Below are 239,967 nucleotides of genomic sequence, written 5' to 3'. Positions count from 1 at the left end.
AAGCACCGGTGAAAAGCACCAGACAGTTTCACCAAAATACTTGGAAGTTTTGCTTAATTGCTTCTGATTTTACCCTTTCAAGTAAAATGGCTGTTATTATCAAATGCTTCTGCCTACCTCCTTCCCCTAGCCCTTTAAAGAAATCTATGGGAAAATTGCACCATGCTGGAAGAAAAAAAAAAAAGCCCTTCCCTCCACTAACCTCCTTCCCCCCCCCTCCACCCAGATGAATTCAATCTGGAGGAGAAAATAGAAAGCAGATCTCCTCACAGTCTGCTTCTTCCCACTAATGTAACCTCCCTCTCCTCCATCCCCACTCCCCTTCCCTTTTCAGGGCATATTGTAATGAAGTGACCTGCGGAGGCACCCGCACCATCCTCTTTTAATGGGAAATCACTGAGCGAGAGAAGTTTAAAATCATCAGAAAAACACAGACCTCATTGAGAAGGGAAGAAAACAAAGCCCAAAACAAAACAGGAAGTCACCTTTGCTCTCCATCATTGAAATATTTCTTTGTTTTCATCCAGCTATTTCTCACAGTTGACGCTATCCAGGGAAAATATGCCTCTCTTTTAAGCAAACAGTGGGATATCTGTTTCAGCACCCCTGGTTTGACTTGGAGACAGTAGTTGTAAAAATGTAAGAGATAAATAGGGTTTGTGGAATTTGATTTCCAAAAGGACCTTTGAAAAACTTTACAACCAGTATGATTTGTCCAAGGGAAGTTTGTTCAGTTTAGAACAAAGAACACGAGATGGTACACAGGAATCCATGTAGTGAGTATACTTAGTCTTGTATCTATACAATTATTCATTTGTCTTTTAAGAACAAAACTCATCTTGAATGAGAAGAGAGGAAGACAGAAAAGGGATTATGTTTTCATCTTTTGGATAATCTGTGTGACTGGGGCTCTCAGCAGTCCAGATTTAAGAAGAATATTTTATAATAGAGTGTTTCATGTTTCCTGCAAATGTTAATCTTTCAATCATTATAAGAAATGAGGCAACTTTTTTTATAGTTCTACTACTGTTTATAATAAAGATCACCGTTCTGTTTGCTTTCCCAGAGCGAGTTTTGCTTCTTTCATCTCTGTGTTTGCATATGCTGCCTCCTTTGTCTGATAGAGCCTTCTGTGCATCTCCTCTCCCTCAATCCATATCCTTTTTCTCCTTCAAAATGCAACTAAAAATTCACTTCTTCCAAGAAGTCTTCCAAGATGACCCCATATGACACTATTCACTGTTCTAGTCAAGTTGGTAATCCATTTATTTGCCCTTTTACATATATTTCTCCATAAGTGATCTTCAGTTACTTCTTCCATATAAATCTGTCTTCCTAACCATATTTTAATATGGTTTTGAGTTTAATATGGTTTAATATATTTTGGGAATAGAGGATAATATCTTGGGCCTGAAGACAAGACATATCTGAGTTTCAATTTGACTCCTGCCAGGTACTAGCTGTAGGAGCCTAAGTAAGTCATCTTACTTCTCTCAGTCTAAATTTCCTTATCTGTAAGATGCAGATAACATCTTTAGTACTTACTTGATCAATGCTGTTGTAAGGTAGCAAGGAAGATAATATATGGAAAGTGTTTTGTAAGCCATAAAATGCAACATATTAAATGTCAGTTATTCTTCCTGTATGTATCTTGGAGGAAGATCTACAGTATATTTCTTTTTAACCTCTCCTGCCCACCACACACAGCAGGACTCAATAATGATCTATATTTCATAGGTGATTTTTTAAAGTTTTTTTTTAAGTTTGAAAGAGAAGTATCTGCACAGATAATAGAAACAAACTCCATGAAGAAGAATCATTCAGAGTTGCAAATATACTAGGGCATCAATAACAACACAAATGACAAGATCACAACATAAGAGTCCTCTTTAATGGAAGAGATGGAGACGGTACTTGCATTTAAGTAGAGAATAAATAGTTAATCTAACCATACTTTTGGAAAAGTAAGGGAGCAGAGACTGAGAAACCAGGCAGCGGGTGAGGAAATTGGTTATGAGTAGTTTGTTTCTCTTGAAATTGAATTCAACCTACAGAACACTGATCTTTGTGTTACTGGAGTCACCTGTGCTGAGAGGCCAGCTAGCTGGCTGCTGCATGCATTTCTCCACCTCTGTTAAACAAGTTAAGGAAAGCACAGCTTGCCAGCATGCACACCAGGTGTTAGACAGTTGAATTTTTCAGTGGCTATATCTGATGAGAAATAAAATAACTTGTTTTCTAAACCTCACTCTTCTAAAATGTGTAGCAACTTTTAAGGTATTTTTTTTCCCTTCAGTGGATTTAGTATATTTCAGAAAGCTGCCAAATTGATAGCTTAACTAACATTTTTCAGTGTGTGTGTGTATGTATGTGCATGTCTTCCCCATAGGAAAGATTCATCCAGATACATTTCCCAGTATAATCTCACTAGCATTATTCAAATCTGTTTTCAGTAGACCTCTGCTTAGGAGTGAGAAGCCATCTGGAATAAATTTTGTGGTCTGGATCTCAGACCCCAGAGCTTGACATCATCACCAGCTGAACAGCGCCCTCTAGCATGCGACTAAGCAGTGGCTCCACATACTGGGTACCTTAACTAAGTGTGAAGTAAATACTAGACCAGTTGATGCCAGCATTATTTTAAGCTCATGTGTAGCACAGTGATGGCTAACCTTTTATTTCAATGAACAGCAGAGATTCCCATAACAACATCAGTTTTTTAAAAATCTGATACCCTATATAATATTTGTTACAAAATACAAAAATTGACCAACTGAAGAAAATTGATCTACCCGCCATTTTCTCAGAATAAAAAGTAATTCAAATCAATATTTTTTTGCTTCCCTGAGCTAAATGACAACTCCTTAGGTTTGTGACATTTATAAGATTATTCCCTTCTTTTGTTGCCAACAATCTTCATTCCACAGAGACTTCCATTTGGTAGAAAGGAGCTAGGGGATAACAGGTCCTGAATTGTTTCTGTGCATACTAGCTCCAACTAAATAATGACCAGACTGTTTTGCCCTGTCCCAGGTATAAATTGCAAAGTACAAGCAGTCCTGAACTAGGAAATTCTGCTCTCTCTAAAAGTTCTTTGCTTCTGACTCATCATAAGAGATAATACTCTGAAACCTGGTAATCCTTCATAAAGTTCTAATTTTCCAAGAATTCTATCCTCTGTGGCCTCTGAGCAATCCAGCATCCGCATGATATGCTGTTCTAGGGCATCAGCAAGAGACCCTGACCTTTTTTTAGACTAGTCAAAATTCCCAATAACACATCCTAGATGAAACATATTAATTATTAATTATATACTAATGAGATAGATACTAATGATAAATGACTATGGTCTCCCCACCTTTCTTAGGTTAGAAGTGCAGGGGATACTCAGGGACCCTGATTCCTCTTTGATCAGGTTTGGAGATAATCTGCTCCATTTCTAACCTGGGCTGGTTCTCCTCTTCCTAGGAAATCTGGTGGCCTATAGCTTCTGTTGAACTTTGCTGTGACACTTGATTAGCCTAGCCTGCTGAAGCATAGAATTCTTGAGTTCAAGAAATTCACCAGCATTAACCTTCCCCTTAGCATGGAGTACAGGCATGCACCACTAATACTAATTTGGAATCATTAACCAGTGATAATGAAAGCTAACATCTAGATAGAACTTTGTTTACTAGGTTCTTTATATTATCTCGTTTGATCCTCACAACAATGCCATGATAGAGGTGCCATCGTTATCTCCTCTTTCTAGATGAGAAATGAGGATGAGAAAGGTTAAGTAATTAATAAATCATATCTGAGGCAGGATTTCAACTGAGCCATTCCTCATTCCAAGTGCAACACTCCAACCATTACACCACACAGTCTCTATCTAAATATCTAAACATCAGGTAAAGCCAGATACATATGGTAAGGCATTGGACAGTGAATACAACATATTTTATCTTAGATTTAAAGCTACTCCCGAGATTTAAAAATGGAAACTTTGAAGATTTTAGGGAAACAGCATGTTACACTATAAAGCTCACTGGAATAGGAGACAGAAAATCTGAGTTCTGGTCCCAGCTCTGCTACTTCCTATATATGTGATATGTGGAAACAGTTCTGCCAGAACTTTGATTACAAGGAATTGGGGAGACTCTCTCCCCATGAGTCATCTCTCTAAGGATGTTAAAACCAGATAAGAATGTCAAAAGGTCAGTACCATACACCTTGCAACCAAGAGGCCCTCAATAAACACAAGATGTGTTGTATGGATGCATGGATATAGAGATGGATAGAAAACTGTTTGATCTACAGAGAAAAATATTTGTTTGAATTCATCTATCACAATAACCTTATAATGTTAAATGGTGTTCTCTGTGATAAACCTAAGGGCAGCGTACACATACTGCTAACCAAGGTACCAGCCTCATTGACTGTTGGTTGCTCAGCTTCCATGTTTCTCATGACCATAGACGGTGTTGAAAATGACCATTAAACATGTGTTTCTCAGTACTGTTAATGCTCAGTCTGACAAGACACACAATTGGAGAGGTGAGAGTTGGAGAACACAGAGGAGGTCAAGGTGGTATGAAAACATCTCCAGTTCACTATCGACTTAAGGCCTAAGAACTTTTTTCACACTGTCTCTCTTCGACCTTTAATTATACACCAGGAAATAGTATTAATAGCTAGCTCACATTTATGTAATTCATTCATTCTTCTCCAGGCTGTGCATCTGAATGTCTACCAGGGGTGAGGAACTTGAGGCCTTGGGGATTTGTTCTGTGAAGTTTGGATTCAGTCAAAGGGCCGCTCTTGAGGACCTACAGGGTCACATGTGGCCTCAAAGCCACAGGTTCACCACCCCTGCGTCTAGACTTTGCCACCAAGACTCAACTGCCTTTTCTTATCCTGGAACTTCTCTCAGCTCCTGGGGGCTTCTCATCCTGGAGCATCCACCTACCCCTGCAACCTTCAGCCTTGTCTTTACATCCTTCCTCCAGTCCTGCCCCTCTTCCCTCATGGCTGGATTTCTTCCAGAACCTCTATCTTGAGGACAGTCTCAAGCCAGACAGGCTTTATTTGCCTCTTGGCTGGGTTTCTAACTCTACAGACTTTGCCAGAATTCTCCTCTACCCGAAAGAATCCCTCCAAGTCACCCTCTCCACTTTTCAGTTCCCTTTTATGTATTGTTTTTCTCCATTAGAATCTAAACTCCCTAAGGGCAGGTACTATTTTCCTTTTCCCTTAGCACAGTGCCAGAACATTTAATCTTTACTTGTTGCCTTATAGAAGGCTCTCCCTTTAGGTGGTAGTAAGAATTTATCATCTCCCATTTTATAGATTAAAAAATGCACTCACAAAGATAAAGTGACTAGTCCTATACAAGCTTGACTAACCCTTTCCCTTGGAACCGGGTTGTGAAAAGTTTTAAATGCCAAACAGAGGATTTTGGGTTTTTTTATCTTAGAAATAATAAGGAGCAATTGAGTATTCTTGAACACCATCATAAGAAAGTCAGACTTATGCTTTAAGAAAATTATTTTTGCAACTGTGTGGAGGATGGATTAGGGAGGGAAGAAACTGGAGGCTGGGAGTATAATTAGGAGGCTATCATAACAGTCTAGATGAGAAATGTTTGAGTTGGTATAGGCTTGAGGATAGATAAACACAGATCCAGTATTTTAAGAACTTACAATGTATGACTCCAATGTGAGATCAAAAGTAGAGGACATATAAGATGAAATGAAGGTTTCATAAATATAAAAGTAGATTTCATGACATGTATACATGTCAAGAGTAGGAGACTACTTGAATTTGGTATATGTGGAAGCTGGATGTGTCCCAAGGATTAGGGAGTTAGTTACTCCATTCTCTGGAAGTTTTAGCAATATGAATACTTTCCAGACTGGGTCAATGGTCTGCAAGCAGAGATGAGCATTACAATGTTTGGTCTGAGTGGAAACTATGGTATTCCATAAGATTTAGCACCTGACCCAGCTTCTCCTCCCATGTTAAGTGACTTTTTTTGGTACGATATGCTAGTCAAACTCAAAACGAAGGTTTCTAGTCATGGTTTTGTGGCTGGATACTATTTTATTGGGGGGGTCCTAAAAACTGGATTCTGTTCTAGATTGGCAGACAGCCTGGAGAATAGAAAATTGCAGGTACTATAATTCTGGTAAGCATTCTCAAGAATTTTCTTGTTAGTATGGTAAGAAACAGAGGGCTCTTTAATGTTCCCAGTATCTTTCCAGAGCCTAGTCATCCCTTGTCCAGTATATCTGCCCATCTAGGGCTTCCTCTTAATTCTACGGCATTCCCTAAAGGACATCAATGCAATAATAGTCTTGTTAAATCTCAAGACATCACAAAAAAGTAGGAGAGGATGGGGGAGAGGCAATGTAGCATAGTAAAATGGGCACTGGAATGTAAGAATACCCACCATGCCACTGCCCAGCCATCCACTCTCCCTGCACTCTTGCCTCCCCTCACTACAGTCTATCTCTGTGATTCTGGGCTTCTGATTTGTGGACACTCCCCTTAACTTGCCTGAACCTAGTCCCATTGTACCACTTCCCTGTTATTTCCATGTCATACTGCCACACTGGTAGTTCTCATTCCTTTTCCAAATCTAGCTCAGAAAATAGTAATCAAATTAATATTACTGTTCTATGAAGAATGTATCAGTTAATTGCCCTATGACTCTGATCACCACTTCCTCTGACTTCCCTGTTGAAATCCTCTTTGACCACCACTGTGTACTGTTTTCCCTTATTAGAACATAAGCTCCTTCAGGGCAAGGACTGTCTTGCTTGCTTGTATTTGTATCTCCAATACTTAACGTGGTGCTTGGCATACAGTAAGCACCTAATAAATGCTTTTTATTCAAAATATTCCCTTTCTCTGACAATAACTGTATTGCTATGGGTAAATTATTCTATTTCTTGGAGTCTCAATATCTTGGTCTATATATAAAATGAGAATAGTATTTTTATCACCCACCTTGTAGAACTGTTATTAGGAAAGAGCTTTGTAAACCTTAAAGCCCTATACACATTTGAGTTCTTATTCCCATTTGTACTCATTCATTCCTCAAATAAATAATGAGTGGCTACCATAGTCAAAGCACAGTGGAAACCAAGGCAAATGACTAATGTGTTCTGAGATTCTTGAATTAAATGTGTTTTCTATGCCATACAGCCAAAAGAAGAGATCAAACATCAAATTAAAGAAGAGAAAAGTAAATATAAACTAGCACATTGATCATGGTCACCTGAGAAATATAACTTCAAATAAAAATGAATTTAAACCCTCCCCCCAAAATACTTCACAAACAGAATCTGGAAGTATATTGTTCCCTCAACTTTGTGAATGACTGTGATAGCTGCACATGTACAATGGGCCCACAATACACATCGATAGGGATTCCATTTTTTGGTATCTGATTGGATCCTTTTTCCAAGGAAAGTTTTACTCCAATTGTCTCAGCAAGTTTGGCACGTGCACACTCATTAGGAGTAGCCTGAGAAGTGTACGGTTCTCAGTTTGGCTCCTCTCAAATATTTCAGAACAAACTTTGGGCTGTTGCGGACTTGACCACATTCTTTTGGGGAAAACAGCCTCTCAAGGAAAATGTATAGCAGATGTATGGCCCCAGAAAACTCCCCACCTAACCTCTCACCATATATATTTTTAACAGTAGGCAGCAACCACAGCATTGTTGAGGTGGAAACGAGTGACAGAGAATTGCCTAAAGCCTGCACATGCCTAGTAATTACGGTCTTCAAAACACTTTTCTTTTTTGCCTAGAAGAGGAAATATAATTTTCTGCAAAGGCATGTCCATGAATGATGTGGGAGGAGAAGCCAAAATAAAATTGAAATATAGGTCTGTAATTTGGAGACATGAAACTTTCAATATGTCACCTGCAACCCAAATAACCATTTCAAATATACTCATTTAGGCTTTATTGGCATGAAAACCAACTCAATAAATATATACCTCCCTGAAAGTGTAAGTCAGGAAAATGTAAACAGTTTTTTCAAAAGTAGCCAATATGCACTGACAAAAATATGAAATGCTTATCATCTTCTATTCTACCACTACCCCACCCTAACCCAAAGATATTTCAAGTCATCCTTGGAAACTCTAGGACTTTGGGAATGCTTCTAGAAATTTACAGTGGGAAGTGGCCTTCTGAGGTACTCTTGTTAATCTCCTTTGATAGGTGTAGGTTTTACCCAAAATATTCTTGACAGATAAATGAAGTTCTTGACAATGCTTTCAAGAGCTTGGTAGTCTACACTGTATCACCTGGAAGTTTTTCTTTGTGTCTAGCCAAAGCCCTCCTACTTCAGCTGAGGCATATGTTTTTCACATTCTTTCCTCAATTATGTTGTCAAAGAGTTATTGGTCATCATCAATATGGGGAAATCACTTCTATTCACTAGAACAGAGGTAAGAAATGACCAGTTACTTTTCTTCAGGTGAATACTACTAATTCTTTTTACCTTTCCTTCATAGGTCCTTCTTTTAATTTTAAAAGGTTTTGTCTAAACCCTCTTCAGTTTTGTTTTATGCAGAATATTATGAGATTAGTTTGGAAAGGTAGATTAGAGTTACACTACATTGAATACCAAAATCAGATATATCAGAGTACATATTTACTGATGATATTTGAGTGGCATGATCAGAGCAAAGTATTCAAAGGATTATTTGGCTAGTAGTATGGAGCATGAGTTGGAGAGTGAATAGATTAGAAACAAAAAGACCACGTAGGAGGCTTTTATTAATAAAATAGCTAAGAATAGAAGAGGAACCTGAATAAGCGATGTTGTTGCTATTCAGTCATGTCTGACTCTTTCTGACCCATTTGGGTTTTTTTGGCAAAGATGCTAAAATGGTTTGCCATTTCCTTCTCCAGCTCATTTTACAGATGAGGAAATTGAGACAAACAGATTTAAGTGACTTACCCAGGGTCACACAGCCAGTAAGTGTCTGAGCAGCTTGATTTGAACTTAGGTCTTCCTGACTCCAGGCCTTGTGCTCTATCTATTGTGCCATCTAGCTCCTCCTAAAGGTGATTATACTATCTAGCAGTATATACCAAGCAAGAAAGTATTACCAAATGTTATTCTCAGCGCTGGTGGTCCTGATGATAGTGAAAGAAGGAACAAAAAGATCCTTGAGACATGTAATAAAACAGAACGGTTAGAAATAATCTTGTAATACTTGAAATGCTACATAGCACTTTTTTTACCATTGAATTTTTCCTTCTTCCATCTTACTATGTGACACTGATTTAACAGTATTCAAATCACTTTAATGAAACATTGCATCCTATAAATAAGAGGCAGTGTTTCACTATTATATCCCATAAAAAAGACAAGACCATCTATAGTAGTAAGTAATAAGCTCCATGGCTATAGTAAGTCATAATTTGATTAGAAAAAGAGCTGAGAAAAGACAGATTACAGAAGTCTCCTACTACTGGAATTTCAATTGTAAACTGAAATAAAAATTTGAGTTTGGCTTAAAATTTTAGCAAAATAAAATGCTTTATAAAATGAACTACTTCAAATATAAAAGGCTTTAGATGTCTAATTTATTAATTTCATCAAGTTATATGTACATTTAATAGCTATTACAGAATACTTTTGATTGACTTACAGTAAATTAATGAAAAAAACCCCAACAAGCCACCTTTCCACAAAATTTATATAGACTGAAACTAACCATTCTGTGTACTCTAGCCCTGACATTGCAATCACCCATCTGTCTGCCTCTTCTTATGTACCAAAGTACATTGAAATTCATTAAAAATTATAAAATACATATTTTAAAATCTTTATAAGCCATCATTTTGTGTCAAGACAGCAAACTGAACCACATAATAACAACAACAACAATAATGATGATGATAATTACACCTCAAAATGTATCTTGATACACTACAGGAATATCCATATTTTGCTGTAATTATTGAACTCTTTCCTAATCTTTCATGGAACAGACAGACAAATGTGAACTAGAATTCATTAATTCCATAACTAAAGAGAGAATTATTGAACCTACACTGTCAGATTTTGCAAAATCCTCAAATCTCTGAGAAAAAGTGACATTTTACACCAAGAAAAAACATTTCCCTTTTTAGCCAGTGACCTATATTTATATTTAATGTTCCTAAAGAATTAATCTGGAAATGGCCTCTTTCTTCCACCTACATAGTTGAGCCACAGAAAATGGGGAAAAACAACTACTCTGTTTATGAAGCTCACTTATTCATGGCACAGTGGACAGAGTATGTGGCTTGGAGTCACAAAGACCTGAGTTCAAATTTAGCCTCAGACACTTATCAGCTGTGTGACTTGGGGCAAATCACTTACCTCTATTTGCCTCAGATTCCTCATCTGTAAACTAGGAATAATAATAGCACCTACCTCCCAAAGTTATTGTGAGGATCAAATAAGGTGATAATTGTAAAGCGTTTAACGCCATGCCTGGCACATAGTAAGGCACTAGGTATGTAAATGTTAACTATTATTATTGTTGTGAAGACCCCACGAGATAATTTGTGAGAAAGAACATTGCTACCACAAAGCACTATACAGATATCAGCTATCATTATGATTGATTGAGATTTGTTTTAATGACTTTTCTTCTTTCTTCCTCCTGAGAACTGTATAGTAGCACTGTGGGCTAGGAAAATAGAGTTTATGTTTCTTTTTTAGTAGAATAACATGAGGCAACATGGTGGAGGGGAAAGAATTCTGGACTTGGAATTAGAAGACCTGGCTTCTAATCCCCAAGTGAATTTAGGCAAGTCTTTTAACCTCTTTGGGCCTTAGTTTTCTCATTTATAAAGCAAAGAGGTTGGACCAAATGACTTCAAAGGTCCCTACCAGCTCTAGCTCTATGATCCTATCACAATCATAATACCTAAAGAAGTTAAAATAAATCCTAAAGTTCAATTTGTACTTTCCATCAACATGAGGACATTACGAAAAAAAACCCAAATATTAACCACTTTTGATTATCCATTTACAACAATTAAGTATTTACATCTGCCTAGCCCACTCTTTACTCCATCCTCTCTTTCTTCTTATAAAATCATGTAGTTTAAAAAAACGGATCTGTAATTCCCTTGGTAAAAGGAAATCCTCATGAGGAAATTTCCTCTATAAATAAAGATTAGCACTGACTCTTCAATTGAGAGGCTTAAAAAGTTGCTTGGGTAGGGCAGCTAGATGGCACAGTGGATAGAGCACCACGCCTGAAGTCAGGAGGACCTGAGTTCAAATCCAGCCTGAGACCAAACACTTGACACTAGCTGTGTGACCCTGGGCAAATCACTTACCCCCAATTGCCAGAAAAAAAAAAAGAATTGCTTGGGGCATTGAGAAGTTATATGACTTCTGGAAGCTGGAAGGTCCCATAGTCAAGAAGTGACAGAGGAAAAATATGAACTCAGATCTTCCTGAATCTAAGACCAACCTTCTAACCAATAGTCTTCAATGTCTCTTATATATTATAATATTGTACAATGTTTATACAAAATTCTAAACACTGTATCATTATAGCGAAATTATGAAGACAAAGAAGTTTATGGTTCAAATGTACTATGGATCAGTTAATCAAAATAAACTTCCTGGGTTGGTGAATCCATGTCCTTGACCTCAATGAAGAATTTAGTTTGGATTTCATTAAACTAGAATCTGAATCATTCATTCAACAAACATTGTATGCATTCACTATGTACAAGAGATATTGTTCTAGGTGCTGGAGGAGGTATACAGATAAGTAAGACAGAGGAGATTATAATCTGATGTTTTCTCTTACAAAGAACAAAATGTAGAAATATAGATAACCAGTCCTTGAAGACTTATAGACTTTATAAAGCATATGAAAAGAAAGGCTGGTTTTTAATATGCTGAAAAGTATATACCTAAAACCAGAAGCTAGCATAAGTTGCAAGAGGGAAAATTTGAAAACTTTCCCATTAAACACAAGAGTAAAGCAAGAATGCTCCTTTCCTGGGGCAGCTAGGTGGCGCAGTGGATAGAGCACCGGCTCTGGATTCAGGAGGACCTGACTTCAAGTCCAGCCTCAGACATGTAACACTTACTAGCTGTGTGACCCTGAGCAAGTCACTCAACCCCATTGCCTAGCCAAAAAAAAAAAAAAGAACGCTCCTTTCCATTGTCAGGGTTCTAAAAATATTAGCAATAACAATAAAACAAGATAAAGAAATTAAAGAAACATCTGACACTATGTACTACAATAAACTTATGCTGGATATGCAACTTGAACATTAAAGGTCACAAAAACAAATCAGAAGTGGACAACATCAGGGCCATTTTATGAGTGTTGCTGTGTTTGGAGGAATGAGGAGAATCAAATAAGAAACAAAAGAAATACAAAAAGGTAAATAATACTTTTTTTCCAAAAGCTGAAAAACTTTTGAATTGAACAAAACCAGCACAACTAAGCTAAGAAAAGAAATTATCAATTTTAGGAGGGAAATTGCATCAGTACCTATGATAAGGATATAATATGTAAGATACATAGGGAAGTAACACAAATATGTGACCAAAAGCCAATCCAAAATAGATAAATGATCAAAAGATTTGAACAAACTGTTATCAAAAGAAGACTTGAGAACTACTTTTTAAAAATATGAAATAGTAATAGCTCCAAATCACCAATACAAGAAATGCAAATCAAAACAACTCTGACATTTCATCTCATACTTCACAAATTCATAAAGATGAAGAAGGTCAATAATGGATATCAAGTCAAGTCAACAAGCATTTTTTAAGTACCACTATGTGCCACATTATGGGAAGACAGACAAACTAGTATAATTTTGGTGGAACTATGAATTGGGGAACTATTCTGTAAAGTAATGTAGAATTTTCTAAAATGTGATCCCATTGTTAGGTATCCCCTTTGAGGTTAAAAAGAACAGAATTTCAATTGTACATTAAAATATTCACAGCAGCACTTTTCATGATAATCAAGAACTGACGAAAGATTTAGTTAATTGGAGTAGATACAGATAACTTAGGGAAGCACTGTAGATAGACAATGAGCAGTGTCCACAACTGAACAGGAGAGAGAGAGATTGCATTGTATTGCTTTTAACTGTAAGTTGTTCACCACTTTCAATGATTTCATCCTTCTCCCTGGTGCTAAAGTCTCTTTTTAATACCAACATTTTCCAATGACTCATGGAAGACTAATTTCACAAGTATCAAAATATCATCTGTCTCAAACAACAATGCCTTTAAAGATTCATTATAGGTATATGTAAGCTGTAGTGTATTGCCAAGATAGACATGTCAAAAAAAAAACTCACCAAGAAAATGCTTGACCAGAAAAAAAAATAGTTCCATCATGTAATAGATCCAGGGATAACAGATAGACTAAGTGTTATCCTAGTATCCATGAATTATGCTAAAAACCAGAACAAGTCTCCACAACATTAAAGAGACAGCTATGACAAAACTATCCCTATTTGCTGACCATATGATGGCTTATAAGAGCAGGGCTTCTTAAACTTTTTCCACTTGTGACCCCTTTTTGCCTGAGAAATTTTAAACCTATATTGCCTGATAACTCAGCAAATTCTTCTTGAACTTTTAATGGCAGATGACTGACATTTTTTAAATTTCAATTGAGTATGGTTTATGAACCCAACTTAGTTTTTTAGAATCAAAATTTGAGGGGAAGTATTTCTGAAACTGTGTCTCCAGGCACTTTAGATGATTAATTATAACTCTTACAATTAAATCTTTGGGAAGGTTATTTTCAATTATAAAATCATCTGTAACTGCAAACATTTCTAAAGAACCATTTTCTACCCTATTCTTCCATATGTTAACATTTTTAGTAAAACTTTCAATTTTATCTTTTAACATAAATGTTACAATTTTTGCCTTGAAGTGACATATTTAAATAATTGTTTTTCAAAAATATCCAACAAATAATACAATTTTGAAAGCCATAAATCATTATGAAAAACAATTAACAAAATTAGACTTCTGCTCAGACAAATATATAACAACCTCATCTTTCAATTTCAATAATCTGTTTAAATTTCGCCCTCTTGAGAAGCACCTTACCTCTGCATGTAGTTACAAGCTTTTGTAATTGGAAGCCATGTCTTTTACAAAGGTTTAAAAACAAATGACTGTTAAGGGCACAGCTTTTAATGAAGTTAATGATTTTGATACTATCAAGAAGAACAGCATCTAACTATGGTGATATTTTTTTGGCTATGAGTGTCTCCCGATGGATCATGCAGTGAGTGAAAGTGATATATTCATTGCCACCAGCTTTAACTTTCGCTACAAATTGAACATTTTCACCCATCATTGTTCTAGCACCACCTGTACAGACTCCAATGCAATTTTTCCACTGTAAACCTTCATCTGTGAAAAATTAAGTGACTTTAAAATTATATATATTTCCTTCTTATGTGCTTTTCCGAAGGGCAACAAAACGATAATTCCTCATGTATGCTTCCTTCATAAACATATCTTACATAAAGTAACAACTATGCCATGTTAGAAATACCAGTTGTTTCATCTAACTGAACTTCAAACTTTGGGCTGCCCTTAAGCCTGGTAAGAACCTGCTGGAATTGGTCTTTACTAATTTCAGAAATTCTTTTGGAAACAGTATCATTAGATAAAGGAATTTTACAAATTTCATCCTCATACTTTTTCCCATGAACTATTTCTGACATTTTAATAGCAGCAGATAACATGAGATCTTCTCCTATTGCATAGGGTTTTTTAGTTTTTGAAATTAAACAAGAAGTTTCATAAGATGCAAGTCAATACTCTTCATTGACAGTAACAATTTTCTCAAAACATTGTTTTTCTTTATTTGAAGAGTTTAAAAGTCATTCAAAATATTCCTTTGGTTTACTGCAGTATGCTGCATGCTTGGTATTGAGATGTCATTTTAGTTTGGCAGAGAGCATGAAACCAACCATGATGACTTTCTATATGTTGGCAGGGGAATAAGCCAGGTTAAGGAAGAATGAGGAAGTAATGAATAATAAGGAATAGTAGATATAGGTGACTTTTTTCAAGAACTCTGGTCGTTAAGGGGTGGGGGGGGGAATGGGACAGTGGTGTCACCCTTGTATCAGAAGTTTTCACATGACTTGAGTACATTATAAGGACTTTTCACATTTCTGGCTCTTTTGTCTCCAGATAGAAGATCTTTGAACTTCATTATATATCAACCTTGGCATGCTGCCTACGATCACTTTGCAAGTTTAGTTTATAAGCCCAAGGAAGAAAAAAAATTTTTTTTCATATGTTAAAGACAAGCAGAGACTGAGGATAATATTGATGCTCACCAATACGCAACCTTTCCCATAAGTCTGTATGGTCCCAGTCATGTATAGCCATGCACTAGATACCCAATCAGTTGAGTTCTATTTTTGTGAGTTCTTCAGCTCACTGTGCCTATTGAGGTCTGGTATAGCTTTCAGGATGTGGTATCTGTTGTCACTTTTCATGAAGCTCTCTGCAGCTCTCAGCAAATAGCCAAGCTAGTACTTTTTCTTAGAGGAAACTCCTTCTGTCTGTAGTAATCCCATTTGGATATTGGGAGATTTGTCAGAGTTTTGTTGTCCCAAGAGGAAACAGAAAATCTCCCTAAATACAGCTCAAACCTGATACCAGAACGGGATGATTCCACTCTAAAACCTCTCTCTTCTGCTACAATTTTCACAAGCCTCTGGCTGCACACAAAATAGTTCAGAACCCTGCCCCTTTCATCTCTGAGCCAATCTTTACCATATATACACTGAGTTGGGAAAGACTAATTTCACAGTCTGATATCCTCCTTAATCTTAGTGCCTTCTGAGGATAGCTCCAGTTTATTCTCTGCATGTGTATATGTGTGTGACAATACAAAGGATACTTGGTTAGCTGTTCTCCTTCCTGCTTGAAGAGGACTAAAATGACATCACTATGTTGGGATGACTGTCCAACTGTGGCTAATCAGAACAATACAAGCTCAGAAGGCTTTACCACAGGTCAGGCACAGCTAGTCCATATGAACATTTGGAGTGGCTGTGTCTATAAATTGGTGCATCTCACATTTCTTTTGAGCTGCTTTAAATATCTGGCAATTACTGGATGGTAATAGAAATGAATACTCTAAACTGTGTATGGTATTTTTGTCAAAAAAAAAAAAGAGGCCATGTGTGGGAGTATAAAATCCTGGCCAAAAAAATGTGGAAAAGTAGAAATACTAAACATATCATTTGTTGATCATGATACAATAATAAATATATTCAATAAAGGGTCCTTAAGGAAGATATTTCAAAGTAATTGGAGACTAAATAACAATTCTTTTCTAAATGGTGGAGCAAAGAAAAAATTATAGAAAAATTTAAAATATCTTCAAAGAAAATGATGATAATAAGACAACCTAGCAAAAATTTAAGGGAGGAAGCTAAAGCAGTTCTGAGGAGAAATTTGCATCTCTAAATATTTTCTTTCATTAATAGAAGAGGAAATCAATGAAGTGAACATATAATTAAAAAAACTCAAATGGCAAATTAAAAATCTCGAGCTAAATAACAAAGTAGAAATTCTCAAAATTAAAGAAGAGATTAATAAAATAAAGCAAAAAGCTAGACGTTGATAAATAAAACTAGCTCTTTTTTAATGAATAAAACAGCTATTCTGATTTTTAAAACGAGAGAGGAAAATAAAATTGTTCATATACAAAATTAAAAGATTCTCAACAATGGAAGAGGCAATAAAAGAAATTATTAGAAAATATTTTAGGGGCAACTAGGTAGTGCAGTGGAAAGAGCAGCAGCCCTGGAGTCTAGAGGACCTGAGTTTAAATCCAACCTCAGAAATATAACACTCGCTAGCTGTGTGACTCTGGGCAAGTCACTTAACCCCAACTGCCTCACCAAAAAATATATATACATAACATATATATACACATATACACATATACATGTACATATATACATACATATTGCACAATTATATGCTTTCAAAAACTTTATGACAGAAGAAATAGATGAATATTTACAAAAATATAAACTACCCAGATTTTTTAAAAAATAGACTATTTAAGTAACCCAATATCATAAAAAGTTGACAAGCCATAAGTGAATTCCCAAAGAAAAGAACTCCAGGGCCAGATGGATTCACAAGTTAATTCTATCAAACATTCAAATAACAATTAATTCCAATACTACATAAACTGTTTGCAATGATAACTAAAAGGCACCCTTCTGATCTCTTCTAGCATACAAATACAGTCTTGATAAATAAACCAGGAAGAGGCAAAGCAGAGAAAGATAAATATCACTGATGAACATTGATGGAAAAATTTTAAGTAAAATATTAGCAAGTAAGCCAAAACAACATATTAGAAAGATTATATACTATGACTAGTTTGACTCTCTACCAGAAATTAAGAGTTGGTTCCACATAAGTGAGACTGTAAATAAAACAAACCATGTTAATATAAATAATAAAAAAATATGATTACATCAACAGATGCTGAAAAGACTTTTTGACAAAATCCACTACTGAATTCTACTTTTAAAAAACCCTCTACTAATCATAAGAATAAACAGGCCTTTCCTTAATACAATAAATAGTATTTATCTAAATCTAATAGCAAACAATAAATGTAATGGAGAAAAATTAGAGGCCTTTCCAATTAGATTAGAAGTAAATTCATTATTGCCACTAATATTTAACATGATCCTAGAAATGTTAGCTATAGTAATAAAGCAAGAAAAAAAAATTGAGTGAATTAGCAAAGGCAAAGAGAAAACAAATTTATTGTTTTTTTGTAAATTATGTAATATCATACTTAAAGAACACTAGAGAATCAACTCAAACTTTAGTTCAAACAATTTAATAACTAGCAAAGTTACAAGATATAAGTCCACATAAATCACCAGCATCCCTACATATAACCAATCAAACCCAAAAAAACAAAACTAGAAGAAAAATTCTGTCTTCCAAGATTCAACCAGAGAATATATGAATCTAACTATGAAGTACTCTTGGTAGAAATGCCGAGAGACCTAAATAATTAAATAAGTATTAATTTCTCATGAGTAGATTGAACCAATATGATAAAAATGGCAATACTATCTAAGTTTATTATCTATTCAGTATTATATAAAACTACCAAAAGAACATTTTATAGAGGTAGAAAAATAATAATGAAATTCATATAGAGAAACAAAAAGTCAAGAATCTTAAAGGTAATAGTGAAAAAAAAGTGGGAAGAAAGAGGGTGTCTTGGTACCAAATCTCAAATTATACAAAGCTGTAATAATTAAAAATGATTTAGTATAGGGGCAGCTAGGTTGCACAGTGGTTAGAGCTCTGACCTTGGAGTCAAGAGGCCCTGAGTTCAAATCTGACCTCAGACACTTGACACTTACTAGCTGTGTGATCCTGGGCAAGTCACTTAACCTGAACTGCCTCACCAAAAAAAAAAAAAAGATTTAGTATTGATTAAAAAGAGAGAGATCGATCAATGGGGCAGATTAGGTAAACAAAATACAGAAGCAAACAGACACATCAGCTTAATGTATGATAAACCTAAAGACCACAGTTATTAGGAAAAGGACTCACTGTTAGGAAAACTGGAGAAACTAGGTTTAGAGTGACACTTCATTTTATATACCAAGACAAGGTCCTAATGGATAAATGACTTAGATATTTTTAAAAGTCATATCAAAAATTAAGAGGAGTAAGGATGAAATTAACTTTCTGATCTATGGATAGGAGATGAGTTCATTACTAAACATATGATAGTGAGTATCACACAAGATAAAATGAACAGTTTTGATTATATAAAATCAAAGAATTTTTGCAAAACAAATCTAATATACCAGAATATTAGAAAGGAAACATAACTGGGGAAAATCCTTTACCCCAAGTTTCTCTGATAAAAGTATCATTTTCAAGATATATATAAGAAACTAATTCAAATGTGTAAAACTACAAGCCATTCCACAATAAATGATCAAAGGATATGAACTGTCATTTTTCAAAGGAAGAAAATCCAAGCTATCCAAACAATTACATCAAAAAATGCTCTAAATAACTAACATTAGAGCAATATAAATTTAAATAACTTTGAATGACAAGAAATACAGGCAGTAATTATGATAATTATATATACTGATTAAAGACTGCTTATAACTAAGAGTTGTATTAAAGAGAGAATGACTAGAGGAAAACAACTTGGTAGGATAGCAAGTCAAATGAAAGGTTTTTTTGTTTTGTTTTGTTTTGTTTTGTTTTAAGAATAGGAGAGGCTTCCAAAGTTGCAGGCATAAGGCAAAAGCCAATAAAACAGAGAGATAGGAGATAAAGGTTGGGGATAATAATAACTAGCCAGCTAGTTACAAGGGGAAAATGGAAAAAATGGGATCAAGGTACAAGTATAGTTAATTTTGAAATGAGGAGAGCTACATCAACTGACACTGAAGCAAAGGGGAGAGTAAACATGCTGGTGAGGAAAAGGAGATATATTGAAGAGTGTCATAGAAGAAAAGAGAGTGTTCTCATAATTTGATAACCTAGATTTTCTTTGTAAAGTCAAATGTTAAATGTTAATTATATGATTTTAGGAATAGGTTAATTAATATATTTGATCTTTCCTCTTTTGAACTCATAGCATTTATTAATATGCATTAGTTGTTTGGAATTTTGTCACATATGTTGCCCTATGATGGTTCTTGTATTATTATTTTGCTTTGAACTTGTTTATATGTCTTTAGTTTTATGTCTAACAACATTATAAAATTGACTAGATTGTGATTCTTGAAGAAGGGCAATACCCCCAAAGCTTCCAGAATGGTGCTTTGTAGAGTTGGGTTGCACAAAATTTTTTTGAATGGATAATTGTTATCTAGAAGAATGAAAGAATTGTTATCTAGAAGAATGAAGACTGAGTCACAGGAACAAGTTTTTGTAGTATGAAGTAAAATATGTAATTTAATTTTAATGTTAAACTGAATGAATCTTTCTTTTTCAGAAGTCCTACATGTCTGCCTGAGTTTTGTTTTGTTTTCTTATGAGTATCCTTGAAGGAATACTGAATTTGCAGTCAGACGAATTGGGGTCAAATACCTGGCTCTGTAGTGCCTACATACATACCGTTGGACAGGTCATTTAACCTCTGTGGGTATCAGTTTTCTCATCTGCAAAATGAAGAAGTTAGATTAGATGACCATGGAGGTTTATTGCAGCTCAGATCAGTGCTTGATCTAGGATTCTGTCTTTGAGCAGGTAAGAATGCAAACCAGTCTAGACTATGAATATATACCACACTTACTTAAAATTTTCCTTGAGTCCATTCTGTTGAAAGGTAATTCAAGATCTTTTTTTTCCTAAACTCTATATAATTTCTGGTAGTTTTCAACAGCAACAATTCTAAACATCTATAAGCTTAGTAAGAACAGCTGGAAGGTGTGAACTGTTTAATTAAAACCTGTTTGCTATTTTTCCAAAAGTATTTAACCACTTTCACACTTCTTTCTTGGCTTTTATCAAGCCTTCTGTAGAAATGCTTCTTGAAAGCAAATCCCCGGAGGAAGGGGGAGAGGATAGAAGGGAGAGGAGACTTTAAAAAAGAGGAGGGGGAGGATTAAATGCCTGCCTGAAGTAGCTGCCTGGGTGCTGTATGGTAATGTAGAGCCTCAACAACAGCTAACAAGAACACCCACCTCAATGTAGCAGTACAATATCTAGGAAAATAACATCTTAAGTTATGCCAGTAGACATAATATACATTTTAAAGGCTTCTAGAGGATATTGTACCCCCTTTCTCAGAGCAATATTTTCTAGCATTCCCTGTCAAGTGAATTCTTCCCTGGATCTCTCTCTATACGCTGCACTTTGAATTTCTTTTTTTCTCTTCAGTGTTCAAGTATTCTCAATGTATAAAGTCTCCTTGAAAGTAGGGAATTCAGAGAGTTAGAAAGAAGTAGGTGATTCAGTGGCCTACACAGACAGAGGTGGGCAGCTAGGTGGTGGCAGTGGATAGAATTCTGGGCATAGAGCCAGAAAGAATCATCTTCCTGAGTTCAAATCTGACCTCAGACACTTACTAGTTGTGTGACCCTGGGCAAGTCACTTAATCGTGTTTGCCTCAGTGTCTTCATATATAAAATGAGTTGGAGAAGGAAATGGCAAACCACTCTAATATCTTGGCCAAGAAAACTTTAAATGGGGCTACGAAGAGTCAGACACAATGGAAAGTGACTGATACATATACATGAATAAACTGTAGCATATGAATATAAGGGAATGGTGTTAGAACATGAGAAATAAGGAGAGGTGCAAAGCAATATGGGAAGATACGTAAAAGGATGCAGAATGCAGAATACAAAACAAAAATAAACAAAGAAAACAACGCACTCAGTGGAGCTAAAGACAACAATAATAACAAGAAAATGTTTTTCTTGTCCAAATCTATGCCTTCACTGGTTTTGCCTACAGGCAATTGCTCTTCATTATATAGTGTGAAAGAGTTTCTTAAGCACTGGCCCTGGAGTAAGGAGGACCTGAGTTCTAATACAACTTCAGACACATAATACTCATTAGCTATGTGACTCTGGGCAAGTCACTTAATCTCAATTGCCTCATCAAAAAAAAAAAAATGGCTTTGTTGGGGCAGCTAGGTGGCGCGGTGGATAGTAGACTCCCTGAAGTCAGGATGATCTAAGTTCAAATCCGGCCTCAGACCAAACACTTGACACTTACTACCTGTGTGACCCTAGGCAAGTCATTTAACCCCGATTGCCTTAAATGAAAATAAAAGAGTTTCTTGGGTTACTGAGAGCTTACATGATACGCCCAGGGTAACACAACCAGTGTATTTCAGACAAGAAGTGAACCAGAGTGGTCATGACTCTGATGTCCTGCCCTCTATCCACTGTGCCCTTAAAAAAAAAAAAAGATTTTAAGAATCACAAAAATAAGGATGGTATAGGTGACAAAGGCAGTATACACACAGGATCATATATTTAGAACTAGAAAGGACTTTAGAGATCATCAAAGTCTAAATCTTTGGATAGGGAACCGGGCCCAACAGGTGAAGTGATTTGTTCAAAGTTACACAGGTAGCAAGTGTCAGAGTCAGGATTTGAGCATCTTTTGAATTAGATTTAATAATAAGTAAATACCAGAAATTTAGTCACATATACAGCCACTTACGGGCTCTTGGTTTTTGTTTTACCATGTTCTTTTTTCTTATTTATATATTAATGTAAATATACAATATAATTAATATTCATAATTAATAAAGAATGAATATTAATATTCCTATATTCCATGTTATCTAATGTGTTGAGGAGAATATGTGTGCATATATTTGTGTGTATGTGTATATACACACCAATACAATACAAATACACATTTACTCAAATGGATCTGTATTCTCACTGATTTATAGTTCCTTCCAAGGAGACAAATCACAATCAAATTATACTTACCCATCTCATGCAACTCTCATCCATGTCCTCCTCAAAGTTCACCATAGGACCTCTACCCAATGTGTTAAAGGTTTTCCTGGACTTCTTATAGTCATCACAAGAGTACCAATGGCTGTCTTCACCATGCTCTTGCCATGTGACCAGACCATGTTCTCTGTCTGTCATACAATTCTTTAATGACATTCTTTTCTCTTGTTCTTTGGAGATCCTCATTAGGTTATATAGCAACCTGTGCACATCAATCATGTGCCTTTCCATTGTCCTCCATGTGATATTAATTTTTAGATCTTTGGAGTAGTGGCGTTCCAGGTCTTGCTACCATATAACAATGTTGGCAAAATGTTTGTATTGAAAAGATGGCCTTTTGCTTTCATGGGAAGTTTGGGCTTAGTAAAAGAGTTTCCAGAAGGCAATCCAACCTACTCTTCCCTTTTTTATTTCAACTTTGGAGCCAGCTCATTGTTCATCTGTGATGTCTGTCCAAGATAATAATACCAATAAATAAATCCTATAGGGCATACATTCAAATGCATGTCAAAATCTAGATAACAATTCTTCATAACCTTAGTCCTTCCTATGAGGATGGACAGGCCAAATTCCTTTTGAGTGATTACAAATGTCTTTCATGAGGCTCTGCAGTGTTTTGGGCCTTGATTCAATCAACACAGTGTTATCCCAAAGCCAAAGTATATGGAGAACCTTGACATTGACAGAAAATCCTTCCTTGACTTGCACTCTATGTTCCATCTTTTCCATCACAGTGGTGAATCCTTTGGGGGAGCATCTTGTGCTTTGTCTGATGTTTATTATCTAGGTCATTGAACAGGGTCATTTCTATTGTTCCGAGGTGCCAGTCAGGGGAACTAGTGTCCTAGAAGACTCCCTATCCTAACCATGCTTGAAAGGGAATTTCCCCCCTTTGCTTTTCAATACGTGTTTCACAGTTGGTAGGAATCCAGCATGTCTTTTTTCTGCTCTACAGGAATGCCTCATGTCCTTTTAATGGAAGTAAGCTGCAGTTACAATAGCTGCTAGCTTCCACCTGAGACAGCTGCTTTTTAGAGAGAGGTGATAAATTGCTCTGGGATCCTTTTGGGTGAACAAGATATTACATAAATATCAGGTGTTACTCATGTTGAAACAGCAATAAAAATTAGGGACGGGTTAACCCAAGATGTGGATGGTTTGTCAAACAGCCTCAAACTATGTTTTAAATGTCTTGTTTAACAAAATCAAGATGCATTTTGCTGCAAGCATTTTCCTCTTAATTTTTAGGCTATGTGCTGTTTAAAATTCATATGTTTCTGATTGATTTATATTTTGTTCAATTCTTTTTTTTCTGCTTTTACAGAGTTTTTCTGACATCTTCGAAGTTGAGTTCATTTTTATAGGTCTCTTAAAAAGACTATTTTTTTCTTCTAGTAACAAGAAGTTGCCCTGTAGTAGCCCTAACAGGCTTGAGTTTGGTTTAAAACTCCAAACCTCAGAGATTTCTGTGTAGTGTGGCAAAATGAACCCTGCCAATCTTAACTGAAATAATAATTTGATGAAATGATGGCTAAGTGAAAGTCTGGCAGCACACTTAGAGAAGGAAACATGACTGGCAAGTCAGCAAACCAGGAGTCTATTTGTGGTCCTCTCTTGGACTACTCTTAGATTCCTAAGTTAGCCAAGTACTGAATGGTGCCATACTAAGTCAGGCATAAAAATATTTTTCATTTCCCTGCCTCACATGGCAGACATTGGTATTAAATTGATGGTTCTTTAGAGAGAGAGAAAAAAAAGCGACCACCTAAAAAGTTACTGCTGTGCAGTATTGTTACTGCATTAATGCACTTTCAATATGAAAGTTCACCAAAGGTGATACCACATTTGTACTATATAGGCAAAGCTAACCAAGTATCTTTGCTATCTCAAACTAAATTTTAAACGTCATATCAAAACATGGGCATTAATAGACTACCCTGAAAGAACAGCCAGCTCTCTGTTATACTATTCCTCTAGAGCTCAGGCTCTTAACATAGGACCTGTGAAGATTTTAAAAAATATTTTGATAACTGTATTTCAACAAGACTGTTTTACTTTATAATCCTATGTATTTTATTTCATGCATTTAAAAACATTATTTGACAATGGGTGCATAGACTTCTTCAGACAAGCAAAGGTGTCCACATGGCACAAAAATGTTAAATTATAGGACCCTAAGCCGTATACTATGTCTAAATATGATAAGTATAATAAAAAATTATTATGCAACATTTGCTTGTAATTTAGCTTTTAAATTGTTTGGGAAAGGAAGAAATGTCATAGAGCAGAAAAAACACTGGCTCTCAGTTCAGAGGACCAGCTAAGGTGACATAGTGGATAGAGCAGACTGGACTTAGGAAGCCCCAGGAAGAACAGTTCCCTCCAATCTTCCCCTTCCAGCCCAGTCCCCAAAGCTGTCATTCAGGGAAGCAATGTTTGTGGGAAACAGACGTGGCAATGCTGCACACCCCTTAACATCCCCTACCCTCTGCCCTTCAGCAGCCAAATCAGAAAAAGAAATTTCTCATCACCAAAGTTCTTGGCATTGTCACGTGCCCAGCATCAGAAATAGAAATGGCTATATCAGTGGAAAGGACACTAAAGATTTGTTACCATCTGCTTTGCCACTGCCCCCTGAGGAACTGAGGGCTGTTATGTGTGACTTGATGTTCCAACCTCCATTATGTGCTGTCTCCACCCCCATGCCTCTGAATGTGAGCTCCATGAGACCAAGAACTGTCCTGCTTTTTTATTTGCATAGTCCTTTGCAGAAGGTCAGCACTAAATATTAACACATTTTATTCATTCATCATTTGCTTAGGACCTGAGTTCAAATTCTGCCTCTAGATACTTACTGGTTGTGTGAATCTGGGCAAGTCATAGGTTCTTCTGTCTGCCTTTGCTTCTTTATCTATGAAATAAGGATAACAACAGTACCTACTTCCTAGGGGTTGGAGGATAAAATGATCTTTTTACAAAGCTTAAATTGCTATGTAAAAGTTATCTGCTATTATTATTTCAGGGAAGCTAGGTAGCACAGTGGATGAAGCACTAGGTCCCAAAGTCAGGAAGACCTGAGTTCAAATCCAGCCTCAGACACTTACTAGCTGTGTGACCCTGGGCAAGTTACTTTACTGTTTGCCTCAGTTTTCTCATCTGTAAAATAAACTGGAGAAAGAAATGGAAAAACTGCTCCAGTATCTTTGCCAAGAAAATCTCAAATAGGTTCATGAAGAGTTGGACATGACTGAACAAAATGAACAACAATTATTATTTCAGGACACATTGCAATGCTCTAGTCAAAGCATACCTCTATCATTTCTTACCTTCATGACCTTCAACAAATCACCCTAACTTCTCCATTCCTCAATTTTATCTTTTATGTAATGAAGGGATTGACTTAGATGCCTCTGAAGTTCCTTCTAGATCTATGATCCTGGGTTGTGTTATATCCCTTCCCACACCCATGCTTTCTCTAGTATAAAAAACACAGGAGGCTATAACTTAGATGTACATTCTCCTCACTAGAATACTAGAGCTCCAGGGCAGGATGGGAACACTGCATCAATTGGTTTTGCTTATTCCTCCGAGTTTGTTCAATGACAATGGGATTCAATGACAGGGATGGGAGTTGTAAACTCTTTCCCCACATTTTTGAATTCTGGAATAATATTATTCAAATCAATAATAACATTGACATGAGAAAGAGTATGTAGGTCAACTAACAAATACATTCTTCTCTGGACTCTCCTCTACAAGTGCTGTCTCTGTTAGAATTGTAAGCTCTTCGTGGGCAGGACTTGCCACACTTTAATATTTGCATTCTCAGTGTTTGACACCATAGTGCTTCTAAATTCATTCATTAATTATATTGAGAAATGACTGATTTTTTTTTAAAAAGGGCATCCTTAAAACTTTAAAAATAAATAAATAGAATTTGAGTAAACCTTCAAAAGGAGACAATTCTTTACCTCATTATATTATACCATTATACATTTTATGCTATGTAAAATCTATTCAAATAATAACAATACGTAGAACTATAATAACTGCTATGTTAACTCCCTCAGAGAACTAAGAAAAGTGTTTTGGTCTCCATTACTACATCGCTTTTTTTTTTCCATCTGGGGTGATTTCCTCAGTTTAATAACTAGGAAGGAAATGTGTTAAGTTTCACTAGGGAATATCACCTTGGAGATCAGTTTTCCTGATATAATAGACATTCTTTTTGAGAGCACATTTGAAAATAGAAAACTTTAAGGAAATAGATATGAAATGTTTCCTTTTCAGAAATGCAATTTAACTTGACATATGACAGAGAACTAATATATTATATAACATATGTATCTTAAATATATAGTACATATATCAGCATATCTGTAAAGCTATATATGTGATTATTTACATATACATAAACACACACATATCCCACCCATCCCCAGGACCTACAAAAAGTTGGTTTCACAAACTTGAGATCTATTCCATTTTAAAGAGTTAGACTTAAGAGTTGGAGTACATGGAATAGAAGTTTCTATATACATGGGCAGAAAGGACATTGAATACACTTATTTCTTCCCCTTCATTACTTAACGTTTGTTTACATTTGTTTTGCAGACCAGTGTATTTTTTTTTCAAGTTTGTATTCTATAAGAGATAATAAGAAAAGGATTGTTGGCATCATGAATACAGAATTGGCTTTAGTTCAGGAAGACCTGGCTTCAAATTTTGCTTCTAATACATGCAGGATGTGTGACCCTGGGAAAGTCTGTTGTAGGCTCTGTTCTCAAGCCAGCACCCTCTTAAGCTGGAATTTAATATTGGGACAAAATGTGGCAGCCATGAGTCACTGAACATTTGAACATTGGAGGAGGTTTACTTTACCCTTACAGAGAAAGGATATGCAACAAGAATATCGTGGCAGTTAGCTTCTCTGGATGTGGCCCCCTGGTCTCCTGGAAATGCGTCTGTTCATCAGTCATTAGGTAGTCATTACGGTACATTAACTCGAATGGTGTTAGACCCCCAACAACTCTAAGAGGCCCAAAGTCCACCAGTCTTGGGCTTTTTAATTGGCCCCAGGGCAGGAAGCTGCATCAGAGAACGTGAGGCCAATGAGGTGCGGGCGGGGGGTGAAGGGGTGGTAAGGGGAAGGTGAAAGGTTCATCAAGGTTGCTGCTAGGGAAGCCCAGGCACAAAGAAAGGGGAGGGGCAGGAGGGAAGAGATGGGAGGAGGGGTAGAGAAAGCTGTTTCAGGACAGGGGAACTCTATCAGGAAACTAGTGAGAGACAGAGACAGACAGACAAACAGAAAAAGAATGGGACAGAGACAGAGAGAGACAGAGCTAAGAGGAGACAGGAATATTCTTCTGGCTAGGTAAAAGATAGTAATTAATAGGAAGATGTTAACTAAAATCCCAGTCTTAATGAAAAGAAAATGAGACAAATTGGGAGGAAAACGCTATTTGTATAATAACCAATGTTTTTTAAAACTATTTTTCTATTTCCTTTTCCAGTTTTTCAAATCTCCTCTACAGCTTTTTTCTTCAAAGTGTAAAACAAAACTCATAAGAACCAACGTGTCAAGTTCTGTTTTACCTATAGGAATATCAGTAAACACAACCTTTTGACTCTTCTATATTAAATGACTGAATCCATTCACTTCCATAATATTTGTCAGGTTACATGTTACCGACAGAGCAGACTCTAGTTATTACTAAGAAGCAGCCACAGTGCTATAAATAATTCTCAAAACATGTTGTTATTCAGCAGGGCCCTTTTTTATTGATGTTTGTATTACTTACAATTTAATTTTCTTATGTTTCCTCCTAAAAAGTTAAAATGCTTCTACATGACTATTACTAAACCCATAAAACCACTGATTTACAGAGTCATAAAAAAGGGATTTATGATACATTTCCTGTTCTAGCTCAGGTCTTGTTATAACTCCCACAGGTAGAGAAAATACTGGAGACTCTTAAGTTGCTTTAATAATTACTCATGCTTGAATCTGACCAACTTAGTAGTGAATGGGAAAAGGTTTTTACAAAACCATTCAGGCTTGAAAAATTGCCACGCTTTTTCCATTAGACTGTTTGCTTTTAACTATCTTGTGCCCTACAATTGTTTGAGCATCTCAAGTTGATAATATTAAAGGTGATATTCAATCACTTAGTCTTTTCATTTCTTTTTAGGTTTCTCTTTAGAAGAGAAAATAAACCATCCTATTCATTAAAAAAAAAAAACTTGGTCTTTTTTTATATCACCATAACTTTACCTCATTATCTCCCTTCCTCATTCTCTCCCTCCCAGAGATCCATCCTTTATAACAAATAATATTTCTTGAAATCAAAAAAGAAAAATAAAAAAAATCAGCATAACTGATCAATACATTGAAAAAGTCTGCCCCAGCTTCTGGGATAAGAACCCACTCTTTGAAAAAAACTGGTGGGAAAACTGGAAAAGAGTATGGTAGAAACTAGGCATAGACCCAAATCTCATACCACATACCAAAATAAAGTCAAAATGGGTTCATGACTTAGATATAAAGGCTGATACCATAAGTAAACTGGGAGAACAAGGAATAGTTTACCTATCAGATCTATGGAGAACAGAAGAATTCATGACCAAACAGGAGATAGAGAACATTATGAAAAGCAAAATGGATAATTTTGATTACATTAAATTGAAAAGTTTTTGCACAAACAAAGCAATGCAACTAAGATTAGAAGGAAGGTAGAAAATTGGGGAAGAATTTTTACAACCAGTCTCTCTGATAAAGGCCTCATTTCTAAAATATATAGAGAATTAAGACAAATTTATAAGAACACAAGCCATTCCCCAATTGATAAATGGTCAAAGGATATGAACAGACAGTTCTCAGATGAAGAAATTAAAGCCATCTATAGTCACATGAAAAAATGCTCTAAATTATTATTGATTAGAGAAATGCAAATCAAAACAACTCTGAGGTACCACATCACACCTATCAGATTGGCCAACATGACAAAACAGGAAAATGATAAATGTTGGAGAGGATGTGGGAAAATTGGAACACTAATACATTGTTGGTGGAGTTGTGAAATGATCCAACCATTTTGGAGAACAATTTGGAACTGTGCCCAAAGGGCTATAAAAATGTACATACCCTTTGATCCAGCAATAGCACTTCTAGGGCTATAGCCCAAAGAGATCAAACAAATGGGAAAAGGACCCACATGTACAAAAATATTCATAGCAGCTCTTTTTGTGGTGGCAAAGAATTGGAAATTGAGAGGATGCCCATCAATTGGGGAATGGCTGAGCAAGTTGTGGTATATGAATGTAATGGAATACTATTGTGCTATAAGAAAGGATGAACAGGCTGACTTCAGAAAAACCTGGAAAGACTTGTATGGTCTGATGCTGAGTGAAGTGAGCAGAACCAAGAGAAACATTGTAGAGAATACCAGCCACGTTATGCAATGACTAAGATTGTTAAACTGAGCTCTTCTCAGCATCACAAGGATCTAAGACATCTCCAGAGGCCTCGGGATGGAAAATGCTGTCCACATCCAAAGAAAGAACTATGGAAGTCGAATTGCTATCACTTATTTTTACCTTCTGTTGAGTTTTGTTTCATCTTTCTGATGGTTCCTCCTATTGGTTTTAATTTGTACTTACAACTTCACTGATGTGAAAATATGTTTAATGGGTATGTAAATGTAAAGCCTATATCAGATTGTGTGCTATCTTGGGGAGGGTGGGGGGGGGAGGAAAAGGAAGAAAAATTTTCAACTCAGAAGCATATGGGAAAAATAAAAAATAAAAAATAAAATTTAAAAAAAAAAGAAAAAGTCTGAAAATATATGCAATGTACTACACTTGTAGGCTTCTAACCTCTGCAAAGGGGTGCAATGGGGCCATCTTCAGATATTTTTTCTTTAGAACCATGATTATTCTCTATAATTGTGCAACATTTACTTTTGCCTGTTGAGGGCAGTTCTTTCCATTTACAGGATTGTAGTTATGTATGTTGTTTTCTTGGCCCTGCTTATCTCACTCTGCATCAGTTTGTGTAAGTCTTTCCATGCTTCTCTGTATTTATCACATGCATCATTTCTTACAGCACAGTAATATTCCATTACATGCATATACCACAATTTGTTTAGCCATTTCCCAATCAAATGACACCTACTTTACTTCCAATTCTTTGCTGTAACAAAAAGTGCTGCTATAAATATTTGAGAGCATACAGGGTCTTTCTTCTTATTAATGACCTTGGTGTATAAATGTCCATAACCTTTAACTCTAAGATAATGGAATCTTTGAATTAAAGGTTATGGACATTTTGGTAATTTTATTTGCACAACTCTAAATTGATTTTCAGAATAGTTAGACTGCTCTACTAACAATGTACTAGTGTGCCTATTTTCCCACAACTCCCTCCAATATTGACTTGTCTGATCTTCTGTCATCTTTTTGCCAATTTACAGAATGTAAGGTGAAACTTAAAGGTTATTTTGATGTGCATTTCCCTTATTATTAGTGACCTAGAGCATTCTTTCATATGTTTTTAATGGTTTGTAATTCTTTTTTTTTTTTTTTTAGGCAAGCAGGGTTAAGTGACTTGCCCAGGGTCTAAGTGTTAAGTATCTGAAGCTGGATTTGAACTCAGGTCACTCTATTCACTGAGCCACCTAGCTGCCCCCTAATAGTTTGTAATTCTTTTGAGAACTGTTTATTCATCTCCTTTGACCACTTACCTATTGGGTACTGGCTTTTAGTAAACATATGTGTGTATATGTGTGTGTATATGCCTATATGTATATGTATGTATTTGTACATAATTATTAAGTGTCCACTATGTGCTAGGCACTGTACTAAGAGCTGCATATACAAAAAGAGGCAAAAGATAGTCCCTGTCCTCAAGGAATTTACAGTCTAATGGGGGAGACAACAAGCAAACAAATATATACAAAATGAGCTACACAGAGAGAAAATGAAACATAATTAACAAAGGGAAGGCACTAAAATTAAGAGAGGTTAGGAAAAGATTCCAGTAGAAGGCAGGATTTTAGTTGGGACTTGAAGGAAGCCAGGGAGGTCAGTAGTAGGAGCAGAGGAAAGAGAGCATTCCAGAGAGAGGAAACAGTCTAAGAGAATGACCTGAGCCAAGAGGTAGTGTCCTCTTCATGGGACAGCCTGGACGCCACTGTCACTGAATCAAAGAGTACGTGGCAGGCAGGAAAGTGTAAGAAGAGATATTCTAGAATTTTTTTTTATTTTTCCAAATGAATTTCATCATTTTATGAAATTCTGTAAAGTAATTGGTATAACATTAAAACAGTAAATTAATTTGGGGAATATTATAATTTTTATTATAGTGGCACATCCCAGACATGATCATTGAATATTCCTTCAATTTTGTAAGTTGACAAGATGGGGTAGAGAAGCATGTAAGCCAAAACTTGTAAAAGATCTAAAGTGATACTATTAAAAAACACAAGATAAACCTGCACGTCAAAGCCCACATCCATTATTCATTGCTCCATGTCTGCAATAAGAGGTGAAGTTGGCTAGAGCTTGGGAGAGAAGATATCCTGGTCTTCTGGCTTCCAGCTTCAAGGAAGGTGTGGCTTCAGACTCTTTTCATGTTGCTAAAGGGAGAGAAAGATTGAGATGCTGACTCCTCTTCACGTCAGTTTTTTCCCAAGGTCTTTCTTTACCTTCAGAGAGTGTTAAGTGCCACACTTGCCCATCCAAAGGCCTTGCTATCTGATAATGGAATAACCAGATAGTTCTTCTTTTTAGTTGCAACAAAGTCCTGACCTTTCATTCTGTAACAGAGAGGCAAAAGGCTCAATGAAAAACAACTTAGAGAGATGGCATGGGCTCAGAACATGTGGGCTCCAGGGCCAGATTTCAACCAAGTCTCTCCAGTTGGATTCTGGTTATTTTAGCACATAATTTGCTTAAACACTTCTTTGAGATCCTAGAAAGGGGGAATTGGGAATTCTGAGAAAGGAAATCATTTAGCAAGTGTTTAAACATTTGTTGAAGAAATGACTGGCAAGAAGACAGGCTCTTATGATTGCTATTTGGGGAAGGCTTTATGAAAGCAATGTAATCAAGAAATTTTTCAAGAATGAACAATGTCTAGAAAAATGTAGGAGAGTAATGTTATTTTAAACTACAGAAAAATGGGTTTGCCTTGGTAAATGATAATAACCTAATGAAAGGACCATAGATAGAAAAGAATACTAAATGCATGAGGGGTCCCAGTTGGTAAGGGATAACTAGAGGATTGGGCTATCCCAAAGATAGTCTTATGTTCTGTGTACTTTTCCAAAGAGGAGAAGAAAACTGACCACCCTTTAAAACTCCAGTTTGATTTGCCAGAGTTGTCCAGACTTGATGGATCCAGAGAAAAATGTGTGTGGGTAGCTAAATATTTCACTTATTTACAAAATGGAATTAAAGAACATAGACTCTTTTCAAATAATATACAAATTTAAGTAATGGATGTCACCTAAATTCATAGCAATAGAAATTTAGACTTGGAAAGGCCCTTAAAGGTCATGTGGTTCAACCCCATCATTTTGTAGTCAAGAAAACTGAGGCCCTAGAGAGCTTAAATGACTTGTCTAAGGTCACATAGATTCTAATAATTTCAGCACTAGAGGCAAGAAATTTTACTTCTCATTTTAGTTTTGACGCTGGATCGAAAAGTTGCCCTTGATAACTGAAATACAATAATAAAATAATAGGATCAGAGATTTAGAGTTGGAAGAGACCTCTGAGGCCACATCCAATCCCCTCATTTTATAGAAAAGGAAGTGAGGCATTGAGTGGTTAAGTGACTTTGTCAGGATTACATAGCTAGTTAATCTCTGAGGCAAAATTCAAATTTATATATTCTTGACTCTAAATCCAACTCTTTATCTACTATGCCTGTAGTGCTTTACAATTTATAAAATACCTTCTTTCCAATAACGCTCTAAGATAGACAGAGCAAATTTTATTATTCTTATTTTATGGATGAGGAAATCAAGGTTCAGAGAGGTTAACTAAGTTACTCACCACTGTACAGCTAGAAAATACCAGGATTTAAAGAGGTAATTCTGACGGAATTGCACCTATCTCTTTGAGTTCCAAGGTCAGTGCCCTTTTTTGCTCTACCTCATAATGTCTTAAAAGCACTTTCATACACATGCTATCATTTGATCCTGACAAGTTGTGCTGTTAATTTTTGTAGTTGTTCAGTCTTTTTCAGTCATGTCTGATTCTTTGTGACCCCATTTGGGATTTTCCTGGCAAAGATACTGAAGCAGTTTGCCTTTTCCTTCTCCAGATTATTTTACAGATGAGGAACTAAGGTAAACAGAGTTAAATGACTTGCCCAGGGTCACGCAGCTAGTAAGTGTCTGAGGTCAGATATGAACTTAGGAAGATAAGTCTTCCTAACTTCAGGCCCAGCACTCTTCCCACTGTGCTACTAGCTGCCCCATGTTGTTAATTATCCATGTGATTTGGGGCAAGACTCTTTACCCCTCTGCACCTCAGTTTCCTCAGCTGTAAAATGAAGGGTCTGGACTATATGATCTCTGGGGTTATTTCCTGCTATGCATCTATGATCCTATGGATACTACTCCAAAGTATATAGGACATATATTATCATCCTACTTTACAGATGAAGAAAATACGGCACAGAAAGTCAAGACTCAAGCCAGGTTATTAATAGAGCTCCCACTTCTAAAGAGTAAGTCTCTAGACAAGTAGTCTAGCATGCTCCCCACGACCTCATACTTTTAGTCACTCTTTGGGAGTTACTTCAAGACAAATGTCTTGTAGTCATTATTTAGGAATTCACTGTAATCTTTCCAGTAGTGATAGAAGAAAGAATGAAAATAAGCTTCTTGGAAGGAGGGATCTGCTTATGTTCAAAATGTTATCATGAGAGACAACAGAAAGAACTCCAGGTTGAGTCAGGAGAAGTGGGATTTAGTGATGGTTTGGCTGTTACACTGTCTAACCTTGGACAAGTTTTTTGTATCTCTTGACCTTAACCAACATTTTGAAAAAGGAGATTTTATTTTAGTTGTTTCAGTCATGTCTGACTTTTCTTGACCCCATTTGGGGTTTTCTTGGCAAAGATACTGGAGTGGTTTGCCATATCCTTCTCCAATTTATACAGATGAGGAAACTGAGGCAAACAGGGTTAAGTGACTTGCCCAGGGTCACACAGGTAGGAAGTATCTGAACTTTTGATATAAACTCCAGGTTCACTGTGACAATTAGCTGCCCCAGATTAGACCAGATTAAAGGTTTAGAGCTGAAAAGATTTTAGGTGTCAATAAGCCAAATCCCCCTCATTTTACAGATGAGAAAGCTGAGGCAGAAGGTTAAGTGAATTTTCTAGGGGCATACAGCTTGTAAGTGTCTGAGACAGGATTTGAACCCAGATTTTCCTGACTCCCTCACTCTACTTACTATGCTACATTCCAAATGACCTATGAGATTGCTACCAGCTCTTAAGTTCTACAAATCTTTAGGTATTTCTGATATTTGAAAGAAGCCAAGTATTCCCTAAGAACACACAGTGCCCACAGAATCCTAAGAAACTAAGTAAACAGGAAGTTTAAATAGAAATAGAGGCATGTGAGCCATTTTGAGTTACTAACTTATAGACTTGTCAGTTTTGCAGCTGACCTGTTCTGTACTTGCTTTGCAAATCTTTTCATCTCTTGAAATGCAAAAGTGAATCTATGAGTGCTGTGATTTTGAATGTCGCCCAAAGCAGAAGATGATTCAGGAATAAAACAGATGTTGCTGTGAAGTGCCTGAGAGCTTGTCATTATCAGCCAAGTAAGGATGTTGCTGCCTACTCTGAAAGCTATTTTAGCTTGGTTAGATAGGCGCAATCCCATCAGAATTAACTCTTTAGGCCTTGCAAATAGTTGTTGGGTTGTTTTGGGGGTTTTTTGTGGAATTTAGTTATAAATGAATATATGTGGGATAAATCAGATAATCTTCAGCAAGGAAAGATAATGAATACATCAGTTAATTAGGAATCTTATTTATACATCTATTATTAATACTAATTATTTGTTTTAATTACTGATCCAACCACTGGATCTTGTCTAAAAAAAGTTAATTGCTTAACTTTCACATGCATGAATTTCATAAATGAATCAATCAAGAAGACTGTATAGGTCAAGGTAAGCTTTATATTTCTAAGCATCCAGACATAATATTAATAATAATTTCATATGATGGCAATTATAATTGTTTATTCTTCACAACAGAATTGTGATTAATGAATACTGTGTGTTAATGTAGAATAGAATATTCTGGAGGACAGGTACTAGATTGCTTTTTAATCTTTGCATCCCCATTGCATAGTTCCTTGTGCTTAATAAACGTTTGTTGAGTTAAGAAATGTTTCCTGTACATTATACAATTTCTCATAGGCTTCCTGGGTCAGCATAAGATCTAGCAGTGAGGGACAATCGCAGTGGTGCCCTGTACACACTAATCCTTATCATGCCAGGGTATAAAATCTTTCATTTGAATAAATACGCCATTTTGACCTGAAAGAAGAAAGGCAGAGGGGGAAAAAAAACAAGTAAGATGAAGAGGTGGGTAAAAGGCTGGAGAAAAGACTATTCATACCTTCCAGGAAAGGTTATACCTAGTCTGAAGTCAGGGAAGATTAAAGTGACAAAAAGAAGATATGGTTACCCTTTGTTTACCCCAATGAAAATGGAGCTTTTAGGATGAACACAGCAGTCTAGCAAATCAATCTGTAAAAAGTAATTTAAATCTATTTAAAACTGAAAAATAAAAGAAGTTACTTGCATGCAACTTACCTGGGAAAATCCTGTCCCTTATGTCTGTCTTGCCCATACTCTTCAAAGTTCACTAGTATTTAGTCATCTGTATTTAAAGGATTCATATGAGGATGAAGTGGATAGAATCCTGGGCCTAGGACGATAGGGTTATCAATCACAGTTAGAATTCGAGATTTAGAGCTGGAAGAGACCTTAAAATCCATCTAGTCGAGCCCCTTCATTTTATAGATGAGGAAGCTGAGGCCCAGGGACATTAAATGACTTGCCCATGGACACAGTAATAACTGATGATCAGAATTTGAACTCTGGTCTTCGGATTCCAAAAGCCAAAAAGCTGCTTTCTTTATCACAGTGGTCAGGAAGAACACCTGGGACATACACTAAGTGTGCAACTATGGGTAGATTCACTTAACCTCTTAATGCTTCAGGCAACTCTCTAAGACTATAAATTACAGGTGACTGGCTGATACAAATTTGTGGAGTTGTTAACATATAAAATCACAGGTCTCAATTGTCCCCAACCGCATATCTCTTATTTGATCCACTGTAATTTCCCTTAAGTATACCGGCAAAGTGAATTGTCAGATTAGGTTTTTAACAGGTTCAGGAAAAGAGCTACTAGATGCACTCTACTAAATGGCATTTACTAACTTTTCTTGCCCTGGCCCCAAACTTTCAAAAAAGGATCAGATTTTTTTTTCTTTCAGTGATAAAGCTGTGCAATACTTTTAGCCCTGAGAACCATGCCCTTCTCATCTTCAAAGCAGGTTCACTCTCCTTTCCTCCCTCCTTTCTTCTTTCTCCTCCCTTCCACCTCCTTCCCCTCCTCCTGACACTGTACTGCTAAGACAATTTCTTCAAGCCTCCTCTCTGAGTAATTAAAAAAAGGGTTAATCTAATGAAACAAAATAAACTCCTAGACTAGACTTCAGATCAGGTGCTTTTGGCTTTCCTTTTTTTTTGTTTTGCTATTGTCTGACTTTTAATTGAATTCCAGGCACAAACAACATTAACAAATTGCATGCTTAATGTTATAAAAAGATTGGAAGTCCTGTACAATGAGTCATGACTGGAAAAAGACCAAAAAAGCCCCCCAAAAAGTTTCTGTAGTTTCGTACTTGGCTGGTTACTTTTATTTTCCTCTTTTTAAAATGTTTTATGAAAAGCTTAACACTGAACATCAATACAACCAGCAAAACTCACTTAGTAACTTTTGTTGTTGTTCAATCATTTCAATCTTGTCTGATTCTTTGTGACCCCTTTTGGGGTTTTCTTGGCAAAGACACTGGAGTGGTTTGCCATTTCCTTCTCCAGCTCATTTTACAGATGAAGAACTGAGGCAAACAGGGTTAAGTGACTTGCCCAGGGTCACACAACTAGTACAGGGTCTGAAGCTGGATTTCAACTCTTGAGGATGAGTCTTCCTGATTTCAAGCCCAGTGCTCTATCTACTGCCCCACCTGGCTGCCCTTAGTAACTATTTACATTTAAATTAATTTATTTCCACACATAAAACATAACAATTTTTCAGTTATTCCCTCAGCCCTCCTTATAGAGTGGCTGCTTTTCCAGAAGAAACAGAAAACGTCATTCAGATGGTACCCTTTTTTAGAACAACAATTTCAATGGGAACAAGTTGATTTTCAAGATTCGTCAGTGCGCAGCTGAAAGCTACTCCTGTTTTATAGTGGAGTGTGACCTTCCTTGCAGAGCAGATGCCCAAGTGTCCTTTGACTTGGACTCGGGTGTGCTTGCCCCATTCCCAGAACAGGAATAGTGTATGTGACCCATTATAAAGTTGCTCAGCTGCTTCCTCCAAATCGTCCAAGGTTTGTAGTGACCTTCTACAACAGAAGCCTTTTCCAGGGTTTTGCTGTGTCTTGCAAACCTCATAAGCCTGACTGTTCCTTAACTGTGATCAGCTGCCAAAAGGGGTGACCTTGTCTCAAGTCTTAAGAACAGCAGACTGGTGACATGGATGAGGACTAATAGTCAAGGCCTATAAATCCTCATGCTTTTTCAACATCAGAAGATCATCAGACCAGCTGGAACATGGCAGGAATGCCTGATCAGAGATAGGATTACAGTGAGTTAGATGCCTCAGGGCTTTTTTATAATGCCTAGAGAAGTTTTTGCTCATAGTTAACAGTGGGATATCAGAATCAATAGGTCCCTCACTCCTATTTCTATGCAGCATCTTGGGGGATGACTTTCTAATTCTTTTGTTATACTTTGTCACTTTAATAATATGATTTTAATTTTAACTCTTTTACTGCCCCTTATCACTTTAACAAAAATTTTAAAAAATATTTTCTGGATAAAAATATTATTATTATTTTTAAGCAGTTGGGGTTAAGTGACTTGCCCAAGGCCACACAGCTAGTGTCTGTCAAGTGTTTGGTCTGAGGTCGGATTTGAACTCAGGTCCTCCTGACTTCAGGGCCAGTGCTTTATCCACTGCGCCACCTAGCTGCCCCCTAAAAATATTATTTTCATACAACACAAAAAGTCTTTTCTGCACATTGTCAATGTTCCTACATGTGATAATGATAATAATAGCAATAATAGCTAGCATTTAAGGTTTACAAAAGGCTTTATATGTTATGTCATTTGATCCATTCATTTACCAAATTGAAAGTTCAGTGTCTCTCCTCTATCCCTGTCCTCTTCCCAAAAAGCCTAGATCTTGAACAAAATAGGAATGTAAGGAAAAGTCCTAGTAAGCATGGCTCTCTGCTCTATTTAAGTGAATGGTTATCTCCCAGCCTGCTTCACCTTATGATCTGAGGCATTGTAGTAGAGTGGAATGAGCACTAGGTCTGAAGTCAAAGGACCTGGGTCTGAATCTCTGCTCTGTCACTACCTGTGTAACCTTGGGCAAATAGCTTAACCTCTCTGGCTTTTAGTTTCTTCATATATAAAGTGCAGGTGTTAGAGTAGATGACCTCTCTAAGATCCCTTCCAACTCTAAATCTATTATCCCATGATGCATGATACCCTGGCCTAGCTCTGTTTCAACAGTTATTGTTGTTGACCATTTTTTTTGGTTATTCTTTAATATAAATTTATTTATTTTTAGTTTTCAACATTTACTTCCACAAGATTTTGAATTCCAAATTTTCACCCCATCTTGCCCCTCCCCCCCACCCCAAGATGGCATGCATTCTGAATACCCCTTCCCCTAGTCTTCCCTCCCTTCTATCTCTCCCCCCTCCCTTCTCTTATCCCCTTCCCCTTTTATTTTCCTGTAGAGCAGGATAGATTTCTGTACCTCATTTCCTGTATTTCTTATTTCCCAGTTGCATGAGGAAACATTTTTTTAAACATGTGTTTTTAAAACTTTGAGTTCCAAATTTTTACCCTTCCTCCCACCCCACCTACCCTCATTGAAAAGGCAAGCAAGTCAATATAGGCCATACATGTGCAGTTATGCAAAGCACTTCCTTAGTAGACATGTTGTGAAAAACTAACTCTATTTCCCTTAATCCTATCCTGCTCCCCCATTTATTCTATTCTTTCTTTTGACCCTGTCCCTCCTCAGAAGTACTTCCTTCTGATTACCCCTTTCCCAATCTGCCCTTCTCTCTATCATCCCCCTGCCCTCTTGCCCCCTTCTTCCCCTATTTTCCTGTAGGGTAAGACAGATTTCCATACCCAATTGAGTGTGTATGTTATTCCCTCCTTAAGCCAAATCCTATGAGAATAAGATTCCCTCATTTCCTCTCACCTTCCCCTGTTTCCCCTCCACTATTAGAACCTTTTCTTGTCTATTTTGTGCGAGATAATGTACCCCATTCCACTTCTCCCTTTCTCTTTCTCCTAGTATAATCCTCTCACCCCTTAATTTTACTCTCCAGATATCACCCCTTCATCTTCAACTCACCCTGTGCCCTCTATCTATCTATCTATCTATCTATCTATCTATCTATCTATCTATCTATCTATCTATCTATCTATTTATCTATCTATCTATCTATACATACATATAATTTCTCCCCTCCCACTACCCTAATACTGACAAAGGTCTCATGAGTTATAAATATCATCTTTCCATGCAGGAATGTAAACAGTTCAGCCTTAATAAGTCTCTTACGATTTCTCTTTCCTGTTTACCTCTTCATGTTCCACTTGAGTCTTGTATTTGAAAGTCAAATTTTCTATTCAGCTCTGGGTTGACTCTTCATTTTCAAAGAGGACCAATGACATCACAGGTGATATCTTGACCTGCACATGAATTGGATTTAAACGAGGCAGAGTTGCACAAAGTCATCAGCCTCACTCTCTCTTCCAGAGTCATCGAAGTCCAGTGGCTGGACAAGAGTCAAGACAACTGTTGATGGCCTGAGATGCAGTGGATGACCTCAATGTCTTCAACATCTAATCAAGCTCTAAGCACTCCACAGCACTTGCTTCAGCAGCCTTCATGGCTATTGGAACAAATTGTTCTCATTCTCCCATTCCACCAGGGAAAATCTTCACGGGTTTGAGGTAGACACCCCACTAACTCACCAACTAATTTGAGGCCCATCGATTACCCTCAACCTGGTTTAGTCCATCTGCTGAAATGGTTTACTAGGGTGTGGCTACTGGACATGCTGCAGCTTCTTGGAGCCACAGGTGAGAGTTCAGTGGGAGGTAGACACCAAAGGTGGATGAGAAGCCCTAAAAAGGGCTTGGCAAGCTAGTCCTCCCTGAACATCCCATACACCCCATCTCAGCAGTACTGATTGCCCCACCCTGGGGGGAATAAGAGAAATACACTAAACATATGGGCTATAGAAGCATATTAAAGAGTCCATTTTAGTTCAGCTGAAAATATTGAGAAATAAATATTTCTCTAGAATAAAGTACTTTACAGAATTACCTGAAGGAAACAAAATTTATCAGTACTTAATCAAATTTCTTATGAAATAATATCCTTTACTAATAACCTCTTCCCTTTTTCTCTTAGGCCTAACACCTTTCACTTAGGAAAGTGTGTAAAAGATCAAGAAGAAAAGACATTAAGGAAGATGACCAGATTTAGAAAGAAAATGCCTCATATCCAGTTAAAATCTTTGCTGGACCCTTTTCCCTGATAAGATTAAGGTATTGATCATAGGGATTAAGTGTTGGTTTTTTTTTTTAGGAAAATAATTTTCCTGGTATATGCCCAAAACATTAAGTGACTTTTTTATTTGATGAAGCAAAATGTGAATCCTGGTCTCTGTAAGTATATATTTTTCTCATATTGTAACATTTTCCTATGTTCAAAAATACCAGAAATAGAACTTCAAAATATTGTGAGAGATGTCTGAGTTCATAAGAGAACTCTATCAGTTTAGACATTTCACAAGTAGACCAATGTTTCAACTTAGAATAATGATAAATTGATAAAAATTATTTCTGGCAGGATTGTGCCTAAAATACAGAGTATAGTATTAACATTTTTTCCTCGAGTGTACAGCCCTCACCCACCCCACTCCCTGCTCCCAAGGCCATGACCTTTCTACTACCATTGGTGCAGATAGGTGGCTCAGTGGATAGAATCCCAGGCCTGAAATCAGAAAGACTCATCTTCCTGAGTTCAAATCTGGCTCAGACACTTACTAGCTGTGTGACCCTGTGCAAGTCACTTAACCCTGTTTCCTCAGTTCCTCATCTGTAAAATGAGCTGGAGAAGGAAATGGCAAACCTCTCCAGTATCTTTGCCAGGAAAATGGAGTCACAAAGAGTTGGACATGACTGAAATGACTGAACAACAATAACATGATGGAAGAGATGCTTGATTAGGACTCAGGAGATCTGATATCTAGTCCATGTTCTTGGAGCCTAGAAACCTAAAATATAAGTTTTTCAATTGTTGGCTATTTCTTCTCCTTCATCTCTGAGGGCAAGAGCCAGAGGAAAGGTAGGCATAATCCTTGCTTCCCCCTGATACAATCCTCTACCACTACCACTCAATTATTATTATTATTATTTAGAGCTCCATGCCACCTGCTTGTGTTACCTTCTCCCTACCTCATTATTAATAACTATCAAACTCCAGATGGTTTTATCAACTTTTTCCAACTTTTTCAATGTGTTTAATATCCGGCTCATACTCTACCCAATCCCCTGTTATTTAATCCTGGAGACTTCAATTTTCATATTGACCAATCCTCTAACAACCTGACCTTTCCATCCCCTTAAACATCTCAACTCTGTTCATTATTTCAATTTTACGTCATCTACACAACATGACTACACTTTAGATTTTAATATGTCCAAGAACTGTATAGTCTCCAAGATCCCAAAATGGGAAATTCTACTTTCTGAACACAGCCTTCTATACTTTTAGAAGTATACTATACTTTACTTTAGAAGTATACTATACTTTCTGTCTTTTTTATATTTATTGTTACCTTTGGTCCTTTGGCCCATTTTTCTAGAATCTCAGTCTGTGTCCTTTGCTCTAGCTTCACCCAGGTTTTACCCCATAGTTTGCCTTGTCTCACTGACCTGCCATTCATGACCTCTAAATTCTCACCCTTGAGCAATTTCTACTTTGTTTTCGCTGCATCTGCTTCAGAACTATTGAAGATCGCTGGAGAGAAAGTAATGAAATCCAGCAGATTCATGGTACATAAACACAGATGATGAACTATTACTAGTCTTATTTCTGTAAGAAGTTTTAGGCCCTTCTTCTCAAAAAGATTAAACTTTTCCATTTTTAAGTGTTTTTCAACAGTATTGCTCCTTCTTTTACCTTTCCTCTTGTCCAAAAAAATATCCCTACTGCTCACTAAGGTAGTGCCTGCCTGCCTGCCTGCCTGATACCATTGCCTCCCTGGCCTCCTCCAGGACTTTTCATCAGTAGTCATCCCTCAGAATGACAAAAAAAAAAAAAAGCTCAGTTAAAAGGGATCACAGGGGCCCTCCAAGTAAACTTCTACCTCAACAACAACAAAGCCTACTAAAAGGTAACATACAGATGGTCATCCAGCTTTTGCTTGAAGATTTCTAGTGAGAAGGAACCAGTCCTTTGAAGCATCCCATTCCACTTTTGAATAACTCAAATTGTTCAGAAGTTTTCCTTATTCCTCTCTCTGCTGCTTCTAGCATTGCTCCTAGTTCTATCATCTGAGTAAAACAAGGAGAACAAAGCTAATCTTCTTTGGTGTGATATCTTTTAAATACAGGAAGATAGGTATTATCCCAAGTCATATCTTCTCCAAGCTAAACACCTCCAGTTTCTTCAACAAATGTTCGTATTGAATGATCTTAAGGTCCTTCACCCTCCCATTTGCCCTCTTCTTGGTGTCCTCCAGCTTATCAGCACCCTGCATAAAATGTGGCACCCACAGCTGAACACAGCCACCACAGATGTAGTCAGGCAGAGTGGACTATCTGCTCCCTACTCCTACATACACTCTCTCTTATTGCAGCCTAAAATTTACATTAGCTTTTTGAGGCTTTAAAATTGCACTGTTGACTTGTATTGAACTTGCTAACCACTAAAACCCTCAGATCTTTTTTAGCCTTCCTCATCTTGTACTGGTGAGGTTTATTTTAAAAATAACAACAACCTCAAGTACAGGTCCTTATGTATACCTTTATTATATTTCATTTTATTAGAGTCAGCCTGTCAAGATTTTTTGGGATCCTGACTTCAACTATCTCGTTAATAAAATGTCTACAATTCTGCCAGAAACCAGAGTCAAGATTACTAATTCTTTTTTGAAAACTGGCACACAAAAAAAATTTCCTTTCTGCAATTCTACAGATGTCTGCAATCTTTTATTCTCCGTGTTCTTTCAAAGATCACTGGCAGGTGGGACCCTTGTTCAGTTCCATCGTCCTTTGGTGGAAGGGATACAGTCCCAATGTCATCATCATCATAGGGTCACAGATTTGGAGCTGGAAGGTATGTTAGGGGTCATCTAGTCCTCAAATCCCTCTACCCAAAAACAGCAAAAAGATTTATATGAGTTTATCAATATCTTGGACAGGATATAGTTCCTTTTGAACTCATCAATTATATGCTCTGTTAGTATCTCCTTACTCAACACCCCAGTAGCTATGTCTGTTCCGTATTTTCAAGTTCAAACATCATTCGCCTGAGCAGAGAAAACAGAAGGAAAATAAAAATTGAGAAGCTCTGCATCCCCTCTGTTGCTCATTGTCATTGTTCTGTTGATACTGAATAGCAAACCTAGACCTTTCAGGAGCTGTTTATTTCTCCCAATATAGTTTTTTTAATCACCCAAGCTCTTTCTGTTGTCTTCAGTTCCTACACCAAAGTTTTGCTCATTCCGAGCTTTAGCATTCCTAACATTATTCTTACACGGAAACCTTTTTGAATTCAAGGGCAAATGCCCTTGCTTCCATCTTCCGCAGTTGTCTGTTTAAAATATAAGTTGGGTGAGTTCACTGTGCACTCACACTGTTCTTTGTAGACAACTCCCCATTTTTATCCTTGCTGGAATTGTTTCTGTGTTTCTGGAATTCCATTCACTAGGGCTTATCATCGTCCTTCCTTGGTTGACTTCCCCGGAGGAATTTTAATCTTTCAATTCAAAAATATACTTATTAAAAACCTGCTACAATTAGTGCCAGGCACAACCCTAGGAATTGGGGCTATCATAATAAAACCAAAGCAAACCCTGACTTCAAGGAGTTTACATTCTCCTTTTAGGATATAACAGTTTCATAGACAAGTTAATATAAAGTAATTTCAGGAGAGACAGACAGACAAATACACAAATAGGCAGAGGGAAAAAAAATCACTGTGGGAAATCGGGAAAGGTTTCATCTGAGAGGTAGAGACTTAGCCGGGACATAAAGGAAGATAGGGCTTCTAAAAGGCAGAGACAGGAATAGTGTTCATCTCAGACAAATGGGACACAGCTTATGCGAAAGCAAGGAGGCAGAAAATGACACATCAAGTTTGGAGAACAGCTGGTCGGCCAGTTTGGCTGGAACAAAGAATACAAGACTAGTGGGGTGGCTAGGTGGTGCAGTGGATAGAGCACCGGCCCTGGAGTCAGGAGGACCTGAGTGCAAATTCAGCCTCAGACCAACCACTTGACACGTCCTAGCTGTGTGACCCTGGGCAAGTCACTTAACCCCAATTGCCTAAAATGAACCAAAAAAAAAAAGAATACAAGACTAAGAAGTCACATGTAATAATTCTGGAAAGACAGATGGGATTTGTATGGTGGGAAAATGACAGATTGAGAAGGCTTTATATTATCTTAGAGTCACTGAAAGTGTCCTGCCTCAAACACTTACTACCTGTGTGACCTTGGGCAAGTCACTTAAACTCTATAAATCTCATTTTTCTCAACTGTAAAATGAGCACCTACGTCACAGGGCTGTTGTGAAGATCAAATGAGATAATATTTGTAAAATGCTGTATAAACACATTACGTAAATAGCTGTTATGATGATTAGAGTGGAATAACATAGTTCAGACTCTTGAATAAGAATATTTATTTGGCTAACTGTGTGGAACATAAGATTAGAGAGAAGAGACCAGAAACAGAAAGATCAACCATCTATTACAATAGTCCAGGCAAGAGGTAATGAGGGCCTGAACTAGACAGAGAATTGTTCCTGTGAGTTGAATTAATGGGATGGTAATGAGAAGTGCTACAGGAAGAAAACTGACAAGACCCAATAACTGACTGACTGGAGGGTGAGGGAGAAAAGAGTCAAGCATGCCTCCAACCTTATAAACCTGAGTGGCTAAACATGATCAGATCTCCAGATTCCTGAAACTTCCCCTTGATCTTCTATTCCTTTTATTTCTATCCCTTTTCATTTATTTATCTCTTTTATTTCCTTTTGCATCTCTCCTCTTTCACTTCTAAATTTCTTAAAAGGGTTGTCTATATCCAATAGTTCCATTTTTTCACAATGCTATCTCTCCTCAATCCCTTACATGCCAGTTTCCATCCCCTCCCACTCTACTGAAACTGCCCTTCTTAAAGCCACTAACGACATTTAACAATTGCCAAATTCAATAACACCTTTTAAATCATCCTCTCTGCAATAGTTTTATATATACTGTTGACTACTTTCTTCCACTGGCTTCCCTCTTCTCTCTCTGTTCCAGTCATACTACATTCTCCTGGTCCTCCTCTGTCTATATTAATGCCTCTATTTCTTTGATTAGCCCTTCATTCTTTTTAACTTTCATTTAATGTGGGTGGGCCCTGGGAACCTGTTCCTAGATGATTTTTCCTCTCCACCTACACTTTCTATGGTGATCTAATTCAGTTTCATGGTTTCAACTACTATTGTTGTACATTAGGTTGTGACTACTTGAGGACAGGGACTATCTTTTGCCTCTTTTTTGTATTTCCAGTGCTTAGCACAGCACTTGGAACATATTAAGTGCTTAATAAATGTTTATTGACTGACTAGCATGTGGATGGTACCCAAATCTATATTGGTATTTTTTTTTCTTTTTATTCTTTTCATTTCTCTTTCTCTTCCCTATATTACCACCTGCCCATGTGGCCATCTCATCGTCACCTAAAGCTTATTATGTTCCAATTTAAACTTGTTTGCCTAAAAGAGTATTTTACATAGAACTCACCCAAGGCAAGCACTCACATGGAGATCAGAAGAAGGAATACAAGAATACTCTTAAGGTCTCTCTGAAGAACTTTGGAATTGATTGTGAGTCATGAGAGACACTGGTACAGGGTTGCCCAGCATGGAATGCCTGCATCAAAGAAGTGCTGTGCTCTATAAGCAAAGCAGAATTGTAATAACACAAAAGAAACTTGAGGTGCACAAATTTAGAGACATCTCCACTCCAAACATTCATATGGATTATTTGTGCCTGACTTGTGGAAGAGCTTTCCAAGTTCATATTGGCCTAGTCAGACCCACTCTATGTTGGCCTTGATGTGGTGATATCATTTCGGTCCTTTTCAGCATGAAAGACAACAATCAACCAATCTCTTTCATCCTTTGGGGTTAAACATCTTCTGAAGACAGTCTACAAGAGATTTTCCCTATTCTTCCTCTCCCCTCACTCTCTCAACCCCTTACAACTTCCAATCTCATCGTTCAGTTAAAACTGCTCTCACTAAAGTTATCATTCATCTCTTCATTGCCAAATCCAATGGCCTCTTCTCAATCTTCATTCTCCTTGACGTCTCAGCAGTCTTTGACACTGTTGATCACCCTGTCCTCCTTGATATTCTTTTCTCACTAGGTTTCTGGAATACCACTCTCTTCTGTTTATCTTCCTACCTATCTGACCACTCCTCAGTCTTCTTTGCTGGATCTTCATCCAGATCATGTACTCTAACCATAGATGTCCTCCAAGGTTCTGTCCTGGGCCCTTTTCTCTTCTCCCACTGTTCTACTTAGTAATCTCATCAGCTCCCATGGATTTACTTACCATTTTTATGCTAACAATTCTTGAATCTAGCTATGCTCTCTGACCTCCAATTTCACATCTCTAACTACCTTTCAGATATCTCAAACTGGATGTCTAGCAGGCATTTAAACTCAACATGTCCAAAACTGAACTCATTTTCTTTCACCCTAAATCTTCTCCTCTTTCATACTTCCTTATTATTATCAAAGGTACCAAAACCCTCCCAAATTACCCAGACTCACAATTCAAGTGTCATCCTCAACTCCTCACTATCTCTCATCCCTCTATATCCAATCTGTTGCCAAGGGCTATCAATCTCCCCTTTGAAACATCTCTTAAATATGGCCCCTTCTTTCCTCTGATACTGTCACCACCCTGGTGCTGACCCTCATTTCCTCATACATAGACTATTGCAATAGCCTGCTGGTTGGTTTGCCTGCCACAAAACTCCCTCCACTCCAGTCTATCCTCTAATCAGCCATCAAAGTGTTTTTTTTTCCTAAAGTAAGGTCTGACCTCTCTCTCTCTCTCTCTCTCTCTCTCTCTCTCTCTCTCTCTCTCTCTCTCTCTCTCTCTCACACACACACACCACACACACACACACACACACACACACACAATTTCATTCCCTATGACCTCCAGGATCAAATATAAGATACTCTGTTTATTGTTCAAAGCCCTTTATAATCTAACCTCCCCCCCCCATCTTTCTAGTCTTCACATATCTTACATTTCCTACATTCATTACACTTCTCTACATACTCATTGATTCAATGACTCTGGGCTCTTGGCTCTTCCTCAAACAAGATACTCCATCTCCCAACTCTGAGCATTTTCATTGACTATTCCCCATGTTTGGAATGCTCTGCCTTCTCATCTCTGCCTCCTGTCTTCCTTGGTTTTCTTCAAATTCCAGTTAAAATCCCACCTTCTACAGAAGGCCTCATCCAATAGTTAATTCCTGTGTCTTCCCTCTGTTGAGTATTTCCTATTTATCCTATATATGTAGTTTATTTGTACATAGTTGTTTGAATTGTCTTCCCATTTAGATTATGGTCTGTTGGAGGGCAGGGGACTGTCTTTTGCTTTTTTTTTTTTTTGGTGTCCCCAGCACTTACCACAGCACATAGTAGATGCTTAATAAATGCTTATTTCCTGACTAATGCTACCTATATTTCAGGTCTTTGTCATTCTGCCTCTAATCTTTCCCTGGGCTAATCCATCTTTTGTAGTTGTCAAAATGCTTTTCCCAATTCACAGTTTTGACCATGTTACTTGCTAAATCACAATTTGAGTGAAGAGACCTCAGAAGCCATCTATTCCAATGCATATGTGAAAGGAAGGAATCCTCATTATAACATGATCATATAGGCTCTGCTTGAAGACCCTGCTCAGAAATCTTAAATGATTCCCTGCTGGCTCCAACCCATCTTTCTACCCTTATACTGCCCCTTTGCACATTTCTATATTCTGGACAACTTGGCTAATGCTTTTCTGGATCTCTTTCTTCCTTTTCCTGACAGTAGATTTTCACAAGCCCTATCTTATGCCTGGAATACACCCCTTTCACATATCTGCTGGTTGAAATTCTCTTCCTTCAAGGTCCAACTTAGGTATTTATTGTCTCCTCCATGAATCCCCATCACCTGCCTGCTCCCTCCCTGCAACCAGAAGTGATCACTCTTTCCTCAAATTTGTCATAGTATTTTGTCTAGAAACACATACTTTGCCCCAATCACATTCTACCTCATATGATACTTATTTGTGTTTATGTCTCAGCCCTTGCCCTTCGATTTAAAGCTTTGTGAGGGCACCATGTAATTTTTAATCTTTGTCTTCCAAACATCTAATGCAGTGCCTCGCACATAACAGGGTCTAATACATGTTTGTTGAACTTCTCAAATAACTTCAGCTGAGGCCAGCTACTTGCAGCTTTTTCATCCAACCCCTGTAAACATTCCAAGGAGACAGGGTCAAATTCTCCCCTCCCTGTCCACTCCCTTGAGGGGCTTAACAGCTGGGTCTCAGCTCAGGCTGCCCACATGGCCCTGTATTGAGTTTGGCTGGAGCCAAGAATGTGACATCTAGGCCACAAACTAGAGCCAGGATATGGCCACGACCATGCCAACATGCCATTCTTACCCCACTCAGTCTCAATAAGATATCGCCACCTCTCCCCTCACATTGTTGGCTACAGATATTAAGGTTGGCTGTTTTTCTTCAGGTCAGAATACCTCTGCATACCACTGTTCATCTGCCCTCTCAACTTCTAAAAACTGAGGATGAGATAGACCAACAAGAACTTGCTGGTAAAATGAGGGAATGAGCCTCATTTACTTCTAAGAATCCTTCCAGCTCTAATTCTATAACCCTACTACTTTATTAGTAATAGTGTTCAAAAAAATACAAATGAAGTACCTTTCTGCATTGATTTAAATTAATTTTCAGGACCCTTTAAAAATAGAATGAATTTGGTGCAAATGAATTGCTATTTTGATGTTCTGTTTTTCTGCTTTGAAGACTGGAAAGTGAGTTGCCAAGCATAATTAAATTTGACATCTGTGCCCACTATTCTCACCATTCACAGTCAGTGCTATTCTTAGCTAACCTTAATGAACCTTGAGACAACCAATACCATTTAAATATCAGTTCATTCAATTATACAAATTACATAATTATTATTCAATTATACAAATATCATTTGTATTCTGATGAAGGTATTCTGCTTTTAATTCATATCATTGAACTTAGAATGGCACATGTTTTGAAATTTAATGCTTTTACCAGACATAATCATTTCAATCAATTCCTTCATTTGAGAATATGACTAAATTCCCAGAAGTCCTTTGCTTAGAGTCTTTTATATCTAGTGGTACCAATGTAGGAACTGGATTGTTCATCTGCTATTCTTCATTCTCACTGAATGACTGGCTCACTTCCTTTTCTAATCATGCATTTCCTGAATGTCCTTTACTCCTCTTTTGGTGAACAAACCATGATTTCTAATATACTTAAGATAACTTATGTGTCCACTATATCTCCACTATCACTTCAGATTCTGATTATTCAAAGATTATAATGTTCTATAATTCATAGCAATATAACATCACTGGGAGAATAATGGTGTTAAAACGATGGGTTTTTGTATTAGGGAAAAACCTGAGATTGTTGAAAGAGCTATATAATTTCCAAATACAATCCAACTTATTGTTTTCCTTCTATTTAGTTCTGGGCACAGTTTCACTGTCTATCTGCAGTACCTATCTTTAATAGATGTCTTGATGGTCTGACTCAATGAGCTATTTATCTAACTGCATGTCAGTTAGATAACAGGCATGCTTTTTTTTTCTTTCTTATATAGATTATTCGCTCAGACTCCTTTAACTGGCTATGGATCTCATTAAGAAGGCTGTACAGCACACTGCTGCTTTATTCAGTCGCCACAATGTGATCTTCAAATCTGGAAGACCTCATCATCTATAGAGAATCTGTGTACCATTTGGACACTGTGCTGGAAATCTTCCAAGACGATGTAACCATCCTACTCTTTGTTCTTTCACAAGTCTGAATCACTTAGTTTTCCAAGACTACCTAACATTAGCAATGACCCATGTGAAACCTTAGCTTTGAGTGGAGTTTAGCAAAAAGAGGACTGGATTTGAATGAAAAAGACCCAGGTTTGAATCTTGGCCCTGATGCTTACTACTTATTTGCCCTTGGACCTTAGTTTCATCTACAAAATGAGGGACTGAACCTCATGATGTCTAAATTCCCTTCTAGCTCTTAATCTATAATCTTAACCATCCTACTACCTTTGGTAAGTTTACTGGCCAAAGCTCCCATCCCACATAACTCAGGACCAGAACACCACCTAAACTCCCACTTAAGGGTGAAAATTATATCAACATCTGAGTTGGGATCTTGGGACAGATCTATTCTTGCTGGAAAAGGTGTGAGTAAATCAAACCCTTCATAAGTAGGGTTTGTAAGACACCAGACGTACACCATCCACTACCTGAACCAGCTGTTTTCCATTAGCCTTAATACCTCCCAAATTAGTCCTTTCCTCCGGGCCAGGAAACAATAAACTAAATCAACACTCAATCTGGGGCTTTGGACAAAGGAATCCTATATGATATAGTCATAGTGTTGAGAGCGTTAAAAGTTTAGAATCAGAGTTCGTTTTTTATTATAATGTTATATTAGAGGAAAAGGAGGCTCAAAGAAGGGATAGCACCTTTGCTCAGCTAGATATATTATAATGGACACCAGAGAGAAGGCAGAATTTCTTACACCCTATATTCCTTATGTTTTCTCTGATGAAGAAATTATCTTTGCGGGGGGGGGGGGAGAGAGTCAAGATGTCAGGGTAAAGGCAGGAATGTGCTTGAGCTCTCCCAAATCCCGCCCTCCACCCCAAACAACTTCAAATAATATCTCAGAACAAATTAGGGTCACCAGAAAAGATCTGTTTCCTGGGTGAGATGCACCAGCACAGGATGAGCCCCAGCAATCCAGTAGCAGACATTGGGGGCAACTGAATCAGGGGGTGGTAACAGTGGCTTCTGGAGTTCTGAGCCAATCAGACAACTTGTCAGAAAGAGATTACAGGGGTCCCTTTGCAGCCACTGGATGCAAGATTCTACTGCATTGCCCAAACAATGACCAAGGCTGCAGTTCCAGGTTGCAATCCCAGGGTGAGGAGGAGCACTAACACACCAGAGTATGTGGCCCCAGGGGAATGGGTACCCTGGTTACAATTCCAGGGAGGAAAAGAGAGCTTGTGATTGCTCACAGACCAGGGCACAAGCCAAGAGAGCAATGACCACACTTCTTCTTAGATCATAACACCTTAAAAGAACCAAAAATTTACAGGCCCCCAGAGCTAGCTCTGACAGCAGCAGCAAGAAAAGCTTGAAGCTTGGGACAGTGCCCCTTCTACTCCAGGTCAAGAAATAGGCTGTGAAAATAAGCAAACAACAACAACAAAAAGAACCTGACCGTGGAAAGTTACTGTGGTGTCAGAGAATATCAAAACACAAACTCAGAAGAAATCAACAAAGTAAAAACTGCTACATCCAAAGCCTCAAACAAAAATGAGGATTGGTCTCAAGCCCAAACATGATTTCTGGAAGAGCTCAAAAAGAATTTTAAAAATCAGAGAGGTAGAGGAAAAACTGAGAAAAGAAATGAGAACGATGAAAGAAAATAATGAAAAAAGGGTCAACAGCTTGGTAAAGGAGGCACAAAAATACTGAAGAAAATAACACCTTAAAAAACAGAATAGGCCAAATGGTAAAAGAGGTACAAAAATCCACTGAAAAGAACTCTTTAAAAAGCAGAATTGGCCAAATGGAAAAGGAGGTCGGTCCAAAAGCTCACTGAAGAAAATAATTACTTAAAAAGTAGAATTGAATAGGTGGAAGCTAATGATTCCATGAGACAACAGGAAACAATAAAACAAAATTTAAAAATGAAAAAACAGAAGAAAAAGGGAAATATCTTATTGGAAAAACCACTGATCTGGAAAACAGATTGAGGAGAGATAATTTAAGAATTATTGAACTGCCTGAAAGTAATAATCAAAAAAAGAACTTACACATCATATTTCCAGAAATTATCCAAAACAAACTGCTCTAATATTCTAGAACTAGAGGGTAAAATAGAAATAAAAAGAATCCACCAATCACCTCTTGAAAGAGATCCCAAAATGAAAACTTCCAGGAACATCATAGACAAAATCCAGAGCTTCCAGGTCAAGGAGAAAATATTGCAAACTTCTAGAATTGATTTTTGATTATTTCTTCACTGGCCCATTATTGTATCTTAGTGAAATAATCTACTGTTTCAATGATTCATTGTTTGACCTACCTATCCTTTAGGATTTTTAGATTCTAACTAATTTTTGATTATTTCTTCAGTGGCCCTTTACTTAATATAATTTTTATTGCATTGCAGTAAACAAAGGTGAAATACACAGCTGGAAGTATTTATACTCCTTTCTATTACCATTAAATAATAGCCAGAGGTCTGTCATATGGTTTTTGTTTTTTTTTGCTTTTAGGCAATTGGGGTTAAGTGACTGGCTCAGGGTCACACAGCTAGTAAGTGTCAAGTGTTTGGTCTGAGGCTGGATTTGAACTCAAGTCCTCCTGACTTCAGGGCCAGTGCTCTACCCACTGCGCCACCTAGCTGCCCCCATATCTAACTTTTCTAAAATTCTACTTAGGTCTAACTTCTTGTTTATTTTTAGTTATATTTATCTCGGACTCAGACAGGTACATTGAGGTGCTCTACTGGGTTTACTATCCATTTCTCCCTGTAACTCATTTAACTTTTCCTTTATGTATTTAGATGCTATGCCATTCAGTGCATAGTTTAGTACTGACATTAATTTTCTATAATACTCTTCAGAAAAATATAATTTGCCTGTTTGTCTTTTTAATCAAATCTATTTTTATTGTTGCCTTTTCTGAGATCAAGTTTGCTACTCCTGCCCTTTTTTTAAACTTCAGCTGAAGCATAAATGTTTTAAGCCAGACCTTTAACTGTGAATCTTTAGATTTCAAGTAAGTTTCTTTCAAGTGAATTTTGCTTTCTAATCCATTCTGCTATTCTCTTCTGTTTTATGACTGAGTTCATCCTGTTCACATTCATGGTTATGATTTTTACTTGAGTATTTTTCTCCATTCTATTCACTTATATTTTTCCTTCTATCTTTCTACTCCTTCTTTATAAAGAGGGTGGTGAGCAGAGTATGCTTGGCACCAGTATTCTAGGTTTGATGCAATTTGCTTTGGTTTCTCTGCCCCTCTTGTCTTTCACTTGCCCAGAGTTCAATCACAAGTTGTTATCCTTGTTTTCTTTCCCTTTAAAACCCTGTTGTTTAAGACTAATCCCTCCCTTTATGCACCCTTCCCCTCTATACCTATTTTCTGTTGTTTCCCTGTTGAGTGGAATGGATTTCTGAATCGACCTATAAGTGTACTTTCTTTTCTCCTTTGACCAGTTCAGATGAAAGCATGGTTCAGATGTTGCCCCTGCTACACCTACCCCTTCCTCCTTGTTTGTAGTCTCCTATTTGCATGCCTTAATTATATGAAGTAATTTTTTCTACCCTTATTTCACTTTCAGGACTCATCTATTGCATTTTTTCTTTATTTTATTTTATTTTATTTTATTAGGCAATTGGGGTTAAGTGACTTGCCCAGGGTCATACAGCTAGTAAGTGTCAAGTGTTTGGTCTGAGGCCGGATTTGAACTCAGGTCCTCCTGACTTCAGGCCCGGTGCTCTATCCTCTGTGCCACCTAGCTGTCCCTATTGTGTTTTTTCTAGATGTTCATGGAGTAGTTCTGAGGTAATAGCTGAGCTCAGCAGTAGTCTAGAAAATGTCTAACAATTTGCTCTCTGAAAAAAAAATATGCATGACACATTTTAAGTTTAATCTGAATTAACACCTTCTCCATCACTTCCTTAAGTTCAAACAACAAATCAAACCCCAATTTGTATCATTTGATGATTTCTAAGGTAGAAATTTAATAATTGGCTATTTTGAGCCAGTTTGAACTAGCTTCCACCCACACTTGGCTGAACTATATATACATTGCTTCCTTCTTCTCCATCTTGGCTGGTCTCCTGAACATCTAGAGAAGAATACAACGATTACAAAGAACTAGCATGGCTTCATCAAAAAAGGTTATGTCAGAATAACCACATTTCCTTTTTTTGACAAGGTTATTTAAACTAGTATTTTTACCTTTTAAAAGCAAAGACAATAAGCATTTATTAAGCACTTACATGCCAGCATTTACTATGTGTCTAGCACTGAGGATAGGCAGCTGGGTGGCACAGTAGATAGGGATTAAGAAGTCCTGAGTTCAAATCTGCCTTAGACACTAACTTAATCTGTTTGCCTCAGTTTCCTCATCTGTTAAATGAGGATAACAATATCACTTACCTCACAAGGCTGCTGAGGATAAACATAGGATATTTGTAAAGCATTTTGCAAATCTTAAAGGAGTATATAAATGCTAATATTACTATTATAGAAATTCAAGCAAAAAAGTTCCTTTTCTCAAGAGACTCACAGTGTAATGGGAGAGACAACATACGAACAATTATGTAATATATGTGTATATCATACACATACACACACAAGATAAATTGGGTGCAATCTCAGAGGGAAGGCACTAAGAGAAGATTAAGGAGGACCTAGGAAAAAAGGTGGCAAATTAACTAAGACCTGAAGGAAGCCTGGGAAGCTAGGAGGTGGAAATAAGGAAGCAGAGTTTCAGCATGAGGGACAGTCAGTGATAATGAATGCCAAGAGTTGGGAAATGGAGTGTCACATAAAAGTACATGGGGAGGAGTAAAGAAGACCACAACAGTAGGAGGGGGGCAGGTTATGAAGGACTTTAAAGGATAAACAGAAGGTTTTATATATGATTGTGGAAGTAATAGGGCAACACTGGTATGTGCTTCAGGAAGATCAATTTGACAGTTGAGTAGAGGATGGATTTGAATGGGGAGACATTTAAGATAAGGAGATCAACAAGCAAATTGTTGCACTGTTTAGGCATGAGATCCTAACTGACCCCTGAATGGTGGCAGTGTGAGGAGAAAGGGAGCACATATCAGAAATGTAACAAAATTAAAACTGATAGGACTTAGGAACAGACTGGATATGGGAGGCAAGGTCAGAGGGTAGAGTCAATGATTACACCTAAATTAGGAGCCTGAGTGCCTGGGAGGATGCCCTTGACAATAATAGGGAAGTTGGGAAGAAGAGGGAGTCTTGAGAAAAAAGATAAGGAGTTCAGTTTTGTACATGTTGAATTTTAAGATGTCTTCTGGACATCTAGTTCAAGATGCTTAATAGGCAGCTGGAGATGTGATAGAGATTAGGTCTAGACAACTAGATCTGAAAAACTATCTACACAGAAATGAAAACTGAAACCATGGGAGCTAATGAGATCACCAAGTGAAATAGAATAGAGGGAGAAGTGGGGCCAAGACAGAACCTCAGGGGACCACTATGGTTAGTTAGCAAGTATGAGGTGGCTTTATGGAAATGAAATATGTATAGAATGAATTTACACGTAATACACACACACACACACACACATTTATGTCTAATGGTAACCATCTCTAATGGGAAAGGGGAGAGGAGAAAAAAAGGACAAAAAGTTACACGATAACTTTATTATATATTTAAAAAGAATAACAAGTTGTACATAATTTGCCATTTCATGTACAATCATTTTTTTATTCTACTACCTTATGAAAATATTATTTCATAAACTAAAAAGAATTTATTTTTTATTTTTCAACATTCACTTCATGATGTTCCAAAATTTTCTCCCCATCTCTCCCTTCCCCCCTACCCCAAGAAGGCACGAATTCAGAATACTCCTTCCCCCAATCTGCTCTCCATTCTATCACACACCTCCCTTCTCTTCTCCCCTTCCCTTTCTATTTTCCTATAGGACAGGATAGATTTCTATACCCCACTGCCTATCTTATTTCCCAGCTGCATGTGAAAACAATTTTTAATATTTATTTTTAAAACTTTGGGTTCCAAATTCTCTCCCTTCCTCCCTCCCCTTAATGAGAAGGCAAGCAATCCAATATAGGTCATACGTGTAGCCATACAAAACACTTCCACAACAGTCATGTTAAAGACTAACTATATTTCCCTCCATCCTATGCTGCCCCATTTATTCTATTCTCTCCTTTGACCCTGTCCCTTCTCAAGTGTTTGCTTCTGATTGCTACCCCTCCCCAACATCTGCCCTCCCTTCTACCACCCCCTCCATTCCCTATTCCCACACCCAGTTGAGTGTGTGTGTTATTCCCTCCTTAAGCCAAATCTGATGAGAGCAAGATTCACTCATTCCCTCTTCACCTCTCTCCTCTTCCCCTCCACTGTAAAAGCTTTTTCTTACTTCTTTTATGTGAGATAATTTACCCCATTCTACTTCTCCCTTTCTCCTTCTTCTAGTACATTCCTCTCTCACCCCTTAAGTTTATTTTTTAGATATCATTCCTTCACTTTGAACTCACACCTGTGCACTCTGTCTATATATAGTAACTACTCTAATAATGAGAAAGGTTTTTTGAGCTACAAATATCATCTTCCCATGTAGGAGTGTGAACAATTTAAACTTATTAAGTCTCTTATTATTTTCCTTTCCTGTTTACTTTTTTATCCTTCTCTTGGGTCTTGTATTTGAAAGTCAAATTTTCTATTTAGCTCTGGCTTCTCAAGAATGTATTAAATTTCTCTATGTCATTGAATATCAATTTTTCCCCCCTCATTGATTGCACTCAGTTTTGCTGGGTAGGTGATTCTTGGTTTTAATTCTAGCTCCTTTGATCTCCAGGATATCATATTCCAAGCCCTCTGATCCTTTAATATATAAGTTGCTAAATCTTGTGTTATCCTGATTGTGTTTCCACAATACTTGAATTGTTTCTTTCTGGCTGCTTGCAATATTTTCTCCTTAACCTGGGAACTCTGGAATTTGGCTACAATATTCCTAGGAGTTTTCCTTTGGGGATCTATTTTAGTAGGTAATAGATGGATTCTTTCAATTTCTATTTTGCCCTCTGGTTCTAGAATATCAGGGCAGTTTTCCTTGATAATTTCTTGAAATATGATGTCTAGGCTCTTTTTTTTTTTTTGATCATGGCTTTCAGGTAGTCCAATAATTTTTAAATTATCTCTCCAGGACCTATTTTCCAGGTCAGTTGTTTTTCCAATGAGATATTTCACAATCTTCTATTTCTTTTTCCATTCTTTTGGTTTTTACAGTGTCTCGATTTCTCATGGAGTCATTAGCTTCCATTTGCTCCTTCTAATTTTTAAAGAATTATTTTCTTCAATGAGCTTTTGGACCTCCTTTTCATTTGGCTAATTCTGCTTTTTAAGACATTCTTCTCCTCAGTGACTTTTTGGATCTCTTTTGCCATTTGGTCTAGTCTATTTTTTAAGGTCTTATTTTCTTCAGCATTTTTTTTGGGTCTCCTTTAGCATTTTTCATGACTCATTTTTCATGATTTTCTTGCATTATTCTCATTTCTCTTTCCAATTTTTTCTCTACTTCTTTTATTTGATTTCCAAAATCCTTTTTGAGATCTTCCACGGCCTGAGTTTAATTCATATTTTTCTTGGAGGCTTTGGATATAGGAGTTTTGACTTTGTTGTGTTCTTCTGATTGTATGTTTTGATTTTCTTTGTTACCAAAGCAAGATTCTATAGTGTAAGTTTTTTTCCACTGTTCGCTCATTTTCACAGCCAATTACTTGTCTTTTTAACTCTTTGTTAAGGTAGGGCTCTGCTTCCAGTGTAGAGGGCATACTGTCCCAAGCTTCAGGGGTTTCATGCAGTTGTTTTCAGAAATCGGGACCTGTAAGTTTTCAGTTCTTCCAAGGTGATATAATCTAAGGAAAGGTGTTTACTCCTCTCTTGGCCTGTGCTCTGGTCTGTGAGTGACCACAAGCACTCTTTCCTGCCCTGGAACTGTGAGGAGGGTTTGCTCTCCAGTACTGACACAAGCTCTGCTATGCCAATAATTTTTAAAAAGAAATGACAATGCAGCTGAATTAATAGTCCTCATTCCTATACTTGTACATGGACATAGAAAGCCATTAAGGATGGGGTAGCACAAAGGACCTCCCAAAAGACAGAATGTAAACCAAGATAGAAACCTGAAATTTTAGGATTGTAATACCATCTATGCTAGAGAAACTGAAGTGTTGGGGTTTTTTTTGGGGGGGTAGAGGAGAATTGGAATTTGAGAGACTAACCACAATTTTGCCACAAGGATGGCACGTAAAAAGGATAATGCTAAATTTTCCTCAGGTGTGTAGACATTTCTTGGAATTGGCAATATGGACAAATGTGCCAATTGCACTCATTTAATTGAGGACAGGCCAGAGTGTTACATCAGTCAAAAGTTTCCACTCTTATACATACTATAAATTGTAATTCTCTGTGGAGCCTCCACTGTGGGGCCCCTAAACAGGACTAAACATGCCCTCCTCCCCCCAGGAACATTTCTTCAACTCCAACACAAATAACTACTGATTGCTTGCTCGTGGTGAATACAGCCCACGTACTGGCCTAGAGGAACCTTTGGTTTTGTTGCTTTTGGTGTTACTGCGCCATTTCCTCAGGGTAGGATGTCAGAAATCAGGCCTAAGCAGCAGCAGCACTCACAGTGCTCCTGCCAAACACATAAGGATGCTGGCAACAGAGGCCAACAGCAAATCTTCAGGTCCCCCTCCGACACACAGGATCCTTAGCTTCATCTGAGTCTCAGTTCAATTACCACTTCCCAAATGAGGCCTTTCCTGATCCCTCAGTTGTTTGTTACATTTTTTAAGAGTTATTTAAAAAAAAACAACACAGGTAATATTGATGAATCTCTGATCATTAGTATCAGGTGAGACGTAAAAAAAAAAGTAGACGTATGCTTGCCAAAGGTGTTTGCCACTGTCATGGAGGAAATCAGGCAGAGTAGAGTTGAAGAAGGACGGCCTGTGGATGGTAGGATCCACCAGATGCTCGTGTTTGTAACCAGCATAATGTCACCTGTGTTGAGCCCTGGAACACTGCAGTCTCTTGGAAGATTACACACACACACACACACACACACACACACACACACACACACACACAGAGAAATACACATGTTTAATTAGTTTAGTCTAACCATCCACACATGAAAAACCAAATGAATGAAGAATGCCTATTGATTGTTCAGATTATGTTTGGCAATTTGTAGAACTTATCCACATCAGTGTAATACATCTTGGACAATTACCATAAATGTTCAATGGCTTGGGCATAGAATTAAAGAGTGGGCCAGAAATTGCAAATCTCCTTTAATGACCCCCAAATTTTTGCAACAAAAAAATACCTAATACTACTGTCCTACCATCATTTCATGGCTATAACACTAGACACCAAAGAACTAAAAAAGAGCATCATTCAGATGGTAGTGGAGAGAAGTGAATTTAAGCAAACTGCAGCTATTAACAAATAAGACTACATGAAGAACCAAAGTAAAGGACATCGTTAACAAAATTTATGATTAAAAAAAAGAAAATGGGCTGGTCATATGATGAGAGCAAGGGATAACAACCAGTGGATATCCTGTATGATCAGTGTCCTTGATATGTCACAAGAAAGCAAGGAAGGCTCCCAGATTGTTTTATGGACCACCATGTAAACTTTTGGGAGGGCATGGACAAGAGTTGCAGATACAGGCAGTCATCTACATGGTTAGAGGGATAATTACATATAGTATTTTAATCTTTTACCTATCTTTGTACATTTTATTTTCTTCTCCCACCCCCTAAGATATAAATTCCATAACAACAAGAATAGTCTCATTTAGCACAGTGCTTGGCACATAAATGGCCCTTAACAAACACTTATTAAAGTGTTTGTTGAAGTGTTAAATTGTTTGATGGCTTGCTTCATATTGTAGATTGTTGAACAAAGTTCCCTTTGTGGTTGCATCAATTAATAAAGTCTCTTAGGATTTAAACACATGCATGGTGAGACACTCTTTAGAATAAGATCTTCCCATGCTTTCAAAATTGTATTTGTAGGATTAAACTGATTTTTTTTCTGACCACCCCCTTTTCCCCCACAAAAAAAAAGAGCAGCTGATAAATTTGGAACATGACCTGATAGTTTCATCCTTCAAAAAATAGAAGTGACAAGGGAAAGTGCTATTCTCACTGAGGAAGAAATGGTTTGATGGGAAATTCAGCAAAAAGTAAACATAATGTCACATAGTTTATGACAGATGGGCACATTATGACTTATACCTTGGATTTTAGAAGGGCTGATTTCAAAGGTTCTCATAGGATAACCAGATAATGGCTCCAGAGACAGAAGACCTAAATTCAAAATCTGAATCTGATTTTTTTTTTTTTACTATTGTGACCTTGGAAAGCCACGATCTCCATAAGGCCTAGTTCCCATTATCTGTAAAATGAGGATTATTTATAAGGATTGATTTATTGCTAGGCCCCTGTTGACATAAGTAACTCCATGTTTGATTACTGACTGTCTCACTGGTATACTGGAAAGATAATATGTACCCAGTGATTTAGTCAAGTTCATTTTCAAGGAATGAAAGACTCCTCCTGATCATAATCAGTTTAGCAAATTTCATCTAACCGAGGTTTGCAGTTAGAAAAACTTCCTTAATCACAATGTTCTTGTGATCGCTCCATGCTACTTTTAAATTGACTGCTCCTAAGGTCCACCCTACTCTGATCTCTACTTGATTCTTATGAATCCATCCAGCAACAATCATCAGATATAATAAGGGTGAAAACTAGAACTCTGTGTTTTTGATTGGGGGGCACAACCCACCATATACCTGCACTGCCACCTATGCTTACTCACAGGATTGAAAGCCTAGGAAGTGACACGCTTGTATGCCTGTGAGTAATAAAGTGCCTAACTTGTGATCCATGAGCACTTGTGTTCCTTCTTGAAACCTTACCCATGAACTCCTCACAGTAGTCATAGTCTCTTCTAGCTTCTAGATCTATGATCCAATACCATGATATTCATCAAGGGATATCAGTTCAAGAAGGACAGAAAGTTCTCAAGAATGATATTCTGATGACATAAACAAATGTTTCAAGAAGAAGGGAGGCTCCCAAAAGACACAAATATAGCTGCACAGGGAACTTAATTAAAAAATATATACGTGTAAGATGGAGAGGAAAGCACATGACTTAAGATGAAAAAAAAAGTTAGCACATTCCTTTCAAATAGTATTAGGAATGCTACAGCCCATAAAGAGCAATTGAAAGAAAAAACTGAAGATGAGGAGATAGTTTAGAGACCTGCTTTCAGTGAGTGCAAGCAGTAGGCATGGAAAAAACTAAATCTTAGGACATTGAAAATACTGGTAGATGTGATTGCTGAGCCACAGAGTTCATGACCTTTTACTGTGGAGAATGGAATGGGATGATGTCCTATATGAAAATGGGCATGTAATGGCAGGAGAGAGACTAGGCAGGAATAACTAGAGTCGAAATGTCCATATTATTCAATGAATTTTCTGTCATAGGACAGTACGACGAATATCTTAATTTGTATATAAAGGAAGGATGTAGAGTCTGAAAACTCTAAGAGAATGGGCTTTAGCTCCTGGGAAAAGTGTCTTAGACATATAAATGTAAGTTTTGTGAACACTTGAAAAGAGAAGCTGTGATCATTAAAATCCAGCATGGTTTATTTCATCAAGAAAAGGTCATGCTAGATTGTCCTCTTCTTGAGTTTTTTTTTTTTGAATGAGATAAGTGAGAAGCAGCACCTTGTGGTAGATAGAACTGGCCTTGGTGCTAGAAGATCTGGGTTCAAGTCCCTCCTATGATTCACTGACTGTTGGCTCTTTGCCTTGGCCACCTTTTGGTGTCCTGAGCAAAACACTAAGAAAAAAAATAATAAGATGCCAATATGATCCTTTACCTTCCAGTAGAGGAATTAGCTCACCTGAAGTTCCCTAACACCAATAAATATACAAGTCTGGTTAAAAAACAAAAATCAATTAGTATAATTTAGGAAACACTATAAAATATTCCATACTTAGATTTCAGAAAAGCATTTAACTAGTCTCTATTTTCTATCCTTGGGGCTACATATAATTGTAGGTTGGCTGGTAGTAAGAGGTATAGATTTTGAGGTACCAATCTGATATCAAATATTGATGTCATAATTATCTGGTGAGTGAAGGGAAATAATTTTGATTAGCACAAGATCAATTTTTCTCTAGAAATACTCTAATTTTTTTCAATCCCTTATTAGACTTATTTTGCACAAATTAAGTACTTAAAACCTGGCTTGATATTCCCTGTACAGATTAAACAACTATATATACTGAAATTTATCAAATGATAGAAAAACATCAAATATCTACTATATACTATGTGTAGTATATATATAGATAGATAGGTATACTATATATCTAATAATATATATAAATTAATACAATTAAACTCAGCTTCTACTTTAAGAAGCTTCAAATTAAAACTATGTCCCTTTTCAAAAGTAATTTGATGTGAGAGTGCTTTAGGAAATATGTTAGTGATTCAAATTGTTCATATGATTAATATTGTAATATAAACAGTAGAAACCTGTCTTCTGTCCTTACAATGCCTAGAAGTTGGGACATTTAACTTATGACACTGGAAAACCCACTCCATTATCAAACAAGCATATCATTAAAAGCTAGTGAGCATTTATAAAGCATGTTAGATTTACAAATTGTTTCATATGTTTTTTCATTTGGTCCTCACAACCCTGATAGATGCTATTACTGTCCAATTTTACAGATGCAGAAACTCATACTTAGAGAAATCAAGCAACTGGCCCAAGGTCACACTGCCAGTGTCTATCTGAGGAAGGCTTTGGACTAAAGCTCAGTACCTATTCACTGCACCATTTATACTTGCCTCCATTTAATTCCACAAATATTAACCTGACAAAAAGAAATAACAGGACAACAAAGGAGACAGCAGCTCTCATCATTTGACTGGCCAATTTTCCTAAATGGATGCACAAAATATTAACTCACTGAAAATATTAAGGCATTTTTAACTTTGAAAATAGGTATCACAGACATACTGGACCTTCATGATGAAGAATGGACAGCTATCATTCACATTAGGTGCAACAGCTTACTTAAAAATGAGACTGTTCTGGGTCTAACACAATTTAGATTAACCATGAATAAATTTGGTAATTTTTTTAACCTAGTAGTACTACAAAATACATTTTAAAATACCATGTGAACTATTTTCTGCTTTCAATATAGACTAGACAAATCATGAAATAAACAAATGTAATATTCTTGTGTTTCAACTACTGTGCTTCTTAACAAAGAGAACTATTATAACTGACGAGGATGCAGTGGGTTTTATTATATCTTACCAAATTACCAGTGTGTACATAAGCAGCATCTGAAAACAGAGACTTTAGACAATATCTAGATACAAGGCTATTGAAAAGCAGTTTTCATTACACTGATCAAAGAGGAAAACATCTGGCTGCTTTCAAGCTAAGTAAGCAGAATCTACTCTTCCTGCCACTTTAAGACCAGCTTTAATAGAGCCTTTATATTTCTCTCAAATACATTAACGACTGATATAGGAATTTTAAACAACATCCTCACTGGTTCCATGTTCATGTGTTCTCTACCCTTTTAAGAAAGTATATTTGGTTACAGGTACAACTCAGATTGATGGACACCCAAGTTTCCCTTTTAGTGTTGTATTCCTAAAGCAGTAGTATATTTTATCTGTGGAAGGCACTTAAAAATAACTTCTATAATTAGAGTAAATTACTTTAAAGGAGTGTTAAACAAAAATTGATTCGCTGATTAGTCCTGAAATTGAATAATTTTTAAAATTAACACAAATTGTTTTGGACTAGATCTGTGATTTCATCAGTACCCAGAATTCCTGGTGAAGAAGTTCCTCTTTCACAACAGGCTGGCACTTGCTCTGAAACCTAATAATCTAACAGAGCTGCCTGGGGGAATGAGGAATTGCCTGGGGAAATGAGAGGTTAAGTGATGTGCCCAGGATTACACAAACAACCAGCCTGTGTCAGACCATTGTCCACATTGCCTCTCTGAACAGTATTACCTAGTATTAAAATGTCTAAATTAATGAATGAATTTTCAGAAATTTACAAATTAAATAACCGATCATTCAAAATGTGATACAGTCTAGTGTTTATTTATGTTATGGAAGATACACTTGAATTTCAAAAATTTAAAACATATAAAAGTGGTTAAGGGCTAACATTTTATCAACATTTGATAAATGCATAAGAATGTTTATTATACAGCAGGATACAATGGTAGTGCTAATGCCGATAGGGCATCATGGATGTTAGTCTAAAAAATGTCACTATGCTTTATACAAACAACAACATTTGCTGCTGTTTAAGAATATTGGGGCTTGGTCTGCTTCTAATTATTAGCAGTCCCATAACATTTTAAATGTTATATAGTGTCATATTATTTAGTTTGGCAAATGTTTCAAAATAAAGAAAAAAGTAGAAATGTCATTACTTCACAGAAATGCACATCCAATTCTGGTTTTCAGTAAGAACAATAGGTATAGATCAGAATTCTCCCTATAGGAAATAATTTACACACAGATGAAAGCTAGAACACTATCTAAAATAATCACTTAATACATTTTTTAAGAAATAAACAAGCAAGTATGGTTTTGCATTATCAAATATCAAAAATGTATAGTTGATGTAGTGTCAAACAGAAATAATGTTCTAAAATGAAAAAGGAATAATTTCAGTGAATGGGCAACCTAAATCAACCAACTTTATATTGTAGTACAACAATATTAAGAAACCACTGATCAGAAATACAACTGTATATAAGAAAAAAAGTCCATAATCCACAAAACTGTCAGGCCATAAAATAAAATAGCTCCATAGTTTACAGGTAAAACTGAGGCAACAAAAATGCGTGCTTATCTCCAATAAGTAGATATTTATGCAGAGGATGTAACACTTTGTTTGTAGACAGCATGGTAGGCATTTCTCAGCAAGACATAAGGAAAACAAGATTCCAAAAGATCCATCGTCAGGAATGGTGATTCTTGCACAATCTGAAAAACCATCAGAAGTGCATCAGAATTAAAATTTCTCATAAAACTATACATCATTTGCTTTTACCTATGAATACGCCTTTCTGTGGTCCAATGTCATAAGAAAGCCCATGTGCTAATTATTTTAATTGAACAGAAAACTGTAATGACAAATGCTAGATACCCGGCATGTTCAAGTACAAAGCTAAACCAGGTTACTATAGTTTTCCATCAACAAGTATTTACTAAGTACCTGAAATGTACTCCACATTGTGCTAGTCATCACGCAGGGTAAAAAAGAAAAACAAAAATAAAAAGGCATAGAGCAAGGTTCACACCCTGAAGACATAAATATTTACTCAACGGAAGAATCTGGTTGGAGAAAAAAGACTAACACATGGAACTGCAGCAAATAACTAAAAGACTGAATGGTCCAGTCCAGGCTCCAAGCACTGCACAGCTTTAGAGGTCAATGAAGGCTCAAGTAATGAGGGGGAGACTCTGAAGGGGAAGGATTTGACGTTTAGTAAAGATTTGGATAAATGAAGGGGAAAAGGCAAGACATTCCAGATGAGGAGAACATCGGGAGATGCGAATGTGTACGTGAACATGTGCAACATGCTCTCTAGATAAAAGAACAAATGCTAAAAGTATAGAAAGCAAGTTTTAGAATAATGGGAAAATAAGGCTTCAAGGCTAATGTAAAAAAAAAAAACCACCATCACAAAACTCAGGCAGAAAAATCTGAACTTTCCTGCCATAAGAAGCAGTAAACCACAAATATTTCCCAATAGCTTATGTAGCATAAAATATACATATGACAAAGAATGTCCAATAGCTCTCTACTTGGCCCCAAATTTGCTTTAACCTGATATTACCATTTTGATGTCGAAACAGTAAAGACCTAATTATTGTTAGGGTACTTTCTAAAATGACAGTACAACAAAGGGTGGAATGAGAATAAAGATCAAAAGAAGCTTCTAGGCCTAAGTTTTGTGTAACTGCAAAATTATTTTTTAAAAAATTAGTGTTTTTGAAAACCACTACAGATCTAATAAGAACTTACTAAATTGTTAAAAATAATTAAAATGCGGACTTACCATGTCTAGCAGTAAATAAACAGATTCCCTATTCCTCGTTGTAGTTTTATCTGTCTCTTGACCAATTTTCAATAGACTAGATGATGCAAGCTGCAAAGACATTTTAAATTTTATTGCTTTGTGTCTATTTTCTTTTAAAAACTTTTATTAGTACCTTTTGTCTTTCTACTGTTACTCTCACTTCCAAATATATCCATATCCCTTCCATCCACCTTACTGAGTGAGCCATCATTTAAAACAATGAAAATTTAAGAAGAGGTAGAGGGGAGGAGGAGGAAAAAACTTTCAGCTAAGCTACCAACACCACAAATGGAATATAACAATATATGTAATGGTCCACTATCCATAGTTCTCCACCTCTGAAAGGAAGAGAGGTGCAAGTTTCTCTTCTCTTCTCTGGGCCAAAACTCGATCACGATGATTATGTAGCATTCAAGTTTCTTTTTGTTGCTATTCTTACTATTACATTATTTCAGTTTCTTTGTATATTGTTTTCTTTGTTCTATTTACTTTATTCTAAATTAGTTCATAAAAATTCTTAAGTCTTCCCAAGTTTCTTTGAATTTTATGATCTAGTTTCATCAGTATTGTTTATTTATCAATCTGATTATAGAAAATTGTTAATTATGCAAATAATTCCAAATAAGATGCATTTTAGGGAAATACACTCAAATATTAATTCATATATCTACACAAAATGTACATAACCAATATGTCTTTTCACACTTAGGAATTTTACAGAATATCATTATTTCTGTTTTTAGCTCCAAAAATATAGAAGACTCTTTAAGATTCAATCTTTTTAAAATTATGCAAGTGCTAAGATCTGTAAATGGACAAATTATCTTTTACTTCATTTTCAAAAATTTTATGTGGAGTACTCAAATAAGAAGAAAATTTCAGAGTAACCTATATATCCTTAAAAATAATGTTAGCATTTACTTATGTCTACTTTAGGTATCCCTCAAACACAGAAACAAGGATTCTAAGATGGAAATTATTTTTCATTGAATATGCAATGTACTGAACACCACACCATTGTCTCTGTAACCTAAAATGATCAAATATTCATATGTGTATTTTTCTTTGGGCTACAATATTTAAAATCACACTGTTAGGAGATGACTTGACATTGGTAAGAGCTATTACTAATAATAAGGAAAAACAACCATTTTAAACTAATCTAGCTATTCTTTTTAGGTCTGGGCTACATTAATCAAAAAAATTTCTTTTGGCAATGTACATTACTTTTGTTGCTACACTTCACCACCATTAATTTTCTCTTCACCCCAATAGGGGATAGGAACATGCATGAGAAAGAGAGCCTGCCTCAAGATAAGCATATTCTCTTTGCCTAAATTCAGTTATCATATCCCTTCCTTTTTCACACCCTAGGCATCCAGAGAGTAAGCAATAAAAGAATATCCAGGACAGGCCAAAGAGTAGTATGAGATGCTTGGGGTGGGGGGGAAGGTCAAGCTATCAGTTATAAATAATCTAGACTCCACAAGACAAAGTTTGGGGTTTTGAAAAAAGGGCAAATACCAAAATTTCAGATTATAGAAAAGTAAGTAATCTATTCATGTGACCTAGCATTCATATTTTCCTTTCAACAGCATTTTAAAAACTGGAAGCTAGGATCCATGAATTTTTTTTTAAATATTTTAATAATTATTTTAGTATAATTAAGTTTACTTTGTAATCCTATGTATCTTATTTTATGCATTTAAAACTAGCATTCTAAAAGCTTCATAGGTTCCATCAGACTACTAAAGAGGTCAATGATATAAAATTAAGAACCCTCTCCTTAAAATAAATATGTAAGTCATGAATTTTTGAAGTTAAATAATACATACGGCCAGAAATTCTTTAAGGCGATCTTCGATGCTTCCTTTGTGAATAGTAAACAATGCTGCAGCAATCTGGTTAATGGCTTTTGCCAGGCAATGTATGTTGTTGCAGTGTCCTAAACCAAAACACTAACAGGTTATTATGTATCCTTTATACTTAATAAAGGGAAGAAATATTTAGAAGACTGCTGCTTCAAGATTAATCTTTTATGGCCCCAAAAATATAAGGGACCATGCAATTCAATGAAAATCATGCAATGATCAAAGCCAATAGTAAAGACACTCACCACCTTGTTTGCCTACTATTACCATGAGTTATACAGCCAAAACTAGTATATGTGTATCCTAAGCTTGTGTTTAAAAGTAAAATGTTAAGCCTTATAATAATAATAATTGCTCACAACTGTATCGTACTATAAGATTTTGCAAAGTGCTCTCCTTACAATAACCCTATGAAGCAAATGATATAAGGATTAGTGTCCCCATTTTACAGATGAGGCAAACTAATGTAAAAAGTTACTTGCAAATGGTCATTGAATTAATGTTGCTGAGAGCTTAATTCAAAACCAGATCTATTGCTTCCAAGACTAATGTTCTATCCATTACATCAGTGGTATCAAATTTAAATAGAAACAAATCCCTGAAAGCAGGATATTGATTTAGAAAACCACAAATTAACATTATCTATGTTGTACTGCATTTTTATTTATTTTATTAAATATTTCTTAATTACATTTTAATCTGGTTCTGCACACGAAGGAATTTTACAGCCCATGAGTTTAACAACTTTGCACTTTACAATGCTTCTCTCTACTATAAATGTACCTATGTATTAAGAAAACCAAGTCTTTAAAAGGTTATTAGGTAAAGTAAGAAATTTAAAAAAAACATTTTTATAGAAATTTTACACAGTGTTATAATGTAGACTGTAGATACATTATAAGAAATACAATATGAATTGTTTGGAAAAAAAACCAAACAACAGCTAACACCAAATGTCATTTCTCTCCAACAGCCAAAGATTCTTATCAGAACATAAAAAGCTCTATTACCTTCAATAGCAGGGCTGTACTGAGACATAACATTACTGGCCAGTGTTGGTAAAGAAACTGCCACGAAAACCATAAGAAGGCAGGCAATTTTATATTCTTCTTCTGGACTAATGTTTTCTAGGAAAAACAATTAAGAACAAAAGCACAGGTTTTTTAACAAGGCTGGCCCATGGTAGTCATTTAAGTGAAACAGAATCCAAATGGTAATATTTTAAAACCATACCTCTTCATTAGGATCTATAAAAACAGAAAAAGTAAATCTAATTTGGCAGAAGTCACACAAGATAGGATGGAAAATTAAAGTTGATTAATTTTTTCTAAAATCATACATAGGCTCTTACATAAAATATTTTCTTACTTTTTCCAAAGATTGTAAGGCAAAAGGGGGAGAGAGGGAGAGGAGTTATGTCAAACACTAGGATTATACACATTAGAATCTCCACCAAAGGATAAGTAAGAAAAAACTCTGGAAGCAGGTGTAGAGGAGGGAAAAGGTGAAAGCTGACTAAAATTTGTGAATAACTCTTGAAGTTCAAACTATTCTGGTCCCCAATATTATAGATAATTGAAAAGATTATAGTAGATGTAAGCAAATTTATTATAATAAAAGTGTTCCAACAAGAATAAAGATAATCAGGGTCCCGCCTTAAGTCTCTTCTACTCAAATTAATCTTCCACACAGTTGCTAAAGTACTCTTCCCAAGTACAAGTCTAATCATATCACTGTTCCCCCTCACCCTAATTCAACAAACCCCATTACCTCTACAGATAAAAAATAAACTCTTCTACTGGGCATGTAAAACTCTTCACTTCTTGGTCCCAACCTACCTTTACAGTTTTTTTTTCTGGTTTTGTTTTGTTTTTAGGCAATTGGGGTTATGTGACTTGCCCAGGGTCACACAGCTAGGTACCTTTACAGTTTTATTAACATATTACTTTCCTCCACAAACACTACAATAAAATCTGACTTTCTGCTGTTCCTCACATACATTCGATAACTCCCATCATTCATGCCTTTATACTTAACTGGCTGTCCTCCATGGCTGGAATGTACTTCTTCCTCACTTCTCTTGCTCAACATCTTTCCTGTTCCCCATAGCTGCTAGCGTCACCCCTGACCCCCAATTAATCAGTACGTATTTTTATGTTTGTTGTCTCCTATAAGACTCTTGATGGCAGGCATTGTTTCATCTTTGTTCTTATAAACTCAGAACCAAACACATAATAGAGGCTTGGTACACTGTAAGTACTTAATAAATAATTGCTGATTTGATGACTGAATAATGATTAAAGAAAACTAAAATATTATAAAAAATATATCAACTTCTACATACATTAAGAGCTAGAAAAGGGACTTATTAGAAAACAAACAGCTCTTCAATTCAAAGATAATGCTTCTGAAGAAAGAAAGTGTTAAAATAACACCTAGAAGTGAAGGTAAAAATGATCATTCTAATAATGAATTCTACATTGGGAATATCCTGATTCATGAAGTAGATACCATCTATAATAACTACAGTTTCAACTAAACTTTTATAGGAACTATATTTTGTTTATAATTTACTTTAAAATGAATTTACTAAAAAGTACAAAGGATGTATTTACAAATACACTTTCAGTTTGCCATGTTTGATTTGTTACCTGATTTCTGTGAGGACAGCGCTACAACCAAGGCTGGATCAATCTCACAAGGCAATCCTGCAGCTGAGGACAACTCATAAACATTCATTGCAACCTGAGAAAATAATGATCATTACAAGGTAAGAAAAACTTAATCCCAGCAAATTTCGGTTTCATCATTTGTAAAACAAGAGGGGTGAACTGGATGTGTTCTGAGATTCCTTTTAGCTTTTGGCCCAGATCCCATGATCCTAAAATGAAATGACAACTGAGCCCAGAAGAACAGATCGACTTGAAAGAAAAAACAAAAGGGCTCAGGACAGAGGCCTGTAGAACTCTTGTATTAAATAGGCAGGAGACGGATAACGATCCAATAAAAAAGAGCTGATTAGTCATCATACGTAAAGAATTCAAAGAAAACTGTGTCACAGAAGCCAAGAGAAGATGGGTTTATCTGGAAGTGGTAGCCAACAGTGACAAAAACTACGGAGAAGTCAATTAGGATGAGGGCTGAGGAAAGACAATTGATTTAATAGTTTATATCAAATGCCCTAACCTTAATTTCTTCCAATGATTTACTCTTCTACTCTTACTTAAATGAGCTCCATACAGGGACAGTCATACTCCTAATCTAGCACTGCTGAATGTCCCTGACAGGGGTCACTAATACAACTTTGCCAATGGGCTCTGTGAAGGGAAGTAAAGTGAGATAAGGCTGGAAAGCAGTTTGCAGCCAAATTACAGAGAGCCTTTAATACTAAGCTAAAATAATTGTACTTCATCATGGAGGGTGGTCTGATCAGACTTGAGCATTAGGAAGGGTATTCTGGCAGCTATGTCAAGAACAGACTGGAAGGTAGAAAAATAGAAAGCAGAGGTCCCAGTAATACACTAGTATTACAATGTGTCCAAGGAAATGAATTCCTGAATTAGGGTGGTAGTATTGAGAAGAGAGGAGACCATGGATTTGATAAGGACTACAACAACAGAACCATCAAGACTCAGAAATTAACTGGATTTGGGAAACACAGAAGAGGAAAATAATTCTAATCAATATTTGTATAGCAAGACTAAAAAAAAATTATGAATGATGTACAGAAAGTCAAATTGTACTTGCAGAACTTTCAGATAACATAAATATAGCAGAACATCCTTGAGTTATGTTTGTCAGGTTATATAATGTGGGCCAATAGTGATATAATGACTTGTTGTAAGGCCTGGTTTACAAGTATACATAGGTACTCTCAAATTTATCTTCTTATGATTTTTTTCCATGGCCATTATGTAATACATCCTAGATCCTTTTGAATTGCTCTATCTACTAAGAATGGCCTATAATTCGATTCATTTTTAGAAGCAATGCTATTTGGTTTGCAAGCTACCAATGCTTAAGGATTTCCCCTAAACTATTTTCACCTTTTTACTCTACAAAACTATCCAGGCTACCAAATTCTTTTTTTTTTTTTTGGCTAGGCAATGGGGTGAAGTGACTTGCCCAGGGTACCACAGCTAGTAAGGGCCGGTGCTCTATCCACTGTGTCAGCTAGCCGCCTCTAGGCTACCAAATTCTAAGCCTTTCTAATCTGTTCACGTAACTCATAACCTTTCAGTGTCCTTAGTGGATAATAAGATACTTTTACATATGGATGCTGATCCATATGTAGAATTACCTTACTGTCTGCATGTTAGCTCTAATTAAGCACCTCTCAAGAGAGTCATACCTATATTCATTCAGTTCCAAAGGCCCATTGCCAAGCCCTCAAACCCAATCAAGAATGTATTACATCTGAACAGAATTTAAAATGGGCATGGAGGTCTATATGTATAGTTACAAGACTCTAAAATGGTTTTTAGCTTATGACAAATGAAAATTATCTTCAGTCAACTTTATACTACATAAAATGATTGAAGAGCATGGATAACTGGAATGCCTGTGCATCTTAGAAACAAATTTTGATTTATTTTTTCATCACTTAGGGAAACTGTCTAAAGTTAATTTCAAGGACAAACATATGACATGAATCCTCTAAAACACCAAGAACTACAACTTGGTTTGGGATTTTTCACATATTTTACACAACTTACAATATTTAATTTTTATGAACTATAAAAATGAAACTTGAAAGTAAAAAATATTACCTTCATATCAGTTTCCCTTGGAATGTGGTCCTTAAAATCTTCAATTGAGCTTACAAGGAAAGGAATGTGGTAGGATAAGACCTAGGAAGAACAATAAATATGTACTCAACCTAGATTATTTCAAAATGGGGATCTCTAAAAAACAAAAGTGCAAAATTGGAATTATTCTTTTTTTTCATGAAAGTTATTTTTATTTTATGCATTATCAAGTGGTTTTAAAGTATTTAGACATTGGAAATGGAATGCATTTAATACTGAAATGATAACTGCCAAAAGGGAAAAATGTTTTAAGTATACTTAAAGTTGAAAAATAAAAAATTGATGTGTGGTCAAAGTATAACCCATGGATTTTAAACCTGAAGTTGGAATCAGTTCCAACAACACCATACAAAATTTTAATTACAATATGTTTTTATAGGAGGCTGAATTCTAGAACTGACTTGATCCTATACATGGCTCTGGATCTGTATGAGATATAAATACAGTTTCTGGAAAAACAAGTATATGGGGCATGTTTACAGTCAATTCTTACATCTCTAAGTGCTTCTTGTGCCAATGATCGGAATGACAGGATTACACCAATTATAGTCATCCTCTTCAAAACACTGTCAACAGCTAAAAATTTTTAAAGGATGAAGAAGAAAAATAAATTAGACATAGCTCTTCAAATGTAATCATCAGATATTTTTAAAAAGTAAATTATGACTGCTATTAAAATAAGCTGAAATACTCAAAAAGATATGCATAAGATAGTTCAAAGTCAAATTATTAACCTGAAATGAACTAAACTTCTGTTAAAATCTAATACCCTAATGTGCTAATGTGATTGAATGATTTGTCTCTCTGTATTTCTCAATCATGCCCATGATAAATGGATGTCCAATAGATCAACTCAACATGTCCAAAAGAGAATACCCACCCTTCTCCTCTTTCCAATTACTCTATTACCATCAAGAATGCCACAATCCTCACAGTCACCCAAGCTTGCCACCTTGTTTTCATCTTTTGACATCTCACTCACACTCCACATATGCAGTCTGTTAGAAGCCTTGTCACTTCTACTTTCACAACCTCTCATATCCACTTACATAGGCACCATCTGGTACTGGTACAGGCCCTCATCACCTCATACCTTGACTATTATAATAAACTTCTGGTTGGTCTCCCTGCCTTAAGCCTCTCCCCATTCAAATCCAACTTCCATTTCCCTTCCATTCTTCTTACTCTATTCTCTACCATACACTCTACAATCTAGTAACATTCATCTTGTTATGCTATTCCTTGCTCATGACACTAGATCTCCTGAATATAAGTATTTTCACTGGCTGTCCTACATGACTGGAATAGTCTACACCCTCCTGTCTTCTTTTAAGCCTTAGCACAAACCCTACATTTTTTTGGGGGGGGGTGCAGTGCTCAAGCCATCATTCTTTTTTTTTTTTTTTGCTTTTTGGTGAGGCAATCAGGGTTAAGTGACTTGTCCAGAGTCACACAGCTACTAAATGTCAAGTGCCTGAGGCCGTATTTGAACTCAGGTCCTCCTGATTCCAAGGCTGGGGCTCTATCTACTGTACCACCTAGATGCTCCCAAATCCTATTTTCTTTATGACGCCTTTCCTGGTTTCCCCCAGGAAAGCATCTTCTCTGTAATATTAATATCTGTGTGCACACATGTGCACGTACATATATACGTGAATAAATACATGTCTATATGTATTTGCACACTTACCCATATGTATATGCCCTGTGTGATATGCATATAAATATACACACAAACATGTATAAATATAATGCACATATATGTGTGTATACATATATGCACATACACACACACACAATAGATACATATACACACATATATCTTGTATTTCAATAATTGCTCACAAATTGTCTCCCCCATTAGAATGTAGGCTCCTTGAGAGCAGGGTCTGTGTTTTTTGCTTTTCCTTGGATCTCAAATGTGTAACAAAGTACCTGTCAAATAGTAAAATCTTAATAAATGTTTGTTGCCTGAGCGAGTAACTAAAGACAAGAGATTTAACTCTTTTAGCTCTGTAACACGCACACTGGGCCCGCATTGTACTATGGATGAGTGCTACACACAGACTAATATTTCAAGTCCAGGTATGCTTCAGTTCACAATATTAGCCAACTTCTTTGATTGTTGACCTGCTACCCCTCCTCCTCTTCTAGTTCTGAAATTGTAAACAAATCAATACAGCCTACCTATTAGACACAGTGTAGCAATCTACTCCCCTGTGGTTCTGTTCACCATCCTTGCCGCTTTCCTAATCAAAATGGCTCTCCTGAACTACCCTGACCTTTATGGGCTGCTTCTACCACAAAAATGCAAACTCCTTATAGGTAGGAACTGCCTTACTTGTGTGTTCTATCCCCAGTTCTTAGTGCATAAGTGTTTAAAAACTTTTTTTTTCCATTCTTTATTCTATCAATCATTCATACTCTGTGACTCCTAGAAACCCTTAAGATAAAAGGGTTACAAAAGCATGCCAAACCTGAATCTCAGCAAAAGGAACACCCATTTGGGAGAACACAGCGCAGTATTTGAGACAGAAGAAATTTTTTTTAAAAATCGACTTCTTCAATTGTTTGCTTTCCAACCCCAACAATAAACCTATTCCTCTAAACTGTATAACTGTTTCATAACCATGGCTTTTGAAAGAGAGGCAACATGGCATATAGTGAAAGGAACAGTGGGACTGATGGCATGAGACTTGGATTCAACTTGTGACTCAGCCCATGTATCCTCAAGCAATTCACTTTTCCTTTCTGGGACCAAATTTCCTTACCCATAAAAAGAGAAATTGGACTACATGATTTCTAGGTTAGACAATACTTTCTGCTCTAATATTCTAGGAGTCAAACTTGAAACTATGCAGACTACAGATTTTCCATAGATTTTGTTTTTGAAAAATCCAACAGTGAAAACTGAATGCAAACTATATTATGTATATATGTGTATGTGTGTGTGTATGTGTTCAAATAATATGACTCTGAGCAAAAGCCTACCAAAATGTTCTTTCCAAAAATTGGCAAATTTTGTTTAAAATTTCGGCAAATTCAATTGTTTCCATTTCGTGGAACATTTAAGAGTACTGGTGAAGATATGGTACTCAACACTGAAATGGGATGACTGCTTCTTACAAAATGGAACATAATGCAAAAAGCTGTTAGCAGCAGAGTGTTTAAGTAAATGATAGAAAAGGGGAGAAAAGAAAAAAAAAGGAAAAGGAAAAATGGAAAAAGAGGGAACAAAGTAAAAAGAAAAAGCAATGTGGAAAAGCCATACACAGCAGGCCCATACAAGCTGCGGCACGCATTCCCCCAAAAGATTTCAAGCAGCCCATAAAAAAAGAGTAACAGAAAATATTTCTAATATACTTATTTTAAACCAATAGTGGGAATTCAATTGGCATCAATGTAATTAGAAAAATGCATTTGTATTTCTAAATCTTAAGCATTACAGTTTAGAAGATAGACAATAGACTTCTAGCAAAATGTCTCTCTAAAGCCTTTTCTTTCCCTGTTGTCAGCTTCTTTTTCATTTAAAAACACAGATGTTATAACTATGACTAAGTATCCATTGAAACGCTTTCTAAAGAAATGAGGTTAAAGTGTAAACATTAGAAACTCATGCATGTACCTTAATTCTTATCTTAAAATAATAATTTTAACTATGGTAAAACATAAGTTGCAATCCTATATACTAAAACTCTACTAATTTTAGCTAATAGTGAAGATTTTAAAATGAAATTTTAATACAGGCTTTAAGAAATGCAAGTTTTATTATTTCGAATACATAAAGTAAATTGAATTAACCCATGAAATGCTTCTAAGTCGCTGTCCTGCTGGGCCTGCTTTAATGAACAGATAAAACTCATTTGTAATTAGAAGCATCCCTTTACATACAATTACTGTCCAAAGAGTTTTTAAAGGTTTGTTCTCTAAACTAAACTGAACAGGTCCTTTCTATTCTTGTTCACAAAATTTATTTAGCAACCCCTTATAGTTCAGAAAAACCACAGGAAAACCAGCCTTACATTTAAGGCTTTATCAAAAACTGTGAATTAGCGAAGTCTAAATTGATGAGGTTTTACTGTATCAAAATAAAGTTAATATGCCCAAAGGGCTACAAAAATGTGCATACCCTTTGATCCAGCAATAGCACTTCTAGGGCTATAGCCCAAAGAGATCAAACAAATGGGAAAAGGACCCACATGTACAAAAATATTCATAGCAGCTCTTTTTTGTGGTGGCAAAGAATTGGAAATTGAGAGGATGCCCATCAACTGGGGAATGGCTGAGCAAGTTGTGGTATATGAATGTAATGGAATACTATTGTGCTACAAGAAATGATGAACAGGCTGACTTCAGAAAAACCTGGAAAGACTTATATGGTCTGATGCTGAGCGAAGTGAGCAGAACCAAGAGGACTTTGTACACAATAACAGCCACATTATGCGATGACTAATATTGTTAAACTGAACCCTTCTCAGCATTACAAGGATCTAAGACATCTCCAGAGGCTGCGGGATGGAAAATGCTGTCCACATCCAAAGAAAGAACTATGGAAATCGAATCGCTATCACTTATTTTTACCTTTTGTTGAGTTTTGTTTCATCTTTCTGATGGTTCTGCCTATTGGTTTTAATTTTTACTTACAACTTCACTAATATGAAAATATGTTTAATAGTGTAAATGTAAAGCCTATATCAGATTGTGCACCCTCTTGGGGAGGGTGGGGGGGAGGAAGGGGGAGAAAAATTTTCAACTCAGAAGCATATGGAAGTGATTGTTGATAAATCAAAATAAATTAATAAATAAAAAAATTTAAAAAATAAAATAAAAAATGAAGTTAAGAGATATCTTCACAGAATTAGCTAATAATAATAAGGATTTATCTTTGTCAAAGACAACAGCATACCAATGTGTTGATTTAGAGTGAAAGAAAAATTACTTTTAAGACAATGCCTCGGTACTTTTGGCGGCATGAATGTTTTCTAACTGTACATGAACAGTATTTTTTTTAACATTTCACTATTTATGTATATAAGTTCAAGGCAAAAGCAAACATCAAGGTACAACCACAGATTCTTGTTTATAAAAAAAAAAAGTTATGAGTTACCCACAAGATAATCTTTTAAAAAGAGCTGCCATCTGGTCTGGTTTGTCAAAGCTGGTCCTCATTTGTGTTAGGACATCAACATTCTCTACCACAAGTTTCTAAAAAGAAGAAAGACCTTAGGTCAGGCATAGACCTTAGTATGTTAATAAGATAAGAGCATACTTAGGAAATTACAATCTGGCAAGCAGGAATACAACTCATGAAATCCAGATGCTCCAAACTATCCTTTCTCTAAAGGTACTATGCAATTACTCGGAGGTAAGCCTTAGCTTTTTCTTTAATGCACCAAGACAGAAAGGAAGCAAGAATTTGCTGAAAATAATTAATGACATAAAGGACTGACTCATGGGCAAATTATGAAGGCTAATTCTAACACAGTAATAGAACTAAATACAAATATTTGAAGTGCTATCAACAAAGAAAGGATTTAAATATATGAATTGGAGGAAACAGTATTATGAAAATGCATTAAAATAATGGAATTTTCTAATAGAAACACTGTATATTTCATTTAGTTAAAAATTCAGAATTCATCCAAATAGAAGTGATAACCATCCTAGCAGGAAGATGAACTGGATAACAATAAAATTTTTCCTCGATCCTTTAGTTCTAAAATAATGAGGTTTGTTTGGGTATTTTTAGTTCCATCATTACCAATTATTTGTGCTGTACAAATCTACCACTAACCTCTGTTAATTCCTACTCTGAAATTTCTACCACTAGACTAGTCCAGGGCCCTAATCACTCATTCTTAGAATAATCTATCACTCTAGTACCTTATCTTTACTCTATTAAAATTAATCTTTACACAATATTTTCATCATATGTTTCCCCATTCAAGAACTAATAGTACCCCTCTAGCTTACCACAATTAAATTCAGAAGCCCAAAATTCAAGGGCTTCTACCTAAAGAGATCCTGTACAACCCCATTTCAACTTCATTTCTTTTTATTCTACTACTCAATCATTTAGGTAAGCACCTAAACTAATGACTCACTGAGTTAACTAGGTAAGGTGACAATTAAAAAATCAAGTTTGAACTTAGGCTACATGAAGAGAAATTCTACCTATCAAATGAGGGAGGTGATAGTTTCAATATATATTAGGTCCTAGTGAGACCATATCTAGTATACTACAATGAGTTTTGGCATTATATTTGGGGGGGGGGGCATTGATAAGCTGGTGTTCCTCCAAAGAAGGGTGACTAAGATGGTAAGGTGATTTAAAAAACCCTGTAATACAAGGAATGGTTAAAGAATTAGAGATAGTTAGCCTAAAGAAGCCAATGAAACAATGATGCAATCTTGAGATTGAAATATTTAAGAGTTGTCCAAAAATGAAATAATAAGATGCTTCCAGAGGTCAGAGTTTCCCAGGACTGGAGGTACTCAAGTGAAGCCTGAAAAACCAACAACTTGTCAGGATGACGTAGAAGGAATTCATGCTACAAGAAGGGTTTAAGACTATGATTAGACTAAGGTCTCTTTCAACTCTAAAAACTGCTCAAGGGGCAACTAGGTGGGACAGTGGATACAGTACCAGCCTTGGACTCAGGAACAGCTGAGTTCAAATCTGGCCTCAGACACTTCCTAGCTGTGTGACCCTGGGCAAGTCACTTAACCCCAAATGCCTTAAAACAAAACAAATACCGCTCTATTTTTTGCTAGCTTCCACCTGCATGCCTTTTACATTTGCCAGTCTAACCAGAACGCCTCTTCTCCTATCAATCCAGTGTTTGGGTTATGTTTGACACTTAAATTTACCTGTTACCAACATTACTTTATTTCCCAAACACGACTCCTCATTTGTGTGCCTGGCAATGGTAGACGTATAATTTGTACTAACTGTGATAGTGGAAAGAACATTGGATTTGGAGTCAGAGGTCCTGGGTTGTACTTATTCTGACTGTCACCTTAGGTAAGTCACTTACCCTCTCTAGGGCTCAAGTTTCTCCCATACAAAGTAAAGATGTTAGATTATGTAACGTCTGAAGATCGCTTTAGCTCCACATCCTTAGTTCCATATTTGCACTTGTGATTTACTGGCTAAAAATGAGTCTTATAATTTTAAGAAAATGGTCTATCTTTTCTTCAAAGGGTAGCTTTTAATGAGATTCCTTTTGTATCCCATCCACCCCCAAGAGTACCAAGCACAATATCCCAACACAGATGACTGAAATTCAAACAAGAAGTGGTATTTATTTAACACCAGTAAGACTGTAGATTAAATACTGAAGACAAATCAACTGAGTACAAGGAAAAACAAGTATTTTCTTTCTTTAATGTTAAGTTAATTGGCATAATTTACATAAAAGATCCTGATTCCTTATTTAATTTGTATATATGTTTTCTGGGTCCCTATGAGGAACTAGATGGAAAAATTGATCTGAAAATTGCCAAAAGAATTCTTTTGGCAGGGGAGGATTGGGAAACCAATTGGTTCAACGGGCATGACTCCAAATGCAACACCCCAGGAATCTGAGCAGGGAGAGAAGACTGGTTGTTTTTCCCCAAGAAAGTAATAAACACACACTTTACTGCCAGCAGCATGTATGCATAAAGTATTGACTGAGTCTGAAACACAATTTATTCAGAGCCACTAGATATGGGGGAAAACAAAACCCTCTGCTTTTCTTTATCCAAACACAAGCACACTCTGAAACAAAAAATCCCTCTGTTTGAGAAAGAACTGAAATCACCTTGAAAATGGAAAGGAAAAAAACAATACCTATAGACACATTAATCTGTTTAGTTTAAAATAGTGTGAGAAACATTAAGAGAACTTTAAGCAAAGAAATGAGCCAATTACTCTGTATCAATTTCAATTTAAAATGGACAAAAAAAGTTTAACTTTATCTTTCTTAACAGCATAATATAATGTAAAGTACACTGGACATCAAGCAAAAACTGGAATTGAGATTCTGACAGCCTCTGTCACCTGATCAATTAACAACAATCCAAAACTGAAATAAAGGTCTATGGCATACTTCTTACTTACCTCACAGGTTCACTCTGAGGAAAAGTTTGTAAACAGTAAAATACTATATAAATAAGCCTTTATTATTGTAGGAAATTAATGGAGAGGAGACTTTTAAAAAATGCATAGTGCTTAGCAAAGTAGAGGTTTCATACTACCCTCAAAACTACCAATGATAGAATTTCAGAAAAATACTTCAATAGCATAGATTAGTGTGCATCACATTAATTTGCAATAAATATGCCATCCAAAAGCCTTATATTATGACCTATAAGACCACTTGTCAAACTATTATTAACACGACAGAATCATTAATAAGGTTATTAAAACTCAACAGACAATACCAGAAAGTAAAAATACAAAGAGCTTAAGGTTCAATGGTGTGATCTCACCAATTTATCCTGTGACAATATGTAAATTATTTTTTAATTTTCTCAAACAGACCTCTTCTAGAAAGAGAAAGGTAGCTATCACAAAGGTAGCTAAAATAAATCATTTAATAAAAAATCTTTGTGATGCTAAGATAAATCACTCAAATAATAAAACTTCAGTCCTTTGTTGTCAACACTATCAAATTTTGAATGATCCTGTCAACAGCACAATAATTGACAGGCACTTAACTACTTCTTGATTGTTTTTGCTTTAGTATTGAATGTAGGTTTCATACTGCTGTCAAAACTCACAGAATCCTCTTAGTACCAAAGAAGTTTCTCTACCTAAGGTTCCCTAATTATATTACTTTCAAATAATATGGTACAAACAATGTTATAAAGTTAAGAGACAGAGATTTTTTTAAAAAACAACTTGTTTTATTCTTTACAAATGTAATTATCATACTTGATCAAGAATTAACACTAATAAATAAAATATACTAGTTAATATAAGACCAAAAAGGAAATCCCAGGGATTTTAAGGATGACTGTCACTACTAAGAAAGACTGTCAATAATGGGGTAATTAAGGTTTAAGAACTAAAAAGTGGATATAAACATGTTATTTTTAAACTGTTTTTCCTTTACTTGAGAATCTTAAAACACAAAGCACAGATCTCTGAAACAAAGAATCTCAACTATGGGGAAAAGTTCTGGGATTTTTGTTTTGACTGAGGTTAATGATTCAGATCCAGAAATCACAAACTGCTTTAAAAACACTCTTCAAAATAAGAATTTTACTTCATCCAGAGACAAAGCTGGAACTTCCAAAAATAAATAAATGATTCGGTGACATTATAAAGAAACCTTCATGTTATGTGCATTGCAACTTTGTAAAATTGACCTGACTTTACACTTTCTATGAAGAAATACATTTTTTTTCAGGAATATGATTATTTTCATACAGTTAAAACTGAGTGATACAGTTATTAGGATATTAATGAATTGGAAGGAGCAGGGAGAAGTATATTGAAACATAACATATAGGAAGGCTAATTCACAGAAATGATTTCTATTAAATACAACAGGTCAACAAGTCAAATCCTGATGATACGGTCTCGTAAGTATCTATTCTTATAATTCCTAAATTCAAAAATAAGATAATAAAACTCAAACTTCTGAGGTACCTTTCTTCCACAATCATCAACTTCCTTTTGGCAGGGCAGAAGTAGGCAAGGTAAAGATAAATAATGTGTTACCTATTCCTGAGTAAAAGTACAGGACCTTGTAAGGAGGAAGAAGGAGAACAAATAAGACTGATATATCGTAATGAACAAAAATGGAAAAGTACTTTTCATGCCTATAAAATATGAAATATAGATATAAACATATATGTATAGAAACATACATATAAGTGCAATATATCCTAATTATATAATCTATATATGGATATTTTTGTTGTTGTTTCAGTCATATCTGACTCTTTGTGATCCCATTTGGGGTTACTAGAGTGGCTTGCCATTTCCTTTTCCAGCTTATTTTATAAATGAAGCAACTGCAGCAAACAGGGTTAACTGACTTTTCCAGGGTCACATAACTAGTGTGTGCTTGAGGCCAGATTTGAACTCAGGAAGATTAAGTCTTCCTGACTCCAGGCCCAGAACTTCATCCACTGCACGGCTTCACTGCCTATATAAGGATATACGGTAAAGTAACAGAACCAGGAAAGAAACTACCAGAATGAGATGAGAGGAAAAAACAGACATAACGATATAATGAATGCCACAGAAAAACAAAATACTTAATATTATTATGTATTCAACCAAGTATTACTTTTACTCCTGGGAGTTTAATATCTGCTTCTACATCTGCTAAATTTGCTGTAAAACTCAAATCATTAACTGACTTGGAATAGTACTTTTCCTTTAACTGACCATAATATTCTATCACGCCTCTCCCTGCACTCTAAATTCCACCTCAACCTATTCTTCGCCCTCCTTTTGACCTCCGGTCCCTTGAGCCTGCATTAATCAACCTCTCCATTACTTATACTTTGTATTAATTTCTCTTTCTTCCAAATCTTGACACTAAACCAGTTCACATTACAGTGTCCTTTTGTCTTGAATACCTTGCACTCTTGTCCTTTCTTGCTAAATGGTGCTGAAAGAAGTGACATAACCATGCCAACTGAGTTCACTATAAATGTATGTTATACAATCTGAACTGGTCCCTCATTGAAGTAAAGCAATCCTTTTATTTCTCCCACTCCTCACAGTCTGTGGGGAACACAGAATGTTCAAATCTTTTCTTCTGAAGCCTCTTTTATGAGTGTTTCAACCCTACTTTCCCAGCAGAAAATCTTACCTCATATTTTAACTGACAAGCTCCTTTTTCCTTCCCAATTTACATCTCAGAAGCTTTTGACATCATCATTCATTCTCTGCTCCTTTACTCTAATGTCTGATGAGGAGCTTGCCGTTTCAATTAATCAACAAACGTTTATTAAATGTCTGCTATGTATCAGACATTATATTAGGTGCTGGAGATATAAATAAAAAGAATGAAATAATCCTTTCTCTCAAAGAGCTTGTATTCTGTTCTACTGGGAAAGACAATGTATACATATATAAGTATACTGTGAGTAAACACAAAATAAATAAAAATTAAATACTAAGTACTTTGGGAAGGAGGGTACTGGCATTTAAGGTAGAAGATGGTACTTGGGTTGAGTGGGATTTTGAGAGGTAGAGATAAACAGGAAGGGCATTCTATGCATAGGGAACATCCAGCACAAATGTGTGGGGGATAGGAGAGGGAGTATTCAATGTGAGGAACAGATAAGGCTAGATTACGAAAGGCTTTTAAAACCAAACAGGACTTCATATTTTATCCAAGAGGCAACCTGGAGTTATTGGAATTTGAGTAAAGGTATGACAAGGTTACTTCTACACTTAAGGAAGATTTTTTTTGGTAGCTGTGTAGAGGACAGATTACAGTGGGAAGAGATGTGAAGCAGGGAAACCAATTAATGGAAATGTCTAATAGGTAGGGGGGATGCAACACTAAATGTCAGGGGAAAGACTGGAGATATAGATCTGTGCATCATCCTTTCCCTGTCAAGGCCACCTACTCTAAATGCATCTGTGATACCATCCTGTCTCCTCATCAAACTGCTCCCCAAATTATAATCTCTTATTTTCAATCCCTATCTTTTGATCCATCCATGTTATTTACAAGCATGCCCAGCTTTCCATTAATCCTTTAAAAAATCTTCCCTTGCAATATCATTACTAGGCCTATGACCCCAAGACATCAAAGAAAGGTTCTGTAAATATAAAAATATGATAGCAACTTTTTATAGTGGCAAAGAATTAGAAGCCAAGATAATGTCTATGAAGCGGGAAACAGATGAACAAATTATAGTATAAAAATGTAATGGAATATTACTATGTTGTAAGAAATTACATAAGACATAGTTTTGAAAAAACCTGAGAAGACTAAAATGAACTGATGCAGGGTGCAGTGAGTAGATCCAGGGGAACAGCTTATACTATAATTCCACTGTAAAAACAAACAATTTTGAAACACTTAAGAACTTCTGATCAACGCAATGTTTACCATGATTCTAGAGGACTGATAATAAAGAATGCTATCTAGCACCTGACAGAGAAGTGATGGACTAAATATGTAGAATAAGATACAATTTTTGGTCGTTGTCAATATGGACATTTGTTAAAAGGATTTTTATTTTTCTTCTTTTTCTCTACTGGGGATAGGGAGAATGAAGAAAAAAATGTTTGATAATTGAAAAAAATTAATTTTAAAAAAAGTATCTTTGGAAAAACCTCCCTCACTTGACTCTACATTACCTTAAAGGCATAAATCCTGCATCCTCTCTTTCAAATGAATGAATGGATATGTATCCATAAATGCTTGTTACGTGTAAAGCACTGTGCTAAGTCCTAAGGAAAGAAATATAAAAGTAAGGCAGTCCCTGTTCTCAAGGAGCTCACAACATTTTAAAGGGGAAGACAGCACACACAGGTTTCAGTTTCTTTCAAGTCAGACAGGTTCTACAGCTACAGTGACAAAGCATATGATAATGCATCATCTTTAATATCACTTCCTCATTTCTTAGACTGGCTGCACTACTTTGGAACTTCTGAGTTCTCCACCATGCCCTTGGAAGCTCCCTACTGGGATAACTCATTACTCTGTAAGACCTCCTAAGCTTCGGTACTCCATCTCATCAGATCCTCTGCCTCTTTGATTGGAGGGTGGGGTCATAAACTTCAACCTCCATATAAGGAAAGATCTCAGTTCAGTCTTTTCCTCATTTTTCACCTGACTGAACTGCCTAGGGGACTTCTCTGACTGTCTTCACTATGTCCCCAAGCCTGCTCTCCCTCCCACACCACATCTTCAGCTTCTTTCTGTCTTTTTGTTTGTTTTTATTTTGTTGTTGTTGTTGGTGGTGGTGGTCTTCCTCCACTGGACTGTAAAATTCTTGAGGACAGGGATGGTCTTTTCTTATTTTTTGTGTTCCTAGTGCTTAGCAGAGTGCCTGGCCCACAGTTGGTTCTTAATAAATGTTTACTGACTACTGAATATTTCCATGATAAAATCTTATCAGTTTCTGATATTGAACCATTTGAAAATACCAAGGTCTTCGGTGGCAAGAATTTTCATTTTTAGGTATTCAGTACCTGTGACTGAAGCACCCACAGCTTCCAGGTTGCATTCCTACAGAGGTTGTTTCCAAGGATGATGGTTGCAGGGGCTGAGCTAGAATTAAGGCCAGTGATATAGATGGAGAGGAAGGGTTGCTGCTATTCCCAAGGCTCTTAGGTATAGAGTTATGGCCTATCTCCCTTGAGGCCTAAGCAGAAGTAGTAGTGGTTTGACTTACCTAGCACATGTTTACCTATACCACCTGTCTCTTGCTCAGGCTGTCTGGCTGTCTCAGTTAGGCTGGCCTGCCTATACAACAGTTCCAGTTGGTGGAGATGAACGGCACCTTCTCCACAGAAGTTTATTCCCCAGATGACGACTCCAGAAATAAGACCAATGATCTGGGGACTACTGTGACTTCCAGGGATCTTGGACTTAAATTAGTAAGCAGTTTGTGATGCTGGTGGTGAGGATAGGGACCCTTACCTATAGTAACTGCTATTCCTAAGGTTCTTTTAGGGTCTAGAGTGCTGGGCCACCTCAACAAGCAACTGAGGTGAGTCAGCGGTTAAGATCATGGTGGCAGTTTGACTTTCTTAGCACATGGAGCCCCTCGTTTCTCCCTCAAGGTACTTTGCTTCCCTCACAGGATGGCTGGTACATTCTCCACATTCTTAGAATCCAAACTCGTAACTCTCTACACACATTGCCTTTACTTCTTTTCCCCTTATTCCTCAACCCCTTGCAATCTGGTTTTGGACCCCATCATTCAATTGAACCAGCTCTCTTCAAAGTTGCTAAACTCCATCTTTTAAATGCTAATTCAATGGCCTTTTCTCAATCTTCATTCTTCTCTCCTTCCTGTAGCATATGACACTGATTACTCTCTCCCTCTTGAATATTCTTTCTTCTCTGAATTTTCCAGACACAGCTCTTTGGTTCTCTTTCTTCCTGCCAGATAAATCCTTCTGTTTTTCCTTTGTTGGATAATCATCCATACCTCACCCTCTTATATGCATATGCCCTATGGCTCTGTCCTGGGTCCTCCAATCTTTTCTCCATATATTTCCTCAGAGAACCCATCATGTTCCATAAGTTTAAATGTCACTACCAAGCAGATTACTCTCAGATCTATATATCTAGCCCTGTCTCTCTCTGAGCTCCAGTTTCACATGAAGTCAAGTCAACAAGCATTTACTAAGTGCTTATAAAAATACCAAGGACTGTGCTAAGTACTAGGGATACAAAGAAAGAGAGGGGACAGGGACACAAAAACCAAAGAAACCCATTAAAACCACAAGCTAAATAAGGGATAAATTGGAGATGATCAAGAGAAGAAAGACATTAAGATTAGAAAGTTTCTTAAAGAAAGTGGGACATTAAGAGGCTGAGATGAGGGAAAGAGTTGCAAGCACCAAATGCCAGTGAAAAATCTCAGTTGGGAGATGGAATAGCAAGGAGGCCAGTGACACTAGATAACAAAGTGTGTGGAGGTGACTAAGTACATGCAAGAAGATTGTAATGGTAGGAAGGGGCCAGGTTATAATGGTAATATTAAAAGCTAAAAAAGAGAATGTTATATTGGAGTTTACTGAATGGGGAGTTGCAGGGGGGGGATGATGATATTATCAGACCTATGCTTAAGAAAGATCATTTTTGACAGGTTCATGGAAGATGGACTGGAACAAGGAAAGATGATGCAGGGAGACCAACAAACAGGCTACTACAATAGTTAGGTAAGAAATGATGAGGGCCGGCAATTAGGGTGATGATAGTGTCAGAGGAGAAAAGGGGGAGTATATGAGAGATGTTATAAATGTAATTTTATAGGACTTAGCAACAGACTGAACATGCTTTACTTGATTCACTAATTTCTTTCAAAGCTTAGCTCAATATCACCTTTCTGCATGAGGCTTTTCCTGATCTTGGCTGCTAATGCTAGTCCCCCTAAATTAATTTGTAATTATTTTGTATATACTTATGTATACATGTTGTGTTTCCCTAAAGAATGTAAGTTCCTTGAGGTCAGAGATTGTTTTCTTTATGTATATACACTGTTTAGCTGTTGATGCTCTTTGTCCTTCATTCTTGAAGAGGATCATGACATCAGGAAGGTGATGCCAAGACTTGCAAGTGAATTTGATTTAAGTGAGGGAGGGCTATGCAAAGTCACCAGCTTCACCTTCTCCTCCAGAACCATCTGGGTTCAGTGGCATGATATACATCAGGACAACTGGAGATGCTTCCCCCCAATGCAGTGGGAGACCTTGGCCTTTTTAAGCTAAGGTCCTTCCAAGTTCTCATTGGGACTGAGGCAAAGCCCATTCAGTGATTAAGGCTAGGTAAGAAATGAGGCCCCTTTTACCTAATTTTAAAAAAAAATCAATCTGGAGGGGAAGGCCCTCAGTGTTGCCAGCTAAAACAGAACCAGTTACTATATACATCCACTCAGAGCCTTTAGGGCCCACACAATGACTACTAAGTGGGGTTTGAGCTGGGACCTATTGTTAGCCAATCAATGAGAGCCAGAGTGATCTTTAAGAAAGAAATCTAGTCCTTAAACCCCAAAGTATCTTAGTAGTTTTCACCCATCAAAATTTACATTCTTTTGGGCAAAGCAAACTTTGGTTTTAAGTGCAGGATGGCTGTGCAAAGTCACCTGCCTCACCTTCTCTTCTGGAGCCATCTCGATCCAGTGGCAATATATACATCAGGATGACTGAAGATGGCCCCCATTGTCTAGCTAGTGCCTGGCATAGAGTTAGTGCTGAATAAACTGCTTGTTGATTAATGATCATCATCATAAAAGTTCACATTTAAAAAGCTTTAAGTTTGCAAATCACTTTACACATGTAATTTCTGGACCGCCATTTGTTGAAAATGTTACAGAGTTGATTCTTGTATGGTTTAAAAAGAGTCTCTTCCTATTCTAAAATTCTGTGACTGTTATTAAAAGTGATGAAATAACTAAAATTCTAGACTACATGTTTTGTTTAATCACATCCACAATGACATTTCAAAACTAATTCCAAAGAATTAAAATATAGATAAAATAGTGAAAACTATTACCTTAAGTTCAGCAACTTGTGATGAAATATGCCACATAAGGCTTTCACTGAGGAACTTCATACCATATGGACCTAGCAATTCTGATAGTGATCTCATTTCTAAGAGAGAAAAATAATCCGTTCACTTGAAAGCTGAATTATTTTAATTATTATTAATTATTTTAAAAGTAAACCCCTGAATATCCCAACCATCACACAGAAAAGGAAATCATAAATGCAAAGATCAGAGAAAAGACTTATTTCTAAAAAAAATTCAAAGGTAACCCACAAAGGACACAGAGGTAATTCTACAAAGCTAAGATTTTACTTAAAAGAAAATGACTCCAGGTGGTATTGATTTTCTACAATGAAACCTAAATTAAGACTACAAAAATAACATGAAATTTTCAAACAAGTTCACCTGATATGTCTGAATACTCTTCTGCATTGAAAGTCAACTCATTTTCTGTGGGCAAATTCACAAATGCTTTCATTGCAGGAAAATAAGCTATATGGCCATTGCTGACTTGTCTCAGTAAGGTCTCCAAATACCTAAAGAGAAGCATATGATCATTATGGAAAAAGAAAGATCAAAGCAATAATTCAAAACTTACTATAGGATATACTTTTATAAAAGAGGTTTCAACTTCAGTGGGACTTTTATGTTTATTTTCTTCAACAAAAAAGGGAACGCTATTATATACAAACATACATTCAATTTAAGGTCTTACCAATTTGTGTACAGGCTTGTAATGGTTGGCTCTCCATGACTGTCTAAATGTTGTGTTTGCTGAAGAAGAACATTGTTAAATACCCTTGTAATGTCAATTTGCACATAATTTTCTATTGACTGGAGTACTGTCATGTATGCTCTTACACTTGTTAAGAGCTCTGAAGGTTTTGCAATTTCTTGTGTGGCTTGATTATACATTGTCATCCCCACAATTGACCTTTAAAGGAAAAAAGCAAATGAAATAAAAGATTGTTCACATTATTGTAAAACAGTCATTCACTGAAACCATATAAAAGATTATACATAAGCTATAAACATAGTTTAATAATGTAAAATTATTTAAAATATAATAATTTACATGCAACAAAACCCTGGAATGTGCGGAGGTGGGATATTCTGGAAACTCAATTCCGTTCCATTTTTAAAGCTATAAGTACACAAATAAGTAAAACTTTGTAACAAACACATTGAGATAATTTTTACACATTTATTTTTCAGTTGTCCACAACTGTAAAATGTTATGGCAAGGGCTGGTAGTTCTTACCCGAAGGTCATATTCAACCTTTAGTTAAAATTTCATCTGGCCTTGAAATATTAGTGGCTCTCAGGGACCACTGCTCAAAGAATAATTTGTCCTCTGGTAAAGCTGCCATGGCTCTACCATTCAGAGCAGAATCTTTAAAAGATTGATTGCTAGGGCAGCTAGATGGCACAGTAGACAGAGCTCTGGCCTTGGAGTCAGGACGACCTGAGTTCAAATCTGACCTAAGACACTTGACATTCACTAGCTGTGTGACTCTGGGCAAGTCACTTAACCCCAACTGCCTCACATTAAAATAAAGAAAAAAAAAAGACTGATTGCCAATGACAAGGATAAGACTGGAATGCTCTTCTAGAGAATTTTTCTGTGGAGTCATGATGTTCATTGAATATGTTAAGATCAATGCTTTAAAACTTTTCTTGTCGTAATTTTTTGAGTCTGATAATTTACTCTGAGATTTCAATACGTTACCAAAAAAATTAAATTTTGAAAAAAAAGATACATTCATTCGTATTTGAAATATTTTTCAGTGAGTTACACGAAATTCTTTCACATCATCATTAACAATTTCTATAAGCCCTACTTAGATTTGCTGGTTTTCTTATTCCTGATTTTTTTAGTGAGTAGTTTTGAAAGTGAATTTGAAATATTTATCATCTTTGTACTGAGAAACAAATGCTAACTTTAGTTTAGGCATCCTTGGGTTTTCTCCCCTCTGCCCCCAACAGCAAACATTCACCTTAAAGACAACAGTTTCATATCCTTGTCTCCTACATATATCACGTTTGCCATCAGAAGCAAAAAGAGTACAGCAGTAAAGTTATGCTTGACTTCTGTTTGTATATGAAATACAATGTTGAGATACACACACACACACACACACACACACACACATATACACTCTAACAGTGGAAAAAGACACTTAGATATACTTATATCAGCGCACACGACTTCAGGAAATTTGTTCTGAAAAGTGGGATAGTGCAAATGTAAGAACTGAAAGTTGTGGAAAGTGTGTTTGTTGAATTTGTAAGGCAGCAACACGACAGCTAGCAAAGAGTAAGAGGACCTGGATGGAAAGTCCACCTCTGACACTCATGACTTTGGGCAAGTCACCTAATCCCCCGCTGGACCTTAGTTCCCTTATCTGTAAAATAAAGGGACTGGACTATATATACCCTGTAAGGTCCCTTCCAGCTGTAGATCTATGATCCATGATCTCTGCTTCTTGAAAGATGTCTCAATGACACATATACATAGAAACCTGATCATCTAACATTGTAATTGACTTCAATTTCTAGCCTTCATTTTAATGAAAAATACTTTGAATTCAGAGCAAATTACCTAATGGCAAAAAATAAACAAATTAGTGTTATATTTAACAAATTTTAAGAAGGATATTTTTGATATTTTCTTGCTCAACTCTTATTTTAAAATTTATAGTTTTGTTGTCATATTTCTTACTAATGTAATGCTGAAATTATTCACAATTATTACGATCATAAGGAAAAGTAACTTTTGAACAAAGTAATTAAAAATTTATTTATCTGGCAAGGATGAACATAAGAGACAATTTCCCACTAAGACTGAATCCTTTTTCAATTACTTTAGGTTCCTTAAGCAGACTAGTTTCCAGTATTTGATTTCTTCATATTTATAATTTATGACATAATTTATAACATAATAAACTTATAAGGATCCTTCACTAAAGGCTTACTCCAATATGTCAGAATGAGGTAGGGATGACAAAGGGGATCTTAAAAGTTAGCTTGAGGAATATAAAGTATCAGGTTCCAAGACTAGAAAGGATTTTGATTAAGGGGGTCCAGGGAAGGATTATCTCACAAAATTTCAGAGTTGCAAGGGATCTCAGAGGCCATTTTAGTCTAACCCATTCCTAAACAAGAATCTCTATGATCAATCAACAAATGTTTATCTTTGCTTGGAGAAGAGGAATCTCCTATGTCATGAGGCAGTCCATTCTACTTGATAACTCTTTTAGAAGATGTAAATTTTATTATGTTGATACTTTTTCTAATATTGAACTATCTTTGCATTCCTAGTACAAATCCAATTTGGATAAATTGCTACAGTTTATTTGATGGGATTTTTTTTAGAATTTTTGAATTGCTGTTCAATTAGTATCAATTATATTCCCATATAATATAATGTTATTAATTAAAGATTATTGATTGATTAATTAAATAAAAAATAAGTAATATTAATAATAGGTGTCACAATGGATAGTTCTGGGCCTAGAGAAAGACCTGGGTTGTTTCATGATCCTAATCAAGTCACAACCTCTGTTAACCTCAGTTTCCTCATCTATAACATGGAGATAACTGTACCTACCTTGTAAGGTTATTATGAAGATCAGATAAGCTTACATTTATAAAGTGCCTAGCGCAGTGCCTGGCACTATAAAAACGCTTATTCTCTTAGCCTATAGTTTTACTTTGGTGTTTTATTCTTCCCTGGTTTAAGTAACAGGACAATATTTGCCTCATAAAAGATTCCTGGTAGAGTGTTTGATTTTTCAATTTTAGAGAATAATTTGTATAGTATTGATACTAATTGTTCTTTAAAAGTTTGACAGAATTCTCCTGTGAATTCATTTGAACTAGAAATTTTTTTTCTGTGGTATCTCCTTTACATCTAGTTCTATTTCCTTTTATAAGATTGAATTAATATCTCTATCTGGTCTTCTGACAATTTAAATGTTTCTCTATTTGCATTCATTCAATAAATATTTGTTAAGCACCTACTATGTGCCAGGTACTGTGTTCTCAGTTTTGCAAGCATATAACTGTGCATAAGAGGTTCTGATTATTCTTTCTATTTAATGGTTTTATTGAGATTTCACTATGCAACTCATTGATAAAAATATATTTATATGGAAATTGGTATTTGAACTTACTTCTTTAAGGTGGCCAGTTATTACAAGAGGCAAAGGTAAGGAGGAAGGCAAGGGAGAAAGCCAGGACAAAAGCAAATAAATGGGAGATGAAATTTCATGTGTAAAAAACAGCAAGTAGGTGAGTAGAGCTGAACTGTACCATATGTGGAGGTCAATAAAGTATATGAAGACTAGAAAAGTAGAAAGGAGTCAGGTTGTAAATGGCTCTAAATATCAAACAGAAGACTTTATATTTAATTCTACGGGTAACAGAAAGGTAATGGGAAAATATCAAGGGGAGGGAGAGTGAGGGAAAGACAGACAACATAGTCAGACCCTTGTTTTTAGCAGATTAGTGAAAGATATACTGAGTGGGGAGAGGTTTGGAGCAAGGAGGTCAACTAAAAGGCTACAGAAACAGTTGAAGCAAGAAGGGATTAATTTCTGAACAAAGGCGATAGCTAGGTGATTAGTGTAAGGGGGATACACAAGAGGGATTTTGTGAAGATAGAAATAAGAAGACTTGGTGGTGACAGAGATGGAGATAAGGAGATAAGGTAGTAGAGATAAGGAGTCAGGTGAGAGAGATGTGGTGGGGTGGTGGTATAAAAACAACAAGATTTGGCAACTGATGGAGAAGCGAGGTGAGGAGATGAGGATAATACCAAGGTTGCAAACCTGGGTTAACTAGGAAGGTAGTGACATTACTGACAGTAATATTTGGAAGAGGGAAGGGTTTAGGAAGAAAGATAATGACTTTTATTTTGGACATACTGAATTTGAGATGTTTGTGGGACATCCAGCTTGAGATGATAATGTGGGACAGAAGTACAGGAAAGATAAAATGAGGTAGATCTGGAAGGCAGCTCTATAGAAATGATAATGAAACGCTTTAAGAGCTGAGAGTATAGAAAAAATGAAAAATTAATCACTATTCTTAGAAACTAGCTATTTAACCACTTTCAAATCTCTATGTATACATATTATATGTAAAATCTCTCTTTATATGCATATGTCTAAAACATACATAATCTAGCCTATAGCTACATAATAAGATAATTTTAAGAAATATTTTCCTAAAATCTACTTAAACTAAATTTATATCATTTGTCAGGTTTACCACTGTAATCAATCTACAAATACTTAAGTACTGACTATATGCTATGCACTAAGGCTACAAGACAATAACAACAACAAAAAATAGTTCTTGCACTCAAGAAGCTTACATTGTTTTGGAGAAAATAACATGAAAAACATATAAATACACATAGAAAGTAAACACAAAGTGATTTTTGGGGTAGATGAGTAGGCGAGGTTTCACATAGGAGATGGCACCTGAGTTAAGTTTTGAAGGAAGCAAGGGATTATAAGCAGTGAAGAATCCATTCTAGAAAAAGCCATACTAGCTCTTCATAAATGTCATACAATTTTCCTGGAAGTCAATGTCAAATTAACTGGCTTATAGTTTGCAGATTTAGTCAGTCAATAAATATTTATCAAGTACCTGCCATGCACCAGGCATTATGCAAAAGTGCTGGGTTTACAAAGAAAGATAAAAGACTCTCTCTGTTCTCAAGGAGTTCATAGTCTTATGGAGGAGGTAACGTACAAACAACTATGTACAAACAAGCTTTATACAGGATAAACTGGAAACAATCAAGAAAGGGACAGTATTAGAACTGAAGGGGATTAGGAAAGCCTCCTATAGAAGGTGAGATTTTAGCTGAAGCTTGAAAGAATCCAGGGAAGCCAAGAGGGAGAACACTTTATGCATGGGGAACAGCCAGTGAAAATCCCTGGAGTCAAGATGTGGGAGGATATATGGGATGGCACTCCAGTTAATAAACCATATTAAAAAAATTCTAATATCTGGGCTCCCAAGTTCTAAAAGGAAACATTACAGAGATGCTAAGATTTAATATAATAAAATTTCTAATTAGAGGAAATATAGTTCATATCCTATCTTACTTGGTAAAGCGAATTTCCAGATGAGAAGTCAAATATTCTCTTGGAGTAAAGGTGTGTTCCCAAACGGCCATGTTTGGTACATAATTTATAGAGAAACAAAGTTCAGAAAGTGCAGTGTGCAATTTATCAAGGCTGAAATAGAGACAGGGAAAAACAGTAAGTAAAACATTAAACAATGTATGAAGAAATAAATTCATTTTTATAATCACCAGATTTAAGGTAGTATCTTTCTATCAGAATGCAAAGGTTGAGAAATTCTTCTATATAATTTCCCTGGATCTAAAGTACACCACATTAAAGTTTTCTGAGAGATCACATATATTACAAATGTTACTTATAAATTCAAGAATTATTCCTTTGACCCAAATACAGTCAGACAATACTACTGAATAAGAATTATCAATGAGGGAAAAAAATTGAGTTCATTCAATTTATAGGTAAATTACTATTATCCCCAGTTGTAGTTATACTTACACCACATTTTTGGTAGATAAAAGGTCAATTAAAAGTTTTTAAAGAGTATCTATAAAATGTTCCATACTTTGATAGAACTTTACTTTAAAATAATATAAACTGAAGAATGAGACACACATTTTTGGACATGGCTAATGTGGGATTTTACTTGGGATGACTATGCAAAGGTGGATTTTTTCCCCCCTAAACCATGGGTGGGGGAGAGGGTAAAAGTAAATGCTTAATTACAAAAACATATTATTTTTTAAATTTTTCAAAAAAAAGAAAAAGAAAAAGAAAAGAAAACTGGAAGCAGCTAGATGACTCAGTGGATAGAGCACTGGGACTGGAGTCAGAAAGATCTGAATTCAAATCTGGTCTTAGACATTTCCCAGCTATGTGACCCTGAGCAAGTCACTTAACTTCTGTTTGCCTTAATCCACTGGAAAAGGAAATGGCAAATCACTCCAGTATCTTTCCCAAGAAAACCCCACGGACAGCACTGGCATGGTCCACAGTGTCACAAAGAGTAGGACATGACTGACTGAACAAACACAAATTTTTTAAATGTTATAAAAAAAATCATTCACTATTCCAACTCCTCTCCCCCCTAAAAAAAACACCTTTGGTATTTAACGGGCCTGAAAACAAAGTTAAGAGAAAATGACAGCTATAATTTTACATGATAAAACATGCAACAGCCACAAATGACTCAAAAGACTTTCGATTTTTTTAAAAAACTGGTAAGAGGGGCAGCAAGGTGGTGCAGTGTGTAGAGCACCAGCCCTAAAGTCTGAAGGACTTGAGTTCAAATTTAATCTCAGACACCACTGGGTAAGTCACTTAACCCTGATTGCCCCCCCAAAAAGATTATCATAGGGGCAACTAGGTGGCGTACTGGATAGAGTACCAGCCCAGGAGTCAGGAAGCCCTGAGTTCAAATTTCACCTCAGACACTTGACACTAGCTGTGTGACCCTAGGCACGTCACTTAACCCCAAATGCCTCACCAAAAAACAAAACAAACAAACAAAAATGAGAGGAAATTATATACCCAAGGAATACTTAAGAGTTCTTCTAAGTCATTCATTAATAGTGTACACATGGTACCTACCACACATTACTTGATGTTTTATTCAAAACTCAGGGCAACAGGTTAGAACTACACTTTGGGATTAGAGAAAGCAATAACTATGACTAGCCAGATTCACAGCAAAAATGGTAAGAATTACAATTTAAACAGATTGGTTCTCCCCTTATCAACCTACATAATGCAGTCATAAATTATCCCTAAAACAAAAAAGAAAAATAACGAATAGAAACACAAAATTCCAAAATGGTGACAACTCCTCAGTATATGAGCAGAACCAAGAGAACATTGTATACAGTAATAGCAATATTGTTTTAAGAACAACCTTGAGCAAATGACTATTTGACTATTATAAACACCCAAATTATCTACAAAGGACACACACACATACATATCTGTGTCTAATGGGTAGTCATCTTGGGGAGGAGGGGAAAAAATTTACATGATAACTTTATTACATATTTTAAAAGAATAGCAAGTTGCATATAATAGATTTGCAGTTTCCAGTGTAACCATCTTTTTTAAAAAAATTATACTATGCTATGGAAATGCTTGTTTTACTCCATAAATTAAAAATAAGATAAATAAACTAAAAGAAAAAATGAGAGTATGGAATTAAAGCATATGACTTACTTGGTTACAACCAGCCGGTTTTTCCTCATGCTCTCAACTCCTGGTTTCTCCCTTTCAGGTTCCCCTTTTTTTCCAGTCTGTTTTTTTGATTTTTTGTTGACTGCCTGACTGATGGTTTTGGCACAATGTTTTGGCAGCAACTATATTTTAAAAAATAATAGAAAATCTCTTTTCAATAAATGAAATTAAGAGCATAATTATGATTAAAAGCACATCACAAGAAAATATGAAAAACTCTTTTTCTTTTAATACTGTCTAATTTTAAGGAGTAATATCTATACTAAGGGGCAGCCTATTTCTGACTAATATGGCATTTTCTCTTAAAATGGGGTATCATTTTAAATTTATTGGCTTATTCCCCACTGTCCTTCACTCCCGATATTTTCACTCTACATGTTGGGCTAGAAAAAATAAAGAAATCACTTGTTCCCTTCCACTCCCTATTCTAATGCTCTCTAGGGCCAGGACAAATCTAATCCTTTTTCCACAAAACAGTCTTTTAAGACTTGGAGAGATATCACGTCTTTCCATGATTAACATAACTGACTCCTTTAACCAAACCTTATAATACAATCTCAAGGCCCCTGACCATATTAACTGCTCTCCTCAAAGACCCCCATCTTACTAATGCTCTTCCTAGAAGATGGTACCCAAATCAAACACAAATACTCCAGATATGGTTCAACCAGGGCAAAACCATTATCTAAGATTACCTAAATTATCTAAGACTGCCTAAGATTACATTAGTTTTCTTAACTATTCTTTAATATCATTAACTCATACTGAGTCAGTAGTTCACTAAAAGTCACATATTTTTCACAGAATTTGTTATCTAGCTATGGCTGTTCCATATTCAATTCAATCAGTTACCAAGCATGGGTACCAGGGTCAGGAAACCGGAAAATTTCAACATTATTATAACACTGGACCAATTCAATTTTATTAAATGGACAAGATGTACCACAGATATATGTGTGCTATCCTCCCAATAGATTACAAGTTCTTTAAGGTCAGGGACTACTGTGTTTTTGTATTTTGTATATTTTATACTGTGATTTGTTTATGTATTGTAACCATGATGACATACACATTGTGGAATAGATGCTTAAATATGGAATACAGTAATTCCCTGAAGGCTTACTGAAATTAGCAGGTCTTAGCTTGCCTTTTCAGTGAATGGCCTCCCAGACTAGACTATAAAACAATTCCATAATTGATTTGTTTTTAGAATGGCTCAATCATGCACTAAGGACCATAGCATTTCAAAGAACCCTCCCTCAAATCATGAATGCTATTTTACTACTTAAGTCCTTCTAGACTTCAGTTTTCTCATCTACAAGATCATCTAGACTAGATGATCTCTTCAGCCTTTTCCATTTTTAAATCTATGATCTCAGTGAAGTACATAGAGTCATTTACCTCTATATTACAGTCACTTCAGTTTTTCTAAATGTCAGAAACAAGTATGATATAATGGGAAAAGTGTTGAAACTTGGGATTTAGAAAACACCTGTTTTCTACCATATACTACCAGCTAGAACTGTTTTGAGCAAGGAAGTAGATATGGAACCTAGTTGTGGGCCATTAGAGAAAGAGCAGTATAAAAGCAATTTTTAGGCTCCTGAGACTCTATGGAAACTCCTTGCTAAATGCATTTTAACCACCTAGAGAACTGAACCTATCCAATAGCAAAGAAATGTTTTGGTAAGCAGATGTTTGTATCAGATGCAGAACCTGATGCAGACACCTGGGTTCAAATTCTGGGGCTGATATTTTTAGCTGTGTGACAAAGTAAATTACTGAACCTCTAAGCCTTAGTTTCCTCCTCTAATAAAGAGGATAATCATTCCTGAAGTACCTCACAGGTTTGTTGTAGAGATCAGATGAGATAATAATTGCAAAGCATTTAGAACAGTGCCTGGCACACAGTAGGCACTATATAAATGCTAGCTATTATTACCATCTACCTCACAAGGAGGTTATGTGAATCAAATGAGGTAAAGTAAACCTTAAAGTGCTGTACAAATGTCAGCAGTCATTGTCTTTCTTCCTTCAGTGACATCACTTTTGGTCAACATATCATCTATGTCTTGATGTTCTTTACTGCTTCTCTGCCTGAAAATCACTCTCCTCCCATTTATTAACATTTTCCCTATTCTTTTTGATATTTTATCTCCTTTCTGTGATATCTTTCTTCTTTCTGTACATCCTAATTTTATGATTGTATACGTTTAGGTTGACATGCTGAAATGGATCTATAATCTTCTTGATGTGGAAGGTCTAGCCATTCCCTTCTAGTATCTTCACCAAGGATATACTCCATGTATGTGCAGATTAACCTCATAAAAAATTTATACAGATGGGAAAGCAGACATAAGCATTCTTTTTTTTTTTGGTTGCCTTTTCTTGGTAATAATAAGGTCTGAGATTTTTCTCTCAACCTTCAGAAACCCTAAGAATCAATTCAATGCCCCCCAAAATTCTGTCACCTCCAGACGACCTCCTCTGTATATCTTTGTTTTAGTCTAGCTGCTTTTCCTCATCTTTGTTTTCTTCACTGACATTTCCATTTTTTCTACAAGGACTTTGATGTTATAGTTCTATTGTGGTTTCCTCCACTATCCCTGATGGTGAAAAGGGTGTTAGAAAAATCACTACAGATCTTTTCCCTCATTTATTCTTCTCTTTCCAGCTTCATCCATAATTTCCTTGAGATGACTTAGCTTAGTTCTGCAACCTTTGGAAAGGTTTCTTTAAGCTTTCCCCCCCTCCCCACCCCCATTTTGTGAAGTGATACTGCTCATAATCTTCAACATCTTTTTTGTATGATTTTATAAATGAGTTTATATTCTAAATTGGTGTGGCCCTTGGCTGTCATTTATCTCTACCTGGTGAGTTGAGTATTTGCTATGTAGGATATTTCTTAAGCTTTTGGAGGTTCCTTATTATAAAAGTTGATTTATATTATTTAAATTTACGTAGGAAACTGTTATAATTGTTGTTAATGTCCTTTCTTCAATCCAGTTCCCATTTTCCAACATCTATAAAACCATACCAGTTTGAAAAAATAGCAAAAAAATGAACTCAGAATCAAAAGTCAAAATATCACTCAATTTCTGACCACTGCTCACATTTTTCTACGTTCATAAACAAAATTTCTATTTGCACTGAAGGGAAAAATTAAATTCTTACCTGGTCACTAAGAGTACACTGTTCTGTGCAAATATCTGTTATGAGATTTCTAGCCTGCTTAGCCATTTCATCCAAGAACATGTTACATAATGAAAGACTCCGATCCCCAATATGATGTCTCTGTCAAAACAAAATATGTAAATGTTTTAAAACATACATTTCCTTTAAGAATAAGACTGAATGACATAATTCTTGAAGAAAGAAGGGTAATTAAGTTAATTACCGAATCTCTAAACTAAACTACTAACTAAACTAAACTAACTAAACCTCTACTAAACCACTGGATTGTAAAGGACAGACATGTTATCTCATATTTCTTGTTATCCCTCTGGATACCTAGCACTTAAGGGGTACATAATAAATATCTAATTTCATTGATTTGATTTTATAAAGTACTACTCTTTGAAAAAAGATTTAAAAGGGTCAAGAAGATCTTCCATAATGTAAAAGAATATAAATATTTTCATTTAATATGTATTTAGTTCATAATCTTTTCAAAAAACTCCTTGATCAGGTATGGATTGAACTAGGTAGACTCTGAGATCCTTTTCAACTCTGTGATTCTACATCTTAACCACAGTATATACAAACTAAGAAGACAATCCATTTATTAAACACAAACTTTAGAAAACAGATTTAAAAGCCAAAGCCAATGTGGTGATGTGAATAGGCAGTTAATTTCTCTAGAAATCAATAATTTTCCCTTTTCATTACCCCAATATATGTTCATACTCTCTTTTCTTGGCTAACCTCTCTTTGAGTTTTTGGTGACACTGCTCTCTCATGGTTTCCCTACTACCTGCCTAATCAGTCCTTCTTAATCACCTTTGCTGGATCTTCATACATAATCCATCCCCCTAATATGAGTGAAATGTGACTATACTCTAAATTTCTGTCCTAGGTTCTATTCCCTCTTTTCTCTATACTATCCTTTTATGACTTCATCAGATCCTATGGATTTAAATATCATCTCTATGCAAATGTCTCCCACATCACTAACTGCCTATTGAACATTCCTATCTGGATGTCTAATGGCATATCAAATTTAATGTAAAGAAAAACAGAACTCATTACTGGTCCTCCTCAAACCCCCAAATTCCCCATTTCTTTTGAGTGCACCATCACCTTTCCAGTCAACAGCATTTGCAGCCTCATCTCCTCACATTCATCTGCTTATCCTTCATCACACATATTCAACAGTTATAAAGTCTATAATTATATCTCAACATCTCCTCTCATATCCATCCCATTCTCTCTCCTGTCAACAGGCAATCACAACTTCATGAAACTTATATGAAAACTAGGTTTACTATGAGATAAACGAACATGCATGTGGAACCCTAAGCCAGGGCAAAGAGTTCACCACCCAAACAGAAGTTTGTGTATTTATGAAATTGTGACACAGAGAGGAGTTGAAACAGAAATCGCTACCTAAATGAGTGTGTCAGGGGAGGAGAAATCATAAATAATTAAGATGGTAAAGACAGCATTTTTGTCCCTTGAGAAAGGCTAGACTATGAAGATATGATGGTCTGCTTGTCTACAAGGGTCCTAACAGCATAAGAAGTTTCCTAGTCTAGTGCAGACTGACCAGCACCTGTTTTGACTCCCAAGGATAACAAGGAGTCCAGCTTGGGGCACAAAGAACAAATTATGTCAGAGCCTCCTGCTTATTCCAGGTCCAGTATTTCTGGAAAATAAGACAACTCAAAAAGACAAGTTCAGGGGATCCCTTAACATTTCTTAACACTCCTCACACAGCTACCACCCTAGTTTAGGCCCTCATTACTTTGACTGTTGCCAACTTTAATTCTCTCCCCAATCCAATTCATACTCTATATAGCTATTAATGTTACTCTCCTAAAAGATATCTGAATATATCACTTTCCTACTCAATTAAATCCAGAGGCTCCCTATTGTTTCTAGGATTGAATATGCCTCTATTTAGCATTTAAAGTCCTTCACAACTTGTTTCCACCCTATCTTTTCAGCCCTATTATAAATTATTCCCCTTCAAGTGCTCTGTGGTTTAGCCAAACTGGCCTTCTTTATCTTCTGTATACAAGACATAGCTGTCATCTCTGTGCTTTACCACCTGTGCAAAGCTGCCCTCCATGCTTCAAATGCACTCTGTATTTTCCCCTTTCTTGGAATTTCTGTTACCTTCAAAGCTCAAGTATCATATTGTACTCAGTTTTTCCTGATTCTCCCCCACCCAGGCTATTAATGCTCCATCACCCAATAACTTTGCATTTATTTTGTATATGTTTAAGTGCACGTTTCTCTGTACGGAATGTAAGTTCCTAAATGAGCAAGGGCTATTTCATTTATGGCTTTGAATCCCATGGAGGCTAAGTGGCACAGTGGACAGCATTGGGCTTAGAGTTAAGAAGACCTGAATTAAAATCCAGCCTCATACACTTACTTAACTGTGTGACACTGGGCAAGTTACGTAACCTCTCTGCCTGCCTCAATTTCCTCAGCTGTAAAACTAAAACAATAGCACCTACTTCTTGGGTTATTGTGTGGATTAAATGATGTAATAACTGTAAAGAGCTTAGCACAGTACCTGGCACATAATAAGTACTTAATAAAAGTTTGTTGAATGATCATGAGGGAAAAACCCCACTACTCAGAATACCCTTTGTATATGCCAGTGTATACTGCATAATTTTTCTGATATATGACTTTGATCATAATTCTTGCTCCAAGGTCCTCAGTGAACACTAGCCTCAAAAAAAACAAGTGTGTATTATTAGGACAGAGGGAGAAAAAATAAAGGAAGAGAGAACTTAAAAGAAAAACAGAAAATGAACTTGATGGGAAAAACATTAAAAACAAAAGAGATACTATAGGGGTGGGGGGATAGAGGAGGGGATTTCCCATAATTAATTGCTAGGGAGGAACCTGCTTCTGGGCCAAGAAAGGACCCAGGGATAGAAGAGAAGGGCTGCTCATTCACCCCACGGGTTCAACATAAACAAGTCTCAACTTTCTGAGCTGTTCACTTTACCCATTGGGGTAGCTCAGGGGAGTGATAAAGTTTTTACCCAGGAGTATGTAAAACACAAATATGTTCACAACTCCCTGCACTGGCTATACTTTCCTTCCTTCTTTATCTTGACCCCTTGGTGAACCAATTCATCTCCACACTGTCCTATTGAGTCCTTTGCCCACTACCCCATTAAAAATCATACCCTGCTAAACATCAGACTTGGGTTACTTCTGCAGTCTACTACGTTTACTGCTACTCACTTGTGTCGAGAAGGCAAAAAAATCACAAAATCATGCTAAATACACTAATTTTAAGTGACATAATTTCAACTAACCCTCCCTCCCTTTTTAAATCCTTTGTTAACCTGGTCCCTTGCCTAACTTTCCCATCTCCTTATACCTTATTCCCCTTCACACATCTGTGACCTAGTGGCATTGGCCCCTTTGCTCTTTCCTGCACACAACACTCCATCTCCTGACAATGTTTACCCTGGCTATCCCCAATGCTGCAACTCTTTCTCTCATTTCCATCTACCAGCTTCCTTTAAATTTCAAAGTCTTACATTCTACAAGAAGCCTCTTTCATCTTAATGCTTTTCCTCTGTTGATTACCTCCAATTTATCTTGTATGTATCTTTTCTGTACAAGGCTGTCTTAAGGTTTCTGTCCCATTAGACTGTGAGCTCCTTAGAAGCAGTGACTGGTGTGGGATTTTTTTGTTTTTGTCTTTGTTTGTATCTCCAGTGCTCAGTACAGTACCTGGTACATACAGGCACTTACAAATGCTTGTTGACTTGACATTCCCTTCTTATTTCTTCCTTTAAGGTTCAGCTGAGGTCTCCCTTTTCTGTGAAACTTTCCCTGATTCCTCCAGTTGCTGGTGCTCTCACCTTCCTGAAATTACCTTGAATTGACTTATATCTGAATATGTGTTTTATCTACCAGAAGAATCTAAACTCTTCAAGGGAGTATGGAACTGTTATTACTATTGTCTCTGGCACCTAGCACACTGTACCTTACACAAGGCAGGCACTTCCTTGTCGAGATTAAATATACATAAAGTTCTAAAGTAGTATATAATCATAAAATCTCTTTTGAAGAGACCTTTGGCCACCGAGTCCAACCTACACTCCATACTATGTCCAACAATTGGTCCTTTAACTTGAAGACCTTTAATGAAAGGAAACTAACTCTGAAGACAACCCATTCCAATTTTGGATATCTATATCTATCACAGTTAAGATTTTCCTTACATGAAGCCTAAATTTGTCTCCTTACCAATGCCACTCATGACTCCTAATTTTACTCTGAAAGAAAGCAGAACAAATCTAATAAATGTGACATACCATTCATTTAGAGCAGAACTTCTTAAACTGTGGGTCGCAAGCCCACATGGGGTCACGAAAAATTTGGCAAAAATTAATTCAAAATCAAACTCATAATGCATCTGCGGTGTTTCTGGAAGTGCTTGCTTGTGTTGCATTGTACAACTTCACAGCAGCGTTGGTTCTTAACACAAAGCATGTGCACTTTGCACTGCACATACCAACACTCCACATAATGCCAGTGAATGTTGCTGAAACATAAAAAGGGGTTGCGAGTGGAAAAAGTTTAAGAAGCCTGATTTAGAGACAGCTGGTGGCTCAGTGAATGAATAGAGCGCTGGGCCTGGAGTCAAGTCTGACACGACTGATTAACTGAACAACAACAACACTGTTAATTTAAATTATAGTAATGTATCAAACTTATTTATACCACTAGAATATAAGCTTTTTGCTGATAGAAATCATGTATTATTTAATTTTTTTCTCTCTCTCAGCCTCTACTACATAAAACACCTTATATACCAAGCTCTCAGTAAAGGTCTAATTAATCTGACCTGGATAAATAGAATGGAGGAAAAAATGTAAACGTTACTAAAATAGTTACAATAAGTGGTTAAAGGTGAAATTCTATTTTTAAAAAGTCTACCCAGTATTCGCATCTTTTTTGTTCATGCTAATTTCCATTGTATTTGGCTCACTCCCCATTATATTCCTTAATCTGTGGATTTTTACCTCTTCACCAAAATGGCCTTACCCCTACTCAAGTATCCTTACTCCTGTCATCTCCCCTCTGCTTTCCAGTTCCTCTTTAGGTGTTATCTCTCCCACTAGAAAATAAGCTTCTTGAAAAAAGAAGCTATTTTGCTTGTATTTGTGTTCCCAGCACTTAATACAGGGCTGGCACAGAGTAAGTGCTTAACAACTTTTCCCTTCTTCCCTCTTGCTTATTCTCTCCCTCCCCAATCCAGTTACCCCATCTCTCATTGCTTTCATTACCAGAAGGCTGAACACAGTAATTTATAAAGACTACCTAACAAAGGAATAGCAAGATGACAGAGTGTCAGTGCATAGAATGTCCACATTGATGAGATGAGATCTCTGAAATATTTAAATAAGTCTACTTCTAAAAGATCATATGCCTATCTTATTGGACCAAAAAATTTTAAATCGATTAACCTATCACTCCTCCCCTCTCTATTGAAACTAGTAGAAAAATAAGCAAGAGTGCACTGAGCGCAGAAGCAGAATGAAGAAAAACTAACTTTTATGAAAATATTAGAAAACATCCTTAGCTCTCTACTCATTTCTACATTCATGCTTCTATATAATTAAGAACTGGTGTTTATTTGTTTTGGAGAAATAGTATGGAAAGTCAGTGTTTTGTTTCTGGTGGGGATGACTAAGATGTTTAGCTTATATTACTTTCAAATTTTGCTATTATATATGAAATGTACAATGTAAATAAAAATAACAGATAATTAAGAAAACAAAAGTGGGGTCAAATGAAATAATTTTGGAACCACATTATCAAAATTAAATCACTGTTATCCTTTTTGTTAACCATTAGTAAACTAAAAAAATGAAAAGTGACATTTTTTCTGTCACACATTATCATACTATTTGCTTAAGAGTTTGGAGGAATTGTGGTTTGTAAGGGGGGTTAGTTTGGCTACTTGTTGACAAGTAAATATCTGTTCTGTCAAAAAAAAAAATCTATCAATGAAAAAAAAAGTTTCATAATATGAATTTAGTCCCCATAAAACAAACTGAACTCAAATGTTGTTTTGACTAGCAGCATATCTTTGTGAGAAACATTCTGTAAAATTTAAAAGACTGTACACATATGCTATTGATATAAATAACAGCCAATTAACTATGTGGATATCTGTGCTTACATAGTTGAAAAGATCATTAGATCCTCTAGCTTAATCCCCTCATTTTATCGATGAGAAAATTAAGGCCCAGAGAAGTGAAATGACTTGCCCAAGGGCAGACACATACAGGAAATAGCAGAAATAGGATTCAAATCCAATTCCCCAAATCTAGAGACTGTTACATTTTTGTCTTTGTGTCCCAACACTTGGTATACAGTGAGCCCTGAATAAATGTTTGATTGATTGATTTCCACTTCATCACATTACTATCAATAGGTTACTGGCTTACTTTTTTAAAAAATGGATAGCTTATTAATGATTTGCTAAATCTACAAATAAATTGTGGCTAAACAAACTATAATGTATACATACATGTATGAATGGAATAGAATGTTATTGTACTATAAGAAATTAAATAAACAATTTTAGAGGAAACTGAGAATTTATGAACCGATAAAAAGCTAAGTAAGCAGAACTAGGAGAACAATCTACACAATAATAATTGTGTTACAGAGGAAAAACTATTTTCAAAATCTTTAAAATGTTGATCATCCCAATGATAAACCATAAGTCCATAAGAATGAACATGAAACACATCGCTCACCTCATGACAGAGAGGTGATTAGCTTAAAATGTAGAAACATACATTTTTAGGCATGTATAAGGTGAGATTTTGTTTGGCCCAATAACTAGTTATGCACTGAGGGATTTGTTTCAGTTTTTTATTTATTTTTTAAATTTTGCTTAATAAAGAGAGGAATCAGTAAGAGGGATAGATTAACTAACCTTGTTACTTGAAAAATAAAAATAAATTATTTTTTAAAACATTAAATTGTAGAGATTTTCAAAGCACAAGAGAACAAAAGTTTCATTGGTCTCACTGTCACTAACTTTAATAAGTAATCATTGAATTCTATTTCACAATAAACCTGCAAAGTTGAATCTACTCTTTTAACATATATGAATGGTCTTAGGGATAGGGACTAGAAATGTAGTTTCATTGGTATGAAGACTTTTCTGGTGAGGAAACTACCTTTCTGCAATTTAAGAGTCTTAGAGAGCTCTCTAGAGCACTGAGATGATAAGCAAATTGCCGTATGTTTCACATATGACATATATGTTTCATATGACACAGCCATGTTTGACAGGTGAAATGTGAACCCAGATCTTTCTGTTCACTTCGAGGCCAACTCTCTATACATTACTCTCAGGCTCCGTCTTTATGAATGATTGCATGAGGAACAGTTTTGTATTCTATACATTTTCATATTGTTTTCAACTCCTACTGAATTGTCCTGGGTTTTTTCACCACAAAATTTATATTCTGCAGCACCATGACAACCCCAAAAGAACAATGGGCCGGAGTTCAGACACCTGGCTTCTAATCCTAAGTTATGAGTCATAAGACTGCTCATCATCAGTGATGAGGATTCAATTATATGATTCCTAAAGTACTTTTTAGCTCTTAAATTTTATGACTCCAATATATAAGGTATACAAGATGACATATATCTATTGTTTGTTTGTCCCCTAAACTATAAGCTACTCAAATGCATGGACTATTTGCCTTTAGATCCCTAAAAATGTCTAATTCAATGTTTTGAGCAAGTGCTGAGTGACACCAGGTGGTAAATAGCACCTCCATATATTCACATGATCACAGGTTTAAAACTAAAAGGTTCTGAAGAGGTACCTCTCATTTCATATATAAGAAAACTGAGCCCCAGAAAGACTGTAATATGCCCAAGGTCATAAAGGACACACAAAAGAACTGGCATTCAAAATCTCTGTCTCCAAGTCCAGGACTATTTCCACTGCCCCATTAGATTCCATAACTACTTCTCATACTGAGAGGCACAATCTCTCACTAAAAGAAGCAGGAAAGAATAAATAATAAGAAACACTTTCTAGCTAATTAAACAATCCATAAGTATTTTAAAATATATATGCTGGAAAAGAAAATGATTAAGATATTTATTTTTAAAAATTGAATAAATACAAATATATTTACCATGGTATAATACAAAGAATACTGGCCTTGGAGTCAATAGACTTGGGTTTTATTCACAAATTAATTGTGAGATCTTTGGCAAGTCATTTAGCCTGTCCTAGCCTCAGTATTTTTCCACCTATAAAATAAGCAGCCGGACTAGATGATCTCTAATGTCCTTTCTAACTGACACTCCACTGTTCTAAATGATTCCATCTCAAAAAGTTCCCCAAAGTAAGTCAGTAACAACCTTGGGAGGTTGAAGTGGGGGGTGAAGGTAGTATATTATAAATTTGAAATAAGGTATACCTGGTAGGGGAGAGTCTGGACCTGTAATTTTATTTCATTTGTGTTCGTAACTCCCAGTGTGGACAATGTCTCCATTGACATATATTAGCAACTCAGTAGTAACTGAACTACTAAGAGAATTGCTTGGCACTGTAAGGTTAACCCATGGACTCTTGGATGGTATGTATGAGGCAGAATTTGAAGTTTGGTCTTCCTAACTCCAAAGCCAAGACGCCACTCATACCCACTCACTCACAGTTACGACAGTATCTATAAATACTAGTCATTGTCATATATGCTATATTAAAAAATAAGAAATTACCTCTTCTGGACACAGCTCATGCGTGCAACTCATAAAATGAGTACAAAGCAGTGGAAATGCAATTGAGTATCTTGATTGAGAGGGGAGTTCCAAACACTGCTGAAACATCTTCTCAAATGCACGGCTATAAAAACTGTATTAGGAAAAAATTGAAAGTTTGGACCAATATTTCAGACTATTATAGTAAACAAGCACATTTACAACACATTTTATTCTAAACTGGTAATGAATTATGAAAGTTATTATTTTGTAACATTTTATTCTGGACATGCCACACTACTTTTAAAAGAGAAACTCAGGGTAAACCTCAAAGTCATAAAAATATTACTTATATAAAATTACAAAATACAAAATTTAGTGTACTAACAGTTTATATAATAAATCATATTTTATACACACTATTACAAAAAGAAATATAAACAAAATCCCTCAGATTAAAACACCTATCAGGAAGCTATATAGCAAAATACTGTGTGTGTGTGTTTATGTGTGTGTATTTCAAATCCTACTGATCCACTGTCTATCATTTGAAATGGTAGACTATTATATATATATAACTTCTGATTTTACAAATATCTCATAAAGCAGACCCAAATTCAAGACTTAGAGATCTTTATAATGAAACTTCAAAACTTCACAATTAAGTCTTCAGGAAACCTTGCTTCATCAATTTCATAATATGAAAATTTAATACACTGATTTGTCTTCTATCATGATACACTTATACTAGTTGATATATTTCTAAAATCTATAATATATTCTACTGTCAGTTGTGTAGCTCTATTCATCAAGTTTTCAACTTCTCAGAACACCAAAAACAACTTTGGCTTTTACAAATCCGTGTTTAGCTCACATTAATGGCAAGCATTTACACAGTACTTCAAGAATGGACAATAAACTATGTATAAGACCTTGGCAGGCTGTGCAATTTCTCTACTTCATTCTTTGCATATGTTGGTGTGTTTTCATGTTGCAATTCTCTTTGTGACAGGCTGTTTATAGAAAAAGATGGAAGAATGGCACAATGGAAACTTAAGGGTCACAGGACTGAAATGTTACCTCAGATATTTAGTTGTATAAACATAGGAAAGTCACTCTGGACTCAACATAATGAACTCTGCTAAACTCTCCAATTTTGATAGGGAGAATCCCTGGGCTATAATCACTTTCAGTCAGCTTCCTAAAGAAGCTAAAAGTTATCAGTTATGTAAAAAGGATTGGTTTCCCAGCCAGTATCCCAAGTGAATGTGGTAGATGTGGACAAACCAAATAGCAGAGCAGGGATGTTACACTGAAAGTGGGGAATATTCAGTATCCAGAGCATAGGATGCCTGCCACCATGAGTTAAAGACTTATGCATCAAGAGTTAAAGACTTATGCACCTCAGAGAGGCTGAAAGGCTTTTTATTGAGTCATTTTTCAGTCTATGTCTAACTCTTGGGGAGCCCATTTAGGGTTTCCTTGGCAAAGGTACTAGAGCGGTTTACCATTTCCTTTTCCAGATCATATTACAAAATGAGGAAACTGAGGCAAACAGGAATAAGTGACCTGCCCAGGGTCACACAGTGTCTGGTGCCAGATTTGAACTCATGAAGTCTTCCTGACTCAAGGAGCATTCTATCCACTGAGCCATCTAACTGCCTAATGAAACAAGAGGCATTTATTAAAGAACCTAGAATGTGGTAGGCATTGCACAAGGCATTCAAGATAAAACAGACAAAAATGAAACAGTCCCTCCAATAAGGATCTTACATTCTACTTGGGAGACAATAAACATAAATAAGAAAGTAAAAATAATACAAGATAAATTTGAGGGAGTACTAGCACCTTAGGGAGTCAGGAAATGTTTCATGTGAAAGGTGGTTCCTGAGATGAGATATTAAGGAAATGAGAACTTCTGAGGTAGAAGTGAGATGGAGATACATACGTTCAAGTTAGCAAAAAAAAGTATGGAGATAGGAGACTGAAGGGTTCTATGTGTGGAGAAAAAAGTAGGCCAATTTGCCTAGATCAATGAGTGAGAGAGTATAAGAAGACAACATATAAAAAGATTGGAAAGGTAGGCTAAGGCCAAATTGTGAAGGGTTTTAGATGCCAAAGAGAGATACCTATGTTGATTTTAGAGGTAATGAGAAGCCACTGATATTTATTGAGTAAAAAAGACATAGCTTTGCATAGGATGGACTGGAGAGCAGGTAAGGGAAATCTGAGGCAGAGAATCCAAATCGGAGGCTACTGTAATAGTTCAGGCAATAGGTGATGAGGGCCCTGAACTAAAGTGGTGATTACATGAACAAAGAAAGGAGGACACATGCAAGAGATACTGAAGAGACAGAAGTGACTAGATTTGGCAATTGACTGGATATATGAGGTGATAGAGAGAGACAGAAGTAAAGAGTAACAGTCTTCTAAATTCAGAAAGGGAGGGAGGAGAGGATAAGGGAGAGATTTCAGGGTAGGGGGGAGAGGATAAGGGAGGGATCTTTGGTGGGGTGAATAGGTTAAGTAATAAGAGGGCAAAGTAGCAGGTAGAAAGCAGAGGAGCCAAGAGGAATAGGAAATAGGAGATACAAACGTAAAATAAGGATCAGAGTGGAATTTATTAGGGAAAAAAAGTAGGGGTAATAATCATGATCTCAGACAAAGTTACAGCTAAAATAGATTGAATCAAAAGAAAAAAATAGGGAAACTACACTATATGTCAGCCATATTAGTCAATACTGTTTTGGACTATTTAAAATAACTAGACAGTATAAAGTTGGAATATTGTTGTGGTATAGGAAATGATGAGTTGGTAGATCTGAAAAAAATATGGCAAGACTTGGACCTGTGAGGAAGATGCTATCCACCCTCAGAGAAACAGAGGACAAATAAGCATAGTACGGTCTTACACAGATACATATGAATGTAAATGTGTATATATGAGTATGATTACAGATATCTAAGTATATGTATGTGCATCTGTATGTATATGCATGTAAAAATATATCCACACTTAATTGCAGCCTTCTTGGTGGAGGAGGGGGAGGAAGGAAGAGGAGAAAAAAGAGTGCACAGCAGAGAATAGAAGAAAACTTAAAAGGAAGCAAAGAATAGATGGAAAGCTCTAAACTTGAGTAATATTCATTATACAGGCTTTCCTGAAATGGAAATGTATTGCTGTGCACATGGCAATGCTTCCCCCTCCTTTTCTTATTTTGTATTTAAGCTTTAGTATTTAAGATCATAATATCTTACTTTTTCTTTTCTTATTGTGTACTTGTGTTTTAGTATTTAAGTTTAAAATAAATAAATTTTTTTAAAAAGAGTAACAAGCCTAGGTGACTAGAAGGATGATGGTACTCAACACAAATAGGAAAGCTCAAAAAGCAGATAGGGTTTTTTTTTCTTTCTATTTTTAGAATGAGTTCAGTTTAAACACTTATGTAATTTGAGATGTTAATTTGAGATGCCTGGGCAGCTAGCCAGGTGGCACAGTGGATAGAGTGCTGGGCCTGGAGTCAGGAAGGCCTGAGTTCAAATCCAACTAAGGCACTTGCTAGCTGTGTGACCCTGCACAAGTCACTTAACCCTGTTTATCTCAGTTTCCTCATCTGATATACAGATTTCGAAATCAACTGCACAGATAACTGAATCCATGGAAGTTGATATAACTATCAAATAAGATACTAGTACAGATAGAGAAAAAGGCCTAGGACATAGCTGTGGGAACAACTACTGTTAGTAGGCAAGACATGAAAAAAAAAAAAGCAAAAGAGAATGAAAAGGAACAGTCAAGGAAGAGAACTCGGAGAAATCATCGTCATAAAAACCGAGAGAGGAGAAAGTATTTTAAGAGGAAAGAGTGATCAACACTGTCAAAGACCTGAGGTGAAGAAGGATGAGAACCAAGAAAAGGTCTTTAGATTTGGCAATTAAGAGACCATTTGTAATTTTGTACACAGAGCAATTTCAATTGAACAATGAATGAGGTCAGAAGCCAGACTGCAGAAAATTTAGAAAGGAATGAGAAGAAAGGAAATGGTGGCACTTAGTATAGATGGCTTTTTCAAGGATTTCAACCATGGAAGAGACAGAGGAAAACTGTTGCTAGGATGATCAAGTGAGTGTTTTTTGAAGATGGGATGGAGGTCTTGACACGAAAGTAGGCAGCAGGGAAAGAACCAGCAGATAAGGAAAGATTGATGATGAATGAGTGGAAACGTAAGCTCCTTCTGACTAAGGATTGTTTCATTCTTTGTACTTGTATCCACAGTGCTCAGCACAGGTCCTGGCATATAGCAGGCACTTAATAAATACCTGTCAATTCACTGGGAATAAGAGGCAATCTTCTAGAAAAGATGGGAAAGGGATAAATCAATGGTTCATATAGAGGAGGGCAAGGATAAGAGTGATCTAATCAGCTGAGACCAGAGTGACAGAAAAGTTAGTAGGGGAAGCCAACAGACATGAATAGTAAATAGTATTAAATGCTGCAGAGATTAAGAAGGATTAAGATTGAGAAAAGGTTACCAGATTTGTCAATTGAGAGATGACTGGTAACTTTGAGAGAATCGTGATGAGTTTAGATATCAGATTGTAAAGGCCTGAAGAATGAGAGGAGAGGAAGCAGAGGCAACACATGTAATACCACTCTGCCCCCTTCCCTCAGTATCTCCCTCTCTTCAAAAAAAAAAAAAACAACAAAAAAGAAAGACAGAAAGAAAGACAGACAGACAGACAGAAGAAAGAAAGAAAGAAAGAAAGAAAGAAAGAAAGAAAGAAAGAAAGAGAAGGAGTTTGGCTGTTAAAGGGAGGAACAAGGCTGAGGGGATAGCATGATCTACTGACAGTTGGGGGAGATCTGAGTGTTTGCACTCAAAGTAAATGGATCCAGCAGATTGGGAAAAACTGAAGAATAGAGAGAGGAATCCTGTGGAAATAACATGCTGTAGAAGACAGGGGGAGATGGGATCTCGATACACAAAGCAGGCTTGGCCTTAGAGTGAAGGGTTAACCTCTTCATCAGAGACTGGAATAAAGGATGATAGAGTTTTCAGGAATAGAGAAAGTTAGAGGACGCTCATGGTGAATTCCCTTCCTCCCTAAACTACCCTGTGCTCATTTATATCTTTTCTATATTATGTATATGTTGTTTCAGTTCCCTGAGGGCAGGGACTGTTTCATTTTTGTCTTTGTACCCTTAGCACTTAACACAGTACCTTAGCAGCCCCCTTATCCAAGCTGGTGCCAAGGTTGATCAATTTTACCTTTGCAACATTTCTTGGATACATCTCTCTCTTCTGACACTGTCAACACCTCTCACCTGGACTACTGCAACAGCCTACTGGTGAGTCTGCTTGCTTCAAGTCTCTCTCCACTTCAATCCATATTCCATTTAGACACCGAAGTGATTTTCCTAAAGACAGGTCCAACCATGTCACCCCACAGTCCCTACTTAATAAACTCCAGTGGCACCCTATTACCTCCAGGATCAAATACAAAATCCTCTGGCATTCAAAGTCTTTCATAACCTAGTCCCATCATTCTCTTATATCTAGAGACATGGCTAGACTCTAGTGACATTCCAGTATTCTGACTGTTCCATAAACATAACACTGCATTTCTCAGCTCTGGGCATTTTCTCTGGCTGTCCCCCATGCCTACAAAACTCTCCCCTCTTCTGACTCCTCTCTATCTACTGACTTCCCTGGCTTCTTTTAAGTCTCTACTAAAATCCCATACTCTTCAGGAAGCCTTTCCCAATTTCTCTCAATTTTAGTGCCTTTCCCTCTGTTAATTATTGCCTATTTATCCTGTATGTAGCCTGCTGTGTATATATTCGTATCCCCAGTGGGTAGCATAGTATCTGGCATGTAGAAGGCACTTAATGTTCATTGACCAATTCAGACAGAGAGAGAGAGAGTGCAAAAGTGAGAGAGAGAGTGTGTGTGTGTGTGTGTGTGTGTGAGTGAGAGAGAGAGGGAGAGGGAGAGAGGGAGAGAGGGAGAGAGGGAGAGAGAGAGAGAGAGAGAGAGAGAGAGAGAGAGAGAGAGAGAGAGAGAGAGAGAGAGAGAGAGAGAGAGAACGAGAACACAGTGTCTTGTATAAGAAATGTTTACTAATATTTTAAAACTGAAATGAATTGGCAAATTCCCTAAAGCACATTCTACAAAGCACATTTTCTGGTCAGTTCAAAGCTGATTCATTTCCTTTACCATACCATGTATGTAGTGACATGGCTAACACCAAGTTTCTCTAAGCATGCCTATCCTGAATGATCCCTTTCTCCAGATTATTAGAACCTGTACTCCCAAGTGAATTTGTCCCTAGCTCCCTATTACTGGTTGAATTAAGCTAACAGACACACCTGGAGGGTCCTTAAACACTTGTCTTCATATCATTCTTAGCAACCAACAACTAACCATACTTGAGAGCACTGCCATCCTGAGGTAGACATGAGACCATATGTTGTTAAAAATAAATAAATAAATAAATAAATAAATGAATGAATAAATAAATAACAGCACAGGCATTCAACAGTGTCAACATTTTCTCATTCCCTTCAGTAATGAGACATGGTCAAATCACCAGTTTTATTATTACTAATTTAATGTATAAGAGAAACTAATGCAAAAACAAGACGTGCAGCTAGGTGGGTCAGTGGATAGAGCATCGGCCCTGGAGTCAGGAGAACCTGAGTTCAAATCCGGCCTCAGACACACAACACTCACTAGCTGTGTGATTCTGGGCAAGTCACTTAAACCCAACTGCCTCACCAAAAAAAAAATTGAGAAAATTATATTTAAGATACCCCATATTTTAAAAATAGAAAATGAAATTTAAAACATACCAAAATATGGAGAGATCTGAGGTTTCCACCAACATTTCCACCAAAGAATCTACCATTTTTGTATGGAAAATGATAGTATTCATCATCTTTCCAAGTTCCCTGTGATCAGCAAGGCCTAGAGAAGCCTTAGAGACACTTGTGTATGCCTGAAAAAGGACAATGTTTTGTTTGGTTAATTACTTTAATGATCATAATTGTACCAATACAACTTATTTCAAACACTCACTGAGCGCATAGAGTATATCACCATCATTAGGAAAACTTCAAAAATATACCCTGACAGTAACATTACCCAGACTACTCAGTTTACCCAGAAATTCAATCTCTTTAATGACATAATTTCTAAAATAAATATACCAGAACATTCTTCTCTATGGAATAAAATCCTGTATTTATCATGGTCCTCTTGAATAACTCAAATTTCATACAGATCTCATCATAAATTAGATGCACTAATACCAAAGCTTCATGACATAGACAGCACAATACTGAGGCAGTGTATTTCACATAAAAATTCTCAGCATGCATTAAAATGTTAGTGGATACATTGAAAACTTAGACTAATACTAATAGCTTAAATTAACATCATTTTTAAGGAGACTAAGCATTTGATGTACATTACTTCATTTAAGGCTTACAACAACCCTGTGAATTAGGTACTAAAGGTTTTATTAACCCCATTCTCCAGAGGAAGACCCTGAGGTTCAGATGTTACATTGGTAATGAATATCAGAGAAAGAATTCAAAACCAGGGCTCTGATGATTTCAAATCCTGTATTCTTTCCATCACACCATGCAGCCTCTCAAAGGCAAGTAACCGAGCAAGTTTACAAAGAAAGAAGCTGTTTGGTGCTTATTAGCTCAACTACCCAATACTTATCAGTCAACTTACCCAAAAGAAAAATCAATAAATAATTTATTAGGTGCTTGCTGTATGCCAGGCACTGGGTTAAATGTTGGGGATATAAAGAAAAAAGTTCCTGTATGCGAGGATTTAAAAGTATAATGGGGGAGACAACAATAAAACACAACAATAAAAATTATGTAAGACAAACACAACAGATAGAAAGTAACGATCTAACTTAGTTGTTTAGCTCATAGCTAAACTTGACTCCACATGTCAGAGACTGAACACAGTCCCCACTATTTAATTATGTGTTTTGCTTCATTTTAGTGTTTTTTTTAAAACAATCAATAAAAAAATGTTATAGTAACAAAGGCCAGGCAATAGCCAACGTGATTTGGATAAACAAAGGTTGTCATACATGTGCATAAATCAATCTATATCATTACGGCTGCTATAAGCCTGGCCCCTCGGGTCATTTTCCCTTTCTCAAAGAATTCAACTGACACACTAGCTTCCTTTCCTCCTCTATCCTTGGCTTGCATTAACTTCAGTGATGCTTCCTTAAACCCCTAAGCTTCCCAGTTCCTCAGCTTCCTTAAATTCCATTCATTTCCTACTTTGTTTTAACTCAGCCACACATAGGGAGGGTCACACACCCAATCTCAATATTACCAATCAAGGTTCCACTTCCTTAACTGAAAATTGATAGTCTTCAATCTGATCTTAATCTCCTATCATGCCATCTTCCCGTGTTATCTCACTGCTCCTAAACCTATTCTTCACTCTCACCGAGATCTCCAATCCTTCCACCTCTTAAGACTTTCTCAGGCAATCAGCCATGCTACAACTTAAATTTCTTCCCTTTTCAATCTCAAATCTATAATTAATCATTTCAAACCTACATAATCATCAGCTCTCAACTACTTTTCACTTCACATCTATCACCATTCATCTCTTGCTAAACCTTAGCCTTAGATTATCTCAACTACCTACCTCCTCTGCTTCTATCTACAGGCTGCAGAAGAGAGCTGGATAAGAATCAACAATTCCAGTCAAACCTATTTTAAGAGCTGTTAGCTATGAAAAATTATCACCATTTCTTAGATGTTTTACTGATACAATGCAGCTATTATACTGAAGATTAAAACACCTAGCTAGTAAATACTTAATGTCTTTGCCAAGTAGAGAAACTTGGAAGAAAACATTTTTGAAGCATAAGCTCATTTACAGAACATAAAAAGGATGAACGCAGACTGCAAGCAGTACTGCTCCCCAAAACAGCGAAAAGCAGTAAAGGAATAACTTCATACTATAAAAATTCATGTTATTTAACTTAACTTGGGTCCTCACTGCAGTAAGGTAGCCTTTACTCCCCGATTTCCTATCCCACTCTCACAGAAGATTTCATTGTGTTAAATATTGCCTCTTTTAAATTCATTAAGTCAAGATACTTCAAATAAATCTTTTGTCAACTAGATCATCTTTTCTAAGACCTACGAAGTGTTTATCAAGCTATACTTTATATGCATTCCAAATACCATATAACCTTTGTGCAAAATGTATTCTGATTTAGTAGAGGAGTTAATACCAGGCCACAGCTTCCTCTAATAATGAAAACTTTTATCAGATTATTTAGGAGAAAGTTTAACAATATAAGAAGTTGTTTTGGCCAACAGTAAAAAATTTGAGACCCTTAGGGTAGAAATTCAAAAGATTTTTAAAAAGAAAGAAGCATTTAACTATATGTCTTATTATTTTAAATCCGAACAACCGTTTATGCAGTTGAAAACACATTTTTGATAGAATCAATTGATTGACTAATTTAAGTTTTAAGACTAACTAAAAAATGTTATTTTACATATTCCTGTAGAATACTGACAGAATTCCAGCACCAAAAGAAACCCTCAGGGGCATCTAGACAAACTTGCAAGTGAGCAAGAATTTACAACATGTAAATTTGCAACATGAAGATAAAGGAAGAAGAACCAACTAACCTCCAAAGGCAATCCATTTTACTTTTGGATAGCACTCATTGTTACGAATGTTTTCCTTATATCAAATCAAAATTTGCCTCTTCGGAATTGGCACCCATTACTCTAGTCTACTTAGAGACATTCCAATTTGAAATAAAACCACTAATAACTTCTGTGAGTCTGGTTATTTGCACAGCTCTAGGACTACTTAATTCCATTATCATCTAACCCACATTTTTCTATTTTTTGCACAAGAAATATACTATGTTAATATAATAGAGTCATTCAGTGCCCACTTAGGAATACTTAATAATTATATTGCAATTGTTCTTAGAGGCTTAAATAAACTTCTCAACATTTTTCACTCATATAACAAACATAATTTGAGCTAATCAACAAGCAAAAATGAACTGATGATCAAAATTTAAGTCATTCTTACCTGCAATCTAAACCAGTCTAATCTCATCCCTCGGAAATCAAATACTTCCCCATCTTCAACTGTGATTAAGACAGGAAAAAAAGTTCAAAGTAAATTAGCATTTTCAAGATATACACGTGCAAAAAAGTTTTGTTCCTCGTTTTGGGGAGATTTCACTGGTCTTCCAGTGAGGAATTAGGAGATTCCCAGTAAGGTAATATCCTTCACCAATGCAAATTTGTAACTATTCTGTAATCAATATTCTTATAGAGTTGTATGGAGCATCAAGAGGCTAAGTGACGTGTCCACAGTCTCCACTCCTTATTCCTGATTATTCACCACACCCTGTTGCTTCTCTAAAAAACTATTTTTAATGTTAATATCAGAAATGCTTGTAAAACTCTACAATACTAATACTAAATTTTTTATGAAGCCTGGTCTTTTTAAAGGAGAGTCACATAGCCTTTCTTGTGCTCTATTAAAATAATCACACACAAGGGAAGTATATTTATTATAGGATGCTTTATATGATTAAAAACTACATTAGATTTCCCAATCATGAAATCAGTTAAACCTATAGACATTATCTTAATACTTAAGACTTGTACCATCCCTTTTCAAAACCTTTTGAAAACTAAATAACTAATTTGATATAATGCAGATATATACCTGAATACCAGAAGGATCAAATTCATTAGCATGGGCAATTTCCAGTGGGGAATTCCTCTAACTTATGTCAAACAGGCAATCACAATGTCTTGAGATGTGTGAAAACCAGGTCTATTACAAGACAAATGAATGCAGAACCCAAAGAGTTCACAGCTCTTACAGAAGGTTGCATATTTATGACAGTACAACAACAGAAGGAGGAGAAAAACACATATCTCCACCTAAAGAGGCATGACATGGGAGGGGAAAGGTACAGAAATATGGAAAAGCCCCCCCCCAAAGGAGAGGAGAAAGGTGATGGTAAAAGCTGCATTCTTTCCCCTTGGGAACAGCTAGACTATGAAAATAGGAAGTCCACTTATCTGCAAAAGACTCAGATGCATAGGCATTTTCCCAGCCTGGCAGAGACTGGCGGGTACCTGTCTTGCCGCCCCAAAACACAGAGGGAACCCAGCTTGGGATGCAAACAACAAATTATGTCAGCTGGTGATAGGGATTTGGGTGAGGGGAGGTTTGTCCTTGACACATTCAGGGCTTCCTGTATGCTCCTGAGTCCAGTATTTCTGAAAACAAGACAACTCAAAAAGACAAGTTCAGGGGACCCCTTAACAGCCTTAACACTTACTAGTAAAGTCCTAAGGATTTGCCTGAAGCCCAGAGTCACACAACTACTAAGTTTTGGAAATCTGAACACAGCTCTCCCCATCCCCTAACCCTACAAATGGTCCATTATATCACACTGCCTCCATAAAGCAGGTAGATTAAAATTTAAATATCCAATTTATTACAATATGTCTACTAAGTTGTCTTTAGCTTCTCTTGCTTTAAAAAAAAGGTAAAGAACAATCAATTCTTGTTGAATTAATAAAACAGGACTTTCTTAAACATAATCACATAATATCTATTTTAGTTATATTTCTTCTCATAGGGAAAAAAAGGAGAAAAACAAAGCAGAGTAGACCAAATATCTAAATTTTTTTTTAAAAAATCTTGTAAATACTAAGTAGTCTTAAGGAAATCAGACTTGAAAATAATTAAAAGCTCTTAATGAAGCTTGCTTTATTTCATCCTTATTAGATCTATTACCTTGTTTTACACTTAAGGAAGTCATAGTATTAACAAAGGAGGACATGATGATTGATTCATCTTCAGGGCACACTGAAAGATTCTGAAATGAAACCAGAAAAAGCCAGTGCATTATTTAAATTTTTAAATAAATAACCACATGAAAAATATTATGGCTGGCAATTGGCACATAAAGGGTAATTTAAATTGGGTCTAACAGAATCCAAAACTTTCCCCCACCAAGTGTATTAACATCAATCCTATTCAAATTTAAAATATTAGCTCTGAAACTATACAATGTATTTTCAGCTGGGTGATTTAACAAATGACCAATGTGAGTCACATAACAGCTAAGAGATCTGTTTTGTCACTATAAAAACTCATGTATTTCTGAAGGAACAGTAATAGAAACCATAACAAAAATAGGAGTCTCTTCAAAGATCAATATCAAATGCTGCAAAATTTGGCTATGACACTTATTAACAATTAGCAAGATGATCAAAATGAATTGATTTATTGGCCCACAATGCAAATCTGATGGCTAAATATAATGCACAAAAGATAATGCTGTATATAGACAATATAGAAGTCAATAATTAATGTACCCCCTTTGGCTTATTTAGTAATAGCTATTTTGATAAAAACCACAAGTTATCTCCGTCCTAAAGGATAAAGTTAACAGTTGTCCATTCAATTTTAATGAAAACATCTGAGCTCCATCTAGTGGAGATGTGAGGAAAGCAACCAAAAATTTGAATAATCTCTAACAATACAGTACAACGAGAGAAAACTCTTTATCCCAGTCTTGTGTCACCTATATCCTAAAGACAAGTTAGATATATAACAGCTCACTAGTAGAAATTTGTGATTATTACCTAGGTAAAGGGCAGAACATATTAAAAAATTCTGTGGGCTGGTAACCACAACATTCAGCTTGTAATTTATGGAGCTCTGTATATAATCTCAAATTTTATCACTCTTCCCATATTCTGCTACTTTAAAACATTTTTGGGAGAGTTATTATTTTATATAGCCTAAAGCAAATAAAAGCAGGGTGGTTTTCTTTTTTGTCAGAGAACTCAATGGGATTGAAATGTTAAGAACTCATACGTTTATAGGATAATTGGTATAGTCAACATCTCTTGGAGAGGGAAAAAAACAAAAACATAACTGAAATCATCTACAATTGCAATAATACCAACAAAAATGAAAAAATCAAAGGGAAGAAAGTAAGTTTAAAAATACACTCCTTTATAATTACAAATCAGGCTTTCTTTTGAATACATGGCAGAGTAAAAAATAGCAAAATATTCACAGAATCTCATAACATTAGAGCTAAATATTCTATCAGTCCAACTCTATTTTGTAAATCAGGAATCTAAAGCCCAAAGCAGTGACGTGACTTGTCCTACAATCACAAGCTAGTAAATGTCAGCTCTTCTGAGTGTTCTGACCCCAAGTCCAGTTGGTGGTCTTTCCAGATTTATCCTCCAGTTTCTTATTATGTTTTAATTGAGGTAAATTTGGTAACCTGGGAGTTAAAACACTTGATTTCAAATCTTACCTCAAACACAATGGGTCAAAGGCAAGTCACTTAATCTTTTAGAGCCTCAGGTTCCTCAACTATAAAATAAGGATAATATTTAAAAATACCTCCCCTCAGAGGGCTTTTTGAAGTTCTTTACAAATCATAAAGCACTATGGGTGTAGTTATTATTAGTAATAATTATTAGAAATTAGTTACAGCAGGAATAAGTGATATCATGATAGAAAATAAGAAATCTGAATTTTTTTTTCACCTGAACAAGCTCATTTAAAACCACAGCATCAAAGCCAGAAAGATACTGCACGTAATATCTCTGCATTACTGGTCCATATTTCCTTACATGTGCCCTGAGCTCTTCCATGTAGAATATCAGTTCAGCAATGTGCCTTTAAAAAAATGAAAAAAAGTTAAAGTATTAATTGCTCTTGAAAAACAACCAAAATATCCTTTTTTGTTTGTTGTTTGCTGTTTTTTCCAATATATACCTATGATCCTCCTGACTCCATGGCTGGTGCTTTATCCACTGCATCACCTAGCTGCCTCTTTCCTTATATTTTGTAAAGCTTTAAATATACCTTAATTCTATTGCAAAGTACATCACAATTTTAAAACTCATAAGCCATCTTTTAAAAATCCTAAGGGACCAAGTATTATGAAATAATTTTTGGTATTTTGTTGATCCTTAATTCTTCTGTTTTCTTCTGTTGCTCACTACTCAAAAGTTTTAAAATGGAAGACATTTTAAGTGATAGTGTGCTTCAGTAATAACATTTAGACTTAGGTTTCAATTGTTTACAATGATAAATGAGGTTTTTTAAAAAATCCTTTAAAAATATTCTACATGGTCTATACAGATCTTCAGCCTTCTTAGAGGAGCAGCAAAAATCAATCTTATAGGGCACTATCACAACAATATTCTAATCATAACCTCAGACACAATTAAGTCTACAAGCATCTTCCTATTTGGTACTTTTCCTGCTCTATTATTAGCAATTAGAAATACCTAAATCCTCTAATTCCTACGTTTCAGAATCACAAAAGTCCCCTTCTACTGCCACTGTCATTATCACTATTCAACTTAGCACTAGGCCACCTCAATTTTTACCCTCCTCTGTCCTCTATCTTGTCCCTTCCTTTTCATCTTCAATTTTTTTTAACATTACTTCCAATTCTTAGTAGTAACTGAAATGCCCCCTAAAGAAATCACACCCTACAAGATCTTCAATATTGGGTGCTTGTATTTTCATTTACATATACTCCTAAATACAAGACTAGAATAAATCTACTTACTCTTTGCTTTCATATTGTTATTTCCAAATTATGTCTCTGCTGCCATTACTGCTGCCTCCTCAGAAGATGTAGATAAGTGACTCAAGTTTATAAGTGCAGCCCTGATTTCCTTAGAACTTCAGTATTATAGCTCTATCTGCTATATTTCACTTGGATTTTTTGAAAGTACCTCAAATTCATTATGTACAAAATAACCCCTCCTCCCAAAATGTTTCTTTTGATAGCACTAGCATCCTCCGAGGTGAATCATTTTTGAATCTTCCCTCTGCCTCACAAATACAATTTGATTAGTAGCTAAATCCTACTAATATATAATATTTCTTGAATTCATCTTATCTCCTTTCACTCATTCTCCCACCACTCTAATTCTGGTCTTCATCTTAACTGTCTCAAAGTCCCCTCTACAATCCATTCTTCACACACCTACCAAAATAATCTAATACAAATATTGTAAATGTCATACCCTTGTTCAAAAACCTTCAGCAGCTCCTTAATGTCTACAGTGTACAATACTCCTCTTGATATTTTTCTAGTCAAAAAGAACTATTTGTGCTCTCCTATGCCAACACATGCTCTCCCCTAACTCCATGTATTTATGTATACTGCCTCCCATTCCTGGGATAGATTCCCTTAGTCTTTTTTGTCTGTAAAACTACTCCTCTTCCTTCAAGGCTCAGTCAAGTTGACATGCCCTTGATGAAGCCATCTCTGATCAATACCGCTCATTTTTCCTCTTAGTATCCCCAGCATAGTGTGTTATACACACAACAGTAAGCATCTTTAAAAGGTGAAGAATTAAATGTATTACCCAAAGATTACTTTGATTTTAGAAACTTTGGGTTTTCTTTTTATACAGAGTGAAATTAATTTGCAAATATTATCTGCTGATGCAGTTACCTTCCTTGAAAAATATGAAAAATTCTTGAGAAAATATCCCCAAATAGAAATGTTTTGACTGGTTAAAGTTTCTTTAGCTAAAAACAAATAAATTACACGAGAAACAGCCACCAAAAACCCATTATGACAATGACAATCTGGGATTTTTTTACGTTAAATCCAAGTTATTTCAGGGCAAGCTTTAGCAAGTTGTATGTTGCTGTGAAGTCTTCAGGTATGAGCCCAGGAACTCGTTACTTTGTGGTTTAAGAACTATATCTAACCTTGATAAGTTTTAAAAATGTCAAAGTTTGGAGGATAATGAATTTTTAGAAACATTAACTCTCTGAGGCCATCTGCTTGGCTGCAATCTGTTGCAAAGGTGAGGTTTTAAAGAAATCACATGTGTCTGAACTGAAAAATACACATAACCTAGGGTGTATTTATAAAACAAGCTAGAAAAATATGATTCAGATGACTCAGATGCTTTTTCTTTAACTTTGGTACAAAAAAAAGTTGACATAATTCTATATTCACAGCACTAATAAAGCAAGAAAATGAAAGTAGTTCTCAACAACTGTTCATTATTTGAACATACTACAGAGTAAAATAGAAAGGCAATGTATTGTAATGGTGAGCTAGCCTCAGCAAAATGTGAGTTCAAGTAGACTGAGATACACTGTATAATCCTGGGCAAAGTACTTATACTGGGCTGTGCCAAATAACTCACAAAGGCTAAAAGTTGCCAAATAGAGGCAACTTTCCTTCTGCCTTACTACATTAAACACTTTTTTTGTCCTCACCTAGACCTCACATTCCTCTATCCCTCAGTTCTTTCCCAGACCATAATAATTACTGCACTGTTTATGCTCTCCTTCCTTCTCTATCTCAAGCCCCTGGTGATTTAATTCAACTCATAACTACCCTCTATGCTTAAGTCTTTTGTCCCTTCTATCATAGACTGTGCCTTGCCAAACCCAACCATGGATTAAACCCAGCAGATGATGATCTGCTCTCACTTCTCAAGACATCTAGGTGGCAGAGCAGATAAAGCACTGGGCCTAAAATCAGGCAGACGTGACCTGAGTTCAAACTTGGATTCAAACACTAGCTGTGTGACCCTGGGAAAGTCTGTTTACTCAACCATAAAAGGGGGATAATACTGGCACCTATCTCCCAGGGCTGTCATGATGATCAAATGAAATAATATTTGTGGAGTGCTTAGCATAGTGCCTGACCCATAAAAGGTACTATATAAAATACCTATTTCCTTCCTTCTTTCCTATTCAGATGCTACTGAAGCGATGCTGCACAAAACAAATCAGAAAAGCTTTGTACTGTATGCAAATTTATGTTACTTAATCTCAAAAGTGACCTCACAACAGCAAGGTAATCCTTTTATACTCCCCTAATTACTTAGGTATCCCATTCACTAACTGACTATTCAAAACCCTTTTCATGAGTCTTCAAGCTTTCCACAGCATTCTCTCCAACTTCTCGAGCTCGCCTCATTTCAATGGAAATATTGAAGCCATTCCCTGAGAACTCCTTTTTCTCTTCTCTCCCTTACTAGGTATCACTCTTATGAGTTTCAACCCTGTCTCACATGAAGAGGTAATCTTTCTTGTGAGAGAGATGCATACTTGATCTTATTCCATCCAATCTTCTCCAGCAAACTACTCCATCTATCATCTCCACTCTCACTCGTCTTTATTCTTTCTCTGGCGCTTCCCTGGTAACTTCAAACAAGACCACATTTCCTCCATCCTTAAAAAACCCTGACTTAATTTCTGACCATCCCCATTAGCATTTTTTATAAAGATATGAGAAAACTTACCTCCCCCTCTCCTTTGTAGAAGTGAGTAATTTTTTTGTAGTCATGCAGGTTTTATTGGTGCTATTTGTTTTTATAGTATAAAAATTTACAGATTATCCATCTCATGTAACAAAGTAAAACAATTACATAAACCTGACACTATAGTGACCTCATCTGAAAGTGAATGCAAAGGTTCCCCTCTGTTGCTGTGGTTTTCAATAAACAGAAATCTATTTTCTTTCATCTCTACCTCCCATCTTAGTAAAACAAAGAGAAAAAAAAAATCCTCATAATAACTATGCAGAGCCAATTAAAACAAATCCTCTCTTGTAAAAATATGTACATGTGTTTCTGAACCTGAAATCTGTCAGGAGATTTGTTGTTGAGTTGTTTCAGTTCTCCAACTCTCCATGACCCCATTTAGAGTTTTCTTGGCAAAGACACTGCAGTGATTCACCATTTCCTTCTCCAGTTCATTTTACAGATGAGGAACTGAGGAAAACAGGGTTAAGTGACTTGCCCAGGGTCATGCAGCTAGTAAGTGTCTGAGGCTGGATTTGAATAATTCAATAATAACTCTTAATTTTCTTTTTTTTGTTTTAATAACTTAATTTTCAAAGCTGATTTTTTTATACTTGTTTTTTATAATGTTTTGGTTTTGTATAATTGTTGCCCTGGTTCTGCCCATTTCATGCTTTATCAGTTTGCAAGGGTGTTCAAAATTTTTCATTTTTATAATGTTGACCACACTCCTGGTTCTGCTTACTTCACTCTGCATCACCTGGTAAGTCTTTCCATCAGCTTTCATTCTGTACTTCTCCTCTTCCTCTTAGCCAAACTCTGAGAAAGCCATTTACAAGTGGTGTCCCTACTTCCTCTCCTCTAAATCACTTTTTTTACATTAAATTTTATTTTCAGAGCCATATTCTTTCCTTTCCACATCTCCTCTCTCCATTGAAAAAAACAAGAAAAACAAACTTTTACAAACATGTATAATCAAGCCAGACAAATTCTTTCAATGGCCATATCTATCTGTCTGTCTGACTGTATATATTATTATTCTGTTCTATTGTTCAAGCTCTCTATTTCCCAACCAGTACCAAACTGTTTTGATATATACTGCTTTGTAGTACTCTGGGATCTGGTGCTGCTAGGTCCCCTCCCTTCCCATTCTCTTTTATTAATTTTCTTGATAGTCTTGATCTTATGTTCCTCAACTCATATTTCACTGTTATTCTTTTCTAATTCTATGAAGCAATCCTTGCTTTTATGCAATTATGACAATGAAAAAGTACATTAATATAGGTAACATTGTCATTTTGATTAAAATGTCTTGGCCTACCCATGAGCAATGAAAATTCCTCCAATAATTTAGATCTGCTTTTATTTGAGTAAAGAGAGAATTAACCATTACAATTAAGTGGTTAATTGTAGGAATTGAGTGAACTACAGACTCCATCTCGTGACTCAGTTCTGGAGCTAGCTGAGTTTCCTTTCTATTCAATTATCGATCTAGTCCAAATTCTGTCCTGTGAGAAAACTTTATTCAATTGTGGGAATTGGGAAAAAACCTTGTTGCATTGTTTGAACCTAGCCCTGCATGTCTGGGAAGTGAACCACTTCTACCTTTTGCTTAGGGACCCTTAACTAAGGACTTAGATTATGCTGACCAGAAACTTACATCTAAAGATTGATGCAAGGAGTTTTCTCACAATTTTACATCTCAAGCAATTCATATGTCTTATTTGAAAACTTGCCCCCATACTGATCAATCAGTTATTATTTCCATGTTCCTTTGATTGTTTACAGACACTTTGGGGAATGCGACACCTCTTTTTCTGAATTCAGGGAATTATACCTGTTCCCTCTCCCCTTCCTAAATTGGAAAGTCCCTAATTTTTTCATCCAATTAGAAATCAGATTACCTAATGTTGTATTGTTTCCTTTTAATTAATTGGCCTTATTTAATTTTTTTAATGTATAAAACTCTTTCTCAGGGGCTGCTATGTGGTGCAGTGGATAGAGCACCAGCCCTGAAGTCAGGAGGACCTGAGTTTAAATCCGGCCTCAGACCAAACACTTGATACTTATTAGCTGTGTGATCCTAGGCAAGTCATTTAACCCCAACTGCCTAAAAAAACAAACAAAACAAAACAAAAACAAACAAAAAAATAAATGGACAAATAAATGAGCAAGTGAATAAATGAATGAATGAATAAATGAATAAATGAATGAAAGAATAAATGAATAAATAGACAGACAGATAGATAGCTAGCTAGATAGATAAACAGATAAATGAATAGATAAATTAATTAATTAAAGTCTCTCTGCCTCTGTACTCAGGGTTTGGGCCTAAGCTGAGGAGGTCTGGTCTCAGTGTGTTGGGCAATTGACATGCATTGCTTAATAAATTGATGTGCTTAGAAGACCAAACCTTTGCTTCCTCAGTCATTTCACTTTTCACCCACAACAGTATTGTGTAATTGTGTCACATGGTTACTCTGTGTGTATTGGCCAGTAGTATTTTATGTTGTCTTGAGTTACATAAAATGGAATTTCTCTACATCTTCCTGCTGAATTTTTGGTAATCTACAAAGATGTTGAGGATTTCTATGGGTTTATTTTATATCCTTTAACTTTGCTTAAATTGTTAATTGTTTCGATTAGTTTCTTCACTGACTCTCGAGCATTCTCTAAATAAATTATCATATTATCTGCAAAATGGGATAAGTTTTGTTTCCTCTTTGCCTGTGCTTATTCCTTCAATTTCTTCTTCTTGTCTAGTTATTATAGCTAGCACTTCTAGTACTATATCAAACAGTAAGAGGGGACATTTTTATTTCATTCTTTGATCTTATTTGAAAGCTCTCTAGTTTATCCCTATTACAGATACTGTTGGCTCTTGGCTTTAGACAGATAATAATCTTTATACTGTAAGGGAAGATCCACTTATTCAATGCTTTCTAGCACTTTTAATAGAAATCGATGAGGTATCTTGTCAAAAGCTTTTTATGTATCTATTAATATAATCAAAGAAATTAAGTGACTTGCCCATAATCACATTAACTGATAACCGTGAAAGACTGGATTCATACCCAAATAGTATGATCTCCAGGTCTATCCACTATGACACAGAGCCTACAGAGACCTCCTTGGGATGATCTAATCTAATCTCCTAATTTCAGATGAAAGGAAACTAAAGCACATTTCCCTCATTTAATTCATTTTACTTAAAAGTTAAATGAATTGTCCATAGTCAAATAGCAGCTAAGTGGCATAGAGGATAAAATGCTGGACTTTTACTTGGGAAGACCCAATATCAAATACAGCTGCAAACACTTACTGAGGAGCAGTGTGACTTTAAGCAAGTTTGCCTCTGTTTCCTCAATTGCAAAACATGTGTAATAACAGTACCCACCTCATAAGGTTGTTATGAGAATAAAGTAATTTTTAAAAGTTAAAATGCTACATAAATATGAGTTATTAATAAAGTTACAGAGAAAGAATTAAAATTCAAAGAATTATGATTCCAAAGTCAGGGCTCTTTCCACTAGATTACATTGCCTCTTTTCTACATCAATAATGGCCAACCTCACCAGAATCTGCTTTTAAAAAACAATCATTTTATCTTTCTAAAGGTTATAAAAACCTTAAACAATTTTTTCTGTAATGGGCTGGTTACAGGAAACTCATGCTTTTATGTTGTAGCATACTATTACCTATTTTCCACATTACATTTCATCACCTCAACAATACAATAAATATTTATATTTCCCCCTTCTCTTTTCTTCCAAGGACTGCATTCAGAACTCCAAAGAGATGCATGTTATTCATAGGATCATAAGATTTAGATCTGAAAGAAACCTTAGAGATCACTGAGTTTAGCCACTTCATTTTATAGATGAGGAAAACCAAGGCAAAGAAAGGTTAAGTGACTTGCCTAGTGTCACATAGCTAGTGTCTGAGGCATAATTCAAACTCAGGTTTTTCTGACTCCAAGTCCAGCACTCTTATCTACCACATAAACTAGATGGCAGCCAAAAGACTAGAAATATAACTACGCAAAAGTCTAACCTTCCCTAGTTAGGTCCTGCAAAAATACTGAAAGCTAAATTAAAATCTTTCTTATCCTAGCTTTTTCATGTCAACTTCATTAAGTATGACATTCTTAAAATTTGCTAACTTATAAAATATTTTCAAATTTGGACAATGTGTGACGAAAGACAAGGTCACCGTATCAATAATTATTTCCCATCAGTTTGTAATTCTTAGAACAGACTCCACATGCCCCCAGAGAATCTGATGAGGAAGAGGATTCATCCTGAAAGACTCCATCACCTTTTGTTAGTCTAACATCTCATTAGTACCTCCAGTACCTTCTACCCTTCTGACTGGAGAACTAGAGGGTAGGGCAAAAACTCCTCCCAAAACTCTCATTTAAAGAGGGCTCTCAGGCCACTTCCCACGATCACACATTCCTCCTTTCTTCCCACCCCAGCTTTTCAGCATCCTTTTATGTGTTGTATTCCCTTGTTAACCCATTAGAGTATAAGCTATTTGAGGGCAGGGACTATCCCTCCCACTCATCACAGTGCCTGGCTCACAGTAGGTGCTCAAATGTTTTAGTGATTAATGGTGGTGGTCTTTTTAAATCATTTTACTACAACACTAGCTCCTGAAAAATTTTTACATTAAAATGTAAACTAAATTTTTACATTAAAATGTAAAAAAAAATGTTGCTAACATACTTATCTATAAAGTCATCTGCACTCTTCTTTGGCATGTTATCTGCATGACGCAGTAGCCAAATGATTTCATCACGAGCAAAAGATAATGCCATAAATACAAATAGTGCCTGAAAAACAAAAGGTTAAAGAGTTCATACTTTAATACAAAGTTTTAAAGAATATTTATCCAACTACATTTTCCATTTACCTTCCAGTTCCCCACCCTCACCTCCTAGAATCTTCTTACCCACAAGTCAGTGGCTCCTGATAACCTGAGGCATATAGGTCTTCAGAAAGTACAGTATAATGAGTGCTATTAAAGGATAAGAGAAGCTTCAAGGGGAAAAGATAAAATATTTTCCTGCTGTTTGAGAGTAATTTACTTTAAAAGAATGAGTCAACCTGAAGGAAACAGTTAACAGGAAGAACTACAAGTAAGGGGAAGAAATTGCTGAGAGGTAAATTTGAGAATCTACATAAGAAAAAACTTCTTAATAGAGCTGTCCAAAAATCAAATAGGTTGCCTGCCTAAGAAACTAGTGGGTTCTCCTTTACTAGAAATCTCAATGCAGAAGATTACAAACCAACCAATTCTTAGGTATATTGAAAAGGGAATTCCTGTGGATGTCCAGGTTGATCTGGGTGACCTCTCAAGTCCTTTCCAAATACTCTTACTCACTCTAATTAAAATTAATCTGATTCTAAAGTAAATATTTAAAATGAGTTTACAGTATTCAATGGTTCAATATAGAATTTTTCAACACATCACTTTTTTAGTGAAAATAAATGTGAAATTCATTACCTTAGGCCCTAGTAAGCCAGGCTGATCAGATAAGACAGTAGCTAATTCTTTCAGTGCAGATCTTAAAAACTTGCGTCTTTCTCTATGCATTGAACCACTATATTAAAAGAAAAAAAAACAGAGATTTACTCACTAACTGAAACATAAATTGTTTCACAAGTTAAATATCAGTTGTTTACTGCATCTTTGTTTTTCAGCAAAATAATCTGGGTGAAGATAAATGAATGCTAAAATAGAAACAATATTATCATTGTAGTACACTGCAGAATACCTAGAAAGAAGAGGATGAGAAGTTCAAGAAATTGATTACAGGACTGGTAGAGCCAAATATAGTACTAATGAAGGATTTCAATTAGCTAGACATCTTCTGGAAATTACTCTCTCCTAAAAGCAGAACACTTAAATTTCTAAACTTGCCATAATGATAGTTTTATCCTTTTATCCTTCAAAAGTTGCAGGAACCAACATGAGGAAAATTTATTCTAAATCTCATTCTAACCGACAGGGAGAAAGAGGCTGCTGGGGTGAAAAAGATGGAGAATATGGAAGGGACATCACTACTATAGCTAACAATTTGTGAGAGAAGAGAAAAAAGATTTTGTGAGTGCAGATTTCAAAGGATTTAGGGCAAAGATATTAAAGATCTATTAACTAAAATTCTATAGAAGTCAGTCCAGAAGTAATGGAACTCTCAAAAATGTATTTCTGATGACAAACAGAAAAACAATTTTGATGAGGAAAGAATGCTGAATAAAGTGACCAATCCATATACAAAAGGAACTTACCAATTATCTCAGATTTTTAAAAAGACACGTAAAAAAGACAAAAGCAGGGGTAGATAAGAACGAATTCAAAAGTATGCAACAGTCTTTCAAGAATCCTCTATCAAGGATGCTACAGTCCACAATAAGCTGTGGTTTGCAAGGAAAGCTTAGGACAACATAAAGTGTCTTTTAAAGCTATGTTCAGAAAAGAAAAAGAATGCTCACAGAAGGAACAGGACACTGCTGCTCAGAGTGGAAAGAACAACAATATGTGGGCAGGCCTCTTAACTTCTTTTTGATTTTGTTTTCTCAGCCAAGGAAAATGACCTTTCAAATAAAAAGGTTATTAACAATGCTAACAAAGAGCTGACACCTACAATAAGTAAAGACATAAGAGAACATCCAGATATCCCTAATAAGTTCAAGTCACCTGTACCAGAAGACTTAAAGCCTAGGGTAGTTAAAACTGCTTGAGCCACTATCAGTGATCTGTGAAAGATCATGAAAAACAGGAGAGGAATCATAAGACTGAAGAGCTAATGCCCCAGTTTCCAAAAAAAAAGGGAAAAAATGGAGTCCTCAAAAATAGGCCAGAGACCTTGACTGATTGGAAAATTCTACAACATATTATTAAAAGAAATGTTTAGTGGCCTTCTAGGAAAAAAACATAGTAATCACAAAACATAGCATTGCTTCATCAATAGGTTATGTTTATTTTCTTTTTTGATAAGAGCTGAATGAACCAGATGGCTTCTAAAGTTATTGTTGTTAAGTCATGTGTGACCTCATGGACCATATAATGCCAATGTTTGTCCATGGGGTTTTCTTGGCAAAGATAATGGAGTGGTTTGCCATTTCCATCTCCAGTGGATTAAGGCAAACAAAAGTTAAGTGACTCGCCCAGGGACACACACCTAGCATCTAAGGCCACATTTGAACTCAGATCTTCCTGACTCTAGGCCCAGCACTCTGTCCATTGAATCATCTAGCTGCCATAAGGCTTCTGAAGTACCATCCCTTAAAACACTCTGTTTTAGATTCTGCAAAATCAAAGTTAAGAAAAATTCTTCCAAAACTGATAGCTAGGTTACATAACCACACAGCCTTCCAAATAATATTACCTAATTTTTTAATGTTTAAATACTTAATTCACTTCTAAGACTTACATCCATTTTTAGCTCTGCTCATTCTTTCCCCCTACATAGCCTTCCCTTCTCACTTTCATCATTTAAATTAGTTATATTCCTCTCTTGAACCCTATTTCAATTCCTATTCTCTTCATGAAGCCTTTCCTCACTACTCTAGCCCCCAGGAACTTATTTTCCAGACAGTTATTTTATGTATCATCATTGTGACAATAATAGCTAACATTCTTATAGTGCTTACTATGCAGGCACTGCGCTAAGAGCTTTACAATTATTATCTCAATATGATCCTCAATATAAAAATGGATGTCTTCTTGATTCGAGGCCTAGCACTCTATCTACTGTGCAAGGCTGTACATATTTAGCATGTATTCTTTATTAATTTCATATGTAATTTTTATCTCCCCATAATGCCTTATATTCGTTAGTATCCCTTACCCCCTACTATATAGCACAGTTTTGGGCTCAATTAATACATGTTGATTTAAGTTATTATTAAATATTTAAAAGCATGTGGAGGCAGCAGAGTACATGGGAAAGAGAGTCAGGAAGACCAAGGTTCAAATTCTGCCTCTGGAATTTACCAGCTAAATGGACGTGGTCAAGTCACTGATCCCTCAGAGCTTTAATTTTTCTCATCTGTAAAATGAGTATACCTCTAGTATCTCATGAAGTTCTTTTGAGAGTCAAATTATAGATTTTACATAAAAGTCTGTTTCAGATTTTTAAAGTACTACATACCATGTCCCCATGTAAAAATTTTGAATAGCAAGAAATCAGAAATCCTGGTTGCCAAACAAGGAACTTGAGAAAAGCAATACATGCTTCCTCACATAATTAATTATAAAAACAAAAATAGGATACTGATGTTGGCATAAAAGCAGGAAAAGGAAACATTTATAAACTATTCTAAGAAGTTTAAGAACTTTTGCTAATTAAAATAGCTATTTCATTACCTTTCATTTTGTGAGTCATGCAAAAATATAGTAATAAATTCAATTATTGCTATTTTTTAGAGTGTAAACATACACTTACATATCAGTATAGACATTTCCTCATAAAAGATCCTCATGAAAAACAGACTTCTAAAAATCTGTCATTACATACTTTCTACAACGTATAATACCATCATACTGGTTCATATATATTTTCCCCCCAAAGTTGGCTGGCACAAGACTACTACAACAAATAATGTAAATTATAATCAGTGTACCTTTCAGAACGAACTGATATAATTTTCAGTTAATCCTCCCTGCAACCTTGCAAAAGATTAAGAGTGAAGGCTACATGCAAGGAATGACCATTTTTTTTTTACCAGCACAGTGTATGGTTTGGTTTTTTTCCCCCAGAAACAGCTGACGCTGTTTAAGTCAAGAATTGAAAAGTATACTGTTTTCATTTTAAACTCATCTGTTGAATTTTACAACTATAATCAAAGCACAGAATCAGGTACAGTCCAGTACACTCACTTAAAAATAAGTAAAGAAAAGTCAAAGTAGAAAGAAAAAACCCCAAATCTTCCTGCATCATTAAACTGTTGTTTAACTTGCCTTACAAAGATATTTAAGAGTTTAATAAGATTTATAAAGAAGCTTAACTCACTGGAAAATTCTGTGTTGGAAGCACTACAACAGAGAAAAGGCATAAGAGAACTACAACCTAGTAAAATGATTTAGTTTATGGGAAACCAGAAAAACTGTCAAAAGGCCCTGTTAAGTACACTAATTTTCATTTATAATAGCAGTTTAAATTTGCCCTCATGAGAAAGAGAAAACTGGAGTTAAGAGAAACAAAATTGGTCATGGTAAGACTGGTCATATCTATGGACTAAAATTTCAACTGTAAAATCTGCATCCCATAGAAAATAATATCATGCATATTTCCTACCAATTAATAAAAAAGATGAAGTTCTATGGCACAAGTCAGTAACCAATAAAAGTAGGATGTGTTTGCATTTTAGGCTTTGGGTGGGGAAGAGGAAGGAGAGATGTGTGTATGTACCAATTCGTAAACAAGGGATGCAGAAATGGGCTACAACTTAGCAGAAAATGGGATGTACTGGTAACTCCCTGGGTGCTACTGAAAAATCAGTCTTTATGGAAGCGATGTCAGACACTGCTGAGGCTGAAGTGTTAACTTTTAATTAAAATTTCTAAGTTCTTTTATTTTAAAATACTTAGCTGTCAAGATTATGAGTCATGAATAATTATCCTTCCTTCAACTAGCATTATATATTGTGCATATTTTCAGTGTACATACATACACACACACACACACACACACACACACACACACACACACATATTACAAGTTACATTTCAACAAAAAGCAGCTACTGGGTATACTGCAACTTATTATTTCAACAAAAAGCATTTTTGTTTCAAGAAGACACTGAATAATCTTTGATAATAAAAACACTACACAACAATAAAAGTTATAAAAACACTTACGCATGTGACACAGCTGCTTCTTTGCATTCTCTTATGTCATTAATACGTTTGTTGTAGCTACATGTTAAAAAGGGTATCAGAAACATTAGTGTTAGCAATTATATCAATAACAACCTGAACTTGGTAAAACCTAATACTAAGAAACATTCAGGCTCATGGCCCAGTGGAAATGTTTTGCACTATAATTAAATGAAAACAAAATCAAAAATATACTAAGTGGTATATATCTCCATTCCCAACCAACACCATTTATTTACTACTTCACCTTCACTTTCATTAGTCACGAATTCAACTGTGAGACCTTTCCAATCCCTTTCACAGTAGCTCCTAAAACCAAGTTTTTAAAATGCCCAATAATAGGAATTTTAAAACAATTAACTAAAGAATGAGTTAAACAGTTCTGTTACTAAAATATCTGTTGCGTACTAAAGAGGATTCTAGCATACAGTAAAACCCAACAGTCAAATAATGTGACTAGATCAAGCTCTATAATGTGGAATCAGGCTTAGCTGTAATCTAAATAGCTAAATTTAGATGGTTACTTTCCTCTGGGTTTATCTTGAATGTTCCAATTTCTGTATGTTGTCTTGCCCATTAGATTGTAAGCTCTACTACAGGAATTGTTTTTGCTTTCTCGTTGTTTCCCTAGCACTTAGAATGATACCTAGCACAGGGTAAGCACTTAGCTTACTGACATATAAAACGTATCTATCTTGGTGTGTTACCTGTTCACTAGTAACCAAAGCAAACTAGCATTTGTATCTTAAAAACTAGTGGTTTATATACTGAGGAATTATTTTTGCATATATGAAGCTAAATCACCTATCCATTTTTAACATGTAGATGCGTATTCTAAAAATCTCACATACCATCATTTCAGTAACAGCCAAATCTTATTCCTTATAAACTTCACTGCAGAAACACTATTTTCTTACAGCTGTCAAATCATAGGACTGTAATTAAGCTCTTTCAATCTATCTATGCTGCCCACTATCAAATTCTCATAAAATTAAATTTTACCATAAATAAATTTCAACTAAAAAATGAAATTCTATGATGAATGTGTATCCTGAAAAACTTATTTTTCTTGCCCACAGTAGCAAATATTGCAGTTATCCCTTTGATTTAATGCAGCAATCAGAGACTCTTAGAATCTGAATATGTTGATAAAATTATAAATATTAATAGATAGCAGATTATTATAATATGAGCTTTTAAAATACCAGAGTTCAAAATTTAAAATGAATAGGACAAAATGCTTTAGAAATCATCCTTATAAGATTAACCTTATCAGCTGATTACATTATATATGCTATTAAACTAAGTTGCTGGCATTAGCATTAACAAATTAACTATACTAATCTTTAAAAACACATCTGATATAAAATTCAAAGAAAACACGAATGCTAACAGAATGTATAGTTACTTCAGAAGTAGAAGTTAGGAAAGTTTAGGATTTACAGAAACTATACACTAAAGCAAAAACAGACAACCTCTTGCCAAACTGGCCAAAAAGACTTAGAAAAATAAGTCCAATTTCTAAATGATATATTCCAAAACTTGTAATTTATCTAAGCTTCCACCAGAAAAATATTTCCTCAATAATCACCTTACAAACTATTATTTTAAAGTAATTCAATTACAATATTTTTAAATCAGGGGCTCAACTTTAACAACGCAGATTCTTAAATAAAAAGGAAAGTGTGATATTCCTATTTAAAAAATGAGGTTAAAGACTATTGGTTTTATGTTATTAGATACAGTATTCTTTGTCATAGAGGCTTACGGCATTAATCATTATAAGCCATTAATCATTTGCATTGATAAACTACAATTTCAGGCTTTCACCAAAATGTTAAATGTGACTGCCTGTGCAGGTACCATAGGCACTGATGATGGCAATTTAGAACAAAGGTTCTTCATCTGGGATCTGCAAACTCATTTTTAAAAAATATTTTGATAACCGTATTTCATTATCTTCTTTTGAATTTTACTTTATGCATTTAAAAACATTATTCTCAAATGGGGTCTATAGGTTTTATGAGAATATCATTATCTTTATATCTGATTCTATCAATACATAAAAGAATAAAATACTTGGGAATTTATAATTGTAAAAAAAGACTTTATATAAATTTTTAACACTAATTATATAACTAAGAGTCTTTTTTTTTAAACACAGAAAGTCCTAACTAAGAAAGTCCTGGCTTCAAATTTAATTTCTCCTCAACTCCATATATATATCTCTATTTGGTTTCAAGATATTTCATACAGTTTCCTAGGGAAAGAAAACCTAAATACGAAAAATGAAAAATGTATTTATTAAGTTAGAGAAGACATGAAATCAACTGCTTTAAACAGCTGACATTTAGATCATAAAATCATAGGCTGGAGTATTACTTCGAGTAATGCCTAATATAGAACATATTGTCTTCAGTGACCCCTTTATTACTTTTCTCAAACTGCTTACTTTAATCTTGAAAGCACTTCTAAAGATTGCAAACTCCAAACACAGTAAATAGCAGAGTAAAGACTAACTATTCCAACAATCAAAATATAGGCTGCTACCCTAAAAGTCCAGAAAAGGGACACACACACACACACACACACACACACTCACTCACTCACTCACTCACTGATTAGAGGCCCTCATTTGGTTTCATACAAATTAAATTTAAGAAAGTAGGACAGAAACTGGTTTTCTTCCACCCTACACTTACCTACCTATGCTACATAATTACTGAGTTTTCCTACATTATCTGTGTTAGAATATATGCAACTTAAACATTAAAATAACAATGACCTTACAAAAGAGATGAGAAAAATCAGACCATACCCTCTTATGTTTACAAACAAGTCTTCAGCAGCCTTATGAATGTGAAAAACTTCATCCCGAAAGAGAGAAAGGCAAGAACTACTCTGAAGAGCTAGCTTCCAAAGATTCAGTGCTGTAGTATCAGTATTCAGGATTCCATGGCACAAAATAAAGCCAACTTTAAATAAAGAGAAAGCAAATACAAGTATAAAAGTCTAAGGCAATGGGATCTTTTATTTAAAATATAGGTCTTAGGAAAAATAGACAAACAGCAACTCATAAACTCCATAGCTTTAAATTATATGTTGTATTACTCTGTAATAGTAATATTGTCAAATTGGGATACCATCAAAATTCTTTCTATTCGCTTCGTAATATTAAAAAGCCAGAGTCCATTTTCCCCATGCTTACATGGAAAGGAGTAAGCATTTCAGTCCTGGATAGAATGTAAAGTCAGGTCTATACAGGTGGTGCAGAGACATTGTGACATTTTGTATTTACATATAGTATCTTACAACCAGCTATATGGTGCTGGTTTCCAACCTCATCATTCAACCAAAACTACTCTTTCCAAAATTACTAACGTCCTCCTAATTACCAAACGTAATAACTCATCTTCACTCCTCATCCTTGGCCTTTATATCTGACACTGTCAATTACCCTCTTCTCCTTGATTCTCTCTTCTCTCTAGGTTTTTGTGACATTGCTTTCCCTTGTTCTCCTACCTATCTAACTGTTCCTTCTCAGGCTCCTGTTACCTTCATCCAGATCACACCCACTAACTATGGGTGGATCCCACAGGACTCTGAGGCTGTCTTCTCTTTTCACTCTGCTATTTCACTTGGTGATCTCATTAGATTCCAAGGTTTCAATTATCATCTCCATACAAAGGGCTCTCAGATCTACCTATCCAACCTAACTTCTGCCTAGATTTCCAATCTTGTATTGCCTGTTAGACATCTCAAACTGTATTCCAATAGATATCTTAAGCGCAAGATGTTCAAAACTGAACTCATCTTTCCTTTCCAACATTCCCCTCTTTCTAAATTTGTCAAGGGCACCACTCTCCTAGTCATGCAGGCTTGCAACCTAGAAGTCTTCAAATACACACTCTCTCTTTCTCAAATATCCAATGAATTAATAATTTCTGTCATTTTTACTTTAGTAACATCTCTGGCAAATAGCTCCTTCTCTCCTCTGACATTGAAACCACCTTGCTACAAGATCTCCATTACTTCACACCTAAAGTACCTTAACAGCTTGCTGGTCAGTCTCTCTGCCTCAAATCCCTTCCCACTTCAATCCATTCTCTACTGGGATGTCAAACTGACTGTCCTAAAGCACAGGTTTGACGATGGTCCCTTCACTCCCTCACTCTCTCCACTCAATCAATTCTAGTTGCTCCCTATTACCCTCAGGATCAAATATAAAATTCTATTTGGCTTTTAAAGCCCTCCATAATCTGGCTCCCTTCTATCTTTCCAGTCTTACACTTTACTCCCCTTCACATAAGCTATGACCCAGTTAACACTGGACTCCTTGCTGTTTCTTTACATATGAGACTCTATTTCCCAAATCTAGCCATTTTCACTGACTGTCTGTCTCTCATGCCTAGAACTCTCTCTTCATCTCTACCTCCTGGCCTCACTGGTGATCTCATTAGATCCCATGGTTTCAATTATCATTTCCATACAAATGGAGTCTCAGCTAAAGTCTTATCTTCTACAAGCAGTCTGTCTCAGGCCTCCCTTAATCTAGTACCTTCCCTCAATTTATCTTGTACGTAGTTGTTTGCATATTGTCTCCTCCATTAGGCTGTAAGTCCCTTGACTTGGAGCAAGGACTGTTTTTTGCCTTTCTTTGCATCTCCTGTATGACTGACTGAAAGAATAAGTTGTTAGCCTAGAATGACACAGCCAATATGTGTCTGAGGCAGGACTTGAACCCTACTATCTTTAGCTCTGAGGCCACTGGCTCTGTGTCTGTTGTACCAGCATGCCTCTTCATATGTATTTCATATGATATGTATATTAGCATGAAAGGATAAATTTTTACTCAAAAGAACACAATGAAGTGCTTTTATCCTCCCTAAGGAGTTGATAGCCAAACTTAGAGAAAACAAAAACTTTCAAGTGAGTACATTTTAGGCTAAAATCTTGCATGACTAAGTAAACTAAAAAATCTCAAGATAATATAAAATTTTAGAGATTACTTACAGATTATCCATTTTTCCATGGCATCCAAAGAGAGGTATTCACATGGCATCTTTAAAATAGGAAATGCGCAATTTATGGCAAGAAAGTCAACTCAAATAAAATGTTATTTCTCTCTACTCTCTTGCCACTGGTTTACTTAAAATATTCTAAATCTACTTATTTTGATCTAACACTACCCAAAAAGAGAGATTTTGTTTCACAATTTAAGTATCCATATCTAAAACTTCTAGGTAAAAAAGGCTACTAAGACATGCACATAATATTCCCAAAGGCCAATTTTACCCACTCTCCTCTAAAATACTAATCTTATGTACTTTCTAATCAAGTTTTTTTTAAAAAGTAGACATTTTCAAAATTCACAAAGCAATTTTGGAGTTTGTAGCATCTCAAGATAAAAAATAATCATCTAACAATGAGTAATGGAAATTTCCCATTTTATTCTAAATAGTATTTATGAAGTTTGCTAAATAAAAGTATAATTCTTGAATGAATCCTAGAAAGAAGAATTGTAGCAATATGATTTGGTGAGCTAAATTTTAATGATACTCAAATTGTAATGAGAATAGAAATAAATTTATAGAACACATCAACTTTCTACACATTAAAATTTATAACTATATATATTACCTAATGATTTAATAGATTAATCATTGTATTAATATTATTTAAGGGAAGAAAGAGAATCATACTGTGTCAGATTGTGCAGGATTAAGCATTGTACTGGGTGCACTAATAAGGCTCAGTAACTGTGCATTTCTCCACTGATCAGCTGAGAGATTCCTTCGAGGATATACCATCTGAAGTGAAATCAGAGCATCTGAAAGAGACTATATAAAAAAGGTTAATGTACAGTTATATATCTCAAAATAATTTTTAACTTGAAAGGAAACTAAATTTACGCTTATTTTTTACATTTTATCATAAAACTAGCATATTCCTTTGAACTAAAAACAAAGTAAAATTCTACAATAATGATATTTATCCTCCACACACAGCATACACTCACGCAATTTCGTACTTTCAAAATCTAATATGCTTATCTCTCTGGCCTCATGCTCCCAGGGAAAGGACCTGAAAGATCAGCTCCTTTCCAAAACAGCTGAAAAACAGAACTACAAATAAATTATGTGTTGGAATCTTCCACCCCAAGAATGAGGATCCAAAGATAACCCACCTATGCAATTTAAGGCTTTCTATGCTTTATCCCATTAAAAAAGACTTTCACAGTTTTCCTTTTCCAAGTTTTCAACTGTACTGTTTTAACTATAAACTACAACTATATTGTATTCAATGGCATAGTTTCCTGGTAAATTACTTTTAGGAAACATCAAGGATACATTATTTTCTTAATCATTTGAACATCTAACATAAAATGAATTGTGTCTGAAATAATCAAACATTGCAATTCTCAACTTTTTTGGAATAACCTACTGCTTTGTTAGCTTGCTTTCATAAACATCCTTTCCTTTTCTCCTTTCCTTCTACCAAAAGTGAAATTTTAAAATTAAACTTGTTTTTAAAATTATGTGAATTTTAAAAAGGAAAATCAGTTATTACCCTAAAATAACTAGATACTGTGGAATGTCAAAAAAGTAAGATTTGTGATTTCTTTTCAAATGCAAATTAAATCTTTACCATGCATTCATAAGCACTCTGAGTGGGAGGTGTCCTCAGCCCAAGATAGCACGTACAGCCACCATATAAATAAGACATAGTAACTAAATAGCTGAGCCAAAGAGGCTGGAATAGTCAGCCAAAAAGTGAGATTAAACATAATTCTGAACAATCTTGATACTTCCATATACAAAACATTGCACCTACTATATTTTAGGAATTAGATATTAACTAATTCAAAAGCATATTTGGTTATCTGTATTATATTAAATTTCCAATAATACATTAAATTTAAACATTTATACAGGCTTTTGGTAGGGCTAGGGGAAAAGATAAGTAATAGTATTTGGTGACTCTTTGGGGCTTAAGGGAATTGAGACAGCTAATTATTGGTATGTCATTAACAACAGAGATATGTCATCTTCCCAAGGCCCAGGACCAGGCACAGAAACCCTCAAAATCTGTGAAACCTGATGACTACTATCTATATCTGGTAATTCACCAGACAACTGATATGGATGGAAGGAATCTAAGAAACAATGACAAGAATTATGAAATCCTGAACAAGAAACTTAAGACCCGATGGCTACAGATAATATTTTTATTATTGAGGCCAACTGAAAGTAAGGGCTTTAGAAGAGAAAGGGAAATAAAGGAAGTGAACAACTTGTTAAGACAATGGTATCTGAAAACAGCATTTGATTTCTGGACCATAGTTTAAAATGTAGAAATGAGAGGCTCTTGGCAAGGATATTTTTAATGAAAACTGTTGTTGTACCATCGTTTCAGTCACATCTGACTTTTCATGACCCCATTTAGGTAACAACAGTGGAGTGGTTTGCCATTTTCTTCTCTAGCTCATTTTACAGATGAGGAACTGAGGTAAATTGGGTTAAATGACAGCCAGTAAGTGTCTGAGGTCACATTTAAAGTCAGGAAGATGAGCCTTCCTACTAACTCCTAGCCTAGCATTCTAACCACTGCACCACGTAGCTGTCCAAATGAAGACTACATGCCATCTGAAGCAAAATTAGAGCACCTGAAAGGGACTATTTTTTTAAAAAATTGTAATTTGATACTTCCAAACAATTTTTACCTTAAAAGGAAAAAAACATGGTTATATGTTAGAGAGTACTACAAATCTAATCAAAAAGACTTTAGACTAGGAAACCACACAAATGACTTATGTATATCTACCAAGGTTGATATCCAAGACATGTAGCTACAATGTATGCCGAAGAAAAACACTAAAAACACTATAATTCACAGCGATCAAACCCATGGATGGCCTCAGATGTTTATACACAGACGTATAAGATATGGGAAACAAAAGCAAGATAAAATGGATATTCTTAAATACTGTAATGCCAGGCTTTGGCCAGAAGTACACTGGTAAAAATATTTTCGTCTGGAACAATACAGATGGGTGAGGAGGAAGGCTGCAGAGTTAACCCTGTATACTGAGAAAGTATATTCATGTAAAAAAAAATTTAGTAACCAGAAGAGGTACCCATGGTGAAGACCATTTGGGTAAAGATCAATGGAGAGAAACACAGCACTGTCACTGGAGTATGGGTATACCAGAGAACCACCTGGACAAAAGGAAGAAACCGACAAGAGAGGAATAGATGTTCAAGCCTGACAAAGACCTACAATGGTAGGGTGGTGATAAGGAATTTCTGTCTGTCTCACACACACACATCCCAGCTCATATTTTCTGGGCTTCCTTTAATGATAATTTCCTGACATTTTGGACTAAAAAGGAAGAACTGGTTGCTGAAATAGAAATATTGAGATTATTTGCAGGAAGTGATTACTCCACTTTAGGATTTATGACAGAGAAGAGGAAAGCCAGAAATAGTATGACTTCTATCCCCAGATTTATGGAACAAATCGATTCCCAAAAGTTCAAAGAAGTTAGGTACAATAAGGCTTTATTTAGAGATTAAAATTCTACAAAGGTAGTAGCCCAAAAGGAGGGGGAAGTTCTTAAAAATTAGATTCTAAAGACAAAAGATAAACAATCCTAATGAAGAAGAAAGAAGCAATGTGGATGAACAGAAAACTCATCAACCAACATAAGCTGAACTTGGGAGAGATGTTGTATAAGAGATTCTGCTTCAGTTATGAGACAGCTACTAGAGAAAAACTGAGGATGAAGAATAATCTATATCAATTAGTAGTGTCAAGAAAACAAAGTGGATTCAAAATAATGCTAGTCAATTTGGAACTATGCCTCTGGGCAATTAAACTGTGCATATCCTTTGATCCAGAAATACCACTACTAGGTCTATATCCCAAAGAGATCATAAAAAAGGGAAAAGGACCACACTCTTTGTGTAGTGGCAAAGAATTGAAAATTGAGGGAACACCCATCAATTGAGGAATGGCTGAATGAGTTGTGGTATATAATTGTAACGGAATACTACTGTTCCATAAGAAATGACGAGCAGGAAAATTTCAGAAAAACTAGAAAGACCTACATGAACTGATGCTAAGTGAAGTGAGCAGAAGCAGGAGAACATTTTACACAATAACAGCAATACTGTACTATGATCAGCTACGACACTTAGTTCTTCTCAGCAATACAATGATCCAAAACAATTTCAAAAATTCATGATGGAAAATGCTATCTACATCCAGGGAAGGAACTATAAAGTCTGAATGCAGATCAAAGCATACTATTTTCACTTTTGTGTGTGTGAGTATGGTTTTTCCCTTTTGTCCCATTTCTTCTTTCACAACATGACTAAAGTGGAAATGTTTAACATGATTGTGATGGGGTGGTGGGACTAGACCCCAAAAAGTCCGAAGATCATGTCTCTGGAAGCTTGCCAATCTCTCAGTATGCTCGTCCTGTGAGAAAATTTTCTCATGTTGCAGAATACGTTCTCTTATCAGAACAGAGAGCGTACCTGGCCCAAGGTTTTTTGTCCCTGGCTGGCCCAAGGACTCTTCCTCCTGCCAGATTCCCAAAATCCATGCCTCTGACAATTCCCTCAATGTCTGACATATTCCCTACACTTTCCTATTCATAACTCCCAAAGACATGTGGATCCCTAGATTAGCATCCCTGTCATTCCCTTCCCATGCTTCTTAGTCCCAGCACCATCCTCAGTCTCTCACAGGTTCCATAAAGATCCTTGCCTACTTTTGCTAAAGCATTACAATAAACTTTTTGCCACTTCACTAAGAGAAGGCTCGAAAGTGTGAATTCATTCCAAGCAACTCTGCCTGGGCATTCTTGGAGTCCTAGCACTCCCAAACCTTGTCAACTGCACATGCATAATCTATATCTTGGTGGTGGGGGGAGGGGGAAGAAAAATTTGGAACTCAAAATCTTATAAAAAATCAATGTCAAAAACTATTCTTACATGTAATTGGAAAAAGTAAAATATTATTTACAAAAAAAAATTTAACTGGAAAAATGATGCTAGTAAATATTAATTTTCAACACTAAAAAAGCTAGCAAACTAGAATACCTCCAATTCCTTACCTATAAAATGAAAGTCACCACCAACTCAGATTTCATGATTCTTTGAACAATACCTAGCAAAACCCATACAATGGGGGACAGCTAGGTGGTGCAGTGGATCGAGTAGCAGCCCTGGAGTCAAGAGAACCCAAGTTCAAATCTGGCTTCACACTCTTACTAGCTGTGTGACCCTGGGCAAGTCACTTGACCCCAACTGCCAAAAAAAGGGGGAAAAAACACTATACAATGCACATATTTTTAGTATGTTATAAAAGGTGACAGAACTATGTATTATTGAATTTTAAAAATAAAGAGATCTTGGGGCAGCCAGGTGGCACAGTGGATAGAGCACCAGTCCTGGATTCAGGAGGACCTGAGTTCAAATCCAGCCTCAGGCACATAACACTTACTAGCTGTGTGACCCTGGGCAAGTCACTTAACCCCACTGCCTAACCAAAAACATAAAAAATTAAAAAAGAGATCTTAAAGATTTATAGTCAATCTCCAAGATATTATACATTAAATTACTTCCCCAAATGGCAATTTATGCTGTAAGAAGTTTGTTTTTTGGCTCTCACTTAGATGATATTTAAATAGACAAACACACACATACATCAACTGTCTCCAAAACATAAATGTAACTCTTACACCGGCTGACATATCATCTTTAGGATATCTCATCAAGCAATGAATTCATGAACAAGCATTGATTAAATACAGGATAAGCCCTGGAGATTTAAAGGCAGAAATGAAACTAGTCCATGCCCTCAAGAAGCTAATTATTACTCAATTTGAGGAAACAACACGTACACATATGAGCACACACAAAATACTAAATAATTTTTTGGGAGGAAGCCACTAGTAGCTGGGGTGATGATCAAGAAAGGCTTCACATAGAAAACAGCACTGGAGATGAGTACTGAAGGAAACCAGGGATTCTAAGAGGAGGTGAGGAGGGAGTACACTTCAGGCAAAAGGACAGGTGGAAATAAATGGATTTCTCTGCTGCAATGGGAGCCCAGCTGAGATCAGATGCAAATCAAACAATAGTGGATACAGTCAGCATGATTGTCTGACTTCCTCCAACTCCATTCAGCAGCACATAAATAGGTATGGAGAAAGGGGATGGCAGGAGAGATCCAAGGGGTACTGTCTGACATGGTGGTGCTCTGGGAGCATCAATAACTCTATCTCACAACATAATGTTTTGTTACTAGGATATACATAATAAAAACAGTCTAGAAATCTACCAAAATATTAAATTAATACCAAAATTAAAATTATCTACAAAAACCAATACACATACCTTGCTATGGGGTACAAATTCTTCCATCATTTTCTTTAAAGGGTTTTCATAATCTACAATCATCTGGCCAAGTCGTGGATATTCCCGATCACTTAAAAACAAAATCGAAAAACCAATTTTTCACTGAGTTTAAAGTCAACAAACTCAAATTTTCAAATTTTTTTTGAAATAAGTTATACCTTGCTCCATGGGTCATTTCATGAGCATAATTGTATAATCCAATGATTGCTTTTCTTTCTTCAATTCGTGACAGCAGTATCATTAATGTTGTGTAAGTTATAATCAAATCAAGGTAATTCTTTGTTAAATCAAAGTTTACAGTCTGGGAAAAAATTATGATGCTTTTTTTAATTTTTGCAAATGCAAAACCTCATATGTGAAAAGTAAATAAAATTCAAACATTTATTTCAAATAGCTTTTAAGTAAGAAAAATTCCCCCCTTGCAATGCTAATTAATAACTTTCACTGAAAATATGACTAAATTTTGCAAAAACTAGTGGTATAAAATATTTCAATCAACTAGAAACTTTCAAGATGGAAGGCTTGAAAAGGACAATTATAAAAGAATAGGAAATATTACCATCAAATCTCAAATGGGGGGTGGGGAGGATGGTAATTTCTAACATTTTGACATACCAGAAAACCATACTTTTTACTTTGACTTTCTCCAGTACACATAATTTGTCAACCTCATCTTGCATTTTGTATTGTAGTGACTTATCAATTAACAGTCGATTATTTAGAGGAAACATTAAGAATTTTTAGAATTGGGAACGTGAAATTAAAACAGTCAATTTACTACTATAAGTGTAAGGCAGAGATGAATTATAGTTCAAGGAAACATCAATTCTCTAGTCAAAATGAAATATTTAATGCCCAAAGTGCATAATTTTAAAGAAAAACAAAACCACTCTATGCCAAGTACATTATACTGATTAGATGTCTGGATTATCCTTAAACAAGCAGGAAAAAAAAAAGCATTAAATCCTTACCTTCCCCTTAGTTATTTCAAGTAACAGCTTAACTATAAGGATTTTAAAAGTTAAAAGACTACTGGATCTGATAAGATCTTATTAAAAAATTAAGATACTTACAATATCAAAGAAGACTTGGCAAACATCAATAGTATTCAGCAATTCACAAACATGATCCTGAAAATAAATCATTTGTGTTAATCACTGATATTTAAAAATAACTTTAATCTATCATACAGACATATTAATGTTTCTATTTGGAAAGACTTCCAGAAACAGTTCATTTAAAATTTCATTACATAGGATGGATAAAGCATCATGTACAATTTTAAATTTAAATGCTAATTTCAAGCAATTAGACTTCATATTAAATTCCATACCTTAAATTCCATAACATCTACAAATGTGAAGTAATATAATGCCAAATTCTTTAAAATCTCGGATTTTTCTTTCTGCAGCTGAGCAAGCTGTTGCTGTAAAATAATCACAAGTATATATGTTATTATTTGTATAGTTCAGAGATGTTTTAAAAATTAATAGCAGAAATCTTCCTTGGGCTATACAGGTGAAACCAACATAACTGCTATATGCAAGCAGAAGCTTTCAAAACTGCAGTTTTAGATAATTCAGGCTTTTTAAACAAACCAAAATACTTAAGATAATAATTGCTAAAAGCGATCTGCAACTGATAGTATAAGGCTACAAAACAAAATGGATTAGTACCTGAACTGAACTATTAGCAGAGCTAGACAGAACTGGAGAAAGTTAGGAAAATAAGACTATAAAATGAGGAAGTTAAAAAAACAAACTAAAAACGTCTGAGCACAAATCAATATGATGAAAATGGTATTATCTGAGTAGGAAGAAAAGGTGAAGTTTACAAGTAACACTACACAAAACAATAGGCTTTGTAAATTTGAACTTACCAAAAAGAACATCCAGGCAAAGCCACGTTACGCATGCAAAATAAAATGTAGATACAAACATAAAATACAGTAACGGTTCTTTGACCAGTTCCACAAACACAATAATACATTAAACAAAAGAAAAATAGAAAGAAATGAGAAAGAAGCAAACACTGGTGTTAAGACAGTGGTGAACATATGGAAGAGGTATATGTGAATACAACAAAAATAATGAAATTAACTTTTAATAAACAGCTTAACATCCAAATAATTTTACCCCACTTAGTTGATTTTAACATAAGCTCTTACAAAGAAAATTGTTCAAAGTACATTAACAGCTATTCAGAGACAAAATTTACAGTGACCTCCATGATCCAAAACACAAAAATAAGCTTCATAACACTAAATATTGCCAAAAAGAAAAGTAAAAACTCAGAACATCTTTTGAAGTCATTTCTCGGGACTCATTTACATTTAATTCATAATTCTAATAAAAGCCTAGATATCTGACATTCCAACCCACAGCAGATTAGAATCAGTAACTTTGGAAATAGAATATTAGAATTTGTACTAACAGGGGTGGGGAGCCTACAGCCTCAAGGTCACATGTGGCCTTTTGAATCCAAACTTCACAGAACACATTCCCTTAATAAAAGGATTTGTTCTGTAAAACTTGGACGCAGTCAAAAGGCTGCACTCAAGGATCTCGCTGCAGGCTCCCCACCTCTGGACAGAATCTGTAAACTTCTCATTTGTGTCTTCAGAAAGTTTATGGGATCCTAGGATTTAGCACCTTAGAGACCACCTAGTCCAAAACCCTCACTTCACAGCCGAAGACCAAGGAAGAAATTGAGGACCAAGAAGTTAAATGACTCCCAAAGGTCACAAAGGTAATGAACAGCAGAACCATAATTTGAACCCAGATCCTCTGATAGTAAATCCAGTTCCCTTGATGACAATGAGAAAGATGAAAATCTACAAAAAGTAAATTTTTTAAACCCTTCAACAAAGAATAACAGGGAGACATTAAGTGAAAGGTAAGCAGCCCTACATAAAATAACTAAAAGAAATTAATACATTGTCATACAATACACTAAAATCACGATAGCCTTGACTTATCAAAAATTTATATCGATATTCTTTTAAAGATAAAATATACTGGAACTAAGACCAAAGGGTAATCAAATTGTGCATACCCTTTGACCCAGCAATGCCACTAAGTCTGTATCCCAAAGAGATCATAAAAACGGCGAAAGAACCCACATGTACAAAAATATTTGTAGAAGCTCTTTTTGCATTGGCAATTGGAAATTAAGGGAATGCCCATCAATTGGGGAAACAGCTAAACAAGTTGTGGTATATGAAAGTAATGGAATTCTATTGTGCTATAAGAAATGATAGCAGGAAAATTTCAGAAAAACCTGGAAAGACTTACATGAACTGATGCTGAGTGAATTGAGCAGAGAACATTGTACACAGCAACAACGATACTGTGCAATGATCAACTATAATAGATTCTTCTCAACAATACAATGATCCAAAACAACTCCAAAAGACTCATGATAGAAAATGTTATCCATATCCAGAGAAAGAACTATGGAGTCTGAATGCAGATCAAAATGTACTACTTTCACTTTTTTTTGGTGTGGTTTTTCCCTTTTGTTCTGTCTCTTCTTTCACAACATGACTAATGTGGAAATATGCTTAACATGATTGCACATGTATAACCTCTATCAAATTGCTTGCCATCTTGGGGAGGAGCTAGGGGAGAGACAAAGGGAAAAAAATTTAGAACTCAAAATCTATAAAAAATGAATGCTGAAAACTATCTTTACATGTAATTGAAAAAAAAATAAGATTTACCAAAAAAATTATGAAATATGCAATATATCTTGGTTATGTAGAAAATAATGTACCCTGTGACACATTGCTGGGCATATGCTAGCAATGGAGGCAAAGACATATGGAATCTTTCTAACAAAATAGTCATAGTAGCATTTTTTGTGGTAGTAAAAACCTGAAAACAAAATTAGTTTGTTATGAATTAGGCAATGCATAAATTATGTCAGTAAATGAATTTAATGAAAGATTATTAAGAAATGACAAATTTGAGGAAGTCAGAAATTCTGGAAAACTTTTATGAACTAATAAAAGTAAATTCAAACTAAAAAGAAACATATTGACTACAATAATGCAAAGGTAATGTAAAAAAAATGCAAAACTATAAACTGAAGCCATATACTGTAATCATGGCTAATTTTGACCCCAAAGGAAAAGTAGGGAAGTGTGTGTCCCTCTTTTACTTGGAGACATGCTGGCTATAAGTGCAAAATTTTGGAAAAGCTAACAGACATGGTCAGTATACCAATGGGTTCTGCTTAATTTTTTGTTAGAATGGAAGACTCTAGGTAAGGGTGGGAACAGAGGTATAACTGAAAATGACTTTGACATCAAACATCAAAACTTTTTGTAAAAGAGAAAATTATAGCACAATAGCACTACATCACACATCACACACCAAAGCCTATTCCTATGCTTTTTCAGCCATTCCTCAATTGATGGGCATCTCTTTAGTTTCTAGTATTCTGTCAAAAACAGCTGCCATAAATATTTTTGTGTATATATGACCTTTTCCTATTTCTTTGACCTCTTCTAGGTATAGGTCTTGCAATGGGATACACTGTTTTACTAAGTTTCTGAGTATAATTCCAAATTGTTTTCCAGAATGGTTTGTGCTCATTCACAAGCTAATCAACGGTGAATCAATGTATCTGTCTTCCCACAAGCTTTCCAACATCTATCGTTTTATTTTTTTCTTATCTCTGCCAGTCTGATGGGAATAAGGTAGTACCTGAGAATTGCTTTAAATTGAGTTTCTTTGGTTACTAATTTAAAGCATTGTTTTTTCATATGGCTTAGTCCAACATTCACTTTTTTCACATGGCTTTTTTTTTATATAGCCTGGCTTTTTCCCCCTGATATTCTTAGATCATTTATCAATTGGGGAGTGGCTCTTTTTCTTATTAATCTGAATCCATTTCTTTCTTAGAAATGAGACCTTTGTCAGAGAAAAGTTGTAGTGTACAAATGTAATGGAATACCACTGTCCTATAAGAAATGAGAAAACAGATGATTTCAAAGAGACATAGAAAGACTTATATGAACTGATAAGGAAAGAAGTAAGCAGAACCAGAAGGCCAATTTATACCATAACATCGATACTATAAAAAAGAACATTTTGAGGACTTTTATAAACTGATGAAGAATGAAATGAGCAGAGCCAGAAGAACAATTTGTACAGTGACTACAGCACTGTGACAACAGCACCGTAAAGACCAACAGCTTTGAAAGCTTTATAAGAACTACAATCAATACAATGGAACCAGTGATGAAACATTCCATGTACCTACTGCCAAGGGAGATAATAGATTTAGGGTGCAGAATGAGATATATATTTTTGTAGACAAAGAGTGATGTAATTTGTTTTGCTTAACTATGCATCTTTATCGCAAGGAATCTTTTTTTTCTTTTCTCTTTATTTTAATAGGTGGGGGGAGAAATTAATTTTTATTGATTAAAAAAATAAAAATAGAGAGGTGATGCAAGAGATATGTGCAATGTCACATGTACTTTCAAATGAAGTCACTGTATTAGTTTTATTTAATTGCTTTACTTTTTCACAAGAGACCTCTCATGGAGAGGGAGTAATCTATAAATGTTAGCAATATAAAAACAAAACATCAATACAACTTTTTAAATTAAAAAAATAAAAATAACGAATGTGGAATTCCTCATTAATTCCACAAATACAAAAAAAAAAGAATAGTATTTTAGACATAGAAAGGAATTCAGAGATTATTTAGTCCAATTCCCTTATTTCATGGACGAAGAAGCTGAAACTCTAAGCGATTAAATAACTTGTCCAAAGCCAGATAGTTGACAGATATTAAATTGGAATCTTATTCCATTAAATTATGTTGAAGAAAGTATTATTATAGTTTGCTCAAGTATGAGATTATAACTTCACACAATGAAGTAGACGACTCAAGCTGAATGAAGCTCTTGAGAGAAGCAGCTTTTAATTTTGTTTTTGAGTCCCTCAGAAAGTAGTACAGTACCTGGGAATGAGGGGGTGGGGGTGGGGGGAAGAAGAAGAAGAAAGATAGAACAGGAAGAGGAGGAGGAAGAAGGAAATTTATATAGAACTTTTTACAAAATGATTTACAAATATTTTATCTTCTTATACTAATAACCTTGGAAGGCAGGTATTATTAATATTCTCATTTTACTGATGAGGAAACTGAAGGAAATAGAGGTTAAGTGACTTGTTCAGGGTCACAAGTAAGAGTCCGAGGCTGGATTTGAACTCCGGTCTTCTTGACTTCAGGCCTAGTGCTATATCCATCATACTACCTAGCTATCTCTAGTAAATTAACAAATGCTTACTGGATTGTTATATCGATTTGATTCCACTCTGTATATGCTGTGGTTTTCAAAAAGAGTCCCACTTACAAATATTCCCTCAATCTTGAACACTTAGTCCAACATTCAAGAATATTTAATATAGTAAAGATCTGATCTGGTTGCCCTCCTATCTCCCTACTCTACCCCATCCTCAAAAATCACTAACTCCAATTCAACAACACATACTCAACATGAATCTTGATTTAGCTTTTTTGAGGGGATAGAGAAGGTATTGTTAAAATTTTTGCCTTGAGTACTGATTTATAATACAATGAACATACACTGACAGCACAGGTCAGGTACTATGTTCTGATAGATCAATTCCATCAGGACAGGCTATTACATCTCTGCTCTTCTCTAATCTTCAAATTTAAATACAAGAATGTTGCCCAATCTGTTTATGTTAATGACACAATAGAACAGTCACAGCACAGAAAGCTTTGTGAAAAAAAAATTTATCCAAAGAACTTTTTTTAACTGATAAGGACCTAAAAAATTACCTAGTTTAACTCCACATTTTATAGATAAGGTAACAGAGGTCCAAGGTGACAGAGCTAGTTAATGTCAAAGCCAGAGACAGAACTCCGATCTTCCAATTCCTAGGAGTCTAGTCTTCTTTACATTATCTGCTTATTCTATAAAATTTTTAATTTTAAACAAAAAATTAATAGTAAGTCATAATCAGTTATTACAATCAACAATTACTAAGCAAATGCTAAGTAACTGGGCATAGCACCAGGCCTTGATAATATAAAAATGCGTTAAATACAGGTACTGTCCTTCAAAGGAAATTAGTTCAAAAGCTTTATTATCATGACAAATCAGTGACAAAGCAACTTTTTATCTATTAACCCCAGAACTATACTAATATCACAAACTTAAAGAAAAAAGCACAAGGTTTTGCAAGCCAGTGTTTGTTAGAATAGTTCAATAGAGAATTCAGGACATACAAAAATGTAAGAGATTCACAATTTATTCCTCCAAGGAACACAAAAGAAAACAATTCCATCTGCATTTATTAATAGTATTACTATGTGTGAGGTACTGTGCTAGGTGCTAGAGACACAAGAGAAATAAGATATAATCCATGCCTTCTAGTACTTTTAAAAAATTTGAGGAAAAGATCACTTCAAGCTAGTGGGGAGGAAGGTGTTAGCTGGTGGAATGAGAAAGAAGTCAAACCTTGAAAGGGAAGGATTTCAACAGGAACAAGGTGATGGAGAAGAATCAGGTTATGAAGGTAAATGAGTTTTTCCAGGCATAGAGAATGGAAGTAAAAAAAAAAAAGAAAGAAAAGAAAATGAGAAATGTCAGAATAAGTGGTTCATCTAATGAATGAAATGAAAAGTGGATGAATGAATGGGGGGGGCGCAAAGCATTTAAGCCCTTCCTATATGCAAAATACTGCATTAAAAACTGGAGATTCAAACAGAAAAGATACTCTCAGCTCCCAAGGAGAATCTCATTAATTTGGTGGGGTGGGGGGTGGGGGGGTGTGCATATGGAATATTTTAGCAGCAAGTCATATAGAAAGAAAGACCCCATGATCCTTGGGGTATAGCAACAAAGAAGATGGTAATGTTTCTTCTTTAATATTACCTCTAATAAAAATTATATCAGGTTCAAATGTTGAATAATTAACAATGCCAAGGACTTTGGTGACAGTAACTTTCTTTTCTGAATCTTCAACAGATGTGGCTGTAGTAGTTGCAAGAGCAATTAGAAGGCTGTATCTCCACAGGGGCTGCTTCCCAGAATGCTGGCTGTGGGCACTAGACTAGAAGCATTGCTTTTCCAAAGGCTTGTCAGCCCAGGATCCTGGCCTGTCTCCATCACGGTCTAAGGAAAGACATGGTAGCAGTGGTTTGACTTGCTTTCAAAGTGCCTTGTTGACTCAGCTAGCCCTGTCAATGGCATCTGGTGAAAATGCCAGCATCTTCTACATAGGAATTGATTCCTTGAATGATAAATGTAAGGGCTGGACAGGAAACAGGACTGGTGGTCTAGGTAACACTTTTTAAATTGTGGGTTGCGACTCCATATGCAGTCGTGAAAAATTTGGCAAAAGTAAAGATTCCTGAATGCAGCAATGACCAAAAATTAATCAAAAATCAAACGTGAAATGAATCTGGGATGTTTCTGGCAGCACTTGCCCATGAAGAATCAGGCAACTTCACTGCAGTTTAGGTTCTGAACACAAAGCACGTGCACTTTGCACTTCCCATGTCCTCATGAAAAGGGGTCCCAAGTGGGAAATGTTTAAGAAGCCTTGGTCTAGGGAATGCTGTTACTCCCAGAGCTTTTGTACTTAGCTGACTATTGGTAGCTGTTCATTAGCAATTATTGCTGGTGGCAATGAGGAAGACAGACCCCTTCTTCACAAGGACCTATAATGAGGGCTGCAGAGTGTGGGCTCTGTCCAGTAGCCTTGGGACACTGTCATTCCCAATGCTCTTGGATTCAGGGTCCTAGGGATTCCCACTGGAGTCTGAGGGGAGATGGTGGTAGAGGTGGTGGTAGAGGTAGTGGTAGGGGCTTGACTTGCCTGGTGCCCAAATATGCAGGAGAAAGAAGAATTTATTCAAGTAGTGATATTCAAACAGATAAGGATACATAAAGATCAAATTGTGGTGATGAGAGAGTAAACTGTGTGAAAGTAGAAATGAAGGTCCAGGTATAAAAGTTGCTGCAAAGTTAGAAACAGCATTGGAAATAATTGGATGATGTCAAGATTCGAAAATCCTAGATGCCTAGGATAGTGGTGCCATTTTTGAGATAAGAATTAACTCAATTCTGTCTATATTAAGTCTGAGAGGTCAAACAGAAATATCCACTTGGAAATAGCCATTGGGGGTAGGAAATAATGGACTGGCATACTGTTGAGCAAAAGATATAGACATGAACACTAATAATATAAAGGTGATAAGATATATATACACAGGGATAGATAAGATTAACAAGGAAAAGGGAAAGGAAGGTAACAAGGCAAAAAAAAGGATGCGGAATTTCCCAAAAGTTGTTAATGCATACGAACAGTTCTCAAAAGAAATGCAAACTATTAACAACCATATGGAAGAATATTATTATGTAACTAATAAGAAAAGAAGTGAATGGCAAACAATTTTAAAGTTTCACCTCACATTCATCAAATTAGTAAAGAAAACAAAAAATGAGAACAGTTAATGTTGGAGGGATCATGCAAAGTTGGGAACACAAATACGTCATTGGTGAAGCTATGAATTAATACACAACCATTCTGGAAAGCAATCTGAAAGAAAATGACTAAAATCTGACTACTGATAAGCCTATGTCAAAAGGAGGTTACTGACATCCATATACATCATATACATCAAATATTTACAGCAGTAGTAGCAAAGTACAGGAAACAAAGCTAACGTCCATCAATTCAAGTGTATGGAACTAAAAAATTCCACAAGACTTCTACACAACTACCAAAGCTGGCTCCTTTCTTTGAGAGGATAGCTCTTAGAAGTCACTGGTCCCTCTCCATAGAATGGGTCCAAAGGTTTAGGGCCACACACATTCTATGCTTCTAAGCACTGACCTCTCATATTTAGACTGACTGGTCACAATGACGATAAATGCATTTTAAAAGTGTGAAAAGAAAAAAAAATGACTAAGCAAAGTATGGTACATGAATGTAATAGAATATCACTGTTCTAAAAGAAATTATGAAAATTATGAATAGACAGAAACATGGAGAAAGACTTACATGAACTAAAACAAAATGAAGTAAGCAGATCCAGAAAAACAGTATTAAAAATGACCCCAACAATGTAAATAAAAAGAGCCACCACAAAAAAGTTTGAATGTTGTGAAATTATTTAAAAAAATAACAAGAAGCTTGACCACAAATAAAGAGATGTAAGAAGAAATATTTCTCTCCTCCCCTTAGCTCTGCAGAAACAATATTTATTCCTTGATGTGCTAATCAGTTTTGCTGGGGTTTTCCTCCTTCTTTAAAAAAAAAAAAACTATAACGGATAAGTATTGAGGAAGAGGGGACAAATGTAGGGGAAAATCTAAACAATATAAAAACAAAATATATCAATCAAAACCTACTTTTAAAAAAAAGATAAAGGGCCACCAACAGTGTCAAATGCAAAGAGATGAAGTAGACTACACTTGAAACTTTTAACAAGATAAGCTGACCCAAAGATTATTAAGAGAGTTTAAATTTTTGGATAGAGAAAAACCACAATTACTCAAAAGAATGGCAAAACTTATTTGAGATTTTTAAATCTAGCTTAGCTTCTGACAGACAATGAAAAGAAGTAAATTCAATATAACTTTTGAAAACGTACAACCACAGAAAGGAAACACCAAGGTATCTTTAACTCCGCTTCCATAAACAATGAAATATACCTGGCCTCTTAAAAAATGGGATATATTAAAAAAAAATTTTAAATGTCTTAAGAGAAAAAAATTCACTATCAGAAGGCTGTGTTTCATGCTTCAGCCTTCTTCTCCTTCCACCCCTGCAGCCATTTTTCTCTCACTGGTGAGGTACTCCAGAAACTTCCATTTTGAGCAAAGACTCTGACCAGCCATCTTTCTTTCTCTTGACTTTGAGCCCACCCTACTGTGCAAGTACCTCCCCTCTTCAGCTCCCTTTCATATGTTTTCTTCTTCCATGAGACTACTGGGGGGCAAGAACTGTCTTTTTGCTTGTAAATGAATTAAAAATTCATTCACTTCAATTAACTGGACTTCATATTCATTTGTACAGGCAAACTGCATAAGTAAAGCACATTTTATTTGAAATATATTAACCTCTATCATTAAATTAAAAGAAAGTCTTCATATACACCAAATATCAAAATATTTAGAGCAGCGGTTCCCGAACTTATTTGGCCTACTGCTTCCTTTAAAAAAAAAAATTACTCAGCATCCCCCTGGAAATCTACTTTAAACCCTTTGACTTTTTTTTAAATTTGCAATACCTGAGGCTACCACCTTCCCCTAGCCCCCAAAATTGGTTTGGTGCCCCCCAGGGGGCATTGGGAACCTATGGTTTAGAACAACACTTTTGGTGCGAGCAAAAAAATTGAAAACAAAGATGTCCATCATATGGGGAATGACTAAACAAACTAGTAATTAAACATGATGGAATATTATCATTATACTATAAGAAATGCCAATTGTGATAAATACAGAGAAGCATGGAATTATTTATATGAACTGATGCAGAGTGAAATACGCAAAGCCAAGAAAACAATAAACACACCATTCCTGTAGATGTATCCTTGACCCCACATTCCACTTTGTCTACTTAAGCAGAATGCCCCATCTACACTCCTTCTATAATCTTCAATCTCTCCCTATCTATTGGCTCTTTCCCTACTACCTATAGGAACCCCTATACTTAAAAAGACCTTCATTTGAGCCTACTACACAAACTAGCTATCATCCTTTATCTTTCCTCCTCTTCTAGTCTCCTAGAAAAGGTAATCTACACAAAGAGCCTCATTTCCTCAATTCTGAACCCTCTGAATCTAGCTTCTGAAACTCAGTTGAAACTCCTCTCTCCCAAGTCAGGAATGATCTCAACTGCCAAATCTAACAGATTTTCCTCAATCCTTATACTTTTTGACATCTTTGCAGCCTTTGACATTGTTGATTATCCTCATCTCCTGGCTACTCTTAGATCTTTATGACACTGCTTTCTCCTGGTTCCTGTCCTACCTATCCGATTTTTCAGACTCTACGAAAAATGGTCCAAGAACCCTGGAAATTACAGTGCCACCTAGATAATAAGTAGTTCTTCCAGCCCAGTCTTCATAATCACCATCAAGGGGAACAAGCCTTGAAAAACAGGGCTCTACAATCCCCACTACCAACTCCAGGCATACAATAAACAACTGCTAAACAAATGTCACTGTCAGGTAGATGTTACAGACATAACTAACAAAGACCTGGAAAATAAAGTTTTTAACACCAAAGTAACTGGAATTGTCAAATGGTTCAACATGTGAAAGAGAAATGGTTTTATCAATGAAAAAGGCATTAAAGAAGATGCTTCACCAGTGTACCCTAAAGACATTCCTATCTGACTTGCAAGTGAAGAAAAGTCAGTGTTGGTCTCTCCCAATTAGAATATGAACTCCTTAAGGGCAAAGAGTATCTTGCTTTTCTATTTGAATCCCTAGTTCTTGGCTCAGTGTTTTGTACATAGTAAGGACTTAATGTTTTTCCTTTAATTTATTCGTTATTAACACAAGATTGGTTATTATAAAACTACATCAATGTCAAGCTATGGTGATATTTCAGTTTGACTACAAAGGTCTTCATTCTTGGGGAACAATGGAGCATATAGGCTGTTTGTTTATATAATACTCTCAGTTCATGACTGATCAACATTTTTCCATCTCTGATAACAGATTTTCAAAGTTGACCTCAGTGGCAATGTAGTCCATCCCATACACAAAAAGAATCTCCACTATAACATCCCTGACAAGGTTTGGCTTCAAGGCCTCTAAGGAGCAGGAAACTACCACTTCTCAAGAATTACATTTTTGGATTATCTTTAATACCTTTCATGATACATAAGTACTACTAATATGCTACAGCATATTTAACTCCATCATATGATCTCTCCCATAATCTTTTGGGTGACTACAATTTTAATTCTTCAAAAATTGTGAGATTTCATGATTTCTAGCACCACTAGAAAACTACTTCAACACATCCACTCTATAACTGATATGGGTACTCCTACCAACAATGGAAACAACTTATCTATACCTAGAGATTCTATGTAATTCCTGTCCATGTCCTCCATCAAACATGCTAGGGTCTTCCTTTAGATCTATTAGCATTTCGTGGATACCAATGGAGCACAAGGACTGTCTAGGGGTTCCATCTCTCCCTCTTGCTATGGGCCCAACCCATTTTCCACTTGTACATTTCTCTGACAACCTATATACTACTTTTTCCATGCTGTACCATGCTCATGCTGGCTCTTACCACATCCTACCTCCATTGCTCTTAGAGCAATGTCAATATTAGTTCTTCAGAAATTGTGGTGTTTCAATGACTTGCAGCGATACATAACCAGCAAAAGAATACTGATGCTCAAAGATGGGCCTTTTTATCAGACACATGTTTGGAATCATTAAAAGAACTACATCATTTGTCAAAATACATTCTAGCCTTTACTCCTGTTAAATTTTGGGCACATTATCCATCTTAAGCATACCTGCTATAGAAAACTGTTTGTAAGACTCTACCTATTTCTTCCTCCTATTTTCTTCAAGACAAACCTCAGTCCATACATGTGTATTTCATTCTCAAAGAAATGTTATAAAGATGGTAATATTAAGCATATGGGCAGGCAGTTAATGTTGATTCTTCAATCACTTTTCATCAGTAGTAATGCCCTAAATGATTTTTTTCCATTTACTAAATATTACTCCCCCTTCAGATATCCTAAAAATAAATTCCTCAATGCCCTGTCATCAATGCTGAAAATAGTTGGCTACACAACATTTCTGTTCTATTTTTTTATGTTTGTTGTCTTTCCCTTTCATCTTTAACTACTCTAGAGATGATATGAGTTTATTAGGTCTCATGCCCAAGTTTCCCACAATCAGTCTTTGTTATTTTGGGAAGTGATACTACTTTATCTTTTACCATCTTCTTTAATTTTTAATCTTGAACTATATTTTTTCATCTATTTTTCACTCTTCTATGACCAATTCTATTTTGAAAAATTAAGTTGCATATTTGTGCATAAATTATTTAAAGACTAGAAGTCCCTATGTTGCCCAGCCTGGAAGTACAGCCATCACTCATTAGCTCCGATCTCACTTCGATTCAAAACTGAAGTTTTGACCTGTGAAAAGCTTTAACCCAGCTGCAACTCAGACCTGCCAGCCTCAGCTTACCTAACAGCAGAAATCACAGGTGTATACTACTATATCTGGCCATAATTAAGGCATATATTGACACATTCAGAGGATATACTCTAGTCTTAATAGAATTTCTATAGTTTTTCAACCTTTTCAACAACAATTGATGCATAGGCTATCATTATCTTTATGGTGATCTTTTTGCTTATGATTATAGTGAGTACTATAAGACATGACCTATAATTTTGCAATTTTGAGTGTTTCCTTAGGTATTCTTTACTTTTAAAAAAAATTACATTTTAGGAATGTGCTATTATAACCAAAACAAATGACTAGGTAATTCAAATAGCTGATATAATTAGGATTTTTGGGAGGGGGAGGGCACCACAAAAAACTAGGCAACAAATCAGTTTTTCTTTTCTAAACTACTTAACTTAAAAAACATCCACATGAGGATCAACAAGTTTCCTTTCAAATGAGAACCCTAGTCTGGGCAAGATGCTGAATTTTCTTTAAAGTCTTCCTGACTTTGTTCCCAGACCTTTGTTCTTTCCTAAGACTAAAGTTAACTTTAACTGAATTGAAGTTCCAACAGCTTTCACTAGGCTCCTTTGGTGATCAGGAAATCAAGTTTAAAAAAAATTAAGAAGCTGTACAGCAAAAAGCAGCAAACAGCATTGAAGCATTTCCACCTTATCTTCTTTCTATACTAGACTTCTGTAGATATGACAAGCTACGTGGTCCTCAGGCCTCCTTCCCAAACAGAATAAACTCCTTGAAGCTAGTGCCTGTTTTTGTCTTCTAGTGATAGCATATTATAGGACAGACACAGGAGGCATTTAATAAATGTCTACTGAATCAGAAAACCAAGTGTCCCATGAAATGTTTTCTGTTGCCTTGATTCACAATGAAAATCAACTCCTTTTTTTGTATTTCTGAGAAAAATCTGAGTCATCATCCTTTCATTTGGATAGAACTTTTTTATGTCTTCTGGTTTCATTTACAGCAAGAATTCTGAAATTAACTATATTAACTATAGTCAATAGTTAATGTCCACAGAGCTAAAAACTTTAGCATATTCCACCCTAATTTCTGCCATTCTGCAAACTGTCACATAAAGGGAAAGGGGTCACATAAGACAGAGGGCCCCTTTCTATAAATAATTCATTACTTAGTAGCTAACCTATTCATAATATGCCTTGCCCTAACAGGCTGATTCTTGGGCAGCTAATATATTCTGTCACGAGGAGTACACCTGAAGTCTTTCCTAAACCTAGGTCATGTTTATGCTATGAAGAAGCAATGTAGTACAACTTCTATAGAGGATTTCCTATTATTTAAAAAAAACTTTTAAAATTATTTTTATCTTCTACTGTCATCTGAAACGTATTTAATGTATGTATGTATATATGCATACATGCATATATTTGTGTGTATATGGTGTCCCAAAAGCCTTAGTGCTTTTGCAGTGCTTAGTGCAGCTTAAAGCTTTAACAGCTTAAAATAATAATATATAAATATATGCCAAAGGGTATACAAAACAAACTGAGGTCTTAACCATTTTGTCCATTTAATTCCTTACTTCTCCTGAACAAAAATACTGTATACATTTTCCTTCCTATGACAAAGATCTTTGCAGTTGCACAGATTTGCAACCTCAGTCATCTTGAAATCCTCACTCCCAGTAGCCCCATATATCCAATCAGCAGCCAATTCTTTTCAATTATAACATTAAAATAACTTTCCTATGGACAACTGGTCTCTCCATCACATAGCTACCATCCTATTTCAAGTACCCATCATTGCTCATTGTTTAAATGTTTATCTAGAGTTTGCACTAACTTAAAAAATGTAAGCTCACTGAATAAGGATTATTTCATTGTTCTTTTACCCCTAATGCCTAGCAAAGTGCCTAGTACACAGAAGGAACTTAACAAATACTTGGCTGTTGCTTTAAAATTTCTCTAGCCAAGTTCCTTTAGGCACCAAATCACTTAAATGGTTCCTCCTTATATCTTCCATTATCATCCACCCTATCATCTCCTTGTTACAAAAATCTCTTCATGACCATTTCACAAACTACTACCAAGCAAGAAAAATCCCCATAAAAAGGAGTTTATTAAGATAGCACAAAAATGGAGAGTGAAAGAACACCCACACACATCCCTAAAAAATAGAAACCTCAAGATTTCCTTAAAATGACCTGCAAAGGGTCCCCGTTACAAAATAGACATCCTGGTTAAAATAAACCCCCTAGTTACAAAAAGCTATCCCTAATGCTCTCTACATAAGTGGCAGAAAAGGAGACAGAAAACCTGTGGCTTTTTCTCTTTTCCTTTCTTCAAGTTTCAGTCAACTTTTTCTAGAAGTATTCCAGCAAACCCAGATGATGATCATAGGTATAATAACTAGCATTTACATAAGCACTTTTAAGCTTGAAATGTGCTTTTCATATATTATTTCATTTAATCCTCCCAATAATCCTATGAAGTAGATTTCATTATTATCCCCATTTTACAGATGGGGAAAATGAGGCTGAGAGAGGTTAACGGATTTGCCCAAGATCAAATAGCTACTAAGTGTCTGCTGGTCCTCCTGGCTCAAAGTCCAGTGTTTATGTTCATCATATTCATTCATTTAATGTTTTAAAATACAATTTACATGTACATAACTTCACAAAGTTTTAACTTGGGAAATAAGGTTTCAATAATGTTATCTATTCCATTATAGCACTGTTGTAATTAATAAGGCTCTCAAATCTTTGGCATTGGTCCCTTATTCATCCCCTCCATTTTCCATAGATAATAATGCCTTAAATAATATGTTTTCTTCCAGAAACACCAATTACCCCTTAACTATATTCAGGACAATTTACTAAAAGACTTTGTTTTAAATGTTCATTTGAAGTCCTTTTTTTGAAAATGCTTATTTTTAAAAAAAAAACAATGTTGTAAGTGCCAATTAGGTTCCTGAGCTAGTCCTCAAAGCCTAACCATCTTTCCTCCTCCCTTCATCACCTCCAAGTGTTAGCAAAAACTGTGCTATTTAAAATTTATTGTTGAGGGAGAAGGGACTTTTATCAATAATTCCAGGAAGCCAAAGACTTCTGGATTATATGTTCATCACAGGGAATAAACTTTTCCTGAACTCACTGGACTCTTTCAATGATGTAACAAAGTAGTAATTAAGAGGGATACTGACTCAATCAGCTAAGGGCAATTTCTCTATCTCTTGTTTAGAGTTCTTAAAAAAGCTAGGCTGATCTGATATATTCTCTATCTAGGGGGTTTTCTCCATTTGTTCCTCTCCTAGTCTGGTCTTGATTCCACTTGTTCTATGATATCCTTCAATAGTCTGATTTCTTCCCTTCACTTTCATTTAAGCTAGATATGTGCATGTGAAATTTGCTCAACTCAGGTTCCTGGAATGATTCTAGTATTTTCTTATCTTGCTATTCTAATTATGTTATAATCCTTTCCCTGTTTAATGACATTTTAAATGCTTGATCTTGGACTCTTGGTTTTACTATTATACAATTCCAATCCAATTAGTTATCTGTGTAGTTAAACCTGCCTGTTCTCTTATTGAGGCACACCATCAAATAGATGTTTAATTACAGAACATACTTTGTTAAAAATGCACTTTCTGATCAGCAACTGAAAGGGCAGAAAGCCTTTGCTCTAGCAAGATGCCTACCAAAAAACATCATAATCTTATTTTATTGGATATATTTGGGGGGATAAAGGAAGAGCTATTTGGTCTGAAAAATCCAGCTCATTCCAATTCACTCCTTTCAGGTGTAAACTTGACAAAACACTTTTGAATACACTGATTGCTTACAAAATTGTAGTGTAGATACTATATATAAGGAAAGAGCATTTTAAAAGGTATTGCTGTAACACATAATAAAATTAAATAAGAAATAAGTGTTACCATGTGCCATGGACTCATATAACTTTTTTTACCAGCAAGCTCAAGAGTTGGCTTACTGGTGACCTTTTCCATCTAACTGCAATCAACTTCCCCTCTTAAAAAAAAAAAAGATTCCTAGATCCTTAATACCATTAAAGAAAAGGATCCCAGACCTTTTCCTCCTCCCTGACCTCCTAAAACAATATATTAATTTTTTAGTCATTTTTAAAAGGAATACTATAGGAATTATAGTATAATATATTACAGGACAATAATCAGGGAGCAAAAATTACAAATAATGGAAGGCAACTATAGGATTACAAACACAGGTCTTTCAGTCACTCTTCCATACCTATTCTAGCAAACTAAAACTGGATCTTCTTTACCTTTCTAACCTCCTCTTACTAGTTGGACACATTTTTCTACTAGCAATTCCCCTCCCAGAATCAGTCCATTACATACTATTTTAGAGTTCTGCTGCATGTCAAATAATTTTATTACATAGGGTTCTAAGTATTATAATCCCCCTATAACCTACTTCTCCAACCTTTAATCTTGAACATGATAATCTGGGGCCAGAACTGGTGAAATTTATTGCAACATTCTATTATTACGACAGGCAATTCTGATGGCCTTAAAGGACTTTTTGCAATGCCTATGTTACCCCATTTTGGGAGGAAAGTACCACCTTTCCATCCAATTTCAATGCATTCCGACACATTGATGTTTTAATGTAATATTTAATTTATCTGTATAGATGTCTTTTAAAGGCATCATGACACTTGCTAGAGAGCAGGACTTAGAATCAAGAACAGCCAAGTCCAAGATAGAAAGAGGGACACAGTGTTCTTTTCACTTAAATTTAAATTTACTAAATTTCACTTTAAATTTAAATTTAAATCTTGCCTCTGACATCTGTTAACTTGTGTTACCTTGGGTAAATCACTTAACCTCCCTGGGCTTCAGTTTCCTTTCAGTTTCAATAGTAAAATGATGGGGGTTAACTAGATGGTCTCTTAAGGCCTCAATTCCAGCTCCAGGTGTATGATCCTATAACCAAAAGAATGTACAAAAACCATTCTTTTTCTAGTTCTATTCTAAGTAGAACTTGATTTATATAGAACAATGGACCTTTTTATGGCTTAAAAAAAAACAAAAAACACGACACAACCTTTGAACTTTGCACAGAAGCAGAGGGGCCAGGATTTGAACCTAGGTCTTTGCCTCAATAGCCAGTGTTCTTTTCCATGTACTAACAACCAAGAGACCTGGCAAGCACTGCCTTTAATACAGTGGCTGTGTGACCCTGAGTAATTCATTTAACTGTTCAATATTCTAGGCAACTCTCAGTATTCCTAACCTTGCATATACTACAGATCTAAGGAATGAAATCTGAAGTGACAGTCTTGCTAAATTGAAATAAGAAAGGAATTTTTAAATTAATTTTTTTAAAATCATTGTACAGCTTGAATTTCATTACGGACAGGACAGTGAGCTTTACCCAAAGAAAATAGTTCTTTGTTCAAACTGCAACTCAATCAAATGTTTCAATAAAATATAACCTTGGTAACACACACAGTACTGACCAAGCATTAAATATGAAAGGCCAAGTCCAAGATACTTGTAAATAGCTGAGTACAGCCCATCACTATTATTAGAAAAACAGCATAAGAAGGCCATCCAACTGATACTGGATCAGTTATGTTACCTCTGATACAGAGTTGTTTAACTAAGTCTTGTTGGGATAATGCCTGTCACACTGTTCAATAAAATTAAATAACTAAGAATATTTTTACTCTTGAATATAATTTCCCATGTGCTCTTCAAGAAATGGCAACTTCTTCAAAGTCATTCCATGAAATGTCTATAGTCACTATAGGCAGAATATAATCCTTCAGGGAACAAGAAGGATCTGAGTAAAATCCTTAGTTAAGACTCAGTTAAACAACTCTTTGTATCAGAGGTAACATAACTGATCCAATATCAGTTGGATGGCCTTCTTATGTTGTTTTTCTAATAATACTGATGGGCTGTACTCAGCTATTTACAAATATCTTGGACTTGGCCTTTCATATTTAAGAGGTGAAATGACATACATTAAATAGGACACTGTTCTATGAGATCAAATTAGAGACAAAAGACGTGGAGTCAAAGCCCTCACTCGCTATGTGACCTGACTTAGTAGCTATATAACCTTAAGAAACTCATAACCTCCAGAAGAATGAAGATTGTTCCAATAATGGGAAATAAGACTGCACTTATTTTAATTTTCTGTTTCAGAGATCACAAGCAACAATCTCCTGAATTTTCACCAAAAATTGCTTCCTTTCTTCCAGTAGTCTTTACCAGCTATAAGAAGAAAATGGTGATGAGACCAAGTATAGGTCAGAAATAGGCCAAATACAACATATAAACCTATCTGGTATTTGGCCAAACAAGAATGGTGTATGGCATATGGTTGGAAACTAACAAGTACTTGGAAGCAAATAAACCACGGTGATTAACAGGGATGATTCAATAGTGTACCAGACAGATTCTTCTGGACCACAATCCTCATCAGCAAACAACATCCATAGATTAATCCTCCTATTCCTTGAATTTATTTGGTATTAGACCACTGGTGATGTTAACAGAATCTTAAATTCGAAATATTAGCCATTTCTTATAAATCATTAATATTGCCTTAAATTCAGTGTGAAGAGACATGGGTGGCTTATACATACATACATACATACATACATACATACATACATACACACACACACACACATACACACACACACACACACACACACACACACACACACACACACACTCCTCTCATTCCTCAGGACACAGACACAAAGCAGGAAATATTCAACTTAAAGGACTATCTCAAATTACTGCATTGTAATAGATACTTCTTTTGACTTTGGGGTATATGATGTTTTACAAGAATTTGCAGATAAAAGCTGCAGAAATTCCATTACTATCCCAAACTAATCTAGTACTTCTTCCCTAAAAAAAAAAAACCTAACCTTTCTCAATAGTTTAGTTTCCATACAAAAAATAAGAACCCTGTTGTTTCACCAAACTAGTGTGGAAGTATAAAAGTGTTCAATAAGTATTTGTTGATTATTAAAAATATCTTAAAGGCAAAACTGTGTAAGCATTTCAAGATGTAAATTTCAAAGCAATAAACACTATTAACAATGGCTACACCACTAGAGATAGGAAATAATAAAAATTAAAGAATGTTGATAAAAAGCTTCAACCACACTAATAATATGTACCAAGACTGTATACAAAACTGCGCATTTGTAGAGATATAGCAAAATCTCATTAATTTGGAGTTTGAAATCATCTGAAGAAAATGAATACTACTTTCTGTGAAAAAGTGGTTGCTAAGCAAATTAAGAGTATGAATAAGCACTTTCAAAAAACCTATCTATAATCAGAGGCCAAGAGGGCTTAAGACTGACACTTTTAGTTAATAATTATAAATCATATTTATCTATTAAAATAGGATTTCTACTTTAGGGAATACAATGTGATCCTAGAGTTACTACATGTACATGAAAATAATAAGATTATTTTCATCAAGTATTATATAATTCACACTTTTCACTGGTTCTGACAGTCTTCCACCTCACCCCCGAATTTGTGATCATGTTAATATAGTTAATATAGGAATACAATAAATCTATGAACAAATCAGACTGAGTAAATAAAAGGTGATATGATATACATTAAATGGGAAGCTATAACAAGAGATCAAATTAGAGACAGAAGAGATGGGTTCAATTCACCAGGACTGAGACATCATAGCTATGTGACCTTAGCAAATATACAACCTGTCAAGGTTTCAATTTCCCCATCTGTAAAAGGGATATAATTATACTTAAACTATTTACCCCACACAGTTGCTATGAAGGTCAAATTAGATAATATATATAAAAATATTTTGTAATTCTAAAGTGAAATTAAAATAAAATTGAACTTACTGAGGAACAAAATTCAAGAACAGATATATAAATATAAAAGTTAAGAATAACTGAAATACAAGGAAATAAAAAGACTAAGGATTCTAAAATAAAACGAAAAGAGTTTAAAGGCAACAAAACTTAATGTGGAAAACATGGAAAGAGAGAAAATCACTGAAAGTAATAAAATTATTTTCACAAAGTAACCTACAATTCACTTTTCACTAATTCCACATTACTTTCTCATTTGCTTCCAAATGTAACCATGTAATTAATGATTGTTTTAAATTATTTTAAAATTCCTCACTATTTTTTTTTGTTCCAGATCTAAGATTTTATCAGTACCAGGGAGGCAAGTCCTATCAACGGAGATGAGCAACTACTCTGCAACTGATACTTTGAGAGAGCTGCCTCAACAATGAGAAATTAAATAATTTGCCTGTGGTCACTCAAACAGGTATATCAAGAAACTAGATATGTAACCAAGTCTTTCAGAAGCAGAGGCCAGTTTTTTTTTTTAATTCACTATAGCACACTGATGCCCATTCATTAAGGCTAGCTTATAAAAAACATGCACACATATACACAAAAGTAACCATCAGATGCTATTCTGGATAAGAATACACTTAAGAGAAAATAGTCTTATCTAACAAGATAAAAGAGATAACAAAGACACTTTCCAACTCAACATTTTTTTTCTAACATACGACTTGTTTTTAAATTTTAAACTTTGTAGATTCTAAAACTACTAGAGAAATAAATATATCTTCCAAATAAACACACAATTTCTAGAAAAAATAAGTTACTAAGTATGTATGAATTTAAAAAATAATAGGCTAAAATGAAAAATTTCCAAGTAGGTATTCAAGATGCTGGAAGAGAATTAAACCATTTTTTATTCACTGCTCTAACTTTGTAAGAAAAAAATAATTAAGTACAGAAATTATCTCATATTTTCTGTCACAAAAAGGCAGCATGTCACATTTTCTGCCTCAGAGAAGCTGTTTCTAGAAACATACAGAAGTATTAGATTAATATATAAAAAAGAAATAAGGAACTTGATGAACATTTAAAAAAGCCAAATGATTGGTCTTTTCTTCCTGAGAAGAGATAAAATAAAATATTATGAAAGTAGCATTAGGATACTTACATTGTTGTTGCGAGTCTCTACAGCAGGAAATTTTCTGACTATGAATTTCACAGCAGATTCCAGGTTTTTGTCAATTAAATACGATGGTTTTGCTTTTGGGTCTCCACATGCCTACAAAAAAAACAGTAATAAGATAAAATGTGAAATATATCTACTATCTAAAAAACAAGCAATTGTAGTAAATCTGCAAACAAAAACTAGAAAGATATATATATTTTAGTGAGCAGGTGATAAAATGAATAGGCAAAGTGCAAGGATTGTCACAGCTGAAATATGCAATGGGAGACAGTACAGAGATGTTCTTCTACTGAAAAAAATGCATGGGAAGTTTCAAAGCAGTTAGCGCAGAACAGCAGTGAGGGGAAAAGCTCAGTCCTAAAAAAAGAAAAAGATATTTTACTTCTATTTGAGGTAGGATTGTATTCATCTGAAGCTAATAAACTGTTAGAAAATTAAATGCCATCTCTAGAGTACTAGGCATGCTATATGTACCCTATGTGATTAAAAATAAAAGCAATCAATGTTTAAATTTCTCTCTTTTCAGAATATTTCTCCTTCATTTAACCAATTCTATATCAATATAGCTAATTTTGGAAGCTGGGAACTCTTAGGATCATCTTTATAATGCTGAAGTATTGACTGCTCTTCTGAACACATAAATAAGTTATAGATACCTTCCTAGTAAAATTACTTTATGTCTAATCTCAGATAAGCGCAGACAAAACAGAAATATTCAGAATTTACTTGACCACATCAGCACTACAGCAAGATTCTCTGTGGCCAAAAACCTAAAGGTGTATTAGAACTGTGTTTCTAAACAACACGAACACAAATAAGAATGAGAATCTTGCATAATGCTTCATAATTAAATTTCTCCAAAAAGTAATTAAATGTTTGGTAACTGGATGTTGAAAATTATCTTCTTGAAAAGATAATTTTTGAATTTTTGAAAAATTGTACTTATATTTAATGTCTCTCCCATTGTATTCCTATTGCATATAAAAGTAGGTATAGCCTTTGCAAGGTTTTATCTCTATAATGCATTTGAGGAAATGTATCATTTAACTTTCCCTCTCTTCACTGATTTCTATGGCTGTGTTGTGGATTACAGAGATAGAAGTCATGAAACATGAAACTGATCTGAAAGCGGGCAAGCGGGCAGAGGGAAGGTGAAAAGCTTTGCAAACCTTCCAAACTTGTCCTTGCTGGGGAAGCATTGTAATAAAAAGAGAGAAAATCACATATAAACAAAGATTGTCAGACTATGACATGCGTTACGTTTCAGTAGAGAACTAATGCAGTGCAGATCATGGATAGTAAAAACAACTGTAAGGTTATAGTATGTTACAATTACCAACATTTTAGGATACATATTTATATTCTAGTGCTATATATTTCATGTAAATAAATAATGGGGATTTTCTCAGTATATCAGTTTATTATAAAGCCTCTGTAAACCAATAAAATGATAGTGTAAAGGGAAAATTAACATACTACATGCAACTATGAAAACAGGAAACTATCAGTGAAATTTTACATACCTTAAAAAGAACGGTAGCCAAGAACAAAAATAAACAGTTATGGGTATCTCTTAAACTCCCATCAAACTGAAGAGATTCTGTTCAAGCATCACCTAATTTTCCTTTCAAACCAATTCCAAAAGTATAAAATTAAATGCAAACATTTCTATTTTCTCCAAATGGAAGCTGAGATGCAAGTTAAAATTACTGTGATTAACTAGTATAGTTACACAAAACAAAGTTCCAAGAAAACTCTAACTTGGAAATTTCTAACAATGCTAACATGAGATTACAAAGCTTCCCATTATTTTATCTTAATTATTAAAAAGTATAGTTTAGTTATTTCATTTAAAATATTATGGTATGTCTTTTAAAAACTTAAAATATTTTATCTAGTTCAATACACCTGCTGACACAGATACCTATCTACTCTCAAAAAATACATAGATGTATAGTAATCTAAAATGTTTAGAATGCTATCATGGAAAAATCACTATCAATTCAATTCAACAAATACTTACTGAATGCCCACTATGTGCCCAAATGTCTAGGTACTGCTACACACAAGGGATAGAAAGACAAAACAACATAGCCTCTCCCCTTAAGGAACTTACTGCTCAACAACTATGGTTCAATAATTCTCATTTGGATGTTTTAAAGTTCACAGCAGACTTTTTTCCATGATAACCCTCTGAAGTAAGTAGGAGAAATATCAATATCCCTATTTTATAGATATAGAAACCAAGGCTCTAAGAGACTTAGTGACTTATTAGCTAGTAAGCAACTAAGGAGCTATTTGAACCCAAGACTATTCAGTGCAGCATTCTTTCTGCTATGTCATACTGCCCCATACATGGAACAGTCTGAACACCAATGATAACTGATGTTCATAATGACAACTTTGAAATAGAGCAAGATTTTGAAATGCCTTCCCAAAAGTTAAAAATTATGTTTATGTATATAGTACATAAACATTATGTATGTTTATGTAGTTTATATAGTTTATGTACTATCATTTTTTTTAAATGAGTGACTCATGCCATGGTACAATGGTGCAGTGCAGAGACTGCTCCATTTGGAATCAGAGGACAATATTTATTAAGAACCTACTTAGTGCCAAGCACTAAGAATAAAAAGACATAAATGGAACAGTTCCTGCCACCAAGGAGTTTACATTCTACTGGGGTGAAATAACAAGTGAATAGGTGACTAAGGATATCTGATGGGCATCTCAAACACATGATAAGATTTAATCTTCCCCAAGTCCATTTCCACACTCTCAACCTCTCAACTTCTTCCAAACTCCCTATTTACTATCCACCCAATCACCCAACCTTGGCATCAACTGAACTCTTCACTCATCCCACATATCTAGTATGTTGCAGGTTTTATTTCTACCTTCACATCATCTCCTATATACAATCTCCACTTACAAAGCCACCACAGATCAGGCCTTCTTGTCTGGACTATTTCAACGGTCTTCTAACAGGTCTCCCTGCCTCTTCCCATTCCAATCATCCACTCAAAATGCCAAAGTGATTTTCCTAAGATATAGGTCTCTCTGTTCTTCCTCCCTTATAAACTCTAGTGTCTCCTCATTACCTTCAAAATTAAATATAAAGCCTTCTATCTGGCATTCTAAGTACCTGACCACTTCGAACCTTTCCAGTCCACTTAACCTTCCCTCCTTTCCACATGCTCTACAATCTAGCTACAATGACCTACTTGCTAATCATTAGACATTTAATATCAATTCTCCTTGCCTTTGAACTGCTGCCCCCTTGCTTGGAACGCTCTCTTTGGCTACCTTCAAGGCTCAGCTCAAATCCTGTGTCTTGCTGGAAGCCTCTTTTAGTCAGTATTTCCCCACCTCATCCCATCCCAGCTGCTAGTGCTTTTCCCCTTGAAATTTACTCTCTCTCTGCCATATATATAGTCATTTACATTAGAATGTAAGGTCCTTACATGGGCAGGGCCTGTTTTTGCTTTTATTTGCATCCCTTGCACTTAGTAATAACCATTTAGCAAATGTTTTAATGACAGAACACATGCGTGTAGTTTTGCCCACTAATGCCTGGAGGGGTCAGTAAAGGCCTCTTTCCTATGGGCTCTGAGAGAAAGCTGAGCAAGGAGAACATCCCAGGCATGCAGGGCAGGGTATGTTAGCAAGAGCAAATGTATACAGAGGGGACTGAGTACAAGTAGCCCAGTTTAGCTAGTGTTTAGACTGAAGGAGAGGATACAATGTGTAATTAGCCTGGAATGACAGTCTGGATAGAGATTTGTAAAGGACTTTAAATGCCAGGAGTTTGTATTTTATCCTAGAGACAACAAGGAGCCCCTGAGGGTTCTTTGAGCATGTAAATGAAAATATTTTATAAACCAGAAATCACCATTCCCCACAATAACACATAAGAGCTTAACAGAAAAGAGTACAAGCAATTGTATTTTGTCGTTTTGTTATTCAATCATTTTCAGTTAAGTCCAACTCTTCAAGACCCTACTTAGTGTTTTATTAGCAGAAATATTGGAGTGGTTTGCCATTTTCTTCTCCAGATGAGGAAACTGAGGCAAATAGAGTTAAGTGACTTGCCCAGGATCACACTGCTCTTAAGTGTCTAAGGCCAAATTTGAACTCAGAATTTGCTTAATGTCAGTGGAGTTTCCTTTTCTTAACACTTTATAAGCCTGGCATAGCTAAACATAATATATTTTAAAATTTTTTTATTCTGCATTTAAACACCAAAAATAACCTAGAGCATTTTCATATACAAATGAAGATCATATATGAAACCATGAATTTCCATTTCATGCTACTTTTCTCCATTAGAATGTTAACATTCTATGTTACCATCACACCACTTCTTCCAATTACTGAAATAAATTTATCTAAGTTTCTCCGGACTTTTGTATTTGAATTTAAAGTTCCTATTCAACTCCAGTCCTTTTCATCAGAATGCTTGCAACCCTCTAGTCTGTTAAAGTTCCATTTTTATCCCTGTAGGATTATTCTCAGCTTTGCAGGATCAAATATCCTTGATTATAGGTCTACAACTCTCTTTTCAGGTAAAGCAGCTAGGAAGATGTGTTCAAATCTCACCTTAAACACTTCCTATCTATGTGACCCTGAGCAAGTCATTTAACCTCTGACAGCCTCAATTTCTACAACTGTAAAATGAGGATAACAGCACCCACCTCAGAATGTTGTTGTGAAGATCAAATGAGATAATATCTATAAAGCATTTAGCACAGTGCCTGGCAAAGAGTAGGTTTGCCTTTGGTTTCTTGATACATAAACACCTCTTTTCTGGATGTTTTTATATGAAGTTGAAGGTTTGTACTTTGACAACTATGTTCCTGAGACTAACTTCTAGTGGTTTCTTTTAGGAGGTGATTGGTGGATTCTATCTTCACTTTGCCCTGCAGTTGTATGAAATCAGGTCAATCTTCATTTCATTTTAATTTATGATTACTTCAAATATAGTATTTGTGTACAGGCTTTGTTTTCTAAATTATAGTTTTCAAGGAGTTCAATGATTCTGAAATTCTTTTTTTTCATCTTTTGATTCTTGTTCTCTCATGGAATAATTGATTTCTGTTTGGTCTATTCTAATTTTCAGGGAGTCCACTACTTGAGTAAGGTTTCCCATGTTCTCTTCTATTTATTCTCCTTACAATTCTTTCCTATAGAGCTTTTATTTCATTTTCTTACTCTTGCTTTATTTTCCTCTATGCATTCCTTGTGGTAAATACATTTCTTTCCCTTTCAGTCACTGCTTGCAGGTGTTATGGAGTTACTTTCTCTTGCTAGCCTGGATTCTGGAGCATCTCTTCAGTAATTTTTTTATAATGGTCAATGTCTTTGGGTTACTCATCTCTCCAGCTCTAGTTGCAGAACTGGAGCTTTGTTCCAGGACCAGGCTCCAACCTTTGGTGGGCTTTTTAAGTAATATGATGGAATAGACCTGCTTGGCCTTATCCTGGGTCACTCAAGTTCCTGTGTTGACCTCCGTCTCCTGGGGTTTGACCTGCCTCTTCACCTCTCCTCAGAATCTTTGAAAGGGTTCAGTAATGGATCTTCACGGCCCTCAAATGCCTCTAAGGACAGAATGCCAGGGACCAAAGAGCTCCTGTGCCTGGACTGCCCTAACCTTTGCATTACTGTGTCATACTGGGCACTACCACTTTTGAGAGCTTTCAAGATCCCTACTGTGGGTCTCCAACCACTCTAGCCTCAAAGGGTGGGGGAACAGTGTCTTTTCTTGCAGGCTGCACATATCTCTTGACCTTCTGTGACCATGCTGGGATGCTATAGGCATGTTTGCCTTTACTGATACTAGCAGCCTCCTTTCCCAATGTCCGTAGGCTTCTGGTTCACTTTTTGTGCAATTCTGGGGTAGAAGAAGTCATTTACTATAGTTTCTTATTAGATTTCTTGATCATTATTTGGTCTGGTGTGAATTTCAGGTTTCTGTTGGAGTAAGTACGTGGAAAACTGAAAAGTCTAACTCTGTTTAGGCAACCATGACTATCCAGGTGTGACACTCACCTATCTGTGTACACCGAAGTATAACCAAAAGCAGTGCTTCTGAAAATGATAATTTCACTAATGATAAATACACTATCCCCAAGCACTACGTTCTGCTTCCAACACTAAAGTTCATAATTACCCCCTAAATCAAACCTTCAATTCATGCATACTGTAAAACAGTACTGTATGTAACATTCTTGGGGGGAGAGGCAAATCAACCCAGTCAACTCATTTAAGTTGTTTTTCTCTATATCATAAATCAGAGGGTCTTAATCATTTTGTGTGTCATGGCCCTCTTTGGAAGTCTGATGCAGCCTCTTATCAGAATGTTTCTTAAATGCATAAAATACATAGGCTCACAAAGGAAGCCAATTATATTGAAGTAGTTATAAAAAAAAAAACTTTTTTTTTAAGCTTACATACCCTGATTTAAGAACCCTATGCCAAAGAGGTTTTTGTCTCAGAAATACTTTCCATGGCTGAGAACAAATGCTGGTACCTGCTTCATTATAATCACTACAATTAGAAAGGTACATTCTGGTTATATAACTACCTTACAATGAGGAGAGAAGGCAGCAGAGTAAGTAGTTTAAAAAAAAAACTAGTCAGAATACTCCAATAAGCTAAGCTTAAACTAAAAGGAATCCATTACCCCCCAAAAAAAAAATCTGTATATTACATTCCATTTTTCTTAGTGGAGCTCTAACTCATATTTACAACCTTTTAGACATTTTCTCTTAGATGCCCCACCACCACCTCAAAATCAACATGTTAAAAACCAAACTCATTTTTTAAAAAAAGCTTATTTCACCCCTATAAAATCAGTCTTCCACCAAATTTTCCTTAGCAAAATTGTGGAACCATTGGCCAGTCAAACAAGCGTTAAGTACTTTTGGAGAAGCTCTGAATAATATTTTAATAAGGAGCCTAAAATTAGGCCAGATAGCTAATGATTTCTGATCAGCAATCAAACCCTGTTCAATAAAACTGTTCTTGTTGATCCATTTGTCCTTCCTTTACTTTGTTGACCTTGAGTTTTATACGCTCTCTGAACCCATTATACCGTACTTGCTTTCTATATCTCCCAGATAGTGACTTCTCAACCTAAATTTTTAGTACTTTCTTATTCTCCACAAACATGAAATATTGACTTTCACAAGGCATGTTGCTACAAATATGAAATGATAATCAAGAAGTTTAAACAGAAACCACCAGTATTGTCTCTATAGAACTATTTTGAATAATATGTTTATTTGGAAACAAAATGCCTAATGTTTGTTGTTATTTCGTCCATGCCAATAAGTACTTCTAATTAGTAAGAGCCTGGAAACTTTAAGGATTTTCTTCCCTATGAATTTGAAAAATAAGTCAAAATGAAACAAATTCATCTACTGCTGTACCAATAAACTGTACTCTGCTTCAGTTTCACTGTGGTACACAAAAAGGGGCACTAGATGAGAAAGAGTTCTAGTCCTAGACTCTTCTACTAATTAGCTGGGTGACCATGAACAAATCATCTCACCTCTTATTAAATGGACTTCCATTTCCTCCAAAAAATGAGGAAGTTGAATCTTGAGGGTTTTTCCCAGCTCTAACACTGTAAGGACAGAATTAGAGTGAAGTTACTTAACCTCTCTGAGACCCAGTTTCCTCATTTGTAAAATAGGGATAATACTTGCACTATCACTAGCACAGAGAAACACCTATTTCTTTTGTAAACCTTGAAGAAGTGCAAAAATATGAGTTTAGCTAGTTATATTTATGACACTTACCAGATTCCCTCCCTGCTAGGCCCAAGACTTAAATAAATAATAATAATTTGCACTTATACAGGCACTTAAAGGTTTTGCAAAGTGCTTTACAAATACAACCTCATTTAATTCCACAATAATCCTGTAAAGTAGGTAGTTTTTATACCCATTTTAAAGATGAGTAAACTGAGTATGAAGTAACTTGCCCAGAGTCACATAATAGAAGGGTCCAAGCTGGGATTTAAACCCAGGTCTTCTATATTCTAAATCCAACACTATTCATTATGCTATGCTGCCTGTACCTCTGGTATCAATGCCTTGAGGCCTAATATTTCACAGAATAGCATGTTAGAGCTGGAAGGACCTTCTATCATGTAGTTCGACCCTCTCATTTTACAGGGAAGTAAAATGACTGAGACCCAGAAAAATTATATGATCCACCCAAGGTCACATAGCTAGCTAGTGGCAGAGTCGGGCCTTCAGAAGTCAGGTTTCAAGTACCAGTCAAATGTTTATTTCACTGTCAATGCATGGATTAAGTATACTTATATTTCATGCCATTTTCTTTTCCTTGTAGGTCAATTTTAAAGAAAATGACAGTCCTATCACACTAAAAATGGACATACATTTTTGATCAGGAGGATAATCAGGATAGTTTTAATAAGAAACATACAAGAAAACATTTTAAATGATTTTTTTTAAGTTAGTAGCAGTTATACTTCTGAAGTTATTAAAGCTTAAAACTGCACTAAGACTTTTGGGACATCCTGTATTTATTATCCATTTCTGTCAAAAAATGAAACCTTGTTAAGTCTTGTGACATTCTTTTCAGAAAGAGGTAAAAAGTATTTATTATCGCTCCTAGGATACATAGCATTATAACAGACTCTATACTACACAGTACAGACTTAAACCTTATACTGAAGTTTGAAGTATAGGAAGATTAAAAGGAACCAATAAAGAAAAGATGCATTTTAAAGGGAAAGGGTACTTCTGTATGGGATTGAGTTTATGGGATTATAATTATGGTCAGGGTTCAATGAGAAAAATTATTACATCATTAGCCTAATTTAACCAAGACTGTGATAAGTAATAACTAATAGTTATTAACAGCTTTTTAAGGTTTACAAAGCAATGACTGTCTCATTTGACCCTCAAGATAACCATGGGAGATATAAGTAATAGAGCTATTATTAGCTCCATTTCATAGATGAAGAAACTGAGGCTCAGAGAAGTTATGTTTTATCCATGATCACCCATCTCGTAAATGTAATGAATGAGATTCAAACCCAGGTATCTTCCAAATACAATACTCTTTCTACTATATTTAGCTGCTTTTTATGGGAATGGACTAATTCAAATTTGAAGGAGTAATCTACAAGCGCACAGCGTAAAAATAAGGCCAGTTGGGCCACAAAACATACATACCTAGGTTGGAATGAGGGGAAGAAAGGAGAAAAGACTTTGCTAAGGGCAAAATTTTAGGACAGTCATTCATTTGTCTAAAATATTTTTATTGGCTACTTACTAATCCACATGCATTCTATAAAAACATTAGGTACCTATTTACAGAGGCGTGGTTTTCGCAGTTAAGTACAACTGCTCTGCTGAATATATAAATTTATATTTGATCTAAAGGACAATATAAAGTAAATGGAGGCCACTAGTGACCAAAACAACAATTAAAACTGCATGGAAAAAGAGTTATTATGAGAACAATCCTCCTTCACTGCAGTTTAATCCTTACTTTGTTTGTACTACTGAACTGTTTGGATAGGGAGTACCACAAGAAGTTGCTTATATGTTTCAGACATATTGTACCATTTAGAGTAAACCATGAAATCTGAAATATTCACATTTATATTCTGTAAAACCTCACTACAAAGGCTATCTGATGTACTTACAGCTCTTGGTGATGACTATTTTAATATATTATGAAGTAAGAGAGGCAGCACAAAACAATGGAGAGAGGGAGTCAGCCTTAGAGACAGGAAAACCTTCATTCCAATCTATTATGTGACCAACACTGGAAATGTGACTCTAGGCAAGTCATTTAACCTCTCCATTACCACAGCCAAAAAATTCTCCAACATTAATTAGCAGAGTAGTTGTCAAACAGCTTTGATAAAGAAAGTCTCCAAATGGAAGTTTCCTACACCAAGAAAATCACAGGTAATCCACACTCTCAAAAAAAAAAATCCAACTTACTAATTAAGTTACAATAAAAAAAAAGTTAATCTGAATTACACAATTTTTTAAAATGTAACTTTCTTGCAATTGTATGCAGAATTTAAAAATATATATGTATATATTCACAAACCAACTCACTAACACAAAATAAAAGGAAAGCTCATATGAACTAGTTTGTTTTTTTTTAAAGATGCCTTTCTTGCAATTTTATGTAGAATAATTTTTTTAAAAAACCATAAGGGGTTGCTGAGGACAGTTACACCTCAACCTACTTATTAATAATGCTATCATTTTTATAGCATTTTAAAGTTTGCAAAGAGTTTTATAAATATTATCTCACTTTATCTTTACAACAACCCTGGGAGGTTGTTATTCTTATTCTTATTTCCATGTTATAAATGAGGAAACCGAGGTACAGATAGTTTAAGTGAATTGTCCAGGGTCATACAGTAAGCTCAGATGCCAAATTTGAACTTGAGTATTCTTGACTCTCACTGGGATATCTTGGTGCTTCACTTTGCAAAGCACTTTATATAGGTTAACTCATTTCATTCTCACAACCACCCTGGGAGGTAAGTGCTGTAATTATTGCCATTTCACAGATGAGGAAATCAAGCTAAAATGGTGATATTACATACTGTTACATACTGTTTAAAGGCTTAAAAAGTGTTTTATAAATATTAAACCTGTGAAGTAGGTATTTCAAGTTATTAACTTCATTTCATAGACAAGGAAATTGAGGTTCAAGTGACTTGACCCTCCTAATATAGCTATTAAGTACCAAATGTAGAATGTGAACCCAGGTCTTCCCTAAAAGAAACGTCAATACTCTATTCTCCAGATCACAGCAAATGAGTACATTAGTAATAATCACTATAGCAAGAAATTCAAATACTTTAAAACAGTTTACTATTTTCAAAATTTTAAATTCTGTTCCTTGAAGGATTCAACGTTGGAGGAAGGTGTCAAGGAAATACACACACACTAATAAGTAATGTGGAATTTTGCAAAGAAAGTGACTAAGATATCTATACCCTTTGAACCAGAAATTCTGCTACTAGACATCTACCCCAAGGTGGTTAATGACAAAAATAAAGGCCTCATTTACACCAAAATATTTATTGCTGTACTTTTTTATGTTGCAAAGAACCAGAAATAAAGTAGATGTCTACTGACTGGGAATGTCTAAACAAATTGTAGCTCATCATTGTGATGAAATATTACTTGCTGTAAGAAACTCTGAACATGAAGTAATTCATATGAACTAAAGCCATATGAAACAGGACCTGGAAAACAATATATAAATGGAAAGAACAAAATCCACTTAAAATGAATGCCATGAAATTATAACAATTAAGGTGGGTATCAAGAACAGATATGAAAAAACTATTTGCAGAACAGACTTTTTTGATGTTTTGATTATTTGAGTTTCTTTCCTCTTTTTAAATCTCTTTTAGAAATAAGGAATGACTCATGGTGAGCAGGAATATGGTGAGAAATGGAGGTAATTTCAAAACAAAAGATACCAACTTAAAATATTGCTAAAATAAATATCTCCCCTTACAATATTTATCTGCCTAACAAATCCTTATCATGAACCAAAGTTAAAAATTAACCAGAAATTCCTATACATTATTGGCAGTGTTTACTTAATAAAATTGGAATCATCATCTTTGATACACAATTTTGTACTATATTTCTATGGAATATCTTCAGAATTTGATTTAAAACACAAAAACATGAAATAGTCCATTTTAAAATTAAGGACAAAATATATTCCAGGTAGGTGGCAGTTTTATACATAACTTAGTAGCTAAAGTCCTCCACTGAAAGTCTATTCTGATGACTCATCATGATGCTAAGATGACTTTGGGTTCCTTAAGTTTATTACATTGCAGCCCAAACTCTGATAAGTGCTACAATCATCTGGATAAGCCTTACGTTTGGGTCTTAGTTGAGGGACTGGTTGATGAAGTTTGGAAAGACTCACCATTAGAACAGGCACCAAAAGACTGCATGTTTTGGTCTCAACAATTTTCAAAAAGTTTTCATTAAACATAGCACAGCTATGATTTGCATCTGTAGAGTGAGTATACAAACCCTCAGAATCATAGACTCATCATATATTGAAATAAATTCTAGAACTAGGAAAATTAATAATAGTTAAAGAACCTGTATTTTCTTTTTTGTTTTCCTTAAACAGAATCTGTATTTTCTACAGGTTCAAAATATTGATTTTGCTTTATATCTATTTCTTCTCAAAGTTTTTTTTTTCCCCAGTAAGGACATCATGTTAATTTTCTTTGGTACTGCTTGGTCCTATTTATAAACACAATCTTAAAAAAATTTTGCAGGTTTTTAAAGCACAATTATACTCAGAAAAACTACACCAAAAGTAAAAAAAAAGGAAACAATTTAAGAAAACATTTATTAGTTTAAAATGAATAAATTTTAAAGAACTGAATAAATTTACATATATTTTAAAATCCTCTTGTTAGTTCTCACTTTATGAAATTCCCATGACTAAACAGAAGCTTCTACTATTAATACTTGCTCTTGTCCACTGAAATATGATAAATAGCCTCTCTGTCCAGACACTTCATAAATTACTAAGAAAAAAATCAGTAGTAAATGGGAAAACTATTCCTATAAAATAAATGGATACTTCTTTGGATTTGCACATCTAAAAAGCTTGAATTTACTTTTCTTCCTGATAGCACAGACAATTCTGTAAAACAGAAATTTCACTCATTGGTCTTAATTATATAGTCTGAAAACAATTAAAATGTTTCTTTGAGTGACCTGGACTTAACATCAGAAAGACTCAGCTTCAAATACTGCTTCAGAAACTTACTACCTCTGTGATCTTAGCAAATGATTTAATCTCTCTATGCCTCAGTTTCTTCATCCATAGAATGAGGGCTTGGATTTGAAGTAGTCTATATAGTCCCTTCTATTTTGAGACCTATAACCCTTTAAACAGTTGTTAAGGCACTACAAATCAATTTTTAAAATAAAGTTCAAATATAACTCAGATTTAACTCTTAAAGAGATAGGTGTTTTCACTCACACACACACACACACACACACACACACACACACACACACACAACCACACACAGAGTTGGGAACTGGTTTAAGGTTAACCCTTTTAATCTCTGCTACTGGGAAGGCTAAGGCTAATAGATCACTTGAGCATGGGAGTTCTGACCTGCAGTGGGCTAAGCTAATTAAGTGTCTGTGTTTAAGTCTGGTACCAATATGGTGAGTCCTAGAGAACAGTTGGCCACCTAATTACTTAAGAAGGGGCAATCCATCACAGGTCAGAAATGGAGCAAGTAAAAGCTCTTTCTCCCTCCCCATCAGTAGTAGACTGGGTCCTAGTGGATGCTGTGCTTCCAGTCCTGGTGAGATAGGGAGACCTAGTCTCTTAAAAAGAGGAAAAATAAAAGAAAAAGCAAAAATCTCAAGTATTTTAAAAGAAAAGAGTAGGCATATTAATATGTTACATATCAATAATGCTGAGTTGAGAAAGTTTAGCACTTAGTCCTACTAGCACAAATAATGGTGATTCTAGAAAAGGGTATTCACTTGTCCCTAAAAATAACCACTGCCAATAATATATAGGAATTTCTGGTTAATTTTTAACTTATTCTGGTTCGTGATAAAGATTTGTTAGGCAGATAAATATTGTAAGGGGAGGTATTTATTTTAAAAATACTTTAAGTTGGTATCTTTTGTTTTGCAATTACCTCCATTTCCCACCATATTCCTGCTCCCCATGAGGCATTCCTTATTTCTTATAAAGAATTAAAAAGAGGGATCGTCTGGAATTATATTTACTGTGATTGCTATCAAAGTAGCAAAAGAAGGGGGTGGGAAGGAGAGGAACAGCACATTTTAACTAGATCCAGATAATTCAAATACTGTACAAAATACCTGTGTAAATTATCTGTCAGTAGGCCCAAGTAACTTCAACATTATAAACTCATTTTTTTTATATCCTTGTGAGGTTTTTTTGGACAACCTAAAGTATAGAAAGTGGTTTCCTATTATTCTGTTTTTAAAGATTCACAAAAGAAGCAAATTTAAGCATATCAACTTCTCCACTATAAATTAAACCATATTTCCTCTTTAACTTCCTCTGTGCTAATCATTAGTTCAAAATTAACTCAGAACTACAACATACAAAACACCAAAGTAGACATAATTTTAAACAATGAGATTATACATGTTCATTATGGCCTAGAGTTGGCCCTGGGTTCTTGAAAACTACGCCAATAGAGTACAAAAGCTTTGGCAGGTCCTACCCCATGCTGGAAAGATTTCAAAAACAGTAGTCCTGGCAACTATCAGACAATGTTTACTTTCTGAGGACCTAGTCTAGCTAAGTGCTGAGGGACTTATGACCAGTAGACTGGTCACTTAGTAATGATTCCACTGGCCATGGAGACTCATGAAATAAATAAAATACAAAAATACAAAACTACCCTCAAGCTCCTTTCATTTCTGCACTGACAGTGCCAGACTGGCAGAAGAGAGGACAAGCGAAGGTTCTAATAATCATGCAAATTTTAGACCATTATATCATGCTAGCTAAAATTAATGCTTCCAAACAGGAGTTCCTCATATAGTGATCATACTTCTAGGGGAATTAAATCATATTAATTTTGATCCACTTGCTATAAATAAAACTAGACAGTAAATGAAAGCTGAAAATAAATGCAATTTCTTTGGCATTATCATTTTCTTAAAGGCAACAAGAAATGTAACTTCATGGGAAATGTGATCATCTGAAATTACAGTGCTCATGATAAGCATCTGCAAAACGATTGCTATGATAATAAATGTAGTTTATGTGAAATCATCTCATGTGGAGGGTGAGGAAATAAAGAAATTTTACTTTACTACACAGCAACTTTAATGCAAAGGTAGACATTCAGAAGGGCGGCAAAAAGAATGCTGGCTCAAAAAAGAGACTTGAAGACAGAAGGTAACTTTAGAAGGGATGATACAAGTAGATGCAAAGGGCATGAAAGGCAATAGCACTTGAGCTGAGTCTTAAAGAAGCCAGTGATTCTGGGATTCGAAGTTTGGGAAGGAGAGCATGCCAGGCATGGGAAAGAGCCAGTGCAAAGATAGAATTAAGAGATGGGGTGTCATGTGCAAGCAACAGCAAGTAGGTCAATATGGCTGGATTGTAGAATATGTGGAAGTTGGAAGAATGTAATTAGATTATAAAGGTAGGAAAGTGACAGGCTGCAACGTAATTTTATGATAGGTCCAAATGCCAAACAAAGGGGGTTTATATTTGATCTTAGAGGTAGTAGAGAAATATTGGAGTTTATTTAGTAGGAAGATGACATGATACTTTAGGGAAGTTATTTAGAAGCTATGTGGAGGGTAGATTACAGTGAAGCAAGGCTTGATGCAAGAAAATTGCAATAGCCCAGATGACAAAAGCCTAAACTAGAGTGGTAGCTGTGTGAGAGTATAACAACAACAATGTATTTGAGAGATGTTATAAAGAAATTACAAGACTTAATAACTGACAGATGAGTGGCTAGACTGTGTGGTCCAGTGGTAAGCCCTAAATGTCAAGAAATCTAGAAAAAAAGCCCTGAGCAGGTGCATTGGGATCATTTACAGGAGGACATGGAAAAGAATTACAAAGAATAATAAGAAACAGCTGGGTTGTGATCAGCAAAATTCAATAAATCAGTTAAGTATTAAGTACCTACCATGTGTCACACAACTAGGCACTAGAGGATACAAAGACAAAAGAGTCAACAGTCTCTGCCCTACATAGAGAGATAATAGATACACACGTAAAAGAGATACAAGATAACTTGAGGAGAAAGGGAATGCACTGTCAGCTGGGCCTTGAAGAAAACTAGGGATTATAGGCACAGGTGATGAAGCAGTACACTCTCTAGCGCAAGCAATGCAGAGAAAGCCAATCTCAAAAGGCATAGAAATAGGAGATTGGGGCAGCTAGGTGTTGCAATGGATAGAGCACTGGCCCTGAATTCAGGAGGACTTGAGTTCAAATCTGATGTCAGCCCAAACACTTGACACTTACTAGTCGTGTGACCTGGGCAAGTCACTTAACCCCAACTGCCTTACAGAGAGAGAGATAGAGCGTGTGTAACAGGAGATTAATAATCATCCATGAAGAACAGAAGGGCTGTGTAGCTGCACAGTAGGACACAGGAGGGTGAATAGTACATAATAAAGCTTGAAAGGTAGGATGGTGACAGGTTAGGAAAGGCATTGTTAAATACCAGAGTTTAAATTGCATCCTAAAGGCTACAGGGAGCCATAAGCATTTTAGTAAGAAAAGGACATCATGACCAGATCTGCCCCTTAGAAAAATCACTTTGGCATCTGTGCGTACTGGATTAGAATGGGGAAGATTTGAGGCAAGCGGATCAGTTAGGATGTTGCAATTGTTTAGCGAAGAGGTGATGAGAACCTGAATCCGGATGGAAGCTATGTGAGTAGTGAGGTAATGGATGCAAGACATGACACAGAGGTAGAGATAAGATGGAAACTGAGTAGGGCAAGTCAAAGCAGTTGCTGACATGCAGCTGTAAACAGCAATACTGTAAGGGTGATCAACTGCGAAAACCAAAGCTACTCTGATCAAGATGATAATTCCAAAGTACCCTTGAAGGAAAATGCTATCCACCTGCAGAAAGAAAAATTGATAAACTAAACTCTAGAGTGCAGATTAAAGCTTACTTTTTTAACCTTATTTTTCTTGTTTGTGTATATTCTGACATGGCTAATACAGAAATGTTTTGTATGACTTCACATGTATAATTGATATATTGCTTGCCTTCCCAATAGATGGGACAGGACCAGGAAAGGATTTGGAACTCAAAATTTTTTTAAAGAAATGTTAAAAAATTTTACATGTAATTAGGAAATATTTCACAAACTCAATAAGATATAAAATAAATAAAATATTATTCACTCCTCTGCATCATCACTACTTTTCCTCTTTACTTAGCCTAAGTCATCCACTACAAACAGAAAAAAATACATATTTTTTAAAAAATGATTTTTTTTTAAAAAATGAGTTATGAATTTGTGTAACAAGAAGATTTGTTGAAGGAAATGATATGTTTTAGGTTTCAAATTTATCAAGAGACATTATTTTCTTCAGTCTAAGGTAATTAAATCCATCTTCAAGAAATACTCATATAAATATTCTACCTATGCACAGCACTTTCCCAGTAGTAAAAAAGACAAGCACATATATGGCAGAACCAATGCAGTCTTAACAAAAGTTTTGCTGCTGAAGAATACAACACTATGTATCCTCTACAAACATCTCCATTCATTTCTCTCAACTCTTTCCTCTGCCTCCCCGCTCCCCCAAAAAAAAAGTAGCAAGGGAAGAATAAAGTCTACTTTCTACACCTTTGGTTTATTCCTGCACAAACCTATCTTCTTTTTCCTATGCTAAATAAGGAATGAAGAATTCTATTTTATTTTGCTGCTGTTCATTTTTTCTTCCCTCTAGGGAAGCACAGTACTCAAAAACAGGGGCAAAATTTATTACTTTTTTTGACAGATTACAGTTAAAATAGGAGAAAAAATAACAAATGCTAAAGATTGACTCATAAATAAACCTAGTTAAAAAGAGCCCTTAAGAACATCAATGCTTAGATTTTAGTCCTTTTCCACTACTCCTTAATATAGCTAAGACAACAAATGAACTCCTACAGGAAAACATATAGAAGTTTAGTTAATATGCGTGTGTGTGTCTCTGTGAGTATGTGTGTGTGTGTTTAGCCCTCTTTGGCACTAGGAGTATTGCAATGATCACAAGAACAATGGTATAGTAAAATAGGAAAGAAAATAAAGCTATGAGACTAGAAATAAAAAGGAAAGTCTTTTTAGCTGGTTTGCAGAGTTTACTGAATTTCTTTCTTAAGAAAAATAATATCTCACATAAAACAGACAAGAAAAAGCTTTTATAGTGGAGGGGAAATGGGGGAAGGTGAGAGATAATGAGTGAATCTTATTCTCATCAGATTTGGCTTAAGGAGGGAATAATATACACATTCAATTGGGTATGGAAATCTATCTTACCCTACAAGAAAATGGGGGAAGGGGGAATGATAGAAGGGACGGCATATTGGGGGACAAGGTAATCAGAAGCAAATACTTCTGAGGAGGGACCCGGGTCAAAAGAGAGAACAGAATAAGCAGGGGGTGGGATAGGATGAAGGTTAATATAGTTAGTTTTTCACAACATGACTACTATAGAAGTGTTGGGCATGACTACACAAGCATAACCTGTATCAAGTTGCTTATCATCTCAATGAGGGTGGGTGGGGAGGGAGGAAGAGAGAGAATTTGGAACCCAAAGCTTTAAAAACAAATGTTAAAAACTGTATTTACATGCAACTGGGAAATAAGATATACATGCAATGGGGTATAGAAATCTATCCTGCCCTACAGGAAAATAGAAGGGGAAGGGGATAAGAGAAGGGGGTGGGGGTGATAGAAGGGAGGGCAGATTAGGGGAAGGGGTATTCAGAATGCACACTGCCTGGGGGGGGCAAGATGGGGAGAAAATTTGGAACTCAAAATCTTGTGGAAATGAATGTTGAAAATTAAAAATTGATTAATTAATTTTTAAAAAATAATGAAAGAAACAAAGCTCTGGAAGAAACAGGTGTAATTTCAACACTTTCTAGCACCAACAGTTGCTTTAAATTTGATGAAACTCCTAAACAACAAAATGACTGCCTTATATTTATAAAGTGTTCCATAATATTTAAACTGATTTCACATATAGTAGAGGCAGTAAGATATAGTGGACATAATGCTGGCCACTAAAACTTGGGCTCAAGTTCCTCCTCTGACATACAAATCAAACTATGTGTGACTCTGGGCAACTAAGTTTGCTTAACTTCTCAGTGCTCTAGGAAACTTTCTAACACTAAGTTGCAGAAAGGGGCTGGCCTATGTAGAAGTTTCCCCAGCTGGGAGTTTCCTACACTAATAAAATGATAGTCCACTTTCTAGTCTTACTCTTTCACAAACCCATCTCACTGATCCTCACAGCAACTCTATGAAGAAAGCAAGCCAGATTATTTTCATCATTTTATAGATGAAGAAACATGGTTGGCAATGAGAAAACATACCACTTACATCAAACTTCTATGAGCCTCAGTTTAGCCTTAAAAATGAAATGAGATGAGAATAATGGAATTTGAGAGCTAGAAGGGACCTTATAGATAACTGTATTTCCTTTTAATACATGAAGGAATGACTTAAAATTTAAATCACGTATTCTTCCCCTGTTTTATAAATGCTAGGTTTTGGGGTGGTTTTTTTTGTGCTTTCTTCTGGTTTCCTTGTAAGTAATACAACATTTAAATAATGCATGATATTATCAGTGTAGTTTCAATGCTTTCCACCAAAGCAAACTGCACCTCTTATTTGCCTTAATGAGTTGTAGTGGCTAAAAAAAATTCAACACCCAGCTGCCATCTTTCTGGTGATGAACTTCTTCAACTTTAGCTAAGCTAATTATCATATAACCAGACACACAGTCAGCACAATAACAGGCCTGTATGTGATAAGTCTTTCTAACTTAGTTAAGTAGCCCCTGCCAGAGCTTATATGCTACTGGTATAGTTTTCCAAGCGCCAGGGGTCACATTTCCACACCATGAAGAAGCACATCAGGACTTCAGTGGAAGAGTTTTCTCACATTTCAAAATGATGGAATTTTCTTTAAAAATCAAAGCTCATCTATTACTGATGTTGCATACAGAAAAGTATACTTTCAGTGTGTCTGGGACAATTTGTAAAGAAAATGTATCTTACCACAGATATCATTTTTCTAATTTAATAGCCTTGCTGAAATGATATTCCAAAACAGACTTCAAGTTGCAATGTAGCAATTTATTTGCAATTCTACATTACAAATCTTATTTGATGAGTATCAACTGTGATACCAAAAAAAGTCAAGTAATTGGTGAGCAAATAATTTTCTTCATGTTTTGGAAGGATTTTTTTTTAACATTTCAGCCACTTACTGGCAGAGAATTATAAACAATTCTATGGACTAAAAGACTAAAATTCTAAATGATATACTAGCATTCAAATAACTATATTAAATGACAGCAAACCAAAATACAATCACTGCACAATTCAAAGCAGTAATTTTGTCCAGAAAACAAAGCAATAAAAAATAAAAATAAAACTACATTTCCTTTGTAATAAATCAGAATACATAATGAAAAGATCAAAATTTTAGATCTTACATAGTCTAAATTTTATCACTTCACTGATAGTTTTTCAACAGTTAATGTACTTCTTAGCTAAGTAATGAGCTGTAAAATTTGTAATGTTTAACAGGCACTTAAAACATTCATAACGTAGTTTCTTAATATTTATTAAAGAAAACATTACAAAGTCTGAGTTTATAATGTAAAAATGTTTACAGAACACTAAGAATTTCTATTAGCCAAATCACTTTTAATGCTACTCCTACTTCCTCTTTTGGAAACCATCAAGACCATTTCCTTTAACCACAATACCACATGTCTCGTACCTTCTAGTAATGTTTGACTTGCTACTTCTGACTTCTAAAACCAAGACCCAAGTTTCTTATGAACACCTGTAAAATTCCACAGTAAATTCAGTTCAATATAGAGTGAATACCATGGACCTTAACATTAAATTATCCCTAACCTATATAAATTTACTTCTAAAAATTTATATTAGCATTTTTTAATTCAAGGTCTATTTTGTTATGGAATAGTCTTATGACAAATTTTAACAAAAGTCATGAAGAAAGATTTACTGCTGCTTACTCATACTCATAGGAGTTCCTAACTTCTTCTGTATCATGCATCTTTTTATCTATCTGTAGAATATGGACCTCTTCTCAGAATGTTTTGAGGAAGGATTACAAAGTAAACTAATTCAATTGAAAGATACAATTTTTTCTCAATCAAATTCACACACCTCCTGAAATCTATTGATGCACCTATAACCCTAACCCTAGTTAAGAACCCTTGACCCATCAGATTTCACAAAGACAGTCAATTCTTACACACATGGTGAAGTATGCTTTTAGACACATGTGGACTATTCCAAAATAAACAATTCTCACCAAAACACTGTTTTAAACAACAGCTCTTTAAAACAACCCCATTATGGAATGTATTACAGAAACATATCTTTTTAATTAAAATTTAAACAGGTTAAAATGTTTATCTTAACATTACTAATTCTAGAAAAAATGAGTCTTACTTATTTAAAACTAACGAATAATCCTGAGGAAAGCAGTAATAAAAGTCTGAAACCAAGTAGGTATATAATCAAAAATATTAGGAACTGAAATACCTGATACCCACAGAGATTAATCTTCAATCTATCTAAACTGGCTAACTTGACTTAAGTTTCCAAAAAGATGGAATTATTTTGGTTCGTTTCCCCTGGAATGTATAAGCACAACGTTGTGGATTAAAACAAAAAGCTACCTGAAGCTTTAAAACTGTTTTTATTAAACTACAAGCCAACTTGCCTTTTCTGGGCTTTCTGAAGACATCAAAGCAATGGATAGCAAACAGCTATTCAAAACATCAAAGAATATTTAGTAGTAATAGTTGGTAACACAGTTGCAGATTTTGTTTGAGAGACATAGTGAACTTTCAAGAGCGGCCTTTAAAAAACACATACACATGAACCTAGGGTTCTCCGCATGTGTATTAAGTCGGAAGGGAAAGGAAGGTGGCAGGAGCAGCAAGGTTAAGGTTGTTATTCCTGTTCTAGTGAGTCACAACTCCTAGGTATTAGGTGAAAATTAGTTCCACCCTCACTTCTCCCTCCTCCCTACCTTCAAAACATGAAATCACCCCAAGATGTTAACACCCTCTCAAATGGCCATTACTTAGCAGCCTACGAGAAACTGGCAGAGTGAGGATGGGTGAGGGTCATCCGGTGAGCCATTTCCTTTTCCATCCCATCCCCTCCCCTCCCCAAATGCCAGGAACGACTGCAACATTGGGGAGTATCAAGTGGGCTCCCCACGGGCCTTTCTTGCCCCCACCCCTTCCATGTCTGCTGTTGCCGCCGCAGTTCCATCCAGAACAAGCAAGTTTCCCTATCTTCCCCCAACGTCCCCACCCTCCAGCCCTTTCCTGTCGAGCTCATTCCCCCGCCCTGGTCACCCCGCCCCCACCGCTGCGCTGGGGAAGAGAAGCAGCTGGTGGGGGGTGGGCGCCCCTTCCCGCAGCCCCATCCGGCTCCCCAGGGCGAGCGGGGAAATGGCTTCTGGTGCCTTTCTTGCCCAGGCTGCAGGGGCCGGGCCCGGCGGAGGTGAGCGCCTCGGACTCCGCAGTTAGGCCGCGCGGGGCCCAGCCCTGACTCTAGCCGGGGTGGGGGGGGGGAATGTTGGGGGGGGTTCTCCCCTTGGATGCGTCCTTCAGGCCTCCCTTCCCCAAGCCGCCTCCCCCTCCACCTCTCCGTCCTCCTTCGTCTCTGCCCGGCCCAGCCCAGCCCTCCCCGAACGGTGGCGGCCGCCGTGGCTGCCGCTGCCGCTCCCAGCCGACCTCCGTCGCCGCCGCCGCCGCCGCCCGCAGCAGCCCCGGGGCCTCGGCGGTCCATACCTTTTTGATGTTGTAGAGGCGGGTGAGCATGCCGATGCCGCGGTCGTTGAGGATGGTGAGCTTCTCCGCCAGCTTCTGCTGACTGGGCTGCAGCACCGAGCGCGACATGGTGGTGCCGCCGCCGACCCCGCTCCCCAGACAGCGGCCCGCGGCCTCCGCGCTCCCTCCCTCGCTCCGTGTCCTCCCGTTCGCTCGCTCTCGGCTTCCTCCCTTCCCCGCCCGCCCTCGACCTCCGCCTCAGGAGAGTGCTCCCATGGCCCACCCGCCCCAGCCCCGCCGGCCGGTGAGCACGGGAGCCGCCGCCGCGGCTGCTGCTGCTGCTGCTGCTGGGGGAGCTGCTGCTGTTCTCGCCGCTACCGCCACCGCCTCAGGGTCTCTTCCCCTGGCTGCTGTTCACCGGCTCCCGCTGCCTGCCCGCCTACCTTCCTGTCCGCCCGTCCTTCCGTCCCACCCCCGGCTCTCCTTTCACCCCACCCCCCAGCTCTGAGCCGCCTTCCCCAGCTCCTCCACTAGGTGTGGCGGCGGCAGCGGCAGCGGTAGCGGCGGCGGATCCGCGTCTCCCGGCCGGCCCAAAACGAGGCAGCTTCTCGCAACCCCCCACCCCTAGGCGCGCACCCGGGTCACCTGATCCATCTCTCCAGCGCCCCTCGGTGGCTGGAGGAGGAACTGCAGGAGCCCCAACACGGCTCCCACCCTCAACACTCCTTCCCCAACTCGATAGGGGCGACGGGAGGGAGAGCCTCGAGCTCTCCCTCCCAGGCCAGGCCCTATTCCTGCCCGGTGTTGCCTAGTAGGGGGACTCCAGGACCCTTGCGAAAGAGGGGGACTCCAAGGGGTTATGGCAGCGCTAGGGTCAAATTCATATTTCGTTCCCTAGTCTCCCGCCCCCTTTCGCGCTCCCCCAGAGTCGAAGAGAAAGCTCAGCTTCCATGCCACCCGCAGCGAATCACCCAGGGCAAAAGCACGGGGGCGGGAGGTTGTCCTCGAGTGTCGCTTCCCAGGGAGTGGGTTGGTCGCTCCCGGCACCCCACCCCTCTCACGCCCCCACCATCACTCCCACTCCTCTGACAGCAGCTCCCGGCAGAACGTCGCAGATGGTGCCCCTCCCAAGAGGCTGGGATCTCCTCCTCGCTCAACTCTTTCCCACCCCCCAACCCGGCCTAGCGAGTCCCTGCCTCTACCGCCCCGCAACCCCCCCCCAGTCTGCTTGAGAGATGGAGTCGGGGTCCCGAATCTAGAGCCCAGGCAGGAGAAAGGGTGCTGACATTCCCTTGATCCCCTGCTCCCATCTTCACGAGCCTCCTTTTTTGAAAACACGCTGGGTTTGGGGTTTCTGGGAGGGTTCCCCAGTTTTTCCCCTGCTAGGTCAGTTTCAGCTCAGCTGTCTGGTAGCTGTACCCTCTGGTCAAGAACCTTAAATTCCTGTTGCAAGACTGAGTGAGCAGAGAGCAGAGAAAGTAGGGAGAGGAGTGGTAGGGAGGGGCTGACATTCCAGCTTCTCAGAGCCCTGCTGCCTTCGTATTTTTGGGCTTATAGTCCTCCTGTTGTTTTAGTTCTAATTAGATTTGTCTTAATAACAACATACTGTCCAGACCTTTCGACAAAATACGCTCTTAACAAATACAGTAGACTTATTAGCAAAGAAGATATCGCCAGGTTGATCAGAGCACCTGGGAAGACATATCCTTCATTCCTACAACAGTCATGATTTTTTAGAAAGGGGATAGTCCCTTTGCAGGCCTTCCATGCCTTAGTACTAGTCCCCATGAGTTGCCATGTCTAGAAAATTTCATCACCTGGTGGCCAAATCTTAGTAAGGAATGAGTTTGTCCACACAGCTGAACTTCAGATATCAAACATGCCTTTGGAGTTTGGTAGGAGCTTGGACTTTACTGGAGTGGCTTTAAAAGAAATCCAAGGAAAACTCCAAGCCAAGAGGAATAGGAATAGGAGTTTAGTTCATGTGAAAGAAAAAGAATTCTATTTTAAGTAGCAGTTTTTCTTTTATTTTTTTTCTTCTTTTTCTCTTTTTTTTCCTAAGGCATCTTCCACACAGCTGCCAAATTAATATAGTTATCCCTTCCATATCGAGGGTTTGGGGGCACAGTTGCCTCCAAGATCTAGAAAATCTGTGTAAAATGTTTTGGTCCTCCCTTCATACCATACAAGAAGCCTGAAATATTATGGTATTAAAAGTTAAAATATGAGTTTTCATCTGGTGTTTTTATTTAAGTTTTTAAAGTTAAGAAAAGCTGGTGACATATTTATACGTTTCTGTGCAAAATAAATGAATGGCAATAGATTTTTAAAAAATCTTATTATGTACTTCTGTGTGAAAGTCTGTATAATGTTTCCCTTAAATATACATTATTTTACTTGTGAGGTTTTTTACTGAATAAATCAGAAATGTACAAGCCCTGGATTTGCTAGCAAGTGAAGAAGTTATTTTTTTAAAATTTCTAATTTTGGAGATCATGTAGAAATCAGAACTCTTACTGTGGTTTGAACTGAGGGGAGGGGAAGAAGGAGGGGATTGTCCCACATGCGTGTATGTATATTTCAAAACCTTTTTTTAAATGCAAAAGCTGTACATTTCTGGGAAGTTCTAAATTTTTGTCTTTTTTTTCCCCTTCAAGCATTTTGTAGTGAGCTTCTTTTATATATAGCAGACAATTTGAAAGAATACAAAAATATGTGAAGTTCATTTTTTAAAAAAACTACACTATATTGCTGGTACTATACACTAAAAATATTTTGATAAAAATAAACTAATAAACAGCCTCTATTTTAAATGTCTTTTATATAGACCTTGTGGATGAGAGCTATATACTTTTATGCAGTTTTTTAGGTGAACAAACTATTGAATTACTGGAAAAAAAGATGAAATATGTTGATATATAATATTATACATATATTTTATGCATTTTTGAGTTCCTGAACTTTTTCTGTGTCATCTGCTGGCCTTCCAGTGTGTTCTTCAGCTTCTGTAAAACTCCCCAAAATTCTTATTTAATTTCTTATGCTGACCCTCAATATATCAAAACCTCCATGGGGAAAGTCAAGATGTGGAAGGGATAACTGTATACCTAAAACATAGTTCTGAAGACAGTTCTGACTCCCCTACTTCAGCCTCTCCCTATTGGATCATGTATTTAGAACTGGAAGGAACCTAGAGGTCATGTAATCCAACACATTAATTTTAAAGTTGAAGAAACTGGGGCCTGAAGAGGTTAAATGATTTGCCCAAAGTTATATAATTTTACAATGTAGGTAATTGACAAAGCCAGGGGTCAAGCTTAGGGCCTCAGTTCAAATCCTATATGCTTTCTACTGCATTCTGCTGCCTGTCGTTGCCTCTAGGAAAAAGCACAAACTTCTCAGCCTGCTATCTTAGATTCTGTTTTTATTGCCCCGGTAAAATAAAAGTTCCTTAAAAGCAAAGATTGTTTTTAGGTTTTTTTATCTTTGTATCTCCAGTGCTTTGCACATAGTAGGTAAATGTTTACTGAATTGAATTGAGAAATTCATTTTTCTGCCCCACAATCTTGACAGGAATGATTTTATTCATAGGAAGAGAATGTAAGAGATGACCTGCTTGGTATTATTTGAAAAGGATGGGAAAGATTGCCCTGTCCCCAAATGTTACCCCAATCTTTCTGTCACTGTCCCTAAAAATCTATCATTACAGACTCATTCCTTTGGGTTAAGGCTTTGCATCTCCAAGAGTCTTATTAAAAATGTGTCAACTGGACTAGATGAGCCTCTAACCTGTGGATGGTCAGGAGACAAACAGAGCAGGTTAGAGAGAAGAGTCAAGAATCAAACAGAGGTTCCATTTCAAAGTGAGGGAAAGGGCTTGCAAGCTAGGAAGCAGATTGGAGACCTGTGCTAGGGCCTGGCCCCTACTTTAGGGTGGCTGAACCTTGATTTCTATACTTGTGGCTAGACAAAGAGTCAAACAGGATAGTGTAGAAATAGTAATGAGGCACAACAGCAACAGTGAGGCAAGGTTGTCTAGTGACAAAAAGTCCATTCGTAGCAAGGCTTCATGTCTGGCTCTGTTGGTGCATGCCAGAACTCAGGGACCATCAATTCCAGAAGGTGAGCACAAAGGATTGTTGTTATGCCATGCTTAGGGCACAGCTTGCTTGCTGGGCCTTAGCTCTGGAAAACTATTAGGGTGTCTCCTAATAGTACCTTGACAAATACATATACCCCTGGTGAGGTAGCATATTGAACAGTTATCAATCATTAATACATTGAGGGAATTATTTTATCAGATTGCTTTCTAACCTGACAGCCAAAAGGGAATGGAACAAAATGCAGTTTTGATAAGAAGGAACAAGGAGGGAAAGGTTTGGAGCATAGGCTACCTCCTAGAGATTGTGGAGATGACAGTGCTTTGTAGGGAGGGATTCTGAGCAACAAAGAAGCAGCATGTGAAGGATCTAGGGAGAGGTAATAAGAAAAAAAAAGTTACTGAAGGGAAAGTTGGGAAGAGGCCAAGAATGAATTTCCCATACTTCATGGTTTTGCTTAGGGCCAGCGTTCCTGAGTACCACCAAAAGGGAACTGTTCCTTTCTGTTTTTTAAAGGGGCCTTCCACACACACAGGAAAAGACAAAAAAAAAGTGTGCAAATTTGAATGCAACAGTTTGTCTTCATTAAAAGGCATTGGTAGAGCACTGACATATTCCTGGAAGGATTCATGCCTTTGCAGCTGCTTGTTTGTGTTCAGAAGGCCCAAAGCGGGAATTGCAGGATCATGGATGGTAGAGCTGGAGTCTCAGGCTCAGAAACCATCTAATCTAGAGGTTCCCAAACTTATTTGGCTTACCACTCCCTTTTCAAGAAAAAAAAAACTACTCAGTGACCCCCTGGAAATCTACTTTCTTTAACCCTGTAATGGTTTTTTTAAAAAATTTGTGTCATTTAAAAAATATATACATTTTTTAATGATGCGTTTAAATTTAATAATTTAGTGTAAATTTGTGGGTTTTTTCCTCAATCGAAATTTTGATGATGCAGTACTGTATCATGTAACCACATAGTGTCATACTGTTAACAAGTCATTACATGCACATATTCCTGCTGATACATACTGGACTTCCAGATAATGCATGACATACTTGCCTGCCACCACTTGCTTGTTAAGACCTGTTGGCTGACCTGACCACTGATCAGTTATAACTTGTATTTTGTGTGTTTATTTGGAAAATAATGTAATCACTACAACTTTAACTCTGTTAATAGATGAAACACGTACAAATGGTTTTTCAAAATTTTTTTATCTTCTCATCTTTTCTTGTGCTTCTATTTTATTTTAATTTAATGTCGCCCAATTGCACCAAGGTTACTACTGCCCCCCTGGATCATTCCAATGCCCCTCAGAGGATGGTATCGCTCATTCTTGAAACTTATGAACTAATTCAACCCTTTCATTTTATAGAAAAAGAAACTGAGAAACAGGGAAATTAAGTGACCTGCCCAAGGTCACACAAATAATATCAGAGATAAAATTTAAACTCAGATGTTTAGATCCCAGAGAGAATAGTCTTGTGACTGGGTTTTTATTATAACTCATTTTTAGACATAGAAAGGAATCATTTACTAGAATGGAAGATAGTATATCTAGATGAAATATTTGCAGTTCTTGTATTTGTTTACATTTTTCCTCAGAAAGTAATGTCATTAAAATACAAGACTTTGAAGATGACCCACATGTATAATGCAAAGTCAACTGTTGGTACTGAACTAATAATAATATATTTTATCATGCACCTATGATTACTAGACAATTTTAACAATTGTATGTCCTTTATATTTCCTTTGGTTCAAGATTATTTGATATCATACTATGTGAATTGGCTTGTAAAGTTTTTATGAGAAGCTGCTTATGTTGTTATGATTTTGCTGCAGCTGAATATTTGTATATAATAGTTTTCTGGGAAAAAAACACAAAAGGACCCTTAGGCCCTTAGGAAACACTTAGGAAACTAATTTTCTTTTCAAGAGCATTATAGGAATCCCTAGTTTCCTTCACCATATCATGAATGTTCCTGATAGCTGCTGTGGTGTTAAAGATTTTAAAATATCTCACTTCAGTTAAAAGAGCTCTGCTAATGTGTCCCAGGAATATATAGAGATAATTAAAATTATTATATGTCTTTAGAGAAAATGTGGGAAGCAGATGATAGCTCCATATTTATAATAGTCTTGGCAAGAGTTATCTGACTTGGATATCTTATGTTCGGAATGTGACTTTATTTAATTTTTTTTTTGTCAGGACCTGTGATTTTATTGGCATCAGAAACTCCCAGTACGGAAACTACCTCTAACAATGAATGAATGAATGAATGAATGAATGAACACTGTGCTAAGTGCTAGGAATGAAATAGAAAATTAAGACAGTCTTTGCTCTGAAGGAGTTCACATTCCAGAGAGAATCTTTAAAGGAAACTTCATCTGCAAATTGGATAGGAAAGTGCCATGGTCCTTGGGGTACAGCAGCATAGCAAAACAGATGGTAATGCTTCTTCTGTAATGTCAGTTCCACATATAAAACCCTATCCATTATGTTGAACTTTTGACAAAGCCAAGGACTTTGGTATTGAGAATTTTATTTTCTGGTTCTTTAGTAGCTAAGACTTCTGAGCAAGCAAGGGCTACAGCATCTGCAGAAGCAGTAGCCAAATCACATCTACTTAAGAATTACTTCTAAATAACGAATGTGTGGACTGGGCTGGAAAAAAAGGAGGTATTGCTCTTCCCAAGGCCTAGGGAGCAGAGAGTTTAAGTAATTTTCTTAAGACATATTTGTCAGAGACAAGACTTGAAGCCAGATTTTCCAGATTTGGAGGCTCGCCTTCTATCCACTATATCAGACCATGCCAATTGTTATTAGAACAGTTCTTATGTAAGGTACTGCACCTTTCATACGTGGATAGTTTATCTGCTGAAAGGGTTGTAAAAAGGACGCAGATGCAAGAAATACCAAGAATAGTAGCTTGAAGAGTTTTTAGGAACTGATAAAAAGCAGCACCCTAGATAAAAGTATTGAGGGCTTGGAATGAAAGTATGCCCCTCAAATGCAAATGCCTGATTACAGAGGTGACTGTAGGGCATTGCTTCCCAGCCACTAGTTTGAGTATGACTATTTTCAGGACTTTGGAGTATATTATTGGACCTTTAAAACTCTTTCTAATCTGTCCTTTCCCTATATTTTCGGTTTACTTACCTTTTACTATTATCCATAAACTCTATAATCCAGCTACACTGGCTTTCTTGCTTCTCTTTGACTACGACACTCCATCTTCTGTCTCTGAGACTTTTCACTATCTGTTTCCCAAACAAGGAATACTAATTTTCCTCACTTCCGCTTCTTAGTTTTCATAGCTTCCTTCAAAAACCAGTTCAAATCCAATCTTATAGGAGACCTTTCCTAGTACTTCCTACTAATTCCTTCTTCTCTGAGATTACGGTCTATCTATTTTGTATGTATCCTTTTTTGTATCTAGTTATTTATACTTCATCTCCTCCATTAGACTGTGAGCTCTCTGAGGTTAAGGTCTTTGTGTATACCTTTATTTGTATCCCCAATGCTTATCATATTGCCTGACACATAGTGAACATAGTAAGTGGTTGTTGACTGACTAAATAACAAATTCTTCTTTAAAGAACTGTTTGGGGACTATGCAACTATTGCATAACTACTATATATGACAAAAACATAGATTTGGGGTTTTTTAATCTAAGTTAGAGATGGGTCATTACACACAAGAAGGCTCTGATTTGAGACATTAGAAGCCAGATCAGAAAATCATAAGCTAACTGAGAAGTCATCTTGAAAAGACATAGAGAAGCTGACAAGAGAAAGTTGTGACAGAGAAAGAACACAGAAGCTGATGGAGCTGACAGGAACTGAGAAACTGACATGGAGGTACTAGTGTTGAAACTGAGAACTGATTTGATTGGAGAGCTCTGCTGTTTGAAAGAGCTGATTAGTATAAAGGAAGAATCCTCTTCTTTGGGTGCAGACCTGATTTGGGAGACGGGCAAGGCTACCTCACTTTCTAACATCATCTACATCTTGGGAGAATATAAGCCTCAAAGATTTGTCTACTTTGTGCTTTACTTTGCAGACCCCAGGTTTAAAGGAAACTGATTTTCATTGAAAGAATGTGAATCAGCTTCAGTGCCTAACCAAGAAAGAAGATCTAGAAAGCTCTGCAAGCCTTAGGCTTAAATTGCTCTTAGCCAAAAGAGCTCTGCTTCAATGACCTGAGAGCAGCAAGAAAGTTACTTTATCTAGTGGGAGAGTGGAATGGTCTTGATCAATAGGTGCTGACTGTTCCACGAGAAGACTACAGACCTCCTCGCTGGGAGTCTAGCATCATGAGTTTGCTCAGCACAAGAATTTCCCTGTCCATGTGTCTCACTGCCAGATTTCCACAAGTTTGTCTATACTCTCTTCCCACAAACACTGTGTGCATTAATGTGAGAGTGTGACCCAGGTTTAGGGGTAGACTGTTATATTTTGATTATTCTTACTCTTGCCTGTTCATTTAGTAAATATAATTCATGTTTCAGAGTTTATAGTGTTGTTGTAACTTATTTGTGTAAATGGGAAGCGCATTGATGGAAGGCTTAGGAACTATGTTGTGGGTATAGACATATTCCCCAAATATCAGCAGGGAGAGTGAGTTGTGGCTACACAGCCATCCCTGAAGGAACCCAATGATTTTCCTGGTTGGGTGAGTAAAGTAGTCCCATTTCAGAAAGAGAGAACCTGGAGATAGCTGGGGAAGGGGGGGGGGGCAGGTCTCAGTACCATGCCTTTTATGTCTACTATACTTATAATAGCTTCTCATTTTTAAGGAAACAGTATGCAAAAATCCAGCTTTTAAAATAAGTTGGGGGAGTCAAGTCAGCAAACATATATTAAGCACCTACTATATGCCAGGCACCTTGCTAAGTGCTGGGGATACAAAGAAAAGCTAAAAAAGGAGTTTCTGTTCTTTGTAATTACTGTCTTTAGAAAAAGATTTAACTTTAGGATTCTCTTAAATAATGAGCTAATCAAGTATATTTATTTATATGCAGATTCTTCCTAAATACATTAATTGAATGAAGCTAGGCGTTTAGGTCAATATTTCAAGGATCTGCAGTTTCATGTGTGGATACTCTCTTTATCATAACCCTTCAATAACTTTTAACCTAGTAGAAGGTCTTTGAGAGTTGCTGTGACCATAAAACCAGTGGCCAACCTTGTGATGAATTTCTCCAAACTGAGCTAAATTTATCCTTAACAACAGATATCTATCTTTCTACCATTTTCAAAGATTTTCCAGTTTGATAAGAACTACAGAAGCTTGAGCTTCCCTGATAGCTTGAACAAATCCAAGGTCATGTCTATGCAAGGATGAGATATCTGAGTAAGACTTTGGTGAAGAATACCCATTTTATAATAATGAAATCACTTATAATGCAAATCTTCAAAGCATTTAATGGACATTTTCAGATTATTTTGATGTTAATACTAAACGACTCTATGTCACTGTCCAGGCAGCTGATTACGGAAGTCTTTCCTAAAGTGTGGGGTAAAGGACAACAACTCCCTATTTGTTATGGCCTAGGATGTCCCTGTATGTTCATCAAAACCAAATTCTAGTGCTTAAGATCCACAAATCAATGTTGTTTCCCAACTCTAAAACCAGTGTCAGTCTTCAAAAAGGCCACTTGTTCATGATGGATTGGTAATGGAGAAAGTGGCGAATTTGAAGTTGCAGCAATAACATGTATTTATATTCTTATGTCAGTATAATGTATGGGGTTGTTCACGTCTGTGGGCTACATATGTATGATATTTGATCTCATTTTACAACTTTGTGGTTGCATATTCAGCATTTCAGAGACCTTTTTTCCTTAGATATTTTTCCTATAATTGGGACATAGTGTCACTAAAGTACTAAACCATCCACACTGCAAAGTATGTTCTTAATCTGAGATTTAGCTTACAATTGTGAATTTTCTAGGACATAGTATACAAAGATCACTATTTTAACCACTAGGTTCAATTTAATGAAAGACAGCATGGAAAAGTGGATAGAGTGCTGACTTGGGAGTTAGGAAGACCTAGATTTAGAGCCTATTTCAGACACCCATGGTGTAAACTTAGGCATGTCACCTGAACTCATGGGGCCTTATTTTCTTCATCTGTAAATTGAAAATGGATGTTACTCAAAGGTCTCTTTCAGCTCTAAATCTACGATATAAATGTAAATCTCCAATTATAGATTTTCTCCTATCAGAAGGAAGAAACAAGCCTTTTTAAAGCACCTATTATGTGCCAGGCTCTATGCTAAGCCATTTACAAATGTTATCTCCTTTGATCCTCACAAAAATCCTGTGAGGTAAGTGCTATTACCCCCATTTTGCAGTTAAGGAAACTGAAACAAAGAGGTTAAAGTAACTTAGTTACTTAAGTATGAAACTTAAGTACCGTACTAAAGTAGTCGAGGGTCTGAGGCAGAATTTGAACTTAAGTCTTTGTGGACTCCAGGTCCAGCTATTATCTTACAAGATACCATTTGTAAAAAGCACTTAGCATGTTGCCTGGCACATAGTAGGTGCTATATAAATGCTTATTACTTTTTTTTTTTAGGTTATAGATGTGTAGTTATGCAAAACACTTCCATAGTAGTCGTGTTGTGAAAAACTAACTCTATTTCCTTTAATCCTATCCTGCCCTCCCATTTATTCTGTTCTTTGACCCTGTCCCTCCTCAGAAGTATTTGCTTCTGATTACCCTCTTTCCCAATCTGCCCTCCTCTCTATCACCCCCTGCTCTCTTGTCCCCTTCTCCCCCTGTTTTCCTGTAGGGTAAGACAGATTTCCATACCCAATTGAATGTGTGTTATTCTCTCCTTAAGCCAAATCCTATGACAATAAGATTCCCTCATTCCCTCTCACCTTCCCCTGTTTCCCCTCCACTGTGAGAGACTTTTCTGTTTTTTTTTTTTTGTGAGATAATTTACCCCATTCTACCTCTCCCTTTCTTCTCCAAGTATCATCCTCTCTCATCCCTTAATTTTATTCTCCAGGTATGACCCCTTAATCTTCAACTCACCCTGTGCCCTCTATCTATCTATCTATATATACATACATACAATTTTTTTCCTTCAACTACCCTAATACTGACAAAGTTCATGAGTTACAAATATCATCTTTCCATGCAGGAATGTAAACAGTTCAATCTTAATAAGTCTCTTTTGATTTCTCTTTCCTGTTTACCTTTTCATGTTCCACTGGAGTCCTGTATTTGAAAGTCAGATTTTCTGTTTAGCTCTGGTCTTTTCATCAGGAATGCTTGAAAGTCCTCTATTTCACTGAATGACCATTTTTTCCCCTGAAGGATTATACTCAGTTTTGCTGGGTAGGTGATTCTTGGTTGTAATCCTATCTCCTTTGCCCTCCGGAATATTATATTCCATGCCCTGTGGTCCTTTAATGTAGAAGCTGCTAAATCTTGTGTTATCCTGATTGTGTTTCCACAGTACTTGAATTGTTTCCTTCTGGCAGCTTGTAATATTTTCTCCTTGACCTGGGAACTCTGGAATTTGGCTACAATATTCCTAGGAGTTTTCTTTTGGGGATCTCTTTCAGGAGGAGATCTGTGGATTCTTTCAATTTCTATTTTGCCCTCTGGTTCTAATATATCAGGGCAGTTTTCCTTGATAATTTCTTGAAAGATGATGTCTAGGCTCTTTTTTTGATCATGGCTTTCAGATAGTCCAATAATTTTTAAATTCTCTCTCCTGGATCTATTTTCCAGGTCAGTTGTTTTTCCAATGAGATATTTCACATTGTTTTCTAATTTTTCATTCTTTTGGATTTGTTTACAGTGTTTGATTTCTCATAAAGTCACTGTCTTCCAATTGCTCTATTCTAATTTTTAAGGAAGTATTTTCTTCAGTAATCTTTTGGACTTCCTTTTCCATTTGGCCAATTTTTTTTTTAGGGCATTTTTCTCCTCATTGGCTTTTTGGACCTCTTTTGCCATTTGGGTTAGGCTGTTTTTTAAGGTGTTATTTTCTTCAGTATTTTTTTGGGTCTCCTTTAGCAAGCTGTTGACTTGTTTTTCATGATTTTCTTGCATCACTCTCATTTCTCTTCCAGTTTTTCCTCTACTTCCCTTACTTGCTTCTCAAAATCCCTTTTGAGCTCTTCCAAGGCCTGGGACTGATTCATATTTTTCTTGGAGGCTTTGGATGTAGGAGCTTTGATTTTGTTGTCTTCTGGTTGTATATTTTGATCTTCTTTTTCACCAAAGTAAGATAATATAGTCTGACTCTTTTTGCACTGCTTGCTCATGATCCCAGCCAATTACTTGAGTTTTAAACTCTTTGTTAAGGTAAGAGTCTGCTTCCAATGTGGAGAGTGTACTGTCCCAAGCTTCAGGGTTTGTGTAGCTGTTTTCAGAGATACTTGTAGGGACCTGTAAATTTTCAGTTCTTCCAAGGTGGTATGATAAGGGGTGAGGTGTTTACTCCTTTCCTGGCCTGTGACCACAAGTATTCCTTTCTGTCCTGTAACTGTGAGGAGGGGTTCCTCTCCACAGCCACTACAAGCTCCACCATGCCAGTGCTCCTCCTCACCCCAGCACCGCTGCCCAGAACTGTGACCCAGATCCACACACGGGCAAAGCAAGAGATTCCTGCCTCAGCACTGGCAAAGAGATCCCTGCAGTCCCTCTCTGATCAGCCACTGGATTCCCCCTCAGTCTGTGGGCCAGAAGCTCAGGAAGCAGCTGCCCCTTCCAGGGCCACGCTCTTGGGAATGGAGCTGAAACCCCACCTTCCTCTCTGACCACCGACAGAAACAGACTTTTCCCACTGACCTTCTAAATTGTCTTTGGCATTGTGGATTGAGGAGTCTGGAAACTTCCACAGCTGCCCGCGATTCAGTCCTCTGAGGCCTGCTCCAGGTTTGCTGCGGCCTGTGCGCCCACGCTGCGCTGTGCTCCCTGCCCGGCGAGATACACCTTTCTGATCAATCATCCACGTTGTCTTGGGCTGGAAATTTGTTTCACTCTGTCTTTTTGTGGGTTCTGCTGCTTCAGAATTTGTTTAGAGCCATTTTTTATGAGTATTTGGAGGGATTTGGGGGAGAGCTCAAGCAAGTCACTGCTTTCACTCCGCCATCTTGGCTCCGCCAATGCTTATTACTTTCCCCTGTCCACTGTGACACCTAGCAAAAGGATTTTGTTACTTTTTTTTGTTTTCCCATCGTATTTCTGAAAGCTGCTTATAAAGTGTGATTTGAAATTTACAATAGCAATATCCTTCATCCTTAAAGAAGCCATATGACACCTGACTTGAAATCAGGGCAGAAATCTTGCCTCAGACACTTACTAGCACTGGGACTACGGATAAAACATCTTTAAGCCTCAGTTTCCTTATCTGCAAAATAGAGACAATGAGACAAAGATAGCACTTTCCTTATGGTGTTGTAAGAACCAAATAAGAAAGTGTATGTAATGTATTTAGCAAAACTTAAAACATATAAGCTATTATTATTATCATAGGGTGAAACATAGGAATTACAGTAATCAGAGAAATATTCAATTTTATTCACTTACACAAAAAAATAGACTTACGCAGTGATCTAATCCACTAAGAATATCTTTTAAAAATACATTTTTAGGGGAAAAAATAGATCAACAAAGAAGGAAATAAACATTTTTCGCAATAGTGGCTGAAGCAGAATTAGGTGGTGGCCAGATATTATGATATAGTGTAGATGAAATTAATATGAACCTAAATGTAATACAGGATATCTCTGGTAGTCAAAGGGGTAGATGTCATAAATAGAACTGATCTGGAAAGTCCAAAAAGAAAGCAATGAAAAATTAATTACAACCTTGATCTTTAACATTCCCAAACACATCTAACTAAAATCTTTCTTATGAGCTGTTAGGGTTTTGGTTACACAGTTTACATTTTATTTGTTTTTGCTCTGTACCATCTAGAGGCAAATTTGTCTTTTCCTCTAAAGTTCTTCTTAAAAAAACTCCATTTTCTCTGTGGGAAAATTCTAACTTAATGAAGAATTTAATTTCATGATTAGTTTTAATTTTCTTAGCTCTCTTCATGCTGCTAGAAATGCATGTGCTGGGGTTTTGGGGTTTTGGATTTGTTTGTTTTTTTGTAATTCAATTTTACACTTATTTTTTCTACTTATATAGTATTGTTGAAACAAATACTGGTATATGCAAATATTAGTTTGATCTTTAAAATGGTTTTGATCTTAATTTCTTCATGTATATATATATATATAGAGAGAGAGAAAGTGTCCCAAAAGTCTTAGTGTAGTTATAAGTTTTATTAGCTTAAAAACATGTATGTATATATGAACATTTATACATAAATATGTATATTCATATATTTGTGGAATAGAAACAGAATTATTAATAAACTAAACAGTGGATTAGGATAGGTTTTTCAGCTATTCATGTCTGATAAATGAGACATGACCTCCAACCCCCTGCCCCCCTATAGAAACTCAAGGATAGGGAATAAACAAAATCAGGTATACTTTACAGAAAACACACTCTGCATACAAGGATACTTCCTATGGTGATTATTAAACATAACAAGAGAATATAAACTGTAAGGATATAGGCAGATGAGCAGCGGGAAGTATATTTGGTAATGGAATCTCCTCAACTGACTCTTTCCCCTCCCCCAGCACCTCTACGTCCCCTCCCCCATTGAAGACAGTTACTCTATGTGAATCAGCCACAAGCATGCTGCACCAGTAGGGAAAGAGACACTACTGATGCTTATGGGGAATAGCTGTGGGGAGGAGAACTGGAAAGAAAGTGGAACACAATTTCATTGATATAGATAAGAACTCCCAGTGGAGAAACTTCCTCTACCAATAGAGATAAGCTGCTGTTCTGCAGACTCTAGTCCTAGAGAGTTACCTGAGGGCACTGAGAGATTGAGTGATTCCTTAGGATGACACAGTTATCATGTATCAGAGTTTGAAAGGAGGTCCTTTCTGAGTCTCAGGCTAGTTCTCCATCTACTGTGCCAGTACTCAAAGTATAGTTGGAGGATCCTTGGAATACCCCAAGACCTTTTTGGGGGGAGGTCCACTAGATCAAAACTACTTAAATAATAGTACAAAAACATTTTGATTTCTAATATAATGAATATCAATAGCTATTACCCACATAAGTCAAATTTCTAGTAGAGAACTTCAATAATTTTTGAGAATATATAGGGGTGAGGACAGAACCAAGATGGCAGAGAAAATCCAGGAAGTTGCCTAAGTTCTTGAAATGGAAATTGGAAATTCCCCTTTAAATTAATAAGATCACTCAAATAAATAGGTTCAGTTCAAATCTCGGTCATGACCGTTCCATATCTCCTGAGTGTTCTTGGCCTAGCATTCCAGGAACTAGCCATTCCTAGGTCACGTTGACATGGAGGGTTGGCTCCTCTCCTTGTGAGACGTGATGTTATTAAAAAACAAAATACCAAGCCTCAGGCGGATGGGAGCGTGGCTAAGGTCAGATGTGTATTGGACAAACCATGAATAGCGCAAGCATCAAAAAGGGCTTCTTGGCCCCAAGCCTTCTTTGTTTAGAACAATATAAAAACACTGCGTCCTGTAAGCCCGCTGAGCCTCACCCGCGGGAAGGACGCTTCGCCCGGGAAAATCTTTACACAATTCAAGTTTGTACTGGCTGCAACGGGGCTCCCAGCCGTTGACTGACTTTAGAGGTTCCCTTGAATTGGTGATGTATTCTCTTCCATTACCGACTCTCTTGATCGGTGCTATATTATTGATTGTTCTTATTATTTATGCTTTCTATGCAAATTCAAACTATCTGTGCTTTACTTCTTCTAAATAAATTATCTATTTCCTATTATTTTCTGGTGCATTGGAGAGTGTCATTTATAGGAGCGAATCCGAACCTCACTAAATCCTATTAATACAGTTCTCTCCAGTTTCCCTCAAAACAATATTAAATCAAGCCTCTAAATGAATTCTGGAGTGACCCAACCTACAAAAAGATGGAGTGAAACAATTCTCCGGCCTAAGATAACTTAGAAGGACTTCAGGAAAGGTGAACTTCAGAATCTTCCTAAGACAATTCAAATGGAAGCTGGGGGGTCCAGGCAAGCCAGGGGAAGACTCCTGGCCACGGAACAGATCAGCAACTGAGGTCCCAGTGGCACAGCAGGCCAACTGTGAGGCCTCCAGCCCCATGTAGCAGGCAAGCTGCCAGCCCTGGAATATTGGGCACAACAGGAGTGATAAGGCCAGCTGCAGTGAGCAAGTCAGAGGCACTGGCGCCATAAGCCAGTGACAAGGCCCCTGGCCCCCAGCACAAGAAGCTTGGGACAGTGCCCCCTGTACCCCAAGAGCAGAGTTCACTTACTAGCTGTGCGACCCTGGGCAAGTCACTTAACCCCATTGTCCAACCAAACCCCCCCCCAAAAGAAAGACAAAAAAGAGCAGAGTTCAATTTTAAAAGTCACAAAATAGGCTAGAAAATGAGCAAACAAACAAACAAAAAGCCCTGACCATAGAAAGCTACTATGATGACAGGGAAGATCAAAACATAAACTCAAGAGGACAACAACGTCAACATGCCTACATGCAAAGAAGCCTCAAAGGGGAATCTGAATTGGTCTCAAGCCTAAAAAGTCCTCTTGGAAGAGTTCAAAAGGCATTTTAACAATCAGATAAGAGAGGTAGAAGAAAAATTGGTAAAAGAAATGAGAGTTAAGCAAAACAATCATGAAAAAAAGAATCCACAGCATGGAAAAGGAAGCGTAAAAATTGGCTAAAGAAAACAACTCCTTAAAAAATAGAATTGGCCAAATTGGGGAAAAAAAATCCATGGAAGAAAGCAGCTTCTTAAAAAGTAGAATTGGCCAAATGGAAAAGGAAGTACAAAAGCTAACTGAAGAAAATAATTCCTTAAAAATTAGAATTAAGCAAGTGCAAAATGACTCACTGTGATTTTTTTCTTAGATTTCCTGTTCAGCACTTGATCTAATGTGTTTTCTAGATCTTTGAGGAGTTGTGTTAGTCTTTTCTGCTACTCTGCCAAGTTAGCTCTACTCCCTAAGAATGCTACAAAATAAAGACAAAAGAAAATTTAAAAAAATAGAAATATATGGAGGTGCTGAGATCAAAAAATATGAGAACTGCTGATCTAGGCTATCCTAGCTCTAACAGGAGCTTAGTTAGTTTATGTATGTATGTATGTATGTATGTGTGTGTGTGTGTGTGTATATATATATATATATATATATATATATATATATATATATATATATATATATATAAAGAAAGAAAGAAAGAGACAGAGAGAGAAGAGATATATATCACCCTATAACCTAGTTACATTGGGTCCCTTTGGTCCTGAGATTCTCCACAAGATCCAACTAGGAGCTGATCAGCTCTGCAATACAGTCTGACCCTTTTCTACGCAAGAGTTAAACAAACTTCTCTGCTGTACTTTTCCTAATACATCATTCCTAGGTAAAGAACTTTCTCATGCAATTCTGAATGAACTGGCAAGAAAAAAGTAAGCCATAAAAGAAAGTTCATCCTGTGTTTTACAACTTCTTTGTTGTCTAGAAGTTATACCTATGGATTCACTGTCACTGTGGCTATGCCCCACATCCCCATTCAAAAACATTTTCTTTCTTCTTCAAGGGGATGGCAACCTTTCAAATATGGAGTACCAAGGCACTGACCTCTGTTTTTTATGCTTTGAGTTTGGGGAAAAGAGCAAACATGGCAACTCTCACAAGGTGAGTACAGCACTGGGTACTGATTTGAGAAGTATTAGGGGAGAGGATGATGGTGGTGACAGCAATTTGCCCTCATGTCAATAAAAAGTAGGTTTATATGCCATCTTCAGCAGTCATATTATCAGTTAGCACACATGCTAACCCTTATAATACACACTGATAAAAATTCAGATGTTTAGAAAGTCTAGTTTCATTTTATTATGTTTTGTCTACATGGGATAATTAGATGAAACTGGAACCCAAATATTGATTTTCTATGAACATTGCCAGCAGTTTGTTTTTTTGTTGTTTGTAATGTAATGTAATGTAATGTAAAAGATCTGACCTGGATCAAAAATAAATCTGTATGGTTGGCAACAATTGCCTGAATCAAATTAGAACTACCTGGTTTGAGTTGGTTGCTTCTTGTAGACCGGGGATTCCAAACTCAAATAGAAAGATCCCTAAAACATTCATAAAGATCCCTGTGGGTCACATATTAACATTATCTTTGTTCCACTGTGTTTTATACATTTTAGTCTGGTTTAGGCAGCACTTGGGAGTGTTGCAATGTGCCACTAGTGAGCTGAATTTTGACACTTCTATAATTGGCTGTGCTTTATGTACCATCTACCTATCCATCAAAACACAATGGCCTGGCCAGTGCAAGCATATCCTGCCTTGAGCTTACCTGCCTTTGTCCTCCTTCTACCCCTTCTCCTCACCTTATTCCTTCTCTGAGATAGTAATCAAATCACTACTACTATTGCTACTGGAGGAAGTATGATAATCTACTGACCTATGACTCCACTCATAATCCTTCTGACTGGTGACCAAAACACCTTTTTCTTGATCACTGCTCTCTAGATGTGTTCTATACCTCTAGTTCTTTGAAGGCAGAAACTGTCTCAAGTTTGTATTTGTATGCTCAGCACCTACCATGTTTGGCACAAAGCAGGCACTTAATAAATGCTTGTTGATTGACTAACACTGACTGACTGATTCTAGATGCAAATAGAATTTTTCTTTTATCTTCTGTATGCCTGCCAAAAGGTAGCGTTGTTCAGAGGAAAGATCATTGAACTAGGAGTTTATAGACATTCTAGTCCTAGCTCTGCCATTAACTAGCTATAGGATTTGTCGGTATACTGGGAGACAACCTGCTTTTCAGAGATAAGGCCCAGCAAACAAGCTGTGCCCTGAGCTTGGCATGACCATGATTCTTTGCACTCCCCCTCTGGATGATCTCACCATTGGTACAAGTATTGAGACCTCCCCACACTGCTTCGGGTCCCCCACATCCCCATTAGGGGCAAGACTTCTGCACACAAATACTTGCTTGCAAGCCCTTTCCCTCACTTTGAAATAAAACTTCTGTTTGATTCCTGACTTAGCTGTTTCTGACCTGCTCTCTTGGGCTCTTACCCCAGGTTAGAGGCCAGTTTGGTCCAGTTGACAAATCATAGCCAAATTAATTAACCTATTTGTGCTTTGCTTAAAAAAAAAAAGACTTGTTTTGTAATTTTGTTAGAAAAAAATACACCCAAAAAGAGTCTGTCTTCTCTCCCAGCTGTCAAGTTGCAATGAGGGAAGGTCAGAGTCCTTTCAGAAAAGGAAGGTATTTCCCTATGGAACTGAAACTTCATAGCCCTATTCAACAGAGCTGCTAAGAAGCCACCACGCCTATCTGTATGCAGCCAGAGGCTTTCAGTCCTGCTTTTGGATTTATTTATGAAATAGGGGATTTGGCCTGTGTATTTAAGGTTCCTTCTAGCTTTAAAATTCTTTGTAGATTTGAGCTGGAAATGAATCTGTTTTTTAATTCTGTTACTGTTTCTGAAATCCTAGGTGAGCTTATCTCTTTTTTTGTGATTTAATTCTTTCATCTTCCCCATCAGGATAACTTATATTAAACAGGTTTAAAGATGTCAACAAAAGAACCTCAAAGGCAGAAGCTGGAGCCACTTGAAATGACTCTGAAGGAATAAACTGTTTGGCCCATGATAAAGCCATCATGACCCAACAGGACTGAATTCACCAAGAGATTGCTATCCAAAATCCACTGGTCTCCAGGAGCCTAGAATTCTCTGTCTCTACAAGGAGTACAGGCATATCTTGTTTTGCTGTGCTTAGCTTTAGTATACTTCACAGATATTGTGGGTTGGTTTTGTTTGTTTATTTGTTTTTGGTTTTTGTTTTTTCAAATTGAAGGTTTGAGACAACTTGGAGTCAAGCAAGTCTATTGGAGCCATTTTTCCCAACAGCATGCACTCATATTGTGTCCTGTGTCACATTTTGGTAATTCTCCCAATATTTCAGATTTTTTCATTACTATTATATGTATTATAGTGATCAGTAATCTTTGATGTGGCTATTATAGGACAGTGAACTTAATACATGTTGGTTATATTCTGGCTCTTCTCTAACCAAGCTGTTTCCCCAGCTCTCTCCTTCTCCCCCTACTTTCCTATTCCTCGAGACACAAAAAATTAGGTCATTTAACACCCCACCATGGCTTCTGAGTGTTCAAGTGAGAGGAAGAGTCAATAAATGTAGCAAACTTAATTGTCTTATTTTGAGAAATTGACATAGCCATCCCAACCTTTAGCAGCCATCAATATGGAGGCAAGACCCCCCTCCCCAAAGATTATTACTTACTGAAGGCTCAGATGATGGCTAGCATTTTTTTTTAGTAATAAAGTATTTTAATTAAGGTATGTACATTGTTTTTTTAGACATAACACTATTGCACACTTAATAGACTACAGTATAATATAAACATAACTTTTATATGCGCTGGAAAACAAAAAATTCATGTGACTCGCTTTATTGCGGTTGTCTAGAATCAAATCTGCATTATCTCTGAGGTATGCCTGTATTCAAAAGGCAACAACATTAAAAGAAGAACAAGAATCTATGCAAAAAAATGTTCATTCTTCCACAAGACCAGGTGTGATAGTGATGCTTCTACTGAGCCCTGAGTTCTCCCACCTGGAGGCCCTTCTGGAGGATAGCAAATAGCTGCAGAGGTTCAAAGTCATCTCTGCCAAGAGCAAATTCAATTCAATGAACATTTATTAAGCACCTCCTAAGTGCCAAGCTCTGGAGAAGGAAATGGCAAACCACTCCAGTTGCCAAGAAAACCCCAAATGGGGTCACAAAGAGTGAGACGTGATTGAAATGACCGAACATGTGTCCGTCAGTTGGTTGGTTGTTATCCTTCACTCTCTAAGAGGACCAAAATTAAATCACTATGTTAGTGTCAAGTTACAATGTGTGTGTCTGTGGCTGATCAGACCAATATGAACTTGGAATGCTGTCCCACAGGTTGGGCACAAATAGTCCATGTAAATATTTGGGGTGGATTCTCTAAATTTGAGTACCTTGTGTTTCTTTGAAGTTACTGTAATTCTGCTTCACTAATAGAACATAGCACCTTCTTTGATGAGGGCATGCCAAGCTGGGTGGTCCTGTGCCAGTGTCTCCCATGTTTCCCATGTCTCCCATGTCTCACAGCTGTTTCTAAAGTTCTTCAGAGAGACCTTGAGAATGTCCTTGCATTGCTTCTTCTGACCACCAAGTGAGCACTTGCCTTTTATGAGTTCTCCATAAAATAGTCTTCCAAGCAACTTGTGGTTGGCATTAGAACAATGTGGCCAGCCCATCAGAGTGCCAAGCACTGTGTTAAGCACCATATATACGAGTAAGAAAGACAGTTCCTGTTCTCTGGGAGTTTACCATCTAACTGGGGAAGGCAATTCACAAAAGGAAGCTGAAAGGGGGAAGGGCAGTGGGGGTGTGATGTTTGGTGGAGTCAAAGCAGAGCTGCCACGAGAAATGGAGTTATCTGGAAAATTCTGATCTGAGCCCTTTACCAAGTGAGGCTTTGGAAGGCTTTATTGCTCTACTCACTAATCCTCTAATCAGAGCAGAGAGGCAACTGAGGGAGTTGAAAAGGTATTGAGTATCAAAAACTGAGTCAGTCTGCTTGGTGATTAGAAAACCTAGTGTCTCAGGGCTTCACTGAGTTTGCAATGAAAGATTTCCACAACATATTCATGGATTCAATCAAGCAGGTGGAGAAACAGACTTCAAAGTTCCAGCTATTTACGTTCTTCAATGACCACCTACTCAGTCCACCTACAGCTGTCCAGCTCCTCCTACAAGCAGCCTGAAAGCAAATTCTTCAAGCACCTCTTTGAGATCAGAGGACTTTTATCAGCAGGAAGTGGATCCCTGCCCCTGCCAGCTCCGAAGCTTTCATCACCAGCCATTCCCATCCCCTGCTAACTGAGGGAAGTATGTGGGTATAAGTACAGAAAGGTTTTTTTGTGGTTGTAAAAGGTAATGTTTAACCCCTCTTTTGTTCCCTACCACCCTCCCCCATCACCCATGACCTCGAGTATTTTATTAAAGGGAATGCTGGTGGTGAGGGGGAAAAAAATTACTATATATAGATATTCAAGTCTGAGGGAGGTAGTGTGGCACAGTAGACTGAGCATTGATGCTAGACTTACTGGACCTGGGTTCAAATCCTCCCTCTTTTCCGAACAATCTTTATGAGTTTCCGTGGACCTCAGTTTCATTTTCTGTAAAATGACAGAGTTAATTGGATTTGATTGCCTCTGAGGTCTCTTCCAGCACTAATCTCTGATTCTATCCATTTTGTGTGATTCAATTCCACCATTTGCCAATTCAGGATAAATTATTTAAATAGGTGACCAAATAATTGAGGGAGGCAGTGGAAAGAGTGCTGGTTTTGTAGTCATTTTGTAGTCAAATGATCAACCACAAGAAGAATCTTGATTCCGCCAGTTTTGTGATCTCAGGCAGTCAGTCTCTCTGGACCTAAGTTTCCTGACCTGTAAAATGAAGTTGGACTAGACCTTTAAGGTAAAGTTGAACTCCAGAGTTATGATCTCATGATCCTAACTGTACTTGTCCAAGCCAAAATGCTTAAATAGTTGTTTGACATTAATTTTAACTATAGAAAGTAGTAAAATTATATTGTGTTTGAATAAATATGAGAAAAGGCTAGTGGTAGTGGACAAAGTGGGGAACTTGGAGTCAGAAAGAGCTGGATTCAAATACCAATACTAATTAGCTCTGTGACCTTGGGAATATGATCTCACCTCTCAGTGCCACTCCCTGGGATTTAATCTATTAAATCCCATTCTGATTGCTTCTGCATCTGTGGAAGGAGTTCTTTATACTGATGAAATCACAGACCTTTCCAAAACAGTATACACAAGAGATAAGTAGCATTGTTAGGACAAACCCAATTTCCAACACAAAAAGTAAGACTTTGGTGTTCATTATGCGTTATGTTGATTTCTAACTAGATTGCAATCTACTTTATAAAAGTTTTTTCACAAAGAAAATTCTAAATGTAGAAAGGAGTATATGAAACAACTTTAGACATATATATATGTATATATACACATATACTATATATCCTATATCTGTGTATACATACATACATACTTCCTTTTGACTGATCTTAATTATAAGACAGTTTGACTTAAAGTGAAGAGGGAAATCTATTTTTAAAGTCCTGTAATATAAAATGATAAGAGTCCAAATCAGCAGAGCAATTAGTGTTCATGTGTTTATTTTAGCACAGAACTACAAAGACTATTACTCTGGTAGCTCTAATGCTCTGATGAGAATCTCAGTTGGAAATCAAAGTTTCACTTTGACAGGGAAATGGGGAAAATCCTTCTGATAACCTGAAAAATCTCAAATGTGATGGTAAGAATATTTTTGTGGAAACAACAAAGCCTGACTCCAAGAGATCTCTTGGGTTCTAAAGGCCCATGAGATGAAATCATTAGACAGGAATGAAGAGAACAGGGCTTGTCCTCATTCCTTTTAAGGACTCTAAATCTAAATACAAATTAAACTTCAATTATTTTTTTTACTAACTTCTCCAGTCTAGACTGATCAAATCATATCTGGATCCTAAAGTATTCAGATACTACGAAACCTACTAAGTAATTACTAGGTACTGGGTAATTACATATATATATTTAAAAAGCACAGGATTTCTATGCCTATTTTTCTAGGGAATTAATCGTGTAATCCCTACATTTATCAAATGCAAGAAAACTCTTTTTTTTAAAAAAAGAACATTATGCAGGATTTCAAAGAGTGTCTCTTTTATCTTCATTCTTCTGGTTATTTCTTCGTGTGTGTGTGTGTGTGTGTGTGTGTGTGTGTGTGTGTGTGTACACATATACATACATACATATACATATACACATACATATACATGCACACACACACATATGTATATATGACTCATCCCTCACCCCCAAATAAAATATTCTGGTGATTTCTTTGCTAGTTAATACAACCAATTCTGAAAAAGAAACTGAAAGAGATTAAATTCAAGCCAGTTTATATTGTTTCAAATGATCGACCACAAGCATATATTTAGTTTCTGCTGTGAAGAGCACTATGCTAGGCATAGTGCTGGCAGAGATAAGACACAGTTCTGCTCTCAAAGATCTTATGGTCTTGTCAGAGGATAAGATAGGGTTACACAGATAGCTATAATATGCCATATTGCATGATGGGTGTACTTGAGAGTGATATATGGTGCAGTGGTTAGAAAGCTGGACCTAGAGTTAGGATTCAAATCCTTCCTCAAAGACTTAATATCTGTGTGATCTTGGGCAAGTCACTTTACCTCTCTTAGCCTCAGTTCCCTCATCTATTATAATAATAATAATAATAATAAAACCTGCCCCTAGGGTTGTTATAAAGATAAAATAATATTTATAAAGTACTTTGTAAGCCTAACATGTTATATAAATGCAAGGGGGGTTTTTTGTTTTCTAAAATAAATTTATTTATTTTTAGTTTTCAACCTTCACTTCCATAAGATTTTGAGTTCCAAATTTTCTCATCTCTCCCCTCCCCCCACCCTAAGACAGCATGTAGATTGATATAGGCTCAACATATACATTCATATTAAACCTATTTTTACATTAGTCAAATTGTAAAGAAGAATTAGAGCCAATGGGAGAAACAATGAGAAAGAAGAAACCAAAAAAAAAAAAGAGAGAGAGAGAGCACAAATAATATGTTTGAATCTGCATTCAGACTCCATAGTTCTTTTTCTGGATGAGGACAGCATTTTCCATCATGCGTCTTTTGGAATTGTCTTAGATCATTGCATTGCTAAGAAGAGATAAGTCTATCAAAGTCATCGAATAACGTGGCTTTTACTGTGTACAATGCTCTCCTGCTTCTGCTCACTTCACTCAGCATCAGTTCATACAAGTTCTTCCAGGCTTTTCTAAAGTCTACCTGCTCATCATTTTTTATAGCACAATAGTATGCCATTCCATTCATAGGACACAATTTGTTCAGCCGTTCCCCAGTTGATAGGCATCCCCTCAATTTCCACTTCTTTGCCACCACAAAAAGAGCTGTTATAAATATTTTTGTACATGTAGGTACTTTTCCCATTTGTATGATCTCTCTAGGATATAGACCTAGAAGTGGTATTTCTGGGTCAAAGAGTATGCACATTTTTATAGCCCTTTGGGCATAGTTCCAAATTGCTCTCCAGAATGGTTGGATCAGTTCATAATTCCACCAACAATGCATTAGCATTCCAATTTTCCCACATCTTCTCCAACATTTATCATTTTCCTGTTTTGTCAGGTTAGCTAATCTGATAGGTGTGACAAGTTATTATTTTTATATAGACCACAGAACAAAGTGTTCACAGTATTTGAAAATGGTAGTTGTTAACAACAAAGAAAATTGGAAGAGGCTTCTTGGAGGAAGAAGCAATTGAGTATTTCAACAGAAAAAGATGGGGTGGGGTGGGAGAGCATTGAACATTCCAGTTATGGGGAATAGTCTAAGCCAAGCCTGCACAACATATGGCTGGAGGGCTGCTTCCAAAGGATTTCAGGTTGCCTGCAAAAAACATAGGGTTTGGAGTCAGGAGGATCTGAGTTCAAATCCAGCCTCAGACACTTGACACTTACTAGCTATGTGACCCTGGGCAAATCACTTAACCTTGATTGCCTCACCAAAAAAGAAAAAATAAGGTTGCCATTGAACACTCTCCTATATGTCACCAACCATCGTCAGTCTGTCTGAACCTACTGCAAAGCTGTGCGGGTCTGTTCTAAGCTAAAGCACAAGACCCTGAGAATGTAGAGCATGTTCTGTTGGGTACAGAGTTGTCTAGTTTGTTTGGAGCATAGGGAATGATATAAGATAAGCCTGGAAAGGTAGGTATCACCAGGTTGTAGAGGCCCTTAAATGCCAGGCAAAGAAATTTTAACTTTACTTGGTCATTAGCAGGGACCTGCTGAAGACTCCTAAGCAGAAGAGTGACCTAACCAGCTCTATGCTGAAGAAAGATTATTCCATTGTCAGTATGAAGAAGAAATTGGAGCAGAGAGAGAATGGAGATGGGAGCAAATTGTTGCAACTGCACAGGCAGGTTATCCTGAGGGACTAAACCATAGTGGTAGCAGTCGGAATGTTGTTTGTCCTTCCTTCTCAAAGAGAACCAATGACATCACAAGGGGGGAGTCTTGACTTGCTTGTGAATTGGATTGAAGTGAGGGAGAGCTTTGAAAAGTCGTCAACCTCATTCTCTCCTCCAGAGTTGTGGAAGTCCAGTTGCAAGACACAAGTCAAGATGACTGGGGGTGGCCCAGGATGCAGCGGGGGACTTTGGCCTTTCTAAATTAAGGTCTTGTTTTAGGCAATGCCCAATTAATGACTAAGGGCCTGCTCACCTTAAACAGGCCTGTACAACATAAGGCCTATGGGACACTTGCAGGTTAGGTAAGAATTGAGGACAAAAGATGACCTAATTTGCCATTACAAAAATATCAATCTGGGAAAGGAATACCATCAAAATTTCTGGCCAGAACAGAAAATAATTGCTATTTATATTTCTGAGCCATCAAACCTAAACAATGAACCACAGAGGCTTGGTCTGGGAGTTATTATTGCTCATTCAATGAGAGCCAGAGTGATTTGGATTTAAAGGCCTAGTCTAGTAGCTACATCTGAAACACAGTGGGCTTTTTTGAAGCTGTTTTTCCAGAGCTATGTTTCAAAAAAAAATCATAAATGAAAACTGCACAGGACAAAAAGTAAATTGTCCTAGCTTTTTGAAAAATAAAAATTTTACAATCTAGCCTCCAACCCTGCTAATATTTTACAAAGTATAAGCAACCAAAAGTGATATTCCTAAGGGGAGAGCACCCACGTGTAAGGATATGGTGTCCCAAGTGGACAGAGGGACCACATATGATGAGGGAAGAAAAAGGAGAAGGAGGAGGAAAAGAAGGAGATGGAGAGGGAGGAGAAGAAGAAATAGCAGCATTCTCCAACTTCTACTCAAATTGGTAATTTGGGTACCCAGAGGACAGGTACTACTGCTCTCAGGGCTCTAGAGATAACTCTGAGACTGTGCTTCTCCTGGCAGTAGGAGTAAAGGACATGAGAAATGTTGCATAAATGAAATCATACAGTTGGATGTGAGAGATGAAAGAGGGAAAAATCAAAGATAATTCTAAGGTTATTAACATTGATGAAGAACGTCAGAGAGAAATAGTGATATTAGCAGGACAAGTAGGTGTAAGGGAAAAGATAAAGAACTTAGGTCATATCTAGTTTGAGATATTAGTGTTAGTGGAACATCCAGGTGAGATTCTGTATTTCAGAAAACAGTTCATGACCAGATATGTAATATAGGTTTGGAAATCATCTGCATAGAATTGGAAGTTCAAGCTATGGAAATGAATGTTTGCCAAAGAAAAGAGTCTAGAGAGAAAAAGAGAGGGAATACCCACATAGAGGGAATACCCACATTAAGGAATGAAGAAGAGAATGAGAGAACTTCAAATGAGACATAAAATAAGAAATTAGAGAGATAATAGGAGATGCCTCCGAAGTCCAGATAGGAAAATGTATTGAATAGGAAGGGGTGGTCTGAAACTGTAGAGAGGCCAATGAGAAGAAATGCTGAAAAAAGGCCACCGGGTTTGACAGTTAGATCATTGGTTATCTTATAGAAAAAAGTATCACTAGAATAGGGGTTGAGGTAGAATATGGTATAGAAGCCCGATTTGAGGAGCTGAGGGGACAGTAGGTAGTGAAGAAGTACAGGAATCAGTGGCAGACAGCTTTTCAATAAATTTAGAAGTGAAAGGGAAGAGAAAAATGGGACAGTAGTTAAATGGGCTAAAAGGGTCACACAGCTGTGGTTAAAAAAAAAAACTTGGAGAAAGATGAAACTAGTAGCTAAAATGAGGACTTTGGGTTGTCCACAAGCTTCAGCTATCTGCTGTACATTTTCCTTCTCTTATATTTCCATAGATAATATAGAGTTGACTAAATCCTAAATATAATGTAAGGTCTCATGTGGTAATACTGCAGCTCCCCCACATCACAGGAACCACAGTCATGTCACCACAAAATGATTCCAGAATATAAATTCACTCAGAGAAACCTGCTTCTAAAGTAACTCCAGCCAGCTTTTTCAGCTTTCAAAGCTGTTATCCATAAAACAGCATATTTGAAAATCTGCTGCTAGTACATGCTGTTCACACAAAGCAAAACGACACAAGAAAGGGAAGTGTGATATTTGAAATGCTCACTAAAATGGAGAGGCTTCACATACAGATCCTTAGGAAATCAGACAGGATATTTTAGAGGCAGTCTGGTATAATGCAAAAGGCGCTGAACTTGTAGTTTGGACACATGACCTCAGTTTGAACACTAAATCTGATTCTTGCTTTGAGTCCAGGCAAGGCATTCAACCTTTCTGAGCCTGTTTCCTCATTTTCAGTGTAAGGATAATACTACCTTACAGTAACTTCCTTAAAAGGTTATTGTAAGGTCAAGTGAGTTTATGTATGTAAACCATGAAGAACCATAGAAATGTCATTTATTACTATTGTTACAGGGAGTAGCTAAGTGGTGACATGAACTCTAGAACAGTGAAACTAGAGTCAGAAAGTCACAAATTCAAACCCAATCTTATACACTTAATAGATACATGACCCTAGGCAAGTCACTTAAACTCTCTCAGCCTCAGTTATCTCATCTCTTAAGTGGAAATAATAATAGCACATACATCTCAGGGTTGTTGTGAAGATAAAATAAGATAACATTTGTAAAGCACATTGTAAACCATAAAATGCTATATAGCTATTATTTTTTTTTTTTCCTAGCATTGTGAATGGCTTTGGGAATACTCAGTGAGTATAGACATGTAGCTCTATTAGCCAAGGACTCTGTCCTTTGGCTTCTTTACCATTGAAACACAGTGGCCATTGCAGTGCTGCTGAAGAACCACAGGCAGGGACACAGACACAATCCATACCATCATTATCATTTAACATAATTGAAAGTAATATAGCTCTGTCATACTGAACTGGAAACTACTAGAGGATATGCACACACACATCTATATCTATAGCTACATACATACATCTATCTATCTATCTATCTATATATATATATATGTGTGTGTGTGTGTGTGTGTGGATAGAGAAAGAGAAGAAATGAGGGGTGAGAGAAGGAGGAGGAGGAGGAGGAGGAGGAGGAGGAGAAGAAGAAGAAGAAGAAGAAGAAGAAGAAGAAGAAGAAGAAGAAGAAGAAGAAGAAGAAGAAGAAGAAGAAGAAAAGAGGGAGGGAGGGAGGGAGAGAGAGAGATTGAACAGAAATTCTTACTTTGATCTGAATAAAAAGGTGTCTAGGGCAGTATAAAAATGAATGTTTTGTGTTCTATTGGAGCATGAATTCTTAATCTTTTTTAAGATATCCTGGACCCCTTTGGCATTCTGGTGAAACTATGGACCTATACTAAGAAAAACGTTTTTAAATACATAAAATAAAATGTATAGATTACAAAGAAAACCAACCATATTATGACACAATTTAAAAACATATTGTAAGAAAACAAATTGACACAGTCCAGGTTAAGAACCTCTGTGATAGAGAAAGCCAAATATTTGTGTTACCTTGTTTCAAATGATTAAAGTTTCCATGGTTATTATCATTATATTCTTAACACAATAACATGTATTTTATATTCTAAAATATTAAAAATATAGCAACCCGGCTCATTGCATAGAGAAGGAGAAGGAATATTTGGAAATCAAGATAGTGTGAAAATAAAAGTTATCAACACATTTTTTAAAAATGTGACAACCTTTAAAAACAATGGTTAGATTACCAGTATTACCTAGCATTTAAACTGGATCTCCCACAATCGTCAAAAACAGTAATAAAACTTGTTAAGTCAGAGAAATATATCTATGTATTTACTAAACAGTCATGTTTCCATCCCCTAAGTGAACAGCATCAATAGCATCATTCACATGTGAGTAACGTGGTCTCCCTGGACCTCAGTTTCTTCTGAGAAGACTCACTGACTTCACTGTGCTGAGGCATTGGGTGGAGGGAGAAAAGAACCACATATTGAATATTTGTGCTACTTCCATCCAAGTAATTATCTGCCTTTGAAGGGTTGATATTCATGAACTTAACAGGCATTACCCTACTTGGCCAATCCAAACTGATATTTCTCAGATGCTTATTCAGTATGCTTTGCTCTCAGGCAACTGCGTGGTGAGCTAGAAATCTGATTATGTAAAAAAGCTTTTGGCTTCTGTCCTCCTGTAGGTATAGACAAAAATGAATTTAGATAATCAAAGCTTGTTCAAGGTCAGAGTGAAATGTTTTGTTGACTAAAATTTGTTTTCAGTATCAAATGAGTGTTGCTAGCTATTTGCATTATTTGATGTAGGAAATTAAAATGCTGGTACACTAGGTCTGTGATATGGTTTCTGATTTTTTCCCCTTTTTTGCTTCATGAGAATCGTAGGTGGGCACTTTTTGTTGCTGCTTTGAGGTATTGCCTTGGGAAATCCAATTCATTTTACTGCAGAGCAGAGGAAATCAAACTTCTTACATAAAGGCTGTTTCTGGTATCACTGGCAAATGTCTGGGATCTTGTATATGAGACTGAACAGCTAGATCTGGCTTGTACTTCTGTCCTTTGGTGGCTTTCTCTCTGGTGGCTTTTACGAGTGGGGATGCTCCATTATCCACTTATCCCCCATTGTTCCTCTACATCTCCTAGCCCTACGCTCTTGTTCTTCTATATCTTTCCATCAGTCTTCCACAGAGAATTCCCCCAACAGGTTAGAGGCCTTCCTTCCTTTCATTCTTTCAGGATCTTTAGAGTGCCAAGACATTCCTCAGGATGAGGACCTGCCACCTTAAATTCTTACTGTGTGATCAGCCCACCTCCTGTACCAATCACAGTCATCCTTAATAATGACCTTTCAGCAGCTTCTCACTCACTGGGGAGGAGGAGGTGTGACTAGCAAGCTACCTATTTGAAAAGAAAGGGGCCTTGTTCAAGAGAGTGCTTTAAAATTAGTCATTACCTTGCCTCAGCTTACCCTGCCTCTGGCTTTCACTTTAACCTATTTCATACTCAATTTTCAAGCTTGCTGAACAGCTTTGTTTCCTGCCAGTCTCACCTGGCAGATTTGATTCTTTTGTGGACTTTTGGCTTGGCCCAACTCTCTCTGGTTTTCTCCCTTGGACTACTTATTGGCTTTCTTTTAGAAAGGATGACTATGTTTTCCATTTTCTTTCCTTTTTTATGTGTCAAAGACCAATTTGGCGGCCTGGTGAAACCAATGGACCTTTTCTTAGAATGATGTTTTTAAATGCATGAAATATATAGGGTTAAAAAGGAAATCAATTACATCAAAATACCCCATTCCTAAGGACCATTGAGAACAGTTGTCTTGGAAGCACAGTAAGTGTCCTAGAACCTTTCACCAATGAAACAAAGGATGTCCCAGAGTTTCTTGACCTGCACAATTGTTTATGAACCTTAACTGTATCTTGAGCTTGTGTTTGATGCACATTGTTACTCCGAATGTTTATGTGAGACTTGGGGACCACTTTACACAGCTCTGTGGATACATATAAATGAGCTATATTCTGAGATATTCTGCAGGGGTGTCAAACTCTTGGCGCCCTGGTCACAAGCAATCACAAAATTCCCAAGTGTGGCCAGAACCAAATTAAAATGTAATTGGGAATTTTTTAACAGATATATATTTTTTAAAAATACAACATAGTGTTAATTTGTGGTTCTCTGAGTTCATGTGGGCCCACAGGGATCCATTTCTATTTGAGCTTGACACCATCATCCTGAGGAAACAGGGATACAAAGAACCAAAGAGGTAGGATTTGGGGGTAGCTTGCCAAGATCAAACATAAACCACACAAGGCCAAATCTCAGGGTTCTGGGCTACATATTACATTAAGAGGGAATTAAAATTTTACCATGATTGTTGACTCCTAAATGCAGTTACCATCCAGAATTAGTACTTCTAATGTGGATACACAGCCCAGATCCAAGCAGAGCAGGCCTCAGAGGTGCCTTCCCCTACCCAATGTTGTTCTCTGCCCCGATACCTTTAGGCATCAGATAACATCATATCAGGCCTCAGTGAACCCTTTTTTTTTTTTTTGCCCAATCTACACCCTGCCTAGATCCCACCAGGATGTTCCCTTTTCCCTAACATTCCTGCCAACTTTCCTGTATCAGTTGCAATCCAGTGGGCAAAGTGTAAAACCTGGACCATTAAACTGTGTGTAAGAGGAGAGTTGATGAGGGGAATCAGTTGTCAATTTTATGAGCTCCTCAATCAACCTGATAATACTACAGGGTGGTGAATATTTGTTTGGAGACACCTGAAGGGTACCTCCCCATGGGTGTGGACATGCCTACTTAGTGGACAAAGATACCTCCTGTGATCTGAGATACCTCTAAAATCATTGGCTGATTTCAATAAAGAGTATGGATTGTTGTTAAAGAAATTTCTCTGGTGTTTGGGCTATGAAAGTGAGTGGTAAGATCAGAACTTATTTTCATGTGTGCTCTCTTTTGGATTTTTTAACCTAGACCATTATATGTCAGAGTAAATATGTATTCTGGAGTGACAGGGAAGAGCAGAACTTGTGCCCATGTGCAACTCTTCCTCTTAGGAACAGTTGATAGCAACTTGTGGTAGAAATGCATGGCAGAAGTGAATATGTGTTTACACAAATCCTGAGAGGAGAAATTCTGAGAGTGGACTTTTCTGGCTTAATAGATGGTAGCAATTACAGCCTGATAGATTTCCTGCTGAAGCACAAAACAGAGGTAAATATGCACACCTACTCAGTCCACAAGGGTAGTCCATAGAAAATGTTCCTGAATTTTATACTGCTATGTGGAGAAAGGGGGATTTTAAATTCCTAATGGATGCAATTATAGAACATAGGCTTCTAACTAAAGAAGAAAGATATTTTTGGGAAGCACTTCACTGATAACCCCAAAATCAAGAATTTTTAAGTTCAGACATTTAGAGATTGGAACTTTTAGAGAGAAAGGGGAATTACAGAATTCTCTTTGCTCCTTGGAGAAAGAAGATAGTCCACATAGTTCCTGCACAGTATCCTATTTGGAGAGCAAAGCAGTAAAGTATTCAGATTAGATGGGTATGATGGGAAGGGGATTATCACTCAGTAGCCCTCAAAGCATATTTTCCTTCTAGGGTCAACCTATGGCATAGGATAGTACTATGAGCCTTGGTAAGAACCTGTAGGATCTTGTGGGAAAGAGGGGCTGGATAGAATTTTGCCGTGGCTCACCATTTTGCAGTGAAATCCACATTTAATATTTTGAGTATTTATACAAGAGCCAGAGATTTCTTTTATCCACATTTCAGGAAACCTAGACATAAGTTATGCCCTGAGTATATTAGGAGTTTTTTTTAAAAAGCAACTTCAGGGGAAGGCAATGAGCCAAAGAGCTACATTAATCCTCATGGGAATCAGTCTTAGGATTGGACTAAGTCTGTGTAAACACAGAGCATTTGGGGGTGGGTGCCTGGGCTTCCATGATTCTCATCCACTAGGGGCTGACTCCTGTGAAGGTGAATTTCTCTCTTTAGTTCATTGTCTTCCCCTGAAGTTGCTTAAATTTTTTTTTAATATATGTAGGTATTCTGATGCCAATAACTTTTGTATATCAGAATCTGTGTGGTGATGAAATTGCCTCCAATTTCCAGAACTTACCTGAAGGAAAGAGGAAATACCCCCAGCACTGGTTATAGCCATTTTAGCAATTAGGATTTGATCCAGGTGTGGTGAAGATGTATGGACAGAGAACCAGAATCTGGTGGAAAAAACCTGAAGAATTTAAGTGTTTCAGAGAGCATTTGAGCTGAGTGGGAGGAATGATTCAGGGAAAGCTAGTAGGCGTGAAGCTTAGAAAGAATGACTCAGTGGAGAAAAGAATTCAGTAAGAGATGGGAAAGAGAGGAAGAGAAGGAGAGACAGAGAGACAGAGAGACAGAGGCAGAGGGAGGAGGGAAAGCAAGAGGGAGTAGGGAGAGAAGGAGGGAGGAGGGAGAGAGACAGAGAGAGAGACAGAGAGAGACAGAGAGAGAATTGAGACTGTCAGTGTGCTAGAATTCTGGGGTCTAATCCTCCCCATCCCCCTCAATACACATGGCATGATTACTGGCAAAAAAAAAAAAAGACCAGTGATGAGAGATGTTGGTTAGAATTTCTCTTGACCACTTATATAAATCAGACATTTTCTGAACTTTTCTTGGTGTTTGTTTTAGTTTGATTGGGGGAGAAGGGGGTGTGGGAAGGAAACCTAGAGCACATGTTTTGTGTAAAACGATGAGTGACAAGATTGTGTGCTTATGTGATATAAGACTAAACCATCCTATTTGCTACCATAGAATAATGTTAGGACAACTTGGTGCATTTGTCCACCAAAAAACAAACAAAAAAAACTTTCTATAAACCATGACTTCCATTACTGAGGTTTCCCTTTATTATGTCAGTCCTCATAGTTAACAACTACCTGGGCATGTCAGAAGAAGTACATGGTCACTTGCTATACTTCCCATTGGTGGCCAGTATATGAATGAATAAAAATACATTTTTTTAAGTATTTAATATGTACAATGTACATTCCTAAGTGTCAGGAATACAAATAGAAAAGCAAGATAGTCTCAGCTCTCCAGGAGCTTACATTCTGTTAGGGAGAGACAACATATATAGGATGTTTCATCTGCAAATCAGATGGAAAGGCCCCATGAAACTTAGGGTACAGATAGTAATGTGTTTTCTTTAATTTTTTTTTCCACTCCTAAAGCCGTAACTATTTTTGTTGTTGAACATTTGATGATGCTAAAGTCTTTTGTGTAGAGAACTTTCTTTTCTGTGTTTTTAGTAGCTATGGCTACCTAAGAGACAGAGGCCATTGCCGTTGTAAGAATAGTTGTTAGGTCACATCTCCATTAGAGCTGATTCCCTGAATCAGCAGTTGGTCAGAGGTTGTTGTTGGTAAGGCAGCTAGATGGTTGCAGTGGATTGAGCACTGGACCTGGAGCCCAGAAAACCTGAATTCAAATATGATCTCAGACACTTAATAGCTATTTACCCTCTCTCTGTCTCAGTTTCCTCATCTGTAAAAGGAAGCTAACAAAGGCACCTATCTCCCAAAGTTGTGAGGATAAATTAAGGCAATATTTGTTAAAAAAAAAACAGTTTGCAAACCTTAAATATAAATGTTAGCTTGTAGTAGTAGTAGTAGCAGCAGCAGCAACAGCAATAGTAGCAGCAGTAGCAGAAGTAGTTGCAGTAGCAGCAATAGCAGTAGCAATAGTAGTAGCAGTAGAATCAGCAGCAGTAGCAGCAACAGCAGCAGGAGTCGCAGCAGTAGCAGTAGTAGTAGCAATAGTAGATAGTAATAGTAGTAGTGGTGGTGGTGGTAAGGTATAGTAGTGTAACATACAGATATTAGACTAATGACCATAGCACTAAGGGAAGCCTTTAGGTGCAGGGGTGGGGAACCTTCGGCCTTGAGGCTACACGTGGCCTTATAAGTTCTTCGGACAGCCTTTTGACTGAGTTTTAAAATCCCCTTTTATTAAGGGGATTTGTTCTATGAAGTTTGGATTCAGTCAAAGGGCCATGCTTGAGGACCTAGAGGGCCATAGGTTCCCTCCTGATATTAAAATTGCACATTAGCTTATACCAAAACAACGACTACTACTGTTATTACAGTTGCTGCTGCTGCTGCTGCTGTTACTGCTACTTTTACTACTGCACTACTCTAGAATGGTTTGAAGCATATCCTACATCTGAAAAACACAGCTGAAGTTCCTTTCACTCCATTGACCTTGGCAGTTTATAAAACAAATCCTTCATTAAACTTTCTCTTTTACCATTTCAAATGAAATATACTTAATGTCATAGGACTTAAAAAAAAGATCTTAGAAACCATCTAGTCTAACCTTATTTTGCAGTTAAAGAAGCAAAGGCTGAAAGAAATTAAGTGACTTTCTTAAAATCATACAAGTATATTATTAACAGAGGGGAAATTTGAACCTAGGGTCTGTGACTTCATAGCTTGGTCTCTTTGCATACCATCATTATAAGTCTCATTCAATAGCACTGCCTTCTCTAATGTTAACTATACATGTTACTACAAGACAATATATAGTCTCACATTCTTGATGTGTTCTCGATTGGATTTTTGGTCTAGTTTTCTCAGTGATCAGAGATCATCACTATGTTGCTCCAGACAAATTTCGTGATGTAGATTTTCACTCACTCAATATTAGGAAATCATAATCTTTGTCTACCTTGTTTCAGAACCTTACCTTGCCTAAAAGAAATGACGTTATAAAAAATTACTATCAGAATGATCAGTGCTACAGTATTATACATCTAAACATTTTTCTAATTTTTTTAATAAAGAAAAATAAAGTTAATCAGTTTTACAGTGTAATAAGCAGAAAAAATTACCATAATATAACCTTTTTTGTACAGTAAAACATTTTGTATATACTGCTTTCTCTTCACTTAAACCCACCCAAATTATTTAGCAAACATTAGATTTTCATAGGGCAGCTAGGTGTTCCAGTGGATAGAGCCTGGGGCCTGGAGTCAGGAAGACTCATCTTTCTGAGTTCAAATCCGACCTCAGACACTAGCTCTGTGACCCTTACTAGTTTTAGGCAAGTCACTTAACCCCATTTACTGAGTTTCCTCATCTTTAAAATAATCTGGAGAAGGAAATGGCAAACCATTCCAGTATCTTTGTCAAGAAAACCCCAAATGGGCTCACAAAGAATTGGGCATGACTGAAATGACTGAACAATAACAACAAAGTCTTCATAACAATATACCAGCTTTTTTTTTTTGTGGGTGTGGGGGTGAGAGTGGGGAAGGTCTGGACCTATGATTTCTCTGATGTAGGGACCTCCTGGTTAGATGAAGACAAGCAACTGTTCTAGAAATTGTTAGGGGGAGGGAATCGTGAGGCTAAGTGATTTTCTTAGGGTACCCTAGGCGGTATGTGTCAAACTGGGAATTTATATCCAGAGCGTCCTGACCCTAAGATGGACTTTCATTAAGGCCAATTAAATTAAAAATTCTATGATAGCCTTGAATATTTTCACCAACTAATTTCTAATAACCTAAAAAAATTAACAATAGCTAACAAATGTAATGTACTTAACTATATGACTTTAACCAGGAATCTAAATTCTGAAAAATTGGAAAAATGAGATTTAAGAAAGACCATTGACTTTATGATTAGCTGATGTGAGTTGGAGCCTAGGACATAGCTTATATAATGTGCTATATGTGATTTAATCAAAAGTAAAACATGGTGTTGCATTCCCATTTGTGTTGATATTTAATAAGTTCTGACTAAATATAATGTGGCATAAATATATTACAATCAGAAATGCAAGTTTATATAATTTATTCTGCAAATGTTATTTGTGTTTTACATTTTTTAAAAGTTTTGCGTTGATCTTCTCTTTAGCCATATAGGGCAAAACAGAAATTGGCACTTCTTTCTTCACTAAATGAACAGTTTGTTACACATAAGTATTTCTCCAGAACTTTAATTACATTCTCTAATGTTTCATGCCTTAAGGAGCCACCAGGTTGATTCCATTCCAAATGTCTGCACTGTTTATTCCAAATTAACCTACACCAAAGGAAACAGAGCACATCGATGAAACTCTACAGGCCTCTAGATAGTTTTCCTTCTGGTCTTTGATCAGCTTAATAATAGTCATATAAACATCAGTAAAAAGCATAAATTAGCAAAATCACACAAAAATAGATCTTAGTTTTAACCTCCCTTGCATGCAGTTGCCAAAAAAAATAATAATGATGAAATTAATCTAAATATTTTATATAGTGGGCTTCTGCTTGGAGATCAATGGATGGAGCTGTACTTAGATTTGGGAAGCCCTAGGCTCAAAAGCTCATGTCTTTTATACTAACAAATTGTGTAACCCAGGGCAAGTCAATTAACTGCTCCTTACTTCAGTTTCCTTATCTGTCAAAAGGGGATAATGATAACTGTTGTCCCTATCTCCCAGGCCTCCTATGAGGCTTAAATGAGACAATACTTGTAAAGTACTTTGCAAATTGTAAAGCATCATATGGATGCCATGATGATGGTAATGCTCTAACCCACAAATCTCAGGATAAAATGTCAAATGTCTACAAATCCATCCCATATTCTTCAAATAAAACTATGTTTATCTATGATGTTAACATTGCAAAGAAGGCAATCTTGAAAGGGAAAGAAAGGGAACAGGTTTAGCCCAAAGCTGAGGATAATGAACTAGCTACTGTGCCCAGCCTGGAGTTAGGATTGACCTATAACATTGAGGCAAATCAGTTTGATTCAGAAACAATTATTAAGCATATACTGTTCCACTAAAGAGCAAGGGAAGAGTGTGGACATTTCTTGTTAAACTTCCTAACTTTCTATGGAGACACCAGCTGTTTATCTTCCCTCTTATGCTAGTAACTAAAACCACTGCTTAAACATGTTCAAACACCACCAGCTGCCCCTGAGTTTTGTGCCCCAATCCAAATGAAAGAAAGCATAACTTGTTTAATTTTGAGTTGCTGATCTTCCATACCTAGGAAGAATGTAAGGGAGTTAGGAAGCACAAAGAGAAAATCAACATAAAGGAATGCCACTACTGTAAGCCACACCTGCTTTGGAGGTACATTCATGGGATGATGATTAATTCAGTCTAATAGATGTAGAGCAAATGGATAGGGGACAAAAACTGTGTGAGTTGACCTTTGTTGGAGAGGAGTCCAAACAGGGCCCTGAGTAGTTGTTATCTACCCATGGTTATGTAACTAGTAGGCATCTGAAGTAGGTTTCAAACTCAGTTCTCCTAAGTCTGCTACCTTAACTACTAGGCTATCCTATCTACTCTGAAGATGTTCCCTTCCCTCCAGATGACAGACTCCATAGATACAATAGTATTTTTGCAACTTACCTTAGAGGGTTTTTGTGAGAAAAGTGTTTTATAAGCTGTAAGGCATTATGTAAATATGAGCAGCTGCTTTTATGTTAAAGTCTGCCTGAAATAACATCGGGAAAAGTTGTCAACTAGTAGTTTATGAGAATTGTGGAGAATCCCAGATATGCTCCTAGAGTCAATGGTGAGGTCAACAGCAAGCTTCAAATAGCCTAGGCTTCCCTACACCTTTTGTAAATTTCATGTTTTTGTACACAAAGTTTTTTTTGTAAGCTGTAATTTTATATAAAAACCTAACTTTCACTAATCTTGTAGACAAAAGCAGAGACACCCAGATCTTGCAAAAATTACCACTAACTCTCCCATTAGTTGGGGTAGTTTTTAAAAATGTCCTTCCATCCTATCAACTGTTGAAACATAAAGAAATGTCTTTTGAACAGCCAACTACCATAAGAGCTTGGGTACCCCAATAAGAAAATAAACCTGAGTTTCCTCTGATCATCGGAATTGCACCATGCCGATAACTTATGACGGTAGTGAGAGGACAAGGCCTAGGATTTTTGTACCCAAGTGGCCTGGCTTAAGTTGCTTGATGCTATTCCAGCGTTAGGGGCTATGTGTGTGATCCTCACCCCTCCCTGGTACTGCTCCTTGTCTTGATAGAAGGCAAGATTCCCAAACTCTCAGATTTGGGGGTTGCTACAGAGGCAATCCTAAGGTTGGAGCTGCCCAAAAATTCTGCCTTTCTTTTTTAGAAGGCTAGATTCTGGAACTTGGGGTCCGGGTCCTTTCCTTTCAGACTATGCATGAGAGCCATATAAGTCCACATTTAAGTCCATGTCTCTCTTACCCCCAAAAAAGTTCTTAGTGCCTCCCAGAAGATGAGTGGGGAAATAGGGGGAGCCTATGCACATATAGAAGAGTTCTTCCCCCAGGATGTAGGTCCCCTCTTAATTCTGCTACTCTAGCCGTCATCTGAAAAGGGAAAAGGGACCCTAGCTGGTGATGAAGAGTGTCTTTCATAGGTTCAGCAAAAAGGGCTGGCTTTGACCCACAGTAGTTTGAGCCAATCAATCATATTATACCCAATCATTAAAACTTGTCCTTTTTTTTTTTTTGCTAGGCAATGGGGTTAAGTGACTTGCCCAGGGTCACACAGCTAGTAAGTGTCAAGTGTCTGAGGCCAGATTTGAATTCAGATCCTCCTGACTCCAGGGTCAGTGCTCTATCCACTGCCACCTAGCTGCCCCAAAACCTGTCTTTAGTGAGACATCAAATATTGTTGTTGACCTGTCTTGGAGTTTTCTTGTCAAAGATACTAAATGGTTTGCCATTCCATTCTCCAGCTCATTTTACAGATGAGGAAACTGAGGCAAACAGAACTGAGTGACTTGCCAGGGATCACAGAGCTAGTTAGTGTCTGAGGCCAAATTTGAACTCTGGTCTTTCTGACACCAGGCCAGGAGATCTATCCACTACCCCACCTAGTTGTCCTCAAAGCATGTAACCCAGAAGATGTCCCCTAATCTTTTCAAAGAAATTATGAATGATTATACCCAGTCCCTTATAGATAAAGGCAACCCTATAGACTCATGAAGTTGATCTGGGGCTTAATCTTTAAGATCTAGGTGTCTCTGCTCTTGTCTACAGCTGTAAAGTTGTAGACTTGTGTGCACCTCTATGATATAAGTGAGAATCCTGGCAAAGCCAATATCAAGGCTTTCTCTAGGAATACCAAGTTTATTCTCATCCGAAGGGAATTCAAACCATAGGGTGATGCTATGTGTCTGGGATAAGGAGGAGGGAAATTACTACAGAAAGTTCTAGGGGAAAGATGGGGTTTACCAGGGAGGGATGAGAATTAGATCAACTTATGGGATACTATTAGTCTAATAAAGGCTATTCTTTACCATGTATACATTGTGACCTTGAGTGATTGGATGGGAGATTGGTGTCCTTTCATCTATGTCAGTAGAGACCTTGATATGAGCTATATTGGAGCTATATTTTGAGATATGTCATAGAGAAATCTGGGTGGGAGAAAATAAGCAAAAAGATACTATTTGGGGGACTATCTTTAAGACTGAGCCTGATCCTTGTAGGCTAACCTTTGGGGTGCTGGGCCATGGGTTGGTTACTTTTGGAATAAGTATGAACCTATAATATTATATTATGTAGATTTTTTTTTCCAGCTTAAAAGACAAGGAGAAAACTGGATGCTTTGATATGCTCCAATATATTTCATCTATAACCCTAGCATATTCAGATTTTTCCAATAGGGGCCATAAAATTTATAGCATCAAGGGTCAGCCATTATCTAGATGTTTCCATAAGAAGTGTCTAGACCTTGATGTTGGAAACTGGATGAGACAAACAATGGGATTCTGGGTCTCACTTGGCATTGGTGGGGTAGCCTCTCTCCTCTGCAGTGGAAATTGTCTTCCTTCATTGAAAAGATTAGACAGAGTGGCCTTAGGTCTAGTGCTCCAAACAGGCAGCTCCTCAAGCTGTCTGCCTTTTATTATCTGTTTCACCTTGGTCAACTCCAAAAACTTCTCTGGTCCTCATTTTCCTTAACTTATAATAATGGCTTTTATTTATATAGTTCTTTGCATACATTATCTTATTTCAGCCTCATGATGAGGTAGGTATCATATCCATATGGTCATACAGTTAGTGCCAGAGGCAGGATTTGAACCCAGGCCTTTTCTATTCAGATCATGAACTCTATCTATACTTCCTTAGTATGTTTTGAGAGATGGGTCCCCTGACCAAAATTACTTCTCATATCACTTGGAATTCTAAGAATTGCAGATTCATCTGGCTAACAGGCCAATATTCATTGGATGGTTAGGGGAAGAGGTTAAAAATCTTCCCCATCTCAGGGGGCAGGTAGCATCTCTCTATACTTTCCTAGTCTCAGGCTGCCAGCTATTTCTCTTTCATACATATTCCTCCCCAACACACACAGAGGGAATTCCATATAGTAACATGGATGGGCTTGTGGTATCAGCAAGTGATTTGGAGATCTATTGCATAAAGCTTCAGGAGACAATGTGGTACAGTGAAAATAATAAGAATAGCTAGCATTTGTGTAGTGCCTACCACATGTTAAGCACTGCCCCAAGTGCTTCGCAAACATTACCTCATGTGATGTTCACAACGACCCTGGAGGGTAGGTGCTATAATTATCCCCATTTCACAGGTTAGAAAACCAAGACAAACAGAAGTTAAGTGACCTGCCCAGGATCACACTGCTACTAAGTGGCTGAGATCAAAGTTGAACTCAGGTTTAACTAACTCCAGGTCCAGTACTCTATCCAATTGATTCCTTAGAAGGCATACACACACTTACTCATATGCACACACATACCTTTTTCTTAAAGGGGTGAAATATGGAAATATAGAAAATGGTATGTAACAACTTCAATTTGAGAAGAGACAATGGATATCAGTGACAACATTTTCATATTGGGCCGGGGGCAGGAGATGGTAAGAAATGGATCATATGGGAATCTCTAGACAAGGATAACAAGACCAGGGTGATATGGAGTAGGTGTCTAAGTCTAGAGAGGGAGAGGTAATGGGAGTATTCAGTAGAATGAGAATTAGGCAAGATTTGAAAACTTCTGAACCTCAGGCAAGATTTGAAAATTGCACACTTTCTATGTGTTACTGTAGTTCAGTGGATGTGTTTTACCCTCACTATGTGACTTGATATCACAAAATAATGCCTACATGTCATAGAGCAGAATTTTCTGATGTGAAATGGAAGATCCTGGCAGACATAGCATTCCAAAAATGGAAAGGAGGTCTTCAAGAGTAAATAAAAAGTCAGGGACTATCTGCCGGGGTGAAAGTATGTGGGATGTGTGTGTGTGTGTGTGTGTAAGGGGAAGGGTTTCCCAAAAAAACCAAACTTTGCATACTTCATAATTTTGTGTAGACTCAGTGCTACACAGAAGTTTAGGAAATGCCACCCTCCTCAAATTTTGGTTGGCTACATGGGGACACAATAAGGCTACCCAAATTTTCACGGAGTTATCTCATTCCTCAGAAGCCAACAAAATAAAGGGGAGTTCAGCCATAGCATTGGACATTCCCTCTGGTAGTGTTTGAGGTTCGCATATGACACTGCTTATTTTGAGGAAAAATAATTTTGTTTTGCTAGGAGGAAGAAAGTGAGGTGTAGCTTTCAGCAAATTAGAGGAATCTGATGGGTACGTTCCTCCAACCTTAACTGTTAGCTATTAGACAATCAGACTAAGGAGCAATAACTCTGAACAGAAAGGGGTCCTCCACTGCAAGTATATCTGTTTGTTATGCAACATAATGCTGTCTCCAAGAAAAACCCCAAAAAACAAAAAAAAATCACCCCACAACTAGCTTTAAGTAGTTAATTTATAGAAAACTGGAATCTCTAGATAACAGTACTTAATATTTGTGTAGTGCTTTAAGGTTTCCAAGGCATATTACATATATTATTTCATTTGAACCTTCAAGTCAAAATCCTGAGAGAGGTGCAATTATTAGCCCCATTTTATAGATAAGCAAACCAAAACTCATAGAGGTTAAATGATTTAGCCAGGGTCATTCAGCTAAATGTCTGAGGCAGGATTTCAATCTAGGTCTTTTTGGGTTCCTGTGCTCTCTTTACTTATGTCACATTGTATAGTTCATCCACTCACTATGGTCAATAGTTTTTAAAAACTTGTTTTTATTTCATTATGTATTTCCCAATTACATGTAAAATTTTTAAATAATCATTTTAAAAAATTTTGAGTATCAAATTATCTTACTTCCTTTTGCCCCTCCCCCCTTCTTGAGAAGGCAAGTAATTTGATTTTGATTATACATGTGAGATATACAAAACATATTTCCATATTAGCCATGTTGCAAAAGAAAACGCAAACAAAACAATAAAAAGTTTAAAAAGTTTAAAAAAGTATGCTTCAATCTACATTCAGAGTTCATCAATTTTCTCTCTGGAAATGGATGGTATTTTTCACCACAGGTCCTTTGGATTTGAATTGGATAATTGTTTTGATCAGAGTAGCTAAGTCTTTTGCAGTTGATAACTGCAACAGTATTGCTGTTATTGTGTACAGTGTTCTCTTGGTTCTGCTCACTTCAATTTGCATCAGTTCATATGTCTTCCCACGTTTTTCTGAAACCATCTTGCACATCATTTCTCATAGCACAATAGTATTCCATCACAATGATATATGTGTGCTCAACAGCATTGAAATTTTTCCTTATCTAACGACAGAAGTGAAACGTTGTATGGCTGGTTTTATTAGTTTTTATTTTTCCTTTTATGTTGGTGAGCATTGACATTATAGAACCATAGCATAATCATAGCATGTTAGATTTTAAAGATCATCTCATCTGACTCCCTCATTGTATAGATCAAGAAACAGAGGACTAAGGTACTTAAATGGACAAAATGTGAAGAACCAGCTATTTCAGGAGCATGAATAATCTACAAAATGAATAATCAACCTCCATATTGCCTAGGGTTAACTATATAAACATATAACCACATTTTCTATGCAGCCTTGGGTTTGTTTATTATTTTGATTTTGCTGATC

At 36.3% G+C, this 239,967-nt stretch overlaps 2 protein-coding genes across 3 annotated transcripts; one reads left to right on the top strand and one right to left on the bottom strand.

The window, feature by feature from the left end:
• Positions 1 to 65,477: 65,477 nt before the first annotated feature.
• Positions 65,478 to 195,361, bottom strand: NCKAP1 (NCK associated protein 1). Of its 2 annotated transcripts, XM_021006377.2 has the most exons (32): positions 195,163 to 195,361; positions 173,715 to 173,732; positions 172,528 to 172,638; positions 150,644 to 150,736; positions 150,384 to 150,440; positions 149,469 to 149,611; positions 149,290 to 149,380; positions 143,584 to 143,721; positions 142,895 to 142,943; positions 140,700 to 140,856; positions 137,864 to 137,920; positions 133,505 to 133,601; positions 132,724 to 132,830; positions 124,247 to 124,379; positions 122,469 to 122,550; positions 120,735 to 120,793; positions 117,476 to 117,621; positions 110,644 to 110,776; positions 101,851 to 101,970; positions 98,659 to 98,798; positions 96,484 to 96,615; positions 91,077 to 91,295; positions 90,767 to 90,897; positions 90,368 to 90,465; positions 79,286 to 79,379; positions 74,668 to 74,750; positions 74,136 to 74,216; positions 72,018 to 72,111; positions 70,377 to 70,493; positions 69,331 to 69,440; positions 67,475 to 67,564; positions 65,478 to 66,395 (listed from the first exon to the last, which is right to left on the bottom strand). In XM_021006377.2, the coding sequence occupies exons 1-32, from the start codon at positions 195,268 to 195,270 to the stop codon at positions 66,279 to 66,281; spliced, it is 3,405 nt and encodes a 1,134-aa protein (XP_020862036.1). In that variant the 5' UTR covers positions 195,271 to 195,361; the 3' UTR covers positions 65,478 to 66,278. The 2 variants fall into 2 exon arrangements, with proteins under 2 accessions (XP_020862036.1, XP_020862037.1); XM_021006378.2 differs by lacking the exon at positions 173,715 to 173,732.
• On the top strand, positions 194,424 to 216,247 carry LOC110221676 (uncharacterized). The gene is made up of 3 exons (XM_021006380.2): positions 194,424 to 194,872; positions 212,905 to 213,002; positions 214,880 to 216,247. The coding sequence occupies exons 1-3, from the start codon at positions 194,611 to 194,613 to the stop codon at positions 214,892 to 214,894; spliced, it is 375 nt and encodes a 124-aa protein (XP_020862039.1). The 5' UTR covers positions 194,424 to 194,610; the 3' UTR covers positions 214,895 to 216,247.
• The last annotated feature ends 23,720 nt before the right edge of the window (positions 216,248 to 239,967 follow it).

Source organism: Phascolarctos cinereus, unplaced genomic scaffold, assembly GCF_003287225.1.
Source record: "Phascolarctos cinereus isolate Bilbo 61053 unplaced genomic scaffold, phaCin_HiC Scaffold_726;HRSCAF=1367, whole genome shotgun sequence".
NCBI lineage: Eukaryota > Metazoa > Chordata > Mammalia > Diprotodontia > Phascolarctidae > Phascolarctos > Phascolarctos cinereus.
The sequence above is the reverse complement of the archived record's forward strand: the minus strand, read 5'-3'. Positions and strand labels throughout refer to the sequence as shown.

Excerpts from the sequence above, each read along its gene's own strand:
- LOC110221676 (XM_021006380.2), top strand. The coding sequence starts at position 194,611 with ATGTCTGCTGTTGCCGCCGCAGTTCCATCCAGAACAAGCAAGTTTCCC. Across the intron at positions 194,873-212,904 it reads AGGGGCCGGGCCCGGCGGAG|GGGATGGCAACCTTTCAAAT; the intron begins GTGAGCGCCTCG and ends TTCTTCTTCAAG.
- NCKAP1 (XM_021006377.2), bottom strand. The coding sequence starts at position 195,270 with ATGTCGCGCTCGGTGCTGCAGCCCAGTCAGCAGAAGCTGGCGGAGAAG. Across the intron at positions 110,777-117,475 it reads TCAGATCTCTCCATATTTTG|TTTTTATAGCCGTGCATTTG; the intron begins GTATGTTTTAAA and ends TTCCTAATACAG. Across the intron at positions 67,565-69,330 it reads GCCTTAAAGAATTTCTGGCC|CTTGCATCATCTAGTCTATT; the intron begins GTATGTATTATT and ends ATGTCTTTGCAG.